The sequence below is a fragment of the Barbus barbus genome, assembly GCF_936440315.1.
Source record: "Barbus barbus genome assembly, chromosome: 11".
NCBI lineage: Eukaryota > Metazoa > Chordata > Actinopteri > Cypriniformes > Cyprinidae > Barbus > Barbus barbus.
In genome coordinates this window covers 28,008,554-28,296,911 of record NC_136739.1, presented here as the reverse complement: position 1 = coordinate 28,296,911, position 288,358 = coordinate 28,008,554, and the positions used below count along the sequence as shown (strand labels likewise).

The window sequence follows — 288,358 nt, the reverse complement described above, 5'->3', positions numbered from 1 at the left end:
GATATAAACACACTGAATCCTTTCCCCTTGGTTTTAAAAAAAAGCTCTCCGGATATAAATATGCTGTGATTTCGATTGAGTAAAAAAAAAGCCTGAAAACCCTGAAGGTATTTTTTAAAATGGCTCATATGCCCCTGTGGCAATGAAACCTTGACATTCCAAAAATGTATTTTAAGAAAAAATGCATATCTCCCCACTTAGCAAATGGCAGTCACTATCTCCGCGTATGTGTGTGTGTGAAGGCCTTGAGGGGCCCAGGGTAATGAGCAAAGCAGGTGGATCATTTAAAATGTGTTTCACAGCTATCTCAGATGTGCAGAGCGAGCGTGGCGGTGCACATGCACGTGGAGATCAATTACTCGAAAGCACTGTAGTATCATCTAAATAACAGTGTGTGAATGAACATCCCCTCTGCTATTGCATAAACAGACCTTGACTCAATGTTTGATGGTGTCCCAAATGATTTCCAGGGTGTCTGTGTAAATAATTCAATCAACGGTGTTTGTTTCGTGAACGACAGTTCCAATTTGTGAAGGCATGGTGATGTTTTCTAATGTTTGAGAGCTGTGGTTACAACTGCCCTCAGTATTTGATCCTTGTTTAGACATCTATTATTTTGATTAGAGAGGCTTTACGTGGCCGTTGATTTGACGTGAGCATGCATACTCCTTGAATACCATAATCGTTGGTGGTTGATATCCTATTGCAAGCCTGCTTTCAGAGGAAGTGATGTCATAATCATGTTTAGAGAAGTGAAATGCACAATAAACACACCTGCCCGGAGGACTCCGGGCCTCATCCTTCCTGACACAAGTGTGACAATCAGCTTAGGTCGAACGGCCAGACAATAAACAAACCCCGCTGCTTAAAGAAACAAGGCGGAACATCATGAAGCTGTCAGGATACAAGTGTTTATTGGGCTTCATTGATTTTTTCCGTTTTATTTCATTGCTGAATTACAGCACTAATCCCGTAAACACAAGAGACGGATGAGCAACACACAACGTTTTAGCACTTGGTTGACCGTCTTTTCCTCCAGCACATTTACAGTTTTTCTCTGTTGCTTTGGTGCATTTCTCAGAACAGAAATTACATTTTCAAAACCTCCACATCATCTAGTCACATCATAAAAGCAGTTTCTCACTCTTTTGAACAAGTTGCAGTTGCTATTGTCATGTTGCTCAAAATGTATTATATAGTTCTCTGTGCTATTGTCTAACCCCTCAAAACATCTAGTCATTAGTTCATCGTGTAAGTCAGTAGATGCAAAATGGTTGATCTAGTTGTCATAAACTGTCAAGGATATTTTCTACACATCTCTATTAGACTTTTTGTAAATTTGCCATGAATTGTGCAAGTGAATCTTGACTTTCACTAATGAAGAGAATATAGATCAACCAATTATAAACCAGTTCTCTGAAATAACTCAAAGGTGCATTTCATGACCCTTTAATTGGAAAGAATATATAGACAGAGGACAACACAAAATTTACAAATTCTGACCATGGATGAACATCCAGAAAACGATCAGGGTCAACAGCCGAGAGGAAGAAGAGGAGTAAGGATGCATGGAAGTGTACAGAGGCAAAACAGAGGAAGAAGAAGAAGAGGCCAAGGACAGAGGTGCATATCAGATGAAATAATGTTGTCAATCATGGCCTTACAATGGCTGAAGGGTGCAGCTAAAAATTGTGAGATCGACCATTTCCTCAATAATTCAAACATTTTGAAACAGTCTTTTTCAATCAATATCCCACAGTAATGTGTAAATTTGTACTTTTGAAAGGAAATATGGCATACATAAGAAGTGCAGCCTTCTGCATTTCAGTACAGTAACTGTCATCCAAACTGTTGCCATAGTTCACATCAGGTAATACTACTGTAACAGAGTGCAGAGTTACACATCACACTACTTTACATGTAATATACTCATACAAAAATAAATGTACTGTATAAATACAAATGTTACATTTTTTTATGTACTATTGACTCTTCTCAACAAATATCAGATTATTTTTTATAAAAACCTTAATTTCCATGGTTGACTGTCATGGTGAAAAAACAACTAAACATTTTGACCAGAGTGGCTCACACGATGACAAAAATACTTTATATTTTGGTGGCCATGGCCAAATTACATGACACAGGTTTTGAAGCATGAATGAAATGTTTTGGGTGAGTAACTACATTTTGCAGACATGCAATAAAGTTCTGAAGTTCCAGCAAACAGTTGTGACATTTGCACTCGCAGTTTAGAGAAGCAATTGAGAAAAACTGTAATACAATAGTTTACCCAAAAATAGTTTTTTAAAAATCTCAAGATTCAAGATTTTTATTTGTCACATACACAGTTATACAGAATATAACCAGCAGTGAAATGTAAGTCAAGTCCGCTCTGTCATCTGTCATTTTCATTTATTCACACTTATGATTTTCCAAACCCTCTTTTTTTAATGCAGAAATTTCTGAAAAATATTTGCACAACTCTACATACAACAAGAGTTGTTAAAAGTAAAAAGTTAAAAAAGTAATCCATGCAGTTTTGTGCATGACCAGATTAAAAAAAAAAAAGGCACATCATTGATTGCAAAAAGGCACCAAATCTCATGTGTGTTGTAACTGAATGTTTTGTTTTTAATTTTTTAAAAATATTTAGTTTTTGATTTTTAAAATATAGTCCTATGGACTACTTTTATAACAAGTTTATAAAGCATAATGCTTATATTATTATGCATAGCTTCATGAGTCATCAAAATAAAACTAAAATTGTGATGTAGCTTAGTATGATTATTAAATTGTAAAAGCTGTGAATTAATTCAGTAAACATATACACTGCATATTTCAGAGTTACTTAATTTCTGTCAAAATAAGAGTTTGGCTGTTTAACATTTTAAAATGAATAATTAATTAACAATAAATTAGCCATATATATTAGTATTGTAATTTTACAGTTGTAAATTATTATATAATTTTTCTTAAATTTGTGATTTGTTTATAATAGTAATTGTTGATATTTTAAATATTTAATCATAATAATAATTATTATTATTAGTACTCATATTTATATATAACAACATTTTGGGCCTTTTTTTACATTTATTTATATAGCACTTTATACAATACAGATAATTTCAACGCAGCTTTACAGTATTAAACAGGAAAACAGTGTGTTGGTAGTGCAAGAGGATTGTGCAACCCCACAAACAAATAAAGCAAAACTGGATTCTTTTTTAAAATCGCAATTTTTATCAGAAAAATCGCAACTTTACTTTTTCCCCAAACTGTGGAGCCCTATTATCAAGCTTGTAATTGAACTATTTTATTTAATTATAGACAGCTATAGTCAATATGAACTGCTATTATATGCAGAAGAGATGCATAAAAATTCTTTCAAAATGTCTACTTTTGTGGACCATGGAAAAAAAATTAATAATGACTGAATTTTCATTTTGGGGACAGTTAAGAGAGTCATTTAAAAGAAAAACTATATATAAATAAACTAACCACTAGATGGCGATAATAATGACCCAGTGTTATTTCTTATTGCATTATTATTTTTCAAGCTACATTCTTTAAGAATTCCTGTGCAGGAGATCAACTAACAGCATTGTGACAGCGTGCGCATAACAAGTCCAGCTCGTTTGAGTCAGTACAGTAAGCACGAATCCCAAAGGTGAATCGGATCTCCACCTGTACGCCCCACTTGAGCTCTACATTGCTCTGACAGCCCGGAGCACTAAAACACAGACCTTCTCAGGGTCATACAACATGTAATAAGGGACGTAACTCAGGCTGTAATTGAAGCCGCCGGTATTGTAATAGTGCAGTGGGGCTTGTGTTATATTGTGATCGATGGCCGGAGCGCATGCGGGGAGTCATCACACACCTGCTGCTGCCTCCAGAGATGGAGCTGGAGCTCTGGTAAGAACATCACCCTGGATGGAGGAGTCAGCCAAATACATAAATGAAGTCAATACCAATCTCCAAAGACTCTGACTGCAATGCTATGGCCTTAAGAATCCATTCAACTCGAACTCCTGCAGTTATGGAGCAGCTCTAAGGGTCTGCGTGAAAATGACACACATTCTTAAATTGGAATTTGTTTTTTTGAAGAACCTTTAACATCCATGGAACCTTTCCATTCCTCAAAAAAAAAAATGTTCTTTAGATTATTAAAGAGAGAGTTCATCCAAATCATCATTAACTCCCCCTCAAGTTGTCCCAAACCTGTTTGAGTTTCTTTCTTCTGTTGAACACAAAAGAAGATATTTTGAAGAATGCTGGTGACCAAACAGTTGACGGTAGCCATTGACTTCCATAGTATTTTTTCTATATTATGGAAATCAATGGCTACCGTCAACTGTTCTGTTGTTGAGTTCAACAGAAGAAAGAAACTCTTACAGGTTTAGAACAATTTGAGGAGTAAATGATGACCACATTTTGAGCAAACCTAAACTGTCCCTTCACACTAAGAAAAAATGGTTATATCTTTGGGGACCAAAAATGGTTACTCTATGGCATTGCTGCGAAAACCCCCTTTTGGAACATTTATTTTTAAAAGTGCAGGTGAAGTTACACAGGAACCGAATCAATAAGGACCACCCCTATTTAACTGTAAGCGGGATCTCTGAGGCCAGACGTTCAGGGGGTTAAAACCTGCCCGACAGACTGAGACTATAATTAGCTTCCCATACCACAAAACACTCCAGTTTAATTATATCCACCGAGGGCCATTAGCAGCGGAGACATTGCACTTGCAAAGACTTAAAGACATATTTTACACACCTCACCTGGAAGGTAAATGTGCTGGATGCTTCACTCTTGCTAGCTTTTTCTCAGAGAATCTGCTCCGCTCGTCTATAATCTAAACACCATCATGCGTTCGCTCCTATAATATGGCGTTCTGTTTGTAAGTGACTACAGTTTGAGAGTTCCCTCGAGAGGCTTTTAAAACAAAAGGGAAATGGCTTAAACAAATGTGGTCTCTTAGTAGGGGACTGTTGGGAAGCAAATTCAGTTTTACACTCGCAGAAAAAAGGTACAAAATCTGTCACTGGAGCAAATATCTATTTCAGTACTAATATGTACATTTTAGGTGATAATATGTACCTTTAAGGTACTAATATGCACCCTTAATACATAAGGCAGAAAAGTTTACCCATTGCCCCAGTGACAGCTTTTTTTAATTTTTAATATTTAGATATATTTAGCATATGCAGGTCTGCAGGATGATGATGCATCAACTGATGTGTTGAATTAAATAGAATCATTTGCTAAAGTAGTTGTCATAGCACAACATGTAATTTAAATTATTTAAAGAGGCCATCTTCCCAGGGAAAGCAAGAGCTGATAAAATGTAAAAAAAAAAAAAAACTGTAACTTGAATGCAATGTAAGTCGCTTTGGATAAAAGCGTCTGCTAAATGCATAAATGTAAATGTAAATCTTACCCCAATTAGACTTTTGATATCATTCTTCTTCTTATTATTATTATTAGTGTCATTAATGTAAAATACGTAAACTATTCTATTTAAAACAGATTCATCTGAAAGGTAAATTTATGCTTTTATATACAGGCATATGAATATTTACATATTTAATTGCCCATATTTGAACTAAAGATGTCATAATATAAACAATGAGAATTCAAATTAAATTATTTCACTTGTAACCAATAGGTTTTAATGAAAAGTGAAAATGTCTGAAATATGCATCTAATTCATTGAAATATTTAAAAATGTTATTTTTTAAATGTTAATAAATATTACATTTAAAAATAATGATATTAACAACATGCCACTTGGGGCCTGTTCTGGCAATTCTGGGGGACTATCCTACTTCAAGCATTATGTGAACTTTTTACTTAAATAAATAGAAAAAAAACAAATTTGATATTCATAATCCATAACATAATACATTAGATAAACAAAGATCAGGTATTTCCCAGAGACACAAAATTAGATCATTGATTTAACCTGTAAACTGTTTTGACTGTCTAAATCTCACAAATGTTGATAATTAGATGAAATGACAATATTTCAAATAGCATAGCCATTCATCAAAAGTGTTGAGATCTTGCCTGATATTGCCCTATATCTTACAGTAAATTAAACAGTAAATAAATATGTCCTCTTAAATCACTTTTAAATCACAAAGTAATCAAATGTACTTTATACATTTTTATTTATGCCATTTTTTTTACAAATATTTTTTGTATTTATATCTTTTTTTAATAAATAATCATATAAAATTCAATCACACAAAGTTTAAAGAAAGACCAAAAAAAAGAAAAATTTTAATAAATAAAAAGAATAAATTAACAAATAAATACTGTTGTGATAAAATGATTTCACGGTACAAACTGGCACTGCTCTGAATGCGGTTATCAGGCACATTGCCAGGCCAAACCCATTCGATTTGCTTTCAACAGTGGAGCACAACCTTTTGCCATTCTCTCATCTTGCACACGGGCACAAGTGCCACGGCTTTGTCCCGATAAGGCCTCATTCACAACAAACAACGCACGTCTGGATGAGCAAAAGGGGGTCTGATTCTAACCCACAACAAATTAGAATATAAAAAGTGTCCTGAGTGCCAGGAGGTGTAACGCGGTGAGAAGTCTGCAGATGTCGCGCTGTCGTCGTGCCATGGCACCATTGAAGAGGAGCGTGAGAACGCCGGGAGAGGCGACATCTCTCTTCACGGCCCACACTGCAGTTAATCCCACTTTATCCAAGACAGCCGAGCTGTCAGATCTGGAGTCGGAGAGCACAAAAGCAGAGCAAACATGAGGCTTTAGATACATTTTAATGACCATTTAACAAGTCGCTGGTCTAAGGCTAACAAAGGCACACTTATTCATTAAAACCCTCCCCCTTGAAGAGCTGGAACCCTGGGATGTGGTTAACTGAAGTACACAGCTCCCTTTCAGCTCAGTCAAAATACTTGTGTCTTAGAAAAGGAAGTTTTTGAAAACGGATTGGACAGCTGGGAATAAACTGCACAGTCAATATAAACAATGGGGAACTGTTTAATCATGTAAAACAACGCCTGTTTGAGTGACATAAGCCCTACTGAGGACCTATTTGCATATGCACTCCTAATAAACAAGTCATTTACCTCATATGACCCACAAACAAGGGGAAGGAAACATTTGTGTGCATGTGGATAAATATCCAATCTGTTCCTAATACTTCAAAATGCTGGTTTAAATTAATAAAATTGCTGTAATGACGCTAAGACTGCACAAATATTTCCTGTCATGTTTTTGAAATGATCAAAGATGTTTTCTAAACCAATGAGGGATTCAATTATTTAGGTCATGTTTATTTTTTTTAATTTTTTTTTGATACCGGAATGAATTATTTGATTTGCAAAATAAAAAAGGGAATTTTGTGTGTATACTCAAAGTAAAATTTTCATATATATAGATATAGATATATAGATATGAGTTTCTGTATGATATTTTTAATAATAAATATACATTTTAAAATATTATACTATAATTTTATATAAATATTATAAAATATTTATACATTTTTACTTTTCAAAAACAACATATTTGATTCACTTTTGATTTGTTCGGGAAGCAGACTACACTCTTCGCTTCATATGTTTTTGGTTCACTAGAGTTAGATGACACTGTTCACGTTAGGAGTTACAGATTTCAGAAAACAGAGCCGGTTCACAAGAGGCATTCATTTGGGAATCGAACTAGACTTCGCGCTGTTTGATTCAAGAATCGGTTCATACGAGTCATTCGTGCAGCAAATAGACAGTGTTTTTGATTCAAAGAACCGGTTCATAGGAATCGTTCCGTTTCAAAATCAGTCGTTTCCGCTTTTACTATTATTAAAATATTACATTTTCAATTCAACTTTTTGCTCCAATTCTATTTATTTGAATAAATTAAATTAGTAAACAAAACCCTGTTTCAGTTCACTAATGATCTCAAATATGGTCAACATTTTAGGCCTACACCGTGAAAATAATTTTAAAAATTGAAACACACACACACAGGCCTAAACTTTGAAAATTATTTTCAATAAAATAAATAAAAAGATTACTGGAGTAGGGCCTATGTTTTACAAGAAAGTATGCTACGATTTTAATCTTTCTACTTCAAAATGTTACGTTTAATTCAGTCAGTTGGCCTACTTGTCTTTTCGTTGTAATCAACTGTGAAATTTACCAGCAATTTCTGAGTCAAAGTTATGTTTTACTGTCATCTTACCGCTTGTGTTCCAGATGGCATTGGTCTGATTCTTATAGCCGCTCTTCATGCATTCATCGACATATGACTTGGGGTCAGAGCCTGACATGAGGATTTCCCTAAGCAGGGCGATGTAAGCGATGGCCAATCTCAAGGTGTCTATTTTGGAGAGTCTTTTCTCGTAGGGAAAGGTGGGCACGTGGCAGCGCAGCTCCTCAAACGCGGAGTTGATGCTGAGCATCCTCTTCCTCTCCCGGATGTTGGCGGCGTGGCGCTGCACCTTGTACGGATGATGGGCCGTCAAGCGCCTCTGCTGCTGTGTGCGCTTGCTGATCTCATGGGGCTCGTCCAGTAAGGAGCTGTCCACTTCAGCACCGACCTCCAGCTGCGGAGACTGCGAATCTAAGTCCGTGAAGGTCAGCTGAGCCTCGGGAAACACGGACTGACACCCGAAAGAGGACCAGGGCGACAGCTGACCTGTCATTGCGCTGCAGTCAAACAGCAGCGTGTCCAGCTGAGACTGGAACTGGAAGTTGGGGTCCATTTGTCCCCAGAAGGCAAAGTCTGTGGCAGCATCTTGAGCATCGAGATCAAAAAATATGTCTTCCATTTTTCCTCAGATGTCACTAAAACCACGCTTGTGAGATTTGAGCTCTAACTACCGTGCGTAAACTGGGCACCGCTGTGCGTAATGGCCATTAAATAGCTCCAGGTCTCGCCGCAGGGTGCTTGTCTCTATTCAACAGGTTTGAAAAGGAGCTCATTAGGACGCGTGCCTCCTCCTAATGACTCTCTGTCATTTCAAAAGCACTGGACGGCATCAGAGCACGTGTCCAATCATAAAGTTAAGTTAATCTTAAGCTGTTTCCTATTCGGTTTAAGCAGTGGACTAATATTTACTGCACCAACTGGACGATCTGAAGTATTTGTTTTATGTCATTAAATTGTTAGTTTAGTCGTCTGGAACATGTGGCCAAAGTCCTAAACACCTGTCTTAGCTATATGGCCATGCTTTACCATCTTATGTAGAAATGATTTATACTTCAAAAACATAAGCACTCTCATTTATATGCCATTTATTATTTTTCTTTTGAGATGCCATTGCAAGAACGTATAGCAAATGTTGCCGAAGTATTTTTATTTATGTTTTTTAACTTTCGTAAGCAATGTTTAAATCTGCCATAAACAAAAATACAATGAGATACTGTAAATAGGCCAGTCTGAGCAAGAATCCTGACATTTTCACATGGCATATTACATGAAATTGATATGTCAACAGCTCGACTAACTGAAAACGTTCATCCCGGCCTCACACTTTACATAGGACTGTTGTGCTGGACTCTTGGTAATTATTCAGGTAATTTAACTGATTTCATTAACACAAGCAAATCCCGTTTTGTCCCTTTATGTCTTAAAATGGTGCTGTTTACATCAGGCGAGTCCTTAAACTCATTCAAAGAATGTTATTTCATAAACGTGTTTTCTTAGAAGAAGTGATTGTAAATTATTTACATTTATTTTGCATGTTTTTTTATTTTTATTTATTTATTTTTGTTTGTTAAATTTCTCCTGCTGCTCAGCAAAGATAACTACTATAGCCTAAAATATTAACCTGAAATTGTTTCGTTATTTTTGCTGTATAAAGAAACAAATAATTATTTTTTAATTGTCATTAGATTTTCCATTTTTAAATAATTTATTTGATGCATTTAGCAAGTGAAATTACTTACTTTTAATCAATGCATTGTTAAATTAGCCTACATGTTTTAAGTAGCCTAATTATTCATAATAATTTGTAAATTATATTTTTCGAATGATTTTTATTGACGTAATTGACTTTTATAACAAAAAGTACAATACATTTACTAAACAAGCTTTTATATTTTTTTATATTGAGAGCACAGACAACAATGAAATAAAAATATTTCATTTCGTTTCATTTTCAGAATCTCTTAATAAATGTTTAATAGGGTTTTCAATTAATTTTTTTTTTTTTTTTAATGTACCATGCCAAATTTAGTAAAGAAGCACTCCATAATACAAAAGCACAACCATTTAAAATCTATTGTATAATGCTTTTTGTTCTCAATTATACGTTAGATTTTAATTGTCTGATATAGAATCTAGTGTTTAAACCTGAAGTGGATTCTGAGGAAAGGCTTGTCAGAACCTTCTGCTCTGCAGACAGCAGGCAGCCTGACACTCAAGAATACTGCTGTCAGATGCAGAGATCCAGCCATTCTCCACATCACAACAAAACACTCAACTATTTAGACTTGGAAAGACTGTAGAGATCTTCAGAAAGCTTGTAAATCTACAAATCTGTGTACAAAATTAAAATGGTCTGTCAAAGAATGAAATCTGCTGATTTAACAGGCTGCAAGACACTGAGTTGGCTCATGTGGCCCTTGAGTCCAATGCACCAAACCATCTGCTTGTGATTAGTCTCTGTTTCAAGTTGTGTCATCTTGGAAGTTGTTTGCAGGATAAGAAGACATCGTTTTGCGATTAAAACCACAACATACACCTGGTTTTCAATGCATCCAATGATATAATCAGGTGGAAGCTTGTGCTTTATCATACCAGTCATAAATAATATGGCAGGTGCAGAACAGTGGTAAAAATCCTCCAAAATGAAACTGATTGTTACAGATAAACACAAAGAGTGGGGACGGTTACATGTCTGCTTACAGACAGGAGGTGAAGGAGCTGGCTGTCTGGTGCAGTCTTAACAACCTGGAGCTCAACACACTCAAAACTGTGGAGACGATCGTGGACTTCAGGAGAAACCCCCCTGCTCTCCCCCCACTCACCATCATGAACAGCACTGTGACTGCAGTGGAGTCATTCAGATTCCTGGGCAGCACAATTTCTCAGGACCTGAAGTGGGATATTCACATTGACTCTATTGTGAAAAAGGCCCAGCAGAGGTTGTACTTTCTTCGCCAGCTGAGGAAGTTCAACCTGCCACAGGACCTGCTGAAACAGTTCTACTCTGCCATCATTGAATCAGTCCTCTGCACTTCATTAACTGTCTGGTTCAGCTCAGCTACCAAATCTGACCTCAGAAGACTATGGAGGGTAGTCCGGACTGCCGAGCGAATCATTGGTACAACCCTCCCCACTCTCCAAGAACTGTACTTATCCAGAGTGAGCAAACGGCCTGGTAAAATCACTCTGGACCCCTCACATCCAGCACACTCCCTCTTTGAACTGTTGGCATCTGGTCGACGCTACAGAGCTCTGAGCACCAGAACGACCAGACACAGGAACAGTTTCTTCCCTCAGGCAATCCATCTCATGAACACTTGAACTCTTAACAATAAACATGAAACACACAACACTATCATACTTTTTATTTTTATTTTACACACATACTTATTACATTTCAAATTTGCACCTAACATACCTGTACATACTGAATTGTCTATTTTGTATATTGTGTTTGTGCTATTTGGCACATTGTCAATTTTTGTATATTTGTACATTATTTAATTTTAATTTAAATTTTTTATTATCTGTGTCCTGTCCTGTTGCTGTCATTCTGTCACACTGTGGAGCTAATGTTACTAAAACAAATTCCTCGTATGTGCAAACATACCTGGCAATAAAGCTCATTTTTTAACGTAAGAGCGAAGTTGTAAATTTAATGTTCCAGGCTTCCAGTGACATTCGCTTCCAGTTATTTTTAGCTGGACAAAACATCTGTTTATTCTCCATGATGTTGAAAATTGTATTTCTTGTATTATTTTACTCTATTGTCGTAATTATAAACACGTTTGTAGCGCAAATGTGACCCTGGACCCAAGGGCGTAGTTTTGGTTTGAACATTGGGGGGGTTGAAGTGGACCCCGGGTCATGCTCCCTCTTAAGGTTTATTTCTTTGTGTGTTTGCTTAAATGTATATTTTTGTAAAATGGTCTTCTGTGCTATCCACCACACATGCAAAGTCGGTTGATTGTGTAACTGCAATAAAGTAATAGGCTAGTTAACAATTATTTGTTTACATAGGATATATATAATGTATTTTATATTATTTAGCTCTTATCTGCGGTTAGTGCAGTCATATGTCAGACATGCTCTGCTGTGTTGAGATGGTGATTGTTCTGCGCTGTTTACTTCTACACACTTGGACCACAATCAGTTTTATCAGTACAGGGTGATTATATACTTTGAACTCTCCTCTAATAGTGACTGGGGTCACAGTCAATTTAGATTTGTTTACTGCACTTGTTTGTGCTCTCACTGTTTTTGTTTCCCATTGCATTGCTTTGTAAAGGTCTCAGTGCCCTTGCTAATAAGCCATGCTGTTTGGATATGCCAGCACACAGACCAGAATGACTGAATGTGTCGACACAAATCTCTGGTCTGCTGAACACTTGGGCTTACGCAAGAGGAAATCAAATGCAAATGATGCTGTTCAATCAGGTGGGTGTACCGCCTTACGTATCCTGATCATTGTGTCCGGCCAAAACGAACTGCAGAATGACGTCAATGTTAAGTAGTGCTTAGGTAGTGCTGCAGATTTAACATGACTGCTCCAGGACATTACTGAATCTTACTGCATGAACAGCCAAAAAGCTAGACAAAAGCTAACTGTGCAGATTAAAGGAATAGTTGACCCAAAAATGAACATTTACATTACTTGCTCACCAATGGATCCTCTGCATTGAATGGGTGTCGTCACAATGAGAGTCCAAACATCTGATAAAAATATCACAATAATCCACGAGACTCCAGTCCATCAATTAACGTCATATGAAATGAAAAGCTGCATGATCCGTTCTGATGAAGAAACAAAGTAATCTACATCTTGGATGCTCTGAGGGTGAGTACATTTTTAGCCAATTTTTATTTTTGGGTGAACTAATCCTAATGAGCATTTTTGCTTTAAACTCTCATTTTGATCAACTACATTTGAAGGCATCATTATAACAAAAATGATTTTGATTCACATTATAGAGGTCAAAAGTTTGTGCATTCTAAGATGCTGCACACTTTCTAGCTGCTTTTCCTTGACTATCTGCTCCAACTCAACCACTACAAAAAGAAAAAGAGAGAAATAATTAAAGTTTTGTATTGAAATGAAAGTACAGCATAGGCACAATTTATGTTTGTCTACAAAACTAATTCAAATTTAAGCTAAAGTCTTTCGACCGACAGGGTTTTAAGATCCTGATTAACAAATACAGCGAAGAGTGTCCAAACTTGTGACTCGCATTGTTTTCCGTTAGCACTGTTTGGTCTTTGTGTTGCACTTGTTGGAATTAATTCTGTCTCATCACATTAGCAATGCAAACTAGCTGATTGTCCAAGTCATTTGTTTGTGCCGCATATGTGTGTTTGGCCTGTTGGATCAGCGCCTTGATCTGCCCAAATAAACAAAATGTCTAAACAATCAGTGCGCCTCCTCACATTCCAGGTGCACATTTCAGTTAGTAATTGGGTTCAGAGAGGGAGAGAAAAGAAACAACATCCTTGTATTACAGTCAGGAGAACCTTGATATCCAAGGCATGCTTTCAGCTTTGGATTGGTTTGGTTTTGCATGTTGGATGCTCATCAGTTTCATTTCAGTTGTCGGTAAGTAACAGACTGGCTGTTACATTAGAACATTTCACTTTTATTTACATACAGAATAATCTTGCTATTCAACAACCCATAACTAGTGAGACACTATTTAGAAACTATTGAGATTGCTTTTGTCCATCCTGTGCAGTGTTAGGGAATGTTATTTTCAAAGTATGTTATTTGCATTATAATATTACCTCAATTGCAGCTAATCAGGTTATTTGGAAATGCATTTAAAATAGAAGTGCGAAAATTGATATGACATAGTTTGTATGCAATGGCATATATTGTCCAAAAATCTGGGGTCAGGATTTGTTATTATTATTTGGCAAGGATGCATTAAATTGATTAAATTAAAGAGTTGCAAAAGATTTCTGTTTTTAATAAATGCAGTTCCTTTGAACTTTTGTATTCACTAAATAAACAACAAAATGTCAGTTTCCACAAAAACACTGTTTTTGTCTTTAATATAAGAATGTTTCTTGAGCAGCAAATCAGCATATCAGAATGATTTCTGAATGATCGTGACACTGAATACTGATTTAATAGCTGCTGAAAATTCAGTTTTGCCATTGCATTTTAAAATATATTCAACTAGAAGTTATTTTAATTAATATTAATAATAGCTAAATAACTTGTAACGCGTTACCCTCAACATTGCAGCAGCAACAGTTCCCAGAGCTGTTCAGGGAGGAAGCCTGTGATACTCCACCACAGACTCTTCCTCTCATTAAAACTATGGGACACTTTCCCCTCTTTTCCGGCCCTTTCCATTACTAGGTCCTGTCTGGAAAAGGCATCAGGTTCATAAAATCTTCTTGCATAAACAGTTCAATTCAAGTTTATTTATTTGTTTAGCGCTTTTTACGATACAAATCGTTGCAAGGCAGCTCTACAGGAATTTAAGTTTCCACAATATATTTATATATTGCAGAACCTTAATATGTTTGATTTATGGCAAAATTTGGTAATTCTGTATGTTGTCTGAGCGTTGGCATCCTCCGAAGTCCTCTGAGGGGTTGGCATCATCTTTTCTCAGGTGTTCAGTCATCTCAGATCATTTAAGGGTTGGATCCAGACTGAAGCTTCTGTAATTCCTAGTTACCGCGGGATGTTAATCAGAAACAGAGAAACAAATAGAGACATAATTAGCGTAGCTGCTGTTCCATCTAAGCAAAAATTATTTGTTCAATCCATGCTAAAGAATAATAATAATGTTCATTTGATCAGATATAACTGCAGAACAAGATTATAAGATGCATTATGTGAATGCTTGCTAAAGAGATGTGTCTTTAATCTAGATTTAAACAGAGAGAGTGTGTCTGAACCCCGAACGTTATCAGGAAGGCTATTCCAGAGTTTGGGAGCCAAATGTGAAAAAGCTCTACCTCCTTTAGTGGACTTTGCTATCCTAGGTACTACCAAAAGTCCAGAGTTTTGCGACCTTAGGGAGCGGGTTGGATTATAGCGTGGTAGAAGACAAGTTAGGTACGCAGGAGCTAAACCATTTAGGGCCTTATAGGCAAGTAATAATATTTTGTAAATGATATGGAACTTAATAGGTAGCCAGTGCAGAGACTGTAAAATTGGGGTAATATGATCATATTTTCTAGATCTGGTAAGAACTCTAGCCGCTGCATTTTGGACTATCTGTAGCTTGTTTATTGAAGATGCAGGACAACCACCTAGCAGTGCATTACAATAGTTCAGTCTAGAGGTCATGAATGCATGAACTAGCTTTTCTGCATCAGAAACAGGTAGCATGTTTCGAAGATTGGCAATGTTTCCAAGATGGAAGAATGCTGTTTTTGTAACATGGGAAATATGATTTTCAAAGGACACGTTTCTGTCTAATATAACACCCAGACTTTTGACTTTAGAGGATGTAACAGTGCATCAGTCTAGTTGCAAATTGTAATCCAAGAGATTCTGTGTACTGTTTTTTGGTCCAATAAGTAATATCTCTGTCTTATCTGAATTTAATAGGAGGAAATTATTGGTCATCCAATCTTTTAAATTTTTTTACACAATCTATTAGCTTAGATAGTTTAGAAGTTTCATCTGGTCTTGTTGAGATATATAGTTGAGTATCATCAGCATAACAATGAAAACTAATCCCGTATTTTCTAATACCATTACCAAGAGGCAATATGTATATTGAAAATGGCAGAGGACCTAGGACAGATCCTTGTGGTACTCCATACTTTACTGGTGATAATTGTGATGACTCTCCATTTAAATGAACAAAGTGGTAGCGATTGGACAGGTAGGATCTAAACCATCTTAAAGCCTGCCCTTGAATACCAGTATAGTTTTGTAATCGATCTATGAGTATATCATGGTCTATAGTGTCGAACGCAGCACTAAGATCAAGTAATGCTAGCAATGAGATGCAGCCTTGATCTGAAGAAAGAAGTAAGTCATTTGTAATTTTAACAAGTGCAGTTTCTGTGCTATGGTGAGGCCTGAAACCTGACTGAAATTCTTCATAGAGATAATTTTTTTGCAAGAAGGAGCACAATTGAGCAGACACTTTTTCTTTTTCTAAAACTTTTTCTAAAATTTTAGACATAAACGGAAGATTTGAAATGGGTCTGTAATTTGCCAGTTCATTAGAATCTAGTTGTGGTTTCTTAATAAGAGGCTTAATAACCGCCAGCTTGAATGGTTTTGGGACGTGACCTAAAGATAACGATGAGTTAATAATATTGAGAAGCGGTTCTTCTGCTACAGGTAACAACTCTTTCAGTAGTTTAGTGGGTACAGGATCTAATAAACACGTTGTTGGTTTAGATGCACTGATAAGTTTATTTAGCTCTTTCTGTCCTATAGTTGTAAAGCACTGCAGTTTTTCTTTGGGTGCGATGAATGAAGCTGAAATACTAGACGCAGTAGAATCTACATTTGATATTGTATTTCTGATGTCATCTATTTTATCAGTAAAGAAATTCATAAAGTCATTACTATTAAACTGTGAGGGAATATTTAATTTGATCGGGCGGTGTCTGTTTATTTGTTAATCTAGCCACTGTGCAAAATAAGAACCTTGGATTGTTTTGGTTAGTATCTATGAGTTTGCGGATATGCCCTACCCTGGCAGCCTTTAGAGCCTGTCTATAGCTGGACATGTTTTTCCACGCAATTCTAAAAACTTCCAAGTTAGTTTTTTTCCATTTGAGCTCAAGATTACGAGTTTCTTTCTTGAGAGAATGGGTATAACTGTTGTACCATGGCGCAGTACGTTTTGCTCTAACCTTTTTCAATTTGAGGGGGGCAACAGCTTCTAATGTATTCGAGAAGATAGTGCCCATGTTGCTAGTCATTTCGTCTAGTTCATGTGTATTTATGGGTACACAGAGCAGTTGAGATAAATCAGGCAGGTTATTTGCGAATCTGTCTTTGGTGGCTGGAACAATAGTTCTGCCCGGACGATAATGCAGAGCCATATAATTAATATCAGTAATACGCAGCATGCACGATACAAGGAAATGATCAGTAACATCATCACTTTGAGGTACGATATCTATATCGGTAAGATCAATTCCATGCGATATAATTAAATCTAGCGTATGATTAAAACGATGAGTGGGCCCGGTGATGTTTTGCTTGACTCCAAAAGAGTTTATTAGGCAAGTAAACGCAAGTTCAAAACGCATCATTTATATTATCAACGTGAATGTTAAAATCTCCGACAATTAGCACTTTATCAACATTAACCAATAGATCTAAGAGGAAATTTGCAAATTCTTTTAGGAAATCTGTATATGGCCCTGGTGGTCTATACACAGTAGCCAGAGATAAGAGAGATTTATTTTGCATATCTAACAGTGTAACATTAAGCAGAAGTATTTCGAATGAGTTAAACCTCCTGTATCCTGTTTTCTGAGTAACACTGAGAATATCACTATATATTGTTGCCACACCTCCACCACGACCAGTCTGACGGGGCTCATGTTTATAACAGTAGCTTGGCGGAGTAGACTCATTTAGACCAAAGTATTCATTTGGTTTCAGCCAGGTTTCAGTCAGGCAGAGTACATCAAAATTATTATCTGTGATCATTTTATTTACAATAACTGCTTTGGGTGCGAGTGATCTAATATTTAGGAGCCCAAGCTTTAAAAATAGTTTTTGTTCATTTATTTTGTGTTTTTCTGGTTTAATCACGATCAGATTTTTTCTAGATCCTGCATTAAATTTATACTTTGACCTCGGAATTCGGGGATCATTTAAGTGGGTTGAACAAAAGTCATCATAGCAGTTATTTGAGAATTGGCTTACTAGTCAGATGGAGCGTAGCGTCCTGGAGATGTTGTCCGACAGGAGTTCCGCTCCGACTCTGCTGGGGTGCAGGCCATCAGCACGGAAAAGCCTAGGACACTCCCAGAAAAGATTCCAATTATTAACAAAGAGCAGTTTCTGTTCTTTACACCATGACAATAACCATTCGTTTAAAGCAAACAGTCTACTGAACCTTTCGCTTCCTCGTCGATACGTGGGAAGCGGTCCTGACACGATGATCAGCGTCGCGGGCGATGTGCTGCATACCGTCTCGATCAGGCTCCTGAAGTCCCTCTTCAGTGTCTCCGTCTGCCGCAGCTTGGTGTCATTAACCCCTGCGTGCAGCACGACAGCACCAATGCTCTCATCGCCCTTCAGGATCGCGGGTATCTGCGCAGAAACATCGAGAACAGGAGCACCGGGGAAACAGTGAGTGTGCACTTTACCTTCAGCTGACGTAGCACGGACATGCCGGACGATGGAGTCTCCGACGATCACAGCGTCACGTTCCGTCTCGCGCAGGGGAGCGAATCAGTTCTGGGTGGAGATATCGAAGACTGGAGGCGGCGGAGGAGGAGAGGTCGTCGCCCGGGGCTTGGCTCGCGTCTTCCGTTGATGGTGCACCCAGGGTCCGTGGTGTCCCGGCGCCGGACTGAAGGACATTTGGGAAGATCGCGTCCTGGGTGCACAGGGTCTGTGCAGAGAAACACACGGAGTAGAGGTGGTGGGAGTGTTAGCAGCGTGCTGTATACTTACCCCGGACTTGTGAGCATCAGCCCGGGATGTTTCTCTGCTCTCTCAGCTGGGCCTGCTTCTCCACCAGGTCGCGGATCTGCTTCTCCACGGCTTCCAGCTCCAGCTGCACTTCCAGCTCAAACGTGTCCTCACCTGCACTCAAAGGTAGACACAAATCCGCCATTTAAGCAAGTAAGAGTGAAACATTTACATTTATTCATTTAGCTGACGCTTTTATCCAAAGCGACTTACAATTGCTATATATGTCAGAGGTCTCTTTATCTCTTTATCTCTCTCTCCCTCTCAGCTGCTGAATGGCCTTGAGGTTCAGGGGGTCATAGCTCTCTGGCTCTTGAGTATGTGTGGCTGAAGAAAGAGACGGGCCAGATACCCAACTCTTTCGGCCTGTGACTGAGGTGCTCTTCTGCAAGGATGATCGTGTTGACAGGTCATCTGTGGATGGTTAGATCCCTCTTTTATCATCACCCGATAGGGTAAAGACCAAAGGGCTCTTGTCCACTGCACAGGTGCAGCCAATTCACTGGTTGTAGCTTGAGCAGTCCAGAGGCCGCTGTGGTCTCCTGATTAAGAAAAAGGGGAACACGTAAGCGCTAATCACTGCATCATGGTGTTGTTTCTCATTTTTAGAAGATGGCCTGTTCGATCATTATCGGCTTTCCTGGAAGACAAGGACAATCTGGAAACAAGCTACACAAAGAACCTGCTCAGAAAGGGTAGTCATGCACTTATTCGTTTTGAGGAAGTGTAGTCTCGAGTCTCTCGATTCACTTGGTTGGTTCCCTAGATAAGATAAAGACATAAGAAAAAAGAAAAAATCATTTTGTAAAGCATTTAATAAACATTTTGTATTAATAATAATATATATATAAAATCCTTTCATATGTACTAAATTTCTAAAAAAAAATACATTTTATATGTAATGCTCAAATTTCTCAAAATCAGCACTTTAAGAAATATAAACATTTAATATGAACATAAAACAGTATGGAGGATGATAAAAGTTTTTATATTAAAACGTTTAAAAATAATAATAATTATAAAAATGTAGGTAAAGCAAAAATTTATACACTAACCAAATATAATAATACAATAAACACCATGAAATATAAATACATATTTTAATATAATACCGTTTCTTTAATATATTTAAAAAAATATAACAAATATAAAATAGGGATCAAAATGTAACTGAGCGTGGCAAATTAAAATATAAGCTAGTACATAGAAAATATAACCATAGTATACTGTATAATGGTTTTTAAAAAAAGGTAGGGAAAAATCATTTGATATGACATAAAACAAATTTTGACAAAATCCCTTACAAAACTTGATCAACAAAACAATCTTTTATTAGAAGTTGTGAAATCAAAATCAGCTTAGAAATCTGGGGGGCATATTGAGCTGGATAACATTTAGAAACCTTCTTAGAATGATAAATGACATCTGGTAGGTCAGTGAAAACCACAGATGATGAGAACAAAACAATTGTGCCATGATCCTGGAGCCTTAGAGACTGGGTCACTATAACAGAAACATTAATAAAATGACTCAGTCCATGAAGAACAGCTTATTTCATCCCGAAAACATTGATTAACTGACTCATGTCAGTGTTTAAAATATCTTTCTCATGAATAATCACTGAACGAGTAAAGCCCTCGTGAGTCAGAGTGACTACGTTTGGTAAATCATAGATCGGAGAAGGCTATTATTAGCATTTCTCATCTGTTTCAGGTGAAGCTTCCAAACATAACCAACGGAAGAGATGCATTATTGGCTTATTATCAGACAGTCTTGCTTGATAATAGATGAGGCTGTTTCGAAACAAAACTGCATGAAGAGTACACTGTAAAACACAGGGCATTTATTTAGACAGCGCTTTATTTCAGCAATTTATTTGGGTAATTTTATTTGTGCATTAAAAGTTCATTTAATAAAATGGGAAAAATATGGAGGTTTTAAGTAATATAAACAATAATGCAATAAGTATCAATGAGAATGTCATTAAACTCCAGAGGTAAACAAACTCTAGGTTAGAGTAATGTGTCTATCAGCTGGCATTTAAGAAATTTGTGGTTTTGGAGGAGCTCTATAAAGCAGAAAGAGCAGGTGGACACATCTCGTCTAAAAGAGTAATGACTGCTCTTTATAGCTTCCTTCATAAGGCTTTCCAATACCAGGTTGCCAAGTATTGCATTGTGAAACGCTAGATATTACTTTAGTTCGTTTGTTATAGTCCAATTTTTAGTTGTCATTCAAAAATACCAGTCACACACAAGCTTAAATGTACTGGTACTATCAAATTATTTCACAACAGTATATAAATATATAAAATATTTAGTGCTGTCAAATGATTCATCGTGATTAATTGCATTCAAAATAAAGGTTTTTGTTTACATACTATATGTGTGTGTACTCTGTATATTTATTATGTATATATAAATACACACACATGCATGTATATATTTATGGAAAATGTTACAATTATATATTAAATATATTTATGTATGATATGATTTATATGCATATAAATATATACATGCAAATACATGTAGATATTTTCAAAATATATGCTGTATGTGTGCGTATTTATATATACATAATAAATATACACAGTACACATATATTATGTAAACAAAAACTTTTATTTTGGATGCAATTAATCGTTTGACAGCACTATATAATATAAAATAATATTGTAATATTTAAAGTAGACAACAGTTATGAAAATAAATAAATACATCATCAACAAATTGTAATTTATATTTGGCTCCTTGTTGAAAATTTTGGACTAAATTAGTACAATCAGTTGTTCTCATTCCATTGTCAAGATTGGAATGTTTATTAAACTCAACAATCAAAAATGAGCTGCAAGACATTCTGCTGCTGCAAACTAAATTTTATGAAAAAAACAGGCATCAGTTAACGATTATAGAAAGTTTATTAAGAAATAATTGAGTGATTGGAGGTGGTGGAAAAAAAAATCAAATTGGCTGTAAACATTAATGTTATTCAAAAGTATCCACCCCCCCCCCACCCCACACACACACACACCAAAAATCATAGTTTTGATTGCAATTATAGGTTAATAAAAATAATAAAAAATTCTAAAGCTGATTAAAAAAATGCTAATTCAATTCAAACACAAGAAACAAATAAACATCGTATTAGGCCATTCTGGATTTTTAAACAGGAGCACCTGTAATGAGCACCTGTAATGTCTAATAAAAAGACGATGCAATAATGCATGTATTAAATCTATATTGAAGAAGATTATTGTAATGAATTCCAATGAATAATCCATCCCAGAGGAAAAAGCACACTTTTTATATACACCAGGATGACATCTGTGAGCAATCTGGAGGTCTGCATGGTTTCAGAAGTAAGCGGACGTAAGTGGCAGGTCTCAGAGTGGGGTCTGGAGCACCAGCGCGCTGTGCCAGCTTGTTTGCACTTGCATGCCTAAGATATGGCGAGGCATTTGCATGCAAGGGACAGATGCAGTAAAGCAAAAAAAGCCAAACATTGTGTAAACCTAACAGTGTTTCTGCAACACTGCACCACATCATCAAATCAACCAGCACATATAGTGGATAGTGGGGTAAGCTGTGCCACCTCTTTTTTTTTTTTTTTTTTTTTCTAGACAAAGAATAAAGGGTTCTAGGCAAAGCTTTAGTCAAAGTTGAGTTATTTGGTTATTTTCACAATTTGCATCATTTTAAAGCAGCTTTAGAGAGTCATACTGCTATGTCAGTAATGCTTTAGTGTTTTACCATACAGAGACTTTTAGGCCTGGACGATGTGACAATGATACAAGTGAGCCTCTGGACTTAGATTTAGCTATGCTGTATTTATAGTGTTGTCTTGCACATATAAAATATATATCATTGATATCTCAGCATTGGTTGCTATTGTTCAATTAAGAGATGAAAATATTGGATGGTTTGTTGAAGCAAGAGTGACTCAAAAAGTAATAAAAAGAAGACCCGATGTCACAGGTAAAGATAATTATCATCAACTGAAATTATCAGTAGGATCATGTAAAGTTGTATCATGGTGTAATATGTGAAAAAAGATTTATATTTCAAATTAAAATTATATGCTCATTTCAAATTCCCCTGCTGCCCTTAGTGTTAAACCATACTACAATTTGCATGCTCATATAATTTGCATTGTTGTTAGGACAAGTAATTTTGCTTCAAATATGCTGCAGTCTCCACAGACTCTTTCTGCAAGACCAACACAAAGAAGCGTCCTTAACAGAAGCCAAACAACCATAATTGCTCATAGCCACAACCCTCAAGATCTGGGAAAAGGTCACGTCTATTGTGGTAAAACTTTAATTTAACTTGGTGAGAAGGAGTTGTATAAGAAACAAACTACAAGCATGACAAAATGAGCTGCTGCTTTGTGCGGCATTAGATCACTGCGGGAGAAATCAAGAGTGGATGATCATTATACAGAAGAAAGCTAATTAAGGCCAGGTTTTGGCCACAGTTGTGCCGTCTGAGACAATAAGGTTGTTTAAGGTTCACATGCTCACCAATCCATTGCATTCACGATGAATCTCAACCTCAACCTTAAGTACTGACAGTGTTTTTGCAGTCAACTAATGACCAACAGAAGCACATCAATTATTGACATATCCGTGTGAAAAGAAAGAGAAAGGGAGAATGTTAAAACTAGCATATAATAAATATCTTAATATTTAGTTGGACTTTCCCATTGTAATTTAACAGTAAAAATGCAGATTAACAGTAAATTCCCTTACTCTATGTATAGTGAAAAATTCTGATAGTTATAATGGAACATTTTATACAATTTTCAGTAAAATTACAGTAAAGTGTTTTATTTTTGGAAGTGAAAAAGAACTATTCATCTTGTAATTTACAGGGAAAAAACTAATTGACTCCCATAATTCACTGACACCTCACATTTCACGGTTTTTCATTGAAATAAAAGGTTTCTTTGTTTTTTTTTCTTATCACGTTATGTACATTATAGGGTTTTGTTACATCTTAGGTTGTTAAATTAATGTTTATTGCATTATTTTAATGACAATGACAGGATTTTGTATTTGTGTTTATGACATTGTAAACATTCTAAAAACATTATTTCAGTTAATTAAATGTTTTTACTGTATATTTAAGTTCAGTCTGTAAAACTTAAACGCTAAATAAAGTTTCTATCTAAGTTCTAGCAGCCACAGCTTCCACTTTTTACCATCAATTTCATGGATTTTGATCAAATACACCTCGTGTTTGCTCTGAACAATGAAGAATTCTCGCTTATTCACCCAGTCATGACAGACTCCAGACACTCAAAATATTTCCAACATTAGCACAATGATTTCTTGAGTTTGCGCTGTTATAGTTCAGTTTTGCGTGTCAAAATGAGGATGTCAGAAAGCCAAGTCGATGCTGTCAGTCATGAAAGCCTTACATCATACAGTCTGATATAAAAGTTAATGTTGCACAATCTGACTTTTACTCAAGTTCTCACTGGAGTCATGAACTTTTTGACAAGTAACATCGTAAAATATAGGGGGAAAAAACTGTGTTCACCCAGCGTTAGATGACATAAGGCTTGTTTTTATATTTAAATCAACAGCAGTCTGTCAGCGGTGGAAACATCATAAACTTATTACAGGGTTTAAGGTCTTCTGTTCATGTTCTACACAGACCTTCACACATGATCAGGTCTTCTGCTCTGAAACTCACAATCTGTTCAGAAGGTGTTTCTTTTCTTGTGTTTCAGTTGTTGCCAACACTGTCAGGCTTTAATCCTACTACAAAATGTAAATAGATTATAAGAAACAGATCGCAAAAGATAAGCATGAATCGAAACGAATGAGTCATTTCACATGATGCACAGAGTGTGAGCCAGGTGAACAGACACACGTCTTGCACAGATTTTTGACATGTGGCATAAAGTCTGGTCCACATTGCAACTTATTCTTTCCCAGAAACGACTACTTAATAAGGAAAAGGCTGTTTGATTGACATCTAAAGCGATCAACCAAAGTCATTTTTGTATTTTGTTTAGAGGCGGTTTAATCAGAAATTGATAGCACAATAATAGACCTTTAGAAACTCTTCCAATAATTGCAAAGCAGTGTTAGTTTCCGATTAGTTATAGAAAACATAAAACCGACTCTCACCTTCCACCCATTTCCATTTGCCCACAGGGCACAGGTTAAACTCAACAGCGAATCCAATACTTTCTGTACATCTGTGGGTGATTTTACATGGCAGCTGGCCTAGGAGTTTACATCTTGCCAAAAACCTGCATGAATTTCAGTGAAGAGCGAACAGTAAGTGAAGGTGAGCTTGTGTGTCGATGTGTGATGTGATATTTTAATAAAATACTAATCCTGTGTTGGCTGTGGACTCATTGGGCTCATGGCAACAGTGCTTATTTTCCACCACACGACATGCTCTGCTGACTGGTCAAAGGGGAATGTATGTGGGTAACCTACTTTAATGGTGACATTTATGTGAAGTCTATAATAATTCAGTTTCAAGAAAATGGAAGGAAAACAAACTCTTCAAAAGAAACCGCAAAAGCAAAGAATGCCGCCGAAATGACACTTAAGGATTATTTGCAGTCACATTATGTCAGAAGTGACAGTTACGTGGACACAACAGAAAGGAAATCAACTACAAAAGGATAATATTGCACTTTATAATGGTCAAAAACTTGAGACATGAAATAAAATTAAAAATTGGTTTGAAATTTGTTCTGCTTTTTCAAAAATAAATAACTGCATTCAAAATAACACCTGAAACTGAAGTGTAATTTTTTTCCACCACTACTAAGCACCAAATTGAACTGGAATAACATACTCATATTATTTCTACAGTATATATTAGGCCTATTAATACACCTCCGTTTCCGCTTAGCTGTGTTTTTTTTTAAATATATTTTCTGCAGAATACATCGACGCATAAGCCAGTAGGTGGCAACAAGTGCTGTCTCTTTATATGAGTGAATCACTGAATTATGAGTAAACACTGATTCATACTGGAATGACTCAAATAATGTATTTTAAATGAGTCATTGATTCATTCATTCAACTGGGAGACGCCAAATGGTTCTGCTGAAACTATTTGCGTTGACGGAGGGAAACCAGACAATTACATGTGAAATGTTACTCAGTATTAACTCCCTGTTTACTGAATTGTTTTATAAATCTCACACAATTGAGCTGGGGGGTGGGGTTTAATCAGTATGTATGTGTGTAGTGTGTATGTTTGGGCATAAAAAGATCTACAAAGTTACAAATCCACTCCAAGGGGAGATATTTCGTTTTTTAAAAATCCCTTTTTTAAGAACTACAACGAGTGGCTCTTTTGGACTACAAAGTTGTTTTCCTGAATTTGTGATATCCCAAAAATAAATCTGGCCTACTGAAATTCGAATGGTTGGCGGGTGGGGAGAACGCTTGGTTGAGCACTGCACGTTGCAAAATCAAAACCCGGTGGGGTGTTTTTATATCACTGTATTTTTACAGTTTATATCACTGTTATGAAAACCAACTGTTTTCAGAAAATTATGGATGTCATTTTCATTTCATCTTGCATGTAATGTCTGATAAAGCAACGTTTGTGAGCGGAGCTCTGCTTCGTGTACAGCGTTTCTGGGGAAGCCTCGCTCTCTCCCACAGAGAACAATAAATATAATACATATTACCATTGTACTTATCTGTACATAGTAAATGCAGTTATTTTAAAGCTGTTGTTGACATTCTATCTAAAACGTGATTTAGCAAAAAACAAAAACAAAAAAAACAACGTTACCACTTTAATATTTCTTGCAATATCATATCCGTGCATGCAAAGGTTCAGCGCGATCCTCTTATTCGATATTCGCGGGGTCTGAATTGACATAGATATAATATGTCTATGTATATTGATATGGCTTGCTGCTTTGGCAAGGGGTGGGGCAATACTGAAACACCGTGTACGCTGTTCGCCAATCACAACGCACTGGGACAAAAATCACAACACATATAGTTTTTTGGAAGGTGGGCCTTCATCAAACCCGGAACTAATGGAGCCGTTTGTGGCAGGCTGGGGAGAAAGTTATTGTAATAATGTAAATTATGTGAAAAATAATGCGATTTTCGAACCACCAAGCATGAGAGCATGGTCTAGTACACCCCCAAAACAAAATCAAGACTTTGTAAAAGAGCATAATAGGACCCCTTTAAATCTTTGAAACTACAAGTTATATACAACTGGACGCAACAAAAGGTGTTGAGGTGACAAAAAATTGTGAGAAGATGTGATCACAATGTAGAATATTGCACCTTGCAAAGTAAAAAAAAATGCAGACAGATTTGTCAGAGTTGACTTGTGATCAGAACCATTCATTTCTATTGTGTCTCGGCAGGGTTAAAGGAAGCCTTCGGCGTGCCTGAGGGAGCGAAGGAGAGAGGACTTGGCATCACACCGGCAGAACGTAGAGCAACACCGCTTGGCAAGACACTGCTCTTTTGGGGGCAATGAAAAATAATTTCCTCCTGAAAAAGCAGCACGAGGGAAGACTTCTTGAACTGGACATGAAGAATATGAGCCATGCCGAAAGAATGCGCGTATGACTGTGACTGCCAGACTTAAATGTCAAAGACAGACGGCAATAGGCTACTGCACAAGCATGCCATGAAATGTTTACTCTATCTTGATTAGCATATGAACAATTCCTCTTCACCAGCCTGCACAGAGTCGGTGCATCTCAATGTCTGTCAGCCTGAAACTCTGGAAAAACTATTAAAAACCTCAGAAATATACCATATATTTACACATAGTTAACCTGTGGCCTTCCGTAGACCCCCAAGAGAGTAAATGGGTAAATATATTTGGGTTCATACATGTTATTTTTAATATTTTGTATCCAAGCATTTCTAAGCAACCATAAGGTCAGTTTAATCATTATAGAGGAAGACGAGAAAGCACTGTCTGATCTTAAAGGGATAGTCCATCCAAAAAAAAACTATTTGTTGATTTTTCCTCCCTCCTGTATAACACAAAAGTATAATTTGGAATTTATTTTACAATGAAAGGCAGTATGAAAGCCTGTTTTCACCATGGGATAAAAAGTAAATTCTGAGAAAAAAAGTCAGAATTGCTTGTTGTAAACTCAAAATTGTGGAAAAAACAAGACAAAGTCAGAATTGCAAGACATGCACTCACATCTGGCATTTTTCTTGTAATTCTGACTTTCCGATATCCTTTAAAATCAAGAGTTTATATCAATTGTTCCCCCCATCATGGAATAAAAAAGGTAATTGCAAATTCTTACTTTTTGTTATCTCACATTCCAACTTTTCTTCTCAGAATTGTGAGTCAAGAGTTAGAAACTCTAGCGTTTATATCTTAAAATCCTGACTTTACATCTCAGAATTGTGAGGAAAAAAATCCAAATGGTGAGGGGGAAAAAAGTCTGAATTGTGAGATAAAAAGACTGAATGTAGCCTTTGTAATAGTACAAGTCATCCAAACTTCTAAAAAACACTTACACGTATGCTTTTGGTCTAGTGTCTTTATTCTTTGTCTGGTCTTGTATGTAAACGCTAACAGTTAACTTTAATGTCTTTGGTAATAGTATCTTGGTTTATGTTTCTGAGTTATGCTAGATTATCCTAGTGTTCAGCAATTGTTTGTTATATAAAACCGCTGCACTCGGGTTCTCCATCTCTCTGCTGGAGCATTACATTACAATCATGTCATCCGTTGTTATTAAGTCAGTTGTTTCAGAGTTGGATCAAAGTCTTTGTAACTTGTCAAGACTAAAAGTTTTTGATGTGAACCATAGGCTTTGCTGCAATCAGCCAGTCCGGAGAAAAGAAGGCACACACTTAAGACAAACACACGTACACACTCCACCTGAAATTATCATTTGAGAGTCTTTTGGGAGCTCGGCCGCCCTTACCCACATACAGAAGAATATTAAAAGCATTGACCTCCACCTGCCCTCCCTTCCCCAAAACATTCACCAAATGCTGCTCCCTCTCACATGTCCTGGGCTGCTTTTCAGGACTGTATTTCTAACCTAAATGATCTTGTATGGAAATACGTCTGTCTGAAGTAGTAGACGTGTCTGTGATGGTAACTGTTTTTGACAGAGCATATTCGAACGCCTGGTAGAGTCTCAAAGTTTGCTGCAGTTAAATCAGATGGACCCTTTAATGCTGGAAAATCACGGAAAGATATTCCGAAACATTTTCTAAAATACTCATCCGTGCTCCCTGGAATGACAGCAGTGTGTCACCAGAGCACGACTTTGGCAAGCAATTTGGAAATGGGATAGCAGATTGTCCTTGCTGATCGTGGAAGAACGCAGTGATATTTTCGGACCACATACAAGGTTTAGACCGAAATGACCCTGACCCTAGAAACCAATGCTCTTTCTCAGAGCCTGTATAACAACATTCCCAGACGCTCAAAGCCCGTATAATGTCACAGACTTCAAAAGCGACATGAAAGGTGTAGATATCTTCTCAACTACAGTCCCTGCCAGGCTAGAAGGAAAACGGGGGAATCTGGTTCGTATTATTTGATAAGCATCCCATTTTCAGAGGTATTTTAATAGCTCAGAACTATTTCTTTTCAAGGCTGGGATGTTAACTCCATACGGCCGCAAAGGGGGCCCCGGCACGGCAAAGTTTGCAGGGGTCACTGTATCTTTTATTATGTAACGACACCGCTCAGCAGGAAACCTGGTTGACGCTTTATGCCACTGCCTTGGCTAGGCAGGATCAGCTTTTCCCCTTCCATCGTACTGCTGGTGTTCATTACACCGTCTCCTTTCAGCACTCTGTATGGGGGTCAGAGACAAATACACATGCCTGGAATGATGAAAAGGTGATTTATGTTTTTAAAAAATTTTGTGTATAAATATATATATATTTAACACAAATAGGGTTGCAAAGGGGTGAAAAATCCTGGAAAGTGTCCAAAATTTGTAACCCTAAACACAAAATTAGGTAATATTATTACAATTCAGGATAATTATTTTCTATTTGAATATATTTTAAAATGTAATTTATGTCTGTGATGCAAAGCTGAATTTTCAGAATCATTACTCCAGTCTTCAGGGAATCTTTCAGAAAATAGTTATTTTAAAATGTAATAATTTTTCAACATTTTTAAGATTTTACTGTATTTTTGATCAAATAAATGCATCCTTGGAGAGCATACAGTAAGCGAATGTTTCTTTCAAAAACATTTGAAAAATTCCAATTTTTTTCATGTAATATGATAAGGTCATAGTGAGATCATGTGACAAAGTAGCATATAGCAAACTAGCATAATAATGCCTATTGTTTTTACCATATAAAATCTGTGGTAGTCAATATACAGTGCAGAGTCTTCAGTAAATAGTGTAAAAATCAGGCTGTGAAGTCTTCTAGCTGTAATATGAAGCCTTTTCTGAACCCTGCTCTCTGTCTGTTGGGTCAATGAAGGATCTGCACAAGCAGGATCCATCATCACACTGTGGCGGCAGTGATCAAAATATATCAGCATCAACCACGCCACTCTGAAAACGGACCATCTTCATTACCGGCCCATTCTTACAAAGAAACGCCTGGCTTTTCTCATCCGCTTTGATGCACAAGGCCTCTTTCAGCATAAACTGACCGTCACAACAGGTCAGAGGATCAGCATACGGCGCTGTTGTGCTCAGGGACAAACCACAAACCAAACCCCAGTTTTACTTTGTGCACCAAATCATAAGTCTTTGGATCATTTACCGACATCAGAGTTTGTTTGCCGGATGAGTTATTGACTTACCCCACGGGTATGTCCTTTGTGGTAATTACAAAGACTTTGTGTGTGGAAACTGTCGCACAGTACTCTTTTGTGTTTAGGCAGGAATCGAGAGCTTGGGAAATAAACTCGTGTCAATTCTCAGCGCGTACGAAGTCAAACAATCAGTCGAGTTTACAATACGACAACTCTGGAATATGTATTGCCCATTACGTTAATGTGTTTTTGTTGAACAGAGGGTTCGAAGATTCATTGTCCTCTTTGGGGAAAGTTAGTCATCGTGCGGTTTACGCGAAAAAATAAAAACCTGATATCTTTGATCCAGTGTAAAATAAATCTAAAACTATCCGTGTCTAGTTTCGCTTAATCTGTCGGATTTTCACTTTTTCTTCTTTTACAAAGACGATCTGTTGTGAAACTCTGTCAGTCGAGTGTAAAACGACAGCGTTTGCGAATTACAAGCACAGATGCATCACTCTGCAAGTATGCGCTGCGTGCAAAGTGGAGCTCCGGTCCAGATTTACCCAGAATCCTCTGACGACGCGTGGCGGATGTCTATGTGATGGAAAAGACCTCACCCTTCAGTAGGATAATGCCTGTCTGCTCAGCTGTGAGGCTAAATGAAGCAGGTTATGTCAGTCCCTTGCAGCTGTGTTGAAGGACATCTTCGCAATGGTCACCAAATGTTCCTGCCCAGGCTGCGATGCCTTGAGAGCATTACCGACTTACTGGTGGCCTGCGCTTTATAATCGTTTATACGTCTGTGCCAACATCTGTCTTCGAGACCCCCATCTATACATGCATAAACACACACATACGTATTTCCCCAAAGGCTTGATAACAGCGAGTTATGAAAACGGCCCCATGCGCGTTCGCTCCGTAGGAAAGAGCGCAGAGGCGCGAGGCGAGGCCTGCCAACAGCGTCCACTCCATCAATCCGGCGCAGGCATGCGTTTGCCAGTGATCCGTTCCATGAGACATGTAGTCGGGATGTGGGATTTCTTTTCATTTTTTTTTTTTTTTTTATGAAAAGCTCTTTACCCAGAAGGAATGGATTTGCAGGCCTGCTTTGATCCCTCCTTTATGATTCTTTTATTTGTTTTAGCCACATCCCCTCTCAAAGCTGCACTTGGTGAAATGTGCTTTGAATTAGGAGTTGGGGGAAGCGGGCCGTGCAGCATTTTCACTCCGCCGCAGGAGGCAATGTGGTGGTGCAACTGATCGTCATGCTAGACTGATAAAATATATACATATACAAATGCTTAATTAATTTGTGATATTTTTTTATGCTAGCTCTATGTTTATATATTAAACAATCATTTTTTTATATTTTCATATTATTTACATGTGCTGTGTTAAAAAAAAAAAAAAAAAATATATATATATATATATAAAGGAAACATGTTTAAAAAGGAACACATTTCAAGTTTGTTATGGATGAATTTGTACTTGAGCCACACTGATGGATCTGTGGGTGTACATGACCAAATAGTTGGAAAACACTTAATAAAAAAAAAAAGCCTAGCTGGTGTTCACTTCATGCCCGTGTTTGACACGTGTCAGGCCTTTCTGTAATCGCTCCCATCTTAGGAAGTGGTTTGCCATCACAGAGAGCAACGTGTTTGCCTGTGCATGGGTGTTTACTTCAAAACTGTCCAGTAAACAAAATAATTTCTCGGCGGAAGTGAGCCTCTGGTGGATACTGTACAGACTAAAGAAGTAAATAAACAAACTGCGTGTATACACAGACCAAGAAAATAAACCTTACCAAAGAAACACACCGCATCACAACATCTGCCCTTTGTCTGCGGCTGGCGTCCAGACTCTTGGGTAAATGGGAGCATCTGGGAAAGAGCCAAGGCCTCGATTGCTCGTCTTCGGTTTCCACTGACTACACCGTCACAAGTCAGAAAAAGACAAAATGCCATGAGATGCTGCTTTTATCATGGCCTGCTGGGCTTCCAGGCTTTGATGAAGCTGTGCTTTATGATACTGTCATGCGCAACATTCTCAAGCGACTAAAATGAAAGCGTTTTAAAACTGGAGGTAAAGCACTACAGTGGTTCTTGGCAGGGCGTAAATAAAAGTTTAAATAGGGACTGTTATCCTGAGTGGCTCAAACGTTGTGGCTCTACGCTCAGCGGTACACAAGCGGTGACGTCAGTTTACGGTAATAAAGACAAAGTATGGCAAGTTCAAATGATGTCATTCAATGTTAGGTAACGTGAAATTAAATACATTTAATTTTATCCTGATCATATCAGCAGGTAAACTGTAAATAAGTCAATTATAACCTTAACCATCTATATTGAAGAAACCCTGAAGCATTCAGTTTGAAGAACAGTCTGACATATGATATATGAATAAATAAAAAAATCCATCTTACCTCATGATGCTCCTGATGGAGCTGAAAGGAAAAAAGCAGCAGCAGCAGCAATTATGTAATTAAGCTGAAATGATAATCTCTTAAATTGGGAAGTAAACATTGAAAATTTTAAACTTGGAAAAGTCTAGTTAACTTCAGAGAAGAGTGGCTTATTTGTGGCTTCAAAACCTAAAATGAAGTACAGTATTAATCCTGTAAAAAGAAAGCTCTTATATTCATCAAGGCTGCATTTATTTGACCAAGCAAAAACTGAAAAAAATGTGAAATATTATTACAGTTTAAAATAACTGATTTCAATTTGAATATTTTTTTTTATGTAATTTATTCCTGTTATACAAACCTGAATTTTCATCATCATTACTCCTGTCTTCAGTCAAGTGATTCTTCAGAAATCATTCTAATATGCTGATTTGCTGCTCAAGAAACATTTCTTATCAAATACAAAAAAATAAATAAATAAATAAATAAATAAATTTCAGGAGTCTATGATGAATCAATAATTCAAAAGAAGACAATTTATTTAAAAAAAAAAAATTGTAACAACATAAATGTCTTTACTGTCACTCACATTAATGCATCATTGCTGAACAAAAGTAATGATTTTTTTTTAAAAACAAAACAAAAAAAAAACCTTACTGACTTTTGAACAGTACATTAAAAAGTTCTGGGGAGTTTTAAAAACATTAAAACATCTCTTTAGGATGAATAACTTGTGCATTCAAGTTGCTAATAAATTATTGTAAATAAATGATTAATTTATTCAAAATAAAAATAGTATAATTTAGTATAGTACATTTACCCCTTTTGGGCAATTGACTAAATGACTACAATAACAATATGCAGGTTTAAAACAACATGAGGAAGAGTAAATAATGACAGAATTGTCATTTTTGGAATAATTATTCCATTAAAACTCTATATTTAAAGCATATCATTTTGTTTTTAGGTAGGACAGCTACTGTACACAACTGACACCCCTGTACACAAGCCCACTTCACCTTAAAATAGCAGCACTACCATCACCAAAACAGATGATGAATGAACTTTCCTAAAGTCTGTCCATATAAATCACACTGGGATCCACCCTTCTCCATTAGGTCTCTGGCACAGAGCTGTCCACTTAGCTTTTGTGTATCAAAATAAATCCATACTGAACTAATGAATGAAAGCCGGTTGGAAATGGTCTGTAAAAGTACTTGAGCACCACAAAGCAGGTGCACCGCACTGCCGAGGAGGAGGAAGACAAGCTGATTACTCCTGTCTGCCATCAGGATGCTCTCCGAGAGAGAGAGACGGGGCCGAACCAGACCTGTGCCTACATGTGGTACGCATTTGACACTATAAACACGCACACACGAGCTCTCTGGCAAACCTCCCACCCATCAAACACCGAGAGAAGAATAACAATGTGGAGTGGCCTGTTGCATGCAAAGCACACCCCGGCCCTCTTCCTCGCCCACTCGCTTTTATCAAAGCAACATGCCGCCCGTTCACGGAGGATGTGGAAGTGCGCTGCGATAAATAAAACGGCATCAGGGGTTGAAATGTTTATGCACAGAGTTTGGCTAGTTTAGTAGGGCCAGACCACAGCTAACGCTTCACCAAACTGTCTGTCAGCTCTGACAAAAAAAGAAATCTCTCTCTCTCTCTCTCTCACACACACACACACACACACGTACACGCACACAAAGTGCAAAAAACAGGTCAAGAGAATGAGCACAAAACTCTAGTTCATAAAACAAAAAAGAAAAAAAAAAAGTTTGGAGTGGAATAATATCTTAATACTTGTGCATTAATAATGTACATTAGACAGTCTGACTCTGCACCTACTACTGTTTTTTCAAAATAATATGTGAAATGAAATGCATAATTATAAAGTATAACAATATATAGTTATAATATTGTTTTGTCCACTGAATGGCTCTCCGCTCTCCCATACCACACAAAGAAGCTCTACAAATACACAAAAACACAAAGTCAAGCTTGAGTGGATACAACTTTATAAAATGTCTGCATGATGTGAGCAGTTTGGACTTGCTCCTGATCATCAGCTTGATTTAGTGATGAGCGAAAAGTCAGATGCTGTTTGGCCACGTCGAGGGACGTCCATCGTGCGAATGAGATCACAGGCCTGGGGACCACGCACAGTCCAGGCCTGTGAGCAGCTGTTTCTCTAGTTCCTGAAGAGCTGTCCTCCACTTCCTGCAGCCGCCTGTAATGCACTGAGCAGACGGTGCACAGCTTTAGCGAGGCTGCGCTGAAAACAAGCAAACAAACACATCAAATATCACATCCTCCTGAGGGGTAATCAGAGGAAGTCCCGCCAATCAATTCACATTTGCTGCGCACTGCTGACATCCTCCTGCCGCTCAGGCCATCACTCGCCCTCAAAGACTGTCAGTAAGAAATTCATGGTCTGAAACAATTACTTTTAAGAATGTAGACACTATTTTTGCTGACAAAAATGCTGGTTCTTCATTGGTAGAAGTGGTTTTTTTTTTTGCTTGCTTCTAGACAAGAGATGACAAAAAAGTTTTCATTTAATAGTTCTCATGAAAAATGTAAGTCAAAATCTGACTGAAAATTCTCAAAAATAAAAAGTAAAATGAAATAAAACACTTTATTTTAATTACAATTGAGGCAAACACATTTTTTATTTATTATAGAATTCATAAATTTAATAATACCACACAAATATATCTAAAATATAATATAAAATTTAAATTATGAAATGTGTGTATATTTATTGATTAGTTTGGTGCATATAAACTAATAAATAAACACAAAATTCATAATTTATATTTATGTAATTATATTTATTTGATTATTTAGTTGATTATTAACTTTTAATAACAATAGGCAAATTATAAAAAAATAAAAAAATATTTAATATATTATTGTACATAATATATATTAACCATATGTATATTTATATATACAGTGTGTGTGTGTGTGTGTATATATATATATATATATATATATATATATATATATATATATATATGAAGAGTTCATTTGCAAAAACCTCTTTTTTTTTTTATTATTGCGCATTCCAGGTAATATCAATCAAACTGCAGCTGGGTTGTTTTGATTAAGTAATAATAACTAAACAAATACAGGTAACTTACAAAATTAAAGTTCATTGAAAGTATGTTTTTTTTTTACATATTAAAATTTTGTTTTATAGCAAAAGCAGATAACTCCACATTTCATGTTTTAGAGTTCAAAAACATTCTTTTAATCTTTGTAATCTCCTCAGATGACAATGTAGATGCCTGAGAAAGGTTGTTGTTGTGATCTTAGATTTATGGATGTGATTACATCATTGTAATGCGCTGCTTTCGCAAGGTTCCATTAAAACGTATCAGCTTTTATTTTCCTTTTACGCCCTGAAGAAGATATCACAGGTTCATCAAGTTCGTCTAAATCAGGGCTGTCCAAACTCGGTCTTGGAGGGCCGGTGTCCTGCAGACTTTAGCTCCAACACACCTGCTGGGAAGTTTCTAGTATGCCTAGTAAGAGCTTGATTAGCTGCTTCAGGTGTGTTTAATTAGGGTTGGAGCTAAACTCTGCAGGACACCGGCCCTCCAGGACCGAGTTTGGACAGCCCTGGTCTAAATTATCCATCCTCGATCACTTTCAGTCAGCTTTGTCAGCTCCTCTCAGCTAACGCGTCTTTTCAAAGTGAAAGTTGCCTTGTCACCTGACCTGAATACAGCGCGCTGATTCGCTAAAATGGACTTATCGGCTTCTGTTCAAAAACAGCACGGGCGCTTGTCGGCTTCTGCAGTAAAACGTGAACTCACGATGCCTTGAAAGTGGACAATGCTGGCTTTTTTGACAAAACGTGTTTAGGGTTCAGATCGCGCTATATGTGGAGAATAATGCACGACACTCAGATTACTCTTCATACATATATATATATACACATACATACACTATGTATAATATGCATAATTGAATGTAATATGTATGCATAATTTAAATTTATTTGAATATTAACAGTATAAAACATTATAAAAATACTTTAATTTTATTAATTCAACTTTTTAATAACAATAAACAAATTATAATAAATTAATATTTTATGCATTATTGTACATAATATAAATTAACCATATATATATACACACACACACATACATACATACACACACACAGTGGGAGGAAAACTATTTGATCCTCTGCTGATTTTGTAAGTTAGCCCACTGACAAAGAAATGATCAGTCTATAATTGTAATGTTTATTTTAACAGTGAGAGACAGAATAACAGCAACAAAAAAATCCAGAAAAATGCATTTCAAAAGAGTTATAAATTGATTTGCATTTTAATGAGTGTAATAGGTATTTGACCCCTTTGCAAAACATGACTTGGTGGCAAAACCCTTGTTGACAATCACAGAGGTCAGACGTTCCTTGTAGTGCTTCTTCTTGAGCCACTCCTTTGTTGCCTTGGCCGTGTGTTTTGGGTCATTGTCATGCTGGAATACCCTCCACGACCCATTTTCAATGCCCTTGTTGGCTTCAGTGCCCTGATGGTACATGGCCCTGTCCATCGTCCCTTTGATGCAGTGCAGTTGTCCTGTCCCCTTAGCAGAAAAACACCCTCAAAGCATAATGTTTCCACCTCCATGTTTGACGGTGGGGATGGTGTTCTTGGGGTCATAGGCAGCATTCCTCCTCCTCCAAACATGGCGAGTTGATGCCGAAGAGCTGGATTTGGTCTCATCTGACCACAACACTTTCACTCAGTTCTCCTCTGAATCATTGGCAAACTTCAGATGGGCCTGTACATGTGCTTTCTTGAGCAGGGGGAGCTTGCGGGCTATGAAGGATTTCAGTCCTTCATGGCGTAGTGTATTACCAATTGTTTTCTTGGTGACTATGGTTTCAGCTGCCTTGAGATCATTGACAAGATCCTCCCGTGTAGTTCTGGGCTGATTCCTCACCGTTCTCATGATCATTGAAACTCCACAAGGTGAGATCTTGCATGGAGCCCCAGTCCGAGGGAGACTGACAGTTATTTTGTGTTTCTTCCATTTGCGAATAATCGCACCAACTGTTGTCACCTTCTCACCAAGCTGCTTGGCAATGGTCTTGTAGCCCATTCCAGCCTTGTGTAGGTCTACAATCCTGTCCCTGACATCCCTGACATTAACCAGTGTCTTTGCTGCTGACCTTTGATGATCCAGTTCAACCATTCTAACAAGCAAAAATGACTTTAGATAAACTAACAATTGTGGTTCATTGTTTTTTTTGTTTTTTTTTGCTGAAGAGTGTTGAACTTTCTTCTCCTGCGTTCTACTCTACAGACGTGAATTTACTCTTCCTTCAGCCTGAAGTTTATTCATTACACTTTTTGGTGTGAAAGGAACTTCGTTAACTATAAATAGAACTTTTTATATTAAAAACAAACAATCAAGCCCTGCTCATATTTAAAAAGTAACGCGAAAGTAATGCAAAAGTAATATAACGCGTTACTTTCCATAAAAAGTAACTAACATAATTAGTTACTTTTTTAGGGAGTAACGCAATATTGTAATGCATTACATTTAAAAGTAACTTTCCCCAACACTGATAATGAATATATCAGTCATCATTTCCTCCTGACATCTGAGCCGCTGAAGAAGCAGAAGATTAACGTTACTCGCTTTGAAGTGAATGCGCCAATCCCCGATCTACATAAATGCATCTATGTTCGCACAAATCATTTGTGATCCAGCTTTATCTGCAGAAGAAGTGAGTATAAGGGTTTTTATGAATCTTTGTAAATCGCCTTTCCTAATAATGTGCTACTTAGCCAGTTTCGCGGCTGAAGTTTAGTATGCTCCATAGATAAATATACCTAGATTCCTCATTATCAACTGTTTCTATGGGCCATGATACGTAAGCCTGTGTAAGACTGTGTGTGTCTACAACAGCAAGTTATACGCTTGAATATCTTTGAATATTCATTGATTATTATGGTGAATGCGAGATGGCTGACGCGTCAACGTATCTGGAGAGGTCGAACAGGGAATCTACACTTATCTATGGTCTGCTCGTCACTCCACTGAAAAGAGGGGCGGAGTCAGCAGAGCTCACTAGGATTTAAAGGAACATGGACTAGATCAGCGAGCTGAAAACTGAGCTGATTTTGAGAGGGTAAAGAAGGTGTTTTTTTTACACTACCACTGAGAAATTTTAACCAAAGTATGTTATAGACTTTTCATTAAGACCCTAAAGAATCATATCAACTTGTGGGAAATGGGCATCCGATGACCCCTTTAAGAGAGTGCTCCTAATCTCAGCTCCTTACCTATATAAAAGACACCTGGGAGCCAGAAATCTTGCTGATTGATAAGGGATCAAATACTTATTTGACTCATTAAAATGCAAATCAATTTATAACTTTTTTGAAATGCATTTTTCTGGATCTTTTGTTGTTATTCTGTCTCTCACTGTTCAAATAAACCTACCATTAAAATTATAGATTGATAATTTCATTGTCAGTGGGCAAACGTACAAAATCACAATAATACAATAAAATCACAATAAAAATCAAATAATTTTTTTCCCCCACCGTATACACACACACACACACACACACACATACATGCACATATATATATATATATATACACACACACACTGTATGTCAACCAAAGTAGTAAATAAAAATAAAATATATATATTTTAATGTTTATTTAAATTTATATTTATATTTATATATATATATATATATATATATATATATATTTTTTTTTATTTTTTTATTTTTTTTTTTTGACTATTTATTTAAATGATTATAACAGTATATTTTGTTAATAACTTTTGGATTCCCAAGGAAAAAAGTAATGCAGGTTTTAATGATCACAATAGCCGGCAGATGATGACAGAATTTTCAGTTTTAAGCAAATGACAATAATCATTCAAGCATTATGAAAGATGACAATAGTTTTTGAAAGTTATATTCAAAATCCACTAAAAGTTTGAATAGTCATGAGTTCATAGTCCTGTCCTTAAAAGGGGTCATTTTCAGGCCATCCCAACACCTGATAGTTTCTTTTGCTGAAGGTTCAGGGAGTTCATGCACATTGCCAATAAAAATAAGCCAGAAGATGACAAGCAAAACTGCTCAGTAAACTGGGGATGCTGCCCTCTTGATGAGTAAATTACAGAAGATGTGGATACTAATGAGCATATGAGTTTTTGACGAGAGGGAGGTGCATATCAGGGATGAAACATTGGAGGTTTGGAGCAACCGAGTCATAAAAAAGTGGTTATTTGTGTCTCCATGTGCAATTACCCAGGGAATACGACGAGATACTTATCCACAACCAATCAGGGTGAGTCGGCTCTTCATTAATCATACACTGCGGAGTTTCCTTCGCCACTTTGGACCAAGCATGCTGCCAGATACAACACAAGATGACGCCGAATTAAAGTCAAATTGATTAGATGATTAGAAGAGTACATTTACAGCGCGTGACTGGCTGCACCAACCCAAAGCTTTGGTTGAAGACTCAATGAGTCCATTTCTACAGGAAGCATTCATGTCGAATGGGCTTGGAACGCAGGGTCTGTCTCAGCGGAGAGACATTGTGAAGGATGACATCTGAGATTATAAATCAACAAGCCTGACAGTGACTTCAGAAACCGTCTGAAACCACAAGAGCAATATACTTCATGATGGAATTCATCAAGCACTGGATCTTCACTACGCTGTCACGCAATGGTGATGAGATCCAGCGAGAGATTGCGATCTTTCTCAACACACCTAGCAATCACTGCTCCAAATAAACATTCCGTGGAAATTCATGCAACTACTACATTCAACCGTCACAGGCTCTGCACTTCGTATTTTAGCACAGCCACCCAAGATAAATGTACTCTGCACTGTTTCAAAACAGGAATGTCAGGTAACTCTTGATTAAACTGGACGCAGTTAGCCAAAAAATGAGCCTTGTAATAATATTTGGGTGTCAGATAAAGGTGGCATCAGGCACACACATGTCTCTCCTACTTAATGTCAGAAAAAAACAAGAAGCAGACAGGAAATGTGTGATCCTGACAGGAAGCTAAAGAGGTAAGGGCAGTCAGAGGCCTTTAGAGATGGAGCTGAGGTAAACGAGTATGTTTGAACCGGGCCTCCGCTCCGCTCAGGGAGTATCAGGTTCTGCCACATGGGTCAGCTAAGTCGAGTTCTGTGTACCTTTCTTTTCATGTGCTGACTCTTCACATTTAGAGCCTCGTCACGGCCATCGATCCGATCCATCTGGGTTTCCCCACAGACTCTGGGGTTTTAGGATGCATCCAGTTCAGTCTCTGCATACAGGGAGTGCATCTGCTTAAAGGGATAGTCCACCCAAAAATGAAAATTCTGTCATTAATTACTCACGCTCATGGCGTTCCAAACCCGTAATACCTTCATTCATCTTCAGAACACAAATTAAGATATTTTTGATGAATTCCGAGAGCTCTCTGACCCTCGCATAGACAGCAAGAGTCCTTACACGATCGAGGCTCAGAAACATAGCAAGGACATCATTAAAATAATCCATATCACATCAGTGGTTCAACCACTTTTTGTGCGCAAACAAAAGTAACGATTTTATTCAACAATTCATCTCCTCTGCGTCACTCTGGCTCCATTTTGGAGAGTATCACGAGAGCATCACATACGTAAACAACGTTTGCAAAGCATGTACGCGTATATGTTGTATACATTCAGATCAAAACGTAAACAACGTATCCGCGTACATACGTTGAATACGCAAAATGGTGCCAGGGCAATTCAGAGGAGATGAATTGTTGAATAAAGTAGTTTTTTTTGTTGTCTTTGCGCACAAAAAGTAATCTTGTAGCATCGTAAAAATACGGTTGAACCACTGATGCCACGTGGATTATTTTAACAATATCCTTACAACGTTTCTGGACTTTGTGTTAGGATCCTTGCTGTCTATGGGAGGGTCAGAGAGATCTCGGAATTCATCAAAAAATATCTTAATTTGTGTTCGAAGATGACAGAATTTTCATTTTTGGGTGAACTGTCCCTTTAAAAAACAAGCATGACATAGACTCTTAAAAATAAAGGTTCCAAAAGAGTCTTTCGCAGTGATGCCAATAAAGAAACATTTTTGGTTCCACAAAGAACTTTTCAGTCAACAGTTCTTAAAATAACTATTTTTTTTCTTGGAGTGAAGAACATTTTAATAATCTAAAGAACATTTTTCCATTATAAAGAACCTTTTGTGTAATGGAAACAGTCCATGAATGTTAAAAGTTCTTCATGGACACTTTTTTTCCAAAAAAGCGCCTAGCGATTAATCAGCAGCGCATTCAGTTAAAATAGATATTCTGTTGCTTCTCAGCCATTGTCCTTATCTTATGTAAATTTGATTTCATCAGATGACAGCTCGATTAACATCTTGGAAGGGAGAACTGGTTATGTAGTCTTAATAGGCCGCGTTTCAGTCACTATTTCATATTCTTCTCGCTGTCTGATAACAGAAACATAAAAATATATCAATGAAAACATTTTTATTGAGAATTTGGCTTCATTAAAATACAGTATGTGAGCACAGAAAGGCAAACAAATGTAAAAGGAAATATGATGTCATGAATATGCTAATTAGTCTAGCACATTTAGCTACTTTTCAAGGAGGCTTTAGCTACTTTCCATTAAAAGAAGTTGGAAACAGTGTTCATGGAACCATTGATGCCAAACTGCTTTTGATTACAGTTTACATGATTTCTTTTGAAGGCTACTGTTAAATCTTCAGCACCAAAGCAAAAGAAATCGTACTATGAATTTAAATTTGCAGTCTGTATTTAATGCTGTGCAACAGAGTGCTGCAGGGATGACGTATTTATGTACTGTAGGCCAAAACCCCAAAACAAGTTAGGATTATAGCAATTAGGGTTCTATCGTCCCTTGGGTTGGGTTTTTGGTTTAATGGCTGAAATAAGGTCTGTGGTTAAAACAAACTGAAGATATTTTCACGTGTTATTCTACCACATAAAATACATCAGTATGGTGATTTAAAAAAAAAACATTTACTTTTCTTGAAAAAGGCGGTTGCTTACAAGTTGCTAAATAGGACTGCCGAGGTTATTGGGGACCTTAAATGCCATCACATCAAACAGGTAAACTCACTAATCACTAAATTTCAAAACCTCGTTGAGATTATAATCACGCTCTTGCAAACTAAAACTTTCAGCAAAAATATTTTTAAAGACTGAAATATTTGTCAGACGTTTTAGTGAAGTTGAAGTCATGCAATGGTGGTGTAGTTCGTTTATATCCTATATTAAGCTTTTTCTTCTGGCAAAAGTATTTAGACTTCAGAATTAATAAATGTTGTATTAATTGGTCAAGATTATCATGATGGACAAAATGTTGTTGGTCACAGATCTTATTTTCTGCGATACTGCAAACGCCAATTGAAAAATCCTATTGGGTTTTTGTCGAGGGAACCAGGGTGATGCTAACTTACGAGTTGGCCTTCAAAAATATGCATATGATACAATTATTTTTACTGAATCAAAAACATGTAGTGTCTCCAAAGGTGCCCAGTTTCCAAACAAATGACTCTGAGGAGCCAGTTGTTTTAATGGATCATTTTAATCAATAACAGTAGACATTATAACTGAAATACGCCAAATCAAATTTGTAATCATATTGAACCAGGAAATATATTCCCTGAAAAATCAAAGTCCATTGTTGGAAATGAAGATGGCTGAGGCATTAGTGTCAGTATGCACAAGAATATAAGGAACAACGATGGCCAAAATCATCCTCCACCAGGATTGATCCTCTATACATCTCTTTTCCTCCTTATTGGAGATCTGGGAAGCTCGTCTGAGCCATCCTATCATGGGAGGAAATGGTTGATTTGATGTGGCGTCGGGCCGTGGGCTTGGATCCTTTCCCACCCTCTGTCAGAAGGGTCATACTAGGAGGAAGAGCCAAGGGAATGGTTGCAAGGCCCCCATCCAAATGAGACACCCCATATCCTCCTTCCATGCTGTCCACGGTTCCACTTTGGGGTTACTTGATCCGAATCGCAGAAAGCGACACCCCTTTCAGAGTCTGCGAATGCGCTCAGTTATGTAATAGCATGATTCAGAAATCTAAAGGGATTTGGTGTCAGGGGGATTTGTGACACATGATGATGCAATCCTGTGACTCTACACGTTTTCGCATGGCGTTCACAGACCTCTGGGAAGGCCGTTTCCACTCATTTCTGTGCCTGCAGGTTTAACTGTGGGATTCCAGGCTGCAGGAAAACACTTTTTACCGCATTCCCATAGTGGTCGTGGAATTATTTTCCTCTTCTTTTCCAGGGTTCCTGCTGATGCTGTTGTCTGATGGCGGTTTGTCAGCCGAGTGACAATTCCTGCTTAATTTCCAGAGGAAGCCCGAATGCCCTCAAACATGTCTGTTGATAGCTTTGTTCCTTGGCCAAGAGCAAACCGTTCAGCTCAGCTGTGGAGCTGCTCCCCAGAGCCAAAGCTTCACAGAAGCAATTAACCATGGGTAGTTTGGCTTAATGAATACTATCAATTACAAAGCCTCTGTTCTTACAGAGCTGGAAAAACTCTGGGAGTGTGTGGTATTTCAGAGGAAGAAAAAAACAAGTATAACATTCATATCGAAATTATTTTTAGCGGCTTTTTGTTGCTCGAGATTGATGTTTAGTTATAAAACCGCAATCTACAGCTAATCTACACGATCTCTAAATCGACTGAGGTTAATGAGCACAAACCAAAGGCTACAAGGCTGTCGACCTGCAATACGAGATGGCAAATGTTCTCAAAGATGTTTTTTGTTTGTTTAGTTTGCCTTTTGATTAGTTTCAGATCTAAACAGTTCACAGGGCAGGATCTGAGAGTCTGGAACATTCATTTGCGATTCTGCTGTTCGCCGCAATTCACAACTGCCGGTGCTGTTGGAAAAAAGTCAAATTAAGTGTCATTAAGCAATTTTGGTTTCCTAAATAAAACAGATTTATTGGTAAATTTTCTCCATTCAATATTTCCTGTCTTAAACCAAGCCACGGATTTAAGCGTTGCCTTCCTTTACTGTTAACAGCACAGTCATGCTCTGAGATCAGACATGCAAACGAACGTTTGAGAGAAGAACTGCACCGGAAATACTTTTGTAATTGATTTTGCATGTGTATGACACAGAAATGAAAAATTACCAAAATGTATTTAATCGCTACCCTTCCTGTTATACTGACCTGACACAAGACAAGCAAAAATACTGTTTTACTTGGACTGTATATCAATAGTGTTTAATTTCTTGAAGTCTAGCGTGTTTTTCTGGCAGGAACGGCACAGCTTAAATAATACCTGATCTAAATCACATGTGATACACAAATCAGAAAATAAAAAAATGTGTTGTTCTCCCTTTTCTTTATATGAAATACCCCGCAGTACGAGAGAGAGAAAGAAAAAAAAAAACACCACACAACAAAAAGAGCTAGTCAAAAGGTATGAGATCACGGTTCCAAAAAAAATGCAATTAAAGAGGGAAAATAAAATAAGAGCGCAAGTGCAAATTAGTCTGATAGATGCAAGATTAAAATGAACTAAACAACATGCAGCTGTTACTCAATTTTAACAAAAAGGAAAAAAGTTATTTTATACCCGACACAAGCACACATGCACTTTTATAAGCTCATATAAAATCTTAAAATGCAGTTAATTGCATTTCCGTTAAAACCCAAATTAAATGCATGAGGAAATTGTCTGTTTGGTTGGAAACTTGAGATGTTTTTTTTTTCCTAATACATTTATGAGACAAGAATGCAATTAGTGGCATCATAAAACAACAGAAAAATTACACCTACAGCTGATCGGTTCAGAGAAAAACAATTAAAAATAACCACACTTTCATCAATATAGCCGACTGCATCAGAATCCCTTTTTCTGGGAATCTGAAGGCAGCTAATGTACAAAACTCAGAAATATACAAAACAAAAATGTAAGTTGCACTAGTTTGTTATAATACCTGCAAATGAACCATTTGGAAGAGGTGCCTGCAAGAGAGAGCAGAGGTATTGGTAAAGAGAAAAATAAATTCTGATGACCTCTAAAATAAGATATATGGCTAAATAAAAAGTTACATAACTAAATGTGTCAGCAAATAAATAAATACAATCAATGCCCAAGAGTAAATGTTTGCTGTAAATTCTTTTAGGTCTCTGTGGAGAGAAAGAAGTCATGAGATGGTGAGGCTTCACATGAAGATGGTGCCATCTAGAGCCATCCTTCAGACAACACTGAATCAATATAAACCCATTAAACAAACTACTACAGCTACTACAACAAAACAGAGCAGAGAACATGTCTAGGACAAAGTTAAAAGCACAATCCATCATCTACATTGCAGTTTAACCTTGTCTTGATTTAACATCACAATACATCATATAGTCCTACACAGATACTTTAAAATAGATATTACGTCACTGTTTGCTGGGATGCAGCTCAGCTGTAAATGACTAGGATGTCATGGAAATGTTTGTACACAGCAATGAAGGTGTTTGAAGTTATTTGAAACTGTTTTGCCAACATCCATGTGTCTTACATGTCTAAATCCCAACTTGAAAAACATCTCAGCAAGGCCAAATGAGCAAAATAAGAGCTTTAGCCAAAACTTTTTTTGCTTTAAAAAATGCAGGCTGCTCCCAAGACCCCTTTTTACTTAGAAATGAGACATTCAGCTCAGTTTACAGAGCCAAGAGTTGACCATGTGGTCAAGGAATAGTTCACCCAAAAATTAATTTTGCTGACAATTTACTGACAACACCCTCAGATTCTGAGAAAATTAGCATTTACATCACTCCTCAGCAGTGAATGGGTGCCGTCAGGATGAGAGTCCAAACAGCTGCTGAAAACATCACAATAATCCACATGACCCAAGTTTATCAACTAAAGTCTGTGAACTGAAAGGCTCTGTCGCCTCTGGCCAAAATACCAATCCATAATTCATAACATTTCCTCCAGTTACAAAGTCCATCCCATGTTGTCTTCTCGCATCGAAATCCACTGAAAGCTTTGGACTGTTCAACCTGTAAATGGTGCTTGATGTGCAGATTTCTCTCCCGATTCATACTAAACTACGTTTTTCTGGAAAAAGCAATATTATTGATAGAGGGTATATGATAGAGTATTTATATTTTTTTGATGGATGGAGTCATGTAGATTATTGTGATGTGTTTATCAGCAGTTTGAACTCTCATTCTTACGGCACCCATTCACTTCAGAGGATCTACTGGTGAGCAAGTGGTTAATGCTAAATTTCTCCAAATTTTTTCCTATGAGGAAACAAACTCATATTGGGTTTTAAAGAGCATCCTGCCTCTGCCTTGGGAGATGACCAATCACAGGTTAGAATTTTGAGATGACACCTGGACTGGCCAATCAAACTTTAGGGATTTAGCGCCCACCCATTTGGACACGCATCCTGCTCTTGGGAGTTTTGGGGTTGCTAAGTGGCCTCCATCCAGATCCACTGCTGAAAACAATCGGAAAAAGATGGCAGTCACTCAAGATCTGCTGCTGACATTTTGACATTAAACATAGGGAGCTTTGATCAAGATTTCGAAGAAAACAAAAATGCACCGAGGGGAGACTATTACAGGGTACCAACGAACTAGAGTGCACTTAGTAGTGTGTGAACCCACCTTTCCCCCAGATGCAGATAGAGGGACTGCAGTGCTCTACGAGCCCACTGGTGATTCGTTGGCAGTGTCCGGCCTTTCCCAGGCTTTTCTTTTTCCAGTTTGTGGTTTTCAACAAGATGTGGTTTTAATGTCACAGCGCACTAAAGTTATAGTATGACAAGGAAAAAAGGCAGTTGTACCCAGAGAGTGATCCTGATGGATGTAAGCCTGGGAAATATGGTTGAAAACCTCAGTGGAATCAGTGCACATCAGGAGCTATTATACGATGGTGAGATGTGATAGCTTAACATGATATCTACTAAGATCCCTGAGAAACTTGTGGGCAGGGCCTCTGTGAAGACAGGCTCGGTCTTAAGGAAGTATAAATCACTTCCTGCGCTGAATGATAATTGCGTTTTTAATCAAGAGATTTAGCAATAAAGAACAATAATGACCCCTTAGGGTAAAGAAAAAAAAACCTACAGCTAAATATAAGCAATTATAAAAGCCAATGGGAGCACAGAGCTGTGTAATAAATAAAAGATAATATAGAATAAAACATAATGAGACAAAATAATAATAATAGTACGCAATGAAAAAGAAAGAGTTGAAAAAAATAATTAATTACATTAAATAATAAATACGCTACCGTTTAAAATCCTGAAATGATTTATTTCAATAAATTAATACTTTTATTCAGCAGGGATGCATTAAAAGGGATGTTTGTAATGTTTCAAAATATTTTAATTTTTCCACTCCGCTCTTTTAAATAATGAAACAAATAATGAAAAACATTTTAATCAGGGTAATGAATAATGAGACAATCAGAATCTTTTGAAGTAAAAAAATAAGGAAACAAATAAGTCGCAAAAACCTTAAATATTCAAATAAAGTAGAAGCTACTTCCATAAAGTAGAGAAGTACAAATTCTTCGCATTACCAATATTGCAAAAAATACATGTAAGAATATGTCAGCAATATAATCAAATGTAGGTAATATGAGAACATATCACCAATATCATAATCTAATAATATTCACTAGTCATTACTGAAATGCTGTAACTGTTGGCACAGGCTAAAATAAGACTAATCTCAATATGATTTTCTCTTATCAGTGGTGTTCAATATTGTCCTCCATTAAAGCAATGAGCCACAAAAGGCAGTGTGTTACAGTGATTTTACTACAGGTAATCGTGTTCTTTGGCACAGTGCAAAGAAGAGTATGTAAAACGCTCTTAAACTGGCAGCAGCAGTGCATATTAAACATTTTTGCTCATATGCTTATGCATTCAACTCACAATAAGAGTACAGTTAACATATTTTTACCAGGAATCCATTCCACAGATTTCCACCCCAAAATCAACACTTACCATTACAGCTGCCAGTCCTGTGGAAGACACTGGGTTCCATGTAAGCAGTGTTGGAGAGCGAGAGGTCACTTGCACCCTTGAGTTAATTGACCGTCTACATGGTCAGTCCTTGTGAAACATACATTTTATATATTTTTTTATATATTATTTACTTTATTTTATTGTAGCTATATTTCAATTACCAAAAACTTTTAGTTAGCATCAACATTGTTTGAAAGAATCTGAATGAAGGGAAAAAAAAAGAAATATCCGAAATATTCTTTAACAAACCGCTGTTTTATTCCATATTAAAAGTGCATAGCATGACTAAAATCCACTGAACATTTTAAATGTTAACCTACCTGTGATACTGAAAAACAAACTTTTCATATTTAAAAATTAGGAGCTTGTTGGTCTTCATTTGACATAACTGTTTTTTGCTATAAAACTTTTTGAATTTTATAATAAACTTTTCCATTTATTTCCAGGATTTAATGGAAAAAAAAATCCATATTTTTGGACCTTACTGTATAAAACTTTGCACTTAAAGCAAAAAATATACTCCATAATAGAAATGACCCAATAGTAACATGACAACATCAAGAATACAACTTACTTTTGGCTTCCTGGTAGATGCGAAGGGCTTCAGCGTTGACTTTTAAGCGAACCATGGTGTCAGGATTATTCCAGGAGACTAGATACGGGTCAGCACCGTGGTCCAGCAGTAAGCTAACGAAGGCTGGTTCACATCCGAGTATCAGAACTGCGTCCAGCATACAGCAGGCCCGGCCCCTGACCAGTGCTTCCCTGCTCACGGAGCCATTGCAGTAGTAGTTGGGGTTGGCATCCGGAAGCAGGGAAGGTGATGGTAAGCAGCGCTGATGAACGGTGTACAGGCTGCCATAGTTGTCAAAGTGTGCATGCCGAACATAGACCTCTGATCCAACCGGTGGTCAATATCAACATCAGCATTGAACCTGTGTGTATTCCAGGGCAATCAGCATTATCATAATTCTCCCTTAAATAATCCATGAGAACATACACGGGCAGCCAAAAGTCTGGAATAATTATGATTTTTTAATGTTTTTGAAAGAAGTCTGTTTTGCTCACTAAAGCTGAATTTATTTGATCAAAACAGTAAAAAAGGTAATATTGTGAAATATCATTGGAATTTAAAATAACTGTTTTCTATTTGAATATATTTTTAAATTAATTTATCGCTTTGATGCAATGCTGAATTTTCAGCATCATTGCTCCATTCTTCAGTGTCACATTTTCCATTTTCCTTCTAATATGCTGACTTGGTGCTCAAGATTTCTTATCAATGTTGGAAAAAGTTATGCTGCTCAATATATTTTTTTGGAAACTGTGTTACTATTCAAAAGTTTGGGCTATGAACATTAAAAAAAGAGAAATTAATACGCTTATTCAGCAATAGATCAAAAGTGACAGTAAACACATTTCTCATGTTACAAAAATATTCTATTTCAAATAAATACCGTTCAATGAACTTTCTAATCATCCAAAAATCCTGCAAAAAATGTGGTTTCCACAAAAATATTAGGTAGTAAAGACATATTTAACACTGATAATCAATGAGCACCAATAATAGTTGAGCACCAAATCAACATACTAGAATGATTTCTGAAGGATCATGTGATACTGAAGATTGGAGTTATGATGCTGAAAATTCAGCTTTTAGTCCAATAGGTAGCTGAATTTGTCCGCACACTACAAAACTTCGAACAGACCAAAAAAGGTCTACCAAAAATTTTGTTATTTATTTTTCATATGCAAAAGTGCAAAGTGTATTAAAAACAAACCAGAGAGCAGACGTTTCAGCCCATACTTTCTTCAGTGCTCATGAGACAAAAAAAAGAAACTTATAGGCACAATTGCAAATTGTTGACAGCTGATCTTAATCAATGAGGGATAATTGTCATGACAACACTTTCCCTTTACAAAAAGCATGCAAGATCCATCTCTTCATTTAATCCTGTTGGGGTTAATGATTTCAACTCAAAAAGCCTCTCTTTGTAACAATTTTCTATCACGGTTACCATCTCTCCTATGTAAAAGAACCCTCTCAACGCCCAGGAATTTGAAATCAGAAAAAGAATGTTTTGCAGACTCAAAATGACAAAAAACCGGAGAAGTATGATCCTGTCTCCTGATAGCACTCATATGTTCAACAATTCTAGTGCTCATTCTATTCCTCATGTGTTGAATTTATTTGACCATTTTGGATCTCTCTCAGGGTTTAATATTAATTGGAGTAAGTCATGTTTACTTCCCCTCAATTCTAAAATTGATTCCATGTCCCTTTCTATATCTGTTCCATTGGTTCAAAACTTTAAGTACTTAACTACTACTTCTTTTCAGGCCCGTATATTGGTGATTAAAATGAATGTTCTCCCATGTATTAATTTCTTTTCTTCCATGATTCCTCTCGCTCCACCGGTTGGCTACTGGAATAAACTACATGCATGTGTTTCACGGTATATATGGGATGGGAAGCATCCTCGTATTAAACTGACTACTTTACAACGATGTAGATTACATGGAGGTCTTTCTTTCCCTAATTCTAGACTTTATGCTCAAGTCTCAAGCCCTCCACCCTTTAGCAGTTTGGTTTGATCCTGCCGCTTCTGTGTCTTGGAGAGCAATTGAGGAATCTATTGTTTATCCGTATAAATTGAAGTATCTTGTTTTTTCGGGAGCTCCGCTTAGGCAGTGTAAATCTCGGTTTGGTCCCATTGTAACCCATCTCCTGTCCACATGGAGGGATGTTGAAAGATGTTCACAACTAGCTACAAAATGGCATAGACATTCGCCTATTTTCCACAATAATAACCTTTTGTCAGGCAGTACTCCATTTCATTGTCCGCAATGGACTCGTAATAAAATAAACACTCTGGGAGATATCTATGATGATAGTGGTTTAAAATCCTTCCAGAATCTTAAAACTCAATATAATTTGCCAGGCACCTCCTTTTTTATGTATTTGCGCATTAGATCGGCTCTACGGGTGTATGGGGTGCCTTGGAAGTCTCTACTGCCTGTTCAACCTTTGCACAAACTAATCCTTCCTTCTGAGGAATCTCCCTCCTCTGCTTCAGTCATCTATCTCTTTCTTCTTGAGCATTCATACAAACCTTTATCTATTACTACTGTTAGGGCTAAGGATCTTAATGAGGATGTACATGTTTTATTTTCCGATCAGGTATGGGGTATGTTTAAATTGTCTTCTAAAAACCCTAATCACCAAACGATTAATTGGAAATTGCTGCATAGGGTTTACTTGACTCCAATGAAACGTTTTTATATGAATCTGTCGTCTTCTAAGCAGTTTTAATATACATTTAGAAAACAGGTACATTTTCATTTTAAGTCAACTTTAATGAATCATTCAGAGAAGGAAGTCTCACAGTTTGAAGCGGTCTTCTTGTAGGAGGGTCTTGAGAGTGTCTAGGTCTCCTACATGGGCAGCGTTCGGTAGACTCATGTCCTCACACTGTTCCAGAGGCCTGTCCCCAAACTGCTCCTGAAGCCATCCTCTCAGGTTACGACCTACAGTAACAGAGAGACAGAGACCAGGTCAGGTCCATTACATATTTCAGCGGTTTCATTCATGTGTGAATGATAAATCTGTATGATAGTTTGAGTGGTCGCTGAAAAGCTTCTTAGAAACACGTCTGAGACAAAATTCACACACACTATATCTCAAGTGTCTTACATAATTTCTCATATAGAAGTAAACAGACGTTGGAATTTTACACATTATAACCAGAAAACTTTTCCTAGGATATGTACAGCTACAGTGCCATTATGAACAAGAAGTTGAAAACAAGCACATATTATTTTCATATTCGCAAAAACTATACGCTAGAACGCAAAAGTCAAGTTGCGATTGTAAGATAGGCCTACTTTCAGCTTCAAATATGTAAATCTAGTTTCAGTAATTCAAGTGTTTTGAATATGAATATCTCGCTGGTGTTTGTTAGAGGCTTTTCAACATTTATGGCTTGAACAGCCCCTAATCGATCTGCACTGAGCATGATACTGTATGTTCGTTCTGATATGAATGTTTTGGCATAACGTTACTGTACCAGCTGCAGCAGTGTTTGGGAGCTGTGGCTCAGGGACCGGTGGGACCTCAGCATCCCTTTCAACATTCTCACCATCAGCCATCGTGTTTTGTAAGTCTCCTTAAATAAATGTCTGCTCCAAGTGTCATAAACCACAATAAACTGGCTAACCAAAACTACTACACAAAGTGTCTGTGCATTTTTCTTAAAGCTGTTTTTAGCAGCGGCATGGACTGTATGAGCCGCTCTGATTGGCTGACTAGCATTTGTCCGTCACAGGCTCATCATTTAAGGTGAAAATACGTAAGTGTGGATATGAGCATTCTTATATGATTCTTTGATCCCAATTGACTTAATGACTTATAATAAAACAACCAGAAGCAATTTATTCAGGGGAGACACCAGCACAAATGGATGGTGGAAGTGTGGATTCCTGCACAGTTCTTTATAATGTACTTCACTCATAAATCACTAAATTAATAAATGTGCATGTAGCAATGTTGTGCAACTAGTCACTATTGAAGTTCAATAGTGATTAGTTGCACAACATTGCTACATACACATTTATTCATTTATTAACAAGTGAGAATAAAACAAGCAGGAGCAATTTATCAAAGTGAAACAACAATACATATAGTTCTACCATTTAATGTGCATAAGATTAAATGCTAGTAGAGTAAAAGTATTTATTTTCTAAGCAATGTGAGATTGCTCAGAAAAGTACAAACAAATACTTTTAGTCTACTAGCATTATAATAACTTTTCTAAGCAATCTCACATCTCATAAATTTGCACAGGACAGATCCAGAGACTCATAGAGACCTGTACACACACACACACACACAAATTTATCTGCATTTGTGTGTATATTCTATATTACATTAAATAATGATGTTTTGTATTGCATTTAATCTAAAACTTAAATTATATTTAGGCAGTACCACAAATACCACTTTAAAAATGAACTATCAATTAAAATCTAAATATTGAGAAAATCACCTTTACAGTTGTCCAAATGAAGTTCTTAGCAATGCATATTACTAATCAAGTTTTGATATATTTACTGTAGGAAATTTACAAAATATCTTCATGGAACATGATCTTTAATTAATATACTAATGATTTTTGGCATAAAATTTAGAGCTGTTATACTGTCAAATGGAGGTTTCAAAAAGTACTGAATAAAAGGGTGCTGTTAATTGTGCCCAATGTGTATTAGAGAAAAACATTTATTTCATAATGATATTTCCCCCCATTTTAAATGCTTATTATCCAAAGAAAGGTTAGATTTTTGTGAATTTTTTAAATAAAAGATCAAAAGGATTAACAATGCAGATTAATTTTCCCAGCCTTCTTTGATTATATTTACCAAGGGTGCCAATATTTTTGGCCATTACTGTATATATGCGCGCACACACACACATATATACATACATACACACATGTATATATATATTAACAATTGAAATGATAAAGTATTGTAATTATTTGTTATTAAAAATTCCACTTCAATAAATCCTTAATAATTTAGCATTTAAATGATTAAATATATTTTCTTTTTTTAATTATGCTTTTTAGCTTTTTGAGTGGGAGACCTGAACATGGAACATCAACATTTTTGACAGTTTTCCTGGGATGCATCCATATACTCACAGACCTTCTGCTCGTTCATTCAGAGACATGATGAGACCCAGAGCAGAGGAGGTGAGTGTAGATCTCAGTACAGTCTCCTGGGGTCGAAGACAAAGCCTGAATGTCTTTAACTGTGGTAGGTGACTTGAGTCTGTCATTGTTGGAAGTTTATATTGAAGAGCCGCAGACACATGCCGTATTGCTGCCTGACGACAGCTGAACCATGAACAGGCCTCCAGGCCTGAAAAATAAACAGCCAGACTGACAGCCTCATGTGTCTCTGAAGAGAACTGGACCGCAGGGAGATACAACACTCAACTCCCTAAAAAGCGTTCGGAGTGATTTTAACAAGTTGCTAGGGTATTTTGAGTGATTTTTAACATGGCTGAGGTGTTCTAGATGATTTTTTAGGTTTGTTACAGTGTTCTTGGGTAGTTACTAGGTGGTTTTTATATCAGATTTATGGTCTGCAAAGTCAAAAACTCTAACCCTAACAAAAACTCTAGCACCTCTTTTGAACATGCTGTGCAATTTGAGAACATGCTGAATTACATGCCTAAGTTTAATACTTATGGTTAGTGGTTTGTTTAAACCCCTAACCCTAAATATGAGCAACAGCACTAACAAATTGAGGTTTGCTTTTCAGAATGATCCTTTGTTAATAGCATTTTAATGACGGACTGGCTCTTCTTTGAGGTCACACACTAAAGCGTTTTCCTTGCTGGTTATGGTGCATTGAGTTCCTTTTGACCATGAGTCCCATTAATACGGCATAAAATAAAAAAGGATTTATTTCAATGTAGGAAACACAAGTTCCACCTGTTCACTGTTCTTCTTGTTAAAGCAGCACAATCATTTCTGACAGTCCCAAGGACCCTCGGGCTGGGGTTTTCTCCAGGGCCCACAGCAGGAGAACGCTCAGACAAAAGCGCCCCGCAGGGCATGCAGCCTGTTCACTCTGACCTAATCCAAATGTTCGCTCAGGGATCTCAGGCAGGTGCCCAGGTTTTCAAGGGCCTCCAAATCCTGATCTTAAACGGCCCGGTCGACTGTTACTCAATAGTGCTCCTGCAGTATGTGCGTGTGAGCCTGCGGTGCAGCTGTTTCAAACTCTGCCAGAATAAAAATCAAAACTGATGTGCTGATACAGGCTTTTAAAACGTTATTCAATGTTTTCGCTGCGTCCCACCGGGTCAGCCTTCCAGAGCACGGTGTGTGACACGTTAAACACATCCAGGCCATTTTGTGAACTCATCAGAAACATTCACTTGGCATGTTTACCGCTGCTCTGAAATGCAATTCAAAACAGTCATTAAAATGTCGCAATGTTTACTTAAGTGTGTAAATTTTGTGTCACTGGCGCCACCAAACAGAATTGGAAAAATAATGACTATATTCTCCGAACCGCATGCATTGTAAAATGGTCACAATTTAGACTTTTAACAGAAATGTAACTGTTTATTAGACTTCACTACAAAATTAATATTCATTTGTGGACTATGATACAAACAACATCTACACAAAATATACAGCAAATGGTAAAAATCGTATACAGTGTAAATGGTCGGCTCTTTTACAAAGTAAATGGAAACACAAATATATTTTATTGACATGTTGATTTTACTTTAATAGCAAACTGTATTTTGTGTCATGGTGCACAGCTGATAATACTGATGTAGTATATAATCTGTATATTGAAGTCTGATTCTACTGATATTCATGCTGCGTGGTTTAGATGCAAAATTAATCTAGACACTGGTAAAGTACCACAGTATCCATAAAGTGTGACTGGATATATACATGCTGAAGATTTTCTAAACGTTGTGCTTGACAAGCGGATTGGACTATTGCTTCATCTAACAAAGTTTTTCCTGTCATAACCTTATCAAAATAGAAATTTTCAATGTAATAATTGCTTCATGGATCTCAGTTTGCAGTAGAAAACACTCTCAACAGCCTTCCAAAAAAGTTTCTCAGTCATGTTTTCTCAAATGAAATATTGATATGAATTTGAAACATACACATATACAGTTGATCAAGGTACATTTCTTGATTTATATGATAAATTGACTTAAAAGACATTTATGCTATCTCATCTCATTTCTTTGAACATGTATTAAGCTAACTGAGAGGTTTTGGATGCGTACAGGTAAATGATGTGCTGTATTACATTTTCATTCATCAAAGTGCAGAGGTGCGTGTGTAGTGTGCCTCCAATTTTTGGCAATTCTAATGCTCATCTGTAAAATTCTATTGCTTACTGGCAGCTTTAGAAAGTTACATTAAAATATATCTATACATGTGTCATATTTCAACAAAAGCTTGTTTCAGCCGCATAATATATAAATAAAATAAAGAAGTGACTTTTTATCTCACAATTTAGACTTTCTCCCCTCACAATTTTGAGCATTGCGTAATATAAACTCAGAATTCTGACTTACTTTCTCGCTATTCCGAGTCTACATCTCTGACTTTTTATCTGAATTCTAAATCTCACAACTGTTTTTTTTTCTTTTGTGCTAAATAAAAAAAACCTTGACTTTCTCACAATTCTGACTTTTCTCATGCAATTGCAAGCTATATCTCACATTCTGCCTTTCCTTCTCAGAATTTCATGAAAAACTTCCAACTGAGAGATTGTTAAAAATGACCTATTTTATTATTTAATCCCAGAAATAATAATAAAAAAATGTCAGAAACAAGCTTCCATAGTTTCTATGCACACATATACATATATAAATAATTATATATACATATATGATATATTGCCAATGTTCTCCTGTGAGACAAAAACACCTGTCAGTCTGAATGGAAAAAAGATAAAAAAAAATAAATAAATAAAATAAACTAGCCAGTCTGTTTTCCTAAGAGAACATGGAAAGCAATTAAAGTCCTATTTAAAAAATACAGGACACATCAGTATGGTGACCACACACACATTTATCTTTCAAGTAAGTGACGAGTGCAGATCTACTGCAGAAGTGTGAGTGTGTTTGAGAATCCCAATGGACCAGCGCAAACAGATCCTGGGTCTAACAGAAGGCACCTTACATGAAGGGGGTTTGAGGAGAGTGACTCCTGACTGTACCTGCACCTTCTGAACTCTTTACAGTGCGGCTCAAAGACATCTGGGTCTATTAACAGGAGCTCTCCCTGCTCCTCAGTGCTTCAGGTTTCTTTTGAGATGTGCTGATATTCACGTTTGTGAGGAGAAGCTAATGCTGGATACCATTTTCTGGATTTTCTCCTCATTCTTCAGGATGTTGGACTTAACTGCGCAGATCTTGTCCTGCTGGTCTTTGATTAACTGCTCCAGTTCATTGAGCTCAGCCTTCAAAGGTTCCACAACGCTGTCTGTGATTCTGAGATATAGACAGAGAAACGGCTTAACAGAAAATATATATATAATTAATTATTGAGTGTATATATATATATATATATATATATATATATATATATATATATATATATATATATATATATGAAAACAGAACTTCATGAGCTGCCTACATATCCTTCATGGACAACGCATACTTATAATTCATTTAATACGTAAAAGTAACGGCACAAAATAGTTCAATAAACAAAACAAAAAAATTGAAATGGACTACAAAAATGTTTAATTGTATGCATTTTTATTACATTTATTAAAATGTATTAAAACTTTGCTTGATAACTTAGTAACTTGCGAATGCTATACTTAAATCAATTTTAAGGTCAGCTCCTGTGCACTTTGTGTGAGGATCATTATTTGTATGACTTTTGAGTTCCAAATCTATCACTTCAGAGGTTTCACTTCAGTTAGGATGCTGTCTATGTAGACAGTATCCAGCAAGACAGCTAACTAGGGTTAGGGACAGAGCTAATATGCATGTGCACCTTTGTTCCTGTAGCAGAGCCTGTGCGTTCTCCTTGTTCTCTTTGCGCCAGGTCTGCATTTCGTTCTGCATGGAGTCCATATCCTCCTGAATGTAGTCCATGATCTTGCCGAGTGGCAGAGCGCTGCGACACACTGTCTGTATGGACGAACGCAGTCTCTCGATCTCCTTCGCCACCAATTCACGTTCCTTCTTACGAGACGACTCTGACACCAGTGACCGATCCTGCAGAAAGACAGAACCACAGGAAAAAGATCAACACTAATCTCAAAACAATGTCACACCTCCTTACAGAAACCTCACCACCTTCTGTCAGAGACACTTATAAAGGGAAGGCTAAACGACTGCCTAATTTCTCTTCAATCTGTCGTCATTTATGGCCCATTTTGGCAGATTTTCAACAAGAAGCTATGATTGTGTATTTGTAGGATAACTCAATCATCATACACTCTCAGAAAAAAAGGTACAAAAGTCCAAAGTGCAAATTCAAGTAAACAAATGTTAATTGTTGTCTAGACACTGGGGAGAAAAAAAAGAGCAAAATTTTATTTATTAAAAATGTTATTTTTTATTTTTTTACACAAAAGCAGTTTAAACGTTTGTCAAAATATCTTCTTTTACGTGTCGTAAGTCAAATACATGTTTGGAACAATATGAGGGTGAGTAAATGTCAAAATTTTAATTTGTGGATGAACTTTTCCGCTCTTTGCTTAGGGGTAAAAAGTTATTTGAAATACTTGTGTCAGTGTCCATTTCTATTAAAACTTAATTTCTACTTTAAAGCAGCACTTTAGTGTGTTCATGTTTTTACTCGCGTCTGACCTCAACAGAACAAACAAACTAACTGAACTAGAGAAGATTTCCGTGTCAAAGATGTTGAAGACCCAGAGCACCTGGACCAATGGTAGTTTGAAGGTGCTTACCAGTGTGAAAACATTTCTGGAAAGTTTGCTTTGGCAATGTGTCTTGAACTCCCGAAAAAAAAAAAAAAAAAAAAAAAAAAACTCCAAACAAACTTCATTTTGGAGATTTGGAAAAGCTGGTTTTGTTCAAAATTACATCATGCCAGTTCCTTCTTCAATTTCCCTTAAAATATATCAGGGCCGCAAGTTGAGTTGAATCGCAAGGGCTGTTAATGACCAATTGTGTCCTCTGATTCTCAAACGATTAAGTAATGAAGCTCACAACTGAAAAACGACTAGTGGGAAGTCACTCCCATAGGGGAGCACTTCAGATGACTGCTATAAATGAGGTTAGAGGAAATCTATACCTACCAACAATATACTTTATGGAAAAAAAGCAGCAGGGAGAAGTCTGCATTTAGTGGTTTTCAATGTCAAGGCTACAAATGTTTAGAATTTCAAGGCAGGAATTATACAAACCTTGCAATGTATATAAAGATCAAAATGAAAGAGACATGGGATCTATAATGTGAGTGAGTGGTTACTGAAGGCCTCCTCTGTATGCGGTGTGGTTGGGGGGTCCTGGTCTGCCCCAGTCACCCTTCAGCCGAGCGCAAGAAGGCCCCCCCTGGCAAACAGGGCCCGTGTCTATTTACTCAGCTGGGGCTTTACTTACTGCCTCTGTCCCACTGAGACACACACACACCCTCGTGCAAGACGTGACTTTGTTTATTTTAGTAACAGGCTATGGCAGTAAAGTTATTTTACAACAGTATTCAGTAACAACTACTTCACATTTACCTCATTTCAAGCTGAACTCCTCAAGCAATTCATGTCATTCTGGCTATAAACACCAACAACTTCCTTTCTAAGATGGGACATGTCAAACCTGAGCTACATGACAATACAATAACCAGAAACTTCCTTAGCAAAATAGGCTGAGCATTACATGAACTAAAAAAAAAACTGTGTTAAATGTAATTGACATGTTTAGAATATATTTGCAATGATTTTCTGGCGATACATAACTGAACAACACTGCAAATATCTTGATGATTTTTTAACTTGATTACTTATTAATATTACTTTATAAAATATATAAACTTGCACACCTAGTCATACACAGACATACAGTTAGTCACACGCTATTAAGAATTGAAATCTGAAAATATTTTCATAAAGAGCCGGTCTCTAATCATCTGTGTTTTGAAACTTAAAGTTTATTGTTATAACTTTACAGAGTTCGGTAACTATATTACAAACACTTCAAAGGTTAACTATGCCGCTTTGCTCTAGAACTCTAACAAACGCGTGAGAAGAAAGACTACCTTAATTTTTTTCTCCCCTCTCTCTGTGGTTTACAAGTGTGTTCGGATTGAAATGTCTAATAGTTGTCTGCAATGTGGGTGGTTTCCCTGGCCCCTAAACACCCTCTCTACACAAACACCGGCCAGCAGATTCGGCCCACTGTACGTGGAGCGCGAAGGCCAGGCTGGATTCGCTCTGTTTGCCGTCCTCCTGCACCTCACCCCTTAGTCGAAAAGAAAAGAAAAACTCCAGCTTTCTGTCTCAGAGGACATAAATCAATCGTTTATAGGGGCTCTCATTTTCCCCTCTCTTCACTGGACCCAAGAAAAATATTTGTTTTGCACGAGGCAGCTGAGGACAGGTTTTCCCATTATCCCAGACAGTGACACAAGCGGGACATGGAGTCGGTGTGCCTGGGGCAGGTTGCTTCCAGAGACGCTGAGGCATTGGGCCGAAGCCTCTTGCACCAGGACGCCTCATTACCTCGCTATGTGGATCTGAGCCTTCAGCTGCAAGCCCAATTTGGTTAATGAAGTAATGCATGCAAAATGCATGATTTATAGAGTGCTAATAAAGAAGTATGAAAAAAAGCAGAACAGCACTGCTTAGATTAGAGCTCTGGCAAGGAAAATCAGAGTCTTGCAGTCCTCCTGAGAATGATAAACATGACAAACATCCACTTTGCCGCTGTGGTGCCATGTCACAGTTCTATGGATCTGAAATGTTCAGTTCAAACATGATTCATGAGATAAACTGGGTTTACATTAATAAAAACGAGAACAGTTTTTCCTTTTTAATCGTGGTTAGGACAAATATGACAAACTTTAAAAATGAATGAGTCACTTATTCGCCACTAGCAGCATCAAACAGAATTGGAAAAAATAATATCAAGCACTCTGCGTATACATCACTGTTTGGACAGACAGGCAGTTTTGTCCTTAAACTCACTGCTTAAAAGCAATGCAGTTAAGTTATAGATATACTTCTAGTGGCACAGAAATCTTCGAGAAGCACGGGAAAGGAGCAATAACTTGCAGATCAGTAAGTGAGTCAGATGTTGATTCAGTAACTGTTGATGCATTTAGTTATTCATTAGATTGATTCAAACCAGCAACATGAGTGAAAATGAATCATAGCTGCTCAAATTAATCATTTGTTCATGAATCAGACTACACTGGTGGTGCGTTTGTTTTTGCATGCAGCCTGCGAGGACAGGACAACCCAGCAGACAGAAACAATAATCGAAAATTTTACAAATTTCTACCAGTTTTCGTTTTATCTGGTATATAACTCACTCCTAATTTGCAAGGGAAGGGAATGACTACCTGATCACTTGAAAGTAACATCAATGATCAATTAAAAAAGTGTTACTTTTTGATTGGTTAGCACATACTTTAAAAACTTTCCATATATGAATCAAATCTATTTTAACTTCACATGCTAAAAAATGCTGTTGCATTTATCAATTGAATGCACAAAAAGCAGTTAAAATGTCCAAAATGCACATAATTATTCTTTACAGAAAACCTTATTTAAACTACATGGTTAAGGAATTAAACATGGGCAGTGGTCCTTTTTAGACAGCCTGCTACTGGTATAAAAACACCATGGTGGGTCTTTGCGTCCAACACTGACTCAAAGGGTAGAGATTAATTGTTTAGCAATGTTTCCTCCTTGGGGAAAACATGGGCCCCGTCCAGCAACATCATAAAAATAGCTGGGATGAAGTGAAGTGCAGAGAGGCAGAGTCATGTACACAGGATGGAAGGGTCAGTTCGGCCCAGTGGGGGTCACCGCTGAGCTCACCGTCCTGCACTTGCATGCTCAGCGGATCACCACAGAACCACAGTGTATGACAGTTCAGCTTATGAGAACCAGACAGCGTTAGGACTGGAATAATAGGTTAAAATGCAACCAATTCAGACTTCAGAGACCCGTACCGTGGTATTTCACTGTAACCTCCGGGGTCATTCCACAGAGATGTCAATCGTCTCTCTCTGTGAGGACAAAATGTTGAGGAATGCAACGAGAGTCATTTCCTTAACATTTCCAACAAAAAGGTAGATGTTTACAAAGACACGGGCCTGAAGGGATGACTATTTATTTTCCTGCCTGTTCTGCAGAGCACGAGCTGGCGTGGTGTTCACTCAACAGCCATCCATTTGTGTGCCATGGGGTTTATTTATACATTGCAAACCTTCATCAGGCTAATTTGATGGCGCAAAAGAGGGAAAAGGAAGGAGGAAAAAAAAAAGCTTATGAAAACGCAGCTGCTGTCAGAGGCCAATACTCTCAAAACAAAAACGACGCCCTACAAGAAGTATCTTAGAATAATATACACGTGATCTGGAGGGTCACAACAAAGGTCAGCAGCAAAATGGACGGCAACATGAACATTGATGGTGAAACGGCCCTTCGCAATACTGCATCTGTCCTCTTATTTCAGTCACATGAAAAAATAATGGCCTAGTGAATCATAATAAATGAAGTTCTGTCGACCCTGGCGAGGTAAATCTTCACTTACGAAGCGGAACGGAAAGCTCAAGCTAATAAAGCCACAGAATGAGTCATTGGCTCAGTTTCACCTTTGACTAAATAGTCAAAACTCTAAATTCTGTGGTCGTTCCGAAGAGATTAAGTCATACGAACTTGATGTGGCGATCTCCGTATACTCAAAATCCTGGAGAGATCTGAGAGCGAAAGCTCATATTTGTAAAATAAGTTATGAGCGCTGTAACTTCAAACCTGTCAGGGAGGATAAGGAAGCTCAATATTTACATTTTTAACCCTGGATGTTACACCGTGATTACAGGAGAGCAGCCGCTTTATTGCGGTGACCTTCACCCCCCTCTCAAGTCAGGAAGGAAGTCATTACAGATTTTTTTTCAATACAGCTGACTAGACAGGAGAGGTGCGGTGTGCTGGTTAACAAGTACTGCCCTGAAAACACACGCCCATTTCATGCACCGCAATTAAGAAGGAGAATTTAGAGAGCTGATGAGGCTAAATTGAGTCTATTAGGAAAGCGCGGCCAGCAGCGCTCAGATTCCAGCCTGGAGTTGGCTTGCGTTTGATGGGGGAAATCTAATTTGATTATTTGGGATTGAAAGGAAATCCAGTCTGATTGTTTTGAAATCAAGAACACAGGAGGGAGAAGCGCTGGCTGTAAGGGCCAGCTGGGAGCAGCTCACTGTGTGCGGCTGAGGTTGAACACCAAATGGGATTGCGCCAGTGGCCTTCTATGAACAAAATACTGTAACTGAATGAACTATATGAAACTTTTGTGAACATTTACTCACCGTCATGTCATTCCAAATCTGTATCATTTTCTTTCTTCCATGCCACACATATGGAGAAAAGTTGATGAACTTAACCACTCTTTTCCATATAATGAAATGTAATGGGGACTCAATCAAGCTCCAAAAAGATGTGCCACTTCAGTTTTGACATCATCAACCCTACTTGACATGGTTCATTTACTTTCATTATACAACTAAATGACAAATTAATTTTTTAATATAAGAACTTCTCATTCTTATATTTAAGCTTTTGAATTAATAAGAGTTAAAAAGAGTTAAAAAAGATCCACTACTGTTAGAAAGTTCAGAATCAGTAAGTTTCTTATGCTCACCAAGTCTGCATTTATTTGACCAGAAATACAGTAAAACAGTAATATTGTGAAATATTACAATTTAAAATGACTGTTTTCTATTTGATTTAAAATGTAATGTATTCCTGTGATGCAAAGCTGAATTTTCAGCATCCTTGCCCCAGCCTTCAATGTCCCATGATCCTTCAGAAATCATTCCAATATGCTGATTTGCTGCTCAAGAATCAGCATTTATTTTTTAATGCTGAAAACAGTTGTGCTGCTTAATGGTTTTTGTGGAAAGCATCTTCTATCATGAATCTTTGATAAATATAAAGTAGAAAAGACAGCATTTACTTGAATCAGAAATCTTTTGTGACGCTGTAACTTTATCAATTTAATATATGATTGCTGAATAAACGTATTAATTTATTTAAAAAAAAGTCTTACTTCTTTAACAGTAGTTAATATAAGCTGAATTGTTTTTTTTTTTATAGCCAATTAGATCACAACTACTCATATTTAGACTGGAATTTATACAAAATTATAATAACCCTTTATTATTAATAATATTATTACATTTCTTTTAAAATCTGAAATTTAATTTAAGTACAAGACAGTTTCTAGCTGGGAAAGTATGAAATAAAATTGTTCTTAATACCTTAAAATTGCTAAAAAAAAAAAAAAAATCCAATGATTCATTAACAAACCAAAATTGTTACATGAAATTCCTTACAATTCCCATCCCGATTTGTCCCCACTGCCAACTCACTCTCTGAGCACGTGACTAAGGTGGGAAGTCGAGGTGAAAGAGCGGGGGTTCTGCATGAAGTCCACCACCAAAAACTGCATCCGTCAGGCCTACAGCCAGTGACGGACAGATAGACCGGAGCATCCGTTCCGGCTAGGGCGGACCACCCAGTGCACATGGCCCCTTCCACCAGGGACAGGATGGCTTCAAAACTCAAATCACTTTGTTCTCATCCTCACTGGCTCACAGACAGCCCAATTCAAGCTAAAATATGGGAAGACATTGATAAAGTGCCACTTTTGGATTGACAATCATAATCCAGCCAATCGTTCCACAAATTATCTGGCCAGAGAAGAAAAGTACATAGCCTGAACCACACTGAAACTGTGCCCGAAGAGTGAAATCCATTTTATTGCTTTTTGGAAATGAAATTCTATCTTAATACTAATCTATATTCCATTGATGAATCTTTATACTCTCATGGGCCAAAGGACACTTCAGATAAAATCCCCCAAAAATGTTAATCTTAAAACAATTCAGACATAAACGAAATTCAAAAGCAACCTCCAACTCCAAGCCACCAGCACATTCTGATTTTCAATTAGTTAAATATCTAAACAGCATGAACGGTGCCATGATGCTTGTTTTGCCCTAATTATTTAAGCTCCGTTGAAGAAAATAACACTTCAGTGGCTCTGAGGGACTGCAATTGCATTTCTCCACTCCATTTGCAAAGTTGCTTTCTTTAGTAAAGTGACGGTGCACTGGGTCAGGCATCCCTGAATTATCGTAGAGCACAAAAATGCTGATTCCCTTGATGAAGAGATTTTGAAATGCATTTACTCACGTTACTGGAATTTTATTGTGAAAAAACAAAACTTGGACCGCGTAAGATGGAATAGCACTGCCACCTAGTGGTATCAATGGGAACAAAATATAACATCATACCTGTTCTTCTGACTTTGTGGATGGAGATGATTCATAGTCTTTCTTTGTCTCTAGGATTTTTTTCACAAGTCCACCTATGAACAAATGAAAACCATTTAATGATTCCTGATCTGAAGTGAGCCTTTAAAGGGTTAATTCACATAATTCAACATTTATGGCAGAATTTTAATTTCAGGATGAATTATTATTGTACATGACTTACCGTGTTTGTCGTCCCCTTGCAGTTCAAGTGAATTACGCTGTAATGAAACATAAGTCAATTAGTCCAAATCATTAAATTTTTTTTATCTGAATGCTACATACACATATAGAGCATCTATATTACCTCAATTTCAGGTATGTCAAGAGGAGGCGCAGCTGCCTCCTCCACTACAAACTGCCCATCTTCATCATCCTCATCTTCAGAGAGCTTCTTGCCATCCAAAATGACAGTCGCAGGGGTTTTGTCACTGCCTAGCCTGAGAAAACCAAGTCATGCTTAATAACAACATTTAAAAAAAATAAAACATTTCCTGAACAATAATGCCTTTTATCATAATTTACTAAAGTTTGGAGTCAGCATGACTTTTATAAAAAATAAATTAACACTTTTATTTAGCAAGGATGCACCAAAGTGACAGCAAAGACATTTACAATATTACAAAATATTTCAAATAAATGTTTTTTTTTTTTTACTTTGTTCATTAAAGAATTCTGAAAATAAATGTATCATGGTTCACAAAAAATATTAAATCAGAACAGCTATTTTCAACATTGAAAATACTAAGAAATTAAAACTGAATTATTAATAAAAAAAAAATTCTGTAGAACCATGTGACACTGAACATTCACCTTTGTCATCATGGAATAAATTAAATTTTATAAGAATAAATTAAAATAGAAAATAATTATTCTAAATTGCAATAATATTTCACAATACTGTTTTTACTGTATTTTGATCAAATAAATACAGTCTTGGTGAGCATAAGAGACTTCTTTAAAAAACATTTTTAGCATGCCCAAACTTTGAATGGTAAAGTATTTTACAAAATGTTAAGGGGGTATTACAGGTAAGAATCCCCAATCTGAAGTAAAACCACTGTAACGCAGCCAGCTTGTGGATTACTTCTTTAATATAAAGTGAGAAAGTGAGAGCCTGATGAGCGAGATCTCTCACCTCTCTGCTGGGGTCACATGATCAGCGTAGCTCTCCTGTCGTTTGACGCGGGGGGCTGCCGGTCGTGCGCTGCTAGGCCGCGGTAACCGTCTACTCACATAAAATTTCAAACAAAAGTAGAACAAATACGTTCACACGGAAATACACAAGTACTTTTTGTTGAATATGCATGCGACTTTATGTGTGGGGAGTTTAAGGAACACAAAGTTCCTTTATGGCTAAATGCTTACAAAAACAGTCTTGAGAACCAAGAGTAATGACCTGGATGAGAGTGATATCTTGTGGTTCGATCTTGCGGTACAGTGCAGTGAAAGCGAGGGATTTGCATCAGTGCCACTGCCAGACAATCTCTCACGGGGGCATATATGATACACTCATCCACCCACAAACACCTCAGCACATTATCACACTGGCTTACTTTGTTATCATTGGATGGAAATGTAGCCAATTTTATCTTTAAATCAACACACTTATGGGATCATTACCACTAATTAAGAAAGAAAAAAGAAAGAAAGAACAAACCTATGTGTTGTTTGAGGTGGCACAGAATCGGTTATGTCTCCATTCTCAATGAGGACTGGTTTCTCTGCTGAAGGGGCTTCCCCTTCTGGAAGAAACAAATTAGAATAGATGTTTACAGAAAAGTAAACAATACATTTTTTAATCAAGGCTTCAGTGTTTATACAATCTGCACTGTGTTCATTTACACACAAGTGGTGTGATCAGGTGTCTCAGAGCGGATCGGTCCGCAGAAAGCGCTGCAAGTTTGAGCTGCTTATAACATGTTGTTACGTCTTGAGACGTATAGTGTATATGTCTTGCTTTGCTGGTCCTCTCTCTTTCTCTCTTTTTCTTTCTCTCTTTCTCTTTTGTTCCACCCTTTCTTTCATAGGATTGGATCCTACCAAAGTGATCGCCAGATCTGATTGGATCTGATTTCAAAACACAACATGCACCATCAATCTTTCCAAATTTGTAATTTAATCTTGTAATTTTTTTTTTTTGAATTTGATAAAAAAAATAATAATTATTATTTAACTTTATTTCTTTAAATACATTTAATAATTTATCTATTTGTTCATTTTTTCTATTATTGTTGTTGTTATTTTTGTATAGCCATAAAACAACATTGTGAATATGGCCTGAGACAACTAAAGTGGAGAGAGATTAAATATATTATGACAAAATAATCACAATATGATTTTAAGGTTAAATAATGCAGCCGTATATACAAGCATTATGAATTGTGATTGCAATTTCTATTAGAGAGGAGAAAAAAAAAAAAAAGATTTATTTGCTTAATTTGTTAAATACAGTTTCCTAAAGAAAACAAGACTCACCTCCTTCACTGTCAGTCTCATCTGAAACAGAGATACACAATCCATGTCATCATTTAAGACTAATCACATTAAACAACATCTGACGTGCTGCTGTGCTGCTAGAAACAACTAAACGGATCAAGCTGGACATGCAGCAACGCATTAATGCACTGTACATCAATAATTAATAGGGTCTGTTAAGAAAAACATTTAGTACCTCGACCTCCTGTTTTGGGCCACCGCCGCTGTCCTTTAGCTGATGACGGCCTTGGGATCCGGGAAGGACTCTCAGCCTGAAAGGAATGAGGAAAGACATTAGTTTCCATGCATTTACACTAGGAGTTCCTCTCCTGTGGAGAACTTAAACTGACATAAACACTGACAACTGACAAACTGCCAATAAACACGTGAGCCCTCTTTCTATACAAACCCTCTAAGACAAATCAATCCTCTGGGCTGCTGTTGCACAAATTAAATATCATCACAGAGTCGAGCAATAAGAAAATGCAGGAAACAGATTTCACTTCTGGGGACGAACAGAAATTACCTGCATTTCAGAGAGATCTGTAGGCTGAATGAAGACAAAACAAAACGCAATAAGGGCCTTAAGACTTCAACATTTATGTTAGGGGTGCTCCGATCACGATTGCCGATCACAGAAAGTAGTACCTGCCGATCCGATCACCGATACCGATCTTTTTAAAGCCTTCTTTTTATTATGTAGAATTATTTATAGTGATACTCCAATCAGGATTTATTCAGGGCCTGAATTTCATTTTTGAGAAATTTTTTAGACATTTTTCAAAAATATATATTTATCTCACCTAAATGTTTGATCATGCAGTGCATTGTGCAATAGCTTACACAGCACAAGCCTGATTTTGTGAGCTGTATATGAGGTTAAAGTGCTCTATTTTCGCGCACTAATTTTGTACTTAATATACTAAAAATGATACTTTAGTACTTCTTGAGATATACTTAAGATCACCTAAGTGTACTCAACTGTGCTATTTTGAGACACCATGAATATGAACTAAAATGTGCTTTTAACATACTATCTTTGTATTTAAAAAATGTATTTAGTTACCACTTGTAGTACACTTGAACCCATCTTTCATTCACTAGTACACTCAAGTGTCAACAAGTGGTAGCTAAATACATTTTTTAAATCACATAAGGTACTTTATAAGTTATTTAATAAAGAAATATGAATTGTACCTCACCTACAGCATTATAATTATTTCACCCGCGCCGGACAAATGCGCTGCATGTCGTGCCAAATCTCTCACAGCAGGTGACGAAGAGTTTTATTAATCTAAATATAAATTATTTGAGTATAATCAATGTGAATATAGCCATTTATATATCAACATACTCTACTATTATAATCATGTGTGTTTGCCTGCGTGTATAGAAATCTGTATGAGAAGTGCAGACATAGAGGGAAGCTGCTTTTCGTGTTTCTCCTTTAGGCAAAATATATAAATGGGGCCCTTATTTTCACGGAACATAAAATTAAGGCCTCCTGACTACATCGTGGCCCCATGACAAACATGTATACAATGTATTGAACACGCCTAGAGAAAAACTGTATAAAAGAGAATGCAGAAGAAGATTATGGAGATTACTCTACAGGGTTTTCTCGGCTTCATTGACTCTGAAAATAAAGCCTATCTTCTGGTATCAAAACCCCAAGATCTCAAGAGTGCTTCTTCACAAAAAAGGCAGAAACCACCACAAATTGGCGTCACGAACAGGATTGGAAAGGAGCAGCAGGGTGGACGACCACTTTGGGCGGACTTTGACGAACAGCTCAAACAGTGGCCACTAAAGAAACAGTTTTTGCTTATATAATTAGTTTGTGTTGTTTGATGGTCTGCCCTTGGTGGTAAGGACACTTAAAATTGCTCTTCCAAATTTAAAGAACAAAAAGGAAAAGGAAAAAAAGGGGTTTTGATTCCAGAATAACTAATTGCATGCAATGGTCTGTGTTTATTGTTAAGTGGGCCTTGAAGGATAACAATAAACGTTAAGCAGATAATGTATAAGGAAGCAAGTCCTACGGCTACCGCTCTGTTGTTTATTAAAAAAAAAAAAAAGAAAGAAAAAAGAGAAAGAAGTGCTAGCCTTCCTAAAAGGAAGGAGAAGACTCATTGAAAAGTATAAAACAGGCAAGAAAAATACTAAAAGAGGCAGACAAAGAGACAAAGAAAAAAGAAGAGTTGTCTCGACCTTATTGTCTAAATGATAATAAAGTCTCTTCTGGCATCAAAACCCCAAGACATTGAGAATGATTCCTCACAGCACCGGCAAAAGCCAGCTTGAGATCGTTTTTTTGAGATCAGCCTTTTTAGAGACCGCCGATCAAACTTCCCCAAGCGATTATCGGCCGATAGTGATCGGTAGCCGATCAATCGTAGCACCCCTAATTTATGTAGTACACTTATAGCAACTAGCCAAATAAAAAAAGCTTACTACTCTAAATTAGAAGCTACTGAAGCTGCAAAGACACATGGACATGAAGCGACAAAGGAAATAATACATGAAGCTACAATTTCAGACAGAGTGTATGTAAAAACAAAACAAACTTGCTTTCTATTGTCTGTGCACGAAAAGCTACACTTAAGTTAACATATTCTAGAAATGCAATATCCAAGCATGTGATGCATTGTTGCCTGTTTTGTAGTTGTTGTATTTTTGTTATTTACAGTGCTAAATACTTCTGCCTCTTGTCGCATAAAACAATCTGTCCAAAGGCTTCTTTTCCGTATACTTATTTTATTTTGAGCACTTTGGCCCACTATACACATCAAATGTAGCTTCTGTTTACAAAATGCAGGAGGGCCAGAAGTTTTGTGAATTTATGCTTTATAACGGTCCTGTGAATAGCTATACTGACACTTCATTTGTCTATAAAATTTGAAAATTATTGAACTTAAAAACAAACAAAAAACCTTAAATTTGTCTTGAAAAGAAATGTCAGTGTACCATTCAAAAGTATGGGGTCAGTAAAAAAAAAAAAAAAAAAAAAAAAAAAAAAATAGTATTCAACAAGGATGTATTACACATTATTCTAAAAATTCTAAACTTTCTATTTATCAAAGAATACTTAAAAATGCATCAAAGATATTAAGCAGTTTACAACACTGGCATTAGTAAGAAATATTTTTTAAGCACCAAATCAGCAGATTAAAATGATTTCTGAAGGATCATGTAACACTGAAGAATGGAGTACTGACCCAAAACTTAGGGAAACAGTAGCGTATACTGACACTTTTAAAACTTGAAAATGAAAAAAATATTCAGGACCAGAGACAATGTTACCACTGCAGGTAAAATTCTTCACTAATGTCTCAACCTGGGCGTCAGAAAGAAATCTTAACTGATGAGGCCTGATAAGACAACCCCCACCATCAAGACTGTCCTTGCACAATGCCAAATATGCAAAACACCCATTATTCTACAGCGAAGCAAAGCAGGCACTGACATCACAACAGACTCGTACCTCCAGTTCACCACCCTCAGCCTCCAATTCAGAGGAACAAAGACAAAAACAATAAACTATGAGGAACATTACGTCAACAAGCATTCCTACAGAATAAACGCAAAGGGCGTAAACAGAGGTTGAGAGAGGAATTAATCTTACCTCATCTGCTTCGGCTTCATGTGTTATACTCGCAACCATTGGATGAGGCTTTGGCTTGCTGATCTCCTCGGCTACTTTGATCTATGAAAGAAGACAAGCTATTATTAGGTATTGAAAGCTGAGACTTAGAGTTTACATGTTACAGGAACTTGCTTTATGGGATTTTATGTGCAAGAGAGTTCATCTGATATGGAAAAAGGCTGGTAAAATTGGTCATTCATCTGTCACTGTGGCAGGTGAGCAAAGCTACAGAACCATAAAATCATGTGAGCAAACCTTTCTATCGCCTTTGTCCTTCAGCTTCTCGTCAGTCGCTCGGTGTCGTTCTTTTTCTTTTTCTCTCTCCCGTCTTTTCTCGCGCTCGCGATCTCTCTCCTTGTCTCGTTCTCTGTCTTTGTGAGATTCCCGTTCCCTTTTCTTATCCCTCTCTTTATCTCCTTCTCTCTCCTTGTCCCTTATGCGGTCCTTCTCCTTTTCTTTCTCCTTCTCCCGTTCCTTCTCTCTGGTCTTGTTTTTCTCCCGATCCCGGCTCTTGTCCTTGTCTCTGTCTCTGTCTTTTGTACGGTCTCTTTCGCGTCCCTTGTCTGACCTCTCAGCATCTCGCCGGCGGTCCTTGTCACCCCTCTTGCTCTCTTGATCTTTCGGTTGATCTGGATCTTTCTGCTCTCGGCTCCCGCTGCTCTCCTTGATGCCCTTCCTCTCCTGGACAACAGCAAGAGTCTACATTAAATGATCACTTTCATAACAATAAACCTAACAGCTCCATCAGCACATAAAAGTCTTAAAAACAGATTTCATGAGTGACATAAAAAGGCACAATAAAAAAGCCCAAAGGGGGCAAGTTGAGGAATGAATAGTGATTTATGACAACAGAAAATTCTGGTTCAGCTGAAAATGTCACTGGGTCAGTGCCTCAAGCAGGTCTCACCTCACGGTCTCGGTGGTGCTCCCTGCCCTCTCTGTTCTCCTTGTCCTGGGACCTGGAGGTGCTGGGCTTCCCCTTCTGATCCACCTTGTCTCCTGCTAACACCCGTCTAACAGCCTCGTCACTGGAGAGCTGGAACAGGGACAGAACATGCTGTTTAACAACAGCTTAATATCAAGAACACAAGTCTCAAGCAACCCTAAGTAAGATCTCACACCAAACAAAAATGGATTCAGAAACAGATGGGGTTGCATGGTGGTAAATGATCTGGGTCGGTGACCAAAACAAAATGTAGGCTGATAATGCAATCCATGAACAATCCATAGGAATAAATGGACTATTAGTCACCCTGGATAAAAACATCAGCTAAATATGTGTGCAAAGAGTATCGCTTTCTGTAAAGCTGCTTCGAAACAAGTGTATTGTGAAGAGCACTATTTATCATTTTAGTTTAAGTTTGAATCATTTTGTTATGTTTTTAAAATATTTACATTTAACTTTAGTTTGAGTTTTATTAAAGGCAACATTTTTAAAGCAAGTTTTTTTTTTTAAGTTTAAGGGTTTTTTCCCACTTAATGTTTATATTTTATTTAATTTCAGCTTTTTTTTCAATTAATAAAAATGATTTTAATAGTTTTAGATAACAAAAACAATACTTTTGTGTTGTATGTGTTGATTTACAGTTGCTAGGGTTTTGCTTATTGGCTCAAGTCAAATGGGATTTTATTTTATTAAACTCCAGGTCTAAAATTAAAAATGCACCTCTTCTTAACAAACCATATAATTTATGTACAATTTATGTATAATTTATATCCACAGCACAAATTAAATTTATTTTAATATTTATTCTAATGGCAAAAGTTTTTTCAATATGCGGTTCACAAATGCATAAGAGATTTGAGGGCTGGGCACATGGAAAGAAGGTCAGGGAAAAATGACTTTCAGTCTGTTCTTCACAGAAAGCTATCATTTAATTTCTGAAGACTTTGAAGAGAGTCATATGGACTATTTTATGATAATTTTATGGTACTTTTAATCCTTCTGGAGCTTGACGGCCCCTTACCATTATGTAGGATAAGTGAAACGACAACAGTTTTCAAAATACATTATTTTGCATTCCACAGAAAAAAGTGGTGCTACCATTCAGAGCAACCTACAATCCACCTGAATCAATAAAAGGTCAAATGTTTTGCTCAAAGACTCAAAGGTGACAGAGCAGGATTGTCAATTTTCCAGTACCTGGGTCACCCCTATAATCTCTGACTTTAATCATACAGCAACTTTCACCACTGTGGCGCTCTCTCATGTCTTTTTCGCTTGCAACCTATAAAATATCCCAATGTGCTGTGGAGCAGCAGCAGAGCTGTCATTCAGCTCAATGTTTCGCACCTGCTCTTTGCCCTGCAGGCATCAGTGGGTTCCCCTGATAACGCTGCTGGCGATGTTCCATAGCTCCTTAACCTTCAGAAAAGCTCAAGGGTGCAATTAAATGAATACGTCTATAAATTACCCCCTGCTTGGACATCATTAGTCTTGAGTCATTCACTAGTTAAATGGTTTGAGCGAATCCTGCAATATAGAAGTATAGTAGAGTGGTCTTTAATCGCAGGACTGACCTTGTTGAGACAGCACTTTGCAATGACCTGCAGCAGCTCGTTGGTCTTCTCTGGTTCGTGTCCGGCTACGATTCGAGCGGGTTTAGTGGCCAAGGGCTCTCCGCTAACCAGCATCACCACATCGATGGCCTTCTGAAGGAACGCTATTTTTGAGTCTTTGTCCTGAAGGGTACATGAAGAGAATAGAGCAGTTGAAACACAATTGCAAACATATAATGTCTGTTCTCAAACAAGTTTCAAACACTGCCCCAGTCTGCCGTTGTTCAAACAAACAGGTAGTCCACCCGAAACACACGCCACTGCTTAAGCCAAGGTTGTTACTGCTAGCACAGTTGGGCCACTTAAACAAACAGATTGGAATTCTGATTGCGGCCACAATGGATGCAGACAACAGGCATTGGACAAATGTTAAGGCAGACACTTCAAACCTTTACAAACACAGGGACCAACATCCAGTCTCACACAATCCAGGGACACTCAGTATAAAATATGCTTCTCAGTAACATTAATTTACTTTCATTAATATCATCAACAAACATTATTATCTTATTCAAATTAATATAATAATATCTGATATATTTAGAATTCTGTACATTTGGAAAGAAAATCTATTTCTTTGGGTCTCTAAGATTGTTTTAGAGAAACAAATATAGTTTTATCAAGTAAGTTGACCAAATGTGATAAAAGACATTTGTATTTTTCTATTTCAAATAAATGTTGTTCTTTTAGAATCCCAAACATTTATCACAGTTTCCACAAAAATATTAGGCAGTATAACGGTTTTCAACATTGATAACAATAAGAAATGTTTTCTAAGCACGAAAGCAGGATATTAGAATGATTTCCGAATGATCATGTGACACTGAAGACTTCAGTAATGATGAAAAAATTGTTTTACATCACAGCAATAAATTACTTTTTAAAATATATGCAAATATTAAAAACAGAAAATAATAATAAAAACAATATTTCTGTCTTTACTCTTTTTTTTCTTCTTTTGATCAAATAAATGCAGGCAATTACACATTTTATAGTAACAATTGAACAATCAAGATGATCTTTTGATCAAATCAAGATGATCTTTTACATTTATTTCAGTATAGCTTAGTTATTTTAGGTTTAGGTTTATTTGCACTCTACACAAAGAACCTAAAGTTATCCTGATGCTTTGAAGACAACATACATCATAACCAGCAACTTGATGATGCATTCACTCCATTAAACCCTCTTTTTCTGTATTTCTGCTTTGCTGGTTATGATGAAGTGCAACTGTCCATATTGTAATTTAATGCTTTCATACTTCTTGAGGTTCCTAATGAGGTCCCAGCGGCAGAACAACCTGTGCACTGATGTGATCTGTTATGATTTTACACACTCAGCAGTGTTTAATATCCAACTACTGGCTACACAATATCCATGTGATAGGAATGTTTCATAAAGATAATCTAATTGCTAATCTAATCTAAGATAATTGCAACACAAAATGAAAAATTATATTTGACATTAAATTAAGCTCATTTCAGGATGATTAAACTGCATTCAATTAAACACACTTTACAGTAAATATTGTGAAATATTATTACAATTTAATATATAGTTCAATATATTTGAAAACATAATTTTTTCTGTGACAGCAAAATTAAATTCTCAGCATCATTACTCCAGTCTTCAGTGTCTCATGATCCTTCAGAAATCATTCAAACATGCAAAGTTGATGAAAACATATTCATGTCACAACACAAAAAAACACTATCAAAACATGGTCATGGTATACCGTCAGGCTGTCCTGCTTCGCACAAGTGTGGGGAGGTCATTTATTATGCATGCTGGGACATCAAAGGCCAGAGCTCTTTCAGACTGCCCCACGTTTGGAGAAGGATCAGACATGAACTCCTCACTTTGCACACAAAGTGCTGTGAGCTAGTAACCTGCATCCCTTACAGGGTCACTGATACTGATCCAAGTAAAGCTAGTTAAAGGCACGAAGCTTTTAACAGGGAGATTTATTGCACCTCATGACTCACCACGACGTGGGACTTTGGCACGCTAATTAAATGGAGAATCGAGTTACACTTAAGTTATCTGATCAATGTCAACACCTTAACAGCAAAAAACACAGCAGAGTGGAAGTCTGAGATACTGTGGCTATAGAATCCATGAACACTTAATGAGGCAGAAGATCAGGCAGATACGAGAGGTCAACTGTAACATGATGTATCACTGCCAAGTAGGTGGATTAATTGGCGAGGAACATAAAACTGTCATATGATTGTAAGGTAGTACTGTAATAAGCAAGAAATAAGTGTCTAGTTTGCACATTTACATATGCACACATATATAGCCTAAAATTCTTCTTAAAGGTGCACTCAGTAATTTTTCCCCTTGTTAAAATAAGTTTACATGAATAAATTACAGCTTTGACAAAATATGATTCTACTGTTAAAAAGTTTAGGCTTGTAAGATTTTGTAATGTAAGAAGTCTCTGCATTTACTTGACCCAAAATACAGTAAAAACAGTAATACTGTGAAATATGATTTATTTTAAAATGTCATTTATTCCTTATTATTAATGTTAAAAGTAGTTTGGCTGTTAAATATGTTTGTGGACACCATTATGTTATTTTTTTTCTGTGTTTTTTTCTTTGATGAATTGTTCAAGTTAAAAAAAAAGCATTTTTTTTTTACATAGAAAATCTTTTTTAACATTATAAAAGTATCAATTTCTTTAAAAAAAATATCTTGCTGACCCCATACTTTATAACGGTAGTGTATATCAAACACATGACCACTGGGATGAAGAATAGCCAGCCAAAAACAACTGTGCACCTGAACATTCCTGTAAAAGTTGACAGTTTTTTATTGGTAACTTACCTTCACATTATCTGACTTCATCTCTGCTTCTACATAAAGTCCTTTCATAAAGCCTGTGGTACGTATTACCTAAAGAACAGGAAAACAGGGTTTTACAACCAAATTTTAAATCCAAAAACAAAGACTGCCTTGTTGTCCACTGCCTTCTAAGAGCATTCAAACTGAAACCGAACCTCATAAGTGATTGATTTGGAACAGACTACACAGGCAGCAACTCAAAGCACTACAAAGTTATCATCACTTTTGTAAACTGTTCACATTAATGACAACATATAATGATGGAGAAATAATGTGTGAAAACAAAATGTGATTACACACAACATTACACTATGACAAGCATAACTCAAGAGGTGTATAGAGTACGCAGTATAGAGTAATCTTAGCTGAGCTTACAAACCTTGGGCCTATCTCTGGACACAAACACACCCACACATCCTTAACTGTCCTCTTCCTTTACCTAATGCGGTCTATAACCAACTCACCTGTATGACCAAAAGTTTGGACACACCTGACAGAATTGATGTTTCTGATGAACACCTTGGCTTTTGATTAAATGTTAGAAATTATGTTGTGCTTGTATATGAATTTCTGCATAAAATATCATTAATGGGATATAAATGGCATTAGATAAACAAACAAAAATAAATGAAATTACTATTATTCATTTTCAATGCATTTCTGCTTTTCTGTTTTCATTTGTTCAGTGTATTTAACAGTGTGATTGTTTTTTAATTAACAGCTGTTTGTTGGCAATTGTTGTCGTTTATTGAGGGAGTATACTCCTAATTACAAAATCAACAGCACAAAAAGTTGCAAAACATTTTTTCCCCCTATTTTCTGCCATTTGAATGAGATGTCGCCTATATCCCATCATGAATATGCCAACATGTACACCTAGATTGCAAACTCTTGAGTTTAGTTTGCATAACCATGTGGAGCTATGCCTAGTAACCAGATAAACAGCTCAACAAGAGCTCTGAATGCACTGACAGTAAACCCAGACAGAAGAAAGATGATATTGATGACAGTATTTTAACAGTTATTGTATTAGTAAATATATTAGCCACTAACATCATCTAAACCCCGAAATTAAAGCAAAGCTCTAGCCATTCAAATACTAAAGCTAATACGAGATATTTAAGTTACACATCAAGCAAACATATAGAGAGATTTATCTGTTATATTTTGAAGACTATGCGCAGGCTACATTAGCAGGCTAGCGCTTTGAGATATATAAACTGGATTTGAAGCGTATAAAGGTAAATTTGTAGACGGTGAATGAAATAAAACAGCACTTATGTCATAAGAATAATGTTTTAAGTAACTCACCTCACTGAAGATATCGTGCAGGTATCGAAACGGCGGTTTGCTGAGCAGCTTTTCTGTCAGAGGAGGCTTTTTGATCACTTTTCCCAGAGTCTCCTGGGTCTTTTTGGCTACAGATTCGTTCATGGCAACAAACTAAAACGGTATTTGGTGTAAAAGACGTTTCTTTAATAATTAATCGCCGTTACTGTTCTGCTAGCAGCAGATTTCAGCTTGCTAAACTCTTGCTGTTGCCCTGGCGATAGCTTTCTATCCCACAATCCTCCGCTGTGCGGATTCTGCGCATGCGCGGAACCTAGGCGCTCGCCAAGGGCTACAGGTGTCCATGACAACAACAAACAGCAGTAGAACACTGTAGCTGTCCAAACTAAAAATACAGATTATTATTTTTAACAAATTTATTCATAAATATGTGTTTGATTTATGCATTAATTAATAATAACAATATAGAAAGGTTATCATTTTATTAGTACATGTACAATTTTTTTAATTAAAAAACTGTAAATAAAAACAATATTTAAATTAATTCCTTTTTTATTTAAATTAATTTAAAAAGATGCGAAAAATAAATACAGATTCGATTACAGAATTCAGATATTATTTTAACTAATGTCTTCATAAATATGTGTTTTATTTATGCATTAATTAATAATAACAACATAGAAAGGTTATCATTTTATTAGTACATGTACAAAATAAAAATAAAAAACACTGTAAAAATAAATAAAAACAATATTTAAATTAATTACTTTTTTATTTAAATTAATTTTAAAAGATGCAAACACACAATATAACAAATAACTAAAATAAAAAAATAAATACAGATTAGATTACAGAATTCAGATATTATTTTAACTAATGTATATTTTTTTTATTTATGCCTTAGTTGATAATAACAATATAGAAAGTAGTGCTGTCAAATGATTAATAGCATACAAAATAAAAGCTTTTGTTTGCATGTTCTGTGTATATTTATTATGTATAAATACACACACATTCAGTATATAATTTGAAAATATTGCATAAACATAACATATTTTTCTGAAATATATACATGCATGTGTGTGTATTTTTATATGCATAGCCTAATAAATATACACAGTACACATACATACAGTATATTATGTAAACAAAAACTTTTATTTGGGATGCGATTATTCACTATTAATCATTTGACAGCACTAATAGGAAGGTTATCATTTTAATAGTAAATGTACAAAAAAATGAACCAAAACAAAAATAAATAAAACACTTTGTAAAATAAATAAATAATTAAAAAGAGATTTAAATAAACCAGATTTAAATTAATCAATTACTTTAAAAAGAAGCCAATACGTGATATAACAAACAACTAAAATATACATAGAGATACATAAGACATACAGATTAGATTAAAGAATGTATTATATTATTTTTAAATAATTATTCATTAAATATGAAAAGATAATAATAATAATAATTTTAAAATAAAACAAATTAATTAAATAAATAAATAAATATTGATTTATGTATGATTTGATTAGTATTTTAAATGGCTCAATAGGGGATTTCAAACTGATGGCCAAAAGATAGTTTTAGGGGGTCTATAGAAAAGTTTAGAGAGAAAAAAACTACATTAAATTAAAATAGATAATGAACTAAATAAAACAGATTAAAACAAACAAACAAGCCACTCATCTCAGCTGGGAAGTCTTTAGATAGAGAGATCATTACTGCACTGGGCCTCCAATATTAATATCCTCAAATCACAAAAATTCAGATACAGGTTAATGAATAAGCATACAGGACTCCACCTAAGTTGCTGAGCTTGTTGCATAACTGTGTGCGTATGTGATTTCAAAGCTCACTCCTGGAAGAGTAAAATAGCACGTGGCAAAGAATATTTTCTATAATGAAATGACTTAAGAAACCACAGAGATCTTCAGATGAAAAACTCTGATTATACTATACAGTAGATGGCTATTGAGGTTCTGTGATTGGCTAAATAAATGTGAGAGGCATTCTGTATAGCCTGCATGCAAAACCTGTTTGGGAGGTTAGTGAGACTATAAAAAAGGCTGACGAACAACGTAGTGGTTGCTGCAGGCTTGGAGAGAGGTTCAGCTGTTTCACTCCCGGTAGGCTCTCTTTTACTTCCTATTTTCTTCATTTATTGTAATTATTTAAGAATTGATCTGAATCTGAATTTATTATCCATATATAAAGGCTGGTTTGTTTGTTGGAGCACCGAGCACTATCTTTGTTTCACATCACTCTCATTTGATATGCTTGAGTTTCTTTTGCATTTCATTCCAAACTTGCCTGCATGAAAATGATGTTGTTTTAGAGACTGCAAAATAACTGTAACTGTAGCTATTATTAGAATATCAAATGAAAACTTTACTTTCAGTTTGTAATTGCATTTTATTCAGGACAAGGCATGTGTACATTATTGCATGTAAAATTACTGATCGTAGTTCTCATTAATATCATCACGTTAAATGATAAGACTGATAAAGTTTCTCAAATTAAAATGCTCTGTAATAGTCAGGGGAACATTTGTGATTCGTTGCTGTCAGAACTAAGTTTCACAAGCACGTTTGTCCAGTTTAACAGCTCCTGTCATCTTTTTAACAGAATGCCATGCAATGTCAGTAGGTCGACCCAACCTTAAAAACAGTCAAATAAAACAAATCAATCACGTTTGACTTCCCTTTTTATCCTCTCTTCTTTCTCAGGACACATAACACTTACTGCAATCATGCAACACTGGATGATTTGCGCATTACTTTTGTTTCTCGTGTTCTGTGATGTCTCTACTCAAAGAAAAAAAAAAACACCCCAAACTCTATCAAGAGGTATTAGTGAATTGCATACGCATGAACAGACCCAAATAAGTCTATTCTGATCTTATGGAAAATTGATCATAGAAAAATGTCTGCATTTCTTTCAGGTTGGGGCGATGATATCACTTGGGTTCAGACGTATGAAGAAGGACTGTCTAAAGCGGTTGAAAGGTACCTTAAGATGCAATCACATTAAATTCCGTTCTCACTTGTGTGTTGTATGATCAGTTTTGAAATATCTGTTTTATCATAGTAAGAAGCCCCTGATGATCATTCATCATTTGGAGGATTGTCCGCACAGTAAAGGTTTGCATCTTTTGCATTCTGCATCATGATCAGTTATGAAATAAAAATGTATAGATTAATTCTGTGTGTCATAGATCCATGTAAGAGAGCTTAAATAGTTCACCCAAAGTAACAGTTTCAAACCTGTATAGTAAAGTAACAGGTGCACTGTTCCTTTAAATCAGGGGTTTTCAATCTTTTGGATGCCTTTAACCCCCGAAATCATCATTCATGAGTGAGGCACCCCATTAAATTTTAAAAGGAAATTATATATTTACTTGTCAAAAAAATAAACAAAGATTAAATTATTAAATGCAAATATAATGTAAATAGAATATATTTATCTATTTAAATATTATTTAGAAAATATTCTGTTTTTTCATGTTTATTTAAAAATCGAATACATTTCTCATTTATTTTAATCAACTATTATTTGTTAAATTTATTTTTACATTTTTCACAATGTTTTTCGAACCCCCAGTTTGAAATCACAATCTGAAAGTAACACGTGTTTCATCTGAATTGCATGTTTGCAGAAAATGCTATTGCATGTCAATGCATGAATCTCTTTCTGTACTTTCTTTTAGATCTGAAAAAGGCTTTTGCTGAACATCAAACTATTCAAAGGCTGGCCAAATCAGATTTCATCATGCTCAATTTAGTGGTACAATTATCATTATTATTATTAAAAGTACAAATATTGTCAAATATTCAGCAGACATTGAAGTGAGAAATGCATCTGAAACTGCAAGAGCAAGCTAATGGTCCCTGTGATTGTGATTTTCAGCATGAGACCACTGATATGAACTTGGCCCCTGATGGCTTCTATGTCCCCAGGATCTTGTTTGTTGGTGAGTTTTCACATATTTCCTATTAAACAGTTCTATGTAATGACTTACCAAGTTGGGATTACCAGATAATATTGTAATCATAACTCTGTAATTAATGGGATTTCAATAGCAGAAACAATAAATATTGTGGTGTCATTAGGACAGTGCACAGTCTCTGGCGCACTGTAAAACTTATTAAGGCAACCAGCTTCAGCAGATTTTTGAGTTCTCTCAACTTTTTGTTGTATAAACTTAAAACAACAAGTTGAGAAAACTCAAAAATCTGCTGAAGCTGGTTGCCTTAAACGTTTAAGTTCTCTCTTTACAGCATTGAAAAAAAAAAAAAGTTGAGCAAACTTAAAAAGTTTAAGGAAACCAGCTTCAGCAGATTTTTGAGTTTTCTCAACTTGTTGTTTTAAGTTTATACAACAAAACGTTGAGAGAACTCAAAAATCTGCTGAAGCTGGTTGCCTTAAATTTTTGCGCAACTTTAATTTTTTTGATTTTTTACAGTGTGGAGCAAAAACAGAAGTTTAAAATAATTCAGATTTTTATTGATTTTGATTATCAGGCTCACCAAAGCTGTATTTATTTGATAAACAATATAGTAAATACTATACTATTGCAAATTATTATTACAATTTAAAATAGCTGTTTTTTTTTTATTATAAATCATTTTTAAAAAGTAATTTATATAGTATATATGATGGCAAAATTGAATTTCCAACCATTACTCTTGAGTGTCAAATGAAATAAATATTTTTATTTAACTAGGACAGATTTATAATATTGGAAAAGATTTGGTTACACTTTATAATAAAGTCCCATTTGTAAACTATATTTAATGCATTAACTAACATTAACTAGCAATGCATTGTTACAGGAGTATTTATTCATCTTTGTTAACGTTAGTTAATCAAATACAACTGTTCATTGTTAGTCCATGTTTGCTTATGTTGAATCATTATTTGATAGAACGTTTAAATACATTTAAATATGTGTTAGTAAATGTTGGAATCAACTAAGTAAGATTAGTAAATGCTTTAGAAGTATTTTTTCATTGTTAGTTAATGTTACTGGATGTAGTTAACTAATGTTAACAAATTGTAAAAATGCTACCGATTTTTATTTATAATAACTGCATAAGTTTATATTCATCAATAAATCCTGAAAAAATGCATCATGATCTGAACAAAAGATATTAAGCAGCACAACTGTTTTCAACATTGATAATGATTCAGCATTGGTTAGATTACGTTCTGAAGGATCATGTGACACTGAAGACTGGAGTAATGATGCTGAAACTTCAGCTTTGCATCACAGGAATAAATGACATTTGAAAATATATTCAAAACAGAAAACAGTTCTTTTTAACTGTAATAATATTTCACAATTTCACTGTTTTTACTATATTTTTTATCAAATAAATGCAGCCTTGGTGTGCATCAGAGACAAAATTATATTATACACTGAAAAAAATGATTCATTGCATTTACTAAATGTTTTTTTAAGGTAAGTGGTTGCATTCAATTTATTTTAGCTACATTTAAATAAACAAATTTAGTTGACTAACTTTCAGCATTTTTTAAATTAAGTGTAGCTAAAATAAATAGTTTGCGACCACTTACCTTAAAAAAAATGTAGTATCATTTTTTTCAGTGTATTATATTATACTATACTATATTATATCAAATTTTTACATTTTAAAGTATTTACATATTAGTAGGCCTATTTGTTGCACTGCCTTCAAAATCTGGTTGCCCTGGTTTCATATTATCTATGTAAAATATAATTTTATTTGTTTTTATGTTTTGGTGAGAGTCATCTCTGCCTTATCTCCTCTTCTACCCAGATCCTACACTGACTGTGCGAGCTGACATTGCTGGAAAATACGCCAACCGAATGTACACGTACGAGGCGAGCGACATGGACTTCTGTGAGTGTCTTTCTGTCTAATGAGCTCCGCTGAGAGGCTCCAGCTCTCTATTGTCAAGCTCTTTCTGACTCCCAGCAGCAGAGCCGAGCTGTTCATTTATTCACACTCAACACATCCTCTGCTACTTTATATGCACGTCAATGTGCTAATGTTGAAAATTAATATTTGATTTACTACGGTCATTATTTAGTCATGGCCCTTTCTTATATCTTTGTTTGTGTGCAGTGGCAGAGAACATGATGAAAGCCAAGATCCTGCTCAAGGATGAACACGATGATCATGGTGATCTGTGATGGATAGACGACAGCTTACCCTCTTTCAAGACTTGTACACAATATACAGGTTTCTTTGTGCAACTAACAATATTGAACTTTAAATAAAGTCTGTTAGTTGTAGTAATGTTTCTGTGTGCATTCCTTTAACAACAAGAAATAGTGCAAAGGTATGAAGGAAGATGGAAACTATGCGAAACAGTCAGGGTTCATTTAGCCTCTGGCTTCACTTGACCTTTAGGCAACATGAAGTAAAACGAAGTGATCTACTTCAGCAGGAATAAACAGTTGCTTGAATTTTTAAGGCCATTAGGCTACGCAGGGCAAATAAATCCTCCATTGTACAAGGATTAAGAGGCATGACTTGTCTGTGATTTGTAAAAAGGATCAAAGATGCAAACCAAGAATCAATTTATGAGTCACAACAAGGAAGATTGCAAAGATCTTCCATTGTGCAGTGACACAGAGTAAACACTAGATGGCAGAACACACTGTGTACAGAAACCAATTTCATAATAACCATCGATTTAATGCTCTAAATAAGCATAAGCACCAAGTAAATTAGAAGTATCAATTTCTGAACTGATTTATTCATTAATATTAACACATTAATTAACAGGTAGTCTTCAGCAAATAAATATTAAATGCCAAACATAAAGATTTTGTAATATCCAAGTAAACATATGAGTTATAAAATCACTTTTGGATGGACCAAAATTCAAATTGCAAGTGATGCACAAAACTGCAATGGCTGTGGTTTCAGCAGTCTTATTTCTGGAACTATTTGTTTTCCTAAACCAACTAACAAACACACTACAATCACTGATTTAAAACAAGCAAGCAAATAAATAAGTAAATAAATACAATTAAAATGATACTCAATGAAGGAACTCATACCATGAAGCATCATGACTGATGTAACTGAATCATAAGCTATGATGCAATATACTTTAAATCATTATTTCATAAGATGCAGCATTTAAAGGTATTGCCAAAATATTCAAACAAACTGCTTACAAGAGCACTGTTTTATGGGAGTGGGCACTCACAGGTTTTCGTGACATTTGCTCTTTTCTGCTTATAGCGACTTTTCTGATTCTTGTTTCTCAATTAAACTAGACTTAAAAAAAGAAAAGAAACATAACATCCTAATTTCTAAAAACTAAATTTTCTAAAAAATTTAATTGCAGTGTATTTTCTTTATGATTGGTACTGTTGCTCTCTATTCTTTAAAATAACGCTGCACAAAAAACTGTAGTTAGTCACTGCACATGGGTCATAGTGTCTAAACAGATGGTTCAAAAGTCAAATATCTTGCAATGTTAGACTAAGTTTAGAATATGTATAACTATTTTGGAACATTTTTTAACACTTTAAACAGATGAGCTTTGCACAATCTGCAAAAAGCATCTGCCAAATGCATTAAAGCATTGTGGTGTGTCTGCTTGAGGTTTGCTAAAGAGGTGGGCCTGAAGCTCAGAAAACGCTGGAAAAATTTCAACAGGATTTGAAAAAGCAGCTTTATGACTATGAGTCAGGAGTTGCTGAGTGTGCTGAATGAAGTGAAGTGAAGTGACATTCAGCCAAGTATGGTGACCCATACTCGGAATTCGTGCTCTGCATTTAACCCATCCAACGTGCACACACACAGCAGTGAACACCGTGAACATACACCCGGAGCAGTGGGCAGCCATTTTATGCTGCAGCACCCGGGGAGCAGTTGGGGGTTCAGTGCCTTGCTCAAGGGCACCTCAGTCGTGGTATTGAGGGTGGAGAGAGCGCTGGACATTCACTTCCCCCACCTACAATTCCTGCCGGCCGGGGACTCGAACCCGCAACCTTTGGATTACAAATCCGACTCTCTAACCATTAGGCCACGACTTCCCGAAGGGGGCGTGAGGTGACAGACTTTAATCCTGCGGCCATCCTCCTCCGGCCCAGGGTCACTTGTTGTAAGAGTTGTTGTAATTCAGCAACATTGGAGGGTTTTCGAGCATGGACCGCCTTTTTAAGGTCATGCCACAGCATCTCAATAGGATTCAGGTCAGGACTTTGACTAGGCCACTCCAAAGTCTTCATTTTGTTTTTCTTCAGCCATTCAGGTGTGGATTTGCTGGTGTGTTTTGGATCATTGTCCTGCTGCAGATCCCAAGTTCGCTTCAGCTTGAGGTCACGAACAGATGGCTGGACATTGTCCTTCAGGATTTTTTGGTAGACAGCTGAATTCATGGTTCCCTTTATCACAGCAAGTCTTCCAGGTCCTGAAGCAGCAAAACAGCCCCAGACCATCACACGACCACCACCATATTTTACTGTTGGTATGATGTTCTTTTTCTGAAATGCTGTGTTACTTTTACGACAGATGTAATGGGACACACACCTTCCAAAAAGTTCAACTTTTGTCTCATCAGTCCACAGAGTATTTTCCCAAAAGTCTTGGGGATCATCAAGATGTTTTCTGGCAAAACTGAGACGAGCCTTTATGTTCTTTTTGCTCAGCAGTGGTTTTCGTCTTGGAACTCTGCCATGCAGGCAATTTTTGCCCAGTCTCTTTCTTATGGTGGAGTCATGAACACTGACCTTAACTGAGGCAAGTGAGGCCTGCAGTTCTTTAGATGTTGTTGTGAGGTCTTTTGTGACCTCTTGGATGAGTCGTCGCTGCGCTCTTGGGGTAATTTTGGTCAGCTGGCCACTCCTGGGAAGGTTCACCACTGTTCCATGTTTTCTCCATTTGTGGATAATGGCTCTCACTGTGGTTCGCTGGAGTCCCAAAGCTTTAGAAATGGCTTTATAACCTTTTCCAGACTGATAGATCTCAATTACTTTCTTTCTCATTTGTTCCTGAATTTCTTTGGATCTCAACATGATGTGTAGCTTTTGAGGATCTTTTGGTCTACTTCACTTTGTCAGGCAATTTTGCCCTTCATTTAAAAACTGCATGTTGTGTTTACTTGTGTTATCTTTGATTAATATTTAAATTTGTTTGATGATCTGAAACATTAAAGTGTGACAAACATGCAAAAAAAAATAAAAAATCAGGAAGGGGGCCAACACTTTTTCACACCACTGTATATGTATATATATATATATATATATATATATATATATATATATATATATATATATATATATATATATATATATATATACACATACACACATACACACAGTCATGGCCAAAAATATCGGCACCCTTGGTAAATATGATCAAAGGCGGCTGTGAAAATTAATCTGCTTTGTTAATCCTTTTGATCTTTTATTAAAAACAATTCACAAAACTCTAACCTTTCATTGGACAATAAGAATTTAAAATGGGGGGAAATATCATTATGAAATAAATGTTTTTCTCAAATACACATTGGACAGAATTATTGGCACCCCTAGCCACTTCTTATGAGTAAAATATCTCTGAAATATATTCCCATTCATATTCACAATTTTGAGCACTCCAGGGTGATTATGAACATGAAATTATCCAGCCATGGCTTCCTGTTTCACAGAAATATAAATAGGAGGGAAAACAAAGCCCAAATTCCCATAATCATCCATCACAATGAGAAAAACCATAGAAGATATTTCTGATGTGCAGCAAAAGATAACTGAGCTTCACAAATTAGTGAAGTGGCTTTAAGAAAAGAGCTAGAGCAGTGAAAATTCCCATTTCCACCATCAGGGCAATAATTTAGAATTTCCAATCAACATAAAATGTTACGGAGCTGCCTGGAAGAGGACGTGTGTCTATATTGTCCTAATGCACGGTGAGGAGGAGAGTTTGAGTGGCTAAAGACTCTTGTTGAGTCTTGGAGTCAGAAAACCTTAAAAAGTGCAAATTGTCAAACAGTACTTACATCAACACGTTGTTTGGGAGGGTTTCAAGAAAAATTCTCCTAGCTCATCCAAAAACAAACTCCAGCATATTCAGTTATCAGACACAACTGGAACTTCAAATGGGACTGGCTTCTATGGTCAGATGAAACTAAAAAATTAGATTTTTAGCAGCAAACACTCAAGATGGGTTTGGTGAACACAGGGATAAAAAGTACCCCATGTGTACAATGAAATATACTGCTGTATTTTTGATGTTGTGGGCCTATAGACCCTTTTTGTGTTAATAAACATCGTGACATTTTTCTGTGGGCCGAGCTTAGTTAGAGGCAGAAAGATTCCACTGACCGCTTCACTAACACTAGCTATGAAATCTGTTTAGCTTGTTTTTTAATAATAACTGGGGAAATTCAGATTTTACCTGCATATGTAAGGTATAGCTGCACTGTCCGGGACCGCGATTGTTATTTGAAAAGGTTAACTTTAATGGACGAAACCAGATTGGCTGACCCGCACACGCTTTTACTCAAAGGATGAACGATCTGACAGGATTCCCTTCGGTTGAGTGACTCACGTCTTTAGTTAAGACAAACTCACCGTGTCTATCTAGTCATGAAGATGTATATACAGTGCCCTCCATAAGTATTGGAACAGTAAAGACAAAATTGCCCTGTTGGCTGTGGAGTCAAGACATTTGTAAATATGATTAAAAGATGAATATGAGACAAAACTACAGAATGTCACATTTTATTATTAGCCGTTTCAACACATACATGTTTTACCAAATAAAAAGAACAGCACTTTTAGAGTTCATCCCACTCATTGATGTGAGCATAAGTATTGGGACAGTTGAACATAAGACCGATATAAAAGATTAAAAGCTATTATTTAGTTGCAGATCCCTTGCACACAATCACAGCAGTGAGTCTGTGACCCATAGACATCACCAGACTCTTGGTCTCATCCTTTGAAATGCTTTTCCCAGCCTTTAATGCAGCCAATTCCAGCTGTTGCTTGTTTTGGGGAGTTTCTGCCTTTACTCTCCTCTTCAGCTGGTGAAATTCATGTTCAATCGGATTTAAATCTGGAGATTGACTTGAGCAATCTAAGACTTTCCATTTCTTTGCCCTTATAAATTCCTTGACTGAACTGGCAGGGTGTTTTGGGTCATTGTCCTGATGCAATATGAAGCACTTCCCAATGAATCTGGTGGTATCTTGAATATTGGTAGGCAAGATGGTTTTGTACCCTTCCAAATTCATTCTGCTACTGTCATCATACATTAAGTCATCAGTAAAGTTGAGAGGGCCTGTTCCAGAGGCAGCCATGCATGCACATGCCATGACACCACCTCCACCATGCTTTACAGATGAGGCTGTATGCTTGGGATCATTGCAGTTCCCTTTTTTTCTCCACATTTTTGCTTTCCCATCACTTAGATAAAGGTAAATCTTTGTCTCATTGGTCCATAAACACAGTTCCTCTTCTGGCTCACCTTTGTGCTTTTTTGCAAACTCTAATCTTGCCTTTCTATTTTTGGTGCAGGTCAGAGGTTTGCATCTGGCTGTAGTTCCTGTAATTCTGTGTCAAAGTCTCCTGCGGACAGTAGATTTTCAGAGCATCACCCCAGCTTTCTGGAAGTTGTTGGTGATTTTACAGACACGTCTTTTAGGATTCATTTTCACAGCTTTTGTGATTTGTCTGTCATCAACTACTGTTGTTTTCTCAGCCGATCAGGTCGTTGTTGTTTGCTGGTGTCGCTGGTGGTTTCCAAACTCTTGATTTCTCCATGCCCTTTGTTTTTGCTAGAGCTCTAATTGACTTCCTCTTTTCTTTTAGAATCCAAAATGCTTGCTTTTTTCTCAAAGTCAGCTCCCTCATCTTCATCCTGGTTTGTGTGTGTCATCATCAAATGCAAGATTCAGAATGCAGAAGTAATGGATATAACTGATACAACACATTCCCTGCTTTTAATATCTGAAGAATTAATGCAACAGGACACAGCTGATCACTTAGAAAGACCTGTGAGGCAACTGTTCCAATACTTATGCTGTTCCTATACTTATCAGATAGGGGGATGACACTCTAAAGGGTGCTGAACTTCTTAGCTGGTAAAACATCTGTGTTGAATCACCCAATAATAAAGTGTGACATTCTGTAGTTTTGTCTCATATTCATCTTTTAATCATATTTGTAAATGTAAATAATTTTCTAATAAGTGTGCGCTGAAAATGCAAGCATTATTGATGATCGTTTCTGTCCAGTCCGCTCGTGTCATCTCGTTTCACCACAGCTGTCGTTGTTTTTTTTGTCTGGCAGTGGCATTAGGTATGCCTTAAAATTTCAAATTGGAGACTCTACAACATTGATTCTGGCACCCAACATCACAAGATGATGATGTTTTAAGCTCCTTGTGTAGCCGAATCTGTGCTGGTTTGAATGGGCCTCCTCCAGTTTTCGCTTTGTTTTGCCTCCAGCTAGTGCTGTGACGTAATTGTGACGTCGGCCCTAAAAGGGTCTATATTTCTGCTGGACGTCTTGTTTAGACACATGGCATCATGGATTCTATCAAATACCAACAGATAAAAAATCAACAAGTGACTGACTCTGTTAGAAATCTTATAATGGGCCATGTTTGGATCTTCCAATCGGACAATAATCCAAACACAAACCTCAAAAACAACACAAAAATGGGTCACTGAGCACAAAACCAAGCTTCTGCTATGGCCATTCCAATAGGCCAATAGCAATAGTTTTCTGAATTGAATGACTTTAATAATGTTATTTCCTCAAATTTTCCAATAATGTGTTGAATTTAAATTTTTGGCAACAGCATATCATATTCCAAACAATACTTCAGTTTTGAGTGTACATCCCATCATCTCAGACATTAACTCTGACAGCATTTTGATTTAGTTTTAGCCTTTTGACTAAAATACCATATAGTTTTAGTCATCTGAATTGTTTTAGTTTGTAATGCATTAAGCATCACACAACTGTTACTTGAATACATGACTAAACTGACAGTGTTTTTGACAATTCTAGTGCAAAAAGACAAAAAATAGAGCTCAATTCTGTGCTCATCAGGGCCTAACGCATACTTTTTATGGTTCTAGTTAACTATAATAATCCTGATAGTAAAATCTATTTATTGAATAATATGTCAAATAATGTCCTCATTCTTTCCGTCCTGTAACTGGGATCCCCGAAACAAGACCGAAATACACCGGAATTCTTATTTGCAGGCTGTTCATTCAAGTTCATGAGGGAGATGCAATATGCATTCTCACAACTGTCTAAAACACATTACCATATAAACATTGTAAAGTAAACATCTGGCCCGTGTGAAATCCATGCGGGCCAGATGTGGGCCGGATCTGGGCTGACACTGCTTGCTGTCTGGGGTGCTATTAATTTATTGCAAACCGCTCCGAATCAGTTTGAAGTGCTGTTGTTCGCGCCTGTAGAAGATTTCCAGCGGTTAGATCAGAACGTAACAATTCAGATGTACACATCTATCACACAGTACGTCAGTTCTGACTGGGCATTTTCGTCTAATTTTTATTTGTCGACAAAAATGGCATCGATGTAGATTACTACAGAACTACACAAATGTGCTGTTCACACAAGCAAGTCTTCCCTTTTTTTTACCAGTAAGATACCATTCACTTGTTTCAAAATACCGGTAATCTCTTTAAAATTTCATTCCATGTATTCAAACTTTTATTATATAGGTCTATATTCAGACTTTCATTCCATATATTCAAGTTTCATTCCATTCCATATACTCAAATTTTCCTGAATGGCATGCCATAGAGCAGTGTAGTCCAGAATAAAAAATAAAATTAATAAATTTTTATGCCATTTCCAGGCATGAAAACTGCAATTTTATTTCCTTTGTTCACATATTTCCCAGCACAACTTTTTTTAACATTGATAATAACAATAAATGTTTCTTAAAATCAGATAACGATTACATTTTAAAATACATTAAAATAGAAAAGAGTTGTTTTAAATTGAAATGATATTTCACAATATTACTGTTGTTAAAAAAAAAAACTCCAGAGACTTCAAAAACATTTAAGACCCCAAACTTTTGAAAATTGGCTTAATGGGCCAAAAAAAAGAAAGAAAAAAACTTCTCTTCTTGTTAAACAAAAATGTGGGTAAGTCAGGAGTATTTTTAGTCTGTTATTCCAGAAGACTGCACATTTTAAATGTCTCAATTTAGCAAACTTCAAAGCTGAAAGACATGCACTAAAAGCCCTAAAACTTTTGATGATCTCAAGATGTATTTAATATATCCTGATATTTCCTGGTTTTCTTTTGATGTAGTGATCCCAATAGTTATTTAGAGTATCCTGAATTAGCATAAAACAATAAATAAATAAATCACATGATATAAGCGAAACAACAAAAATGTCAGACAGAGAAAAACCACATTCAGCAAGTCTGCCCGTCTTAAAGCACATCCTAACAGAAATATGATTGATGTTCTCAGTGCATGATACAAAAACACACAGGCTCTTGTCACCTGCTGTATGCATCACAACAGAAAGCCACCCTTCAAAACTGAATCTCTCAAACAACAGCACATCCACACAACGGTTCAAGACGAATCCCATTCGTCATATTCTCTGGCAGCTGCTCTCACTCGGCTCTGCTGTGATGCACAACTCTTGTATCTACTGTAGAAAGTATATTCGTCCTGTAGGCCATATCACATTATCAATTATCTGCTGTGAACTATTCATTTCACGGTGAGAGACTAGTATTTGCACTGAGAAGAATCAATACCACTCGGTTATCTATATTAAATTATTTTATTGGGCGAATTCAGCATGGTCGTGGATTCCGGAGGATGTTTTGGAGAGCTCTACTGTTACTCAAGGACAGATGTGAGACGCTCATGCGTACAATCTGAAGGCCAACTTATCATTTCAAAGGCTGAGGGTTTCGAGAGCTTTACACTTACTCAAGGTTGACTTTGATTGTTATTCAAAAATGATGGGATTGTGTAAAAATACTAATGGAAGAATTAAAAAATATAAATATTAAAAACAATATAAAATGTGTATAGTAAAAAATAAAAATACAATAATAACAATAAATTAAGCTAATGATAAAATGATTCAGGCTAATGTTGAAATACAATAAATAAGGGGAAAATGCTATTTGCACCTCAGTAAACACTAAATAAAAAAGAAAATAATATACACCAGTTAACATTTGAAGTGGATCAAAATCTTTCAAAGTTGTCCTACAACCTAAAACCAAAATGCAAAACTTACATAAAAAAATATATATATATATATATATAAATCTGCAATAAAAACAAAATGCAAATATTTAAAATAAACTTTATAGTATAATGGTAACATTTTGTACAGCAACATAATATACAATAATATTCTTGTAAAACTTGCAGCAATAATCTTTGGTTTCTTTACAATTCAGATTTTTTTTTTTTTTACAGTGTATATTATTATAAGGTTTTGAATCTCCAATTATGCAAATTAGTTTTTTCTCATGTGCACATGTGCAACATGTTATTTCACACTACTGGCATTGGGGCATGTTGTCACAAATGATCATGTGTGTTGAATGTTTTTTTCCTGCAATAATGGTGTAAATATTCAACAGTAATTTTTTTGTGGCCATCAAAGCTTGCATCTATACATAAATTCATTTTAAAACATAATCTCACCCCAACACATGTTTGCTGAAGTTAAAAAAAAATAAATAAATTGACAACTAGCCCCGGTTTCATCTATAGCCTATACTGTCGAAAGCACCAACTATATACAGTATTGCAATGCATACTATTATAATAGTAGCATATAATATGTGCATTTTTGAGAATTGCAATATTAGGCAGGTAGATATGAGGAAGCTGCAACAGTTACATATTTAACGGTGAAATTCTGCACTCCTTTTTGACTTGCCGAGATCTGACAAGGACAAAGACCCATTAGCTGCCATTCCAGCTCCGCACAGACAATTTAGATATTCAAATATGCCCTCGCTTTGTGGAAACTGTTTGCAATGAGAAGCTGAATAGGTAATGTGACATTAATCTCTCTCTCTTTCTCTGCATTTGTCTCTTAACACACCTTTGCCAGAGCAAGGTCTATGATGTCTCTTCGAGTCCACCGTGTGCCCTGGAAAGAAAGGGGCATCTGTGCAATTGAAACAGGAAGGTCAAAATGCTAATTCGCTCTCATTCTTCATCCACGTCTCCCTCACCCATCAATAGAGGTCGGGTCGATGTTTTTAATTATTCTGTCAGCTTCAAAGAATTCCTCGTCAGAATTTTGCGGCGCTCACGAAGGTCTGAGCTCTCAGATAAATGTTATCCATTCCTGTGACAATGTCTCTTCGCGGGCTCTCAGGTCATACCTCAAGAGTAATTACTATAGATCAATATGCTTAGGGTTGGCAGAGGGAACGGGGCAAATTAACTCTCAGGACATTAGCTAAATGCTTGTGTGAAGTGAACGCACGTGTAGTGTTTTATTTGACGTCGGGAAACAATGTAATCACAGGCCGGCTCAAACTAGCACACACAAACACCAACAGATCTCTATTGTGAGGTGAGAGCTCTGTACTCTGCAGCGATGCAGAAAAACTGTCGGTCTGCAATAGAAAACATGAGAAAGATTTCCAAAAGATCTAAATTTACACCACGTTATATTATTAGGATTTCTGAAGAAAATGTGAGTGGTTTTATTTACTTATTTAATTTTTTTACATTTAATTGCTGTTCATTTTGTAATCTTTAATTGTTAATTCATTCATTGTTTTCCATGGACCCCTTAGCACTCGACAATGACAACAAATAACAACGATAACCACAAAAACGACAATAACAACTATGTTTCATCTCTTCATGCAACCATCAATACATTCAGGAGTCAGAAAAGCGCACTGACATTTCTTCATCCATCCCTGCATTCTTCTCCAGGGGAAAGTGAACGTAAAGTTTAACCAACAACTTGGTTAAATGGGGCCCAGATGCAGGGTCCAGACCAAATTGAAGTGTGCTGGATTCAGATAAGTGTAATGTCCTGGGGTTTGCGGCCCGGCGCTTCGCTTTGCTCTCGGTGACAGCAGGTGTGGCGTCAGCGCACGGGGAGACAAGGTCACCGGGATTCCAGGCTAATAAATGGTGTGAAGATGGAACGGGCCGGTGGAGAGCGAGGCTGTGGAGCGATTCGCCACATACATCAACTCCACTGAGCAGAAAATTGAAATGGAAATCTGGACCTTGAATGAGTGCAGATCCCATTGTCCCCAGAATGCAATCTGATGATGTATGATATCTTTTAAGGCGGCCGGTCCAGCTCACCGCTTCATTTTGAACCACAACTGGACAGGTGAGCTCATGTGAAACTTTGCAGGCGCGTCTGAATGAGGTTCACCAGACAGAGTATGATGACTCCTCAGTGAAAAGTGAGTAGATATATAAGCGCATTATGGATTCATGAAGATCAAGATGGATGTCTCCAGGGAGTAAACTAATTGCTGTATATAAGCTGAGAAATGTGATAAACACTTGAGGCTCGATAGCGATGATGAGAAAAGCACATGCATAAATCACAGACTCAACTGACACAGCAAATTTCCGCACAAGATTTAACAGTTCAGTGTAAACCAATGTATATGACTCCCTTAGTCACAACCCGAAGGCTGAGGTTCCTTTTACAGATGTTTAATGCACTTATGGACATGGACATCGACACCATCCCCAACACAAACACCGTAGAACTAAATAAACAGGACGGATATAACAAACAGTCACACATTCGGTTACAACACGCATACGACTTTAAACTTTTAAATGAACAAAAAATACATCAACATACCACTTTTGCCAGCTTGTAAGCTAAGAGAGGGGGTTATATCTTGAAGTTTCTTGGACGGATGACTTGTAATCATACAGAGAAACCTTTTAACGATAACATCTCCATCTCTTTGCGCAGATGACAAAACAGGAAGTGATATACAAAGACAAGATGGGAATAAAATAAAACAAATTCAATAAAAGAAATAAATAAAAATAAAACAACCAAATCTCTTTTTCAACATTGCAATCTTTTAAGTAAACAATAATTCAGTATAGAAATCACAATAAATATTAAAAAATAACCAAAATATAAAGTTAAACAAATTAAATTAATGAAACGTTAAACTGAGATACACAAGCGCCATCTAGTGGAAACAAACAAACTCAGAAAGCTTTGTACTAGTAAATAGTACACCTTTGGCACCACAGAAAAATACAGTAAATAATATCGGAGTTGTGAATATGAGTTTGCAGTTGTGTTGTTGATGTGATGCAATGAATGCAAATCTTTCTGTTGAACTGTCAACGAGAGCTGCGCATAAAAACGAACACATCCCATACAGTGTAGCACTATTCCCGAACAAATGATTCTCAGGACCCAGTTCTTTTTAAATAAATCAAAATCACATAGCGTGACCAGTATAGTCTGGTTCCAGAATGAACGACTCTTCAGTGCAGGTTCTTTTTAGTGAATCAAAAACCAAAGCGCGATCAGACTACAGGCCTGTTTGAGATGCATCGGCGCTGCGCAGTCCGATCGGTCTATAACAAAGTACCGCAAAAGCGTTTAGAGAGCAGGCGGCTCTTTACGCTTTTGAATTGCTCACGCGGTGTCAAACGCCGATCGGACTAACATGATTGCTGAACAAATGAGTTTTGATTCAAATTTATTTTTTGATTTCAAATTTATTCATTACACTTTTTGGTGTGAAAGGGCTTTAACATTTGCTATGATTATAACTTCCTGTATTAAAAACAATCAAGCCCTGCTCATATTTAAAAAGTAACGCAAAAGTAACGTAACGCATTACTTTCCATAAAAAGTAGCTAAGTAACAATTCATTACTTTTTTTAGGGAGTAACACAATATTGTAATGCATTACTTTTAAAAGTAACTTTCCCCAAAACTGCTAGGGGCACTTCCGCGTGCGTTTCACGTTTCACGAGTTAATGATCATAAACATCATAGGCTTAATGTAGAAACAGATTCAGCAGTATAAACATCCAGTGTTACAAACAAAGTCATGGAATACATTTACTTTGTCAGTAACTTTTGCCCTGCACAGTTGGAAACTGCGTCACAATCTGTCAGCAATAAAATTGTATATATGCAAAATATATGTTACCCTTCATATTAGGATGAAATGGGATCTCAACATATTTCCTTGAGATGTCCAAAATGGGTTTGAGAAGTACCTGTAGTTTTTCCACACAAACAGGACTGCAGCAGTGGTAGCAGGTGGAGGTGTTTAGAGGAGAATAACTCCATCTGTTGAAGAACACTGTCTGAACCAGCAGCTCCGGCTCCATTAAGCAGATCACTGTAGAAAATCAACGAGCCACTGCAGGAAGAAGCAAACTAATGGCCAATGTAACTTCATTATGTATGACAAACTCTGTGGTTCTCTTCAGAGAAGTGGAATGATTTTGAATCTGGATGTACTTTAATCGCCATAAATAGACATCAAACCTTTAAAACCAATATGGCATGCTGCTGCATTACCCGTGTCTGCTGAGGAGAATATGATTAATGCTGTTTCTGGAAATTAGTTGGGGTTCCCTCACTTCCATGGCTGATCCAATTATCATGAATGACTGGAAGCATCATGGAAAAGATTTCCTAGAAATCATTTTGAGATTGCGGTCTATTAAATAGCAAACTAAGCATATTTTCATCATGAGAGCATGCATTTAAAGACCAATCGTATAGCCTATATAGCTTTTTGTGACCGAGTGGGTAGAATTTTTCAAGTTCAAGTATTCAGTTCTAAAATTACATATCATTGGTTCTGAAGAATAAGCAATAAATAAATCCATGTCAATTATTTGGCAAAAGATTAACCATGAATGATTCAATGAAGAGTTTTCTCTGAAGCTGTGGGGAGTCAGAGCTCACTGTCACATATTGTAAGTGTGTGGCAAGATTTCTTTGAAGAATCAGAGGAGTGCTAGCAAAGAGAAACCAACCATTCAAAGAAAATGATCAATGCTTTCTCCCATGAAGTTATGGATTGGAGATACCTCAGCTTCACAAAAGGTGTGAACTACAAGGAAGTAATAAGGGTTCATATTTCTCTGCAACCTTCGTTTTTTATTCTAACTTTGAAAAACCAAATGTTGACAATTGTCAACTCTAAGGCAAGCACTGAAGACAAATTGGTAACATCTAAGTTTTTATTCAAGACAAAAATATTATTAAATGTCACTAAACTAATCTATTCTATTGACATCAATTTATACAAGCAAAACAAAATTCATGGATTAAATCCGGTAGAAATAGGTTGTTGTTTAAGATTACGCTCCAACTTCACGTTTTAAATCAATTTTCCTCTTATAAAGCACTACAATATGGCCAAGTTGTGTCATTGGACTACTTTTGGAAAAGTCATATTTCTATGTCTGTGTTAGATGTTTTTATACTCCAGTTGACAGACATCCTGTCATATAATTTAGTTTTACATCTTATTTCTTCTCAACTAGAGGATTTACATCATCTTTCTGTCATCATTTACTTCCCCGTCATTGTTGCAAATCTGTACGACTTCTTTTGATCTGCAAAACACAAAAGAGGATATTTTGAAGAAAGTTGGGGTTCAAACAACACTGGATTCTATACACTTTTATTGTAGGGACCAATATATACACACACATATACATATACATTATATATATATATATATATATATATATATATATATATATATATATATATATATACATATACATATATATACATATATATATACACACACATACATGCATATATATATACACACATATATATTTAAATTGTCTTTGTTGTTCCACCATCACACAGATTGAGAACAACACAACAGGAAAACATTATGGCAGATATTATATTTTTCTTTAATTTTGCCTTTTAATATAAAGTGACTATTCTTCAGACCAATTTTTGAATAAATTTAAATCTACTGCACAAACGTCTCAAAACAAGACACTTAAAAGTCTTCCTCTTACACCCTCACAAAGATCAATATTTAGCCAATAAAATTTTCAAGCTGTGCAATGATACAAATTTGAAAATTCCCTGGCATTTCTTGAGCGTGGGAACCTCTATTAATGTGAATTTACCTCCTGTTTCTCAGCCCATATCAGCTGGTGAATAATTCCCTCTATTAATCCAGATGAAGGTGAAACACCCAGCATGCATGAAACAGAGGCATGAATCTCGATGTGCTTAAGATCTCAGCGAGCGTAGAAGACTTCAGGGCTTCCCTGGACAACTACAACTTTAGAGGGAGACCGACTCCCAGCCGAACATCATAAGCAGATCCCAGTGTTTTTGAGTGTGTCTGTGCTACTGGTTACTGATTCATTATTAATAAGAGCACTATGTATCTGATAACTCTGCCAGACTTGATCAGAAGCAGAATAATTAAAGAGAAATAATATTTGTTGGTTCAAGCATGCACCTAGTTTGATGATTGAAGTTGAATTCCAAGTTAGTACACCAGCTGAGGAAGAAGTTTTGGAAGAAGTTCTCCAGCACTGCTGTCCTGAAAGTACCTTACCAAACTTCACAGGGTCTTGTGGGAGACTGCGGAGGACTGCTAAACCTGACAGCAGCAGCAGCGTAGCCTGCTCAGTTTCTGCCTGCGTGAGAAATAAAAAGCAAACAGACTTTGTGCGTGGCAGCTACTAGATCTGTAACAAGATCGAGTGTCAACAGCACTGATCACAGGAAATTTACTTTGAGTTGTTGTTTTACAGTGTACAGGGACATTTCAATGCCACAAACACACACTCCGTTACAAAACTTCCACTGCTCTCCAGATGGCATAAATGGTGCCTTTATAGGGTACTTAAAAGGGAGAAAAGTCACCTCAGTCATTTTGAAAGGGTTGTTCCAAACAGAAGAACATGTTCAAATACAGTACCCTGTAAAAACCTGTTTTTTACAAAGTTATTGTAGCATGTTTTACAAGAAAATACTACTGTCTTTCTACTTTCCTAGAAATAATTTTGTGATTGCTGTCTATTAAATAGCAAACTAATTAATTTTCATCATGAGCATAGATTTAAAGCATTACATTTATATTACATTTAATTCAGTGTGTTACTTGCGATTTCTTTATAATTATTTGTGAACGATACTAACAATTCCTGAGTGAAAATGGTTTCACAGTAAATCCTACAGAAAAAACAAAAAAGCTTAAAATGTGAATTTTGATTGATTTACCAAAAGTACTCCTTTGGAAGTGTTTACAGAGTTTTTTTCACTGAATAATAGTGAGCTGTCCATTTACACCACACATCACAATTTATCAAACACCAATACTTTGTATTTATATAATACCTATAATTGAGTAAAATCTTAGTTACTGTTGGAAATGTGACTCGCCTTATTTTTTAAATGTGATTTAAGGAATAAATATATATACTCAAACTTACAGTGTGCTGCCTTCAAAAAGAACTTGTTTTAGAATCAATTTATAAATGCATTAAAGAACTCATTCTAGTTCAACCTAATTAAAAATGGACTAGTTTACATAAGACACACTTTAATGCTTAGATTATCAAGTTGCTAGCTTAAAACAAGCCAAACTCCACTGAAATCAATGTTGAGTCGGGTCTCCCATGACAGCAAGGCAGCTCAGTAGGTTTTGGAACAGAGCCACAGAGATATATAACAATAATTCATCTAGTTTTCTGTGAAGAACACACACTTTGAATAAATCAAAAGTAAGGAGAAAAAAAATGACACCAATATGCAAAGGTAAACTAAGATCTTTTTTATTCCTTTCTCTCTTTTTTTTTTTTTTTTTTTTGCTTATGTATATATAGATCTATTTTTTGTTCCTTTTTCTACATACAAGTCCTTATGTCGTCATGCTGGGTGCAGCTTCGGTGAAGTAGCTCATGCAGGTGACCCATGTGGATATTACGAAGGACAGGCAAAAGACGGGGTGGACCGAGATCGCGTTGAGACCGAGCTGGACCACCGCCGGACTCCACTGTACAGTCACCAAATCGCAAGACGTTTAGAAACAGGCTGACCAGGACCAGGAGGACGAAAGTCAGGACTCTTCGCTAAGACACGGCTCAGATCCCCAAAAGGAAAAATCATAAACAGGAAAAAATCGTGACATCATCAATTGGCATCTCATGCCATCAAAATCCCCTGTAACAGACGAAAAGACGACAGCCGAAGAGAAGGTGAAGACGAAATTAGGATGATGCAAAAGAAAGGACTTTTTTTTTTTTTTTTTTAAAGGGAAAAATCCCAAAAGTCTCCTGTCCTTGGAAAGTGTCACTAGCAGGAAGAGCTACTTTTTGCTGAGCCACATTTATGTAGAACCGACTGTGCTCATTAATTTCAGTCTGAAATCGTTTCCATTAGAGCAAAAGGGAGTCAAAGTCTACAGTCATTAATCATTACAGTACTGCAGATCCCCATACACTCATACAGGTCCGTCAGAAATACATTACAGCACTCTGCAAGAACACGGCCACCCTGGCATTTAGAGTAAAGACCTTAAAAACAAAATGCATGTTGTTTTTGAGTGAAAAATTAAAATTAGTAATACATATGCAAGGAGTCTACTGTAACGGCATAGGAGTGGGTCACAATATATTTACAGCAGTACATCCACTGTGTACCAGTATACTGAGAATAATGAAAAGCGCGTCACAAATCCAGTCCTGACTGATCCAACTCAAATGCACACAAACAAAAATACATTAGTGAGTGAACGAACAAAACTTAAACAAGGCAAAACTGTAAAATGCTGAACAATCTTTGCACCAATAACCTTCTTGTCTTTTAAAAAATAGTCTCCGTTGGTTTAAATGCTTCGAAAAGAAAAATAAATTGACATCTTTAGTGAAGATTCCACAGCAATCTCTCAGTCTTGTTGCCATGATGTCTCTGCAGAATGCCAACTGGGCTCAGCAGCAGGTGCACAAACAAACACACACGAACGAACGGATGGACAGACAAACACGCATACTGCTGGTTTCTTTAAAAGGTTTCAAATCAACAACAATCCCGCTGGAGAAACCTGATGCCACTGTGGGGAAAATGGAATGACTGGTGAGGATGAAGCAGGTCTGATTTCATGGAAGTTTCAGGCTCTGCCAACATCGGTACTTTGAACCATTTGAAGATTTAAAGAAATAGTTGACCTTTCTAAAATCACCATTCCAATCTGTATGCTGTATGCTTTTCCTATTAAAGCTTTTGAGCTCTAAATCTTTTTTTTATATAATATTTTGTTTTGGCGTTGTTGCCTTTATTATGATAGGACAGTTTAGATCTGACAGGAAGTGAAATGGAATTGGGAAAGGTCCGCGAGCCGGGATTCGAACTCGGGACATGCTGCTTACCAGGCTATTGGCATCAATGCTTTTGTACAATCTTAATGCAACTGTTCATTGGTCACCATGGTGCAAAAGCCCAAAAAAGGACCATAAACCCACTAAATAACATTTAAAGCAGTCAATATTCGATGTACAAGACTTTATTGATTGTAAACCTTTCCTTCTGCTGTAGCTCTCAGATGGTATTTTACATATAGTACAATACCGTTCAAAAGTTTGGGGTCAGTACAATTTAAAAAAAAATAAATGCATTGCATTTGAATTGCATTGAATTGCTCAAAAGTGATATTAAAGACATTTACATTGTTAAAATATTTTTCAACATTGACAATTCTTAGAAATGATTTACTAGCAACAAATCAGCATATTAGAAGGATTTCCAAAGGATCGTGTGACACTAAAGACTGGAGTAATGATGCTGAAAATTCAGCTTTGACATCACAGGAATATATCACATTTTAGAATATATGAAAATAGATATGTTATTTTAAATTGTAATAATTTCACAATTGTTCTTTTTTTTTTTATCCAAACCTTTGAACAAAACTGTACTGCATATTCAACACTGTAATTCTAGTGAATAATTCCTTACATTTCAGTCAATTTCTCACACAAAAGCTTCCCAAGATCTAACATATAATGCTCAAGTCATATAGAGTAATGTTATGCTGGTTTTACTGTGATGTTTTGTCGTTTTTGAGCTCGACTTACAGCATACAGGTTTGAGGGCGAGTAAATCACAGAATTTTCAGTTCTGGGTCAACTACTCCTTTAAATACTAATGCAGCCTTGTATCTTTCGTTTTTAAGTGTAACATTATGACTGAAATGTTAAAAATCCCACCAGGAGTTTATATTATACAGCAACACTCCTGGAATCTGAAAACCACCAAAGCCCAAGTTTAAAAATGAATGATCGGTATAGAAATACTTCTGCTTCTCAGCTCTCAATAACCTTACCAGTCAAACATGCTGCACTGGATAAGTCATAAATCAAAGAGCGCCTGAGCTCCTGGCTCAGACCTTCCTACAGCACAAGTCTGCAGAGGGGAAACCTCACGCTCAAGGACACAGCTGAATTCAGTCTTACAGAAGTGTCTCTGTGGAGGAATGTAGGCATTCAGGTCTATGCAGGAAATAAAAAAATCCTCAAACAAGTCGCAAGGATAAAGTGAAAGTCAGAGTCGCCTCTGCAAACCCTCGCTTCTGCATGCAGAGATGGCTTTTGTCAATAATAAACGTGCATTTTACAGACCATTCTGCCATCTTCAAAAACTCCCACAATGCCCTGCTCTCAAACCTGCAGTGACTAAATGCAGCATGAATGTTGAAGGAAGAGCTCATCCAGAAATAGACTCACCTACATGTCGTTTCAAATGGATCATGATTCCAGGTTTGGTCTTTTCCTTATGCAAAGCTTTAGATGATTTGGAAGTCTTGGAACGACATGAGGGTGAATTTAAATATTTGGATGAACTATTCCTTTAACACAGGTGTATCTTTATCACATTAGCAGATCATGTTCACTGGGAAATCTGCTGTTTGTTTTGAGTGATCCAAAGGACTCCATGCAGCTTCAAGTCAATACAAATGTAGACACCTAAAAAGTAGGGCTTCTAAAATGGTCCATTATAGGCCAGTAAAGTATTGAACCCAGAATAAAGGGCTTTCTTTGAGCCTTTTGTAATTCGCACATGCATTTAAGACCTCTGAGAAATTTCAGCAGCCACGACACATCGTTTAATAACGGCAATGCACTTTGGATGCATCCACAAGAATACTCCATTTTCCAATTCAAATCACCGTTTGGGAATACAGCTTACGTAAGAACCATATGCAAAAATTCAAGTTTCCCTCCGAGGTCAAATTAAAATCTGAAATCTATTTTACTAGAAAGACGGTGTACGCTAATTCTACACTAAAGTCCTGACAAAATAAGTTTGTCTATCTAAAGGGACCATGCGGTATAGTTATGATCTGTGTGACAGAATTTCTTCCCCTTCTAAAATCCGGAGGGAACGGAATAAAAAATATAAATATGCTTATGTTTTGCATATCAAGGAGAACCATGCTCAAAAAGGTGAGCCAGCATTTGGGTAGGCTGGACCAGGAAATGCTTCAGACCCGTGTGCACAGCGGTGTGGTCCACCTGAAGCCACGTAACGCGGACGTTTACGGCATCAAGGTTTTTTCAGAACCCTCTCTCACAAAAAAACATTTTTCCAGTTACTAATGACATTACGTCCTGTTATCTGCTGAAGGCTAATGCCGTTAACTTCAAAACAAACATACGTTAGATGAAAATCTGATTCTACATTACAAATTAAAAAGGCAGAGTCATGATTCACACAAAGAGAGCAAATTGACAGACACTAAAGGGCTCTTGGTTTGTCTGAGAACAAACAGCATCACACACACACACACACACACATCCCCACACATCAAGTGAAGTATTAACAGCTGGTTGTTGTCATGTCCTGGTCTTTTTATGTTCCCTCTTCAAGAGTTCAGCGAGAACTGGTCCTGTTCTATGGGTTTTTTCACCCAGGCGCCCAGACCCGCTTTGTGAAAGGCCTTGATGAGCGTTTGCTTGGCCGTATGGTACTCCACCGCTGCTTGTTTGGCTTCATGGTACGAGCTAGGCTTGGGCACTTTGATTCGCAGAGTTGATGAAAGCTGCAGATAAAAAAAAAAACTTTTTTCACTATTTTGTAATATAATAATACAAATTAAGCAACATGTAAACTGTAATAGTTAACAATACTGCATGCTTCACACTTTAAAGGTTGTAAGTATAAAATATGATACAATTCTTGCAATTAACAAATCATTAACTATGACTTTTGCCATAAACTCTATTAAAATAAATAATTTTCTGCTTATTAATAGTTAGTCAGATAGTTGCTAAGTTGAGGTATTGGGTAGGATTAGGGATATAGAATATGATCATGAAGAATATGTGCTTTATAAGTGCTAATAAACAGCCAATATGTTAATAATAGCAATTCCAAAGCAATTTTTATAATGCAATTCATGTCAAGCACACAAAAGTGCACAATTTTGTTATATGAGCTTAAATTTATTTGCATTTTCCACACGCTGATAGTTTCAGCATTGCTTTAAAAAATTGTTTAAGTTTACAGTTTCAGATTCTTCTTGATTCATGTTCTGTTCTGAATATTGTTAAATTTAAAGGATTTGTTATGGAGCGAGGGGAACTAATATACATTTTTAGCATTTATGTTTGCAAATGTTGTATATTTTTTGTAAACTTTATTGACATTATTCTTAATGTGGTAAGGAAATGCAATGCACCCAATGCAATTTTTTCTTGTGTGTGTTTTGTTCAGTCAACAATGCAATTTTCTGGAAAATATTTTATACACACACACACACACACACGTTGTGTGTGTGTGTGGGACTCTCCATAGGCGTAATGGTTTTTATACTGAACAAACTGTGTGTGCTATTGCCCTACACCAACCCTACACCTAAACTTAGCCCTCACAGGAGACTTTGTGCATTTTTAGATTTTCAAAAAAAACACCATTTAGTATGTAGTTTAAGCGTTTTGAATTACGGGACATAGGCAGTGTCCTCATAAACCACCTTCATATTGTAATACCTCTGTCATACCCATGTCATTATACAAATTTGTGTCCTCATAAACCACATAAACATGCACACACACACACACACACACAGACACAGTATTTATACACCCACACACAATAAATAGTGTTCTGATTCTGATTGCTTCCATTGTCCTCATTTTTAAGTCGCTTTGGATAAAAGCGTCTGCTAAATGACTAAATGTAAATGTATGTACATCCACCCACCCAAACACACACACACACACCCACAAATACAAATAATATCTTTACTTCTTTACTTTACTTAAGCTAAGTCTTGTAGTAAGGTTGAAAGTGAATCTGTGACAGCGGTACCTTAGAGTGTAGTCGTACCCAGCGGCTGTATAGGGCATGCTTACAGAGACGTGAGGGTCTGCCCATGTCATCCTTGCCTGTGGTAGCGTTAATGACTTCTAGAGCCTGATCTCTCACCGTCCAGTTCACACTGAAGTTAGGAGCCTTTCCTGGCTGCCGGGCCTCAACGTTACTGATTCCTGCAAACACACAAACACACCAATCATAGTAGAAAACCACACTCAGAAACAGCCTTGGTGCGTTTTCTTTTCTGTATGAATAAAACATCCATCGTCCCCCTTTTTATGCAGATGACTTGATATAAAGATATTTCTTGAACAAATAAGAAGAAATTAGTTTCAAGGCTTCTGTTTTTAATGAAAGAACACAGATAAAACAATGTGCTCAAGGTTGTTTATTCAGTAGATGTGTAAAGCTTTAGGATTCCCACACTTTGCCACCAAAGAATGTCCATGACCTTTTCAGCCATTCATTACATTTTTTATTAAAAAAATCTACAGAGATTGCTGGAGTGGCTTTCCACTTTGATGTCAGGTAAGTATTTTGAATTGATAAATTGAAAAGATCATACTTATGAGTGTAAATGTGTCTCCGATAAGACCCTCAACAGAAAGTCTGATGACTTCTGCTGCTTTTTAAAGTCTTGCACAAGAACTCAAAAAGAGCACAGACAAATGCAACAGAACAGACTAATCCGAAAAATAAATCAGAAAGCTGCAACTACTGAATTTACATTGACTAAATAATTACTTGGAAAAACCTAAAGCAATGGAAACGATCTGAAAAACATGAAGGCTGCATGCTATTACTTTAATCTTTTATTGAGTCATATTTATATTCTTAATAAGTTTAAATGAATATGAAAATCTATTAAATAATATACTATTATGTAATATTTCAAGAAGCATAACTGGCTCATTGCACTATGCATTACCTCTTTACCTGCAGACCAAGACGACAAGAACAAAAAGAGTTGACAAATGCAGAAAGGTCGTTCTTTGAGCTTGGGTCGAGTATGCTATGCCTCAACCTCCCACGACACATCATCAAATGAAGATTTTCAGCAGTGAGCCATTAAAAGCTAGTTCTGCTGGGAATCTGATGTAACCCAGTGCAAAAGCAGTGTTGGGTGTTTCTCTTGAGGCACAAAGAAAGAAAGGATATGTACTCAATTCATCATATATACTTCTCCAAAAGCAGCCGATGTCTCCCTAGAGACATTTTGAAACTCAAGCAAGTTTTTAATCAGGAACCGGTGTCCACTTAAACCAAGTGCTGGATATAAACTACATAAAAGTAGTCATGCTACTAACTTAAACAACATTTTTCAGTAGCATAACAATAGTTCAGGTTTTTGAAAAAACACTCAAGTCACCTTTATATATATTGCTACATTTATATACAATACAGATTGTTTCAAAGCAGCTTTACAATGATGAACAGGGAAAAAAACAATCAATGCAAACATCATCAAATATGAGACTAATTCAAATTCTGCTGTAACGAAGCTCTAATAGTGTAGTTTTTTCCAGTAAGAAGCTACTGTTTGCACATTTATTGGACAGAAAAAAGTTAAGGAAAAGAAACATGCTCTCTTTAACCGTCCTTTCTTCTGAATTTAGAGAGGGAAAATCTGATTCATCTAGAGCTCATACAATTTTTTCTATTTTGTAATATATATATATACTATTTAAGCAGCTTTTTGTTTTTACTGGAGTTAGGTTTTCGCTAGGCAAGCTACTAGAAGTTTTTCTAACAACTTAATAATACGCTTATTACTCCGTAATTTTATCCATCAGGCCGCATAATTGATGAATTTTGCTACATTGACCATTATTGATTGAACTGAATCAACACTGAATGGAGTTTAACTGAATAATTACAGTATTTGCCTTTGTCTCATATTTGTTGATGTTTGCATCACTGATTTGGTTACTTTCCTGTTTATTATAGTGTATCTGCTTTGAAACAATATGTATTGTATAAAGCGCTATATAATGAAGATTACTTGACCAAAAAAGCAGCTTGACTGTTGTTTAACCACTTTAAATTTTGAGCATTTCCCAACCCTGCTATAGGCTGTGTGGGATTATTTTCCAGATTCCTCTTTATAATAAAGAAAAAGCATGTGAGAGAATAAGAGAAATCATCAGGGGAATCTGGGATTTCAGGCACAGTATGAATTACTAAAACAGGCCGGCGGTGGAGAGCAGGCAGATCTAAATTCCAATAATTCATCAAACCACGAGGAAATTGGAAGGCAAGTGGGGGAAACTGTCCGTCAAGTAATGGTAATACAATTTGACATGGGTGCCATTTTCAATGATTTGGGAGTGGAAATGCGAGCCGGTGTGATGTTGTCTTACCGCTGAGCAGGGGGCGGTTGAGGGAGAATTGCTGGGGCAGGTCTTCGATGTCAGCGATCCGCTGATACATGGCTCTGGAGAGATGATCAGCGTGATACAGGCTGCCCAGGATGATGCTGGAGAAGTAGATGGGCTCAGTGAAGTAGCTCATCAGAGAGCCCTGGATGCCCACCACGTTCCACCTGCAGGAACAAACACACACACATCACATTAGTGTCCAGATTTTATATTGGGCAGCAAGCGGCAACCTTACACAGACTGTTACACAGACTAACAATAATCAGCATTGTCATATATTAATATTGCTATAAACTACATAGACCAGTACTGTATGCAGATAAAGTCAGAAGGAAAATGTTAGATTGGACATGCAACAATAAAAGTTATGAGAAGTAAAATTGATAAGCCTATTTACTTTGCAAAGTTATTATTTGAATCATGTTTAATTATAATTGATTTACTTATTATTGAATTCAATCATAATATAAATATACATTTTAGAATTTTTTATATGCATTTATTTTCCTCTGCTGTACGCATCCCCATCAAAACAGACCTGCAACCAATTTCTATCACAATTCATTATAATTAGTTTAATTATTCTTACATATTATAATTTAATTATTTATAACTTTATTATTGGCATTTTGCAATGATTTCCCCCTGCTGAACGCAACCCCGCCAGAACAGACCAGTTGCCCATTTTTATTATATTATTATAGTTCATTAAATTATTATTACATTTATTTATAATTATTCGATTATTTTATTAATCGCCATTTTGCAGTTTTTCCCCACTTGTTGTATGCAGTCCCATCAAAACAGACCTGTGACCCATTTTTATCGTAATTAATAATTACTAAAACTAATTATAATTTCAGAACTTTTTTAAATTGGCATTTCACATTATTTCTCCCCCTTCTGTACGCAAACACAACAGAGGACCTTTATCATAATTAAATACAATTATTACATTTGGTTATAATGCAATATTACAGTTTTATTATTGACATTTTGCATCGTTTCCCCCCCTGCTTTCACAACAGACTTGTGAAAAACTTGTTTCACAAATTTTATTTAATTATATAATGATTATAATTAATATTAAATTGAAATATAAATGTACCCTTTTTAAACAACCCCATCAAAACAGACTTGCAACCCATTTTTGGGTCCCGGCCCACCACTAGATTGACTCGTTGACTCGTCTTTACAAGGGTACATCTATTTTTTGATTTAGTTTGTTCCTAGCCTGAAGTATTTTCAGCAGTTTAACATAATGAAACACCTCCGGGACTCCTAATCTCATTCCATCTAAAACACTGTAAAAATGAACATGTACAGGTAAGATGGGACATAAGACAATCAGGAGCTACAAGAATCCAAAACACAACAGCAGAAAAGCAATCTGGCCAGAAGCCCAGATGTAAATGATTTTCAAATGATATATAAAAAGGCAACAGAGGAAGAATTGTTCAATTAGTGCAGTTCTTCCAAAGCACCTCATTTACGTCTTCACAGGTCCCAGACTCACCCACTGGGTCTCCTTCCTTAGCCGAACACAATCAAAAGGCCTAATCAAGCCCAGATCTGCTCCCCAAAACAACACCTGCTGTATGCAGCTGAGAAAAACCCAGACTCAAGTGATTGGAGTCGTTCTCGTCTGACCAATCAACAGCCTCAGATGCCAAAGAGACACAGTCCAACTTTTGCTACCGTTAATAAGACAACTATGTTAGCTAAGCACTTCCCTCCTCTAGCCAGAACACTACAGCTTATTCAGAGTTACTGCTGGCGTTTATCAAGTCTACTTGCTAAACTAGGCAGAGGTGTACTGACAGTAACCCAACAAATCATCATCACCATGTTTAATTCATCCCTAAAAGCATTCATTGCATTAATTTGAGTTCTGCAGAAGCCAGCAAATCAAATAGGAACTGAAGTGTTTGTGAGTTTTTGAGTGCAATATGCGGCCAGTGAATGGACTTCGGGTGGTCCTCTGAGACTAGCCTTGTACAAGAACACTTGATCCTGGCAGTAAGAGGAAAATAAAAAGCCACACATTAAGTTAAAAAACCAGGGGAACAGTTAATAATTCAGACTAATGATACATAATATTCAGCAGAGATGCATTAAATTAATCAAAAGTGACAAAAGATTTTTCTAGGTATTCTCTAAAGAATCATGTGACACTGAAGACTGAAATAATTGCTGCTGAAAAGCCATCACAGAAAAAAAAAATATATATATAAAATATATTATTATATATTATTAAACAGCACTAGTAAATAGGTTATGCATTTATTTATTTTTTTGCATTTAATTCTGCTGTAAGTTTATGCAAAATAATAATGTGACCACAAAGATGGTTTAAACCCAGATAAGATTCCACTGTTTCACTGAAATAAACAACATGTATTGGAGCTACTTTTATTCTTCTCATTATTTCAGACATGAGTGGCTCAGCAGCTCCCATGAAAAATTCACAGGAACACCCTCCACCTGCTGTGTCCCGGTTTGAGACCTACATCTGGTCATGTTACTAACAGAGCAGGTACAGGTCCTGACGGATGAGACACAGAGTTCTATCAACACACATGCTCATTCATCTCAGCAGATGGGCTGCTTTTCCTTGAGAGTGAGCTGTGAACATCACTTCTGCTGTATACTGTCCCTGAGCAACACATAAACCAGCCCAGCCCTGACTAAACACCGCTTTCCTAGGAAAACCAGAGCAATAAACTGAATCTGATAGAAAACAGACACTGAAAACATGAAACGCTCACTGTCTATTTCTCATCATAGATACTAATACATTCAGAATATATGCATTAAAGGGACAGTTCACCCAAAAATGAAAATTCTAGTTTTTTATTTTTACATACAATGGAAGTCAATGGCTGTATTTTTTATTTTATTTTACCAAAATTACTGAAAATATATTTTGTGTTCATCAGAAGAACTCATACATTTACATTCATAATTTTTATTAATATTTTGAATCAATTTTTGTTGTATTATTTTAGTAGTTTATATAAATAATTTTATTTTTTTCAGTTAATATTTATTTAGTTTCAAGTAATGAAATTGGTTTCAGTTTTAGTTTCAATCACCTGGTATATTAAGGAGGTAAACCCTAATATTTTTAAATTTTTCTTTAAGAAACAAACATGATTTTCAGTGAATAGTAACCTAAATTTCAGTCTGTTCCTCAAACAAAGCTATTGTATGACTGCTGAAGACTCAGAAGAGTCATGTATTCTTTTATTGTAGTCTTATGTCATGCATGGAGACTAAACAGTCTTGACGATCACAATCCCCATCCTCTCATCTCTCATCCATATCCTTTAGAATTACAAAGAAAAAAAAAAAAAATATATATATATATATATATATATATATATATATATGGAAAGAGAAAAGACCACACTGAATTTTAGGTGAGATGATTTCTTACATATTGCTTTTGCAAAGCAATTTTGCACTTTTATTTTTGGATTAAAAACAAAACAAAACAAAATGAGAAAAAGTAGTTGTATATTTTCAACAGGGGGGCCCAAACAAATAAATAAATAAACACAATTTAACAAAAAATAAATAGATAATAAATAGAGACTGTGGGATGAGGATGATATATGTAAGTATTGAGCGACAGTGAAAAGTGTGCGTACGGAGGAGGTTTTTCTCTTTTCTCTCATCAGCATAGACAGGACCTGTGCTCTCCGGTCACAGCTGTCTCTGACACGTCCTTATCTGTCCGATCACAGCTGCCGGGCGGCAGAGGAAGACACAGCGCCACACTGACCCCACAGGAGAAATGAATGCTCCCTCCTACACTCTTAATACGCTCTTCTTTATTTAACTAGGGTTATAGTAATGTTGAACCATGCACTTCTTTCCCTGTCAATTATGAAGCCCAGTAAAAGCCAATGAGCAATTAAATTCACAAAGCCCTTGTTCTCTTCCCAGCGGTGACAGGTACAGCGTCTACCTAGTGCAGAGAGATTAACCAGAAGGTTCTGGTCTAATGCTTTTGCTGAGCTGTCCGCTATTCTAATGAAGAGGGCTGACAATAGCTCCGCTCCAAAAGTAAGGAAGCTGCTTAACTAGACAGCATTTTTTGAAGTAAAGATAGGAAGAACATTATGGTCATTATGGCCAAACTGTAAACGTAGCATTACAACCGCAGAAGACAGTGTGACTAAGAGAAATGGAATATATTTTAATGTCTTTAAATAGCAACAAGTAGCATAGTTAAATCTAAATTTGATTTAAAAAAATAACACATTTTGTCATTTTTTATATGCGTATTAGCAAATAATATCATTAAATAACATGCTTATAGAAATCAGCTCAGGACTCAAATGAAAAAATTGCCAAGATTAAATATATTTTATGTATATTTTTCATTTAATGCTTAATTACTGTTTTCCTAAAAATGCAAATATATATATATATATATAGTATATATAAGTGCTGTCAAATGATTAATCGCATCCAAAATAAAAGTTTTTGTTTACAGAATAAATGTGTATACTGTGTATATTTATTATGTATATATAAATACAAATGCACATGCATGTTTATATTTAAGAAAAATGTTATGTTTACATATTAAATATTTATATATAATATAAATTACATTAATATAAATATATACATGTAAATACACATATATTTTTAAATTGTAATAATTTTATTACACTATTTATATAATTTTTTTTAAAAATCTATATACAATTTACAACAAACTAATGCAATAACTGTAATTTTTAAAATAATTAGCTATAAAGTAACAGATATAAACCTCAAACAGTTTTTCTTAAAAAAACAAATTGACATTAGGTATAAAACATCCTTAAAACGGAGCTGTGATCCTTTTAGTGTTGTTGCTGACAAAGAGCAATCAAATACATTTATATTTATGCACTTCCACTTCATTCAAGGTTCACGTTAATATATCTGTTCACATTTATACTTCAGTATTTTATTAGTTAGGATGTCTATGTAGATATGTATGTGTGTATACATGCTACCAATCTACCTCGCGATTTTGTCACTGCATGACATCGTAAGCAGCCGCTCGCCCTGCAGGACTCCGTCCCACGTCTGTATGGTGTTACTAGAGCGCACCGGGATGGTTCCCTCTCCAGACTCGATCTTGGTCCTCAGCTGGCCCCTTGCCTTCCTGTTTGGGTGTCTGTCTCCCTGGTCTGAAGAGAACAGAAAAAACAGATGAATTAGACATTTAAAAAGAATGGGTGGCTCTTATAGGCAATGTTTCTAAAATGTTTAATCTACTTCAACAAACCAATAATTGATTTAATCAACCTATAACACTAACATAAAGAACAGTAATTGTGTTTTTTTTTTGCTTCAACTTCTTAATAATTGTATGACATACAAAGCCAAGCAAAATGATTTAAATACAACACTCAAGAGCGGAATTAATCAGACCACAAGGGGAGTTGACAAAGCCAGCTAATTAAAAACACTGAAATTATAATGAAATGCGACCTGTTCATAAGAGGACCCATCCTGATCTTAATTGAAAACAACTATTCAGTTTTGATCATTAATTTCAAACAAGTGTTTGAGTAAAATACCATCCTCATCCACCCCCTGCTAGATCCTGTGTACAGAACTGAACAGTTTGGTTTATTGAAGACTCAGTCTCACCCTCTACACCCGCCTCGTGAGGAGAGAAGATCCGGGCGTCTCCGCAGGGCGATGTGCTGATGTAAAGATGAAACTGGACGCTGTCTTTCAGCTGGAAGCCACGCTTGTCACACTGCGTGAATATGGACTTTTGGTGCTCCTCTTTAGCGTTACTAAATTTAGAGACAAACAGCAGAATTCTTCCCAATTCTAGTCATGTACGGATACAAAACTGTACAACCATAATTATTTTGACACATTGTGACTGCAATTTGAACTTCAACAAGACAAACATTTAAAGGTGGGCTCTGTATATTTACTAAATATCTCATACACTGGTTTTTGAAACCTAGTCCACTTGAATTGCATACAAACATGTTATATGAAACAACAACAATAATAAAATCATAATAATAATAGTTTGTGTTTAAACGTTTGTTTACACATAATAATGTGTGTACTGTGTATATTTATATGTATAAATGAACAAACTTTTAGTGTGTAAACAAACTTTTATTTTGGATGTGATTAATTACGCCCATAATCACATATTTTTATAAAAATACACACACATGCATGTATATATTTAAGAAAAATATTTTATGTTTTTATATTAAATATATTTATATATAAAATAAATTATATGTAAATAAATATATACATGTAAATATTTTCTAAATATATACTGTATGTGTATGTATTTCTATATACATAATAAATATAATAAATTTAATTATTTAATTATAATAATAAATATACACAGCACACACACATATATTATGTAAACCAAAACTTTTATTTTGGATGCGATTAATTTTGAAAGCACAAACAAACAAAAACAAACAAACAAACAAACAAACATATACATACATATATATATATACATATATATATATATATACACATATACATATATACATATACATATACATATATATATAAACAAACTGCAAAAGGCTATATCATGTCCAAATGCTGAGGGTGTGCATATATATATTTTGTTGTTTGTGTGTGTGTGTATATATTTTATTGTATTTTGTTGTTTATTATTACCTGCCCTAGATTATTTTAAATATATTTCCATTTAAATTAAATTCAAATCACAGCAATTGGTGGTTTAATAAATTGAAAAAGGCCATATCGTGATTCTTCTATTAAATGTGCATCTCAATTTAAAACAGTACACAATAACACAAAATATTAAATTAAAAACTGTTTATGAGTTTAATTTCCCTTTCTGCTCGGCTAAACATTCATCATGCTGTGGTGACATATGAGACATACAAAGACACGCAGGACAGTAAACACAGCGTCTCACCTTAAGAAGTGCTCCAGCTGCATGTAGAGATACCGGATCAGAGATCGGCGAGCGATGATTTCAGCGTGACAGTCGTTGAGCGCCAGGCCACGGTCGCTCATATACTCGCCGTTTATACACTTGGTTCCCGTGGAGACGCAGATGACCTGAGCATCCTTGACATCGGTGCCTGAGTTAAAAGCAAGAGGAAACATACACTAAAATCACAAAACATGAAAACTGTCTAGAAATATCTACACTCAAGATTCAGGATCGGATTTCATTAGTGATTCTTTTAGTTATTTTAATAGTAAAAGCATTCTTCATTTAAAGTACATAAAATAAGTCGCATCGGTTCAGTCAGTGAGTGATTCGTTAGGCTGATTCGAATGGATTACTAATGAGTCTTTTTGACTGATTCACTGTCTCGGGGCCATTGGGCGGGAGAATGGTTTTATTTTTAAAACATTCTTCAATTTTTAAATGGAAAAATCGTATACAGAACTCTACCTGTTGTCATGACAACCCCAGCCAGAACTTTCCGTCGTGCATGTGGAGATGTGAAGTTGTCAGTGAGCTCGCTGAATTTGTCCACTACCAGACGAGAAACGGCATCTGCAAGGACCTGGTAAAGAACATACAGATGTCAGACTTCACACAGACTGTAATGCTAACATCAGTACATCCATGACTCTGCTATAGGCAGGCATGGCGTATTCAGAACAGTACACGACTCATGGGTATAGAAAGACATTTCTGTCACAGATAAAACATTACAAAGGTAATTGTGACGTTTTCTCTCACAATTCTGCCTTTGTCTCGCATTTCAGAAAAAATAAGTCTGAAATTGCGTCAAATAAACGTGAAATTCAGAGGAAAAAAAGACTTCTTTCTTGGAGTTTTGGGGTTATATCTCACAGTTCTGTTTTTTGTTTTGTTTATGCCACGGAATAAAAACATAAAATTGTAAGATATAAACTTTTTTCTGTGAAGAAACGTTTGAATTGTGAGAACAAATCAAGATTTGTGAGTGCAAAATTTATTAACTCGCAATTCTGAGTTTGTATCTTGCAATTCTGAGTAAAACAAAACCCAAAAAACTGAGATACAAACTCATAAATTATGCAGTCTCACAAATACAGTTTCTCTTTTTTCCATCCCATGGCAGAATCAAGCGTGCATATTATTCAAATAAAATCAAATAAAAAAAAGTATCCTCTTTTTTTATCCCCTATCCCCTTCAACAAACTTAATTGAGTATGTAATATCCACTTACCAATCAATTAACGATGGATAAAATCATGAATATGCAATTCCACAAAGAAAAAGTTCAAGTTTAATACCGAGTTTCAATAAAATGTACTGATTTTTAATGGAAATTCACTGAAAATTTCAAAGAACCTGTTCGTCTATGGGTGACTGTAAAGCAAAATTTACCGCAGACCTCAGATTCACCTTCTGCTGCTGCAATATAATATTAATATTTCATCGAAACCCTTCAGGCACCTCTGTGATTCCTTTCCGCTAACAGTGCCCTCCACTTCACATTCCTTAAACTCCCTGTTAATATGCTGGAAAATGATTATGCCAGGGAAAAATCAATGGCCGAATGGGCAAGAATTAGAGACATTAGTCTAACATTACTTCCCAAATACTTCAGAGTCGATCGGTCGGAGACGGCTAATGGGAGTTTTAAGCGGAGTGTACTCTCGATATATAATCAGGAGACAGTGAAGTCTCCCACCGAACAGAAGGCTGCGTTTTAATTTCATGATAAAACACACTAGCTTCCACCATCTTCTTTATTTGCTTTCATTTCCTATTAGCGCCTGGGGACAGATGACAGGAATTCACTGGCCAACTAGACACTGACAGATTTCACAGGAGAGCAGCCTAGAAAACCAAGAAAGTGGATAAAGGAGGCTAGCGCAGCAACAAAAAAAAACAAATTCAAGAAAGATAACATACATTCTGTTAACAACAGCATAAGTCATTTTATAGAATTTGTTACATACATTTTATGTGAATAACACTTAGTAAGTTTATATTTTTATATAGTCTAATCATTACATATTTATTATGGTAATAATTAAATAATACAATAAAAATTGCATATATAATTTATCATTTTCAGTGGCAATTTTCTAAGTAAAGGTATATATAAAAATATTATAAATATTAGATAATGATATTATTAGCTAATATGTGCCAAAAATATAATTATTAAATACACACACATACACATCAAAATAACAATAATAATATAATATTATATATAATAAATATTATGATTTGACTTCTATATAGTCCAGTGTTTAAACAGTTATTATTTATGTTAGTAACATTACGCTAATAAAGTAAAATAAAAATAAATTTACAAAAATGTACACAATTTTATAATTATACAATTATTATATTATTAGTATTATTACATTATTATCTAATTTGTTGTTCGCATAATAGGTACCATATTTTCATAATACAATGTATATTTCTTATATAATTCAATTATTAAATATAATTATTAATTACTGCCATTTTACGTATGTGTATATATATATATATATATATATATATATATATATATATATATATATATATATATATTATAGAATTTATTAAATATTAAATTATTAAAGGTTATTAAAATGTGGCATTATCTGTTACAAAAACTAACAGTGACAAAACATTACTTTGATATATAATTACAGTACTCAATACAATATATACACAATATATATATTTGACACTGTCACTCCAATATCATTCAACCTTTGATTGTGGACGTGGGGTCAGTCCGTATCGCCACACAAGAGCAGGAAAAACATGCCTGAAACGATCAGTCGTCCCGTGACGAGAGTCTATTTAACCTCTTGCCATCTGGTTAAAACAAATACACCTCTCCACCTCGGGTCTTGTATTGACAGCATGTTAAATATGTGGCTATCAGATTAGGGATGGATAATGGGGTTTTGCATTCATGGTGCTGTATCTGTCACGCAGACAGACAGCCCAAGAGCCATCTGCATCAGAGACAAAACATGCCGCTGACAGGACTGCTCTTTAGTGGACAGGTAGTGGGCAGACTCAAACAAAATGTTCTTATTTTGACACGGTTCAGAGGAAGATGTTAATTAAGATTGGGTCGCTTCCAGGCCTGGCCTTATCTCAAAAGCAGGATTAACAGAGAGGATTTTAGAAATGTGTAAATAGACGTCTTCTCACACAAACGCCAGTCGTTGGTCACTTCGGCTCACTGTGTTGTTTCACTGGCAGGAGTGAGCAATATATTGAATATGCATGACATATATCCAATGCTTTGCTTGTGACATGACATTAAGCAACACCATAATGATTTTAACATTTTTATTTGGCCACTAAAATTTCCTGAAGATAAGTTTCAAGGTCCTTCTTTGTCTAAAAATTTGCATGTACAAAAATGTAAAAAAGATTAAAGTCAGTAGGAGTTGGTAAATTTGATTCATCTAATAAATCGGTTCAGGCCAATTAAGTGAATCAATTTAGAATTTCCAAAAATCACTCAAAAATGATCAGTCTCAACATGAAAGTTTTTATATGTACAAAAAAATGTATGTAGATAAATTAGCTACTATGTGCAGATATGTTGATATGAAATATATAAAAGAAGAATATCATCAAATGGTATAAACATATGAAGAAAAGTTAAGCTATATCACTCAATCCATCCCAATATTTTAACAGAGCTCATCTTCATTTCCATTAGGCTTTGTTCCTAATGAAGACGGCCATTTGTGCCGGTTTTGCGCATCACGTTATAAAGGCTTAGATGATGATCTCTGATAAACTTATACGGATCAGAAACTTCAATTAAATACTATGAGATGAGAAGGACCGATTTCTTATATTCGTCAGATTGTTACAGATCAGATACAATCAGACTTTATAGGCCAGTCTGGTGTGTGTGTGCTAAAGGAAGCCGCAGTACGAGTTTTTAAAGGTTTAAATGAGGTTCAACGTTAAAGTTTGAATTTGTGAAAAATCCTCTAACTTTTATTAACTACAACTGTAATCCAGTCTTCTACAACATTTCTTTACCAGTTGAGGCCCTGCATATCTCTAGAGTACAAATGAACTATTTACTGCTGCATAGCTGTTAATAATTAAACAACCTAGGGCTGGGCGATATGGCTGAAAACTGTATCACGATATCAGTGTTTCATATCGGTCGATATCGATAATTATTGATATTTTTTTTAAGGTGGTACATCAAGTTCGTGGTATTACCAGTCTTGGCGGGGACGACGGTCTTGCATAATTTGCAGACGACATTTGGTCTGACTACGGTCAGACTTATAATATCCAAAAACTGCCATACTGGGAGCTGACTTTCTCTTTTATTTACAATTTCCTCGCTCGCTGCGGCACTCATTTTCTGCTTATGAAGAGGAATCCAGCAGACCAGCCAATAGGGTCTGGCTGCAGACGTGCGTGCGCATTTTTTTTTTTTTTTTTGCGCGTGCGCACTTAGACACGAGACAACGATATGGCGCAACCAAACTGATACTGTTACATGATTGGCTGTTAGCGTGTCACTCCCTACGTTGCTAGGTTACCAGAGAGCGAGTGCCTTTGTTAATGCAACCAAACTTGCTTCGCAGCCTTTGTTTTCTTCCGACAAAGAATAAAAAATATTGAACGTTTTATCGAACACATTTTTTATTGATATCGTTCACGTGTCTATCGCGATACATATCGTTATCATTTTATCGCCCAGGCCTAAAATAACCTTTCAAAAACTTGGTGAATAAACCAAAAGGTTAAAGGCCATTTAAGATGCATGGGAATTGATGTGTCCATGTTGTGTTACATCTAGATGTTTTAATGCTAAACTCCAACTATTTGGCTTTCGCATTGCGTCTCAATGGTTAACTTCATAGTTCATCTCATGGTTTTTGAACATGCTCTGTGTGAATGCACCCTTAAGGGCATAGTTCACCTAAAAATGACAATTCTGCCATCATTTACTCACACTCCATAAGAATTTGGTTAAACTTCAAACACAATCGAGATATATTATACCTCCACTAAAAGTCCAGGTAACCAAAACTTAAAAAAAAATTATCCACTAACCTTGTTAAAAGTATTTGTCAGATTATTATAATATCTTTTTTCATTTGTTATTTTTCATTAAAATAGGTTGTCTATATTTAGAAGATTGTTTTTAACACACAAAAGAGTGACTATCAGGTCAACACACAGAAGTATTGAAGAAATTCTACATTGATTTTAAACTGGATCAGGATCGGTATCTGCCGATATCTGCCGATTTTCTGTATCGGATCGGTTCTGAAAAAATGGTATTGTTACATCCCTAGAACAAACCTCATTGATTATTTGTTTCTATTTAAACAAAAGCCTAAATAAATCATATAAACTCTTGGATAAACCATTGCCTTTGGACAAAATATAAGTCCATAATCCATAATAACGCTTCCTCCAGTGAAAATGCCCATCTCCTGTTGTCCTCTCACAACAAAATCAACCACCATTTTTATTTAGAACTGTTTTGGACTGTTTTCACTTGTGCTTGATCTGTGTATATTTCTCTCCTGATTCAGTTGAGATGACTTTTTTACTGGAGAAGGTAATATTATGGAGAGAGCAACAGTTTGAAGTTTAAAACGTCTTAATGATGCGTTTGTTTATTATAAGCATGCAGCTTTTCAATTCACAAGTATTAAAAGTGGGTAATGAAACGTTCATATTTTGGTTTTGGGAGTCCCCAACAACAGGCTGACATGCATGCAAGGTCAAAAAACACATTCAATGTCTTATAATATGCATTTATTTTTACCCTACTTGCTCAACAACTCCCAAAGGATTCACTCAATGATTCATTTTTCCAAACCCCTCCTTTGCGTGACGCTAATCTGCTGTGACTGGTCTCATTTTCATTTCATCATGCCTGTAATGGCTGATAAAGCAGCGTTTGTGAGCTCAGTGCTGCTTTGTGTACAGTGTTACCGGGGAATCAACAATTTTTATCGCTCCAAAGCGGCACCTAGTGGCAAAGAATGAATTTGCATTTTCATTCAGACCAACACGAAAATACCAACAATTGGGCGGGCAATATGCTAATGTTTCACGTTGACGTCAACATGAAACGGCTTGGGATTCGTTTTAAAAACGACTCGTTTCAATGATTCCGAGTCCACTCTTTCTTTTGAGAGATAACTTTATACAAGGTGCACTTTCAGATTTAAAACTTTGCAGGATGTTTTCATTCACTTAGAGCGGTGTTACACATGAAAGGTAATTTTCAAAAATCCATAATAGGGGCACTTTAATTGATGGACTGGAGTTGTTTCCATTCTGTTACCATGAAGAAACAAACTCATCTGGTGGCTTGAGGGTGAGTACATTTTCATTTTGGGTGAACTATTTCTTTATTAAACTATTTGGGAGTTTTGATTACTTGGAATTTCAATGAAGGAACAGTAAATGACCACAGATTTTTCATTTTTGGGTGAACTATACATCAGTCATTATGTGTCGCCCGGTTTTCTGGCCGGTATGAAAGACTTTGTAGAGTCTGAGGTGTAGATCTCTTACCTGCGGCAGGTGCAGCTGCAGCCCCTCTCTCGGGATGGGTTGGCGGGACGGGGTCTGGTCCAGTTGCATGTTGAAGAGAGCAGACAGAGCCGCTTGGGCAGCCCGGGCTTTAGCGAGTTTCTTATTTCGACCCGAGCCCTCAAACGTCTGCGAGTCCACGGTCACTGACATCACAAAGTTCTTAGCGTGGCTCTCCCCGCTCTCCGACACGAACTCGTATTTGAGGCCCGGCCGCAGCTCGTTGAGGATCATGACGGGGTTTTTGCCATTGGTCGAGGAGGAGAAGGAGGAGGGCGGCGGCAGCGGCGCCTGCACGAGGCTGTTCGTACCTGGCGCCTGGGGCACGGGATACTCTCCCAGAGGTTTTAAGGAGCCGTTGCCGTTGGAGCCCAGAAAAAACGTTTCCTCAGACGGTGCCGGCGTCTCAAAACCGTTGAAGAGCATGTCAGGGAAGTCAGCCTGGTCGGAGGTGAAATCTGTGTTAACTGTGAGCGTACGGCCCATGGCCAGGTGCGCCTCGGATGCGTTTGGGAACTGCACGAAAGAGCGCAGCGCCTTCTCGGCAGCGTTCAGCTTGGCCTTTTTCTTCGTAGGCCCTGAGCCCTCGAACAACTGACCGTTAACCTCAACGGTCATGACGAAGACCGGCGCATGGACCGGGCCAGTCTGTGAGAGTAGCTTGTACTGTAGACCCGGTTTGATCTCGTTCAGCTGCATTAGGGCGTTCTTGGGCAGAACCGGCCCTGGAGTTTTCTTACGTTTCTTGGCTCTGAATTTGGAGTGCGCGTGGCCATTGTTGCCCTCCTCCAGGGGCCGCTTGCGACCCCCTCCTGCACTACCATTGGGGAGCTGCTCCACCAGGCCAGCTCCCTCCTTAGAAGAGACGTTGTCCAGGTTGCGATTTTCCTTTACGTCGGTGCTGCATGAACCTGCGGTGCCCAGAAAGAGTAACTTACAACGCCTTCGTTGCAGGATCTTGTAAATGTAAAATTTATAGATTCCTTTATCTTTCTTTGTAACCGAACAAGTGATGTGTGTTCCTTTTGTTGTGTGTGCCGAGGGACTCTAGCATGACACATTTTTAGACTAATCTTGTGAAAAATCATTATGAGAGAAATTTCAGAAAAAAAAAAAAAAGATTAATTAACAATTAAGGAAGACCATGAGGTATAAAATCTAAATGATCACAATCATCAGTTTAATTTAAAGTACAGTTTCAGTTTTGCAGGCAATGGCCTGTGCAGAGTCAATCAATCATCTCGTTGGAGATAAAATATGTCTTAATGGAGAACAAAAGCAAAGCTTTAAAAAGATTAATAACGACTTAAATGAGTCTCGTTTTGAGGGATGACGAATGCTCTTTTCCAGGTCCCTTCATATAAGTGGTTATGAAAATACCAATAAAACTGGGTGAACAACAAAAAAAGGTCAATATTTGTAATGCTTTTAGAGTGTTTTTTGTGAATATTTCTTTATCAACCAACCAAGCATCATATTTTAACCCAAAAATCAAAAGAAAGAATAAGTAATTGTAAATAAATGAATAAATACTGCAGTCAGTTACTTTAAAATACTAATAAAATACTAAAATACTAAAACAAACAAGCAAGCCTACATAAAATTATTAGGTTTGGCACTTTGTGTGGAAGAAATTGTATATTTATGTAAAACTGCTTTACACTCCTAAAGATTTCAATAAGGTTTTAGAAATCAAATTAAACGCTGTAACATTGTTAAAAATATAAATTTATAAAAAATAAAGCAACATTAAATTGCATGCATTAATGTGTTAACTGACAGTAAAAAAACAACAAAACAAAACACAAAAAAGCTGGCCTTAAAATTACGTATGGTTCATTAATATTGTGTTATTTTTGATTTTGGGGTGAAACAGAACCCTTACAATTGTTTTGCATTAATAAGCAGACGAAACACACATCATCATGTCCTGTTGACAAAGCGGATGGAACTTTGGCTAAATTTTCATTTATAACATCCTTCAGCAAAAGCTCGCTAGGTTACTGCTTTCAGTGCTCTGGTAGAGAGAGAATAGCATCCGTGAACAGTAGGGGAACAGAGTAAGAGTTCTCTGCAAACAGTAGGAACAACAGGGTGGATAAGGGAGTGGGTGCAAGGCAGGAGGAGAAATAAAATGAAGATATCTGAGAAGAGAGAAAGCCGTGTGAGATAAAACACAGGGGGAGCAAGAAAGAGAACGTGGAGGAGAAAGAACAAAAAAGAGATACAAAAGAAGAGTGAAATATACAAAACAGTCTGGAGCAGAATCTGAAAAATCAAAGCCCTTCTTATGCATGTGAATGCACATATCCATGTTACACACACACACACACACTTGTACTCTTCAGCTTGTGTAATCAATTTGACCTTGTGATCAATTCTGGCCTAAATAATGAAAAACACTCTTGCAAAAACAACAGCTTTGTTCCAAAACCTAGTGAGCTGCTTACTTAGATGGCATTTTAAAGCATCATAAGCCACCCAAAAGGTACTGTGTGCATATTCAGTCTCATAACTGATTGTGACAAACTCCATCCAATACTCTACAATAATTAATTCTGTAACAGAAAGTGATAAAAACACACACAATCTAATTACAAATGGACTATCTTACACAGTATTTGTGTTTGCTTTGTATTTTTATGGGTATGCGATTAATGTCAAATCATTTCAGTCAAATCTGTGCTTTGTGTGAGGATCACTACTTGTATGATGCTCCCTATCTAGAATCTTACTAAAGTGAGAGTCAATTTCAATTAAGAAGCAGACAGCAAGACAGGTCGCTTTAGAATAAAGCCAATGTTACACTGAAACAAAGAAACCCTAAAAGATTCATGCAATGCAACTTAACTTTAACAGCCCTTTAACAAAACAGAATATTAGAGTATGTTTTACAAGAAAATACAACTTTAGCCTTTCTACTTTAAAATATTCATGTTTAATTCAATGTGTTACTTGCTGATTCTTTGTAATTATTTGTGAAATTTACTAGCAATTTCTCAGTAAAAAATTGCATCTAATGCAATTTGTTCAATACATGTAAAAGCAAACACAACAGGATCTTTCCCCTACACACATGAACTTTAAAAGCACAAGTACACAGAAGTCTAGTAACACTGAGGTGCACCAGCTAATTTTGTGTGCATTAGTAGAGGCCACCACGTTGATTCTCAATCGGTGGATGGTAATGCAGTCGAATGCACTTCTTGGTCAAAATGGTCAAAGCTTTCTGAAAATCCTATGGAGAGATTCAATGGAAAAATACTGGCTGCTAAAAAAAAAAAAAAAAAAAAAAAGTGGGCAAAAAAATCTTTTTTTTTATTAGTCATCGGGGTGGAAAATCTGGTGCTGAATGAGTGCGTATAACCGTCGCTCTTGCCAAGCAATGAATCGCTGTGCATAATCCTTTACTTTCCTGCTCCTAACATCTAAACCTGATAGAGAAATATGCACTGTCACACGAAGAAAGCTTTTGGATATCAAGTATGCTTATCGGCAGAAAATCTAAATAAGAAAGCGTCCGCTTCACTACAGATCCGTAATAAATGACGGGACCCTCCATTGTCAGTGGCTCTGAACAGAAGCGGCTGAGTGACGGAACAATCGAGGGTTAGATTTCCTCTGGGTTAACAACTCTTCCCAGAACCTTCTATTCACAGCACTGCTGAATGAAGACGATCGGACTCTGAGACACGGAAAGAACGCTGTGAATTTCTTCAGCCTTGAATCTGATCAGTCTACTTTGATCACATTCAAGTAAAGCCCAATGAATTAGGGAATGCAACATTTCTATGATAACCGACCGGTTATTGAGCACAACATAATTCATTACTCAGTTTTTTTCATTACCTTGTTTTAAAACACTGATCATTTTTTAGTGTTTTAAAACAAATGTAAATAACATTTTATTATTTAATGTTTTCAATTATTTAGCTACTCTTTTCTTTCTACATTTGCAATGACAAAGAATAGCACTTAAAGGCAAAAATTTTAATTGTCATCATTTACTCACTGTCATCTCATTTTTATTCATTTAGATAAAAGTTAATAGGGTCCAATGTAATCTGAACACCAACTTTCTTCAAAATATCTGCTATCCACTAAATATCTATCTAATATGAGTTTTCATTTTTAAAACGAAGGTAAAAACGAAAAGCAAGTCAATAGAAATAATTTTCATTATGTTTTCTGGTCATATGTACTTATTTTCAGGAGCATGTTGTGCTGTATGTGGATACATCTGACATACAGTATGTCTCATACATGTGTAAATGAAAAAATATTTTAATATTTATTTCCATAAAAAGCCATGTCAACCAAAATTCATTGTTTTTGTTATTTCATTGACTATTATATACCATTTTAGTCAGATGAAAACACTACAAAAGTCAAAACTAAAAGTTATTATCATCAAAAGACAAACAGCTGAACTGTGGACTGAATGAACTATCTGCTTGCTTTTTAATGCCATGCAAGATTCTTTTGTGTGCTTTTATAGCAAAAAACTATATTTGAGTAATAATAAATTGAAATCAAACCTTATCCTTTCCCCCCTAAAAATCCATCAAATAAATTTGGATCAACTTGATTAAAAAGTTAATTGTATCATTTTTTTCAATTGAATAAACAAAAAATAAAAAATCCCAATATATAAAATATATTTGTCAGCCAAAGTGCTCACTAGGGAGGGTTTCTGAATGAACTGAAGATGCAATATATAAATTCTGTCCATGTTTAAACCCTCGACTCAACAGGATGTGACCCTCATCTCTTCTGTGTGTGTCAGTGGGATCGTTCAGTGTGAGGGGCGCAGAGAGGGACGGGAAGGCACATGAACCGTTCACTAAGTGACACATTAGTTAAGGGGAGTGTGCAGGGTTCTGTGCTGGAATGGAGGGTTTCAGACTCGAGCACTCACTCATGTTCTCCTCCTCATCAACATCCATGGTGGTGAAATGCCTCGACTGGCCCTGCGCTTGCTGAGCCCCCGCCACACCTGACAGAAACAGACAGATTATCATTAGCGCTGTTTGCTAAAGTAAGCTAAATCACTATAATCATAGTTACTTTAGCTTAACCTTAGGGTCAATAATGTGGACAAACCCCTGAAAAGAAGCATTAAACATCCTACACAGTTTGTGCTACAGACATGAATGCAGACTCAAACCTTAAATCATGAGGCTTTTACTTTAGCAAGTGATTGAATTCATGATTATCACCTGGTGGATGGAAAATATTCCAGAGACTTCCATATATATATATATATATATATATATATATATATATATATATATATATATATATATATATATATATATATATATATATATATATATATATATATATATATATATAGGGTTAGTTTATTCATTGAAATTCAGACTGATTACCAGTTCGAACTCAAAAGAATCGACTCAAAAGAAGAAATCCTTTGCACGTGTGTCATCACTATAGGCTTGCGACTCATGAGCAAGTTTTGTTCTACACATAAGCAAAAACTATAGCATTACAGAAAATGTACATCTTTTCCATGACTGAAAAATATATGCATTATAAAATACAACCAAAACTGTTTCCGTGGGACCGTGGGAATATTATTCCATGTGTGACAAATTCAAGAAAACAAACACACTCCACTCCAACCATTAGTCTTACTGAAAATGACACTATACCAAAAGAGCTGGTGTTGCAAGTACCAAAGAGAGAGTATTGGCAGTCATATACAGTCTCTAAATAATGGCATCATGCATCCCGAGCTGCTTTAATTAGACAGGCAAGTGGAGCAGTGCGAACAAGAGGAAAACAAGAGTAGAAGAGAGGTGAGAAGAGGACAGAAATGAAAGACGAGAGCAGAGAATAGGACAGAAGAGGAATGAAACACCATTGACTGGGAGGTTAAGCCTACAGTAAGTGTATAAATATTCAGCAGGAGAAACTAATCTTTGAGAGAAAGGGCCGTGCTTGACAGGCCGTAATAGCAGGAGCAGTCTATTGTGACTTTAATATCCAATCCATAGGCTATAGCGAGGGGGCTTTTATACGGCCATGTGACACAGAGCCGATACGAAGAGCTTCCACATTAACTGAAAGAAAAGACGCGGTCAAGGAAATAATGTCAATATTTCTGCATTCACTTTCATACACACATTTTAAGGGTTAGTTCATATAAAAAATCTACATTTTATCATCCTTTACTCATGTTGTTCCAAACCTGTATGACTTACTTTCTTCTTTCAAGAAACACAAATGGTAAATTTACAGTAAAGGAACCTAAACAATAGTAAAAAAAATTGCTGATCAAATTCTTCATCCTCTATACAAATGTTATGACAAATAAGGATGCCTAAAATAATGAAAAGGGGGAAAACTATTAAAAATCTAATGAGGTAAAATGGTTACGCCAAGTCCTTAGACTTTATATTCAATTTCATGTGTGTTTCAATATTTAGATAAAAAATATTAAACGCACACATAAAACATAAAAAAAAAAATTCCCAAAAAAAAAAAAAAATACAGGGCAAAAATTTAGGCAAAAACTGACACGGCCATGTTATATCTTAAAATAAATAAATTATATATGTGAATATATAAATCATATATTTATATGTACACACACATTCATATATAATCTTATATTTATTATTTTATATATTTACCAAAATAATGTACATATTTCATATATTTTATTTTATATTTATACTTATAATTTATTTATAATGTATGTAATACATATACACACACTGTTTATACCGCACTGACTTCATCATGGTAGACAAAAGTTTTTCGAAATAATGTTCCAAACAAGATTTCGATTTTGTTTTCAGTTTTACAATCTCTGGGTTGTTATAGCATCTAGACATTTTTGCACCCATAAATTAAAACAATAATTATAACTTTAGTTTAGAAATCGAAAGTCATTGTCTGAATTAACTTAATATATAAGGGCCATAAAAAATAAACAAACAAAAAAGTATGATTTCATGGACTGAAGCATTGAGCAACACCTTCACCTATCAGTACTAAAGCACAGACACTCTATGTGAGATGGAAAGCCATGAAATCCAATGAAAGTCATTACAAAGCACACAAAGCAGCCAATCACAGCTCTCCGCTTTCGCTCTGGCCCATTCTTCATGGGCGACACTTTCTTAAGCTAAACTAAATGGTCTAATTAATCTGGTCTAATGGTGGGTGACATCAGATATGCTACCACAATTATTATCCTATTAAAGATTAATATTCCATAAGAAAATTGAAAAGAGTCAGGGGAGTGGTGTTGTGGGAGTATTTGTCTGAGTGGAGCTGAAATTTCAGCGGGCGTCAAACGGCTCCTTGATTTTCATCTCTCTGCTCTTTTCTGCTCTTGCTGGTCCACTAATGGTCTACGGTGTAATGAGCGGCTCCGAGACTCGGGCTCGTTTTGTGTCTGTCGCTTTTGATTTAGCTTCCTCTGCTGTTCTCATTTTGTCCATGAATCCATAAACAGCATTGAGATCAGCTTCAATCTACGAGTGGTAGACACAAAAGCGTGTAAGGGTATGGTGACGGCTGGATGTGTCATCTGCATAAAGCACAGGTGACTGGAGGGCATGAAGGTCACTGCCTCTGCTTCACTTCACGCGTATAGTGGAAGCGACTGATGCTGTGACTGATCACAGACCAAAAACTGGAAGTTTGAAGCCAACCTTAAAAATGAAGCATGAAAATAAAACCTGGTATAAATAATACTTCATATTAGGGATGCACGAAATTATCGGACTGATATCGGATTCGGCCGATAATGGCTTTAAATGTAAATATCGGCCTGATGTGAAAAATTATGCCGATATGTCTTGCCGATAAGAGGAATACATTAACTAGCTATTTTATGTATAGTTCATATTTATAAAATAAAAATCAAAAGTAGGGCAGTCGTGGCCTAGTGGATAGAGAGTTGGACTTGTAACCCGAAGGTTGAGTGTTCGAGTCTCGGGTCCGGCAGGGAGTGTAGGTGGGGGAGTGAATAACCAACACTCTCTCCACCCTCAATACCACGACTGAAGTGAGACCCTTGAGCAAGGCACCGAACCCCCAACTGCAATGGCTGCCCACTGCTCCGGGTGTATGTTCACTACTGTGTGTACACTGGGATGGGTTAAGTGAAGTGAAGTGACATCCAGCCAAGTATGGTGACCCATACTCGGAATTCGTGAATTTAACCCATCCAACGTGCACACACACACAGCAGTGAACACACACACACTGTGAACACACACCCGGAGCAGTGGGCAGTCATTTTATGCTGCAGCGCCCGGGGAGCAGTTGGGGTTGAGCTTTATTGTCATTCCGCTACATGTGGGGACATGCAGTGGAACGAAATGTCATGTCTCGCAGGACCACGGTGCTACATAAATACAGACATTACAACAATGAAGTAAAAAACACTATAAACCTATACACTACTAACAGATTTAACTATAAGTATACTATATATAGTATTTACCCTATACAAACTAAAAGGATAAAAAATACAACTATACGAATGCTTCACATAAATATTACCCTATACAAACTAAAAAATAGAAGATAAAAAATACAAACTATACGAATGCTTCACAAATACTGTACATGTGCAAAGAGAGACATTTGAGTCAGCAGCTGGTTGGGGAACAGTGCAGGATGATTTGTAGTGCATGGGCATGTAAACATACATATATTGCTGAGTTTTTTGTGAGATTGTGCACACGCAGCAGTGCGTGTAAGTGTCCATAGTGCACATAGTGTAAAGTGTAAGTGTCCATAGTGCACATAGTGTAAAGTGTAAGTGTCCATAGTGCACATAGTGTAGAGTGTGAGTGTCCATAGTGTAAAGTGTCCATAGTGCACATAGAGGAGAGTGTCCATAGTGTAAAGAAAAATAAGAATAAAATAAATAAAAAAATAATTAAAGTTCCATACAGTTTTTCTTTGGTGTGGTAAGGTTTGGGGTGGGGGGTGGTCCATGTTCAGGAGGTAGGGGTTTGCTTGGGGTTTCAGAGGGGGGCGGGGTGGTTTGAGTTCAGGGCTCTCACAGCCTGGGGGAAAAATCTGTTGAGCAGTCTGGTGGAGCGGGCTCTGATGCTCCGGTACCGTCTTCCTGATGGTAGGAGCTGGAAGAGACTGTGGGAGGGATGGGTGGAGTCCTTCACGATGCTGTTGGTTTTGCTGGAGCATCGTGTAAGGAAGATGTCCAGGATGGAGGGGAGAGGGGCACCGATGATCTTTGCAGCTGTGTTCACTGTCCGCTGGAGGGTCTTGCGGTCAGCAGCACTGCAGTTCCCGTACCAGACAGTGATGCAGCTGGTCAGCACACTCTCAATGGTGCCTCTGTAGAATGTGGTGAGGATGGGTGGAGGGAGACTTGCTGTTTTCAGCCGGCGGAGAAAGTGTAGGCGCTGTTGTGCCTTTTTGGAGAGTGACATGGTGTTGGTGGTCCAGGTGAGATCCTCTGTGATGTGCACCCCCAGGAATTTAGTGCTGCTGACTCTCTCCACAGTCGAGCTGTCGATGGTCAGTGGGGGGTGGTCAACGGAGTTTCTCCTGAAGTCCATCACAACCTCCTTTGTCTTCTCCACATTGAGGGACAGATTGTTTGTGCCACACCATTCAGCCAGCTGTGCCACTTCCTCTCTGTAGTGCGTTTCATCGTTGTTGCTGATGAGACCTACCACTGTTGTGTCATCAGCAAACTTGATGATGTGGTTGGAGCTGAACTTGGCAGTGCAGTCGTGGGTCAGCAGTGTGAAGAGCAGCGGGCTGAGCACACAGCCTTGTGGGGCACCTGTGCTCAGTGTTGTAGTGCTCGAGGTGTTGTTGCCGACACGGACTGACTGAGGTCTTCCAGTTAGAAAGTCCAGGATCCAGTTACAGAGGGAATTGTTAAGGCCCAGCAGGTTTAGCTTATTTATGAGCTGTTGTGGGATTATTGTGTTGAATGCCGAGCTGAAGTCAATGAACAGCATTCTAACATAGGGGTCTTTATTTTCTAGGTGGGTAAGAGCCAGGTGGAGGGTGGAGGAAATTGCATCGTCCGTAGAGCGGTTTGGACGGTATGCAAACTGGAGCGGGTCGAGTGTGTTGGGGAGGCTGGTTTTGATGTTATGCATGACTAGCCTCTCAAAGCACTTCATCATGATTGGAGTCAGTGCTATGGGACGGTAGTCATTGAGACAGGACACAGGTGATTTCTTTGGTACCGGTATGATTGTTGTGGATTTGAAACACGTGGGGACGACTGCCTGACTCAGCGAGGTGTTGAAGATATCGGTTAGGACATCTGTCAGCTGTGCAGCACAGTCTCTCAGAACACGGCCAGGTATGTTGTCAGGACCTGCAGCCTTGCGTGGGTTAATCCTAGATAGGGTCTTCCTTACGTCGGCTGGAGACAGACAGAGCGCCCGGTCGTTGGGAGGTGTGGGCAGTTTTTGTGCAGGTGTGTCATTCTGTATTTCAAACCGTGAATAAAAGTGGTTGAGTGCATCGGGGAGGGATGTGTCCTCATCACAGGCCTGTGGCGGGGGCTTGTAGTCTGTGATGGTCTGAATGGCTTGCCACAGGCTCCGTGTGTCTCTGCTGTCTGTGAAGTGGTTGTTGATTTTTTGGGCATATGACCGTTTTGCTTTTTTGATGCCACAGGACAGATTGGCTCTTGCTGTTTTGAGGGCTGCTTTATCTCCTGATCTGAATGCTTCATCTCTGGTCTTTAGCAGCCCACGAACCTCTGCTGTCATCCATGGCTTCTGGTTTGCACGTGTGGTGATGGTCTTGGTGACTGTCACATCATCAGTGCACTTTTTGATGTAAGCAGTCACAGTTTCAGTGTACTCATTCAGGTCTGTGTGGTTGTTGTAGGTGGCTGCCTCTTTAAACATATTCCAGTCTGTGTCCTGGAAGCAGTCCTGCAGTGCTGAGGTGGCATTGTCTGGCCATACGGTGATCTGCTTTTCAACCGGTTTGGTGAGTTTGAGAAGTGGTCTATATGCTGGGATTAGCATAACAGTGATGTGGTCGGAGTACCCGAGGTGGGGGCGGGGTTCAGCCTTGTAAGAGTTCTTAACTGTTGTGTAAACAAAGTCCAGTGTGTTGTTTCCCCTTGTTGCAAAGTTCACATGTTGGTAGAACTTTGGCAAAACTGTCTTTAAGTTTGCGTGGTTGAAGTCACCGGCTATGATGAAAAAGCCGTCGGGGTTTTTTGTTTGTTGTTCACTGATGGCGCTATACAGTTCACGAAGCGCGTCCTTAGCGTTTGCACACGGGGGGATGTAAACCGCAACGATAACAATGGCCGTGAACTCCCGCGGAAGATAGAACGGTCGACACTTCACAACCATAAACTCCACCAGCGATGAACAGTGTTTTGATAATACCGCAGCATTGTTACACCAGTCTTTGTTGATATAAACACACAAGCCACCTCCGCGTGTCTTACCAGACAGTGATGAATCTCTGTCCGCTCGGAAGTGGGATAGCCCGTGCAGTTGAATGGCGGAGTCCGGGATGTTGTCGTTTAGCCATGTTTCGGTGAAAACAAACACGCAACAGTCCCTTGCCTCATGCTGTGTAGATCGACCGAGTTGAATTAAGTCCAGTTTGTTTTCCAGAGAGCGGACGTTTGAGAGCATGAGTGTTGGAAGAGCCGGTCTTGAGGGGTTAGCTCTTAGCCTAGCTCGTATACCTCCGCGCTTACCGCGCTTCCGTCCTCTCTCACACCGCTTGCGACGCTGCCTTGTGCGGGTAGCGTCAGTAGGCGAGGCCGCGGTCTCGAGGTCCGGCTCCAGCAGTAAACAAAGGCCTCGTAGCTTCTCAGTAGCCGCCGGCGAGAGTTGGTGTACATAAGCGTTGCTGATATCCAAAAGACTTTGGCGATCATAGATGAATTCTGGGGTGATTTCCTTAAGAGTTAGCGGTAAACTGACACTATTTGGAGACGAACAAACGACATTAAACGACATAAAAGCACCGTCTTTGGGACCCGGAGCAGCCGCAGCGATCGATCGCGCCGCCATCTTCCCGTTCGGGAAGGTGGCTTCCCGTTCATGGTTCGGTGCCTTGCTCAAGGGCACCTCAGTCGTGGTATTGAGGGTGGAGAGAGCGCTGGACATTCACTCCCCCCACCTACAATTCCTGCCGGCCGGAGACTCGAACCCGCAACCTTCAGATTACAAGTCCGACTCTCTAACCATTAGGCCACGACTTCCCGAATGCAGAGCACAAATTCCGAGTATGGGTCACCATACTTGGACACACACCACTTCCCTTTCCCTTTTTTATTATTTATTTTTATATTTATATAAAAATCAAACCCAATATATAAAATAAAACATATCTGAATAAAAAAAAAAATGCGGTAACACTTTAGTTTAGGAACTAGGTTTAATTCTCATTATTAACTAGTTGCTTTTTTATTACAAGCATATTGGCTGTTTATTAGTACTTATTAATAATGCCTTATCTGCATGACCGTATTTTAGATCCCTTAATCCTACACATACCTAAACTTAACAACTACCTTACTGACTATTAATAAGCAGTAATTAGGCATTTATTGAGGCAAAAGTTGTAGATAATAGTGAGAATTGGTCCCCTAACTAAAGTGTAACCAAAAATACATAAATGGAAGAAACTAAATCAGTCATTTGTGCCACATCTGTCTCTGTTGGGATGCTACCTTAGAAGCCAGTTCAGTAGGTGTTGGACCAGAGTCACAGACTTCAGAGTAACCACTAGAAAGGTGTTGACACTGGAACTCAAGCCATGTCACATTTGGCTTGTTTTTGTGGGCTCTGAGGGCAGCGCGAGGAGATTACAGGATTTCCTGTTAGCACAGCTGTGTCATGTCCCTCCATCTCTGAGTACACAGTCCAGAGACAGTTTAACTAGTAGCTGGACACACAACAGTTCATTAATGTTACTAGACAAACACACAAACAGAGACCAGCATCTGCTGTTTCAGAGGATCCCGAAGCCAGCTTAGGGCTTTTTAAACTCCCAGCATGAATTTCTTAGTGCATCATATCAGGACACTGAGAGCAAGTGCTTCTGCAATAACAGAGCAACGGCAATCCAATATGAAACCAAAAAATAACAAACCTCTGCTCATCTGGCTGATGCAAAAGTGCAAGACTGTGAAATACAGTTATCTGGGAGTTGTACATGCACTCTCTGATTTGTTTTTCATTCATCTTGCATGGCTATGTGGAGGAGATGTTCAATACATCTCTCTCTGTGTCTGGCTATAAGACTATAAAACTTTAAACTCTAATTGTCTTCTTTTAAAAGATAAATCAACTACACACACAATCCACAGAGGTTAGGAAAGACAACCATTTGAGTTCAAATTATTTTCATGGTTTGGGCTCTTAATACTTGAAATTCTGTCATTATTCATTATGTGGTTATTTTTCGGTAATAAAAATAGAAATTTCTTAAAAAAAAATGTATTATTAAATTTATAAATTTATTTAGATTTATTTCTTACATACAAAAACATTCATACTCAATGGTTCATAAGCCATTCAATAGCTAGATGTGAGGAATGGAGCACAATTGGGCCACTTAAATTATTCACCTTCTTGTATTATTGAACTAGCATTCCGCATTCAACATATTCAAAGTGACTTGCATTACATTCAAGATATACATTTTATCAGTTCATGCATTCCATGGGTTCGGTTTCCAGGGAATGCATAAACTGAATAAAAGCATTTGTCAATGCATAAACATGTATGGAAAATATAGATAAGAACCAATGGCATTAATAAAGGCAAAATTTTCAGTGAATATTGATTTCAAAATTACAGTCCATTTCCCACACAAAAATAGTGCTATCAAACTATTAATCGCATCCGAAATACGTTTTTGTTTACATAATATATGTATGTGTACAGTGTATATTTATTATGTATATATGAATGCATACACATACATATTTCAGAATTTTTTTTTAATATATTAAATATATTTATTTATAATACAAATTATATGAATATAAATACAGACATGTAAATATTTTCAAATATATATACTGTATGTGTGTGTATTTATATATATATACATAATAAATACAGAATACACACATATGTAAACACTTAATTTGGATTCAATTAATCGTTTGACAGAACTACACAAAATACACTTGAATGAGGGTGAGTAAATGATAATTTTTACAAACTGTCCCTTCAAATAATCTGGATTCAGGCAGATTTACTGAATAGAAACGGCTGTTTTTGTACCTGTCACTGTAACTTGAACAGTCTTTTCATACAACTGGTGAATAGTTTGCACCATTATTTTATGATTACATTTCACATTATTTCTTAAAACATATTTTGTCACAGATAGTAAGCTTAAAATTAATTTTTGTAAACCCTACACTTCTGCTATACATCGGCACACTGCTTACACATGCAGTATGAATGCAGTACCACTATCCATATAAGCACCAAAATTAATTTTCACCACACAAGCCTAAGGGAAGAGGTGAAATCAAACTCACACAGGTGATATTTTCTGGTTTGCACATGGCTTCAGTGGAAACACACATAAAGAGGTGATTTAGCGGCATGTTTGGCATTGTAATTACCAAAAGCATTCCCCGCTCTCAGGTCTTATCTTTCAAAGATGCGATTTAGAGCAGACTGATGTGCGTTTCGGAATGAAAGCATGTTTGACGAGCCATGGGCGGCTCTTAATGAAAGAGGAAGAGAAGAAAGAGGGGGCTATTCACCCTGAGAGTCTTTAATGCCATCAGTGAGCTCCGATTCAAATGAAGACAGATCTGCAAGAGTTCAGATCTCTGTGTGAGTGGCTTACAGGACACAGACATCCATCCGCAGCGTCAACATCACCGCCAGATGAGGGTAAGGGCATTCACCGTGATCTGCCACTTCAGAGCCCACTATGTAATTTCGGCAAAGTGGCCTGTGGCTGGTATTGACAGACAGATGAAAGGTAACACGCCCAGGACACTTTGGCCCAAACACCTGAGAACATTCTATCATCGTCTTTAAGTTTAACTGCAGCTGTCATGAGTCATGCTGTTACAGAGAGGCAAAAATAAAAAGAGAGATGGTCCCGCATGTGCATTAAATCACATCTATTTCCACTAAACTTAGGTTGTGACTAATTCACGAGTACAGGGTGATTTCCAGACTTTGAAAAGTTGGTCAGGGTAACAAGAAGACTTTACCAAAAAAATCTTGTTCTGTGCACTGAAAGGCATAGAGAAATGATATTGTATTGGAGCATTGGAGTATTTTCCATTTGCCTATCAAGCAGCTAGAAACTCTCACTTTCTATTCACTTCTATTGTAGCTTACACCCGAAAAATAGTATAAATGATTAATTAAATAATAAATGACATAATATTATAGAACAATGTAATAAGAAATAAAAAGTAACAATAATAATACAATATATAATACTGTATAATTATATAGTATGTTAAAGTAAATACACACAAATATATAAATAAAATGTAGCTTATACTTTTTTACATTCATGTGTGCACGCGTGTACGTATACAAATGTCTCGTACTTGAAAATGAAATCTATTTTACATAATCAAGTAATATAATAAAATTATAAAAAATAATTATTTTATTACTCAAACTCAAATGTATATACCAGGGGTGACCCCGAATAGTCAACGATTCGATGCTTTGATAGGAGGAGCCTGATTCGACTCCCAATCTCACAGTCGAATATTCGCAGGGTATTATGATCATGCCATTTTGGCTATATGGGGGTGCTCAAATGTCTGATTTCACATAGGACTACCAGTTTTCTCCCTATAAGTTAATATACAGCCTATTATGATAACGCTGTAAATAAGAATCTGAAAAGAAAGAAGCTTTAAATATTTTAACGTGCGTGAATAAATCCAACCACCCCTATAGATTTAAGTTTCACTTCCCATTATCGGACAGAGGAGCATCTTGGAGGCAGGGATGTAAAACTTTAACTCCACTCAAACTGACAGAGTAAAAAACAGGTATCAGGGTACAAGTGATTTCAAAACATTTCAGCTGGTTTATATGTATATCGTGTATTTGTTACAGAAGTAGGACTCGGACAGAGAGATGGATTAATTGACAGGTATTTATTGACAAATACCTGAGCAACAAGGAGTGAGACAGGTAAGTGGTTATCCTGGAGGTCTTCGGTAATCTGGAGAAGTGTTAACTTGAGTATCTTCTTTTGACAGGAAACTTGGAACACGAACTGAACACACACCTCACCAAGATGGCAGACTGGGACAGAACACAGGAGCAGACTGACTGGGGATCGCTGGAGAACACACTCGGGAGGAGACACTGCAGGTAAGTAGACAAGGAGGTAAGTAGTAGACAGAGTTGTGATAGCTATGGCAGTCCTCTTCGCATGAACGAGACCGGACCCTGGAGTGTTGTGAGGTGTGTGTATTTGTAGCCATGTTGATGAGTGAACAGATGACGTGCAGGTGTGCTCAATCAATGGCTAGGTGAAACCAGGTGCGTGCGAGCGTCGTGACTGGTGGAGAACAGACAGATCCGTGACAGTTATCTCGTATAAGATGCATAAGGTTGAGTTATGCTGCAGTAAAGCGTTTCATTGTACGATGATTATCTCTTCAGTGCCCAGCGCGAGCAGGACAAACAACAATAATATTAATGACTATGACTGAGACTGTCATATACACATAACGTTATAATGAGAGCACTATTGTAAAAATGTTGTGAATTCTTAGGGTTTCGCTGAAGTTTAATGTTAACTATCTTTTAATCAAAACACAAAACATTATTTACCGCGTTTGTCTCTGCGAGGCGTCCGTTACACATTTTCCCTGTGTGTTAACATCAGTAATTATGGAATGTCTGACTTAACTCTTGGTAATGCATTTTGCCCCCAAACATATGATTCGACTATCAGTTGACTATCGGCAAGATTCGAAAATTCACATTCAACTATGAAAATCCTTAGTCGAGGACACCCCTAGTATATACTGTACGTATTGTTTGTGTGTGTGTGTGTGTGTGTGTGTGTGTGTGTGTGTGTATATATATATATACACACACACACATAAATACAAACATATGTACACGCACATATATATATATATATATATATATATATATATATATATATATATATATATATATATATATATATATACACACAAATACACATACATATATATATACTGTTATATATAAATAAATGCAAGAAATGTAAGAAAAGTAGTTGAAATGTTTTGCCAATTGCTAGAGCAACTTAATATATAAATTTAAAAGTAAAAGCAAAAATAAAAAGCATTGAATAATGCGTTTCTTATATTTATTGCATTTAAACACGTCTATGAAATATTGTATTACTGGACTGTGTAAAAATCACAATGCTGAAAAAGCATTTTAAGTAACAATGTTTGGATTTGAAATCAAAATAATGGATAAATGTTGTGTCTGTAGTAAACAGCCACGGATCAGTTGCAGACTCCTGTATGAATAAAAAAACACTATAAAAAATTCTACATAATAAAAAGAAGGCTTTAATCAGATCGGTATCGGTGATCAGATCGGCAGATACTGCTTTCTGTGATTGGCCTCAAAAATGAATCGGAGCACCCCTACTATGGATGTTAATATAAAACGGGGCATTGTATGAACTTACTTATGGATTTTTTTTTTTTTTTTTTTTTTCATTTTGGTGCATAACAGTACAAATTACCTTTGTAATTACCTTTCCACATTAGCTTTATGGAAAAGGCCAACTAGGACATTCTACATTCTACTCGACATGCTAATTTATGTATACCGAATACTCAAGGAAGGAATGAAGGATATTGTGAAAAAACCAATGCACTTAATATTCATAAACAAGTGCCTCTAAATCTTAACCACATTAGTTACTCTTCAGCATGCACCGTACACATTTTCTGCATGTACTGTATGAAAGTGTATGGGCCTCTGTCAGCGTAAGTCAAACACAAGCCCTCAGGACAAATAAATTCAGCTCTCCAAATAAATTTAATAATACTGCTGCTGATATGAGTTCCTGCTCTCCGCCTGCCTGAACGCCAATTACTGTGCTCTAATAGAGTGCCGGGGGGCAGGGTGGCCGAGAGCCCAACGTGTATCAGCAGCAGCTGATGGAACGCACTGCTACCACCAGACCAGAGACTTCAGCACCACGGACAGGGCTTCAGCTATTAACCTATGCACAACCACAGACCAATGACCTCAATTCCTGTAGAAGACACACTCGACTCAGAATGTAGTACATAACATCTGCTTAAGTTCATTCTGAAAAACTAACATTTTCACAAATAACCTCTTTAAGAGTTTAGATAACAGATACAGAAACAAAAAACTGTGTTTGCATCCAAAACATGGAAAATACTGCCTTCTTAGGTAGTATAAGGAGGTGGAAAGGCATCAGGTTCTTCTGGTCAATTTTATAAAGAAGAATTATTATTTTATAAAGAATCCAGCACTGTCTAAAAGTCTAGTTGACACTTAAATTAAAACGGCATCTGTCAAATAGTATGAAATTAATCATTAATCCATAAATGTTAAATTATTCCTTTCTTTTCACCTCATGATTTCATTTCTACTGAGAAATAAGCAATGGGGTCATTAAGCATGACCTTAATTTTGTCAAAAGTTCTGTTATAAATTAAATAATTAAATAATAATGAAACACTTCTAAAAACTAAAGTTTATATATATCGCAAAGAATGAAATGAAACCACGAGAGCAGCAGGAGATTTGAATCTCATGGCAGACGCGCCCAAGAGATGATTTGCCTTGTGATTGGCTGAATGTTAGTTCACTCAAATCTAAGTAACAAATCCGAGAATGCGGGTGGAAATTTTGACAGTGGGTCAAAAAAGGGCAGGGGGCAGAATCACCTGTTTCTAATAATGCGGGGGATGTGCATTACATTGTAATATCCTTTCTTTTCACCTTACAATTAAATTTCTACTGAGAATTAAGTATGGTGTTTTTTTTTAAATTACCGTGGTTATGTCTAAAGCTCAGCTTAATCTATTATTGAACACTAGACATGACATTATTGCGCCTAGGAAGCTGAAACTAGCTTCCTTCATACAAAAACATCTAATTCACTGACTTGTTTCAGATGATGGTTATGAATATTCTCCAGCATTTGAATTTCACTGTTCCAGCAACATCAAGGTTTTCCAAGCGATGCAAGGGTTTTTTGAGAATGCTGGAGCTTGAGCTGAGAGGAAAAAAACTCTCTTTTACTGTGTTAGTGGATTTAATAACTGACAGCTGGCTGTTCATCACACTGCACTAGAGTTGAAAGAATGGCCAGCAAGGAGAAAGAGTGCAGGATGAATTTTTTATATAATAGTTTTATGTGAGATTGCTTTCTGTGGAGGAAATGTGAAAAGCTGAAGGAGTAGGAGACGGCGAAGAAGATCATCTTCAATGGTCCGTGTATATTTTGGTCATTGGATTTTCCTTTCAGAAACGGATATTAAAAAACAAAAAACAAGTGGTTATTTGATTTTTGTTTTAAAATACAAAATATAAAATTAAAATACAAAGCGTTTCTCTTTTTCAGTGTCAAAAAGAGATGAGCGAAATTTTAAAAATGATTTGAATTTCACTTTCTATTTCGGATATCAAAAAATAAAATTACTTTAAAACAGAAACGAAAAAAAGGCCCGTTTGTTCATATTCCGAGACCGGATGTGACTAGCACTCACGTGAAAAGACCGCCACATTTGACAGTTGTGAAGAAATTAAGTTACGTGCTGTGACGACTAATTGAGCGTGAGAGCAGAGCAGACATGGAGCCATACGTTGTTTTTCGAAACAATAAAAGAGTCTCTCTCAGGGAAGAAGACATGACTGCAGAAAAAATAAGTCGCATTTTCCAGGTAAAAAATGTTATAAGCTAACGTACGATCTCTAACGATAGCTAACGTTAACGTTCGCTGGCGAAACCGTAAAACTTTTCTTTTAACGGAAACATTGTGGTGTCTGATTTTAAGAAGTTAATCTCTCAGTAGTCACTGGAAAATATTAGAACTAATTGAGAAAAATTTGGAAATAAACACTTGCGGTTATTTGATTTAAATGCATTTCTTGACAGGTCTCAGCACATAGTCTATATGTGACTGACGACGCAAATGTGGCCATTTTTCCTGGAGCTTCTGGTTTTTTTAGTACATTGGACCTTACACCAAGAGCTCACTATGAGGTTCATGGTGAGGAGGAGGACACCTCATCATCTTCAACTGCCACAGCTCGTTTTTCATTTATGCGATCACCTGCGACTGTTACTCCTAGTACATCATCATCATCTGCTCAGCGGGCTGCCTCAGCCCCCCCCAGGGCCACTGCCTCTAAAACATTTCAAAGGTAACGTTAACTTCTTAAATGACTGTGATACGATTTATAAATTTCAGGGATGCAAACGGTCATTGTGGAGAGCGCAGTGCATGTTTGCATAGCAACGACAGACGCCACGGGAAAGTCTAATATAATTAGATATAAAGGAAAAACACCTCATCACATTTGATAATATTATAATCTCCAGCTGCCTCCTTTTTAGTTGTAGTGTAATAGTTAATACTACTTGTACTTTTCATTTACATTTTAACATCCCCCCCCTGACTTTCATAACCTCTGCCAAGAAAGTGGTGAAGGTTATGTTTTTGCAGTGTCTGTCTGCATGATTATTTTAATATGATGTTCTTCCAGATCGGTTTTTCTTGCTGAGGTGGTTGGTGGGAGGTTGAGTCCCAGCAGAATGGTGGTGATCCGGTTTTTGGAAACTGAGGCTACCCTTCAGGGGATAATCGGTAAAGTTCAAGATGCCATTGGGTGTCATGACCCAATGGTATTGACTGATGTGCAGGGGAATGCCATTTTGGAGTCTGAAGGCACAACTGGTGAGAAACATTAAAGGGTTAGTTCACCCAAAAATGAAAATTATCTCAGTTTAGACTTCCTTCTTTGTCGCATCATAATTTAAGATTTTTATGATGACATCTGATAGCTAAATCACTCCTCAGAAGTGTTATAGGTGGCTGAAACTTGCTCGATCAGAAAACGTAATTAAGACATTGTTAAAATAGTCAAAGTGACTCCAGTGGCTCAACCATACGTTTATAAAGCGACAAGATTGCTTTTTGTGCGCTAAAATCAACAAAATAACGACTTTATTCCACTATTCATACGTCTTCACACAGGCTCACTGTTGGTCTACGCAGGTCATTTGAGTGGTGCGTGTGACGTTCAACCCAGAAGCTCTACGCACATAGACTAAGTAAAAACACCAAGGAAACACACAAGACCAATGCTGAAGAGAATAAATAGTGGGATAAAGTCGTTATTTTGTTGATTTTAGCGCACAAAAAGTATTCTCGTCGCTTGATAAACGTATGGTTGTCTAGAGTCACTTTCACTATTTTAACAATGTCTTAATATTTTTTCTGATTGAGCAAGTTTCGGCCACCTATAACACTACTGAGGAGTGATTATCAGATGTCATCATAAAAATCTTAAATTATGATGCGACAAAGAAAGGAAGTCTTACAGGGTTAGAATAACATGTGGGTGAGTAATAACTGACATAATTTTTGTTTTTGGGTGAACTAAACTTTTAATTTTGTTTTATTTTTAAGTCTTTACTTTTGTGATTTAAAATTAGAGGGGATGAGATACACTCATGATGATTTAACCTTTTTTCTGGTTTTCACCCCTAATGTAAAGGGTCCCAGTACTGGAAACAAAATGCAAGAAAGATTCTTGCTATACAAGAACAGGCCTTCCAGGAGGTACAGGGCTCTAAAAGGAGGAGAATGAGGTCATATTAAGTATTCATATTTCTCTTATTTGTCCATATATTGAAAGGCATTGTTTATTTACTTTTATTACATGGCTTGGCTGAATTCCAATGTAGAATGCTGTCTGTTATTTCTTGATAACAGACCGTTGCCATGAAAAACAGCGCGTTGCTATGGACGCAGAACGGACTATTTTCTTTGGCGGAAGCAATACAATCGTTTTTAAATCAATAAACTCCTTTTAAAATCAATAATTCGTGGCAAATTATTTATTTATTATTTTGTAGGTAGCCATGTAATAAGCGGGATAATGTATAGTGAGCCGGTTGTTATAGTGAATAACAACTATAAGCGTCGGGATCCCGTTCAGCCTGCCGGGGTTGTTATTCACTATAACAACCGGCTCACTATACATTATCCCGCTTATTACATGGCTTGGTTTAATTCCAATGTAGAATGCGGTCTGTTATTTCTTGATAATGTATAGCGAGTCGGTAGTTATTGAGAATACAACCCCTTCAGGCTGCTCAAGATCCCTCCGCTTCGCGTCGGGCTCCCGATACAGCCTGTCGGGGTTGTATTCTTAATAACAACCTCCTCGCTATACATTATCCCTTACATATTTGTCCTTACCTTTGTTGTCCAGACTATTGAAACTTTATTTCAAATCAGCACCGGTTTGCCAACCCTTTGGCCATTAATGCTTCTGTATTTTAGTGGCTTCTATAATGTTTGGGCCAAAGATTTATTTGGCTACCACAAGCAAAACCGCTAAAACACAAACAGTATATCTATTATGTGTTTTCCTTGTAATAGCCGAAAAGATGAAGATGCTGCTGGAATTGGAGAGGTGACTGAGAAGATAGAAGAGCTTGTACTGGCATCACAGACCTTACCAGATATCACTGCAGCAATCAAAGAGCTCACCAATCTAGCTGCCACTCAAAGAGTGATCCTGACTCCTTCCCAGCTACAGACCATCAAGCAAGGATTCTGCTGTGTTATTTGTATGAGTGAGTAAACAATAGATAGTCATTGTCCCACATGTACATTTATTTTGAATCCAGTTTGATCAAGAATTGTAATTTTCCAAATATGCATTATTACATTTTTTAACCATGGTCACCTATGTCTCATCCACTACAATTAATTACATGTACAAATGCAAACCTTTGTGTTAAAACTTATGATGTAACGATACATTAACAAAAGCTGTGTCTGAAATGGCTCCCTATCCACTATATAGTGCACTATTTAGGGTGTCTGCCTATTAGTTTCGGTGTCCGAAATCTGAGTGAACGACATCATTCCCTACATTCGTTCACTACTTTTACCCACAATCCTCTCTGAATTAGAGTGTACATCCGATGTACCTATTAACCTATTATTTAGACAATATATGAAATATTAATGTTAACAACGTCACATATTATTACAATACCTGACTGTTAGTCAAACACATAAAATTGTGTTAATGCCTAAATAATATTTTAATAAAACAAAATTACCTTATTAATATTTTATTTAATTTTAACAAGTCATCTATATAAAATTGTCTAAAGCTCAGTCCTCTACACATTGAATTGTGGTAAATAGTGCTTCAGCAAGTGTACATCGGATGTACACTCTAAATCAGAGAGGATTGTGGGTAAAAGTAGTGAACAAATGTAGAGTATGATGTCGTTCAATCAGAAGTTTAAAAAAAGACCAGTTGTGGACTATAGGGTTTAAGAGCTACAGACATTTGTAGTTGGTTATATGTCATTTTCAGAAAATTCTCAAAAAAGAAGGGGTGCTGGTTAAGAGTTAAGGTCATATGGACACACTAAGAATGACTAGTTTTTCTCATTTTGTCTTTTAGAATTTATCGAGGAGCCAGTCTTCACAGAGTGTTGCCGGAGCATTATTGGCTGCAAAACATGTGTGGTACAGTGGCAGGAGACCTCTGTGCACTGTGCAAAATGTAGAGGGAACACTGCAAACAACACCATATTTGAAATTAATGGTCTGTCAGAGACATTTTCTGTTCTGAGATCCCTTTTTGAAGAGGAGTAACATGTTGAATTTTTACACAAACAAATTTACAGTTAACAGTTAAATAGAGCTAATGGCTTTTCACACATTGCGCTGAGTTGTGGTTATAAGACAGAGCAATGCCTGTTTGTATGGGGCAAAGTCATTGTTCACTGCTCTAGAGTACAGTTCTGAAATGTCTGAATAATGCTCAGCAAACTGGTTCTCAACTGTAATCTTGTCCTGTTCAGTTGAAAATGGATCAACTCCAAAAGTTGAATGCCTGGTCAGTGATGATCCCAGCTGTTGGCTGTAAAGGTCTGCTGCTTCAGCTGAATGAGGCAACAGCTCCTGTTGGATTTTTTTGGGACACCCACGGCCAGCCAAGTCATTTGGTGTTCCTTTACCTGTAAAATAAAGAACATACTGATGGTATTGAAAATTATGAATGCCTCTTGTAATCTTTGAAACACGGTTTTATTTCACCTGGAATTCTATGAGCATTCCATGACTCCACCAGCCTTGTAAGACCAATCTCACACAAGCGGCCAGTAAGGTTGGACACACAATATCTCACAAGGCTGTCATCCATGTCTATTTCCTCTTGATCCACCAACCCCATAAGTGCTGTCTTCAGTGGATAGTTGACACGATTGTTGACTTCAGGCCAGATTCGTTCAACTATATGATTCTGAATTTGCAACAAAGATGTGTAATCAGTCAATTTGTTCTGGTGGGTAAATAAATCTTAGTCTATTAAGGAAAAATGGTCATGCAGGATTCCCAGTAAATCTGTAAATGTATTAACTCAGCAGTCATTATGCACATCGACCGCCGAACAAGTAAATTTATAGTTTTACCAGGAATTCTGCTTGAAGACAAATAGGATGTAATTGCTTCTGCAGCAGTTTTTTATTAAGCTGTAACCAGATTTAAAAAAGAAACATGTTCTCAGCCAGTTAATTTTGTTTAATTAACTATAAAATTTGGAAAGCATAGTAATACCAATGACAATTTGTCTCATACATGCAAAACAACATTATACTGCTAAAGCAAAACTAATAATAGTAATAATAATAAAAAAGCAGGGATACAAGTGAATTGCTGAAGCAACCAAACAAACTGTTGAGCTGTACCTTTGTGGATGAAGTCTGTATATATGGCCTTCGCTCCTGATTATGGCGGTGAGATGACAGCAGCTCCTGCATGAAAAGCGTCAAATAAAACTCCTTGCCATGATCTACTCGTACCTGGTCCCACATACCATAGGCAAGTACTGCAGGCCTATTGGATAAAAAAGTGTTTTATTTTGTGCAAAACTTTTCAAACTTAACTGTTATTAGTTATTCTCAGTATAATAGGCTTCATAACAATATACTGTAGATGTTCAACAGTTATTATATGTTTTATATTCTATCATGAATGTTAGCCATGTGTATGCACTTTCTTTATTGTCCACAATAATAATAATTGCCATTACCTGAAAACATCTTCATAGATGGCAAGGTTGTTTTTTATAGGCATTGTAGAATGACCAACAATCTTTTTGCTAAAGCCATCAATGGCTAAAACATGGGTGACCCCAAACATAGCCAGTTTTTCGTTTTGGTCCATATGAACCTTTTGACCCATGTAATCAGCTTGATATGGTATGGGGTTGAGATTGCGGGCACCCTAAGAGAGATAGGAAAACGATGTAACTATTTCACACAAAAATAAATCTCATTAGTCCTATATGGCTGCATATTTTACAAATATAACCTATTGTCTATTTGTGTCTCTATCAAAAAAGTAAAATGAAAATTAGGGGTTTGTTCTGATTATAGGCTTAATATAAATATCTGCAAGTTTTTAATCTTAATCTAAGTAACTGCAGCTAAACAGCAAAAAAATAAAACACAGACAAAAAAAAAAAAACATTATCTCATATTTACACATAAATTCCATCCACATATTTGATTATGTATTAGAGAGAGGAGACAGTAACAGACCTGACGTCTTGCTTCATGGTATGGCTGATGAATAGTTCTGAGCGCTGATCCAATTCGTATCTCTGCAGCATGCACTCCTTTCGTGGCGAGATACCCCTTCATCATCTTTCTTCCATATGTAGGTCCAGTCTAGAAAATAAAAAATATACAGCCTGTCTTTTTCTACGTTCCAAATATTTACCAACTGATGTCTGTTTAATGAAATAAAACGTTTTTGTGTTATGGAATGTATCAGTGTTGTGAGGATTATGTTAACTGTGACTTAGAAACTATTTATAAACAATGGAAGGCTGAGGCTATTTATTGGGATTTATGTACCATTCGTAATAAACGGGCATAAAAGATGCCAGCCAAATAAATTTGATAAGACATATAAATGCGGGACATACTGTGCATATCACATGTTCTCTCTCTCTCTCTCTCTCTTAACTTCAATTCTTAAATCTATAAAATTTACTGTAGGCTATAGTACATTTTTTGAGAGGTATATATTTTGGGACAGTTTACAGCCATTTATTTATTTTTTAATCTCAATAACAATAATTCTCATATTGCAGACCAGTCAATTGTAAATTGGTTTACAGACCCATGTTCAGTGCTGACTTGACTGTTTTTATTTCAACCATCTCTCTCTCTCTCTCTCTCTCTGTCTCTCTCTCTCTCTAATTCAATAGGGCTTTATTGGCATGAAAGTTTTTTGAAACAATGTTGCCAAAGCATATACAAATAAAATATATACATAATATATACAAACACAATAAAACAGTTATATGAACAATAATAAAATAATAATAATAAATTTAATACTCTCTCTCTCTCTGTAGTAAAAAAAAAAAAAAGCAGGATCATACCTCGGTTATAGCTTTTGCCACCTCCAACTCCAAATGTGCGTCAGGGAGTCCCATCAAACTTAATCCATTTTCACTGCAAAATCTCCTCACGTTTCTTGCGGAACATCCTCTTGCTCCCCCATTTACTTGTGATATCTGCGCTGAGATTTCTGTGGATGACAGGCCTTGTTTTGCCATGTCTAAAATCATAACTGAGTAAGGTTCTAAAGACATTTTATTCTGGGCTAAGCACGGCTAAGCACTGTCAAATGTGGCGGTCTTGTCACGTGAGTGCTAGTCACATCCGGTCTCGGAATATGAACAAAAGGGCCTTTTTTTCGTTTCTGTTTTAAAGTAATTTTATTTTTTGATATCCGAAATAGAAAGTGAAATTCAAATCATTTTTAAAATTTCGCTCATCTCTTTTTGACACTGAAAAAGAGAAACGCTTTGTATTTTAATTTTATATTTTGTATTTTAAAACAAAAATCAAATAACCACTTGTTTTTTGTTTTTTAATATCCGTTTCTGAAAGGAAAATCCAATGACCAAAATATACACGGACCTTCAATCTAGGGCTGCCACTAACGACTATTTTTATTTTATGCAATAGAGCACTGTATTGTATACACAGTAATATACTTTGTTCCAATTACATATGTTCAGTCTGATACCTAAATTACATGTCATATTGACAATTCTTAGTTTATTTGGATAAAAATCACTCAGAGTGACAGTCATTTGTGACGTAGTGACAAAAGTCAACAATCTTTTCACCTGAAAGTCAAAAAAACATCGGTGTTCACACTACAGATGTATTTAATGAACGAATGTCACCTCACAACATGATAACTGATGAAACCGCATACAGACTCACAAAGCTTCCGTTGCAGTCTGGAGTACCGCAGTTAACCATAAAGCAAAAGCACATACTGTCTCTAGTGTGGCAAAGTCGTACAGCACACACGCTTGTACATTACACCCGCCCACCCTGCATGTGTGCTGGGGTATAAATCACCCACATATGTAGCTATGAAAGACCAGGCGCTGGAGGAGGGCCAATAAACGGCTGCTCTCCCAGAGTCCATCATTCCAAGGTCGAGTGACCGCCACACCGGGACAGATGACAGCCCACCTCCCCCATCAATCCACCTCACAGGCTTTAACAGATGCTTCAGGATCCTTTTCTTCTCAGATCCCCCTTCATTTGTGACCTCCGCTCCATTTAGGCTGAGAAATACAACCCGTTGCGACCGAACGCTGGCTCAGACAGTGCTGAGCTAAGGATTTATGCTCCATTGCTTTAGTAGCTTCATAACAACCAAATTCACAAGGAGACTTTCACTTTTACACTCGGGCAGAAATGGAGTTGAAAAATAAATAAACAAATTGCAAGACTTATCCACACTTCAGAAAACCTTGGCACGTCTGCGTTAGTAAGTTTGAAAAAATGTCTCAAAGAAAGCAAATTTAATAAAGAAATCTCCCATGCATGAACACTTGTCTACATAAATGTGATGCAATAAAATGCAAGTCGTGCTACTGAGGTTTTCAGGAAGATTTCACAGGATTCTTCCAAAGGTGCGGCTTACAACAGAGTCAGAAACTTCTGGGGGAAAACAGAAGAGCTCAACACCACGGTATTAACGGGATTAAAGCGGACAGCACAGGGAAAACGGAGCGATCCTGAGCACACAGGCTAAACACTGCATAATATTGCTGAAGGAATTAGTATGCAGCATATGAAACCCCTTTGCAAACAGGCCTCAACATTAAACTCTAATGACTGAAGTGCAATAGTCAGAGTTTGTTTGTACAAAACCTTTTAGTGTATACAACACAATTCAAAGGTTTTTGTAAAGATTTCGTCTTAATGCTGCATTAATAAAATAAAAAAAATACAGCAATATTGCAAAATATTATAATAATTTAAAATAACCATTTGAATATATTTTAAAATGTCATTTATTCCTCTGATGCAAAGCTGAATTTTCAGCATCATTACTCCAGTCTTCAGTGTCACATGATTCTTCAGAAATCATTCTTAAAAAAAAAAAAAAGGTTTTTCTGAGTCCATCTCACAAAATAAATCCTTAAAAGTTTGTCCTGATACAAAATTGTTGTCTCATCATAACATTAAAAGTTTGGCAGACCAAAAACATATTTACGGAAAAGTTGGTGCTACAATACTGACATTTTGAAACTTCTTCACCAAGGGTCAGTTTAGCTTTTATTTGAAATGGAAATCTTTTGTAACAATTCAACAATATTTATTGGCACTTTCAACCTGAAAGCTTTGAAAGACAGTTTATGTGCAAAAGAATCAGACTTGTACATAACTGACTGATAAAACTGATAAAAGACTGAAATCAAACGTTTTAAGTGCATGTAAACACTGCTAGAAAAGGGAAGCTGCAAATGTTGATTTTCAGTGCCCTGCAGTCAGTCACAAGGGCCATGGTCATTAATAAAGCTATTTACATAAAATAATTAAGAGGAAACTGAAAAGAAAAGTGCCTGTTTCTGAACATTTCTAAAAAAGGAGAGATGATTCAGAGGACTCCAGCGGCCTTGAGCTTGTATTTTACTAATTGTATCCAGTGGCCTTGAGACTGTTCGACCACATCTTGCTAACAATAAACGCAGTGGGACAAAGAAAATAGTTATGCCAAGGTCCTCGGTGCTAAATATTTTCTTTCTTTCATGCTGCAATGAAATCTGAACATACAAACTCAAATAATTTACAAAGGCTTGGGATTGAAAATAACCCAGATTTGCATTTTCTAAAGGAAATGCAAATGCATCCAGGGCATGAAATAAAACCGTATTATAGATTTTGCCAAGTTTAGGTTTGGATTCTTTCTGGATACATCTTAGAACAAACTACACACTTTATAGGCGGCTTGAAATTATATATGTATATGCAAAAAAGACTATACCAAATCACAAATCATTATGCAAATAGCTGCAAGAAAGACGACCATGCATGCAAATACACATTTTCGAATAAGATTTTCCGAAGTTGTAAAGAAAGTTACACATAAAACAGAGACTACTAAAGATAAAAAATACAGTATTTCAGTCCTTCTACTTCTGAATTTCACATTGAATTCCACATTACTTGCCATTTCTTTGTAATTATTTGTGAAAATTTACTAGCATTTTTTTTTTGTGTGTCTAACTCAACTCAGTTAGCTACAAAACACAGTTTAGCCTGTATGTTGAACGAATCAGGCAGAATTTTGGCAACCAAACAGTTGACGGTACCCATTGACTTCCATAGTACAGAAAAAATAAATCCTATGGAAGTCAATGGGTACCGTCAACTGTTTGATTACACTGTAAGAAGTGATGCTGACTTAACGGTTGCCTTAAAATTATTAAGTAAACAATAATAATAAAAAGTTAAGTGACAATTGACAATTCACTTAACTTATACTTTTTTATTATTAATGACTTCATTTTAAGGCAACGGGTTTCCTCAATTTTTTAAGTAAAGTCAACTTAATCACTTTTTACAGTGATAAGAAGCCTATTTATGAAATATTTTGTCGTCAAGCAGCACGCAGACTCAGAGTAAAACAAGCAAAGTTTCACAAAAGTAAAATATTTCATTGTGTTTGGGGCAAATATCTGCACTCTTGAATGCTGAATTTGGGGGCTGTAACTAACTGCTGTAAAAAAAATAAAATTGTTGTTTCATCTTAAAATAATGTGTTACCCCGCTGACTTAAAATTTTTAGTTTCGAATTTTTACATGTAGTTAATTCAGTACTTAAATGTATAATTACACTGTAACAAGGACACCTTAAAACAAAGTGTAACCAAAACTTGTAGAGGTTTGGAACAACTTGAGGGTGAGTAAATGATTTTTGGGTGAACTATCCCTTTAATACTGCCCTAAAAAAAAAAAAAAAAATATCAATACACCTCCACCTTGTAAGCATGATAACTAAGGCTGCAAACGTGCCCCTTAAGCCAGCCTGTGAGGTGTCTCTACCACAGGTCAAAGGGCTCTCTGCAGGGAAAGTAATCATGTGTGAGTGAGGGAACGAGTGAGTAAAAGACCAGAAGAGAGAGGGAGAGTGGACATAGATGGATGTGCTGTGCAAATGGAGAGGGATATGAGACGTGCAAAAGTTCAGCACAGAGCCCAAGCCATCACAGCGGCCCCTGTGTGTGGCCTAACACAGATGGATCGCTCCACTGCCTCAAACAGCCATGAAGAAATAAGAGCCCTTCCCAGAATAGAGGAGCATCCGCTTCCATTACAGCCCCAGACCTGCATTCCAGAAGTAGTCAATATTTGCTCAATCATGGCAGTTATCACTCTTGTTATCTGCAAAAGGTGGAATATAAAGACAGATATAAAGCAACTACATAATTACGAAGCTGATCAATTAATAAACAATAATAATCGACTATTTAAAGCTGTAGGCAACAAAGAATTTCACTTTCTCACAGAACATTTCGGCAAAATCTCGTCATTACAACTGAATGCAGTGGGAGGCTCTGTGGACATGCAACATTTCTAACTTGCCTGCTTAGCAGACTGTTACATATATTGGTTCCGGAAATCAAAAACACTGAGAAACTGACTTTCAAGTAGTTTTTTTCTGAAAAGTAACCTTGTAAAAAAACCATGGTAATGTTTATATTTTTATAGACATGACATTTGTATAACTACCGTCTACTCTTCAGTTCGGTTTTTATACGTTTATATTTGATTATACTGTTATTAATATTACTTTTAAGTTTTAATGCATATTGTTTAACTACTTTTTAAACTCTTGTTCAGTTTAGATTATTTTGAAATTATCTTTAGTAACATTTGTGAATATTACAAAAAAACAAAAACTAAAAGCAACAAATGCATTTATATTACAATCTAAATTCCAATATTTTAAGCAATATTTGAATTAATTTCACTGAGCAGTTTAGCTTCCTTAAGCAGAAACGGAGTAAATCTTTCTATTTTCAGAACTGTAAATATTTTTGCATTGTGATATTTTCGTGATAATTCAGTTTCTTTTTTTACTAATTTTAACAGTAATGATTTCAATAGTTTAGTTTTTTTAATTATTTTATTAAATTATGTAATACAGTATTAATTGTATAATTAATCTGCATAATGCTGTATAAATGCAATGTATAGGCCTAAATATTTAACTTTTTTAGTTTAGGTTATTTTTTTTTTTCAGTACAGTAATGAGAATTTAAGGGGAAAATTTAATTGTCAGAAAATTAGGTTTACTTTATTAACTTTATTTTAAGGTGACCTTGGTTCAGTGTAATTACATATTTAAAGCTGCAGTCCGTAACTTTTGCCTCTTTGTCGCCATCTCTGTTTGAAAACTAGAATTGCAGTTTCTTGCGGATTCATCTTCCATGCGTGGGGTTGTGATCCGGTGTTCCGGCACGGCTGCAGCGGGAAGCTTGCGATTGTTTTTGTTGAGAGGATGTGTTTAAATATTGTTGTAATGTGTACTTGTATTTTATAATTGTCTTACTGTATGGCTGCTACCTTGGCCAGGTCTCTCTTGTAAAAGAGATTTTAAATCTCAATGAGACTTCCTGGTTAAATAAAGGTTAAATAAAATAAAAAAAATAAGATAACCGTTGTGAATCGGGCTAAAATAAGGCAGGGCTTAAAGCTCTCCGGCACCGTGCCGGATCTCCGCATGCGGTGTTTGGCTGAGGGAAAAAAAGAGACGCGATAATAGTATCTAATTGCACAGTCGCAGCTAATGAATGGAAAAGAAGCGTGGGTCTCGTGTGCGATACGTTGAAAAAGCTGCGAGGCACAATGGTCAAAGATGTCTATCTAGCGCCATATTTACATAGAAAAGCTATTTAAAAAGCAGCGGAGCTTTGCAAACAGCTCAGAGTAATCACGTCATCTCCATAAGAACGGTATGATTGCCAGAACAAATTTACCTGTAGTTATGAAAAGGTCCGGTTCACACATGATCTACGGTAATTTACCAATAAACACTGTATGTGTGAAAGGGGCTAAACTCTTCATCTGGGAAAACACACTTGATTTGTAACGTTAATCATTTATAAACCTACGCCAACACAGGAGAGTACATCAACATATTTCTAAAATATGCGTTTTATTGTACTTCGCGATTTCAAAATAAAAGTGTCTGACTTTGCATGTGGCCAAATATAAAAATTTTATGGATTTAAACGTTGTTGAATCACATGAAACATCACCAGGCCAGTGGCGCCCTCTGCATGTACTTGTTATAACATAGGCATATTACATTATGTATTTTAACAGTGTTGTTCAATAAAACCATGCACTTGAGCTAATTATTATTACCTCATCGTTAGTTTATATATAAATATAGTCATCATAAAGCCTGTTTTTCGCTTAGTTCTATTTGTATTAGTAAAAAATATCAGATAACTCACTTGTCAAAGTAATCGGTAGATTACTTGATTAGCCAAATAAACGTTAGTTAAGCCCTAGATTAGTTAAAACATTTCAAAATACAAATGCATTATTTTACTTTTTGTGATTAAAAGACAAATATTTTGTCATTTGTAAATTTCTTAAAGTATTAAAACATTGTGTCGTTCTAGTAGGCTATCTGCAGTTTGTCTATTGACAGCGTATTGTCACACCCCTAGTGTCGATAAGCAGTGATATAGCTCATCATTTTCCAAGTGTACGATATAGCTTTCATTCTTCAGGTCAATCATATATTCATGAAAAAAAAAAAAAAAGTTTGCATAAGGAAAGCAATAACTTTGCCATAGTTGCCATGGTCATTGCATTCTTTGCATGTGATGCACTTTATTTGTACCATTTTGTTTTATTAGTTTATTTATTAGAATTTAAAAGAAAATAATAATATTGTTTGATAAGTGAGATCCGATTTTAGTCCTTGAAAACCAAAAAAGTAGTGCTTGAAAAGTCCTGGATTTTCATTTTGCAGTATCTGTACGAACCATGTTTAGGTTATCAGTTCTTGGAGCATTTTAATTTTTGTTTTGTTGTTAATCGAACTGAACTGTAGTTTTCTGTAGTAAACTGTCTTTGTATATTTCCCATTTTATATTAATTTCCTAGTATTTAATCTACCATTATTTCTTTTCGACAAAATTTCAGAAATGTCATGTTTTAGATTTTAGGTCATCTTGTATCCTATCAAGGACAAAGCTAACCAGCAAAACTTGATATCAAAAGCTTCCTAAATGTTTTGCACAATATTGTAGTGAGTAACCTTTCTTGATATTGCCGTTTCAAATAGCCCACCATAATCTGTAGTCTGAGCCTGAAAAGGGCTAATGACAATGGCAGATACGTTACTAGTTTAGGAAAATATTTTTCAAATAAATGTTCTTTTTTTTTTTTTTTGCCAAATATAACCCTGTGTATGTGTCCAACCCCGCAACCCCCCAAACCCCGGAAAAAAGTTCAGACTCAGGGCTTTTTTTTTGCTTTAACCCCTGGTAAGGTGATAGTTTTGAACACTGGCTGGTTATGTACTTTCTTAAATATTGATTTCGGATCATTTTTAACCAAAAAAAGTCACAGACTGCAGCTTTAAGTACTATTACTTAAGTGATAATTATTAAAGTAATATTAATTAACAACATGTACTTACAATAGGATTAGAAATAGGGTTTGGTTTAGGGTTAGTTGCATGTCAGTACATCATTTTTTACTGTTGTTGTTATTACAGTACGTACATGTAACAACGACACAACTAAAGTAAAAAATAAAATAAAAATCAATGCTAAATAAATAAGATATATAATTCTATATTCACATAGTTTGGGTTGAAATATGACCAGGGCAAGTTCTCAGAGAGATTTTATAAGATTCTCCCAATTTTGAATTACTTTATAAATATAAAGGGAAATAAATGATGTGACAAAAGAATCTAGAATCTTTTCGTCCTCTTAATGCATGCTGTCCAGTTTTTCCTCAAAAGTGGCTCCAGAGTTTCTCCTTGCCCGGTTCTGCATCTGCGTAACGATGCTTAATGGACTACACGTGTGGCGGACGCTGGCCAGCCGAGCACCTAATGGAGAGGGGTCCCTGCGGATGGGGCAGGCTGTCGCTCCACCTGATTAGAACTGATGGGCTGGGCATGTTGGGAAGACGAGCGCAGCCACCTCAGACCGGCCTGCGAGCAGTCGACCGCCCCGACTGACTGGCACCATGGCAACCAGGCGCTGCTGAGAACATCCAGCTCCATTATTGAATTTCAGCACTTTAATGACCAATAACAGATTGGAATTAGTCTGCCAACACTCATTTTTACCTCGTCGCAAATTACAGGGTTTTTAGACCGCAGACACATTTAGGATTTCCTGCACAAAAGCTTGCGACGAGACACTTTGATAAAGTGGCTCTTAATATCTGGGGCTTGATAAATGAAGCTGCTGTCAAAGCGGGAACAGCAGCTGCCAGACGTGTACCTGCAAACCTCACGCCAGAAGACCACCAGGAGAGACGACGGCCAGAACAAGACCCTACATTTCACTGCTGGTTATACTCTGTATAATTGTGTATGTGACAAATAAAAATCTTGACTCTATTAAAACCGTACACTAGTATAGCTGTGACTGAGGGACTATTAACATCAGTGGACAAACTAGATTTTCACATTTTCTGAAGGAAACTAGTGGTGCTTGCTTGTCTGCGCAAAATTCATGGCCATGACGACAAGCAGTGTTCTGAGTGCTTGCATTGCTGTTGTATTCTGGGTCATTGCAAAATATATTGCTAAAACTATTTAGGAATAAAGAAACATGTGCATCCTATGCGTTAAAGGGAAGTGGCGTCCACTAGAAAAGCTATTATGGCTCGTTTATTTAATGAAATACTTCATTCGTTTGAAAAAAAAAAAAAAAGCCATTTAATTAATTAGGCAGACAAATGCTCTGATGAATTGTTTGCTACTGATCTGTGGCAGATGCCTTATGTCTAGAGCAATAGCATGTTCTGGAAGGGCATAGCAGCCAATTATCAGACCTAATATATATATATAGTATAAGCCACATAACTTTTTATATGGATTTAGGAATTTATTCTCTAAATATGTTTTCACTGCAGTTTATGTACATCTTAAATTATCACTTCAAATGACTAAGTTTATCAGCATTTTATAAATGTTATTGTATATACCACACACACGGATTAGTGTTACAAAATAGTAAAATTTCAAAATAATACTGAATCTTTATTATCCATTTCCACAAAATATTAAGCAGCACAACTGTTTTCAGCATTGATAATAACAAGGAATGTTTTTTGAGCAGTACATCAGCCTAATAGAATGATTTCTAAAGGATCATGTGACACTGAAGACTGGAGTAATGATGCTGAAAATTCAGCTTTGCATCACAGAAACAAATTAAACTCTCAATTCATTCAAAAGTTATTTTAAATTAAAATAGTATTTCACAATTTTACTGTTTTTCTGATTAAATAAATGCACATTTGTGAGCATAAGGGACTTCTTTCAAAAAACCCAAAAGCCATTGACAAAATCATTATGCTCACTGCTTAGGGATAAAAAAATAAATAAATAAAATTCACACTTGCATAGATGCCTTTTATCACTTGTCGCTTAGTGTCTGGTTAGGACTCGGTGTCCTAATGCTGCGAGGTACAACAACAACAAAAAAATACCAGCACACCACTCGCCCTGATCTGTAGATGAAAACATCAGAGTGAGGACAGAAAGACAGATATGGTTCTGTGCTAATGAGCAGATCACTCGCCACTAACTGGAGTGACTTGTCATTGCAGGAACCTCTCGCCAGTAAAAAGCAGGTTTGTGTTTGTGTGTGCTAAGTTCACAAGAAAGGCAAACTCCGAAATATGGCAGAACGCCTGCTCACGAGTAATGGCAAAACTGAAGTGAAGGAGAAACAAGTATAAAGTATGTTATTAATATATGAAATATTAATATTAAATCAATCATATAAATTTATATTATACTAATATTAACAAATTAGTTAAGTTCTACATATACTAATAAAACATTTTAACATTAACATTTTAATACACTGTAACAATGTACAGTATAACTGTACATTTTAGTTCAAGTATTATGAATAAACATTAATTAACAGCAAATAATGTAAAAATGTAATATAAACATTGCAACAAAAAAAATTCATACCTACTGCATTAACAAACATTAATGTATTGAACCTTAAACAGTCACTTCCAAAGCACCTACTACAATGTTAAACACAAATTTATCAAAAGCAACTAATAAATTGTTAGATTGCACATTACTTTTTAAAATTGAAAAAGATGTGTTTGGCCCTCAGAGGCGTGACTCCTTGTGTGGGACTGTAGGATTGATGTGGCATCTTGAAGCATGACAAATTGCTTCAAAATCTCGGTTATGAGCACAGATGAGCCCCTGGAGCTTATATCCAGCTCAGTGTGTGTGTTTAATCCTCAGCTTTCCTAACCGACACTGGACAGACAGGAAGTTTGCTGGCCTCAGCACCATGTATCATCCTGTCTTTTCTCGTCTTTGGCTCTCTCTCTCTCTCTCTCTGGGCTCGTCTCTTTCCCTGCCTATTTTCCTCGCCTCAGCGGCCCCGCTGCTCACAACAGATGACTATCACTGTACTCCTAATTCAAGGCCAGGTCAGTTACTCCAATATCCACGGGGATGAAGGCAGCGCTGGGTGCGTGTACATGCCTGAGTGGATTAGCCGGTGGCTGGGTTATTAACAGCTCTGAAGGGAACGGTGATGGACAGGCAGGAGCGCTGAGCAACTGAAACATCACAGGGAGATAAAACAGACGGACGGACGGCACTGTGCACAGACGCATGTGCTAATACTGTCAACAGTCTCAACTGCTTCCCCAATAATTAATAACAGACAGACAGAAAAAAAAAAAAAAAAAAAAAAAAAAACTACAAACAAGAAACCAAATACAAGATAATGAAAGAATGAACACAATAACAATCAATAAATAAATAGAAGGTAAAACTTGATTTTAAGGTATCGTTACATGTATACAATAAATAAAGTCTAACCAAATAGAATACAAGTCAACAACAAAAACAAAAAAGAATGAAAATAGGCAACAAGGAAATATAAGAAAAAAATATAACCAAAACTAAAGCAAAAAAAGTGAATGAACAGATGAAAGATGGAAAGAAAGAACAAGGAAGAAATAGCAGAACAAACAGAAGGGAGCAAAACTAAATGAAAAATAATAAAAATGAAAAACTAATGAAAAGGAATGACTAGGAAAAACTAAAGAAAAACAGACAGAACGAAACAAACTAACAAGAAAGAACAAGAAGTAATGGAAAAAAATTAAAGCACAAATCAAGGGAAGAACAGGCATAAAAAAACTAAATAACTAAAGAATTAAAGACCAAAAGTATGAGAACAAAATGCAAACAAAATAAACAAACATACAAGATAATTACATAATAAAATAAATGAACGCATGAAAGAATGAACATCCTACAGAATGAAGGAATTAATAAAAGAACAAGAGCAACAACAAAAAAATGAATGAAAAGAGAACAAAAGACAGTATGAACATACAAACAAAGAAAAGAACAAACAGAAGAGAGCAAAACTAATTTAAGAGGAAGAATGAAAGAACGAAAGAAATAAAAAACAGACTGAATGGACGAATGAATGACACAAAGTTAACAAGTGAAGGACATGCGATGAATGTGAGCTCAATCAACATTAAATTAACCAAACCGGGGGGGAGAGGGAGAGAGAGAGAGAGAGAGAGAGAGAGAGAGAGAGAGATGGTGGTCTGCAGTGAGTGAGTCATTAAATGTGGGCGGGCAGCTTGTTTAAGAATTACTTCAGAAACATTAGCAGTTATTCAGACTGCAACCTGCAGGTAATGAGCCTGAGAAACGAACGGATGACAACAGCATCACACACACACACACACACACACACACACACCAGACGACTCTTCCTCACTGATCCAGGCTAATTATGCCATCTCAACCATGTGCTGCTATGACTCTCTCTTAGACTGGAGAGCTGCGGATCGCCTCTGTTTTCCAGTGGCATGAGCTCATTCAATCAATGAGCAAAGAAAAGCTTAATGGTATCACTTTAGGGGAATAAGAACTGTTCTTTTAATTGCTTTTAATTATGAATTAATTGTCTGATTGACTGAGTATTGCCAACTGGGTTACTAGGTAAACTTATTACATTACATTAGCTGTAACAATTTCTGTACTTAATCTGCTCATTTTAGTGCATTTTCAGAAAAATACACAGCTATTACACACAAAAACACCCCAAAAGGTCACCAGCTTTAAATTTCCCTGAATTAAATATATGATCAAATACATAAAGTGCTTGGAAAATGTCATAAAAGGCCATCAGATACTACAAAAATCTTTAAAACAAACATGCAAGTTCTTAAAAATGTCATTTATATTTTAGAATTTATAATCCTGTTTTCAAACATTTTCATTCTCAACATTGCCACAAGGGTGTTACACAGTAGCTACAACAATCAGTTTTCTCAGTTTAAATTATCAACATGTTTATAGTTAATTATGTGAGTGAGTTTAATGCCACAGACACTAAAGAGTGATGTATGTACAGAACACTGCTGTGTGTGTTCATACAGCATAATAAAGTGAGCAGAGCTATGGTGATCGTCCCCAGATACACCATTATCAGACCGCACACGCTCCCTTCACTCCATCAGAGAAGCTTCATTTCCTCCAGTCTGCTGGCTGGGCAGAAAACTCTCCTCCACATGCCATCAGTGGCCCACTGGAGAGCCTTTAAATGAACCTCAACTACATCCCTAATGCATTCATAGTCTTTGTAGAATCGGCAAGATATTTAGCATTTATAAAAAATAAGAATAACAAGTGTATTATGTATTTCAGTACTGCCCTGAAAAATCTGTATATCAGATATTTCTATATGTATATCTTCTATGAGAAAAAATAATAATAATAATAAAAACAATACATCAATAAATAAATATATAGTTTATTTTTGTATAATGTATAGAATTTAGTATTTATTAATAGCTTTTAGTTTTTAATTTTAGAATGAGTTTTAGTATTTTTGCGCTTTTGTCATTTTTATTCTTTTTGTGCGTTTTTTAAATTGTTCCATTCAGCTTTCATCTATTTTTCCATTTTAGTACTTCAGATTAAATATCTCATCTCTAAACTTTATTTAAGAGTTTTAAGCTTTTCATTAATATTTATATTCTATTTTATTTCACCTTTGAAATATTTTTTGTAGTCTTATGTTTATTTAACAATAGCAATACTGGTTTACACATGCTTGATTCTTATTATCATGTGTTTCCTCCACAAAATCAATAACTGTAGTCTTATTTATGCAGCATTTTCAGGAAGAACAAAAAAAAGTTGATTTTCAAAGCCACAGCACTTTCATTACAACCACCAATGCAGCAGGAACCATGAGTGACGCAAAGCCCCTAAAGTTCCAAAGATAACTCCGATCCAGCTCAACGTCAGGCGTCAACCGCACAGAGAGACTCCGCCGACACAATGCGGCCCAATCAGGCCCGTGAGTGAGGGAATTACATAAGCAGAAGACTTCTTAAAGAGAATCACGCCTCCGTTTTTCTGCCTCCTTTCAGCATCCGGCCTCAGATAAGAGGAGGAGACAAACTCACGGGTTTGACAAAGCCGCCTTAAGTTGCCAGGCCGCATTAGGGGTGTGAGGCACGCTGAAAACGCCACTTCAGCAGCGCAGGATTTGCCTGGATGACAGGTCTCAGTTCTCAGGTCTCAGAATGTAAAGGCAAACAGCGAATACTCGGATAATTCCTCTAAACGCACACCTCAGCGGCTGCCTCCACACCTCCTGCCAGGGCTCATCCGCACATCGCCCGAGTGTGACGCCCAATACCTCACCCCGCTCCCAGACAGGTGGACAAACACATGAGCTGTGCTCCAAAACCTAGTGAGCCGCCTACTTAGACAGCATTTTAAGTCGCACTCCTGATGCAAAACCATATATTCATGCATAACTATGCTGCGGTCTAATATACCTAATTTTGGCCAAATTCTAAAGCAGAATTGCAAATATTCTTCACGGATAATCCAATCCCAGAATGCAATGAAAAAAATAAAAATCCACAATGGTTGAAAAGGCAATAAAAAAGTACTTGTATTTCAATCAACAATAAAACCATAGAAAAAAATATCTTCAGAGAACAACTTTAAAAAACAACAACAACAAAAAAAACAAATAACATTTAAAAATAAAACTGAATAAAATAAACAATAAAAATTGAAAATAAAATACAATAAAACTGAAAGAAAAATAAAATAAACAAAATAGAATTAAATAATAAAAATAGAAAATGAAATAAATAAAATAATGAAAAATAAATGACAATCATCTTGAAGAACGTGATACCGTATAGGTTTGCCGCTTAGACAGTCAAACCAAAAATTATTCAGACACCAGATATCATTTTTGATATTTTTTTCACTAGTGGGTGGAGGACACTATAGTTCATTTATGTAAGTGAGGATAGCAAAATAAAGTAAACTGTGACATATTATACCCAAAAATTCTTCATACACTGGACTAAAAGTAAAATTGATAAATATTTGGGACCAAAAATTATTCAGACACTTTGACCTGACAGTGTTTTTCTTTAATTGCTAATATGAACTTTTTACACCAGACTGAACAAAATCGGTTTTTATCTAATTGTGTACTTAAATTTAACAGCTGGCAGCTATTCGACCTAATTCATCAAAGTTATCTGACATTATCAAGATGAATTTGATCCGACACAGTTTAACTCTTGAGTTCTTGTCATTTTTATAACCATTTTCTAAATTATAGCGGATAAACTGTGACAATGTGAGAAATGTTGAAGGTGTCTGAATACATTTAGGGTTGACTGTACTTGTATTTAACCCTCATTTTAACCACCATGTCATATTTGTGATTTTCAATGCCACACCACATGCTCACAGCACATTCATTTCAGCCAATGTGATGTAACTGCATAATCAGGGTGCATTTGAGGAGGCAAGCATAAATATCAGAGGTGAAATACTTATTAAATACTAAACACTTACACCAAGTACTGTAATGTTCCAAAGTAGGACAGAATTATTATACACGTTAACGAAAAAAGATGAAAACTTTCAAAAATGCCTTTAAGGCAGATTTGGGCAAATAAGCTAAAAATGTAGATCTCAAACTGACTTTCACAAACTTTAATTCCATTACCTACCGCAAAAAGCAGCTAATTAACTTTGCATTTCTACACACTTCAGCTCTTCATATAAAATCAGATGACTGTGCAAAAGAAAAAAATAATATTCCCATTTTAAATAAGATTTCACACCTACCTAAATGGAAACGAGTTAATCAGAAATGTTTTAAAGTACCCTTAAAATGACATTAAAAAAAGAGAGGAGTTGAGCAAGTACAAAGTTAAAGTTGCTGAAAGTGACATTTCCTAACTTCCAGCAGACTCTGAATAAATCCACTCCTCTCCAAAATACCACCATCATGTGACACGACTGACAGCCTTCAATAGCAGCCCACGGTCAGATTCGTTTTTGCTCTCGACAGCTGTCAAAGAGACAAGTATGACATCTCAGGATTCATCGTGTCTGTCAGATAGCAGGGATGATAGAAACATCTAAATTACCTTTAGTGCTTTAGTAACATAATATAAACAAAACTCAAATGCATATAAAATCTATTAAAGATTCAATCGAATTCCAGCATGCTTGTGAGCAACCTTTGTTCTTCCTGTTTGTGGCTCATCACCATGGTGATCTATCAGACACATATGCTGCTCATTCCATAACAATCCCAGTGAGAACAGCATCATCTAAACTAACCACGGAAACATCCATCATTCACAAAACACTGCAGAAATAAAGGAGAACTCCTGCAACAAGAAACAGAATAGTGCAGAAATCTCACCAAACCACTTACTTTAAAGAAAACACTGCCTTATGAATTTTTTACGTCAATGCGATACTGCATGAGCCGATTTAATAGTCTTTATCATCAGGGTATCTGCATGCTTAAGACCTTTTCAGACTTACAAGAAATTAAAAATACAATTAAGGACTTAAAGACCCTCATCTAGTAATTGAATGATAGTGTTATAACAGGAAAATGCAGGTAAAAATATTTTATTATTATTATTTTAATTAAATTCAATTAAATTCAATCCAATCTTCACTTGGACTATTTTCACAGAGGAATTATAATTTTGTCCGAATATTAATTTTTACAATTTATAAAAGTATGTGTAATGTAAAGATTTTGTTTGAGAAAGAGAAAAAAATAATCTAGTTTATAATAATCAGAGAATGAATTCCACTTTAGTTTTACACTAAATTAATGGAAAATTAATTTCCAAATAGAGTAAATAAATAAATTACATTGCTGATTCAAATTTGGATACTTCCACTATTACATTTTAAATATAAAATAAAACATTAAATATAACCAATATTTAATAAAAAAATAAAAAAATTCAAAGAAAATTCCAATTATTGGAAAGTGCATTTAAGACACTTAAGGACCTGCAACATTCAATGATTTCTATTATTTTTTTATGTTTCTAAACTGATTTACCCAATTTTTTTAAATTATATTATCACATATGCACAGAGCTGTATCATCCAGAAAACTGCATTAAGTAGCTTTCGATTTTACCAGGCAAAACCATAAAAAGTGCCTTTTTTCCATCCATTTCAAGTGATAAAATGACAATACTGCATAAAGCTGAAGAAGCTACAAATATAATGCTGATACATATTACCTGTATTCTCTCTAATCTGTTCTCTAATAAAGAAATCACAGTTTAAAATGGTTTTATATGCATCACACCGCAGTACAAATTAACTTCCCTAAAGAGTTTCATGTCAACTAATACCAGTCTAGAAATGCAAATCACACACACTGAAGAAAACGCTGCATCCAATCAAGTTTTAGAAGTCGAACCCGATCACAGATCTCTGGCAGGCCTGTTAAAGAAAGCGTTCTGACCTTTCCGCTCCGAGCGCTTCTTGCGTCGCCGCTTGAATCGGGTCCTGACGAGGCAGTAGTAGGCCCCCATGCAGTGCGCGGCGTCCACAACCAGGGCCATGGCCACTTGACCCCGATGCTCCAGTCGGACACAGGAAGCTACCTGACTGCACTGCCCTGTTCTGTGCGTCTGAGGCACTCACCAGCCCCCTTCCCTCGCTCCACCACACACACAAAAACACATGCGTGGTCTCCTCCCCCTCCTCTGCTTTCGCTACTTGGTGAGAGGAGAGAGAGAAGCAGAGAGCTCAGCGGAGAGGACACTAGTAGAGCTTTACAAGGTTAGACAGAGTAAACACAGACCGCTGGAGATTTCGCGCCGGATTTGTTTTCTCACTTCCCTTCTCTATCACGTATCCTGCTATTTTACCTGAGGCAAGAGCAGTCTGCTCTCGCCAGTCCAGGTGATGACATCACAGCACCCTCAACCAATCCAAAGCATGGGTTCACATGGCCAAAAAGGACACGTTTACTCCCCTCCCTAACATCCTTTCAACAAAACTACTTTCTTTACCAAAAACTGCTTGTATTTCACATTACAATTCTTGTCCTGCTGCAGTACACCCTGCAATGCAATCCATGTAAGACAGGCTTTTTATAGATGACTACAACTAGAAGCATTTAAAAATCCATACTTGAAATAACTAAAATAAAATACATTATTGCTGACTTTATTTCAGCTTGTTGCCAAGGCAGTATTTTATTCAGTTTAACTTTATGTCCTAAAATAATAATTCAGCTGAAAAAAATAATAAAAACTATATGAACTTTCAGCTGCATTTAAGCTGGGGTTTTTTCTCCATATGTCTAATACTTTATAGAAAACACTCATCCATGCAACTTCTGAAGAAGCTCAGAGCCCATATTTGATGTTGGACTACAGGAAAATCTATGAAAATGAAAATAAATAAATACATAAATACACTATTTCCAAAGCTAGAGGCTAAAAAGGTTCTTAGCAATTCAGATTTCATTACACTACGCATGATCACTAGAATATTAAATACAACCTCTGTTTAGTGCAATAAATGAAATATTTAATGATTAAGCAGTCTGGATCTGCTGGCTCTGTATCAGCTCATGTTCAGGTTAAATCTGAAAATCTGGAAGAAACTCTTAACGCCATCATGAGGCCAACGCAAACCATTGCACCTCATCCAGTACTACTACTGAACAGAAAATCACCAATGATCCACACACATTCAGTCATAGCTATTTAAAATATTTTTAGCTATTAAAAACGACTACACACAAGCAATCATCAAGATTTTAGTACACAAACACATCCATTAATATTACAGACTATATATCTATAAACAGCCCAGCCCAGATTCTTAAGAGTCTAGAAACCTGACCAAATGAAGAGAAAATAATAATAGTAATAACTATTATTATTATAATTGGGAAATGATATAAAAAAAAAAACAATGCCATAATACACTATAATTTCCAATCAGTATAATATTAAAAGTCCTATAATAAACAATCCTCAAAAGGTAATAATAAACAAACAATAATAAACTTCCCAAAAACATTATGTTTTGGAAAATTAACATCATGAAACAGAAGCTAGTTTTGGAACGTTCAATAATTATTGCTTGGAAAAGAAAAGAAAGGAAGGAAGGAAAGCACACAAATGTGTTTTTCAGACATGTTGGTGCACATTTTTTTCTTGCCATTTGTAAATTCTATGGGTCTAGCTTCCGGTTCACTCGGCATCCAGCTATATTTATCTGTACAAAACAGCTTGTTTTGCTGCTTGAAATTGAAAATTGGTGTGTCTTACCATATTATTTTAATGCATTATCTTAAGACACACTGGTTTGTAGTGCTGACAGTTTTACCGTTTACTGCATGTTGTAATTCTTCTCGTTATTTACCTATAGCGGCTAATGAACCGGAAGTCTCACCCATAGGCTTACTTCCGCATTGAAGAAAAAGGTGGATAGGTGCAGTAAAACAACGGGTCATTCAGTGTGAAAATCTATGCATCAAAAGCAACATGGTAGCTGCTCTGTGGACTGTACAATTTGTCCAGTAAATTAGCAGAAGCAAAATGTGTGAATGTATAGAAGATATCACTGGGGTCAGAGCAGGATATGAATAAGTTTAGCTCTCCAGCACCCTCTAATGAAATACAGTGGAACTACAGCATTGCCTCTGACGATAAAGCATTCAGTGGCTGTGAATACAAACACACCAGCAAAATGTGCCTGATCTACACTGAAAGGACTGACGCCATTTAAGTGCTCAATACTTAACATTAATGGGTCAGTATGATTTTTTTTTTTTTGAAGAAGAAATTCAGAATTTAATAAGGATGCATTAAATTGATCAAAAGTGACAGTAAAGACATTTATAATGTTGAAGTTCTATTGAACGTTCTATTGAATGTACATTTCCAAACAAACAGTAAGAAGCAAAATAGTTTTTAACAGTGATAATAATAAGAAATATTTCTCGAGTACCAAATCAGCATATTAGAATGATTTCATGAGTGATGATGCAGAAAATTCAGCTTTGATCACAGGAATAAATTACATTTGAAAAAAATATTCAAATAGAAAACAGTTATTTTAAATTGTACTAAAATAGTAACAGTATCACGGGTTTGATTCCCAGGGAAAGCAAGAACTGATCAAATATGTGCCTTGAATACAATTTAAGTGTCTGCCAAATGCATCAATATAAATATTGCAAAATCCCACATGAGACAAGAGGAACTCAGAAGATACACACCTGGGTTTCCACTGGCCCTCAGAGCAGCTCTAACGCTTGATCACCAAGCCTGCATAGACACAAGAAAGAAAAAAGAAATAAAGACTTAACACCAAATATCAGCATAACATGACGCATCTTCAGATCAACCACAATGGTACGTTTCTACCTTTGTGTAAAGCGATATTCCACAACATCACTTCACAAACACATTATCCACTCGCATACTGCCAGTAGCGTTTAGATGTGATCTCCAGCTACTGCAGATTTAGTTTCAAGCCCCTGTCACGTCACCAACTTTCCAAGCTCCCAAGAGTCTCCAAACTTTCACCTGACGGTGAACGCCACAAAAACATGACCTAACGGCTGTGCTAAACGCATCAGGTGACGTGTCGCTAGCATGAGAACAATATGACCTAAGCTATAAATGTGCCTCATAAAAGTGAAAGAGGAAAAATAACGAGTCTCAAAGTCTTGGCTGAACACAGACAGGAATGACCTGAAACCAAGACGGGAGTGAAGGAGATGCAAATTGAGAAAAGAAAGATGGGTGGTAATTTCACAGTAATAATAGCCAATCTTGTTTACAACCAGAGATGCAAAAAGTCGAGATTCCCTCCTTTGAGCTCCTTAAATCACACTTTGCATCAATAGGAAGATCTGCAAGAGCAAGAGCTTCATGAAGGAAAAATGAAGCAGCAGCACAATAAAAACAGTGGCCAGCCAAACCGCACATCTCCACGCAGCACGTTTCTTTAACCCTGACAGCCTCCTTGTGTTCACTGAGGATACATATTATGGTTTTCTAAATCCACTGTTTAATATCTGTGCTGATTCTTCAGTAGAAGACCATTGTGCGTTTGCAGTGTGAATTGAATGCAACGAGGAAAAAAAAAAAAATTACAAAATACAAAACACAAATAATAGTCTGACTCTCAGTTTCACCTTTCTTCATGACTGCATGCAAATGAAAGTGATAGTACTTGAAAGTTTATGCAGTTTTTGACGGATTCTTCACAAGAACCAGCTAGAGTAACTGTTCCCACAGTTCCCAGAGATAATTCTGTCATCATTTAATCACCCCAATGTCATTACAAATCTGTATGACTTTCTTTTGGCTGTGGAAAACAAGAGAAGATATTCTGAAAATGTCTGTTTTTGCCAAAAACAATGCAAGTTAATGGGGTCCGATGTTGTTTTGATGCCAAATGTCTTCAAAATATAATTCTGTTATGAATTTTGCAACCAAGGCAGTGTTGTGATGCTGGGATGTTGCTAAATGATCTCTTTAAACTGTAGAAACGCTGTATTCACAAGCAAATAACTCTTCGCTGGTTCTTATAAAGAAATTTTTGCACGTTAAAAAATAAAATACGATCTCACGTTGTGTCAATCACGTTTGCACACTGCCTCCGAAACTTTCATCAGTCAAAAAAAAAAAAAAGGATCAGATTCGATTTTCTGCATTTTCGCATCCGTAGCATGCATTTTGATAGGAAAGGATGGGGAATACGAAAAAACGGAAAAACACATGTGAAAATGCTCAGTGTGCAATGACCTTTAGTCAAAAATGCATAAACTTTCAGGCTGATGAAGTATCAGTTTCATCAAAAAATTTGTGAACTCCCTGGTTAACAGACTGAAGTCTAACAAATTACTCAATGAATTTGTCATACTAAAAATGAATACCAGACATAAAATGTCCTTATGGTCTGACCGATTTCATTGACATGAGCATTCAATGAAAGTGAAGAACTAAGATCTTCAAAAAGGACAGAAAAAGTTTAAAAATCACACACACACACACACACACACACACACGTAGTATAAAAGGAACACACTTCTCATGTACATATATACACACAGTTTGCAGCATTGCTAAAAATAATAACAAATTTCAGTCTATTCATCACAGAAAGCTTTCACATGGCTTCACGAGACTAGATATATTCAGTATGTTTGCCATTTTAAAATCTTTATAGGCCCTGGTCACCATTTACTTCCAAAATATTTCCATTTGTATTCCACAGATATAGATTTGGAATGACATGGGGGTTGTTTTCTATATTAAACAACACTGATATACATAGCTTTCCTGAGTCAATCCATACACTTTTTTTTTTTTTTTTTTGAGATCTCAGATTCAGAAAGCGAGCTGTGAAGCATATAAATCACTTCTTTCACTTATAGCCAGCTGAGTTCAGCACAGACTGAAGAGAAACAGAGAAGCGCTCAGCATCTTTCTGAAGCTGTAGTCAAAGTCTAAAGAGAGCAGGTCAGCCCACTGGGAAACGAGAGAGAAAGTAGAGACGAAAAGTGAGCCTTGAACTTTTTAAGGTCAGCGGCAGTCCGCTCTTTCATTCCAAGAAACATGTCTGAGATGTCTTAAAGGGCATATTGCAGGTTAGAGACTCCACTACTGCCATTTAAGCAGTATGCAAGAAAAAATATTAGTTAACAAGCAATAAGTTAAACAACTATTGCATTCCATTAGATTGTTTTAGTGTCTTTTCTATTAATTTTACATCTTAAAAGACACAAAACACTCAAAATAATCTAAAAGAAAGTTGTTAGATCAATTATGATTCCTGTGGCTCAACTTGCGGTAACACTTTAGTATAGGGACCAATTCTCACTATTAACTAGTTGCTTATGAGCATGCCTATTAACATATTGGCTGTTCATTAGAACTTATAAAGCACATATTCTGAATGACTATATCCTACATACCTAATCCTATCCAAAACTATTAATAAGCAGCAAATTTGGAGTTTATTGTGGCAAAACGTATAGTTAATGGTTTGCTAATGGTGAGAATTGGCTCTTAAAATAAAGTGTGACCATAGAAGCATGTGCTAAATTAATACATTTATAACCACAAAAATGACAGACCAAGCAGTGAGAACATCACACTGTTTAGGTCACAGGGGGGCGCTGTTGCCCTTTTCTTTCTGGTATTTCTCAACCTGTTTCTGCACATAATGTCAACAAGCTTCTATTACATATTACAGAGAATTTCAAAATCAAACTCATCATGCTGTTAAAATCAACTGTGAAACTGTATATATACTGTAAGCTAATGTGACTAGTGAAAGACTAAGAGGACCATAGCAACAACGTCTAAAACAATGGTGTAAAGTGCTCAACTTTCTAAGCGTGTCCTCACTCAGTTTCCTCAGGGGCAGATTTATTTCCATTATAGTAAATACAATTTGACAACAACTTTAGGGCTGGAATGCCGGAGGGTCCCGCACAATTAGGGGGCCACACAATCAACTGAGATGAGAAGTTTCAAGAGCAGAGCAAATAAGCCAGAGAGCAGCCATGCAATGCACCGCAATCTGCATTTAAGAGCATTGTGTGACCACAGCTAAAATGTTGAGTGGGGGATCTATAACCAGCACAGACAGTCAGACGACAGGCTCCTCATTCAGACTAAATGGGATGCGGGAGTCACGCATGTTTGGATCCGAGGGCCTGAACTTCAGCTGCAGAGGACAAAAGGCTAATTGCAGATACACTCTTCATTACAACGATAAAATTACTCCCCCGTCAACCCTCGCCTCCTCCGCATTTAACAGTGGTCTAAGAAAAGAGGCAATAACGAGCTCTAACTGTCCTGTGTGCTCTTCCTGTGAAGCTTTGCGGGAATAGTTCACACGAAAAAGAAACTTCCCGTTTAATAAAGCCGTTAAATTTTTGGCACATGCACTTTTGGCAGGTAAAAAAACAAAAAAAACAGCCAATTACGGGCCTTGTCATTTTCGAGTATCGCACATGCTAAGTGGTTTGATAAATCGCATTCCTTTGCCATGTCTTCTACAGTGTTTGACTGTCTCAAGATCAAAGCAGACCAGATGAGACCAGTTTTAATGCTGCCAATGAAACTGAGAGAAACGCTAAACACCATTGCCATTTTCAGTTCAAACAAAGCGGAGGAATTCAATAAAAGAATACATAAATCACACCTCCAGACAGAAAAGAGAGTTCTCTAAGAGAGGAGAAAAAATACAGATAAAAGGAATGAGGAGTCCCTGCCAACAACAGACAGCTTAGGTGAGAAATCAGTCGGGGTTGAAACAGTTCCCATAAAACAGGAACCGTACAGTTTGCAACATGTTAGTACCGGAGTTCATCTAATGTTTAATAATACCTCTTAAGTAATAAAAGGTGTCTACTTTTAAAACTAATTACAGTGCTGAGGTTCTGTACAGTACAGAGAGAAAACTAGTTGTAACAATGAAAAAGTACAAGGAATAATTAATTTATTATTATTTTATATATTTATAAAAAAAAAAAAAATCAGAAACACTGTTGTGTATTTTCTGGTATATATTAAATATTTCTTAAAAATAATGTGATAATTTTATTAGTAGTAGTACTACTATCATTACATTAAGTAATATATTTCTGTCACAGTTTCTTCAAGTTAAACCAAACTTTTATTTTGATGGGTTGATGTGAAGACCTTTAAGTTGCTGTTTGTATATGATATGATAGCTTTTTCTCAAAAGAAATGGCAAAATGCTAAGGTAGCGACGCTCAGAGTAGTTCTAGAGATTATGTTTTTGTGCTCACGTACTCGTATATTGATGGGCGTAGTAAACGAAACTGCGCCATTCATTAACACACAGACACACAGAACATGCAGGAGTCATATTTAAACAGTATTTTTGTGGCTTAATATTCACAGACACAAGTCCATACTGTGTTTTGATTTAAGTGTACTGACATACTTTTGATTTATTCATCCAAAATTTGGCAAATTCCATGACATTCATCATTATACAGTAACATTCTATTTTTATGACTGGATTCTGCGATCCTGTCTGCGTTTTCCGCATCGCAGAAATCAAAAGACCATAGTATACTGTACTATCTGTACTGTACTAAGTTTTAATTTCAAAACGTAAAATAAATAAAAAAAGACTTTGTATAAAGAAATAATATAATTTGCCAATATACCGTAATAATAATACTAATGATTATTATTATGCTGCATCTTAAGGTGACCTCAGAGGCACTACCGACTTCGTCCTAAAGGGGGCGCAAACACTTAGACTCACTGAAACATACAGAAGGGAACTTCCACTGTATGTACCAGAGATTAGATGGTGGTGAAGGCTGCCAAGAAGATGCTACAGTAGAGTGCACATGGAACGCAGAGAAGAACAGTGGCATTCTCGCTGTCAGTCATCACCAGACTCGGCCTTCCTCAGGGCAACGGAACCTGCTAGGATGAAGCATGGCCAGAGAGAGTGATGGAGTATGAGAGGGCGGGAGATGCAGACAAGCTATTTTCCCACTGGGAATCAAGTCTGTAGATCCTCATGAAGATGACGTAGAGAGAGCAGAAGCTAGTGTGCCCATCTCTGCTGCAGTGGACCGCCAGGCTGTTTCACCCCCCTACCCCTCCTTGCAGCAGCTCCGTTGGCAGAGCGGGGCAGGAAATATAGAGCCATTAGACGGTGAAAAAGACATGAGGGGAAAATTACTGCTGCTGCCCCAAGTGTGAACTTCCGACAGCAGAGTCAGTGGGATATTAAATTTATTTAAAGATGCCTGGCTAACATCCTGGTTGGTATAGTTACCTTCAGTGAACGCAGCATATACAAGCAAGGCACAAACATTGCAAACGTGCATCAGAGATTCAGTCAAAGTGTACCTTGTAAACTAGCTCCTCTATAATATCAACAACATCGGCTCCCGTGGTGAAAGTGCAGGTATCGAGGGACGTAGTAAACTTGTCGGATATTGCTTGGTGTGTGCTAATACGTGGAGGAGAAAACCAATACCATTTACAGATGTATGACCTTCTCTTATTCTCCAGTTACACCACAAGGGACCGGAAGCTTCGGCCCATTAGCAAAAGTCATTAACACAAGTCTAAGTGCAAGTGGTCTAACACAACAACAGCTCTGTTGCAGACTCACTGGCTCCAGAGTAGGATAAGATGTTCTAGTCCTGTTAAAACAAGACAGAGACAGAAAAAAAAACAGACATTTTTTGGCTTGAGTACCATTGCTGGCCACTGTGTGAGTTCTTGGCAAGTTGTCGCAATAGTCCACGTACGACTGTACATTGGGCACGAGAATAATGCTTCACTGTTTCTCCTTTGGAAAAACAACATTCCCTGGTTTCTACGAAGACGTGGAGACGATCTCAAACGCTGACCACATGGCCTGAATCAACACGGTCAACACCCGCAAGACCATCTGAATAAAGGTCGCGACAACCAGAGCGAAGCTGAGGAATAGGTCTCGGTGTGGAATGACGCGCAAGGCTGTGTTTAATCTCGTTCCCGAGACCTAAAAATCCAGATCCATTCTTGCGCCTCCACTCTTTACTTGCACTTGACAGATTGGGGTTGTTTGTTTGCGGTGCGTTTTAGTATTCCCTGGGGCTTGCTATTTGGGTCAACTCTCCAGGGAGAAGCAAGGATAGTGTGCAGAAACCAGCTGGCCGGCACAGCTGGAGCTCATGGTACCTACCGGGCGACATCTGCAGTTCTGAGGCCAAGGGCGGGTACCCAACTTTGCCACCTGGGCACTGATTAGGCCTTCAGGGAGTGAGCAAACCCAGGAAACCGAGAGGGGGATCTGTCAAATATTGCTTCTTTGGTGTAGACTTTTCCTAAGCCTCAGAGGGTGGCCTTGTCCTGTGAAAAACGACGGTGACGCAGTGGAGCTTGTACCCAACAAAAAAGTCTCCCAGGCCAGGACAAACGAGGGAAGTACCATAACCCCCCCCAAACACACAAACACTCAGCTCCAACAAAGCCTGCTCTGTAAATTCATCAATAAGACTAAACCTGTTTCTATTGAGCTAGGAGTTTTGCTATTTGGCAGAACCTGAAACCCAGCAATTACCGAGGTCCAGCATCAAACTGTAACAATCCAGACCAGTTACACCTCTGAGGATAAGATCTTTCACAACACTCTTGACCGCTCTTGTCGGAGCAGTCGAACAATGCCCCTGAGTTTTTTCCCATGCAGGATCTCCTGAGGTACTCCAGCTTGTGTTACAGCAGTTGTGTTTAAGTAGGCCAGGTGTCTAAAAGAGAGACTGAAAGAGTAGAGGGATCTCACACTGCGCTCAAGGGGGATCTGAGGAGGGTTGAATCAGCCAAAAATGAAAACTGTCATCATTTACTCACCCTATTGTCATTGCTAACCTGTATGACTCTCTTTCTTCTGCGGAACACAAAAGAAGGCATGCTGAATAAAGTTCCAGCAGATTTAGTCAGTATTATGAGAGTCGACAAGAGTTCAAAACTTTTAAATTCCAAAAATGGCATGAAAGTCGTCTGAAGCAAGATGATACTTTGTATGATGAAAAGATCGAAATGAAGGTCTATAGTCACTCTCAAATCAAACTATAAAGTCAATGCACACACACAAAACTGCATGTGATGATGTTGGAGGTTTATGTCACCATCTTTAAATTAGTCTGTGTAGGGATGTTTTAAATGTTTTAGTTTGATTTGAGTGAATAAAGGTATATATTTCAGATTTCATAAATCTGTTCAACACACACGTTGAGTTGTATGAATTAATTTCACAGTACTATTTCTTTCACACTCTGATGACTTTTATAATATGAACAAATGTCATCTTTTGTGTTCTGCAGAAGAAAAGAAGTACATACATGTTTGGAATAATATCAGGGTAAGTAAATGAGGAGAGAACTTTGTAGAATATGAATCTGCCCAGAAAATATCAGCAACTTTAGTAGCTGACTTTAAAGTAAAAGTTTATACAAAATTATCTGAAAATTAGGGTTGCAAAGGGGAGGAGAATTTCCAGAAACTTTCCAAAAATCCCAGGAAGATAAAAAAAAAAAATCCAGGAACCTTTCCAAAATTTCTGGAAAGTTTCCGAAATTTACTGGAAATTTTCCTACTTTTTCCAACCCTACTGAAAATACAGACATTACACTGCACTTAAGTTTCTTGAGCCCTGATTGGGAATCTAGATCAGTTTTCCCAAAGCAGAGGTCTTGGAGTACAACCAAGAATATGCATTATGGATGTCTCTCTTTACAGACAGACCCATTTCAGGTCTTGGATTCTCTACTATCAGTAAAATCAGGTGTGCTTGATTAAGGAGATAAAGTGTGCAGTGTTGATGGTTCTCCAGGATCAACATTTCCTCCAATCAGTACCGAGGACTGACTGATCAAAAGTTTTTTAATTAGTGCTGTCAATCGATAAAAAAAACAAATGAATCACACATTTTTCTGAAATTAATATCCATTAATTCAACCTAACATTAAGGTTTTTAAATATACTTTTATATTGCAATAATTTCACATTCAATCATCAAATTAATGTAGAAACAACAAAGACCAATCCTAGCTCCACCCCTGTGTTAACCGAGTTAAATACTTAACACTAACTGCGTTAACACGCTAATTTTGACACCACTAGGTTTAATACTACTAAAGCCTGACGTTAAATCTATAGATCAAAGTAAAGTAAGATCTCTCGATATTGCGTATACAAGGCATATATATACATGAGGTAAAGAGAAACAGGAAGGAAACCTTTGAATGGTGATGCCTGCAGTCTGTAGAGGAGGGCGTAGAGTTTAAAGCTGGCCACCGGTCTGCCCAGCATCCATCTCTCCAATTAGTGGGCATACTCCAAAGCAAACACAGCCATTTCCGTTGAATATGGAAGTAAAGGCTGCTTGTAATTCCTGAATAACATCATGGGGGAAGGGACAAGTCTGCGGCTATGGTATGAGATCGTGTTCTCCGTCCCGTCTATTTCAATCTTAAACTCCGAGCGATAAGACGAGGTTTCCTCCATCAAACATCAACATCAGGCTGCACTCTTATCTGTCTCTAGCCCAACACTATACAACATCTGGCCATCTACGACACACCCACACGTAAGCAAGCCAGGCACACACCAGCCAAACCCATGCAACGGTTTGCCTGACAGAAAGACTGATAACCACAAAGGGTTCATCCAATCTGCTGTATATCATTACACAGGAATTATGTTCAGAGAAAACCTCATTAACCCCACCTGCAATTCAGTGACACTAAAAGCCCTGAGGAAGGAAAATAAAAAAAAAGAGCTGGAGGTGGTAAAATGCTTCAGAGGACCCATCTAAATCAGATCAATCATTAGCATACAGCAACCATTGTCCCAATCAAACGCAACCTTCAGATGATCTTTTGAGGGAGCAGGTGATCATACCAAAGCGCACAAAAGAGAAGGCCTGTTTGTGTTTGCACTGTGCCAACATATATTTTCTACAGGGTTGTTTATTTTTCTTGATTGTGCGTTGCAGTGAGGGTTTTGTCGTCGTCGTCGTCGGCACTGCAGCTTGTCGCTGTTCTCCTGCACCCTCGAGCTGTCATTAAATATATAAAGTCCCATATTCATGTTTTACACAACTCTTTCATTACATGCCGCTCTTGCTCTCGGAGCCTCTCTGAAATATTTACAAGCTCATTGACACGTCAGAAGGCAAGGAGCACTTTCTTTTAATTCTAGTTTTTAGCAGCAACTCACAAACGCTTTGAAAAAAAAAACTGCTGCAGTGAGTCAACGAGATGTAGTTGCGTAACAAAACTGTGCATAAATGTACATGACTGTACAACTAGAGAACTCAGGGTACCAGGATTAATTAATGGCATTTTAATATTGTCAAGGATACATTCAGGGCTTGAAGCAGTCAGAAAGCAAGATTAGGGATTCAGGATTTATGAATTGTTCCAATTTAATTCACCATTTGGACTTTGAGCAGACCCACAGGAAGCTGCATTGGAATTTAGAACGTAATTGAATTGTCCACACTGACAGTAAGTTAAATTGCAAATAAATTCATCAAGGCTAATGCATTCAGGGAATTGAAATCAATCTATCCATCCATCCATCCGCAAGGCTCTTATGTTTTTCAAAACTTTCAAACAAGTCTTTGTCAAGTCAATATTCAAAATCTGTATTTACAAACTTTGCTTTTCTAGTTGAATGTCAATTAATTCTTCCTTACATTATTATTTAAAATTGCAATTCTGCATCTTCCATGCTACTTCAATTGAAACTCAATTCAAATTCAAGAGCTGCATCTTCAAAGTACATTACAAACATCTGAAGATCAGAACAAACTGGTTTCCGAATATTAGCAGTATTACAAATGCATTCTCTTGGAATCCGCAACCAAAGATCCAGAGAAAATGGAATAAGTGCATCTAAGCCTACAGTACTCGTAGCCAACTTCACAAAGTGATTTAGTCATGTAACCCAAATTCACAGAAACAAACGACATGCCTTGCTACTCCTGAAAATCAATATTCAGTGTTCATATTTTACATTCAAAGCATCACCAATGGATTGGCAGCATAATCCATTACGATGACATTTTCTATCATCTCTCTTTAAACACATCATCACTTCAGCTCGAGGCTCTAATCAATTCAGTCAGAGCCTTTCCGTGGGGTCAACCATGCAGAACAGCAGCAGCTGTGACGAGGTAATTTGGAGCCCCAGCGGCACCCACTGATGGGCCACAAGGCATTGTGGGTTGATTCTCAATGGCCCTCAATGACAAACGGAGCTCCTGTGAAATGGAAACATGCTCTGGTTTCACCTCAGTAAGAAAAAATAATGAGAGACTATTACAAGAGGTTACTCTGCTTGAGTTAAAAGACAAGGTACGCTAAGTGTAATGTGCTCAAATGACAATTGACGAGGAAAGTCAGGTCCCAACACCAGAGGAAATCATATCGGATTTAACCCTTGCGCTTTTACCTAATTTGATGTTCCTGGGTCAAAAATGACTGGCCTTTTAAAAACTGCTTGTAATATTATCTCCAAATCTTGGATTCAACCTTTTTATTAACCCGTTTTCTTTCAATTAGCATGGGTTTTGAATTTCGTGATTGAACTGAATTGAAGACCTCATTGATGTAAGCTTATACACCTTAGTTTTTGAGAGAAAAATAGCATTATTTAGTGCATAAGCTGAGATCAATGAGGCCTACGATCAATCAGTTTCAAAAATAAAGTCAGTAAGTTTTATTCCAATGTGATAATATTAACTAGCATTTTTAGGAAAAAGGAAATCCTCTCTGGGTCAAGAAGACTGGAACACCACACAGGGGTTAACCAAAAACGATTTACTCACCCTCATGTCTAAACAGACTTCGGTGGAATACAAATGAGTTCATTTTAAAGACTGCTTTCACGCAATCACAACAAGAGTGTACAGAAGAGCTTAAGCACTTAAGAATCATAAATGTATCATAAAAATGGTCAGTGACCCATCAAAATATAGTTGCTACTCAACCAAAATCTTGACTCAATGAGTCATATGGACTCATTGGTGTTTTTGCATCCTTTATTGACGTCTGAAGGCTTCAATTACCTATTTATTGGAAAAGAAAGATCAGCAGAGTCTTCAAAATTCCTTTACTCAAGTTTTATTTTATCAACTGACACACTGACCCTTAATCAATGCATATAGATTCTGTCTTTGCAACAAACCAACGACTGAGTCCTTTTCCTCAGGGGAAAAACAAAACTCAAAAACATAACAATATCTGACACTACTACTCTGATCAGATAGCGCTGAACCATCTTCCAGACGGCGTGCAACAGGGCCGATTTGTGGGCTAGGATTTCAAATATCACACAATAAATCACACGCAGACATATTCCTCACCGCAGAAGCACAGCAGAAATACCAGTTGTCCCTTGGAGGAAGAGTTTGAGAACAAAGCTGCCATTCTGCTTTTGTGCATCATAAACGCCGCCTCCTTCCATTGGATCCATTTCAAATCAAGCCTTTTTATAAACTGAATTATAAGATACTAAAATGCCTATGTATGCCCGTGGTCCTAATACACAGGAAGGTAATATTTACCCAAATGCCAGGTCTCGGTCGTACTACAGTGGCATGGGGATTTCATCTGTGACCACCCTGACATTTCATTACATTCAATTTGCCCTCTAAAGGACATAGCAAGCTTGATTATGAAACAAAGACTGTGCTCAAATTGATTTTTTCCATGGGTTACGAAGAAAAGATCTTTGTTATGTGTGGAATTCCAATGAAGATGACGACAAGACTTCGGTCCTGACGATCAGCTGAGACAGGTCATTAGCACCTCCTGCCTGAGAGACAGACACATGCACTCATTAATGCATATGGATATTTTCCCTCAGGAAGCTCAGGGCATCATTCATCTACCGTTTTTTTTTTCCTCCAGCACTGCTGTGAAATTCCCTCTCTGCTGAACTTGCAAAAAGCCCCCACATCCCCGAGCAGGCCAGGATGAATGAGCGATCTACCAGGAAGTCACTCGAGAACTGAAAACGACAGGCTTGAGAGGAAAAATGTAAGCCATGGAAATGGCTCTCTCTATTGTTTAAACTCTGGCAAACATGAGGAACATTCCCAAATCTTGCAAGGAGGACACTGCAAATGAAGGGTCAGAGCCGAGGCCTAGTGGTTAGTGCACATGTCTTAAACACATGGGCTTGCAGTACATAGGACATGTATTGTAGAAATTGTAGAAAAGCATATTTTGCTCAGTATGAAATTTTTCCACTAAACAAAGCGAGTTTTTGGTGAAGATCCATATTGTTTTTTCCATTTAATGAAGGTCAAACTGGTGCTACCAAGCTCCAAAATTAAGCTTATTACATTAAATGTATTAAAATTAAGTTTATCAAAATGTTAAGTTTATTAAAAAAGAAACAGTCCTCTGAAGCCACATGCAAGCTTACATATAAATGACATATATTTACACTACCTTAACATAAGTACTTAGAAATGTATGTTTATTCACCATTGATGAATTAAAATTGATCAAAAGTGACAGTAAAGACATAATATAAATAATCAAATAATCCACAAATATATTAAGCAATTCATTTTTTATATATATATTGACAATAACAAAATAAATGTTTCTTGAGCAGCAAATAAGCATATTAGAACTATTTCTGAAGGCTCATGTGACGAGTGCTGAAAATTCAGCTTTGACATCACAGTTAAAAATTACAATTTAAAATATATTAAATATTACAAATTTTATTTTAAATTGTACACATTTTAAATTGTAATAATATTGCACAATGTTACTGTATTTCTATTTTTGGTTTCACAAATTTATTATATTTTTCATGAAATGGTGATTTTAAGAGATTTCTTAAATAAAAAAACCTTAACCCCACACATTTGAGTATATAATAAAAAATAAAATATATAATACACACAATATGATTTTATAAAATACATATAAAACCGTATATAAGCTAAATTCATACAGACTAAAGTCATTGTTCAATAAGAATTCATAAAAAGCAGTGACGTCTGATTTATGAATGTTCATTTTAAAAAAATCAGCCAGTGATTTGCTCATAAATCAGACTGATTCGGATCACAATGAATAACTTACATTTTGGTCTGTACGTTATTTTGCAAGCGAAGTGAAAACAAGTGAAAAACATCTGAATCCGACCGATAAATGATGCAATCTGTATGAGAAACCAAACAGAGCGAGCAGAAAGCTGTAGATATAACCTCTGAGGGGTTCATTTCAGCAAAGCCAGACCTCTGAGTTATCAATACGAGCATATCAATTGTTAAAAGGAGCTGGATGATGTGTACTTCAGAAATACTCCCTCTTATAGGGAAAAACAGGCGTTTGAGGGATCACACAGCTCTCTGAAGTAACGAAAACACAGGTAGGGAACCCTGATATCAACGTAATATTATATTCCTGGTGCTTCTCCATTCATCGCGGTACAGCGGATGGCTAGGAGTAAAAGAGAATGGGGAGGACACAAACAACGGAAGAGAAAGTTAAGAATGGCTCGTTAAGGCCATTTTTTGACATGAATAGACGCTGAGGTCATGTTCCTCTTGTGTACTGGTCACCGGTGCCTTTGGCCTGCACGAGCCGTGGTGGTTGGAGAAGTGTGGTGCAGTGCAGAACTGTCTGATCCTTTTAATTGGGAGCTCAGAGGCCAAAGCCTCCAGCACTGATCTCTGCTCACCTGCTCTCCACAACTGCACCGCAATATACTCCTGCAGGAGCCAAACGCATACACAAGCAGCCGGGAGAACACTGAGCCATCAGTTTGTCAAGCGTGTCTGCAGGACAGGAAGAAAAAGAGAGGAGAGGGGGCGGGAGAGGAAAGGGAAAGGAGTATGGAAAGGGTAAGAAAATGAAAGAAAAAAGAAATGAATGTAACAAAAAAATATGAAAAAAATGGAAAAAGATAAAATAAATAAATTGGAAATTACAGAATTATGAAAGACAAGAAAATTGGTTAATAACAGAATAGAAAATAAAAAAGGGAAAATATGAGAAGAAATTATGAAAGGTAATTACAGATAGCAAAGAAAAGAGGAAAGAAAAGGCATATGGAAATGAAAAAGAAAGAGAAAAGAGAAAAACTATAAAAAGAAAATAAACATGTAAAACAAGTGGAGTACAGATACAGATAGAATACGAATGATGAAAAAGGAAAAGTGATAGGAAATAATCAAAAAAGAACAGAAAAAAAAGAGAAAAAAAGAAAAATATTAACAGAATATTAAAGAAGAAATGAAAAGGAAAAAGAAATTATGGCAGGTAATTACAGAATAGCAAAGAAGAAAAGATAAAAAAGGATATGGAAATAGAAAAAGAGAAAACAAGCAGAAATAAGAAGAAAAAGTGGAAAGGAAAATGTGGAGGAAATTATAAAATGAAAAGACAGGAAGAAAATTACAGAGGAAATAAAAAGTGAAATGAAAGGCAAAGCAAAAGGAAATGGGGAAAAAAGGAAAAAGCAAAAGGAAATTTCAAAGGATTGAAAAGTTATAAAAAAAGAATTAAAGGAAATTAAGCAAAAGGAAATGTACAATGAGAGGTGAGAGAAAAGGGAAGCAAGCAGATTGGAAGGGCAAACAAATCTAAATCAGAAGCTGTATATCTGAACTGAGTTAACTACAGTAAACAGTCCATGAGCTCCAGTGAAACAAGATGCAGCAGTGCACCAAAACACGAGGAACAAAGAGATGACAGAAACTCCTGCATCCTGCAGAATGAAGAAATCATCAAGTTTGGATGCTGAGGCAGACACACAAAGAGCTGAGGAATGACCTCCCAGACCTCCTCTAGCATCCAAACACAAGCAAAGCACACTCATGCTGTCAGAGGGGTGGTTTCCCTCAGGTCCTCTGGAGAAATTCAGCTCTCTCACTGCACCTGCAAGTCAGCATTTGGCTATTACGACTCCATCTCACACTGATATAGTGTGTTTATGGTTAGTGCTTCCAGAATGACAATTGACTAAAATATTAGCATATGGTACAGCACGTAGAGAGAGGGAGGAAAAAAATCTGAAGTGTAAATGGCACGGCGGTTTTAATGAGCTGTTGCTGTTCTGCGTGTAGGAGGTGACTGTTATTAAAAACAAAAATGATGCTATTTCAGACATGTCCCAAAGCACAATTGCACACAAGCAGGCAAAAGGAATATTTTTGTTTATGAATGCATTGAAGTATGTGGTAAATCTGCGTTTCAAAGACAACTTTTTGGGTAAAACAACAGTTTTAAAATAAAAGCAAGCACTGCTGGAATCTCATCCCAAATCAGCATTTCGCATCACAGGAATAAATTACATTTGAAAATATATTCAAATAAAAATCAGCTACTTTAAATTTAAAAAATAGTTGTATTTTTTTTCTTACTGCTGATCATAAGAGTCTTTAACAAAAAGAAAAAAAATTATATATAATTATGGATATATATATAATTATGGATATATATATATATATATAATTATGGATATATATATATATATATATATATATATATATATATAATTATGGATATATATATATATATATATATATATATATATATATATATATATATATATATATTTTTTTTTTTTTTTTTTTTTCCTTAATATCATAAAATATTATAAATTATATATAAGCTAAAGCCATACACACTAAAGGTAAATTTATGTTTATTTTGTTTTAAAATTAGCAGTTTTAAATACTGCTGGATTCCCATCCACTAACAGATAACTTGATTTCATCTGAATTAATACAGGAGATCACAGACGTCCTTTTAATTTCAACTCAAATGCCATTTGGACAATTAATCCAGTTTGAATAGTGCTTAAATCATCTTGTGTGTCGCAGATGCTCGTCGTGGCCTTCTAAGACAGGCTCTGCCTTAATTTGATCTCGAGCATATTACCATTCCAATCATACCTCGAGGTCAGGAATGCTGCTCTTATGTCCAGGTTGTATAAAGGGGAAGTGAACGGAAGGCATCTGCAGGGTGTTTTCACTCGGTCACTGGGACCTGAATGAAAACTAGTGTGGAACCACGGCCAGCATATTAACAGATAATGCCCAACAGGTTGGTAGAAGGACAAATTTCCACACTCTGGGCAGCGGGATTGTTTGCTACATATTTGGGATCGCAACTAGTGATTCAACAAGCAACTAGCTGATTAGTGATGTTACCCAAACTTTAAATTAGTTCTAAGTTTGTTGTTGTTGTGCTATTCTTAGAAGTAGCACTTCAATTAGCATGCTTTAATTAGTATGCTTGCCAAACCAAAAACTACTTAGAAGCTCCACTTCTAAAGCAAAAACTTTTTAAAAGTATTCCATTCCACCACAGTTCATGTAACTTTTTCTGAAACCATAAATAATTAAATAAAAACATAAATAACATGTTAGGCCCCCTGAGAAATCAAACTAATTATAAAGGCCTTCTTTAAAGGGACAGTTCACCAAAACAGATATTTTCACGGAAACACAAAAGATGAAATTTTGAAAATTGTCACAATGTTTTTTGAAGAAATTTAAATATATTAATTAGCATTATAATTGTACAGTTTATATTAAAATTACATAACTTACTATTTTATTTAATAAATAAATAAATAAAAATAATATTGTTATTATTATTATTATTTAATTTAATTATTGATATTTTGGCCAATAAAACAAAAGAGCAAACAAAAAAACAAAACAGAGCTTAAATAATCACTTTTTTTTTCATTATTATTATTTTTTTCCCTAAATTGTTTAGCCCTAAAATAAACGTTTGGACTGACATGAGGGTGAGTAAATTACAGTTTTTTAATTTTTGAGTGAAATATCCGACCAACATTAGTCAACTAGTTGTTCCAAGTCACTTTTAAAATTATTCAGTTTTGCACATCCCTCATGCATTTTGTCTGAACAGCATTCATATAACTAGAATACCCACAGAGCACATTGCCAGGAAAAAACAATGTAGCACTTTAAAGCAGTGGCTACTTCCTGCCCTCTTCCTCACCTCCATCCTCATCATTAATTATACTTGTGCTCGGCCTGTCTGTAATAAATCATATTTTTTAAACACAACACATGCTGGAATAAGATCCATAACCACGCTTGCGTTTTCGTGTCGTGTTGGCACTCTCCATGTTCTTCTTACACAAGTCTGATCGGACTTTCATCCGCCCGAAACGGGCAAGATTAAAAGAAGTTAGAACAAAGGAAAACACTGTTGGAGATAATCAGGAGAATAATATGAGCAATTTGCTATCGCTCGACAGTTAGACCATTTGCAAATGGGCTTGAGGAAAATAATCTTCTATTAAAATGATTTGACATGCTTGTTCTTCCGTTCTGACTCTTTTATGTCTTTTTTGTGGTCTACTTTAAAAGGGCCAATTATACGGACTGTGCTTGTCTCAAGTCTGGAAACCGCCAGAACTTACATGGGTTTGTTCGCCATTTGACACTTAGTGTTGAGTAGCGGATATGAAAAGGGAATGTTGAAAGTTGGAGGGTCAGTCCAGTTAACAGGGTTCCTGCAGAATGAGGTTGATCAGGGATAAACCCTCGTGGAGCTGAGCGCTGAAGAACTGCAGAGCGAGGAAGATGCCAAGGGTCTTGCAAGGATTTCTCTGCCCTAAATTACTGGGATAAACACAAGTTTGGTAAACCTTTATTTTATCCTGCTGGCAACTGAAGTACAGTTTTTGTACACCTCACAGGACCTTGCTTGGCATCTCTCTTCTTGGAGAAAAACCACCTATTAACTTTGCTCTAGACTCAACAATAATAACAGTCACCATCTACTGACCCCCTCACCTAAAAACAAAATTTGTGTCAATTTCTCACCCTCACATCTTTCCAAACCTGTATGAGTTTCCATCTTCTGATTAACACAAAAGGAGATATTTTGAAGAATGTTGCTAACCAAACAGTTGGTGGTAGCCATTGACCTCCATAGTATTTTTCCATACTCTGGAGGTCAAACTGTACTGTCAACTGCAATATATTTGAGAAGAGCAGTAGAGAGGATGATTTTCAGTGAACAATGGACTGATGTGCAATGCTGCTTGCATAAATTTAACATCAATCTAAATTAATAAATAAAATAGACTTGTCAAGATGTAGAAGATATAAAACTTATTTAGGGTAGATTAAAGGTAGATCTCATCACAGACTAAACCGGAGTAATGTAGATGTGGACTACTGATTAGGAGTGACGATAATAGAACAATACAATAAAATAGAATTTTAATAATATGAATATTAATAAAAGACTCATTGGTGGAAGGTGCCATGCACATTGCATGACAATATAGATATCAATATTCAGGAGTTTTCATAATCAACAGTATTCAAAATAAATTATTATTAACATTTGAAATACTTTAATAACAAAAAATACTTACAGTCACTATTAACATAGTATTCATTAACATATATACTCCAAAAAGCATGCAGAGGACTCTAAATATTATGTTCATGTAAAAATGTGAGCATTGGTATTTTCTTAATAAATTTAAGTTTTAAGTTTTATTTTAGTTAATTAAACCTAATCTAGTTGTCAGTGCAAATTTTCTCATTTTCTTTTAGTTTAACTTGAAAAAACTAAAACTGAAATAAAAATGAATAACAAAAAAACTATGTACAAATATTAAACTATCTACAAAATGACTAAAACATTAAAATCAAAATGGAAAATAAACAACATTCTAAATATTATTAAAACCTATAGTATCTCAGTGATACTAAAATAACACTTGTCAATTTTTTTTTTTTCTATTACATTTAAACTATTTTAATTGAATATAAAATATAGATAATGTACCCCAGACTTTCTCAATTCATACATTTCACTCCAAGTTTCCACTGCATCCTGACATGGGAGATTTCAGCTCAGCGTAGTCAGCAAACGCAGACGCTCTTGTCGATCGGGATGATAAAGGGAGAGAGATGGAAGAACAGTGCTTGTCGTCATGGACGTTAACACACAATCACTGTGTTGGCAGTGAATGTAATCTTAATTTATAGAGATGCACTTCAACACCGATTACATCATGCCCGCTTCACTTCTACAAGCAAGTGCTGTGGAGGAGACGTGACATGCAGTGAACACTACAGCTTCAACTGTTCAAGCACATCTTCACATCACCATGTTATGCATTTGTGCTCACACTGAATAATCGATAAAAAAATAAATCACAACTAATTAACCTATTAATGACTGCTAGGATGCAAAGTCCTCAGCCCACTACTAATATATCTAGTCTGTAAGGGAATTCGCAGTAGGGTTGGGCGATGTCTACAAAACTGGCATCGGACGATGTCTGCAGTGAAACATAGTGATCGACGATGACATCGGGGGGTGGGGGGTGGAGTTAGGGGGTGTGCCCGAAGCGTAAATCTGTATTCCGAACGGCAAGCAAAATAAATAACGATTGCCAACGGTTGCCTGTCAAAACAATGTAAAGACGTAGTGCGACGCGGCTGAGCGTCCCATCAAGTGTGCGACCAGCTTGAGATGATTGCGAATGGTTTGCAGATCCCTAGCGCAACTGACAAACATCTGATCTTGTAAAATGTGTGGTAAGTAATGCCGCTCCATAGTATAAACAGAGTATGAATCTCAAAAGTGAAAGGGAAACTAAAACGCGATCGCGCAAAAAGCAGTTTCAGTGCCAGGCATAATAGCGGCTCCCTGATGCCCACAATTTAAGCTATATACAGTATAATTATCCAATGATATAACTGCGAGAGAAATTAGGCTACTGAAATATATATTATCCTAGTCACATCACATATTTATTCCCTTTTGGGGTCCCGTAATAGGCTACACGGCATTTTTCCGACCACAGTACTGGGATGCGGCAGATTGAAGGGGTGGGGGGGGGATCATGATGCCGGCTCAACATCGTGATGTCTATCAGCCATCGGCCCAACCCTAATTCGCAGGGCACTTTGCAACAATGCATTAAGGACACATTGAAACCCATAGAAGCTTGTTTCCACCACAGAATTAAAAATAAAAAAGGGAATTGCATCTTTATTCATCCCACAATTCTGACTTTGTTTTCCTTGCAATTGAGTTTCTCATAATTCTGACTTTTCTCCTCAGAGCTGTTTTTATCTCACAATTGCAAGTTACAAACAAGTAATTCCAAGTTTACATTCACTGACTTTTTTCCCCTCACAATTCTGAATTTCTTTGTGGAATTTGTCTCTAAATTTATTCTCTTTTGTTTCCACCACAGAATACAAAGTATTCACAATTTTTCCCCCTCACAATCCTGACCTTTTCTCACAAATACCAGTTTAATTTTGTAATTAAATTTTAATTTTCGACTTTTTTTTTCCGAATTCCAAGTTTACATTTCGCAATTCAGTTTTGTCCTACAGCTAAATAAACAAGTAATTATGACTCTCACAATCTTGACATTTCCCCCTAAATTCTGTTTACATCTCGCAATTCTGTTTTTGTTTTTGTTTGTTTCTGCCGTAAAGTAAAAAATAAAATTGCAACTTTTTTTCTGACAATTTCAAGGTCATCTCTCACAGTTTAGAATTTTTATTAAGTTTAAATCTCACAATTCTGAAAAAGACAAAATTGTGATATATAGACTCAGAATTAAGCTAAAAAAGAAAAAAGATAAATTGCAATTACCATTTTTTTTTTTAAATCGGAAACAAGTTTACATAGAAATCTAAATAAATATGGATGTATTAAAAAACCTGTGGATTTTAGAACAGCTAATGCGTGATGAAACTGAGATAATTAATTTAATCATGCAAGGTCATCTGACTAATGTAGGACATTATTACGTTCAATGTGGTCCTGCTCTCTGATGCTGCTGAATCTTCATGTTTCAGACCCTATGCAACCAAACGCTCAAAGATTAATCCACCAACTGTTCCAGAGTAGATCTCATACATAATCACAGATCATATTAAATAGCTCATCTGAACAAAGCATCGTATGGTGCAGGTGGTCTCTCACAGCTTATGAATGACCTACATGAGGTATAGCATGACCAGCACACGCACCACAGGCTTTAGGGCGATATCGAATTCTTCCCATGAGGCACAGATACTGATGACAGCAAGAAACACTCACTGAACAATTCCCAGTGTCCTTGCACACTGAGCAGGAGATACCTGCAAAAGTTCATTTCTTTAAAGATCTTTGTCAAATTACCTGCAAAAACTGGCCATTACAGCCCAGACAGATATTATCTGTAGATAAATAAATAATAGTGATAAGTGACTACTGCAATGTTTGATATGAAACTTGTTACAATATTTGTCTACTAGACATGTAATATTATATTATATAAATTATTATTACCACCACATTTAAATCATTATAATATATTCTCAAAACCCCTCAATTTAGTGATAAGTGAGCATTGCAATGTTTAATATGACAATAAATCTTATCTTTCTAATTTAATTTGTATTAACTGTTATATAATAATAATAGTAATAATAATAATGCATTATTTTTCATATTTAAATTAATAAAAAACATGCATTAAAGGGGTCATATGATGCTTTTTTAAAGATGCTTATTTTGTGTGTTTGGTGTAATAGAATAGGTTGACATGCTTTAATGTTCAAAAAACACATTATTTTTCAAATACTGTACATTATTGTAGGTCCTCTATGCCCCGCCTCTCTCAAACACTTCGTTTTCTACAAAATCCCTCCTTCTGACAAGCGCAGTCTGCTCTGATTGGCCAACTGACCCAGTGCATTGTGATGGCCGAACACCACAAGCACGCGTCGGAAATGTAACGCCCCTTACCATAATCGCGAGCTTCAGCTTTCAAAATAAAAGTAAAGACAATAATGTCCTTAGTTTTACCATCAGTTCAAGCCCAAAAGGGGAACAGAGTCGCATGACAGACACAGATACGATGCTCGTATGTATTTGCACACAAGCCGCGGTTAAGACAGCTGACTCCACTGTGATGTGACCCTGCCTCTCTCTCTCTTTCTCTCACACACACACACACACACGATGTGCAAAACTCCGCATTTGAAATACTACTTGAAATACTAATAACAAAACATACTTACAGTCGCTGATTCAGAAGCGCCAGATTGCCATAGCAAAGTCAGAATTATATATAACATAAGATATAATATAAATCATTAAAATATTTAAATTTGCATAATACAATGTCCACAACCCCCCCCCCCCCCCAAACCCTCAATGTAGTAACATCTTAACTGTTATATACCATAATAACAATATAACATATAATTTAATTTAATCATCATCTTTAATAAAATTAGTTTTCCACATCATCAAATTTAGAAAAATTTAGTGATAAGTAATTTTTGCATGTTTAATATGAAAATAAATGTGATTTGATTCATTTGGGTTATTTAACTGATGTGTGTGTGACCCACGGTTATCATATTGCAATTTATTTGCAATTCTCTTCAAGAATCGGTTAAAACAAATCTCTTCCATCTTTATTTGACCATCTAACTCTAGCACTCTCTATTCTAATTCCATATAAAAAAAAAGAAAAGAAAACGTGTCCCTTTTAGACTTGCACTCCATTTACTAACTGCTTGTTTTCTTTATATATATAAAAAAACTAACACTATAACTTCTCTAATCTTTTTGTTTTCTATCTATTTGTTTTCTTTTTATTTATTATACAATTAAAAAAAAAACTGTACTAGGTTAAGCTAACTGAGACTTGTCATAGCGCTTGCATATCATTGCTGTTTTGTTGATTTGGACTGTTTCCATTGTCCATTTCCCTCTCCATTTTCTGTGATGCGTTATACTGATGTACACTTGTTCCCTATGCCGTTTGCAGTGCCCTTTGGACTGAACATAAACGCTCCCTACGATTTGGAATCGCACTTTTGATGGCCAAATACCCAGTGAAGTCCATTACTGAGCGACCTGAACACACCCTGTAGACTCTGACATCTCAGAATGTGTGTACTTGCAGTGAAAGAGCACGAGGTCACGGTGTGCTGGGATAAACAGTCTTGAGCGGCAGATGGGGCCATGACTCAAACTATTAATCCTTTATTACACGCAAGGACGTCTGCGGAGATTCAGCAGGACCGAGCAACTCGCAGACACTGGAATGAAAGAGCACCTGCTTTCAGACAGTCAGCAAAGGAACCAGAGACATTTCCACTAATCCTTCACGGACACCAGAACACTCTGAGAAGCCATGATTCTTCTATTTTTTATTGTAACTTTATCCAGAAAAGAAAATTCGGTCATCATTTACTCATCCTCATGTCGTTCCAAACCTGCATGACTTTCTTCTGTGGAGCACAAAAAGGAAAAACACTGAAGAAAGGCTACTTTTTCCTAATATATACTTAAAGCCAAAAGTTTTCGTTCTCCATAATGACAAAACAAGCTCCATAAAAGTAGTCCATATGACTTATGCGCTATATTTAGAGTCTTCTAAAGTCACGCAATAGCTTTCTGTGAGAAACAGACTCGAACTTTAGTTCATAACACAAAGATATCATATGGCTTGAGAAGATTTGGAATATCAGCTGTTATGGTGCTTTTGCATCTCATACAGATTTGTAAAAATTCTCAAATGTGTTTTTTTTTTTTTTGCAGGGAAAGAAACCCAATCGACAAAACAGACACTTGTGTGCAACATTTTGGCTTCATATAAGGACACTGGGCTCCTCAAAGCAAGAGATTTTTGGTATAAAATCTTAATGGAGATTTTTGCTAGACAACTGCGCACATCTGGCACAATTTAATCATGCAAATACATCATAAAGGAGACAGTTTAATAAAAATGCAATCATCATTGTACTATGGACCACAAAAAGGAAAAATGCTGAAGAATGGTCACTCTTTACTATATAATGAAAGTCAAAATCTGTTGAGTTCCAAAATGCTAAAACAAGCGCTGCAAAAGTGTGCAATATTCAATATATCATTTGACTTGTGCACAATAGTCAAGTTTTTCTGTAGTCGTATGATAGCTTTGTCATAGAAACAGAGTGAAACTCATTCAACTACAGTCTTTAGTCTTCTTAAATACATTATATTGTTCAATGCATGTGAACGCTGGACGGCAAGATTGTCAAGATTTTGAATTCAACTTTGATGTTCATCACACACATTTTTCAGAGGACTTGGAATTTGACATGAAAGTATGGACAACGCATATGGCCATTTGCATCCTTTTCAAAGCAGAAAATCATACAGGTTTGGAAGGACATGAGAGTGAATGAATGATAACAGATCCCAATCCCTAAAATGTGTTTTTTTTCAAGGAAGAAACCCAATTTCTTTGGCAAAAAAAAGAGACTTGTGTGCTAACATTCTGGCTTAATATGAGAACACTGGGCCCTTCAAAGCAAGAGATTTCTGCTATAAAATCTTCATGGAGATTGTTGCAAGACAACAGCGCACATCTGGCACAACTTAATCATGCAAATGCAGAATTAAAGAGACACTTCTCCCAAAAATGAAAATTGTCTTCTACTTTGCTTCATTTGATTCTAAACCTGTATAGTTTTCTTCAATGGAGCACAAAATAAAAACTGCTGAGGAATGGCCAGCCTTTTCTTTATAATAGATTTCAAAAGCTGTTGAAACACTATAAAAAAATAAAAATAAACTCTATATTCTGAATTTTCTTTAGTCATATGATAGCTTTGGCAGAGAAACCGTCTGAAACCTATTTTAATTGAATCTTGTTCCTAAAGACAGTTCAGTGCTGGTGAAAACTGGAATGCAAGGTTTTTTAAGATTTTAAATTCAATCTTTCATCATATAAAGTTTTCAGAGCATTTGGAATAGAACACATGAAAATATGGACTACATATATGGTGCTTTGCATCTTTTTTGAAGCAGAAAATCATAGAGTTTTTGGAATGACAAGTACATGATCAAAGAATTGAATTTTGGGGCTTAAGTATAATATAATTGATTAACTGAATTTGTCTTAGCAATAAAGTTTTGGGTGAACTTTAAACTTGACACTTTAAAGTTTAATGCGGTTGTTTTCAGCGAAGAACCTTGATTTTTTGACAAAAACAGACTAACAGTGTGCTAACGTTCTGGCTTTATACGAGAACACTGGACACTTCAAAGCAAGAGATTTCTGCTATAAAATCTCTCATGGAGATTTTTTGTAAGAAAACTGCTCACATCTGGAACAACTTAATCATGCAAATGAAGCACACACTAAACAGCAGCACACTTGCAAATTTCGGCATAAAAATGCCAGTCGTAACACAGGAGATAAATGCACATGGATTAGTTTCCACAAGCAGAATTTCAACAGACCATATCATTAAGTAAAAACTACATCATAAATATTGCATTAGACTCATGGAAATAAAAGAATGAAAAGCGAAAATCAAGAATAGACTGCGCGTCCAGCATATAGAGATTTGAAAATCTGGCACTGTGCTATACTGGGCTGACAGAGGTCCCCGAGAAACAGATTGCCTTGGCTTTCCTGCTGAGCACTGCATTCTGTCAAATAACTCGGCGCTTGGCTGAACTATCCTTCCTCGTCCTTGTTTTCTGCCCTTTTTCAGAAAATGAAGTGGTGTACTGAAGAGCAGAGCATGATGGGTCTCTATATGACGCCCATCCTCTTGAGGAGGACACCCACCTCGCGGCTGGCCTGCTGCTCTGAGACATTTGAGAGGCTTCTCTTTCACCTTCACTTCTTTAAACCTTCCTAGAAAGCCATTCATGCACCAATGGGAAGCAGCGATTACCTTTCCAGTGAAGTTCTTTTGAGGCGTATAATTTGTTGCGCCGATCTGAACAACTTCCTTTGCATCAGAGGGCCCCTGTTTGAAGCAGCTCAGATGTCAAATGCTTAAATTGCTGATCCCAAGGTGTTTTTGGTAATTTTCCAACATTTTAAAATCTATGGTTTCAATTCCATTGGATATAAACTGTTAAATCAAGGGGCATCTGCAAATAAATGAGGCTAGAGTGTTTCTCCAAGCCATACTGTCAATCTTAAGATCGATAACTATAGAGGATTATAGTCTATAGAGGATTATAGTTCTAAACTTTTTTTTTTCATTATTTCAAAAAGAAAATAGGTTTTCTCTGCAATTGTCTTTTTAAAAATACTGAATAGTGAAAAATACTGACAAAAACAAAAATATACTGACAATGAAAATTTTTCCATATTTAATTTTTCTAATAATTTTAAATAATGATTTGCTATAAATATATTTATGAATTAAGTATGAATATTGACAAATACTGAATTTTCCTTTTTTTTTTATTTGTCATTTTTCAAAAGGAAAAGATGCAACACTCTTGTATAGCATATTTATTTTGCACAAATTATTTGCTAGAATATTATACGTTTTGAAATGTTAGTTTCTTTGCCATTTTTTCTTACTAAAAAAAAACATGCAACAAGCATGCATGTGACATATTTAAAATAGTAATTTGCTAGAAATGCATTTATTTATTAAAAGTTAAATTTCTTTGCAGTTTTTCTTTTTGAAAATATAGAATACTGCACACATTTTTACTGATAAAGTCCATTTTTGCTAGTTCAACAAAGCCTTATCCCTATCTTTGCGTCAAACTCTTCCACAATTGCTATCCTTATTGTTGAGCCCTGAACTACTAAGCAACAATTTGGTTTAATACTTTTTGCATATACAAATTCAGACGGTTTGCCTTACTGTGGCCCCCAAAAGTATCCGGACAATTATTCGTTTCCAAAACAGGACATCTTGTTACTTGCGAATGAGCGAGCGACAGCAGACGCCTCGGGACTCATTCAGCACCGACTCTATGTTCAGAGAAATTGCCACAAGAGGACAACTACACAACATATCAAACAGAACAGAACAGCACGCTGGCTGGCTTTCTACAGCGACGTGTGGCAGACTTTCAAAATTGGCTGCATTGATCCAAAAAGGCGGAGTCGGGGGGGAAATAAATGTCTTTCCAACCATGCAGCCTCTAATCCATAGAGGGTAATGTTGTATTAATGTGCTCTACGCACTAACATTCAGACCTCCAACCAAAGTCACTGCAAAAAGGAGGAGGGGAAGACAGATCGACTGAGACAGAAATGATGATGTTCAGCTATAGTGACAGTGTCTTCCATTTCCAGTCTATGTAAGGCAGCAAGAGACACATTAAATCAACCTGTCTCTACATTTCCAGATCTCAGCCCTCTGGGACGCTCTCCTGTGGCTCTCTGAGAGAGATAAGATGAAACGCCAATGTAAAATCAGCTTAAAGGAATACTATTAGAGAGAGAACAGAACTATTCGAACAGGATTAGTTTGTCAAACAACGTCTGAGCTACAATGATTAACACTGGACGTCTGATTTCATGTACTGATTTGGATGGGATTGGGATCTGTAGTTATTATAATAGTCTAGATGTGAGGTTATGAAAAGGTTGTGCGCTCTGGATGCATGCAAATAACTGTGTATGTAATTAAAGGAAAGAACTATATTGGATCATATCTGATGCAGAACTTGAAAACCAAATTATTTTACCCAGAAGGTTGGTCTAAATCTACTGTATAACAAAGGTGCACCAGGCAGCTAGTTTATGATGCTTATAGTAAATAGGTTTATTAGAAATAAACAAACCAATTATCCTTTTAAACAACTTATGTATAGCATAACAATGAAAAACTGAAAAATGGCATATTACTAAATGAATAAAAAAAGGTAAATATATAAATAGAAATAATCTAAATATAAAGTAAATTAATTAACAACACTACTTAATAATAAATAAGTAAACATTTATTAAATTTTTTATTTTAATTTATAATAATTCTATCTTTGAATGAACTTCAGGATGTCAAATCCAGCATAATTTATATTTGTTAGTTGTTGTTTTTTTTACTATTAAATAAAAAAAAGAATTATTTACTCATTAAGTAATAAACATTTTACAATATATTTTAATATATAATAAGTAAAAACAGTATTTATCATATATTCTTAGTTTCTAATTATTATATCTTATAATATTACATTTATTATATAATTTATTTTATTTTATAAAATATTATTTTACCTATAAAATTGGCAAAACTTGGTCCACATCTTTAATGAAGATGCAACAGGTGACACAACAAGAAATCCATCTTTAGTTATGGTGCTCAAGGAAAAACTAAATAATTGAGAAACACTGTGCAAAATAATATATACAAAGCAATTAGAAACATTTGTATCTGGATGGGATTAGATTTCTCACAGAACCCCAGAGAGTTAGTTGAAAAACAGTGGGTAATTTTCACTCATTTTTACTGAAGTTGTGCTGGGAAACACAGAAGTGCTCGATTTGGATGGAATTAAAATCACAAAGTAAATCCATGCAACTCAAATTTAGCTAATCTCCTCAGGGAGAAGCAGTTACATCCGAATAAGGCTACTAAGAGAGCGAGTGATTTTCTGTTGTAAGTGATACACCTGACTGGGTCACGCTCAGATCGGCCCTGATCCTCTCTGCCCTCAAAACATCTGTATTCTGTTCCCCTAATTCAGTGAGCAAGACACGCTGATTAATACAGCTGGAGCCACACTGCTGCACTGGACCACAACTCTTAAAGGGATAGTTCACCCTAAAACTTATTCACCCTAAAATTATTTATTGTACAAAGGAGAAAAAGATTTTGGACAATTGTCTACCCTTTCTATATAAAAAAAAAAAAATTTATCCCCCCAAAAAAATCTACTGTTAATTTGTATTATTTTATAAAAAAAAAAAAAAATGATATTAGTAGGTATTTATTATGTATATATTTTGAAAACATTTACACGTTTATTCATTTATATCAGTGGTTCGCAACCTTTTTTGGGCCAGCGCCCCCTTCTCCATAAAACAGTCTAATTGTCTTCACTGAACATTACAGTTGGTTATTATTTTGTGTTTATAATGAGGACTGTTATTTTTACAGTACCATTAAAATGTATGGGATCATTATGATTTAAGAAATTAAGTTAATTTAAGGATCCATTGAACTGATCAAATAAGACAGTGAAGTACTTTTTTACAGCAAAATGTTTAAAAATAAGTGTAATAAGATTAATTTAAGCATGTTGGTGACTTTCATTACTACAGCTTCAATGATGTTGAGATCTGATATACCTTACCTCAAATTTAAAGAGACTTGATACAAAATATCCTGTTTGGGGCATTTTAAAAAAGTTTTAGAAAATACACTTTTTTTTAAAGAATATATTGAATTTCCTTTTTTTCTGACATAGTAGACATTGTAATTTTGGTGGGTAAATACCACATTTACACTTGAAAAGGGAAGAAATATAAAGCCTCTATTAATATATTTCATAAATTCTGTGACAATATTTCAAAGTTTGCTTACAACTAGTACAATTCCAGAAAAGTTGGGATGTTTTGTTAGTTCTCTTTAACTTTTATGTAATTGACAGAAGTACAAAGAAAATATTTCCAATGTTTTTGCTGACCAACATAAATGCATTTTATCAATATAAACAAATTTCGATTTTGATAGCTGCAACACACTCCAATTAAGTTGGGACAGAGGGAAAATAAAAATGAAAAGGCTATAGAATATCCAAATTAACATATTTTGAAACAGTTCACAGTAAGCAGGTGGACTGGTAATAGGTCAGGGTATCATGTTTGAGAATAAAAGGATCATCTCAGTCTTAGTCATGGCTCATCACTTTGTGCCAAACAAATCAAAAATCACATTTCTCAATGCAAAATCACAAAGAATGTAGGTCTTTCACAAACTACCATACTGTGAAAAGATTCAGGGAATCAAGATAAATCCCAGTCTGTGAAGGGCAAAGAAGGAAACCTCAGGTGAATATGCATGACCTTTGAGCCCTCAGATGGCATTGCATGAAAAACCATCATGCCGCAGTGTTAAATATAACCACATGGGCTCAGGAGTACTTCAGAAAACTGCTGTCACAGTATACACAAATATATTTTGTAAACAAAAACTTATTTTGGATGTGATTAGTCGTTTGACAGCACTAACTTGTTTATTGTTTATTTTTTAAATTTTCTTTAGGACTTTTTTTTTTATCCATAGAAGAAAAAAAAAAAAAAATCAACAAGATTTTTTAAAAATAAAAACAAATCCATCTATCTGAGCTCATATTTAAAGTGCAACCAAATTAGGCAAAATATTTCATATTGAAACAAACAAGCAAGAGCTGTGAATGTGTCGAACTTTCTATTCTACGAATAACAGGCGTTTAATTCAATGTAGAATATATGAAACATTCTTCACAGTTCTGTGGGAACAGATTCCATGAGAAACTGAATGACAAAAGCACCATTAGACCTGTAATGTCCTCATTCATTATTCAACGTCTAATCAAATTCCACCACTACGAGCTAGAATCGAATAGGTCTACCTATCTGAGTTTCTTAACTTCACACAAGCAGCTGAGAGACGGACAGCAGTAAATGAACAGCATGCGAGGTAAGATAATGCTGTTATTATGCAAGATGACACTTGTCACTCTAATTTCCCTGTCCGCCGCGTCACATATGATCTGTCTGGGTTTCACAGACTCATTATCTCTACTCTGATCAATATATGATGGAAGGGGTGAAGTAGACAGTGGTGGAAACTATCGCCCGCCGCACAGACGGAAAACATGACTGAGCCATATGGCCCACAGCTATGATGGAATCAGGCCATCGGGACACAAGAGATGAGTCCAACCCAAAAAACACAATCAGGATCATGTGCTGGACTTCAAACTACGGCTTTACTCCCATGACAAATCCCTCAAACTAATTCTAAGATAAAACCATAAAAACTAAACAATAAAGGATAGTCAATTAAGCAACAATTATCAACAGAGATTAAACCAATAATCCTTTTTAAACAAGCGTACCACAACGTAAACAAAGAAACAACGCAAAATAAATTAAGTAAACAACAGTAAAGTGAACGCAAAAGAAAAATGAATGTACATACATACACACACACACACACCTTTCTTTTTCTACTTATAAAATGAAAATGAATAATTAAATCTATCATCCATCTCTCTTTAATTACAAATAATATTATTTATTAACATTTATTTATTAATTATTTATTAACACACAAATAAATACTTATTAAAGTAATAATTAAGTAATTAAATAAATAGTATTTATTATTATATATAATTGAACGCAAATACACATTTAGTTATGTAATAAGGGAAATAAAATATATAAGTAAATAAGTCAGTAAGTAAACAGGTAAAGAATAAGTAATATAATTTAAATAAGTAAATAAATCTTTATATAAGTAAAAATGTGAATATGCCCATACATACAAGTAATTAAATATGTAAATATAAATAATTAAATAAATATTGTCAAGAAAACCATTTAATCTGTGGGCAAACTGTTTTGACACGGAGGTTTTATTTGTGCCAATGCTCATACTTAAATTCTTTCTCAACCAAACATTGGATGTGTTGCACAAAAGTGTCTGCATGTGGTTAAACTGCTTTGAAAACCCCACAACAAGCAGAACTAAGTTAGAGAAAATAAGAAAGAGGAGCACAGCTCATAAGTCTGCCGCATCTCCAGCATGCTGATGCTGAATCCCTACAGGCTGCAGGTGCAGAGAGGACACTGACACAAACAACTCCTGCTCTCATTACACCGACAGCATTAATCCATTCAACCTGTATTTATGTTTCCTCTAACATCTCACTGCGAACAGCCTGATGAAATCACTGCGGCAAAATGCATTGCTATTCAGCTTATATAGAGGCGTTACTGATTACAAACAAGCAAGCGTGAGCATTGACAATCTGATGCGATTCTGTACAGCAATGGCGTGAACGAAACAGCTGTTTATTTGCACGGCCGATTTAAAGGAGGAGAAGTTAATGTAAAGCTATTCGGAGATATCTAACTTCAAAAAAACTCTGCACGCATGAAAGTCTGAGACTAATGTGGAGGGTAAATAAACAAACAAAAACAACTGAAAGATTAATATTACTATTTGTAGTAGTTAATTACTAATAATAATAATAATAAACAAAGCAAAACAAAACATTAAAAACTGACTAATGTGGAGGGTAAACAAAACCATTTAAAAAACTAAAGATGATGATGACGATGATAACAACAACAACTATTATTATTATTATTATTGTTGTTGTTATTCTTTTGGTTTTAATGTTTTGTTTTAAGTTTGTTTCAACTTGCTTTGATTTTGTTTATTATTACTATTATTGCCATCCATAATAAAACATTTATTGTTCTTCTTATTTTTTACAATAATAATAATAATAATAATAATAATATTATTAACAAACAAACCAAAATAAAACTAAACCAAAAATGTTAAAACAAATAAAAAACTAAAATAAAAAATAAAACATTTACTGTTTTATTGCTGGTTTATTATTATTATTAAATTAATTGATTAATTAATTAATAATGCATTAATTTATAACATTTTATTATTATTGTCAAATTATTAAGTAAAATAAAAAGTTCCAAGATGAACTCAGACATACTCAGCACCCAAAGGAAATCATAAATAATGATGTTGTGCTAAATCCTGGAGCTATGGAAACCTTTTTAAAGCAACATAAAACACTTGATTTTTTCTAGTAGGTTCTGACAGAAGTCATTTATCTCAATTAAATTATTTCTTTATTGCTGAGTCTCAGTGCCTCTCTCAGATGCCCCATTTTTGCACATCCTCGTCACATACAGTTGTGCCAAATCACCTAAATTCAAGTCATCAACAAAAAAAAGCTGCCAATATATATCTGGCCTTTAGGGAAAGGGTGGCCTCAAGCAATTATTGCTGTATTAAGTACAAAAATGACCTTTAGAATCAAAAATAAAAAAAAAGTACCAGAAAAAAAGAAAGTAATTTTCTTTGATCCCACCTGACACAAAGAGAACAGGAAGAGAACGGCAGCGATAAATTAAGTTTTGGACAAATCACATTTTTGGGAAGTCAAAGTTCAGAAGCATAAATTATTAAGATATAACTTTATAAACGGGGCCTGAAATTAATGTTTTGCCAACCATTTTTGTCAATGGTATGTGTTACTGTGTCACCTTGACACTGAATTATTATTGAATTATTTTTCCAAGTTAAAATATAGTTTGAATTAAAGATTTGGAAGAGGAAGGGTTATGATTTACTTAATCCAGAACTGAACCCCAGCACCCTTTTGAGTGAACGTCTTCAGTCCCTCATGAGACACGGTCGGGATCTTTTCTCAGCTTAGTGGGAATTACTTCTGCAGACCTGTGGCTTTGATGTTTAATGCTATGTACAGTCTGCCCACCAGCCAGGAAAGAGCGGATTCACAGGCTGAGGGCATTGTGGGACAGAGGGCAGTCTAAACAGCTCTGAGTCATAACAGCCCTTCTCTAGCCCCATACCAGCACACACATGTGCCCCATAACCCTGTAAAGCATCAAAAACATGATGATTTCAGTTAGTGCACAGATGTGAAACCAGTGGTGAAACCAGCATGTTGCACCTGAGCTTCTTTCCTAAAAATAAATGGCAAAATCAAAGTTAGAATGACAACGACAGCTGCTCTGTAGCATTAACAGCGAGTACTTAAATGTTATGAAGCTACGAGAATACTTTTTTTATGCAAAGAAAAAGCGACAGCGTAGCGCCATTTTGGACAGTATCCGCTGGACGCGAACTGCGTACGCTGTTCTGTGTCAGCCGCGCCACACGGATACGGATTGTTTTCTTTGACGACAAGGGAAGGAGAGGAGAGAAGAGAAGAGGAATAGAAAAAGGAAAAGGAAAGGAATACACACTACTGTTCAAAATGTAAAATGTCTCTTTTCAGTAAAACTCTGGAACAATAATGCAATTTAAAAAAAATTGGTTTTCTATTTAAATATATTTTAAAATGTAATTTATTCCTGTGATCCAAAGCTAGATTTTCAGCATCACTCAAGCCTTCAGGGTCACATAATACTTCTGAAATAATTCTAAAACGCTGATTTGATGACTAGGATTCTTTGATGAATAGAAAGCTAAGGATTTATTTGAAACAAAAACCTTTACTTTCACTTCTGAACAATTTAGTGCATGCTTGCGGAATAAAAGTATTACTTTCTTTAAAAAAATAAATAAATACTTTACCCAAAATTTTGAACAATAAAAATGATATACACACATATACTGAACAAATTCCAAAAAATCATTAGAAAGTTATGCGACTGAATAATTCTAAACCGCAAGTCATTCATTATATTTAATAAAAGAGCCAGAGTGGCTGCCCCAGTGGATACAACTTCAACTTCATTGCTATTTTCTGCTAATTTCTCTAGAAGTGGCGATTTTCTGATTTACAGCTATATAGGGATCAGGATTTTTGCAGCCGATATCGAGTACCGATTTCTTGTCATGGTGATCGGCCGATACCGATGCCTATTCTGATGCTTCAAGCTTTATGTAATAAAGTTATATAAATAATCACAAAAATTATTCCTTAAACAGTGAACATTTTATTATTCCTTTAAAATGGTCTTTATGCATAACAGTATGTATATCAGGACACTTAATATAAGACAAAAATAAATGCAAACAAAACGTGTCTGATGCAACCCAAGGCAGAGATGGACACACGAGTTAGTGACTCAGACTCGAGTCACATTTTTATAGCCTTCAGACTTGACTTGACCTGAAATGACTCCAGACTTTACTCAACTCGAGGAAAAGGACTTGTGAATATTTTAAAAGCAACTCGAGTCTTTTATCTTTAAATACTTCTATAAGTGCATCCACACCCGGCATCCATCCGGACCGCAAGCCGTAACAGCAGCACCATTTTAAGTGAGCAGCGCATCAAAACAGCGGAGCGGATCACATAAGCGCTCAGTGTAATTTATGGTAAATATCTTTCAGCGCTATATCCTCGTATTTTAATAATCCGCGGGTAATAAAAAATGCATTCTGAATTTTTGCGGGTGGGTTGCGGGTGGATAAAATAAATCATAAATGATGCAATATTAACTACATTTTTTTAAAATACATTTATTTATTAGACAGACGATTTCTTTTGTGTTTGTGTGTGTTCGCCTGACCGTTGCAGTGACAGAAACTGTGACATTCCAGATAAAGTTTAAAAGGAGTAAAGCCTGCGCTCCGCAGATGTGTGCAGTGGTGTGCAGATCAGCTCTAAGGTCACTGTTAAAAATGAACCATCCATTCATCATATCATCATACAAAACATACACGACATATAGCTAATTTTTCATTGTTTCTCGAAACTTCATAGCATTTCCACACCGGCGATGACTTCAGCATATGTCCCCACGCGTCATATACGTCGTCACGCGTTGACGTCATCAAATTGCGATCGGTTCGTGAGATCGGCCAAATGTCTGAGTACCGAACGAGTCATAAAATGTGATTATCGACCGATATCGATCTCCAGTCGATCGATCGGAGCATCCCTACTGCCATATTATTTTTGTGATATTCTGATTTTGCACATAAATGAAATGTGCATGGAAACAGAGCTCTGGATCCCAATCAACCACTCTGCTCTAGCACAGATTCAGCTCCTCCGACACAACCGGATCAGATACCACCGCCGTTCACCACTGCCTCAGAAAACGATAGCGTTCATGTCGTCTAACACATCTGCACTGAATATTCCAGATAAGACCAACTCTAGAAGCTGAGTCCCCGGGTAAATATCTGCAATATCATTGACAGCATGCGACTTCTCAGCCAAATGGAAAAGAAAAAAAACGTTATTACAGCAACTGATTCAACAGCCCTCTTTCCCAAAATCCACACTTTTTTATATGAGATACATCTAAAGCTTTATTTAAGCTCTGTCATAGGCCTTAAATAACAAATGGAGGACTATCTGGCAAACTTCTGATTAAAATAGAGGCCCTCAGATGGTTAACATGACAGATAGGACATCTATTGAGATTTCCTTACACTACCCGGGCCACATGACAAAAAAAAAAAAAAAAAAAAAAAAAAAAGTCACACATCTACATAATTGGCACTATTGACGAGTCCGCAGAGGTGGAGCGTTATCAGGACAGATCCGAACCTCCAGGGCTTCAGCTCCGATTTCTGTTATGGGAGACAATAGGATGGCAGCTGCTCGTAGATTTCATTGCACTTATTTATATTGACAGCAAATTCAATAATGAACTCTCACTCCCACAGGACCCTGACTGAAGCCAGAGAACTACTGGATGTCACGCCCATAATGAAAATAAGGAAAAAAAATAAGGAAAGGAAAAAGACAATATAATTCCATCATCACCCCACTCATTTTTACAGCAGAATGTCAGCATGGCTGCAATTCAGACAATTAAATATAGAGTCACTTACGCTTCAGACAAATATTGGCCACCCAGTTTGTATATCCATCTACGCCAATGAAAACAGTTAGAAAAGAACAGATAATCAAGTTCAAAGCTTCTTGTGATCACTTGGCTCTGGTGCCGTACTGCTCACCCACTACTGTTACGCTGTATATTTGTCTATCAAATACATTCTTGAAGACAGTTTTTCAATATAGTTCAAAGATAGTTTTGATGTTTTTATTTATTTATTTAGTTCACTACATATTTACAATATTTTCATTTGTGCTATTTCTTAGATTTGGTCACTTTACTATTATACAAAATAGTGGAAAATAGTAAAATTTCACTGTAACTTCTATAAATAAAACTGGTAGGCCTACCTTTTGGATTCAATTATTTATGAAATATGTGTTTATTTGAAAAATATCAATGAATATTCGATTAAATAATTAAAAATGTATTTTATATATATATAAAATATACTGATTTCCAGAATATTAGTTAGTAAATAAATAAATAGCCATTTACTAACTAATATATAATTAGTCATATTATATTTACTTACCAATAAATGAACAGAGATATAGAGAAATTGATATCCAAAATATTTGTTAATAAATAGATAAATAAATAAATAGATATATATATATACACATTTTTTAATAACTGAAAGTGATTAGTAAAAAATTTTAATAAATAGTATATTATAAATTATTATATATTAGTAAAATGCAGTCAATGATTTCTTCTAAAATGGTTAACTTTAAGTTTCCATTGCTGTTGTTTCCTTTTTACAGAAAATAGCAATCACTCTTGAACTAAAATGAAACATCCTGTAAAAAAAGTATGTTTGCAGTTCAGAAATATTTTAACAGGACTGTGTTAAAAGGAACTCTGACGGTCTTATTTCAAGCCTGAGCACAGAGCGAATCAAAAACGTATTTAAAAAGTCCTGCTCAGATTGAGACCAGATGTAGACCTCAAACTGGAAGACCTGTAACCCCCCTTCTAGTCTCAACCTGTATGGCACAGCGAGGAGCCATTCCCCCATGAAAATGATCGATGAATGTTTTATTCCACATTGCCAGGTCTGACATATATAAAGTACTGGACCATTATAGAATTTAATGCTTCACTACCCACATATTTTTGAAATAAAAGAAAGATTTTAATATCACTGTGAAAAGATGTATTGCTGTTCTACATAAAGGACACAGGCACAAGGAGATTTATCACTCTTCGATTTGGTTAGCTGCTGCAGAAGTCCCAGATCTGCATTTGTAACGGCAAAATGCATGACGTTGCACAGCGGTTTTGCATCTCTTTATCAGCGGGGTCATCCATCAATAGTGAGGAGGAGCGGGAGGCTGACGAATGGGACGGCAGAAACAATATTGATGTCAGCGACTGGTAGGCACGGAGAGGATCTGTGGGTGACTACGCAGGCATCAATAAGAGCCAAGCAGTGAGTGCACACTTTTTCAGCAGTCAAGGTTCCCAAAGCATTTTTCCCATTCATTTTCTCTGTAGGCATTTCCAAAAAATCCCTTTGAACCAACTCTACCAACACAGAGATGAATCACATTAAAACCTGATTCCTAGCCAAAAAGTACTCGCAAATTTGAAAAAAGTGAACTTGTGTTGGACTGAACTGTGAAGCTCAGAGTGAATTATATAAATCAAATGAGGAATTACATAATGCAACTAACTGTATAACAGGGATGCATGGTATATTAGTACCATATCAATTATCAGCCATTTTTATTAGATTAGTAACAGTTATTATTAAATGTATCAGCTCATACTGGATTTGTATCATCATAAACTTGCATTTCGTTACTTGTTATTGGCAACTAATGTGGCTTATCCACCAATTTTGGACCTATTGAAAACTAGTAACACACAGTTAGACCAGGACTAAAATTATCCCATGGTGTAAATGCATCCCATAGTTTGCGTATAATTACAATTAGGGATGCACAATATAAAAATTTGTCAATTTCATATTTTTATATATACACACACACACACACACACACACACACACACACACACACACACACACACACACACACACACACACACACACACACACATACATATATATATATATATATATATATACACACACACATATATACACACACACACACACACATATACATATATATATATATATATATATATATATATATACACATATATATACACACATATATATATACACACGCACACATAATAAAATAAAAATAAATAAATAAAAAAGTTAGAATCGGCAATATATATTCATTTTGCAAGGAGATTAATTTTAACAGTGTTAATTTACTAATATATAAAATGACTGATGGATTTGTTGAAATTTTCAGATTTATAAATAAGATTTATAATTTAGAAAAACAAAACAAAAAAACATTGTCTTCCATTTACAGTTTAACAATAAAATAACTAATTTCTGGTCAATACTTGCAAAATATATTTAAAGTGAGCTGTAAAACATATACAAATCTTTACGCTGTTTGAGAGTGTAGAGGGGCTGACGTATTTTCTGAAGAAAATGGATAGGACATGAAAATCCTCAACCACACTGTTCTATAGTGGTCGGGCTGTTGTGGCTCGGATACAGGTATCGGAATCATTGGGAGTCTGTGCAGAACTTCCTCCAAAAGCTCTTTTTGGAAAGCAGGGCATAGATTTATAATAAGGTCTACAGGGAGCGACTATATTCATCTCTGATCAATATGCAGTCACAGCACAGCTAACTAAGTTGGACAAAGCTCAGACTTGAGCAAAAAAAGTTAGCTTTTTTGGATGTGGAACAGGATCAGGCCACAGCATGAGGCAGATCTAAATCCATGCTCCAAGGAGATGCTAGACATTTATACATCAGCATGGGACAGTTATTTTGAAAGGTCACTGCAGATCCCTTACAATCCAAGACAGCTTCTCCAACGTCTGAGCCAAAGCCTTATTTACAGTAATGGCTGACAGAAATAAAGATGTTCCACATAAGTAATAAAAATTAGAGATGCAAAAATAAAAACAAAATGATTAGAATGTACAGAATAAAAGATGGACAATAATTTAGCAATTATATTATTAATTTTAACAGTGTTTGCGTTATTAAATATTAACTTTGAGTGTTAGATGATGCCAAACATAATTGAAAATGTAAAATGATGGGAAGTTAACTAAATTAAATATATTAGCCATTACCAAACTTATATTTCAGTATATACATAAATCATTTTATTTAAACAAAATAAAATTATTTGTGTATATTAAAACACACACACACACACATAGTATTGGCCAATACCCAATATGGTACCAATATATTGTGCGATATATAAACACAAGATTATTCAATAAACAAGCTATTTTTGGAGGAATAAATACATTGTGATAAATACTGTTGCTGTGATATAAAATTACTCATACCATGATATACACTATTTTAGTTACACCACCCACCTCTGTGTGGGACGGTGAGAATGAGACCGAAGAAGAGAGCGATTAGACGCTTTCATTAATTTTAGCGGTGGAGAGTGAATGCCCTTGATTAGAGATCTGAGCTCGTCTGCAAAGCGTCTCTCTGGCATCACCTGCAGAGCGGCAGCGAGCAGGTGCTCATCTGCTCTCTCCACCCCGCTGCTCCCACGAGCCCGCGCCGCAGGTCGTTTTGCAAGACAGTTAATTCCTCAAAGCAAATGAAAGAAACCTCGAAGGGCTCCGAATCACAGAATGCTCCAGACCCCAGGCACCCATGTCTTTAGATGGCTTACTTCTAAAAACAAGAGGCGATTTTCACCAGGGACGTGCAAAGCCCCAAGGTTTTGTTAAGCTTCCGCAACAAGCGCTGAGAGTGTAGAAACAGCTCTCAAATAATGCCAGCTTTGAAAAGCCATTCCCATCAGCCTGAATGAACACGCTGAACTCCCTCAAATCTGACAGGCTTCGTGGTGAGATGCAGAGTGGATCATAATAAAATCAGCTCTGGTTTTGACTTTGACAGAAGGAACGACAAGACCCTGCTCTATTAATCGCCTTAAAATAGCACAGAAATGATGTAAGACCCGAGAGGACACAGTAAATGCTAAACTGCTTTTAAGCGCGCTGCTAATGAAAGTGTATTATGATTTATTTATTTGAATAATCCGGTATTGATTCTTAACTTCCCAAGATTGATCTGTTAATCCAAGCCTTTTAGTGCATATGAAAATATTTGCTAAATATTGGTGGCATGTGTCCCATTTCGTCCAGTATTACAAAATTACACCCACTATAAATATCATGACCATTCGTGCATCTCATTAAAAATAAATTGTGTCCTAGCGGGCAACTTTTTTCAGGCAGCTTTTTAATATGCTACTTACTACAAAACTGAAAGTATGCCGTCGTCTGAGTCATTATATTAGCTTTGTGCAATAACCTGTAACAGCCAAAGATTTATGCAAATGTGAGGGTGCATGAGCAGTGAGCGATCAAGTGATTAAATATAACACAAACCGAAACAAGCCATTTTTTTCAAACTGAAATAAGTAGTAAATCAGTGCCATTATTCAGCCTTAAAGTGTACACGGTCTAAATGGTTACAAAGCTTGACGCACGTCATCAGAGTTGAAAAGAGAGAGGTAAATGAATCCAGGCCTGTGTAATTTTATCTCTGAGACTGCCGTATGTCTCTACTGGCAAGTCATGGAAACCTATCACAAAGGCTATATTCATATCTCCTTTGTTAAATAAATTAATGAAACTCTTAAATTCTTAAAAAGCTGGGTCATATTACCAAGAGAAATATATGCCATTTTCCATTGGTCCTCCATAGTTTGAATCAGAGAACCTACCGGGTGATGCATTTTAAAGGGGTCATATGATGCGAGTTTAAGTTTCTTTCTCTTTAGAGTGTTACAAGCTGTTCGTGCATAGATAAGATCCCTGAAGTTGCAAAGACTAAAGTCTCAAACCCAAAGAGATATTCTTTATAAAGGTTAAGACTCGTCCACGCCCTTCTTAAACGGCTCATTCAAACACGCCCCCACATGTCTACGTCACTGTGTGGGAAGATTTGCATAACACCACCCAAAAGTATAGGCAAAGAAAGAGGGCATTATTTTTATTCTCGCTGTAGTATTGTTGCTGCCGCCGGCGCCATGTCCTGGAGACTCTGTGTTTCGTTGTGAAAGCGAAACTACTTTGGTTGGGTTTCCAAAAGAGGACACAACTAGAAATCAGTGGTTAAGTTGTATTTACAACACTGTTCCAGAACAGTTCAACCCAAATATACTGTTTCCTGAACCTGGGAGAGTAGCCCACAATGCTAGCTGTGCACAAAGGCTGTTTCTATAAAGTGGGGCAATTCCAACTTAGCAAGGACAGTCTGATGCTTCTGACTCACAGCCTGTAAGTATGTTTTCATATTTAAAGAATTTGCCACTGACTATTCAAACGTGAGTTTTGAGCAGTGTAGAGTAGTGCTTGTTGTTTGTCCTTTCTCCGATCACAAATGCAGACATGGTAATGTTTACGCGGCGTGATGCAACGCAATGCGTAAAAAGACAGTATAAGCCAGGGCTGTCCAAACTCGGTCCTGGAGGGCCGGTGTCCTGCAGAGTTTAGCTCCAACCCTAATCAAACACACCTGAAGCAGCTAATCAAGCTCTTACTAGGCATACTAGAAACTTCCATGCAGGTGTGTTGAGGCAAGTTGGAGCTAAACTCTGCAGGACACCGGCCCTCCAGGACAGAGTTTGAACAGCCCTGGTATAAGCCATTATGATCAGTAGTTATGTCCCCACTGGATGCAACAAATGCCTCGTTTATAATGGGTTTTGTTGTTTTAGTCTCGTTGCACCGGGACACGGCATCAAAATACGGTAAGGGGTGTAACATTTCCGTCACATGCTTGAGGTATTCGGCCAATCACAAGGCATTGGATAGCTGGCCAATCAGAGCACACCTCGCTGCTCAGAATGATGAGCTTTGTAAAAATCGTCGCGATTCAGAAAGGTGGAGCATAGAGCAGCAACAATAAATGTACAGTTGTAAAAGTTACAAAAACCAATATATACTGTTCTTTTGAACTTTCATTAATCGAAGAATCCAGAAAAAAGGGATGTCCACAAAAAATATTATGGCAGCACAACTGTTTAACATTTCAAAAATTGTTTCTTGAGCAGGAAATCAGCTTATTAGAATGATTTCTGAAGTATCATGTGGCACTAAAGACTGCAGTAATGATGCTGAAAATTCACCTTTGCCATCAGAAATAAATTACATTTAATAAAATGGTCACAGAGTCACGTGTCGTGCTCATGAACCTAGTCACACTTGAGTAGAGCTAAATTATTCTACATGACCTTATTCTACATCCATAATCCTACCCAAAAACTAAACTTAACAACTACCTTACTAACTATTAATAAGCAGCCAATTAGGAATTTATTGAGGGAAAAGTCATAGTTAATACTGAATAAGTGTTCCCTATTCTAAAGTGTTATCGTTAGTTGTTAAGTTTAGGTATTGGGTAGGATTAGGGATGTAGAATATGGTCATACAGAATATGTGCTTTATAAGCAGTAATAAACAGCCAATATGTTCATAATAAGCACGCTAATAAGCAACTAGTTAATAGTGAGAATTGGTCCCTATATTAAATAAAAAAATAAACAAGAAAACCCTTATTGAAATTTTTTTGTAATGATATTTGACTTCTGCAAACAACTGAACCATATTGTCAATGAGTCATGAATTACATTAATCAGAACAGATATTCTGAACCGATTCACAGAAATTTACTAACACATTTTTGTTAGTAAACATCTAAAACATCTGCCTTAACAGTCTCACAGTTGTGAGCCACTAAGAAAGGACAGATCATGAAAATGGAGAGAAACACACTGCATTAAAATCAGCGCAATAGTCACAACTCGATGTATCGCTACATAACTAGTGCCTACAGTTCTTATAAAGGCCTCAGAGAAACCCTACACATCAGCAACAGGCACAAAGCAACAGTTTGTTTTGCACAAGATTTAATTTGCTGCATCTTACCATCAATCTTCTACCTTTCTTTCTTTTCACGGCATGAACAGCCTCTGTGTTTGAGTGCATCACTGCAGATTCTCTTACCTGCTATTATAAAGCAGCGGATGTTGCTCCAATCTCTTACCGCCTTGAACAAGATCTTCCTGCTGCGAGTCTCCACTCCTCCTGAAACACAAAGAGGAATAAAACATCAGGCCAGAGCTAAAGTGGTTCTCTCTACCGATCCTGATCCTAAGAGCAAATCTTAACCGAGAGGACTCTGTGAGAGAAATGAGCACCATAAATGGAGAAGTTCCCCCAAACCCAGCTGTCACACGTTTTATACTTCATTTACACTTAATCACGGTTTAAACACCTCCTCTCTGCTTCCACATACAACAGGGGAAGTTTCAGTTTCCTTCACAAATAAAGATATTTATTACATTAGAGACACACAATTTATGTTTTTGAAAGCTTTTAATAATCAAAGCTGCATGTAATTGATTAAAAGTGCAGCAAAAACAGTAATATTGTGAAATGTTACAATTTAAAATAACTATTTTCTATTTGAATCTCTCTTTTCAAATGTCATTTATTCCTGTAATGTAAAGCTGAATTTTCAGTATAGTTACTCCAGTCTTCAGTGTCACATGATCCTTCAGAAATTATTCTAATACGCTGATTTTATGTTCAAGAAACGTTTCTAATTATTATCAATGTTGAAAACTTTGTTGGAGACTTTGATAAACTACCATTCTAAAGTAAGGAAAATAAGATTTAAAATAATAATAATAATAAAATAATAACAAAAATAAGTGGCTGATGAAGTGGTTTCTAGATTATATTATAACATTAATCTTTGAAAGTCAACTTGAAATACCATCTAACACGAGACTTTTTTTTTTTTTAATCAAGCAACAGAAATGGCGGGTGGCATCTTTCAAGTGGCACTAACTAGGGCATGTTTTGAACATTTTATCTCACTGATGTCATTGCAGAAGCATCAAGGTTGAGTTCTTCCTGGCAGTGGACTTGTTGGCACGAGATAGCGTTTTACAAAGCAGACTGCAATCTTTAAAGGCCTCAGACTGTAGTTCATAGTGAAAATTGGTTCAACCCCATCATCTGTGGCATAAAGAAAGGCTGTCAAAAGAGTGACTGCCCCTCTTTGTTATCATAAACACAGCCCTGAGAGCGAAGGAAAGAAAACTCAAAAGGTTTCAAAATAGATGACATCACTGCCGCCCTGAAATGGAGGTCTAAAAATAGGAAGCGTATCCCACCAAAGGAGAGTGACAACATATTTCAATTAGGCGGCTCAGGAAAGAAAGACAGGTGTATGGAGACTGTAAATATACCTCCTTTTACAAACATAACTTGCCTCTGATATATTTTATTACCAGCTCTTTTTCTCTGGCGAATGTGTTTTCTCAACATAAGATCTATTCAATGACCAGTTGTGTGGCATATATAAAAATTATAATCAAACCAAAAATTATTCCGACACCAGATATATTTTTTTATTAGTGTGCAGAACACTATGGTTCATTGAGGATAGCAAAATAAAGTAAACGGTGACATATTATAGCCAAAAATTCTTCAGACACTTTGACCTGACCATGTTTTGCTTAAGATTTTTTCTTTAATTACTTTTTTACACTACAGACTGATGTAAATTGGTATTATCTAACTGTGTACTTAAATTAATAGCTGAATAATGTTTGGTTGAGTGTAATCCATTACATACATTTCGATCAAAGTTATCTGACATTATCAAGATGATTTTTTTCTTTAACCTTTCTTTAACCTTTCCTTAACCAGTTTAACCTTGAGTTCTTGTCATATTTTATTACCATTTTGTAAACTATAGTGAATAAACTGTGATAATGTGATAAATGTTATACATACATACATACATATACTAGTTTTTAACTTTATCCAAAAGTAATATTTCATATTTATTTATATAACAATATAACAAATAATACATTTAATATAAATTTATTATTTAATAAACAACAACACTATAATAATAAAAAAAAAAAAAACAGTAAAAATGTCCTTTATTTTTTACCTTCATATTAAAAATACCTATTTAAATTATATACTGAATATAAATATATATACTAAAATTAAATTAAAATTATGTACTGAATTAATATACTATACATTTAAATTATAAAGATCGGTCAAAAGTGTCTAAAATAGCATGTAAAAAACTGTTTACAATCCTACTAATTTTTATATATATATATATATATATATATATATATATATATATATATATATATATATATATATATATATATATATATATATATATATATATATATATATATATATATATATATATATATATATATATATATAAAAGGCCAAAAGAATTATTGAATACATTTAATATTCAATATATCACCCTGCACTACTGAGTCCAAAAAGAGGTGTTGAAGTGTTTGGTAAAGAAAAACAAAAAGAAGCATGACAGCCTTATTTTCTGCCTCAATGCAACACAGCAAAGCTAAATTAATGGCTTGGTTTTCCAGATAGGAAACTTTGTGACAACGTCAATGGTTGAAACTGAGAGAAGGAAAGAATTGGTTTAGCAGCTGGCATGGATAACTGCCCAAACACTTGTCAGCAAGCAAATAATAGATGTGTTGAGAGTCAGGGAGCAGAAAACAAAGGCTGGATCGGGTTATGGGCAGTACCTGTTCTACGGTGTTCAGGTGGAGGCAAGAAACGATGTGTAGGCCGGAGGCCAAGAGTTCAGTCAGGATCTGGATAAGGTTGCACATGGGAATCAGGTTAGAGGTTATTCCTCAGGGACCAGTTACAGTACAGATGAAGAGAAAGAATAAGCGATAGAGTGCCAAAAGTAGAAATATAGACAAGATTTTGCACAACTCAAGCCTAATTATATCAGAATGCTGAGCTACAGTAACAAAAACAGCCAACCCTTCAGTATATTTAAGATTTGTGGTACAGTTTCCTCACGAAGGTGTCTTACAGAATCAACACTATAAAAAATTATTCCAATTTTAACAGTAAAAATGACTGGAAAAATGCTACGGTTCCATTAATGGTCACACTTTAGTTTAGAGACCAATTCTCACAATTAACTACGACTTTTGCCTCAATAAATTAATTTGCTGCTTATTAATAGTTAGTAAGGTAGTTGTTTAGTTTAGATATGGGGTAGGATTAAGGGATCTGAAATACGGTCATGCAGAATAAGGCATGTGCTTTAGAAGTACTAATTAACAGCCAATATTCAAGTAATATGCATGCTAATAAGCAACTAGTTAATACTGAGAATTGGTTCCTAAAGTGTTCCCCTGTTAATTGGTTAATGGCAAGTCCCCTTACTATAAACAGTCAAAAACTGAAATAATCAAATGGGACATGTACTTTTACAGTAAAATACAGTTAAATGTACAGCTTTTAGTGAAAAAAATATAATTTACAATGAAAAACATACTGAGCTTCCCAGAATTCCCTGAGCGTTTTTGGTTTTCGTTTCAATAATGTTTCTTTTTTTTTTTCTTATCAGGTATTTATATTGTATGCGTTACATTTAATGTTGTCAAATTAATGTTTATTGCATTAATTTAGTGTTGTGTGTTACCATTATGGTATTTTTTATTTATGAGTATGACTTCTATATATTAGTATTTACCTCACCTGCAGAAAAGTTACTTAATAAAATAACCAAAATAAAATATCTAAAGTAATAAAGCAAAATTCTGAGGCCAAATTATCCTAAATATTATCTTTTTTTTTTACATTTTTGTTTTAGGTATATTAGAAGTTGCTGGTCCCTGCTGACTTCCATGAACTGTTTGGTTACACACATTGTTTAAAATCCCTTCCGTTGTGTTCAGCACAAGAAAGAAATTCATACAGGTTAGGAACAACTTGAGGTTGATGACAAACTTTCCTTTTCTGACCCTACAGTATGCCTTTAAATTTGATATAGTAAATTACCCAGACCTACTCAACTCCACTTAACTTAAGGCAGTTTCTACCGTTAACATCCCGTTTCAGACATTGGACCGCAGTAAGAGAGTGATCACTGACTGCGGTCGGCACTGACACAGTGTTCACCCGTGTGGTCAGTCTGTGCTAAAAACCACAGCGTCTGCCATTCACATCAGCTCAACAGAATGCAGGTTTGTCCTGAAACACTCTGCATGCTTCATAACAAAAAAAAACATACAAAGTCCTTTTATATAAAACCAAATTGCTAATAACATCCAGCAAATCAGCACATTTTCTGGTGTTACACAGGAATGCATGAGATTGTGTGATTTAGTTTCCGGCTGACTGAATAAATATCCGATAATATAAATACCCCTGCAGTCAAAATGCGCTCTAAGTGCTGCAGAGGCATTAAAAATGCAGTTTTCCCAGAAATAAAAATCAACTAAGTGCTACCAAAAGGCCCTATGAGTGTGCTTGGGTCTTTTCCAGTCCCTTATTGTTAGAGCGACAGTAAATTGCTTCAAATTCGACCAACTCCACCAATGAAAAAGGGTCGATGTCAGTCAATTAGCTTCTTAACCCAACAGGCATCAATTGTGTGATGCATTTCAGGAGGTAAAATATGGGGGATGTCAGTACGGCTTTGTAGAGAGGACAGAATTAAGACATTACAGGCCAAATGAGTCCAATACCACCAAAGAAGAGCTGCCGACTCAGCAGAAACACAGACTGCAGTCGCCTGGGTAAAAGAAACAAGGAGGTCCACAGCGTCGCTGCCTCTGCATACTAACACAGCTCACACAATTACCACGTTATCTCGTGTGGCACTGTGAAAAGATCACCATCGTCATCCTCATTAACAAACTTTGTTGATCATTTGTATTTAAACAACTAATGCCTTTATCTGCTAATTATCCTTTTAAGGCAAGACAATACAGACAAAATGTTTTTTCATGCACTGGTCAATTTTGAGATTTTGCATTATTTGGCCTTCTTTTTATAATATATGTTGTTTCAGACTAGTAGAGAGAAAACATCCAAAAAATATATTAATAATGTTATTAAATTAATAATGTATTAGTCATATTAATTCATTGGAAATTTTCTTTTTTTTTTACTTGATATAGGGCTGTGTCTATGGGGCAGCGTCACAAACGGGCAGGACCTTTTCCCCTCGGTGACGTGAACAGAGGGAGAATCTGAAACTGCTCGTTCTGAGAGACTGTTTATAATTTATTGGTTTTATTAAAAAAATGAGTGGGTGGATTTTTACCATTATAGGCTGGTTGTTTTCACACACTGCGGCCACATAACTGTGTTAAAACACCTTATACAAGTGATTTTTGCATAATAGGTCCCTGTAACGAGTGGGTCGGGTGGAGCTCATGATAATGAGCGACACCTGCGCTGCTCACCGGTCTCGAGTCCCACGGAGGAGCTCCGGAAGGATAAAAGGAGGAGCGATGACAGTGCCAGACGAGAGAGGACCAGGCCTGGACTTTATTTTGTGTTTTTGTGTGCGGCAGTCATCAGCGAGGGGCTGCCGTGCTTTTGTGTTTATTTTATTTATTAAATTGTCTTTAAATATTTGCCGGTTCCCGCCTCCTCCTTCCCGTTCTACGAACTGTGTTACAGTCCCCTTTAAAGGTAACAAAGTAAAACACCACCTAAGACCTGTAAGGAAATCTGATATCTTTACCCTCACACACGTCAGCACTCTACTCCTGCTAGAAAACCGTACAGTTACCAAATCAATGGCCATCTCTCAAGCGACCTTATTAATATCATCCAAACATGATTTATTATTTATTGCACCTGAATGTCTACAAGGGTCCGGGGCTGTCTGATGGATATCTGTACGACAGCAGCCCATTATTTCCAGCATGTCATATTGAATTCTGCAGGAGTGCACTCAATTTTCCCTGAGCCGCAGGCCCGGGGCCAGGGGCCAGTTTCTGCGGGGCTGCCACAATGGCACGGGGAAATCTGACAGGATCTCGCTGTCAAAATTACATTTCAGTCAGATGGAGACGGCCCCACTGTAAGCCGCTAATGGATTGCTCTTTTTTTCCCGCTGACGGAATGGGGAATCGATGACATCATGGCTGCGGGGACAACGGCTCCGGATTCAATGAGCGTTGATGACTGTTTGAGAAGTATCAAGCCTTTGATCTGTGCCTGAACCTTTGGTAATGAGGAAGATCAATTTTGACTGTTGTAGCTGATGATCTATGAGGCTGAGGGCAATTTCATATTCATGCCGAGGCGGCCGTTTGTGGCGTCTAATTGAGCATAGACTTGATTAAAATTCATCTCGCTCCATGCGGTCTCAATTTTGGGGAGGTTCAAGTAACAGTTCTGTCACCCAAATTGGCTCCGGCGAAAAGTTTGAACCTGTTAATCAGCAGGGGGAGCGGTAATGTACCACCAGGAATGGGGGTCTTAAAAAAGATATGACAAGCTCCACATTGAAGTAAACATCAATCTGATTTAACAAGACAATGTCGTTAAAGGAACCTGTGGGGATTTATTAAAAAGACACATGCTAAGAGGTGTGGGATTGAGTATTTCACACAGAATGGGAGCTGAAATGGTGCGATTTGGATCTGTGTGGCATGTTGAGGCGAACAGGGTGGTTTTACGGAAAATAAGTTTATTTCTGAAGACAGAAAATCTAAATGAAGAAGCATCCAGATGGAAGGCAATTAGCTGATCTGTTGTGGCTGAAAGCCACTTACGCGCTCAGCCTCTGTTTTGCAACTAAATGAAACCCCTGATGCCCTCTCGCAAAAAATAAATAAAATTAAATAAAATCATTTAAAAAGGCTGAAAAAAAATTTAACTGAAAGTAACCATATAAAAACGAAAAAACAAATCAATAAACAAAAATTTATAAAAACAACAATAAAATAAAAACAAGCAAACAATGTATAATAAATAAAAAATATTTTAAAAATAATAAAATTAAATAACTGAAATAAATAAAAAAATTACAAATAAATAAACATACAAATACGTACAAAATGACAACTAAATAAATATATAATAATAAATCAATCAAAAACAACAAATAAAAAACATACAAAAAAAACAACAACAATGAAATTAACAATTAATTAAAAACAAAATAGATAAATAAATAAAAAACAAACCCATACATGCATATCCAGCCAAATCGAGGTACAATAAATCAGTCAGATCCGTGCCCTGGATTCTCAACATTATATATACACACCGAAAAAGTGATTAGCCAGTGTCTCATTCAGAAAGGCTCCCCATCTGCAGACAACAGGCCAGCAAGCGTCCAACTGTGAAATGGAGACGACCGTTTTGTTTGAATGTGATGGATTACTCTCTTTACGGAAAAAAGGTGGCAGAGGAATAGAGGTGGTTCCTCCAAGCTTCTTGTGCACGATAACGTGCAATTACGTTAAGCATGGCACTCAGAATGAACCCTACCAAGACAGACAGTCAGTCTTAATCCCCCCTTTCATAGTGGTTGCAAATTACATATTGCTAAGGATCAGTTACATTACGAAAACATTACAAGCAATTCTAGTGAATTATCTATAAGGACCACAAAACAGTGTGCTTCCAAGGAGCCATTTAAACCGCCTATGGAAACGTCAAACATAAAAGGCACCCATCAAACAATAACAGCATGTCGTAAAATACTTGGTCATTCTACATAACTGTTGTGGCAGCAAAAATAACTTCTACTGCTAAAATAACTCAAATAGAAGTCACTCTTTATTTTAAGATCCAATTCTCGCTATTAACAAACCATTTACTACAACTTTTGCCTCAATAAACTCCTAATTTGCTGCTTATTAATAGTTAGTAAGGTAGTTGTTAAGTTTAGGTATTGGGTAGGATTAGGGCTGTAGAATATGGTCATACAGAACATGTGCTTTATAAGCACTAATAAACAGCCAATATGTTATTAATAGGCATGCTAATAAACAACTAGTTAATAGTGAGAATTGGTCCCTAAACTAAAGTGTTACACCCCCCCCCCCCCACACACACAATTTTTTTTTTATTTATTTTGTTAAATAATATTATCAATTATTTATTTATTAATATTATCAAATCAAATATTATTAAGCTATTGATAAACAATTAATAACATCAACTAAATAAGTAAATAAAATAAAAGCAAATTAATAATAAATAAATATTTTACTTCAGTGTATTTAAATACATTTAAATATGTATTTGTTTGTTTAATAACAAATAGAACAAAATAACTAAAGTTAATTACTAAACTATAAAAATAAACAAATAAATAAAAATTTATAAACAACGGAAATAAAAAAAAAAACTATTAGCAATACCAATAAATAACTAACTAAATATTTAGATTTTTATTTCAACAATACATTTAAATAAAAATGTAGATTAATAACAAATTTATTATAAAAATTTATAAAATTAAAAAATAAATATAATATATTAAAGGGGTCATATAATACGATTTCACCTTTTTAACTTTTGTTAGTGTGTAATGTAGCTGTGTGAGCATAAACAACATCTGCAAAGTTACAAGCAAGAAACTTTGCAAAGCTGCAAAGTTGAAGCTCAAATTTCAATGCAAAGGGAGAAATTGTCTTTTACAGAATTAGCAAAGCATCGCCTACATCAAACAGCTGGTAAGGGACTACAACAAAATAATTCCGTGTTAGTGACATCATAAAACCAGATAAACCCCGCCCCCGGGAACATGCAACGAAGGGGGCAAGGCCATGCTGTGCTGCTTTAGAGAAGAGGAAGAAAACTAGGGGTGCACGTAAAAAACTATTCATAGACTGTATGAATCGCGATTCTGTCTTCTAACGATTCTACTGGATTCACAAGTTTCAAAATCAATGTTCTAAATCAGCGGTTCTCAATCCTGTTCCTCGCGTCGCGCTGCTCTACACACTCTCTGCTCTGCATCTCTCTCATTCAGATCAGCTCCAACTATGAACTGTTCCATTTATACACTTATTTTCACATAGCTATGACAAGCATTAAACATGCGGTTGCCGTACTGTATTAAAGCTTTAATCATGATAAAACCATGTATTAAAAGCGAACATAAGCAGTAGCATAATAACAGCGTATCTAAAAGTATGAGACAACAACAAACAAAACACATAGGCCTACTATCAAAAGCTGTGTTTGCATAGGTTCTAAGTGACCCTCTTCATTAAAATCCTCTGCGTCTCAATCGGGCTCAAACTGATAAACAATATAGACGACGCCATTGTTTACAATACAACCGGAGCACGTGCCGCTGAGTTGAGGGGCGGGACGTTTCGCGCGCACTTGAGGCGGTTGACCAGCTGACCAATGAGAACTCATCGTGTATTTCTGAGGGAGGGGCTTCATATGCAGGAACTGATCAGCGTGTTTATCAGAGAAAGGACATAGCGGTGTGAAATAAAGGTAAATTATGTGCATTAACAAATGAAGCATTAACACGTTAGACTGCACCTCAAACACAATCAAGCCTAGAAAAAAAAAAAAAGTCAACCACCCCTTTAATATGATTTGAAATTGCCCCATACTTCAGTATGCGGTGTCATAAAATTGAGGTTAAAGAGTGCTCAAGACATCCAATAGTTACAAAACTGTGACTCACTGACAAATTAGCCAGAAGTCAGTAATTTTCTTAACTTTATGCAAATGAGCAGCAACTACCAATGAAAGTGCAGACTGTGGGACACTAATGACACCTATTTAGGCCATTTAAGCGCTGTCAATGTGAACACACCTTTCACAGAAAAAAATGAGGTCTTGGCCTTTCATACTGACACCAGTGACTCAACACAACAGAAATGCTCACCAACTCATTACCGAATGAGAAGCAGGTCTCATTTACATATGAGCATCTCTTCCCTTGAGAGTCTGCAAGTCCATTGATTCTCCGGCCCGGCCTTGACTTTTCAACTTTAAATGATAAGTTTAGTGTGCTCACGGACATCACTGCAGTCTCACAGTCCAGGCAGCTGATGAATGAATTCAGGGTGCAATCTAGTAGCCTTCACCCCTGAACAACTACAACCTGATGCAAAAGCAGGATCGATTGGGTCCGCTGCTGTAAATGAATTGCAGAGGTGTGCTGTCGGTGTCGTGTGCTGTTCTGCAAACAAGTGGCCCTCCTCTCACATACCGATTCACTTATGCTGCATCCTGGGCCGCCTGAAGCAATGCTCACTATTCCAGCATGGCACATTCTGAATAAATGAAAAGCATCGGCATAATCTGGTGCTGATCTACCTTCGCACTGGGAGTTCAGGCAACGGACGTGACTCTGGGGATGATCTGGATCTTCTCAAAAAACCTGTATTCCACATGGCTCAGCTCTGTGCGGGACACAGGCGTTCAGATGGAGGTCATGTTTTCAGGAAAAAGAGATGGGCCACGATTTTTGGGAGACTCACACAGAAAGACAGAAAGAAGGAAAGAAGCAAAGAAGGAAGGAAAAAAGGAAAGAAAGAAAGAAACTACTGCTACTATAGTAAAAAATGAAAATAAATTAAACAACTATAATACACAACAACAACTAAGTGTAAACATGTCACTTCAAAAACCTTGTTTATGAGCTCTAAAAGATTTTCAGGATTTACAACTCTTTTGCTTTGGACCATTTACAAATGTTAAAATCACAAAATAAAATGTTAAGGACATCTTTCAGAAATAAATGCAGTGATTAAAATATAGTTTATTTATAGCTATTTTCAAATCTTCAATGTATTGTCATTATAAAATAACTTTATTATTGTTCATTTAATTCTAACAAATAATTGTATATCGGTATCGGCATCGGATATCAACCAATATGAGTTGAAAATTATCGGCAAAATACAATATTGTGCTTCCATAATTTAAAATAGAATTTAACAGGGGGTGTAAATGGTACACATTTTTGACGGTTCGGTGCGTACCTCGGTTTTAACATCACGGTTCGGTATGATATCGGTACAGCAGGGGAAAAAATTAAACTTGTAATATTTATTACTTTATAAACTTTATAGTTTATTTATAGCTATTTTCAAATCTTCAATGTATTGTCATTATAAAATAACTTTATTATTGTTTATTTAATTCTAACAAATAATTGTATATCGGTATCGGCCAATATGAGTTAAAATTATCGGCAAAAATACAATATTGTGCATCCCTAATTTAAAATAGAATTTAAATAGTACACATTTTTGACGGTTCGGTGCGTACCTCGGTTTTAACATCACGGTTCGGTATGATATCGGTACAGCAGGGGAAAAAATTAAACTTTAAAAAAAAATTAAAAAAAACAGTGGTTTACTGAAGTTGCTCTCTCTTTAAATGCATTCAGTTATAGTTAAAATTTTCTTAGTGATAAAAATCTACCTCAGCTTATGCTTAAAACTATAGGGAGCCCTTTTACATTATAAGGTTACAATTAGGCCTAACAACTTAACCCAAACTTAAATTTAATTACTATTTATTTTTAAATAGATGATCAACACTCAACTTTAAAAAAAAATTATAAATAAATTATGCAAACTGCACATAATGCAGTTTTTAAATTAACTTATAATTAATACACTTTCTAGGCTATTTGGTTTAAATATTTTCAATTACACACTGGCTGTCAAAGCATGTTTCATAACAGATTAATTTAAACATACATTAAATAATTAAGACTAACAGGTTTAGTAAAATATAGTGAGTTTATGGAGTAATATTTCACGAAATAAAATATTTCTAGACTTCATTTCTCTAGTGAACAAACGAGTTGTGGACACTGCTGACTTGCTGAGGTTAAAGAAATGCTACGTGACATTATATTTCCATGCTGTTTTGTTGATGTGTTTCCGTGGTTAAAACACTGATTGAGCTATTACATGAGGCATGAGATGTTCAGTCATGTTTATTCGCGTTAAAACTAGTATTACAGAGGAAGGAATGATCGCTTTCACTCGTGAAGGCACAAGTCTGCAGCGCATCACGGCTTCACGGGAACCGGAGCTGATCGCGGCTGCTCTAGTCAATGCTTGTGTTGGGTTTATACCAGCACGTTTCTGAACATTCCCAGAAATGGCTCTCCAAGGCGTTTATACGGTGATCTGACATGCCACAAAAACGGCATTTATTATTTGAATTACCTGGGGAAAACAATACTGTATTCGTTCAGTACACATGCGTACCAAACTGAAAGACCTGAACCGAAACGGTTTGGTACGAATACGTGTACCGTTACATCCCTAGAATTTAAATTGGCCATAACATAAAAATAATCATCAGCTTATCAGTATCTATCGGCCAATATGTTATTACAGTTGCACGTGTAAAAATACATGAAGTGACCAAGGTTAAATAACTCTTTGCTGGCAGCTGAAAGCAGTGCAAAATATTCATATTTGTCATTTTAATGATGATCTGGAAAATCATGACAAGACAAGTTAGGACAGGAATCTGGCTCTGTTACGATAAACACAACAGAGCTGATTTTGTTCTGCAAAACAGGAGAAGAACCCAGAGTTGACAACTCTCTCTCTAATAAGAAAGATTTCACATATGCCCTATTAATAATCAAATTAAAATTTAAAATTTCTGAGTGACTGATGCAATGAAATCACGCATGAAAAACGCATTCAGTTTGATAAGTGACAGTGAATTAATGCATATGACAATGTATACATTTACACTGTGCATATTATTAAATTTTTTAATTAAATTTAAAAACGTTAACACTCTCATAACCACAAAACTAGCAAAGACTGCCAAACTAGTCTAGTGACATGCACAATGTTGCTTTTACTTTTCAAATATTTAACATGATTGCTCAATACTACTTAGAAACATCCATCACAGTTATATCACTATGATCTTTCCCACGTCTAAGACACAGGAAAACTCACACACACACACACAGGCCCTGCTCTCCTCTTGCCCAACAGTCCATCACCCCACCACAATGAAAGACGTCAATGCTGCCGGCAGCCAGCAAGCTGCTAAAAACCAGGACAGTGCTCCGTTTCTCCCATCCCCCTTCAGGATGCAAAGGAGAGAGACCCTTAATGCAGAGCGCCATGGGCTGTTACTATATCCACATCCATTCCCCATCAGGGATTTCGCATATGAAACGCTCCATAACGTGTCAGGAAGGACAGCCATTATCAAATGCAATACCTTCCATCATGACCCACAAACAGAGACAGGCAGACATGGCGCTCACGGAGGCCTCTACACTCAAGCAAAGAAACGGATGTGAACGGAGGCAGACACAACCTCTCCTGTCACTGTGGACCATAATGAACAAACAAAGGCTGTGACTCCTGTTTTAAGGTCAACTTCTGAATTGTATTTTCTTCTTGACTATTTATATACATACGGTATATTTATTTTATATAATTTGTTTAATCCATTTATTATGATAAGTATTAACTGACCATCAATGCCTTTGATCATCTTTTATAAAACAGCAGCAGCAGTAAGCCACTTGATTTGCACATGCATTGCAGTCTTTTTACTGCTTTACTTCATCAGTCCACAATAGAACTTAATTTCATCGACTTGGCCGAGTGAAAACCATCCCCAGTCGTACTAAAGTAAAGCCAGATGAAAGACGCTTTATTAAATGACTTTGGGCCAGTCCATCGCGCTCTCCTTCAAACGGCACAGAGCGTCTATTGAGCCTCCACCTGCAAGCCATTCAACAGACAAAATCTCTCAGAGATGTCAATATGTTGTATTGATCTCAATAAAACATTAAATTAAATATTGACCGACTGCTCTCTTCCAGCACCGTGGCAGAAATAGCTAAAGCAAAGTCCTGAAAAAAATCAGGCTAAAGGACACAAAAGCCTGATTGTTCTTTGGAAACATTTGCACTTCACTGGGCATGTCTGGATTCACATGCCGAGTTGTTTCGCTTGAAGAAACACATGAATTTCATTCAGGATTAATTATAGAGTGGTAGCGTTTTAACCTATCGAAACGACGTAAGCGTCATAAGTGGGTGACCCATCTTTGGATTCAGAAGCCACACACGTCTCTCATACACACACACACACACACACACACACACATCCCTGGAGCTGCACCTTTCCTGACATGGAACGTTGCATTTACCTACATTTCACTGCTGGTTATACTCTGTATAATTGTGTATGTGACAAATAAAACTCTTGAATCTTGAATTTGCCCAAGCATTTCACCCTGTAACAGCCTCCCTCCCCCAATCCCAGAGGATAAATGCACTTCATATGGGCAGAGGAGGATTTTCATTGGTTCTGTCAACATGTCAGCATTTTTACTTGTCATTTAAAAAAAAAATATTAAATTAATAAATAAATCCACACATTATCTTGAACATTTACAGATTAAATATAGACTGACAATGCAATCAACTACTTATAAGAATTCAGCAATCTCTGCAGCTAATAACATTCCACACAGTTAAAATAAAAAATAAAAAAGAGCCTATTTTGTTTGTCATTTTCAACTCGTTCTAACAGATGCTTCCAAAAAAAAGACCAAAATTCTATATAAAATTTGATTTTATTTTATTTTTCCTGGAAAACGATAGAATGGAATGCATAAAACAGATCCAACACAGGCCCACACTGATCAGAGGCCACACAAAATTCCTGTTGGAATCTCTGTCATTCACTAATTTCTATACATCTTTAGCCCATTGCATGATTGATTATTTATATTGTGGCTAATTTGATCATGCTTTAAGCTACCATATTTCAATTTATTCCAGAGAATCTGCACCAACCCCAGAAAATGAAAAACCAAAATTCTGAAACAAATAAATAAATTAATAATAATAATAATAATAATAATAATTATAGCACTGAATAAAGTTTTTAACAATAGAAAAACAAATGTATTTCACCTGGACCTTTTGATTTGGTTTGTCATTTTCCAAGTCTAGACCATGCTTAATTCAGCAGAATTTGCAATAAACAGCAAGAGTTAAAACCAAGAGTTTACATAGAAATACACGTCAACTAAACAGATGTAGTGGAAATGTAACACTGGTTCAACAGGACAAGTGACAGACCTGAAACTCTTCCATTCTTCTGTACCTCAAGACGCGTTCCTCAGAGAGACTGACATGACCTTGAGGAAACGCTGCAGTACATTCATGCAATCAATCATGAGAGCAGAGCCAGAGTTCACGTCATTTTTTTTTTTTACTAAAGTTAAAGAAATTAAAGTAAAAGAAGTTAGTAAAGAAATATTTTGGGCTCAATGCAAGTTAGGCTCTATCAATAGTAACTGTGGTATATTCATTACCACACAAAATTAAACAATAATAATTATACACAAACCAGAATAACAGTACCTTGTTTTGGTGTTTAGAAATAATAGGTTATACTATTCTAATAGCTCACTGCATAGCCATATCCTTTTTATTCAAAAATGTATTATTTACAACCAAACAGTAAACAGACCTCTCTTATCCCATCTTGAGTTCAACCAAGTTTAATTCTAAATGGTCAATTTCTCAGCTAAATTTCTGAAACTGCTGCAATCAACACAAACTCGTGTCACTCAATCTGCTGACCAACAAAGAACAGAAGGTTTTTGTTCATTTCCCCCGGTGGTGCCCTTCGCTCTGATGGAGTGACAATGGCCATCCGCTGCTTTTCAAATCCAAAGAACAAAAACTTCCCAGTAGACTAGCAAACGCAGAAAAACAGCACAAAAATAGAGACACAGACAGACTGAGAAACATGCTGAGAGAAAGTGAGCGAGTAGCACTGACGGGTCTAAAAAAAAATAATAAAAATTAAAAAAAACAACTGCTGGGAATCGCCAATATATTAGCTTTAAAATGATTCAAAATTCCAAAGCAATGATTCATTTGCATACATGACTGAAACATGTAAACAAAAGGAGAATTTTTTAATGTATAAATACACTGATCCCCAAACTTTTTGTCAACCAAACCTCTTTGACCGAAAATCTTAATAAGTTAATTCAATAATTTAAAACCGCATTTGCATGTTCTCTAATGCTGGTTATTAGTCACGTGACATGCAGGTAAACAAATAAAATAAATTTCCTATCAAAATAAATAATTGTTCCTAATTTTTCCTATTCAAAAACATTCTGAATCAAAAGTGGAACAGGGAAAGCCCTGAGCGTAAATGCACAGATCATTAAATCAATTAGAAAATGTGCATATGGTGAGCTATCAGTCTGCGCTCAAAGGCTTGTTTTCCCTCAAGGCACATCAGCATACATTCAGCATAATGCAGAAAACATGCCTCTCTCCACAGCTCTCAGACACACACTAATCAATATATGAGAAAACAAACACTCAATCTCAAGTGTACACGACTTGTTTTTTTATCTTTCACATCTGACAGCAGAAGATCAGATCAAACAGTAATAGCGTGTGACCAAGTGCATTATGGGTCTCAACTCTGCATATTCTCCATCTACATGAAATAAAACTGAAACAACATTCAAGACATCTTTGTTTTACAAAGTTACAAAACCTAGTGAGCTGCCTATGTAGGCAGAATCTCAAGATAAGTCCTAATACCTAAATACCTTGATATTAAAATGTTGCATATATGCATGCTTCACAGGGCATAATCGCATAATGCATGCTATGTGGAAAAGTAAATCTGCACTAATTATTAATGATTATTATTCATAATTAATATAAATTATTTTCATTAAAAAAAGTAAAATTCTATACTATTCTGATCTAATAAAAAATAAATGCATCAAAAATGACAATCCTATATATGTTTTAAGGCAGATAATGTGTGCATATACTTCTATATAGGGTTGTGACGGTGAGGAAATTTTCCCAGCGGTTAATCGACGTGTGACAACACTGGTAATACAGTGGTAATACACCTCACCGTGGTGGGGGGGTCGTTTGAGTTTTCCCTCTTTTCCTTGCTTTCCTTCAGTTTTAAATAGCCTGAAAGCACCGTGCGCGTTTTACTTTCACTTTCAAATTAGCGGCAATTCGGCATCAATTGCTTGAATTCAATTTAAGCAACAACAAAATACAACGTAGAACATAGAACTTTTATTAACAAAACAAATAAAAATACACCATGCTATGCCTAATATAAAATAAATAACGTACACAAAGTTTAAATAGGCATACAAAACTAAAAATCAGTAAAGAATGAGGAACAAATAATTATGAAACGTAGAACGTTTATTAGCAAAACGAATAAGAATGTTTGGAGGCACGGACGGCATACACCTTGATGCAAAATAATGAAAAAAAAAAAAAATACACCATTTAAATAAAATTAAAATCAGCAAATACCGCAGAACCAAATAAATGAGAAACAAATGTTTAAAAAACTTCCATTATCATGCAGATTAATGGCAGAAGTCAACAGGCTTTTCAAAATCCCAAATATTTTTACATTTTGTTTTGAAACTCTTCACCGGTATCACCGCCAACACAGTCTATCCTACTTCTATACTGCATTAAGTTCAGTGAGAGAAGACACCTCAGCATTATCCTGGTTCACAGAGTATGCAGAAACTTTGTCTTTATGTCCAAATCACCCTGAGCAAAGCCAAAGTCATGTTTTCTTGCTCAAAGAGATCTCTCTCTCTCTCTCTCTCTCTCTCTCATGCCCAGGAGCATCACTGGCACTAGCACTGACAGCGGACATCCATCAGTCTAATGCCTCGGAAAGATAAACCTGCGTGAGAGTTTGAGAACAAGTGCATTAAATCATAAAGACTACACTCAGTTGACTGAACATACACTCTCTGGAACCTCATTCTAACCAATAAGAGATCAGCAATAACTGTGTTTACATGTAAAGTAAAATAAAATGTTAATGAATGTTATTTATTTTATTAAATAAATGTTAATAAAAAAAAAAAATAAAAAAAAAATGTTATTAAGTATAATAAACACACTAATTAAGTATAATAATTAGTGTTTTAATTAAAGGGGTCATATGACGTTGCTAAAAAGAACATTATTTTGTGTATTTGGTGTAATGCAATGTGTTGATGCGGTGAAAGGAAAACTAGAAAATCGCGTCATATGACCCCTTTAAGTATAATAAACACAAAGTATTAACTAACAGAACATTAGCATAGCATGAGAAGTAGAAAGTTTTGTTCAATCTTTGAATGAATGAAGCAAATGATCAATAACTACAAAGAAACATTTCAAAGTAAAAAAAAAAACTATTTATGGAAAGGGTCATTAACATTCCAACAGCTATGAAGCATGTAAATCTCCTCTGAGAATAAATGGGATAACTAGAATATAGACCATAATTGAAAAATTATATGCATGAAAAGTGGTCAATTTTGTCACGTCACGTCTCACATAGGTGTGGAATGAACTGCAAGCTGATTGGCAGGAGTGTCCTGAACTAGAGGTGAAAAGTTTTAGTGAGTCATGCTTTGCACAGCTAAAAAAATATTTGACATTTAGATTAATGGGCATTGATTTCCCAGTGCAGGCTGGGAAGAGAGTTTTTGGAGAAGATACTCATGAATTAATTATGCTCTTGCTCTGCTGAATAAAAGTAATTCAATTCAGGAATACAACATGAATAGAATAGAATAGAATAGAATAGAATAGAATAGAATAGAATAGAATAGAATAGAATAGAATAGAATAGAATAGAAGTGACAGCGAAGTGAGTGACTGAAATGTGTCAGATTAGAAAGATAAATTGCAATTCACAGATATTTTAAATTGGTTGACTAAAAAGAGCATCAGCCCAACAGCAGGCAAAGAATGAAGCCCACTTATCTTCATGCTTCAACAGCATCAGAACCAAATACCAAAATGTCACATCTAGGAATGGAGGCTGACAAATAACTCCAACCAAACTATCAATCACAACTATCAGCATTAGTGCAACTGACAGAAGCTCCCAGCCGCCATGGTCCTCTGAAAGAGCTGCCTCTCAAAATGACACTCACTCCAGCGTCTCAGCTCATTGGCTGGCTAATTAACTGACGCCCACTTCATCTCTGACACATCAACTCCAGAGGGTTTCCAAAAAAGTCTGTCCGAGCCCAGAGACATTTGACTGGGAAATGCAGCTCGTAATTGTCATCACCACATGTTGATCTGATGGTCTTGAGGGGGTGAAAAAATATTTACGAAGCACACGCATTAATTATTAAAGTCTCTCCATGACCTTAAAGAAAATATTAGGTTTGAGCTGGCCGTACATCAGCCGAGCCAGCTGAAAGATTAAACGGTTCTGCAGTGCTGGAACTGCAGTAAAAGAGAGAGCGGCCTTTCAAAACAAGATTTGTGCCTGTTTGTAACTTGTGATGCTGCTCCAAGGACATTAAAGTCAACATGTCAAAATGTCCTTGCAACACATTGATACATCTGTATTGTGTTTTCAAATAAAACTAAATATTTAAGAAGAAGGGGGGAAAAAAGGAAGTGCTGAAATTTTAAATGGTGATCCTTTGGGCACATTTATCAACAAACAAATTTTTTTGAGCAAAAATACATGTTTGTTCAATACAAAAAGTTTAGGATAAGTTTATGTTTGGCACCCAGATTCTCACTTTTTTTTCTTTTTATTAAAACAATTTTAGAAATCAATACTTTTATTTAGCATGGTCACATTAAATTGATTAAAAGATAGTTAAAAAGATAATATTGCAGAAAATGCTGCTCTTTTTAAATTTTTAGTCATCCAAAAAATGCAACATTTTAAAATACTGTCACAATATTATTGAACAATTTTACTCTATTTTTGATCACATAAATGCAGCATTTTATTTCACACAATACATATTCCAACACAGTGCTGGGTAGTAACTGATTACATAATCAGATTACAAAAATTAGATTCTTGTAATTAGATTACATTACATTTTAAACTGTTCATAATCAGATTACACTTACTTTTTATTACATGAGATTACATGATTACATACAATGACAGTTAATTATTCATAATTTGATCATTTGATTCACCCTAAAACTTTTTTTCCTTTCTTAAATTTTACTTTTTAAAATGCTACTTTTATACATTCGAAAAGTCTTTGAAAAGCTTCATCAACTCACAAACCCCTGTAGTTCATTCATGAACCCCAGTTCCCCTAACAAAGATGCTGGATCTGGATCAGCGCTTGCGTCATGTACTGTCATGAACGAGTCCACAAGAGCAACAGTAGGGACGAAAATGTGGAATACAATCTTTATTTTTGTTTTCTTTTACGGTTGAACCCCTGATGTTACATGGATTATTTTACCGATCTCCTTTCTGGACATGGGAACATTTCAGTTGCTGTCTATGGAGGGTCTGAGAGCTCTCAGATTCAAACAAAATTAATTTGTGTTCCGACGATGAACGGAGGTCTTACGGGTTTGGAACGACATCAGGGTGAGTAATTAATGACATAATTTTCATTTTTGGGTGAACTAACCCTTTAAAAATGTACATACTAAGAATTATTCTTTTTTTTTTTTTAAATAAATGTCAGAAGATAAATGGTCAGAAGTTATTTAAATTTCAAAATAAGGGTCATAGACAGTGCTTAGCCTAAACCAGGATTAGGCCATGGTTCAATTAGGACATTTAAGTAATTTTTTATAAACGTGCCTTAGAAAAAAACATTACTGGTGTGCATCTTGAAACAAAAAGGCACTGATATAGTTTAAGATCAGTCAATGCAAGTTTCTTTCATTTGAAACAGCTCAGTCTTACATTATAGTCTAGGACTAGGTTTAAGCCTTGTCTGTGAAACCAGGGGAAGACGGGTGTGTCCCACGGGTCCTTAAAATGAAGCTGCGGGCTCTTTGATCGCCCCCTGGTGGCTGGCTGCAGTACAGGTCATTAACCCCGCCCTCTCCATGTAAACGAATGGGACTTCAGTCAAAATAAAAAAAATTAATTACACTTCCAATACAATTTTCCGAAATATGATTTTGGTCATTTAAGGTAGTTGTTATCACACTGATATATGTTCAATTGTTCGTTTTTGTGATAAGTTTGATTTTAGCTAGTAATTTCATGCTATGAAAACGGGGCGTGTCGTTATGGCTGATTGGGTCTGCGGAAGTTTGATTCCTGCGGCTGGCGACTCTACTGCGCAGACTCTGGCTCCAAACTAAGCTCTACTGCGCAGACTCTGGCTCCAAACGAAGCTCTACAGCGCAGACTCTGGCTCCAAACGAAGCTCTACAGCGCAGACTCTGGCTCCAAACGAAGCTCTACAGCGCAGACTCTGGCTCCAAACGAAGCTCTACAGCGCAGACTCTGGCTCCAAACGAAGCTCTACAGCGCAGACTCTGGCTCCAAACGAAGCTCTACAGCGCAGACTCTGGCTCCGAATGATGTCATTTACTCAAGATAGCAGCGGCCATACTGAGATGTATTCGCTTCACTTTTCTATAGTGGAAGGAAGCGGAGACACGTCGTCCATCTTTTTTTTACAGTCTATGGGGGAAGATGAGACAAAATGAGATTTAAAAATTTAAAGTATATCATATTAAATTTTAAAAATAGATAGTTTTAATATATTTCTCATTAAATAAATGCAGCCTCGTATTTCACACCTTTTATTTTTAATGAAACCGACCAGACTGAATGGACGGTTTCACCACAGGAGCTTTGAGAAAATTAATAGCAAATGTTTATTTTATCACTAAATCTTTCCCAGATGGTCTAAATATAAAAAAAAGACTAAGTGAGCCATGTTTAATAAAGTAGAGAAGCCACACTCATGAAACGAAACCACATCAGCTGTATGATTTGTATGATATGGGTCTGTCTGTCCTCTGCCAGCGAAGAACAGGCTTTTACAAGCTCTAAAACTGCACAGGGAATTAGGAGAGGGCTTCCATTCCCCTTCAACAGCTGACTTTTACAGCTTCTCCAGTGTCGTACGTTTACACCCATAATCTTATGCCTGTTAGTGAGGGCCAGGGCCTAGGCTGAGGCTTCTTGTGTGTGTGTGTGTGTGTGTGTGTGTGTGTGTAGAGGCCTTTATTTATATGAGCTGGTGATTTAGGGTCACAGGGAAAGTCTTTCTGTCAAGTGTCTCTCCTTCATCACAGGACCCCGGCCATGAATTACAGAAAGTGCAGAGACCTGCAGAGGAACCTGACAGCACTTACATGCTTGCATCTGCCCTAACACACACACACACACACACACACACACACACACACACACACAGAGAGAGCGAGAGAGAGAGAGAGAAACCACTCTGAGACCGAGTGATAGCTTTATGGAAAGCCACAAACCCAATAGAACGGAGAGCGACACTGATTTTCATTTCACTGGATGAGAAAGCATGTGAGTCAGTATGGGATAAACAGAAATTCAGCAATGCTAAGAACAAAAACTAAAACACTTTAGCTCCGTCAAGAACAAGAGGTATCATTTCTATCAGATTCCACATGAGACAATGTTTCACTCGAGAAGAGATCTGCAGATAGCTTCAGGCTGTTCACACTGGAAGCGAAGTTCACTAAAGTGAATTTTAAAGGCTGACCAAGATGCAGATACCTAGAGACCAGGATCAGTAAAATGCTGATACATAATTTTAAATTTAATGAGTACAAAAGTCACTGAAATCAAACAAACACAATATTTTAACTGACATTCACACACTGAAAACTAAAGTACCCATAATGCCATTGTCGATACACTCAAAAAAATGCTGGGTTAAATACAACGAGTCTCTCACATAGACTGACAAAGGAGTATGTTTCAAAGGCTTGCACTCAACTGTTTGCGAAATGGGGCTTTGTGCTCATGTATCCTACCGCTCTCATTCGGCACAAATCAAAATATTCCATAATATTTCTATATTTGCGATATAACATATCTGAATGCTAAACTAGTATTTATTATGTAAATTATAGGCTTTGTACTTCAGTCGCGTTCCAGCGGTGACACAGAGGCAGGTGCGCTGATGTTTGGTTCACTGTATTTTATTTTTATAAAGTACTAGGGCTGCACGATTATCATAAATCATAATTGTCGATTATTCCCTTGAGATTGTAATTGCGATTATTAATAACGATTATTTTGAACAGATTTATGCCATTGTTTGAAGCTGCATGCCATATTTTTATATAAAATATATATTTAAAAAAAGGCTGAAAACACTCTTCCTGAACATTTATTGCTTTTGAGTTGGGATGCAGATGTACATTTGACAGTACCATTGTGAAAACTGTAACAGCCTCATCTTTTATACATAACCAAAAGTACAGCACCTCATTATCATGGTAAAAAAATTAGCCTAACTATATATTTTTTTAGGGAAAGGAAAGGGGGAAGTGGTGTGTGGCCAAGTATGGTGACCCATACTCAGAATTTGTGCTCTGCATTTAACCCATCCCAGTGTACACACAGCAGTGAACATGCACCTGGAGCAGTGGGCAGCCAATGCTGCGGCGCCCGGGGAGCAGTTGGGGGTTCGGTGCCTTGCTCAAGGGTCTCACCTCAGTCGTGGTACTGAGGGTTTAATAATATTTAGTATTTTCACATCTAGGTGGAAAAAAAATTGTAATTTGCACTACTGTCTTTTCAAAATTAAATGAAAAAAAAAAAACGAGCATAGTAGAGTTTTTTTCCCCATGTTGTACCGAAATCTTATCAAACCGTGACCCCCGAACCGAGGTACGTACCGAACCATGACATCTGTGTACCTTTCCACCCCTAATAATTAGTGCTGTCAATTCATAAAAAAAATAACTAAATTAAAAATCGCACATTTTTTTCTGAAATTAATCGCTGGTGGCCAACCCTAGCCCCGCGCCTGCGTTCAATATTTGAAGAGTTCATTTGCAAATACCGATCAATGCCACTTTCAAAAAGAATAAGCTGATTGCCGTGCGTTATTCTCCACATATAGACCCGTGCTGTTTTTTAACAGAAGCTGATAAGTCCATTCTAACGGCTGACAAGACTACTTTCACTATGAAAAGACGTGCTAGCTGAGAGAAGTTGTGTCAAAGCTGGATGGATAATTTCAATGAACTTGATGAACCTGTGATTCTTCAGGGCGTAAAGGGAAAATAAAGGCTGGAACGTTTTCACGGAGCTTTGCAAAAGCCTGCATTAACACGCTAATTTTGACATTACTAAAAATAATATAATACACAGGTGCATCTCAGAAAATTAGAATATGGTGAAAGTGTTCTTTTTTTCTTGTAACATTTCAAAAAGTGAAATTTCCCTATATTTTAGATTCATTACATGTAAAGTAAAACACTTCAAAAGTTTTTGTTTTAATTTTGATGATTAGAGCTTACAGCTCATGAAAGTCAAAAATCAGTGTCCTAAGATCAATCAAAAAAAGGATTTGCAAAACAGAAAAATTCAAACAAAACAACTTTTGAAGTGTTTTACTTTACATGTAATGAATCTAAAATATATGAAAGTTTCACTTTTTGGTGAACCCTAACCCTACAAGAAAAAATGAACTTTTTCACCAAATTAAAATTTTCTGAGATGCACCTGTAATATAATATATCATATAATAACTAAATTCTAAATGTAAACATTAAAATAAAAATCTACATTATTTGCATGATAAAAATGATTATTATAAGTGAATTATAAATGGTCAGACAATAGTCAATTCAATTTAAAGGAGGAAGGTAAGATAACATAAGCTGATAAGATTTTATAAAAAATATTATTTTTTTATTAATTTCATACAGCTACGGAATAACTGGCGCAGCATGTCAAACATATAAACACCTGAAAAGTCTCTGGCAGGTATGCACGAGATGTACTATTATGAAGAAAAGGATTATGAAGAAAATAAAAAAAAATCCTGCACATCACAAAACAAACGTTGCGCAGAATCTTTCACAACACGTCAGAACAGGCGCTTCCAGTCTATACAGCTGTGTTAGGCTACACTGTGTTCAGGGACTTTCTGTTTGCCAGTCAAAACAAAATCCACCGTTCCCAGTTTTATAACAAACTCTGCAACTTTTTTCCATGGATTGGCCATAGCGAATAATTCACTACGCAGCCGAACAACAACAAAGCGGAAAACAATCTTGTTGATTTGATTTGGTCGCAGCCACGCAACAAGTATGAAGCGAGCGTAGGACTTGAGCTCCCGTGGCGTGACGCATCGCAAAAAGACAAAGAACCTTGACAGAAAGAGTCCGGGTGTGACTGAACCCCATGCACGGAAAGAACAGCGACGAACTCAGATGTCAGCCCAAATTTACCCATACTGCATGCATGACGGGGCTTCACCACACCTCTAGGCTGTATACTTTGAGTACAGAATGAATAAATGGAAAAAACCATGGGACAAATGGGATCATTTTAGCTTGCCGTCTTCTGCAAATGGTATTTAAATTCGCAATTATGCATTCATTGCGATTTGATCTGACAGCCTCAGCCTTCCAGGCAGGATGGGGGGGTCTGTTATTACGCCAACTCTTTAATTGCTTTTGGAAGCGGCAGGCCCAAATCAGCCATCTATTTGGATGATGCCAATTGTGGTTCTCCAGCAGCCAAACATCAAAAAAATGGCAGAAAATTGAATCGGGTTTGTTTGGATATGAAACAAACGGCATCCTGAGATCATCTGGCATCTAGTCTTCAACGAAAAAGAGCCAGAGGACGTCGGAAAGAGCCCCCTTGGCACTACAGTCCAATGTGTTTTTGGTTCAAGAGTGTCAGCCAACATGTAACCCGTTCCACTTCAGAGGGTTTCAGGACATCTTCAAGATGGTGACAAAACGTGTCATGCTTTGGGCAAATTCATAACATCTTTGCCACCCCAATTTCATCAGGGTCACTAGAATGTTCCTCTTTTGCACCGAAGCGGGTACTTGGAAGTCGTCCAAAGCGGGAGAGCTGGTACCATCTGAAAAGCTGGGGGACACATTATAAAACTACTCATCCTGACTCATGAATATGAATTACTTGACATGACATTCACCCAGAAGTCCTGCACGACTCACTGACAGGCTTTGGTAAATAAGCACTGGTTATAGTCAGATCGCCACTTACTGCTTGCTTGTTGCCAATGCAACCATTTTTCAGTAGCTTTAGCTTGGCCTTTATGTTGTCATTTTACACACAATTTTATTGTAATATTTAAACCAAAGGAGTATAAAATAAAATTTAAATATAAAAAATTGTATAATATAATATGTGTATTACATTAAACTAAATTAAAATTATAAAAATTTAAATAAAAAAAAATTACATAAAATATTATAAATCATAACAAATGGTCAGACAACAGTCAATAAAATTTAAAGGCAAGACAATAATTATATTATATAAAATGTAAAAAATTTAATATTAACACATTATATTTTAATTTATTTAATCCAGCTACAGAATGACCCCACACACACTCTCAAATGTTAGGGACAGTTACAATTTTTTTTTAAGTTTTTGAAAGACGTCTCTTTTGCTAATCAAAGCTGCATTTATTTGATCAAAAATACAGTGAAAACATTACAATATTACATTATATTATTACAATTTAAAAAAAACTTTTCTATTTTATTATATTTTATAATATAATTTAATATTGTGAACGCATAGTTGAATTTTCAGCACCCATTACTCCAGTCTTTAGTGTCACATGATCGATCATGAACATGCTGATTTAGTGCAGAAGATAGCTAGACACACAGACACTGTTTTTGTGTTGTCTTGCTTTTTTTAATAAACAAGCTAAATGAAACACTTTAGTCCCCGTTAATGGCTGCTGCATGCTTGGATGAGAAACTGAACACGTGTTTTAGGGTGAGGACACGCTTGGAAATGTTCAGACATGCAGTTGGTTTCCTTGTGCGGATCAGATGGACAGCTTCGCTCCTCCACGTTCCTGATCACACACACACACGTGACGTAACATATGACAGAAGAATGCGTTAGCAAAACACGCAGCTGATTTGGTTCAACTGCAGTAACGACGACAACCTCCAGATATGCAGTGCTATGATGATGCCTCGTCTGAGATATTCTAGGTTCTGTGAGCAGACAAAATCAGCCACCAAGAAATCCCAGTGGCTTTCTGTGCCCCGGCGCCCTATATTTAGCTGACAGACCCTTTCAGAGATCCTTCAAGAAGGATGCAGACCTGAGCTCCTGCTTAAGACAGTTTCCCATAACCCTCAGCAATAAAATCAGTCCAAGAACGGGCAAACTTTCTGAAAGTATCATGCAATTGGCAGCATCTCAGTGTCATTTCTACATTAAATAAATTCACATCATACAGAAGATAAATAAAGATGTAGGTCACTCACATGACGAATGGAAACAATGGCTGTAATTATAGGGACATGCATGATAAAGCACACAGACATATACAGCAAATAAATATTTTTTTAGTTTCAGTTCAGAATTAGTTCTTTATTTTGCATGAGTCACACTGACTTATGATCCTAATTCCATGCAGGTTGTTTAATTAAAACTATTTTGGACGCCACGGTGGTGTATCACTAGGAAGTGATTCAGAATATTTATGGTTTATAGTGGTGCACAATTAATCAAATAATTTATCGAGATTATGATTATGGCTAAAAGGTTTCATTACTGCATTCCATTCTGGTTTTCTTTTTGCAGTGGTTGAGCTTTGTAACCAGTGACAGACATGAATGCTACTGCAAAGGCTTTTAAATTAAGGCTTTTAACTTTAAAAATCACAACAAGGCTTTAAGCAACAGTGTTTTTTGTTTAATTTCTGTAAGAAACTTCAATTAAAACTCAAAAAGATACTTTAGAACCAAAGCAAAAAGTGAAAAGTGAACTGAGCCATGAATCCACATGAATCCATTGGAGCCATATGAATCCATTTTCAAGTCCACATACAAATGTGAATGCAAAGAGAACCGTTGTTTTTTTGTTTTTTTATTCTCCGAGTCAACTGAAAGAGGTTTGAGTCTGGTTCTTTTTAAAGGGCTCAAGTGTGAACAGCCCTAGAGAGTGAGGATTCTTCCGTCCTGGGTTCAATTTGATTTCACAAGGCAAAATTCCAAACTGGACCAAAATTTTTTACTAAGTAGACTTCGCTCTTGTCGCGTATGATAGAACAGCTAATCACAGTGATCTTGTCTTCGGAAAATATAATTTTATTCGCCTACGTCAGAAACAGCGAATCTCTATAAAAACTGGCTGTTGTTCTCACTATATTGAATTGTTATATTTCGTAAAAGTTTTACCCGCCGACTGACACTGTTATATTTACTCGCCAACGCCGATTTTTACTCTCATTTGGCGCTAGGATAGTGTTCATTCTAGGCCCTGTATATATGTATGTATATGTGTGTGTATATATCAACCCTCTACATTGGGAGAAAATCACTCACATATGCAACTGAATCTTAACTCTGGGCGACTAAATTATATCTAATATTAGCCAATGGTTAATAAATTCTCAGATTTTACTCGCCAGTGTGCTACATATAAGTTTAACACAGATATATTTTCACTCACCGAACCAGACTGAGCGCTTCAGAGTTTCACTCTCCATCAAGCGATCTGTGATTTTTTTCATTTCATCTGAATGGATGTGCAGCACAGCTATATATGACGTACTGTAAACTCTAGTGTGAAGGTGAACAGCTTTTTTTCTTCCACGCAGAGCGAGAGCGAAAGAGAGAGTGTTACACACTATGCAGAATTGATGCGCTACATGTAAACGATATTCTTTGTTGTATTTTCCTGTCAAAATAACGGAGTTTCTTTGGAATTCTTCAGCGTTTAAGAACTGCCGGGTTCTCCGGTAGTGGGCGGAGCTAATGCACAAACAACAATCTCATTGGCTGGCGCTCACCTATTATCGTCCCTGTTTTTATTTCAGCAAATCAGTTCAAGCAAACGCACACAGCCTGATTATTATTCATGAATCCAGCAGCTTGTTAATCCTTAGTGGGTTTTATATCGTTCTTAGTAGAACTCATAGTATTATTATCTTAGTATTATTGTTAGTTTTTTCCCATTTTTTATTTACAGAAACACTGAATGACCAAAAAAGCACCATTATCAGTCCACCACCTTCAAGTTTAGTTAAAATGACTAATATGCATTCATACATGGTTACCAAGTTTTAATTCCAATTAATACAGTTCTATCATTAAATAATACTTTATTATCGTAATATATTATAATGCTTGACTGACTGATGTTAAGAGTGTACTTTCAGAAAGCTGTGCCATTTTACAAACATTTTATATACATATAAGTCTGGCGAGTAAACTAAAAAATTGACTAGCCAATGGCGATTCAATTGCTAAGGTGTCCATAGAGGACAGATAGATAGACATATAGATAGATATGTAATTTTTTCAGTACTTTACTCTGTGTAATAACAAAAACATTTATTTCAGTGAAAAAATAAGTCCAAATAAGTCCATTTTGAACAATAGGGCTGTACAATTTTTTCAATTTTTTTTTTTATTCCAGAAATTCTTATTTTTTCTGATAATCAAATGAAGGCATGAAACATTTATTTATTTTTAATCAAATAAAAATGGCAAACAAACAGAGATTTACTGTTCAAATAAATGCATGGTAGAAAAATTGTATGAATATTCCTTTAAAAAAAAGTTTTAATAATAATTGTATTTTTTCTACAATTAAGTGGTTAATAATTGTAATAATTATTTTGATCATTTAATTGTTTTATTTAAAAGTGACTCTCACAGCCTGTAAGTTCATGTGTTCATGTTGTCATGTAGTGAGATGCAGAGGCTGAAAATCACCGCAAGTTCACGTGTGCTTCAGTATTTGTGTAGTAAAGAAAACCGCGTCTCCGCCATTCATACATACCGAGGCTAGCGGAACATGCAGGATTCATATTTAAACGATCTTTTTGCGTTTTAATATTCACATTCATATCGCGATTCGAATTAAGTGACAGACCTTCTTTTATTCATCCAAAAAATTATAAAATTCCGTGGCATTCCATGCTATAGAGTAAATTCCGTATTTATGTTGTGTTTTAAAGAGTTGCAGGGGTGACATCATGTCACAGGGTCTCTCTGTCTCTCGTATGTACCCAAATGCGCTCTCAGGTACCGAAATTTGGAACCGAATGATTTAATGTGAATCGATACATGCAATTCGGTCCGTACCCTTAAAAGTACCGAACCCTAAATAAATATAAATATATATAGAAATATAGAAAATATGTCTGTGGTAAAATGCAGCAAGGTATTTCAATGTTGAGTCAGTGGCCAGCGATTTTCTTAAATGAGCAATATCTGTTTTGCTGATGTGTTACAGCACGTTGATCCAATTTCCTCCCACCCATCATAAATACCCACCAGCAGCAGGCGGCCCATTTTCACAATTATAGAGCAGTGAGATCTTTGCAGAAGCCCGAGTCGCCATTGATCTGTGTGCAAGAGGATCGGAGGAGTCCACTCGGCGGCCCAGTGGGTGCAGTGTTTTGGCGTGTGATTTTTTACAGGGAGACAAAGATAGAGAGTCTTAGCAGCAGCTTGAACAAACAGACAGCATCTAAGCCGCCAGTGTGGCCGTTTCCCAAATCGCTAACCGCATCACTCAGACAAACGGAAAGATTGCGCAGGCCCTCGGGCTGACCAGAGCCAGCACAAAGGGTCGAAAATATCCGCCAACGTCTCCGAAAAACAGCACATAAACTGGCTTGCTTTGAAATAATTATGCACAGCTCAGCACACAAAGAAGAAAATCTGCAGAAGAGGTCTCGGGTCCGCAGCTGCTTGCAAGACTGGAGACGTCAGCAGAAAAGACGAGCTGGATTAGAGCCGCACTCTCCGCCGTCCCTGTAAACTAAAGCAAGCTCATGTCAGAAACACAATTGTTGAGAAGGCTCAGAATAGCTAAATCCCTTCAGACCGCAGTCTGACTCAAAACTCCTACCAAGAGACGAGCGGTCAGGCGGCCGGCACACCAGGCACATGTCCCTCAAGGACACTTTACAAAGTGCAAAGCAAACAAGCATTACGCTGCGGCTCTGAGGAGATAAGGCAGCATTATTTTGCCTTGTCTTTGGCCATTTGCGATGCCTTCCATGCTGTTGCATGTTGCACAAGGGCTTCGGTGGGGGAAACGGAGCCAGATGTGCCCGGGTCTCTGGCGATGGGGCTGATTCACAGAGACAGGGGCCGAAACGCTATGAGGCTTGAACATTCTCCACCACTGTGACCTGGCGCTCGTAAACTCCAAGTCTGAAAATGTCCGTTGGGTTTATCAGCTTTGAATTACTACAGATAAACTCAACATTATGCAGCTCATCCGCTGAGTTTTTTTTTAACTGAGGAGACGTGGGTTTTACGAAGAGCAGGCTGTTTTGGGGGCAGTAGAGATGAGAACAAAAGGGCTGAACTTCTGTCCAGCATAAATACTGACCATCTGTCATCTAGATCAAAGAAGCCCATCATTTTTACCATGGGCACTCACATCTATTCGCAGCAAAAACACACTGATTTCCTGAAATGAGAAACCATATTTTTATCGTAACAACTGATAGACTTAAAAGATCAATTGAAATTAACTTAGAATATCCGAATGTCCAGTGGTATTAGTTTTAAGCAAATATCATCTCAGCTTTTTACCCCCCGATTCAAACGGTAAACTAGAATCTACACAAGTGTGGTGAAATAAACTTACAGATAAAATGGTAAAAATCTATCAAAATTATGCATGCACCAAAATAGTGGTGACCATATTGGTTTGGAATAGAATAGAATAGAATGCAGTTGTACATTACAGTGTTTTTATGCAGTTAAAAAAATAATACAATCATTAGTATTGACCAATACCAGCCAAATTGTCAGTATTGCTGCTCTAAAACGGATGGATTAAAAAACTGACTATTTTTTTTTTTTTACATTAATTTTAATTAGGGATGCAACAACTAGAAAATGTTGACCAATATTAAATTATAAATATAAATAAAAATGGGATTCGCATATACCCCATATTATATCACACGTAAATTGTAAACTTAAAAATATACAGTGGTGTGAAAAAGTGTTGGCCCCCTTCCTGATTTGTTATTTTATTGCATGTTTGTCACACTTTAATGTTTCAGATCATCAAGTGTTTTCGGGGGGGGGGGGTTTGGATTTTGTTTTCCCGTCATAAAAAAAAATTGTTTTTTTAATTGTTAATTGTTTTGCGCTCACATCTTTTGTTACGTTCACGTATTAAACATAAGACGAAGCGCATCAAAGTTTTACTGGAAAAGAGTTTCAAACAGTCCTCGTCTCTGCCGCACACATTCTGCTGAACGCAGTGAGAGAGACCTGAAAGGGCCTGTTTACACCTGGTCACTTCATGCATTTTCTCTGATCGGATATCTATATGATTTGTTAAAACGTTTCCCCATTTACACTTGGCCACATAAATGTGTCTTCGCAAAACGGATATAAATCCGTTCTTCAATTCCCGCTTCATATGCAAATATAACGGAGTTCACGTCAATGAAAGCAATGGATAATTTTATTAATTATCAGCTAATTTCAATATCAAGAGAGCGCGCGGCATCAGCACTGGAAAGATAAGCTAGTCTCGCTACTTTTAATGAAGAAGATTGTGTGTTGATCGCCTGCGACTTACTTTCAGGTTCATTCAGTTTGCGCGTCGCTTGCTGAAGAAATACTCCGCTACTCATCCGCGGTGATGCGTGTTGCATTGCGCTGTCATATCTGACTATAACATGCCATATAGCCTATAAACGCTCTCACACGTCTATTATTTTAATATTATGAGAGGAGTAAAATTACCATATGTGGTTTCAACAACCAGATGCATTTACACTTGTCCGGTTTCGCCCAGACCACCTCCTGAAGTGGTTTGAGCGATTGGATTTATATCCGTCTCGAATGCGTTTCGGACGGCATTTACACCTGGTCTTTTCAGGATCAGATAGCTATCAGATCAGGAAAAAATGCATGAAGTGACCAGGTGTAAACAGCCCCAAAGTGCAAGTGCAGAAAAGCCGTGTCTATTTCGTGCACAACTTCAACAGGTAAAGCTGTCAGCTCTGTGGATACTTATCGAGATCTTAGTCTATATGCTGTGTTCTGTTAATGCATGGACTTCCTGTTATTTGAAGCGCACTTGCCATCCAGTAATCGCAAAAAGCTTTGTGCTGTCTTACTTTTTAATAAACAAAGTATCAGCTTTAAAATGCTACGAAATTCAAATTATGCGGTTTGGGTGCTCTTTAATGCGGACCACAAGCGCACACTTTGGGTAATATAAACACCAGTACCCCGCGTCCACACGGTCCGTGTATGCGTCCGGATCGCGCGAGCGGAGAGTATCGCACTTAATGCTCAGGCGCGATCTCTTTAGCACCTCAGTTAAAGCAGCAAGTGAACCCATTATATATTTCGATTTACTACTATAGTATGAAATGAACATGATCAAAAAAAAAATATTAATTTTGGTAAACTTTGTAACCACCATTTTTCTGTACACTTTGCATATTACGGTAGTTTGCTCCTCATCTGATTTTCTGTAACCAAACCAGTTGCAAATTGTGGAGGTAGCACATCAGACGCGAATGAAGCGTTAAGCGCGAGTGATTTACATGTTAAGTCAATGCAAAGACGCGAATAGACATCCTGCCGTGCAATTCGCGCGAATGACGCAGCGCGAATTGAGCGTTTAGAGCGAAATTCTATGGCAGTCATACATGTGCGCCTGGCAGAAGCCCCGCCCATGACGCGAATTCGCGTCTGTTGTGCAGTGAATTTCACGTGCGAATGAAGCGAGTAAACCCAAAATGTTCACGCGTCCAACTATGCGCGAATAGCGCGATTTATTCGCGCAAGTCGCATCCGGTGTGAACGCACTGTCAGCCTCACGTCCGCCTTCCGCCATGCTTGTTTTCACTCCGCACGTGAACAGTGAATCGGGCGCGCACAAAACTACGTCATCAACTAGACTTATCGTTATTATCGTGAGGAGACAAATTTTTTATCGTGAGGATAATTTTCAACGGTATATCGCAAACGATAAGATATCGCCCATCCCTAGTACCTAGGATAGCAAAGTCCACTAAAGGAGGTAGAGCTTTTTCACATTTGGCTCCCAAACTCTGGAATAGCCTTCCTGATAACGTTCGGGGTTCAGACACACTCTCTCTGTTTAAATCTAGATTAAAGACACATCTCTTTAGCCAAGCATTCACATAATGCATCTTATAATCTTGTTCTGCAGTTATATCTGATCAAATGTACATTATTATTATTATTCTTTAGCATGGATTGAACAAATCATTTTTGCTTAGATGGAACAGCAGCTACGCTAATTATGTCTCTATTTGTTTCTCTGTTTCTGATTAACATCCCGCGGTAACTAGGAATTACAGAAGCTTCAGTCTGGATCCAACCCTTAAATGATCTGAGATGACTGAACACCTGAGAAAAGATGATGCCAACCCCTCAGAGGATGCCAACGCTCAGACAACATACAGAATTACCAAATTTTGCCATAAGTTCAATATATTAAGGTTCTGCAATATATAAATATATTGTGGAAACTTATTTTCCTGTAGAGCTGCTTTGCAACGATTTGTATCGTAAAAAGTGCTATACAAATAAACTTGAAATTGAAACTGTTTTCAAATGCACAACCTCAGTTTTACTTTCACTTTCGAGACTCGCGATCGCATGTACTTTGTTTATACTATGGAGTGGCAGTATTACCACACATTTTACAAGATCAGATGCTTGCCAGTGGTGCTCAGGATCTGTAAATCATTCACCATCATCCTCAGTCTTCTCTCCTTACTCCGTTTATGTGGTAAGTGAAATGTATGTACTGTAACAGGCTACAGCTAGCAAGGAGCTAACCATGTCCTTTTAGTGGCTCACATTATTTTATTAGAACACGTTATTTGCTTTCCGTGCCTCTCTCAATACAGACACCAACCCATCCCTGCAATTCACATCCCCTGCACAGCCTGGAACATAACATTTATTTCCATGATCTGCCATTTTCGCTGTTGTCCTCGCTTGTTTCTTCACAATACCTGCAGAACTTCTGATGGTTCGGCTGGCGGCTGGCCTAGAACATGGGCATGTATATGCAAATGTTGGGGGTGTAACTATTAGTGATCCCGACTGTTACGTAACAGTCGATGTTATTTTCTGATTCTTTTTTTTTCAGTGGTCTTTTTTATTCACAAGATTAACATATGGAGGAGGAAACAATGGTGTTTGAGGCTCACGGCATGTCATTTCCATGTACAGAACTCTTATTATTCAACTATGCCAAGGTAAAGACAGTTTTCCATTCTCACTGTCTCGGAGGCAAATTATTATTATTGTTGTTGTTGTTGTTTAAATTATAATAACTATTACTATTATTATTGTAATTATCATTATAACAATAATAATAATAATTATTATTATTATTATTATTATTATAAATATAATTTCTACTACTATAATTATTATTGTTGAAATTAAAAAACAGTATTAATAAATTATGGACAATAATAACGATTACTATTATTACCATTTAATAATTTTAATTTCGTTGAAAAGTATCATTTCCACCATCATGTCTTGTTTGTATATTAAAAAAAAAAATTAAAAGAATCTCATAATTTAATGTAGTTGTATTTTTCAGTGTAAATTATTTAATTTGATAACATATAGATAAACTGATTATTAAAATTAAATTTATAGATCAAATGTAAGAATTTGAAATGAAAGTTAATGAGATTAGTGGGAAAATGCCCTCTATAAAAGTAAAAAAATAAATAAAAAGCCCTTGGATAAAATATAAAAACATGCAGATTTAAAGCCTATGTCACAGCTGACAGAAAACCCATGAGTATATTGCATTAGAATGAATCATATTTGCAAAAAAATACACACACTTCCATTGTCCTCATTTGTAAGTCGCTTTGGATAAAAGTGTCTGCTAAATTACTAAATGTAAATGTTAATATATATAAGCTCGATAACATAGAGCCCCCCCACATAACAAATCCCAATTTAACCCCTGCTAATACTAATAATAATAAATTAATAATAATAATAACTAACTATTATTATTATTATTATTATTATAGTAAATGTTAAAATAATCAATATTATTATCATTATTATTATTAGTAGTAGTAGTAGTAAAATAATATATATTTTGAATAATATTTTTTCTGAAGTAATTGCTGGAAAGGGTTCAAATACACAAAAATGCTGGAAAACTAAATTTGTGGGACCTGAAGGATTTTTCTGAAGAACAGCAGGCAGTTTAACTGTTCAGGACAAACAAGGGACTCATGAACAACTATCACTAAACAAAAAAAAAAAATCACAGCTTTGGATCGTTCAGGTAACAACACAGTATTAAGAATCAAGTGTACGTAAACTTTTGAACGGGTAATTTTTATCAATTCAAGTAGGGTGGGCGATATGGCCTAAGAAAAAAAATCCCAGATTTTTTTACAAAAAATCCGATTTACGATTTAAATCGATGTTTTACCCCCTTCTTAAAATCAATCTGCCGATGACATAAATTGTTCAAAACAAGTTTTAACTTCATTTTGTTTTGATTTTCCCTTCTGGGATGTAATCTGGATTTCCCGCTTGGGGTTAAAGTGCAATCAGAAACAACAAGCCAAAAAGACAAGATGGACAGGCCCTGCCATTGTAAAAAGATATGTAACTTAACATAACGTAACATAACAAAACATAAAATTATGTGACCTTTTTTGATAAGTTTTCCTTAAACACAAGTTAACATCTTGCTATTTAGTAGATAGGAGGTAGGTCTGATAAAGTGCAAACAAAACATTCAACAGCATTAAATATCAGTGACTGTTGGTTGTTTTTTGGCGGGATGATGACGAATGGTTTGCAGATCCTCAGCACCACTGACAAACATCTGATCTTGTAAAATGTGTGGTAAGTACTGCCGCTCCATAGTATAAACAGTACATGCGATCGCGAATCTCGAAAGTGAAAGTGAAACTAAAAAGCTATCGTGCAACCAAAAGCAGTTTCAATACCAGGCGTAATCCCTGATGCCGGCAATTTTATATACAATGAAATATCTTATTCAGGTCAGTACTAAATAAACAATAACATGGATTTTGTATTATCCCTCTTAATTTGGTAAAATAATTAACATTTTGCAGATTCTGAAAGGTGTATGTAAAGTTTTGACTTCAACTGTATATGCTTACCAGGATACCCTGGTTTATAACTAACCAGAAACCTTTGTGTTAACACTCAAGATGCTTAAATATCAAGCTATCATTACTCCGATCCATGTCAATGTACGAAGTTCAGGGTACTACATTTGCAAAGTCGATTCTTTATGGTCTCAAGGCTTTTGACTAATTCAGCATGTAATATGCTGTCTGACATGGATGGATTTTTTATTTTTTTTAAATGTCCCTCAGACCACTATAATTGCAGCAGCTCAGCTTAATTTCAGTGTCTGAGTGAAACTGCCTGCTTGCTCGGCCTGCTACACTGTATTCATCAGCCCATGAATAAAAGACCACGAGAAATCCAAACCTTTACAATAAACAGACTCTTGAATAATTGATGCTGTAGCACTTTCACAAAACAACTTAATGAGATCCCAGCGTGTGTATTTAACATTATGATGTTAAAATGTATACAAATGTGCACAGACACAGGCAGTATTCCTGTCTGCACGCTGAGAGCAGGACACTGGGAAGCTTTGTTCCAACTTCCTATTGAGGTTAAAAATAAACTATAAGACCAGACGCCCACGACGCTCCGTCGCAGAAAGACCCAGAATCACACACCTTCAGAACACGACTGGATAAACAACAAACAAACAAAAACAGGCAGTCAGATCCTGACGAGGTGGATGTCGTTATCTGGCCACAAAACTGCCGTGCAATTATTTTTACATGCAGATCCTTATGAATCACATTTAACCTCAAATCTGGTTCTGTAAATATATGGCAGCGAGGAACATAATCTGTGCTTCATTAAATAATGATAGTGCTAGTTAAGTGGCCTGTGACTCAAATGCAGTGTTTAGCTGAAGTACTCTAAATAAAAAGAGACACAGAAATGCCTTTACACAAAAACGTAAAAAAATAAAAATACAGGCTGGGAAAATACACATCCAGCAGCCGCACCATCAGCACTGGAGCTCCTCAGGGCTGCGTTCTCTCCCCACTGCTCTTCTCCCTCTACACCAACGACTGCACCTCTAAAGACCCCTCTGTCAAGCTCCTGAAGTTCGCAGATGACACCACAGTCATCGGCCTCATTCAGGACAGTGACGAGTCTGCTTACAGACAGGAGGTTAAGGAGCTGGCTGTCTGGTGCAGTCTCAACAACCTGGAACTCAACACGCTCAAAACAGTGGAGATGATCGTGGACTTCAGGAGGAACCACCCTGCTCTGCCCCCACTTACCATCATGAACAGCACTGTGACTGCAGTGGAGTCATTCAGATTCCTGGGCAGCACCATCTCTCAGGACCTGAAGTGGGACAATCGCATTGAGTCCATTGTGAAAAAGGCCCAGCAGAGGCTGCACTTCCTTCACCAGCTGAGGAAGTTCAACCTGCCACAGGAGCTGCTGAAACAGTTCTACTCTGCCATCATTGAATCAGTTCTCTGCACTTAACGGTCTGGTTCAGCTTAGCTACCAAATCTGACCACAGAAGACTACAGAAGGTAGTCCGGACTGCTGAACGAATCATTGGAACAACCCTCCCCAGTCTCCAAGAACTGAACTCATCCAGAGAGTGAGCAAAAGGGCTGGTAAAATCACTCTGGACCCCTCACATCCAGCACACTCCCTCTTTGAACTGTTACCGTCTGGTCGACGCTACAGAGCTCTGTGCACCAGAATGACCAGATACAGGAACAGTTTCTTCCCTCAGGCAATCCATCTCATGAACATTTGAACTCTTAACAATAAACATGGAACACACAACACTATCATACTTTTTATTTTTTATTTAACACACATACTTATTACATTTCAAATTTGCACCTAACATACTGAATTGTCTTTTGTATATTGTGTTTGAGCTATTTTTGCATATTGTCCATTTTGTATATTTGTACTTTTTTTTTATTATCTGTGTCCTGTCCTGTCACTGTCTTTCTGTCGCACTGTGGAGCTACTGTCAAAACTAAAACAAATTCCTCGTATGTGCAAACATACCTGGCAATAAAGCTAATTCTGATTCTGAATTCCAAATTCCATTTTTATGACTGCAAGGCCTGGATTTTCGGGGGGGTTTTTTTTTTGGGGGGGGGGGGGTTACCCCTTTAGGTGACTCTTATGGGGGGGGGGGGGCTTTTTTTTATTTGAGGTGGGAGTTGGGGTATTTTTATCCATATTTTTAAAATACAATCATCTAATCTAAAAATGTTTTGTCATGCAGTGTATTTGTGTTTTACAACTTATAATGTTGTTGATTCATATTTATATTATGAGGGAGATACTTTAAACAGAGTTTAAAATCAAAGTTCTGTTTAAACTAAAAGATGATAAGCAAAAAGTCAGTAATAAAATATGAACAAATAAATGACAAGCAATGGCACACATAAATACAATAAGATCCAACTGAAAATTAATGCGCTTAACCTTTTTCAGGTTGGTATCACAGTAATATTCAGGTACAGAAATACCACAGAAAGTGAATAATATTCAACTTTAAAATGACAATGGTTAGCCCTCAATGTATAAATAAACAATGTTAGACAGCAGCAGGTTTATTTAGGTTACTGTCTCTTTAAGACCTCACGCCACTGTTACACATAAGATTTGTTTCTCAACTGTTTACATTTACTTAATAGCCTATATACTGTCCATGTTTAGCATAAATCGACTGTTTATGTGAATACTCATCATTTTGACAATTTTACATGTATTTGGCCTTATCCATGCAATAAGTCTCATCACATAACTTAATTCTATAGTCACACACTGTTTCGGATTCTGTGTGCATGCACGCGCTTTGGGTGTGAGCTCACAGAAAGGAGTCTTATAGAGAGCCCGAGTACTTAATTGAGTTCTTTTTGGCATCATCTTGCAAAGACTAAAAAGCATGTGAAAATGATACATTCCATCATCTGTCCCGAGTGTCTTTCACAATGAAATATTTGCGGGAATTTCCTGTGTTACAAGCACAGAAATTGTGGGAATGAGTAGAATCATTCGCAATACCTGCAATCCCATCCCGAAATTCAAGCCCTGGACTGGATTCTGTGATTTTCATTTTTGGGTGAACTATCCCTTTAAAATACCGCCTACGCAGGCAGCTCAGAACTTTTTCTAGTCTCTATGCAGTTCACTTCCATTTCAAATGAATTTAGAGCATTGTACATGGTCCACACATCGGCTATCTCAAGTAAAACGTGCCATGGAAACAGTGTAACAGAATGCAAAACTCTCCATCATTAAAAAATGAAGAGGTAAGCGATCAGTGGAAAGTGCAAGCAGACGACGTGGCCTTATTATTTCAGCCACAACAACTCTATCCAAAAGGACTGAGACACAAATACCACATTTTTGCCAAAGTCCTTGTATTCCCAATATGTCACAGACGGCCTGTCAGCAGTGCTAAGGAAGGAGAGGAAACAAGTCTCCTTGGCTGGAACGCTCCCGGCGGAAGCTGTCACTCAGATACTGAGAGTCTGTAAGACAGGAAGAGACGGAGAGAGACACAGACAGAGGCAGAGGAAGCGTAGCATGTATTTCCAGATATACAAGGCACCGCATTCATACCCAAAACAGAAGCTGCAAGAGGCATTTAGGCTTTTGTTCCCTTAAATAAACTGGACGGTTCTGACTCTAGATTGCAACTGAATAAGCCACATTAAAGTCAATTAAAGTCGTGACGTATTGTCAAGTATGGTTACCCATACTCGAAATTGGTGCTCTGCGTTTAACCCATCCAAGTGCACACACACACACACACACCCGGAGCAGTGGGCAGCCATGCTGCGGCGCCCGGGGAGCAATTGGGGGTTCGGTGCCTTGCTCAAGGGCACCTCAGTCGTGGTATTGAGGGTGGAGAGAGCGCTGGACATTCCCTCCCCCCACCTACAATTCCTGCCGGCCGGGGGCTCGAACTCGCAACCTTTCGATTACGAGTCCGACTCTCTAACCATTAGGCCACGACTTCCCCTGTAGTGCATGATCTTTTAATTCCACGAATTAAAAGTCAATCCTGTAACCACACATTCTAAATTAAAGCCTAACACTCAGAAATGCTCTCTTATAATATATATATATATAATATATGACGTGTTGTGCGTTCAGAGATGGTACAACCTTGGTTGTAGCGAGTGGTTATTTGAGTTTCTGTTGCCTTTTTATCATCTCTAACCAGTCTGCCCATTCTCCTCTGACATCAACATATCCGTCCACACAAATGCCGCTCACTGGATATTTTCTCTTTTTCAGACCATTCTCTGTAGACCCTAGAGATGGTTGTGCGTGAAAATCCCAGTAGATTAGCAGTTTTTTTAAATACTCAGACCAGCCCGTCTGGCACCAAAAACCACTCCAAGTTCAAAGTCACTTAAATCCCCTTTCTTCCCCAATCTGATGCTCAGTTTGAACTTCAGCAAGTCGTCTTCCAATACATCTACATGCCTAAATGCATTGAGTTGCTGTCATGTGATTGGCTGATTAGCAATTTGTGTTACCAAGCAATTGAACAGGTGTACCTAATAAAGCGGCCGGTGAGTGTACATATATATATAAACATACATATATACACATACATGCATACATATAGGCTATATACAGTTTTATATATTAAAATGTATCTTGAGACAGCAGATATCATTTTATTATCAAACAATAAAAAAGGGGGCAAAAATCCAAATAAATACAAAAATATATATATTTGTTTACATTTATATTTATATAATAAATAAAAGTTTACAAAACAACTTTTCCCCTTTATTATTATGTATATTTATATCACTATATATATATATATATATATATATATATATATATATATATATATATATATATATATATATATATATATATATATATATATATATATATATATATATATATATATATATATATATATATATATATATATATATATATATATATATATATATATATATATATATAGGAACAAGGAACAAATTAGTAATTTATTTATATAAACATCAACACTGATTTAAAGCAGGTTTATAGAAACATATTGCATAAATAACTTCTTTAATAGCTATATATGTATAGAATAAAAAATAAATTAAAAATGATTAAACGTGGAAGAATTTTTTTAACAAAATCACAAGAAACCGTATATTGCATGCTTGAATGCTGCTTGCTGATTTTGGCAAAAGAAAATGACAGATCTGCACTTGATTGATCAACCGAACACCTCTCAAATACCACTGATGTGCAACACTCAAAATTTGAGCAAAGGTTTGAGGCTATATTTTAAAAAAAAAAAACTTCCCTGACAAGTGACTTAAGCTTTCGGATCATCATCAGTTCATAAGGTAGCCTTGTAAAGCTTAATGTCATGCTCTGATATCGCTTAAATATTGCTTATATGAATGCAACCACTTGCAATGCAATTGCATGAAAGCAGTAATCCAAGAAAGATCATGCACTACAGTGATTTTACCATGGTCAAAGGCAACAGAAGATCTCATGTCTGTTGAAAAACTCCTAGCAGATGGCTTCTCGTGGATTACTGTTTTATTAAAGCAGGAAGTGCATTAAAATCTACAGTGAAAGCTGAACACTTGGCAGTGATTGACATGAACTAGAAAACACTACTGCATCACTCTCACCCTGCTGAGTGCACCACTAGAGACACTCAAAGAGAGAGAGAGCAAAAACATGCTGACAAAACCCAAAGAGATAAGGGAAAAAATGCCAGAAATAAACAATCTCAGCAAAGCAGATGACAACCGCAAAATAAACAGGAACCTTCTGCTTGTCCACAGTGCACCTCATTGCACTTGACATTGTTTTGGTATTCCGGTTTCATTACCGAGCCACGTTCAAAATCTGAGTGTACTCATTGAAATGTGACCCTGATGACAAACAGGATGGTCAAAACACCAGAGCTTTACGGAGCACGAAAGAGTGGCATTTCAAGCTAAGCACAAAGAGGAATTTGTTTCCTTTCCCCCAAACCACATGATGCAACCTGTAATCGTAGATATTCTGCACCTCAAGTCACTCAGGAATAAAAGGAAGAGAAAGACACTTTCTTTAAAGAAATTCATTTCCTGGGATGTTGTACTAGTTCATACTGCAACACTGAACACAGAATGATGCTTTTTATTAGACACAAGACTTCCATTCAATTAGGGATGCACCGAAATGAAAATTCTTGGCCGAAGCTGAACAAAATTAAACACTGGGCCGAAAGCCAAAGACTGAATAACGAACACGGTTTTTCGCATTTTTTCCCCCATGTAGGCCTATTTTGCCATTTTTTTTCCATATAAAACAATATAATTTTTTACAGATCCCAATTTGAACACTATGTGTGAATGTTATAATAAATGTATAGAGCTGTTGTAGGGTAAATATTATTTTAATTATTATGGTCTTATTTTTTTTATTTTACAGCGCAACAGTAAAATTACAATACTAACATTTATGAATGTTGATAGAGTAGTTGATTTTTCTTAAATTTTATTTTGGCAGAAACCCGCAGGAATAGATAGTGCTTCTTTTTGTTGACTACAACATGCAGATATTTAAATGATTCTCGTTACGAATTTGGAAAGATGTTCGTCGCACATTGTCACATCTTTAAAAAAATTATAAAAATGTTACTGAGCATATGACGAGTAACAGTGTTATAGCGCAGATTTTTCTCGCGCTTTGGACTTTGAACCCTGGCGACGCGAACTCGTGCAGCGCTGTTTGAATACATGCAATTCGTGCGTGTATTTGAAAACATAACATTTGTTTGAGGCCGTTTCACGATTTCAATCACCATATTAACCTGCAACGACCACCCTTTCCTCTTCTCATTTGAGACATGAGATGCAGCGCTAAGCAGTCTCTCGCTGTCGGTGCTTCGTGCTTGTAATGATTTTTGCGTCTTTCTCTGACAGTTTTAAATACTTTCACACTGCAGACGTGTTTGCTGCATTAGTGCGCGCTTCTATCTGATCGCGTTATGCCATTGTTCGGTACAATTTATTCGGTCTTTTCGCTTATTCGCAAATGTATTCACTTTTTCTGCGATTTTCGACCAAACAATTACGGTTACAAAACATTCGGTGCATCCCTACATTCAATCATATGCACTACTCCTTTACAGAGTTGACTTGTTTTAGACTCCAAAGTCAAAATGTGATCAAAAAGACACGACTAACGGCATTTTATATGTACAACAAAGTCTTTACAATAGTAAATGGTGCGCAGCAAGGCTATTGGATAATGCATGGCTGAATAATTGTTCCAATTATATAATAATAAAATGTAACTTTTTATGGAATATCAGAAAAGACAATATGTTGAAAAATGTATTGTGTACATACTATCAAAGTCAATGGGGTCCAAAGCTCTTTGGGTGGAAAAAAAAAAGAAAAAAAGTTAGCAATTGTGTAGCAATAGCAGTAAGTCACTCAAGGCTGTGTATTACACTGTTTTTACCAGGGTTAAGGAGTATTTTTAGATATGACATGAAGTGGATGTGATAATATTTCAGATAACACTCACAGGCAGGGTGTGAGAGCAAAAAAACTAAACACTCAAACTGCCCATGGGAAGCAAATTGCCAAACTACTTCTTGTTAGTGTAAATTCAGCCCTTCTACAGCATTATTTTAGGTGCTATATTTGTGTGCTGACACAGTAAAATTGTTTTAAGAGCTGACAGATGAGCCGTGGCTGTTATCCGAAGAACTATAACACGATAACTAGCTTTTTGTATTGAAAAAGTCAAATTATCATTCATTTAATGTGCATTGTTTTATAAAGCAAGCACACCTACCTAAATAAAATCTTCAAATCTGTATTATAGTTAACTAAAATTAAACATTTAGCTTAACTTTATGTATTAAAATAACTCAAACTAAAAGATGAATAAAAACTCTATAGACTTGTAAAAAAGAATAAACAAACAAAATTACAACAAACTTTAAATAAAACAAATTAATTCAAACTAGTTTTGCTTTCGTCAACCAAAATTAGGACTAAATATCGTCGTCAACGAACCTTTATCACGTGACGAAAACGAGACGAGATGCAACGTAAATGCTGGTCATGTGACGATGACTATAATTAAATATATAATGCAATATTGTTGACGAATAAAAACGAGACTATATGTGGTTTACAAAATAAAAACTATGTTAAAATGTCTCTTAATTTTCGTTGACCAAAACGAGACGAAACAAAATGTTATAACGTTGTTTCGTCTCGTTTAGTCGCGTTAATATTATTATTTTGTAGTACGTGTGCCTCACTTCAGGGGCTGCATCAGGTCACTCGCGGCATTATTTAGAAGACGACAACAAAGTTAAATCTGACACAGAGAAAGTACTTCTAACATGATTGGTTGGTAAAATAAATGTAAATTCAAATCAGAGCGTCTTCCGTGTCTGGAATGGATGTATTCTTGAGTCTATAAAGGTAACAATACGAGAACTTAACAGAATTACCAGCCTGAGTCTGTCCCGAGCCCGTCTTCATCCCCTTCTCCTAAATCAGATTATACCGTTTCAGCTATTAAAATAGTTCAGTTTTTTATGTAATGGCAAAGTGATTATATTTTGTTTCGGTTTTTTTTATCAAGTTATCTTAGAAAAACGTTTGGAGCATTTTTTTTTGTTCGTTAAATAAGTTTTTTCTTTCTTAACCTGTTAACGTTTACCAGAGCGACGGCGCACTGAAGCGTTTTTTCCCCAATGGTTTAATGTTTATGAATGAATTTAACGTGAAAGAATATCATTAATCTTGACAAACTATATATCATTCTGAAGGTCTAAATCACTTCACTTCTAAAACCACTCAAATTACAAACGTTCAGGCCAATCCAGCTTTGAACACATGAACACATTTAGGGAAAAAAACACAAACTACGGCTCCATCAAATACACCTTTGTCTGTTTAACTAAAAGGTGGGGCTTTAATTCCTACAGATGCCATATACTGAGTGATTACTGTGATTTTTCCTATTAATTTTTCAACAAGTAGTCCATCTCCTCCTCACACTGCCTCATATGCACCAACCGCTGCGTCATACAGAGAAAAACTGGGTCACATTAAAATGTTCCCACTAAGAGAACAACGTGTTAAAAACACCCCACCGAACATCCACCACCCTTCAAAACCTGTCAGGAGCGCCGTTAACAATCTATATTTTCCAGACATTTCATTATTTTTCATCACCCGACTCCAGGTCCACCGGTCTCAGACACTTTTCTATCCAGCATTAAGTTGTGAAGTAACAATAGAGGTATGGAACTGCATACATCCTCACAAACGAGAGATGAGGGAATCATAACTGTAATTTACCTCAAGTCCTTGTAGTTTTCAAGATTCAAGATTTTTATTCGTCACATACACAATTACACAGAGTATAACCAGCAGTGAAATGTAGGTGAAATTTCAGAATTGAGACGATCGCTACAAAAAAATAAACTCAATTTCAAATGATTTCAGGCCGTCATCAACCTCTGCCCTGAAGTAGAGATCAAGCAGAGAAAGGGGGATGGAGGGAGGAAGGGTGGGGGTACTGACTCATCCATCAAACACACACACACACACACACACACACAAAGAGCTGTGAGCAGTCATGACAGAAATGAAGAGTAAGAGGATGACAGTTCGTTTGAGGACTGCTAACTAGGGCTGGGAATCGAGAGCTTAGAGAGTTCACAATCTGAATTGAACGTGATGAGAAACTTGTTGCTGCAAAATAAGAGACAATACACTATCGTTCAAAGGTTTGGGGTTAGTATTAATTAATACTTTTATTTAGCAATTACACATTCAATTGATCAAGAGTAACAGTTGAACATCTAGAATGCTACAAAAATAATTATATTTCAAATAAATTTTGTTTGAAAATTATCTTTTCAATGATATTAAGAAATGTTTCTTGAGCAGCAAATCAGCATATTAGAATGATTTCTGAAGGATCATGTGACACCGAAAACTGGGGTAATTTAAAAGCTTTTACCTTTTTTTTTTACATTTTGTGTAAAATGATGTCCCATTATTATAGTGCACAGCCAACAACCATACAGCACGACCAATGTAGTCTGATTCATGTAATAATGACTTCAATAAATTGTTCAAAAATACGAAATTTGAGAGTTAAGTGCACAGGCTTTAAAATTGCTAACTGGTTGTCCATGTGTTAACAGTTAAAGATACACATTCAAAAGTACTATACCTATAACTATTTGATATAAAAACGATCAAATATCATCAAAAATATTCAATATCAATGTTATCAAATATATTGCATTTATTTAGTATACAGTTAGTAGTATACAGTAATACTAAATATTTATTATAGCTCTCCTTGGCATGAGCGTTCATGAAAAAAGCTGCAATATTTTATTTGTGAATAAAATATTAACACCAGTTAATATTTTTATATATTCTTCACCAAATGAATTGATTGATTCGTTGAAAACACTGACCTCATTCTTGAATTAGACATTATTTATCTCAGGAAAATGACAGAGAACTCGATTTTTCATAGTTAATAATGATTTAAATTTTAGTCCATTTGGGTTCACAAGACTTTAAATGCACAAGTCATTTTTGTCCCATTTTTGAAGCTTAAGAACTCCAATCCCTATTCATCGAAACAATAACAGCGATCAGTACATTACATTTGGAAAGACACGCATGAATTTTCATTTTTTAGGGTGAACCATTCCATTAAGACTCCCATTCCTACCACTAACTGCTGTTTCCATACACATAAAAAAGCTTGCTCTTAAACGACTGAGCCTATATTCATGATTTACGTCTCTATATAATCCTCTTGTTTGAAAAGTAAAGTTGTATAACAGCCTTTTCAGTTCAGCAACATCAAAAAACAAAACGTTCCACAGCCTCAGGTGAGCATGATAGTCAGCATCCACGTGAAGGCGACTGTGATCAATTATTCATTAAATTAATTCCTGAAAGCCAATCCACCGACCCATATAATCGGGGTGATGTCTACAGCACTCTCTCTCATAGTCACGACAGAGGCCGAAAGCCAAGAACATCCGAGCTTGTGCTGCGTTACACTGCGTTGGATTGTTTGTGAATAAAACAAACGATTTCTCCCATCATTTAGCAAAGAAACGCCCCATCATGAACCTACAGGCAATAATAGCTGCATTGCTACTGCAGTTACGCATATGCGCGAGAAAATACAGTACAACTGTAATCCCGCGTGACTACGTCGTGCAGTTTCTGAGACAAATAAAAGCAGACAACAGTCAGGCATGGTGTACACGCTATGACAACCTTCACTGCAAGCCAGAGGAGCGCGTGATGAAGTTTTCATGAGCATCTGACACTGCAGTGGGAGACGGACGACGGACAGACACAGCGAGGCAGATTGTGCAAAGACGCAGAGTAAAGAGCAGATGGCCTTGCTGCCTCCAACAGAACAATGGCTCCCAGGGAATCCACCGTCGGCCAATCATTGAACAGCAAAAAAAAAAAACACTCAGATGCTCAGTTCAGCCTCGTGTGCCACCGAACACTGGCAGAAACAGCAGGACAGGTCAGAGAAAGGCAGTGAATCTTGGTGAATGAGTGTGTCTTTGATTCTTAAATTGGTGACAAGAGGCAGAGCAAACAAAACATTTGAAAGTCTAATCAAAATCTTAATACTGATGTCAGGTCACAATGAATGCTGCAGCAGAAAAAAAGAAAAAAGAAAAGTTGATTGAAGCATAGGATCATTTTAAACACTTTAAAGAAGGTCATAAGCAGCATATAGTATGTTGCCAGGTTGTCATGTCAAGTGCTTTGACAACATAATTTCCTAACAGCCAACTTCAACTGCTCCATAATGTTAAACTTCAAAGAATTCAAAGCGTGTACATGCATTTTAATAAAACAGAGGCTCCACAGAATGAGTGTGTAGCAGTATTTTTACAGAAAAGTTGTGGAAGAATCAAAGAAATCAATAGATTTGCAAAATAATCCTATAACAAATATTGCAACTGCAACTAAATATTATTTTGATAACTGACTAATCGGTCATTTGAAGTTGTTAAAATTGTTGTTGTTTATTACATAGCCTTTTTTTATACTGAACATGCACTACAGTTCAGCATGTACCCTTTTATAAAATTAATATTTTTATTTAGCAAGGATGCATTAAACTGACAGTAAAAGTCTGAAAAAAAATTGTATCACGAAAATACTAAGCAGTACATCTGTTTTTACCTTTGATAATAAGAAATGTTTCTTGAGCACCAAATCAAAATATCAGAAAATATATGTGACACTGAAGACTGGATTAATGATGCAGAAATAAATTACTTTTAATAAAATAATAAACTACAAAACTGTTAAAATAGAAAACAGCTGTTTTAAACTAATAACATTTCATAATATTACTGTTTTTACTGTATTTCAAATCAAATAAACTCAGTCTTGGTGAGCATAAGAGACTTATTTATAACTGTAGGTTAGGATATGAAAATGTAAATTTGTGCATATAAATGCATCAATCTGGTACACTCATAGTTCAAAGTTAAAGGTGGAGTAAGTGATCTCTGGCAGCCAATGTTGATATTTCAAATCACCAAAACAAACACGCCTCTACCCCAAAAGGTTCTTGCCCCTATTTTGATAGCTCCACCCCACACATACGTATGCAACCCAGGCAACGATTAGTTCTGTAAAACAAAGCAAAACCAATGTTACTCACCTATCGAGAAGAAACAAAGCAACCTCGGCGTCCGATCGCAGGCCTTCCCGCTCCTCGAGTTCTCTCCAGTGCTGGAAAGCTGAACCGATATTTACACGGGTCCTACTTCTTGCCTTATCGTAACACCATGTCTACACCGGAATGCAAGTGGCGTGACAAAATACTATAGAACTCATTATAATCACCAATGCTGTCTACACTGGATCCCAACAGTAAACTGTTGCTGTGTTCTATTTATGACGTATTGACACAACTTTCAAATGATTTTCAACGGTCGCTTTGTCACCTCCGGTGTAGACACGGTGGAAGCCTTCTTTTGTTCAACAGATGTTTTCCTCTTTTGTTTTTTTATCTGCCATCTCTATCTTTCTGTCGTCACTCGGCTCAGCTAATGTCCGTCCTGTGCACTGAGCGCTCTCTCCTCGCATCATGAGTAGACACGCCCCTTACTGCTGATTGGCTACAAGTTTGTTTTGGCACTCGGCCCCAACGTTTTTGAAAAATGACATACCCCACCTTTAAGAGCTCCAACCCATTTTCATGGAGTTTGCTGTGAACTGATATTCCAAAAACACTATCATGAGCTGATTGAACAAGAAAACTCTGCTACAGACTACATATTTATTAAATTAAAACGCTGCCTTCTGCAACTTGATAAAGGCAATAAGCTGTGTTGTGCTTTTGATCTTAGTTAGTTTTAAAAGATGCTTTGCCAAAACAATGACGCAAAATACAACATTAGATAACTTTGATTCAGGAAGCAATGCTTTTGGGAAAGCATGGGAAAATATGGGATTCTTTAAAGAGATTAATCAACTAACTAAATTCTCATAATGAACAAATTTCCCCACATGTGTATCCCCACATTACAGGAGCTTTTTTTTTTTTACCAAGACAGTCCATTTACACCGAAAACTAGCGCTACGCTAGCAAAAAAAAAAAAGCAGTTGTTTTCTCCCAGAGGCACTTAAATCCATGTGTATTATTCATGGATCTTTCATTCCATCTAAAATCACACTGACTTCTGACACTGAAATGACTTCGTAAGAAAGCAACAGAGCACATATGACTTGCAGATATGTGCTTGTCCTCTGTTTTTATTACACCGCACTGAAGACAAAAGGGCTGAATTATTGTGAAATGCACTGAAGCTTTCACTGGTGCTAGTTGAGGAAGTGCTCACATAGCTTCTCTCAAAAGCCCACCGATCACACAATAGCCACATTTCAGAAATCCTGAAGATCAAACCTGCAGTCAAAGTGATGATAATCAAGCTGAATTGCAAAAGGCCTGGCAATTGCATCTTATTATAAGACTATGACTCATAGCGGCTAAGGCCCTGACCTTAAAATCTGCTTCGAACACACACCAATCAAACAAACCACTTTGTGTAGGATCAGAGAAACCAAATCAAAGCTGAAGCGGGTGTCTTTAATCACTCTTGGGTGCCTCCATACAAGAGGACCGTTCCCCTGGCCGCAGCATCAGATGTCCAGGTACATTCATCATTGGTGCTTACTGCTAACTTGTGTCATTTAATTGTAGCGCAAGACGTCATTTCACGGGTTGTGTTTTGCTGCATTTAACTGCATCCCTTAAAAAAAAAAAAAAAGTCCTAAAAACACTGTTGGGAGACGGTCCACTTAAATGATTCAGCTTTCAGGCAAAAGCACCATTAAATTCAAGCAAACTCTTTCAATTGTCTGACTACAAATGAAAAAACTGGAAACAATACAAAAGCACATGATGCAATGAGAAAGACCAAATCACAAGCTATAAACAAAGGTGAAAAGATGAATGAATGAGAACTAAGAAATAAATGTTTGGCTAGGTAAAGTGCAAGCCTAGACACATGACTGTACTTATGATGGACGGCAAAAAATAGCCAATACCACTCCTGCAATATTGCAACAGTGGCCAACAACATCATTACAGTACTGCGCAATAAAAGACTGCAAAACAACTTTGGATACATTTAATAATAATATTAATAATAATAATAATACAATTATTTTGCATAAAAATAAATAAATAGTATATAATACTTTTCTTTAGCTTTTTAAGCTTAACTAAAATTGATTGCATAACAACTTTGGATACATATAATAATAATACAGTTATTTTGCATAATAATAAAAGCTATAAATAATATTTGTTTTTAATTTTAGCATTTTAAGCCTAACAGTTAGACAGCTCAAAACAAATCACTTTGCATAAAACATAGCATAAATAATAATAATAATAATAAAACAAAGTTGTTCCACAACAACAATAATAATAATAATAAACAACAAATAAGTCAGGTATATATTATTACTAGTAGAATAAATAATATTATTATTACTAGTGCTGGGCAACGATTAATTGTCATTAATCACATCCAAAAAAAAAGTTTTTGTTTATATAATATATCTGTGTGTATGGTGTAAATTTATTATGTATACATAAAGACACACATATACAGTATATATTTTGAAAATATTTACATGTATATATTTATAGAATAAATATTATGTATAAATATTTTAAATAAACATAAAAAATATTAAATATAAATTCTTAAATATATACATGTGTGTGTATTTATATCTACATAATAAATATACACAGTACACACAGATATTATGTACACAAAAACTTTTATTTTGGATGCGATTAAACGTTGCCCAGCACTAATTATTTCATAAATAAATGATGCAATACTGGGTCATAAAAGCTAGATGTAATAATAATAATAAACAAATAAACAAACAAGTGCAAAGATATTTTGCATAAATAAGAAAAAAAAATACTGTTATCAGCTATTTAAAAATAAAATACTCTGTATCAGTCATGGGGAAAAAAAAGGAAAAAAACTAAGAAAGCACACAATATCAGTCATCTAAAATCCCAAAATTATTCAATCTTTTTTCACTTTATTTATGTAGGCTGGCTGGAAGCTGCAGCATTAGTAAAAAGCGTTTGGAAAAAACTGGAGCAAGCGTTTAGACATTCAGTAACTCTGAACTATAAATTTGGATGATGCACAACCATGTTAAACTTAAGGTGTGTGTTGTGCTTGTAGTCAAACATCCGTGCAGTACGAGGATTGGTAACGTCCCCGCTAGGAGGTTCTGAGACGTCATCTGATGCGCTTCACAGATTCAGACATTGTGATATGTGGGATACCATTTCCCCCTGCTTCACTAATGGTTGATTCCTTTTGTGTAAGAAGTTATGAAACGGGTTACAAAATGCATGCTGGCCATGCCCCAGCCCTTCTATGTGCAGCTGATGCGATTGGTGTACTTTCTTAAGGCCTTGTTCTAAAAGGAATTATGCAACTGTGGTTTCAGCATACAAACTTATTCAGCATGAGTAATGGCTGCAAACCTGCAGGTTCTGTGCCGCCCAGATTTTGTGACGAGGAGATGGGGCGGCAATGATGTGCCCTCTGGGAAGCTTTCAGGATGTCCCAGCCATGTTAGCCTCGGTTTCATCACCAGGCCCATGACAAAAACCCTACATCCTGCTCCTCCGTTTCCATTGGCCATGCTGCTGCCCAATTAGTCAGCCTAAAGAAGCACCCAACCCCCCGCCTCTGACCGAAGGGCCAATACTTCCAGTCCAATAAATCTACTCTTAAAACTTTACTCACAGCTTTAACACAACTTGGAGTCACACTTTCCAAATACTAATACAGAACAAAGAAAAAAAGAGAGAAAAAGCAATGGAAACTCAACAGTGAGGCTGAATTTAACAGCAAAGGCAGAAACCATCAAACAGAGAATACTGCCGCAAAGACCTGTTTGGTCATTTAAAGCCTTTGGTGTTCAGCCAAAATCAACCCAATAAGAAACAAAAAAGGTCTTACTATTTAAGAATGTGAAACAGTTTGAAGTAGCATTACATATAAATAATAGGGACGGGAATTGTGGTCATTTATTATGGAGAACAGCAGTGCCAGTGCAAAAATAAAAATCAGCAAATTAGTCATAAAAAAGCTATAAAATGTCAATAAATGACTTTAAAAACTTACAAAAAACACATTTAAATGTCTATAAATTAATAAATAAATAAACTGTTAAAAATGTGTTAAGTGTAATAGAAAATACTACCTTTTAAAAAATCATTGGCCAATTGGTTTTCTTTCTCCTTTTGTCAAACTAGTTTTAAAAAATGACATTAGACTGTTGACATGTGGGAGATTTAAAGCACAAACCCTAAAAATATCAAAACTGAAAGAAATTCACACTAATTGCTAAGTTGGTAGTTGATGAGTTGACCTTTTGACCAAAATCAAGTTCATAAAACCATATCATATAAATAAATAAATAATAAATAAATCGAGGCCGCGTGCGTTACTGAATTTGGGCTTAAAATGGGAAATTGAGGGGGAAAACATGCTGTTGTATTATCATGATCAATTATCAGTCATAATAAACTGTAAAAAAATTTAAATAAAAAAATACAAATTCAAAACCTTAAACAAAGAAATATTATTGGCGTGCATTTTACAAGAAAATTCTGTTTCAGTCTTCAAAATGTAATGTTTAATTATTTGCAATAAAAGTAATTATTTGTAATATATTAATAGCAATTTCTAAGGTTTTATTTATTTTTTCAAATCCTACACCAGTTTTTTTTTCCTCTCTCTCCAGTGTGCACTTCTGCACATCCATGTCAACAGATCAACTCCTTGTATTGTGGAACATAGCAGCACACCTCAATATGGAAATCACAACAAACAGAATCACAAAAATCTCTATCAGTATATTTCGAGATACATTTCAGAAATTTAACAGGTCCAGACACAGTTTAGCTTGGGGATGTGTTAACAATTTATCAGAAATACAGGCTCAACTCAGTGTAGCCCTTTCTTCAGATTTCAGCTAAATTCCACTGTGGTTTGTTTTCCTCCTCCATATTCACCACTTGAAATATCTTCATTTATTTTGAGTATAATTTATGCAGATATTATGAGCACATGGCTCAAGACTGGGCTAAAGACATGAATAGAGCTGCGACTTTCATACTGTGACACACAAAGCTCCTTTGTGTTCAGTATTTAAGTGCATCACACCATACAATAACTTACTGTATTTACTGCCGCTGATGCTCATTATTCAGTCTTCCCTCTGGACTAACTAATAATCAGTGCTGGTAGTTTCCACCTGACCAACTGTCCAAGACAGACAACAGGAACAGTCCAGAATATAGGCTACTTCCACACAGGGCTGGGCGACAAACAAATAAAAATAAATAAATAAAACTTTAAAATATTTGTGATGAATAAGCAGCAACATGAATATCACAGTGACTTAAAGGACCTTTTTAGTCAACCTTGTTTCCTAAAGACTAGTTTAGCAATTCTTTGTTGCTTCCTTATCTACAGAATTAAGAACTTAAAATGTAGTAAAATTCAATTTAATAAATCAAATTTAACATTAAAATTGGCAAGTTCGCTTAATTTCTTTGAACTGTTAATTTCAATTAATCAGAACTTTGATTTATTGGAAAGCAAATTAAGTGCTACCATTCAAGAATCTTCCAAATTGCATTTTGCATGTATGAAAATATTAATACATTATTCAAAATAAAACAATAAATAAAATAATATAACAGAATTCATAAAAAAATAAAGAACATAAAAAATTATATATAAATACATAAAACTTATTAGGGCAGGGCACATGAGGCGGAGGATGAAAGGTCTGAAGAACCACCGGCCGTGCCACATTAGATGGCACCTTGGGCACATAGCCGGGCCTAGGGTGTAAAATGGCCTTAACTCCTCCAGGGGCAAACTCCAGGCAGGTTGGCGAGATAGCCAAGGCCTGGAGATCCCTCACTCTCTTGAGTAAAGTAATCGCTAAGAGGAAGACCATCTTAAAGGTCAGGTTCTTTGCCGTAGCCGACTCAATAGCTTCGAAGGGGGCAAGTGACAGCCCTTGCAGGACCACACCCAGATCCCAAGTTGGGACTCTGGAACGAGTCGCAGGCCTCATCCTCCATGCACCACGGAGGAAACGCACGACAAGCTGGTGCCTCCCCAGAGGCCCAACATCTAAAGGCGCGTGGAAAGCCGCAATGGCAGCCAAGTACACCTTTAGTGTGGACAGGGTAAGACCAGCAGAGAAATGATCTTGGAAGAACTCCAGCACTGAAGCCACCGGGCAGTTAACTGGGTCCAACCCACTTTCTCTACACCACGTAGAAAACACATTCCACTTTAGGCCGTACAATCTCCTTGCGGAGGGAGCCCTAGAACGGAGTATGGTCTCGATCACTCCAACCGACAAGCCAGCCTCTAGGTACTGCGGCCCCTCAGGGGCCAGACCCACAGTTTCCACAGCTCTGGCCGAGGGTGAAAAGTTGTGCCCCCTGCCTGCGACAGGATGGACTCTATACGAGCAGGAGACAATTGTGCCCGCATCGTTACCGAGTCCCATACCACCCCCAGGAACGTGGTTCTCTGGGCGGGCGACAACACGCTCTTTTTCGTGTTGAGTCTCAACCCCAAGCTCCGAATGTGGCCAAGGACGACATCTCGATGCCGATCTATCGTGACAAACCAGTCCTCGAATCTGATCTGACTCACGATGGTAGGAATAGTGAGCATCTTGAACCTGAATCTCCTGAGAGAACGATTGAAGTGCCGCAGATCTAAAATTGGACGCAACCTCCCATCCTTTTTTGGAACTATGAAGTACCGGCTGTAGAACCTGAGCTTGATGACAGCTGGGCCCGCCCACTCAGAGCAGCCTTCTTAGATTTAGAGCGGCGAGGGGGGTACTGCTTAAATGCTGCAGACTGCTTTTTCGACTCCTGAAACCTGTCGACGACCATATTGACTGCGTCGCCGAACAGGACAGAAGGCGATATCGGGGCATCTAGGAGAAAGGCCCTGTCCTTCTCCTTTATCCCTGATAAGTTTAGCCACAAATGTCTCTCCGTGGCAACCATAGCCGCCATGGAGCAGCCGATGGCACGGGCCATCTCCTTGGTAACACGGAGAGACAAATCTGCAGCTCTACGCAGCTCCGCTATATCACCCGGAGTTGGTCCCTCGCCCTCGTCTAAATCCTTTAAAAAAATCAGCCTGGTATGCCTGCATCAGTGCCATTTCATGCAGGCATGCCCGACCAGCCGCCATATAAGCCCTGTACTCTAAGCCCCGGTACTGCCCACCAAACCTTTTCGTTACCGAGTACCGGGGCTTTAAGGGACGAGGTAGCTGGCTAAAGGCTCTTCTACCCGAGGCATCGTCCCATAACCGTACTCACACGCTCCCAAAATGCTACTATAATCTAACACAGGAGGGTTAGACAGTCGAGCGGAGTACGGTTTATTCCATGACTTACACAACTCATTGTGTACTCATTGTGCCGAGGCGGCACGGCGGCTTAGATCGTGGGGCTCGCAGATGGATCTGTCAGGAGGGCTCGAGACTGCTGCGGCACATTCTCAGTCTCTGCAATTCCACCCGCCTCGGTGCTGAGCATGTCTAATTCCTCGGAATCAGACAGCTCAAACATCGGGTTCTCCTCCGACAGTTCCGATGTTCTCACTCCCCGTTCGGAAGCCCGTTTCACGGTTTCTTCCGCACGGGGAGTGAGAACATCGGAACTGTCGGAGGAGGACTGAGAATGTGCCGCAGCAGTCTCGAGCCCTCCTGACAGATCCATCTGTGAGCCCCACGATCTAAGCCGCCACGCCGCCTCGGCGTACCCGAGAGCCGAACCACGGGGCGCACGAGCCTGGCCAGCCTCATTAAACACAGCCAAGCGGGAGTGCAGCACTCTGATCGGCAGAGCTTCACAATCCGCACAGGAAGCTCCCTCGAGAGCTGCCTGGGCGTGCTGCACTCCCAAACAATGAACACACAGCTGATGTGTGCCCCCACGCGTTAAAAACCTCAGGCAGGGATGCACACACCGCTTGAACGGTCCACTCGCCATGACAATATACTGCTTGTGACAAACAACACCAAATAAGACACACAATGACACAGAGTGCTTGCTGAAGAGCAAAAAGCTGACTCTGTTCTGTGCCGGCGTCCCTTTGTATCTTCCGAGTATGCCGTCACACGTTACGCCATGACGCACACCAATCAGGATTGGAATAGTTTCATTCATGCTTCAGACGCACTACGCTGAGGGGGTTCCCCAAAGTGTCATTACCGAGGCAGTGCGAGTTCCTTCGAGGGGGAACCAGTCTCAAGTCGCTGGGGTATATTTGTAGCAATAGCCAAAAATACATTGTATGGGTCAAAATTATCCATTTTTCTTTTATGCCAAAAATCATTAGGATATTAATTAAAGATCATGTTCCAAGAAGATATTTTGTAAATTTCTTACCGTAAATACATCAAAACTTCATTTTTGATTAGTAATATGCATTGCTAAGAACTTCATTTGGACAACTTTAAAGGCGATTTTCTCAATATTTTTATTTTTTTGCACCCTCAGATTCCAGATTTTCAAATAGTTGTATCTCGGCCAAATATTGTCCGATCCTAACAAACCATACATCAATGGAGAGCTTATTTATTATATTATACTCAAAAAAAGATGTTTGGTTGAATAATGAATCATTGGTTTAAAATAAGAAATTACACAAAAAAAACATAAGTAAAAATCCAACATAAAATAAAAATATATATTAAAAAATTTAAATATATATATTACCCAGCCCTACTTGCACATAAAAGGTTTCACTACAGATCATTTTATCGTGGTTCAAATAATCAAACTACAACACCCGTGTCACTTCCTGCATATTTATTTAGCCCAATGAACAAATTGAAGGCAATTGACTCGAGATGGAATTCAATCTGACATGTCTGCCGCTACAAAGTGCCACAGAGAAGAACAAACACGCAGCTAAGCCTAACCTTCAACTCTGAATTTGACATCAAATGAGACACCCAATACTCAATGGCACTTTTTGTGTGCCCTGTGGCCAAACTCGTCTCGGTCTGACCAATACAGATCGCGGCACAGGAATCTCTCCACGTCACAGTAAATGAGCTGGTCGAAAACTTATTAACTGATGCACTGCTCATGTAGACAATGCCACGACCCTAAAACCAGCTGCTAACAAGGATGCAGAGATGCCATGTGACGGATTACACACTTCTTAAACAACCAGTGTGGCTGACAGGCCAAACATAAGCAGCTGAGTAAAAGTTAGAATGTAGAAATCCTCAAACAACATGTGCTGAATTCAGTTTAACATCCAAATAAGAACAGCTAGCCAAATACCAACGCTCCCAAACTTCATTTCCACATAATACATTCATAATGTCTTTCCACATCTGATTAGTGCAGCTGAGTCATTATTAGGCGCTTTGAGTCTTCAGGGTATATCTGACTAAGGAGATGTTAGCAGTATGAGATTGGCTATCTCCGAGTGAATCATGCACTTATACTCCACAGAGAACAGCAGACCATCATCAGGTCATCTCAAGACTCTGAGGATGTATGGTTAAACTGCTTTGATGGCTGCTCATTCTCCACAATATTCAAATGACACCACGCTGCTGGACTTGCGTTAAAGTGATAGTTCACCCAAAAATAACAATTCTATCATTTACTCACCCTCATGTTGTTCTAAACCTGTATGAGTTTCTTTCTTCGGTTGAACACAAAAGAACATATTTTGAAGAATTTTGGACACCAAAGAGCTGACGGTAGCCATTGACTTCCATTGTATTTTATTTCATACTATAGAAGTCAATGGCTACCGTCAACTCTTTGGCTACCAACACACTTCAAAATATATTTTATTATGTTCAACAGAAGAAAGAAACTCATTCAACTGACATCAAGTTTTAAATTTTGAGGCCTAAAAGAGGAAACGTAAGAAGGTACCATTGTGCACACAATGTGAAAACATACTACATTAACTCACCAACACCTCAAGAGCATCACAGACACAAGCAGAGGAAATTAACCAAAACTTTTGGGGCCAGCAACACCCCATGTGTGTAAGTTACAACTGATGTAATGTTATAACTTATGCACTACTAAATAATTTGCTTTCCACCATTAAACTTTCTTGAACACAACTCTGTGTATAAACTATTCATGAAATCCTCCCATAATTGAAGGTAAACATAATATTGCGCAACTATGCATTACTTTGCAGAGAGCTTATGACCTACTAATACGTTCTGCTTTAAGAACAAATCGCGCAACCAAATAAAGTAGAGTTAGTTAGTTACAAACTAACTAGTAGTTCATCTAATGCGGACTTTATGTTCCGATTTAAGTTACAAACGGCTCCTGCAATCCCTGAACTTTACAAGCACTACTGATAAATATGAGATATATGAGCATTAAAACATGACTGCTGTCTTTGGTGACTCACTTGGTGCCCCTAGTGAAAAGACATGACCAAAGTAGGAAAAAATACAACAAACACTTAAGGGTGGGCAAGTGCATAAAACAGGCAAAATGTCACGAAGAGAAGGCTAAGCATCCACGTGATTGGCTGATCATGCTGTAAAATAGAACGATGCACACGTATGATAACAGGTGCACTGTCAGCCTGAATGAGCCGAACTGGTAAAAATGGACAGACTAATTAAAAAGTCAACAAATCACCCACTCAGATATCATAACTTGTGCTCACATCCAAATTGAAAAGAATCAAAATGACTTAAAACACACAAATATCTGTGTGTGAGCTGGTGTTCATTCGCTAAAGCTGCACCTGCAGTCACCATTGATATACACTTGTGATATTTACCAAGAATTTCATGACTAATCCTCTAAAAAGTTGACTATTAATAAAAACAGCCAAACAACATGTATAAGCTATACAAAATGTGTTATTTTTATTATAATTTACAATAAATAAAAATCTACTTAATTGGACTCTGAAGTACCTCGGTGGGAATAAAACGTGTGTTTATAAATATAGTAAATAAATACAATGATCGAATAAAAAAATATGCAGCATTAGCCTATAATGGTGTAATATCATAATATTTAATATTAAAATAACACTGCTTGCTGTTTAGTAATAATATTTTTATAGAGAGCTTTTCAGAGTACTAAAAAAATATTTACAATTAAAATGCATTTTTGACAGCTGTCACCTTGCATCTTCAATAAATGGCACAGAGCAGCTTTGACGTTTTTGATGACTAATGGGTTGAAAGGAACGTGACTGTTAATAACAACAGCCAAACAGCATTATATGGTAACACAGTATATTAGTGTTACTTTGTTGTAGTAGCCTTTATATCAATAATGAAAGCACAGGGCAGCTTTAATAAGTCGTTTGTTGCAAAGGGAAATAAAGTCAAACGATGATTAGGTAGATAATGGCATGATTATTTTTGTAATGCAAATAATATGCATACGGTGGAAGGTGCGATTTGTCTTAACCAAATTTAGACACGTGCATAAATGGGTGATTTCTGCCACAGCGCGTCACGCGACAGAAATATTTGGAAGTTGCAGTCTAAATGCACTTGACTGAAAACATCGCGAACAAGCCATTTCACCAGCGTTATTCCGCACAGCCTGGTTAAGCGCTTATTTCTCTATCCATCTATCCACCGTGCGCGCTTTCATTGTGGAACTGCATTATGACATGCTCGCTTCCTGCGATGCATCGCGTTCAGCTTCACACTACAAGCGCGTTATTACGCACCACGGGTGTTACTATAGAACAGTTCTGCTTTTACCTCTGTCAAATAACCAGACGAACAACTTGCGCCAGGACATTTCGTATAGAAAACAATCCGTTTGCGTTACATAAACACAGCAGGAACACGCGCAAAATATCGCGCGTCTAAAAATAACACAAGAGTGGAGATCCGTCAGTACTCACGGGTGTGTGAATGCGGCGATCGGCACCTCAATACAGATTCAAAGGACCCCCGTCCGCCATTGGAGTAAAGTTGAGAGCCCACCTCTAATGTCGATGATGTTCCCAGGAACGGAGTGGATCTGTTTGATCACACTAGCGGCCTAGAATACTCTCGCGGGGTCGCCCGTCGGCAGCGCGCAACGTGGTTAAAGAAACACGCCGTGATTGGCTGAAGCGGTGCAGGGACCGCCCACAATCCGTCAGTCAGGGCAAGAGGCTGAACCCAAGCGGCGATTCTGATTGGCGGAGGACACCAAAGCGAAACAGATTGGCTGTAAACACAACGGATGTAAGATAAAAATGCAAATTTGTTGTGTTTAATTAATTATATGTGTAAACGACAGAGTGATGATGATCAGTTGGCTTGGCTGCAGCTATTACAGGGTTGCAGTCTACTAAAATATTTATGTTAGTTTTATACTGAGTTCCCACACTTTGTGACTCTGATTCTGAGACATGCAGGAAACCATATGTTTACTTGACATTCATTTTTAAAATACAACATTTTCAGTTTGATATTAATCAGATGCAATCCTAATATTGTTCTTTACACAAAAAATCGTTTTATTTAGTGTTTAATTTTGCTAATTTATGACATGAAATTATCACTCACTGCCCTAATTAACTTTGTAACTTATGTGGCTTCCGGTGTTATTTGTTACCAGTTATTTTACTTTTAAATAAACAGTCCATTTTTTTGCTTTATATTGCAAACTGTTATTTTATTATCACAATCATTATAATTATGTGCGCACCGTTTTGAAATAGGTTTAATCAGTGGGGGGGCAATGGGGCTGGGGGGGTCCCGGACCGCCCATAGACTAACACCCCAAAAATATATACTTGGGAGTCCCCTGGTTTTTCAATAAAACTATAATACTTGAAACTAGAGAAAATTAAATGAAAGGATTAGATTGCTGTATTAAATGTAGACTAAAAATAGCTCATGTTACATGATTTTTACAGCTTTGCTCATTATAACCAATCACACATGATTCTGTTGAGCTTAAGAATGCAGTTGCCAATCAGAGGCGTTCAGAATAAAATATCATAAAAATATATCATCATAAAATAAGCTTTTATCTTAGAATTAGGTTTTCTCAACAAAAAATCAGAATCATATTTATATAAGGTTTTATTTATTAATTTTATTTTTAGTTATTTTTATTTTTTGAGGGTTTGACACAATTCGAACACTGGTTTTCATGTGTACTGCACTTTGCTATTCGTAGTTCTATTCTCGCACGTTCAAAGAAAATAGCTTACTTCTGTGATGAAAAATAAGGAAAAGTAGAAAAATAGACACAGTAGGCCTATGTGTTTTAAAGAAACTCTGTCCTGACAGAACGTAGAAGTTTAAAAATATTTTTAAAAATTTGTTTTACTTTTGCCAGTGCTCACTTTTGTCAGATATTTATTAAATGAGGCAAAAATCTTCATTCCTCTTTCTATATTTCACCCTCAACATCACACAGACTCCTTATTCATCTACTCATTCATGCTAAATACATAAATATTTATAATAAATATTTTGTTACTGTGTTTAGGAGTATTTAGTGATTTTTGAGAGAAAATGAAAGCAGCAGAAGCTTGCACCATTTGTGAATATCTCTGAACATGTTAGATTAATCCAAATAATGTTGTGATAACACATTAACACTCTACACTAGCACTGGAAAAAATAAGTATTTAAATATTTGAAATCATGACTTTCCCACAACTTTTTAAGATTTTATGAATTTTCAAGTTCCATTTACATAAATTTCCTGATATTTCCAAGTTTTCTGTGAGTATATTGGAACCCTGTTTATAGTTTGTACAAGAGCTGAGGGAAACTGCACACATCAACAAAAAAAGGGAAATGAAAAATGTTCCTTTTAATCAACACAGGCTGTGCTTTACATCTGCATTTGTTTATCTTTGCTAATTTGCTAAATTAAGGCACAAAAAATCTGATCTGCAACTATAGTCCATTGAGATCTGTGTCCAGACCAAATTGGAAGGACAAATGGGGAGAAATCAATAGAGTTTTTTTACAAGTGCACTGTTTATTGATTTCCCCATCATTAGATATTGAGGGCAAGAATTAGGGGTTTGAAGTATGTCAGAATGTAGGTAATGTTTTTCCGTTTTTCTCTGACTCGTCCTTGTCCAGTGCTTCCAGATGCTTTGTGGATGACACGATATGCTTCTGCTCTGTTCCTTGTCCTAATATATGAGCCAGTGCTTCTTTCATTCAATGGAAGAAGGAAGAATGAAACATTCAAGCTTTAAAAAAGCACTATAAAAATATCATACAGCTGCGTTAACTTGGGTGCTATATTTCAAGTCTTCAAAATGATAGCACTGTATGATAAGCAGACATTATTGGTGCCATAATTTATGGTGCTTTCTGTCATTTAGAGCTTGACAGGATCAGTTGTCATTCACTTTCATTACACTTTTGGTTTTTAATGTAAAAGAGACATGATAGTCAGTATAGGCTAAATAATGACTATTCAATACTATGACTGTTCCTTTAAAGGGGCCCTATTATGCTTTTTCAGTTTTTGAATATTAGTCAGTGTGTAGTGTGTATGTTTGGACATAAAAAGATCTACAAAGTTACAAAAAGTCCACTCCAAAGGGAGATATTTTGTTTTAAAAAAAAATCCCTTGTCAAGAACTACAACAAATGGCTTGTTTGGACTACAAAGTTGTTTTCCTGAATTTGTGATATCACAAAAATAAATCCCGCCTATGGAAATTTGAATAAGCTTGGTTGAGCACTGTACGTTTCAAAATCAAAACCCGGTGTGGGTGTTTTTATATCACTATTTCTGATGGAAACCGACTGTTTTCAGAAAATTTTGGATGTCATTTCATATTGCATATAATGTATAATAAAGCAGTGTTTGTGAGAGGAGCTCTGTTTTGTGTACAGCTTTCCCGGGGAAACCTCGCTGTCTCCCGCTCCAATAGCGCCTCCTGCTGGCAGAGAATGAATTTGCATATATATGCCGCCACAAATAATGTAAATCTGTTGGAATATGGTATAAATAAATGCAACTGTCTAACAGTTTCACTGCCATTCATGTTGTAATGTTAGAATTAAAGAACAATAAGCATAATACATATTACCGTTGCACTTATCTATACATCGTAAATGCCGTTTTTAAGCTTTTGTTGACATCCTATCTAAAACGTGATTTAGACAAAAAAACAACAACAACAATAACGTTACCACTTTAATATGTCTTGCAATATCCGTGCATGCAAAGGTTCTGTGCGATCCTCTTGTTCAATATTCTCGAGGTCTGAATTGATATAGCAATATTGACAAACTTGCTGTTTTGGCAAGAGGCGGTACTGAAACACCGTCTAAGCTGTTCGCCAATCACAGTGCACTGGGAGAGCTAACCAATCACAACACATTTAGTTTTTCGGAAGGTGGGCCTTCATCAAACCCGGAACTAATCGAGTCGTTTGTGGCAGGCTGGGGAGAAAGGTACTGTCATAATGTAATTATGTGAAAAATAATGCGATACCAAGCATGAGAGCATGTTATAGTACACCCCCAAAACAAAATCAAGACTTTGTAAAAGAGCATAATAGGACCCCTTTAAGAAAATGTACAGTTGAAGCGCATTTTTTATTAAATGCACAATATGTAGCTAATTTTGCAAATGTATTTGATTTTCCCTATCAGTAAATAAAAGACAACCCTGTGCACCCCTCGACTCACCTTATCAAAGCATGGGTGAATACATTTCCATACTCTGTCCGACAAACAAAAAGACATCGGAAGGAATTTAAAAGATTGCATCAGTTAGAGTTTTGACAGGAAGACTTTAAGGTCACTGATTTTGTGAAAAGCAAGAACAATTGGACCACAACAGCTACAGTTTCTGAAATGATAGAGACCTGTGCCCAAAATCCTCATTAACTAACCCATGTCGTTCATTCACAGTGAACTTACAAACCTTCATTAACCTTGATACAACTTGTGTCATACACATATAACTGTGTATTAAACATCAAGTCTTTTCAGATCAACTGTGATTGTTTCACACCACACAGGTCTTTTGCAGTCAGCGTAGACAGATCAGGGAAGGAATTTCAAATCTAGCCTTCAGCGCACATCAGTCCCTGTTGTTATTTCACCTATAGACGCTTTTTACCCCTGTCTGTTCCAGGGGATGTCTAAAGCTGCCCTGTGATCTGACCCTTCTCTCTCTGTCTGCGTCAGAGTCTACAGAGAGCAGACATGCTAAACACCAATGAAAAGCAGGTACAGTACAACTGCAAATATCTGAAATCTTCAGGTCTGAGATATTAAGCTGCTTGAGAGCACTCACTGCATGCTTATGTTTATGTTTACAAAATGCTCCTTATTCATTTTGCATGTGTCCTTGCAGTCATCCTACAGAAAAGCTGGCCAAAGGCTATCACTCTGAGAAATAAAAGAACAAAAGATGTCTCTGGGGCAGTACTTTTGAAAAAGATGGATGGATGGATGGATGGATGGATGGATAGATGACAAAGATGACATGTTGATAAAACATAACCGAGAACAATATGAACTAGTCAGAGCAACCCCTGATTTGTGTCTGGGTTTCCCCTGCCAAAAAAATTCATAAAAAGCACTTTCTCTCAGTACCAACAACCCCATCATGTCATGGTATTGCACTCAGCTGCTAAATATACATCTCTGTGAGCTTTGCAGGAAGGATGAAGAAGGTGAGTGTGGACATATGAACATGCGAGCTTCTCTGGAGATTGCCAGCCTCCTGCATCATTGATAGAGAGCAGAGACAGGAATGGGGTCAGCAAGAAAAACACATCCTGACCTGTCTGAACTCGAAAGCTGTACCCATCTACTGTATTATGGCAGGTCTCTGTATTAGATTGGGGTCAGAAATAACAATTTTCTCTCTTTTGTCTTTGTCTTCGATGATTGGATTATAAGATCAATGGGCCTTACTCGTGAAACAAGAGCAGAATAAATCTGTGTAAATCGTTCACAAAATCTTTCATAAATAAATTGTTGCATTCAAATCATTGCAAGAAATTGCATAAGAATGGATTTATGAACGATTTAAGCAGAAATTAATTTAGCATGTTTAATGAATAAGGCACGATGTCAGAAAAAGATGTACAGTATATCTCTTTTCCAAGAAAATACTTAAAGGGACAGTTCACCCAAAAATATGTATAAGACTTTCTTCTTTCAAACAAATACAATCAGTGTTATATAAAAAAATGTCCTGGGTCTTCCAAGCTTTATAATGGCAGTGAATAGGGGTCGAAATACTGAAGCCCAAAAAAGTGCATCCAACCATCATAAAAAGTACTCCACATGGCTCTGGAACAATGGTTCTCAACCTTTTTTTTTCTCCACTGGGCCGCACTACGGTCCAAATCTAAGTCTCACGGGCCACATATTATTTACACATAACGTCACCAATACAAACCAACTAGATTTATAATTTTATAGCCTAAATATTATGATATCTAAACGATTACATTTATTGAAATAAATAAATAATTCTACTCACCATTAATAAACATGCGATGCTGTTGGGAGCTGACCATTTTTGTGAAATTTGGCTAGAAAGGAGGAACAGAGCACAATGACGTTGCGATTGTAAGTTGCAGTCTGCAAGAATGCCTGGAAGCGTGACTTGATGCGCGACATTGGAGAAAATGTGCGTTCAAAAATGTAGCCTATGTTGATCCAAATATGGAAAGCACTTTCGAATTTAATTATCTGCAGTTCTCTCCAGAGATGTTTTGCCACATTTCTGCAATTAAGGATTATTGCTAGTGTTGGTGTTTCCTTTTGCCTGAACATCTTCAAGTGAGTGGCGGGGCAAAACGAAAGTTGATGCCGAAAGTCCAGCACTCTCCTTCACTGCTGATGCTGCGACTATTCTTGTTTGTATGAGTTCCTCAGTTTCCACATTTCGTTTTTCTCCCTTAATAACAAATTGGTCCATTCAGATGCTTAATTTTACAGAACTAATGTCTGCTGATGATTATATGAATTGAATTCTGCCAAAGTGCGCGCTTGTAAGTGTTCGTTAAATGCGTAATGATAATTAGGCTACGTGAGTACATAGGTCTGCTCATGTCTGAAAATAATATATGAAAAACTAACATATATATAATCACAAAAACATTATAGCTTATATTTGTTTAGTACATTTTTAAATTAATGTAAAAACTAAAATGAATTGTAAAACTGGAAGTTATTTTTTAATTGTGTTCAGCATGGTGGGCTGCATTTAGATTCGTGACGGGCCGTGGGGTGAGAACCACTGCTCTGGTGGTTATAATGTCCTTCTGAAGTGAAACGATGCATTTATGTAAGAAAAATAAAAAATTTGAAGACTTTAAATACTGTAATCTTTAACTTCCGCTAACTGTCATACACTTGTTCACGAGAGAGTGGCGTTCCAGCGGATGACATAGGACATAGGCGTAGAGTAAGTTCCGGTAAGAATATGGTCTAATCAAGTTTTGTTTACAGCATAGGAAAACCAGTCTCCTCTTGGCTTATATCGAAAACCCTCCAACATTTTTCTTTACTAATCCTCGTTTTGTACTTCTAGTCATAGCCGCAGGAACATATTTTACCTATATGGTTGTCAGGATTGTGGCTGTTTTTGTTGTGTTTTTGCTCCCCATGTGTTCTGTGACCCAGTTTTTCCCTCACGTTGATTGTTGATTTGATTCCAGGTGTGTCTCGTCTTCCTCCCTAATTGTCTGTGTATTTAAGGTCTTGTTCATTCAGTTAGTGTTTGTCGGTTCTTGAACGTCATCCCATGTGTTCCTGTGTCTCCTATGTTCCCCACTGGATTATTAAAGACTCCTGTTTATGAATTCCTCGTCTCCTCGTTTCGTGCTTCCTTACTGCCTGGTAAAGTGTGACAGAAGAACCGACCTAAAAACAGTTACCTCCCTGTACTCCCTCTGTTTTTGTTTCCGTGTTTCACCCAGTGTTTTTTGTTTCCATTGTGCCCCATGGATCCCCTCGTCCGGCCCGAATTCCTCCTCCTCCTGGAGCAGGAGGACCGATCTCTCGAGGACCATACAAGACTGTTCCTGTTCATAGCTAACGCCACCAGCTACCTGGACGACGCGCTCTGCTTATTCTATGATGCAAGCCTTAACACCGCGTGTCGTCCGAAGATGGTCCTCGAGAGGATTTTGCCGCCTTTGTGGAGTGGACTCTGGCGAGAAACGGATCACCCCTCACCGTCTCTCCTGAGGATGATCTCACCAGATCCACTCCAGAGCCCAGCCCATTATCTCCCCGCGGTGCGAAGCATCAGCCCGAGCCCACCGATGACGAGAACCATTCGGCCACTACGATCAACGAGCCAGCGCCAAGCCGAGCGACTGAGCAGAAGATCGTACCGGAAGTTGAGCCCAACACGTCAGATCAGGAGCGAGAGCCGGCGTCAGTGTCCACCACGAGGGAGCCAGCCGTGGACAGTGTGAGCACGGAGTGGAGCTCTGCCCCCTGCACCGTGGCTGAGGGTGGGCTGATTATACATCTGGGATTGCTGGACATGGAGGTGGATCTGATAGACTGGGAGACTGATCTCCTAGCTCCCTCGCCTCCACCGTCACCCGGCGATCCACCAGCTCCACCGGGCTCCCTCGTCCCTCCGGCTCCGCCTTGGTCGGGCGTCGACCCGCCATCGCCTCTGGACTCCTCTCCTCTGGCTGCGCCTCGTCGCTCCATCCCACCGGCTCCATTAGGCTCCTTCCTCCCGCCAGCTCGACCTTGGTCCTCAGTCGCTCCTGCTCCACTTGGTCGCCAGAGCCCTCGGCTCCACCCTGGCCCCCCAGATCCTCGACATCCCCCTGGCTCGTTGGCTCTCCGTCTCCGCTTCGGGCTCCTCCTCTACCTGCTCTGCCACCGTTGGTCGGCCGCCTGCAATCGGCGGCCATTCCTCCTCCATGGCTCCTCTGTCCGTCGGCTCCACCGTGGGCCACCGTCATGGCTGCAGCCTGGGTTCAGCTGTGCTCCTCCTGCTCCGGGTCCCTCCTGTCTCTTCCCTGGCTCCTCCCTCCTTCGTCGCTCCCCTGGTCCTTGTCTGCCGGCCTCCTCCCGGGTGTACATCCTCCTCCTGAGCTGCCTCCCAAGTTCCCACCCGCCCCTCCCCTTTGGATGTTTCTACGGTGCGAGGACGCACCTTCCGGGAGGGGGCGTAATGTCAGGATTGTGGACCTGTTTTTGTTGTGTTTTTGCTCCCCATGTGTTCTGTGACCCAGTTTTTCCCTCACGTTGATTTGATTCCAGGCGTGTCTCGTCTTCCTCCCTAATTGTCTGTGTATTTAAGGTCTTGTTCATTCAGTTAGTGTTTGTCGGTTCTTGAACGTCATCCCATGTATTCCTGTGTCTCCTATGTTCCGTGTTTCCTTACTGCCTAGTAAAGTGTGACAATGGTAGGCTACTTGCCTAAAACGTTATGATGGTTATGATGAAACGTTGCATGGTTAATAGATTACATTAGGCTACAGTGGTTTGAGCGCAGTTGACCAGAGACTAGAGCACAATTTAAGAGCTTATGTGATTGTCGGTGGCCGTCTTGAGAAGCGCGAAAGCTCGGAAGACGCCTCATAAAAAGGAAAAATACGCAAGTGGTTGAATCTCAAATTAAACATTTCACATGAAATTCTGTCAGTGAGAGGGAGACGTAGGGATGCGGGACGCATCAATACAGCCGCATATTTCTGGTCAGTTTAATAATTAATTAATCACAAATCCATCACAAAAGTCAAGCATATTGGAATGATCGAGGGGCACAAAGAAAATCTCAGGCCCAGCCCAGCACCCTTAGTTCCCATAGCCATGCTTCTAGTTTGTAACTGGTGTTTTGTTTTGCTCTTTCCTCTGCACTTATGCACTCGTTACTTCATAACGTTCATAAAGTTTTAAATATGGACATTTTTCTGACAGAAAGCCTGCTTCAGAAGGCCTCCCGGAGTCATGTGGAGTACTTTTTTATGATGGATAGATGCACTTTTTTGGGCTTCAAAGTCTTGACCACCATTCACTGCAATTTTAAAGCTTAGAAGAGCCAGGAGATTTTTTAATATAACTCAGATTGTATTCGTTTGAAAAAAGAAAGTCATATGCACATAGAATGGCTTGAGGGTGAGTAAATCATGGGGTAATTTAAATTTTTAAGGTGAACTATGCCTTTAAATAGATTTTTGAGTGGTGTTTACTACTGTAAAACTCACTGCCATGATGCATGGTTGTTGTAGATAGTTTCCAGGGTGTAGCTACGTTTTTGCTAAGCTCTAACTGATTGCTAGTAAATGTGAATATAATTCAGCGTATTGCTTCACACTGCAGAAGTTTAGCACCGCAAAAGCTTTATGACAATATAGTGGCACTAGTATGTGTCTTTGTTTAAGGGTCAGGTTTCCCCTCTCTGCTCTAGTGCTCAAACATTGTGTTTACCGATGAAAGCATGAGACGACTCCACTTAGGATGCAAGGCTGTCAGGCACTGCAATTGGATGAAAGAGAAAGATTAAAGAACGCTGGGCCCAGCAGCATGGATAATTAATTCATAATGGATTAATGAGACTACAGAGGCAATGACTAGGGAGGGAGGTGGAAAGACCGGGAAAAGCCGAGAGATGGAATTTAACAAGTGCGGTGAGTCCTCTCTAGGGTAGCCGTGCGGAGGCCGGTGGGTAATGCCACTGCAAGATGCCACAATCACATATTTGATGGTTTGTAAATGCTATTAGAATGATTACTGCTCTGTGGATACTCAAGTATTGCCTTGAGTAATGCTTATTACTTTGCTTCAAGACCAAAGATATCAAGAGCACCAACAGTGTTTTGTTAAAATGTACTCACTCTCAGGCCATCACAGCTGAGTTTTGAGTACAAATTTTCTTTTTAATTTCTTTAACTTGAAAAGTAAAAATCAGTTTGATGTTAAATTTAGGAGTCTAAATGTCTTTTGAAAATGGTTTCCGCCTATTATGGGTTCAGCCAAAACAAAATACATTATGTTGTTTTTCACTCACTTTTACAAAATAAAAGATGAGTTTTCATCAAATACTCTTCAATACTTTTGATGATTTTGATATCAACAACAAAACACATGGAAAGCATTTTCGGAACCCTTTCAAAAATCTGTTTTGCCATCTTAACATTTCACAATTACAGTATATAATTAGCTGAATTTTGTTATTGTTATTGATATTTGAACTTGAACAAACCTGAGACTCATTTTTGGGTTGAGGTCCAGTTGAGAATCGTCATCTTGATGGGAACAAATTTAGATGAGACAACAATGCTGCGATGCTATATAAGTCTTAACACTAAATATTTATTAGATTTCTTTCTCAGACTTTCCCAAATGTATAAAACTTTGCAACTCTTGCATTTAAGTAGGGACATCCAGGCTACATGATGCTGAAAAGTATTTTTTGAATTAAATGTTAAAATTTCAAAGGTCTTGTAAGGGCATAGTAAGTCTCTTCATATCAACATTAGTGTCCCCTCACATACACAATCAGCTGTTGTGTACAAAAACTGCTGTGCAATTCAGAATGCTTTGAAAAGCCTGTTTTGGGCTCTGAGCATTAATAATATATTTGAAAACGGTTTGCAAACAGGTAATGTTTATTCAACCATTACTTGCATAACTTCATAATTCAAGCGTAGCATGAGCAAAAAGTTCCCTGGATGTCTCTGACATTTGATTTAGGGAGAAAAATATAAATTATGCAATCGTAAGGGATGCGTTTCTGTCTTCATCATGCGCCTTTGTCACTCCCTGCTTCTCAATGTCAGCTCAATCAATCAAGAGCTCTCTCAGGCCAGAATCCTCATTTTCCAGGTTTTGCTTTTCAACAGGCGGACAATGGAGCTTTGCCTTACCAATTCACCTTGAACGCAGGTGAAACCTCAGCGGGATCGAGTGACACTTTCTGCCGTCTTCCGTGTCTCTCACTGTCCCAGCTGTCTGCTGAGACACACAATATGTATTTTGGAGATTCGGATTCGGAGTGGTTTAGTAAATTGGTTTAGTCCTGCATGTAGAGATCACGTTAAGCATTGAATTTCAAGCAGGGACAGAGATTGCCCTGACTGTGATAACATCAGCGGGTCCTTTTGTCAGCTCGGTGGATGTTCAATAACCGCTCGATAGCCTGAATTACTATTGATAAACAGATCTGAGGCATGGACGACTTGAAAAGTGGGTTAGTATTGTTTAGTGGCCTAGTTTGTAATGTTTGTGACCATCCGCTTGCATCAATGTGTATGTATTATAGCAGTACTTCACTCAAATATGTAAATTATGTCAATTACTCACTCTTTAAGTGAGTACATTAAGATGTTTTGAAGCATCTCCAAATGGCTTTTTTAATCAAGGATATCAAGGCATTACTGTAGCTCAAACAGAAGAGCGCTGCACTAGCAATAAGGCTATGGGCTCGATTCCCAGTGAATGCATAAACTGATTAAAATGTATAGCTTGAATGCAGTGTAAGTTGTTTCAGATAAAAGTGCCTGCATGCCAAATGCATAAATGTAAACATACTGTATATCACAGACCAAAAAAACGACAAAAACAAAAAAAATTACAGTAGTCCATATGACTTGTGCACTATATTCCAAGCCTTCGGAAGTCATATTATAGCTTTATGTGAGGATCATGCAGAAATGTAAGGCTTTATTCATTGATAATTCTTGCTTAAATTTTATTTGTGCTTATTTAAAATTGCATTTAAAAATTTTAAATGCAGTTTTTAAATGTATTGTGGCACATTTGATGTCATTAATGCAAATGCCATTGGTACTTCAAACAAGGGTTGAAAAATGCAAACGCAAATGAGATTTGAGAGTTACGGCAGATACAAATTATCAAGCCACCATTCATTGCAAATTTAGCTCACTTGCTAATATTCAAATTTGGCACCTCAAGACGAGTGTTTGACAATAACAACACCAAATGTTATTGGTTTTTCTGTCTTATAGCCAGACATTAGTAAGAAAATGCAGAACAGTGAGGAAAATCAATGGAGGCAAAGTGTTTTGGTGTTTGTCCCACACAAAAAAACTACAATATAGCTTCAGATGATTTAAAATATATTGCACAGGTCATATAACACCTTAGAATATCTAAAAATATCTCTATATCAGAAAAAAATGAGAGTCCTGTGGGTTTAGAACAACATGAGGGTGAGTAATTGACAGTAGAATTTGCAGTTTTAGCTGAATTATTCTTTGAAATGGTGTCATTGTGGGTTTGTTTGACTAACCTAAACAGCAATTTCAAGACACAAGGTGGCAAAGAAGACCAGGCAGTTAGTCGTTCCTCATGGGTGGCGAACTGAACCTCCTGGCAGGCCTGGAACAGTGGGGAGGAACATAAACACAAAACTCGCCTTCCCTTCAACTTCAGTTACACTACAAACTGTCACAAAGCTGGTAAACAACAAGACTCAAAGTGGCAATATGCCACTCTATAAACACTTCTCCTTCACTAACTTCAAACAAAGCTGCCGAAACGTCTGGCTTACATGCAAGGAACAATTCAAAAACATCTCATTTTGGCAAGTGCAGCTGTGGTCTGTCAGCCATGATGCCAATGTAAAGAGAGAGAAGGGAAGAGGGGTATTGTGAAGAACCCCTGGTGTAGAAAACAAATGATGGGGCTTTCGAGACTTTGCCCACGGGGCAAAACATTTATAAATTGTCAAATATTTTTCTAAAAAAACAATTATGTCAAACAATTTAGCCTAGCCTGAAGCTGTGAAAAAATGCAGTTGCTCACCCTCGTGGTCTCGTACTAATTAGCTACTTTCTCAATGCGCTTCACAGAACAGGGTGCTGCAGGCTAGGTGTTTCCAAGGATAGAAAACACCGTTAAACAATGAATAATGCTGCTTTATAAGCAGTGAGGCAGAGAATACCGAGGCATGCCTTTTTGTCAGCTTAATTAGTCAGAAGAAGTGAGAATTCATCACTTCTTAGTGCAGACATCATGACTTGTGCAAACCTACATGTGTTGTAGTCTTAAAGAGACAGTTCACCGGAAAATGTATATAGTCTTTCACGTTAGGCAGAATGTCCAGGCAACTAAATGGATGGTTATTTATATTGTCAAAACAAAACAAAAAGAAAACATTGTAAAACAGTTGTCTGAAGCCATATGATAGCTTTGTGTGAGTAAAAAGGACAATGTTTAAGTTGGCTGGCAAGCTTCCCTATTTTTCGAATTTCAATTTTGCCTTTGTTTTTCAACTTTGCCATGTTATGACTGGTTATGTGACATGCAAGAACCAATGGCATTTTTGGCAACACATTTAAAGTACAAAATTGCACCAAATGTCATTTTAAAAAAGCATAAATGAGATCTGAAAGCTCTGGCAAGATATTATCAGAATAAAAACTTTAGTCTTATGTCTTCGGAAAACTTGGAATATAGCGCACAAGTCGCATGGAATACTTT

General features: G+C 36.7%; 7 protein-coding genes across 7 annotated transcripts; 2 read left to right on the top strand and 5 right to left on the bottom strand.

Moving 5' to 3' along the window:
* Nucleotides 1–6,716: 6,716 nt before the first annotated feature.
* On the bottom strand, nucleotides 6,717–8,821 carry LOC306876935 (uncharacterized protein; the record flags this gene model as incomplete). The annotated part of the gene is made up of 2 exons (XM_079428387.1): nucleotides 6,717–6,754; nucleotides 8,233–8,821. 2 exons carry the CDS (start codon nucleotides 8,819–8,821, stop codon nucleotides 6,717–6,719), a joined length of 627 nt encoding a protein of 208 aa, XP_079284513.1.
* A 38,522-nt stretch (nucleotides 8,822–47,343) lies between these two features.
* LOC306877446 (ankyrin repeat and SOCS box protein 1-like) lies at nucleotides 47,344–53,165 on the bottom strand (the record flags this gene model as incomplete). The annotated part of the gene is made up of 4 exons (XM_079429216.1): nucleotides 47,344–47,477; nucleotides 49,591–49,871; nucleotides 52,403–52,544; nucleotides 53,084–53,165. 4 exons carry the CDS (start codon nucleotides 53,163–53,165, stop codon nucleotides 47,344–47,346), a joined length of 639 nt encoding a protein of 212 aa, XP_079285342.1.
* A 4,450-nt stretch (nucleotides 53,166–57,615) lies between these two features.
* On the bottom strand, nucleotides 57,616–79,215 carry LOC306877040 (TRAF3-interacting protein 1-like). The gene is made up of 15 exons (XM_079428562.1): nucleotides 78,933–79,215; nucleotides 77,604–77,672; nucleotides 74,733–74,894; nucleotides 73,120–73,248; nucleotides 72,468–72,893; nucleotides 72,192–72,272; nucleotides 68,763–68,838; nucleotides 68,567–68,587; nucleotides 67,749–67,833; nucleotides 67,227–67,316; nucleotides 66,396–66,528; nucleotides 66,273–66,309; nucleotides 66,071–66,144; nucleotides 58,574–58,797; nucleotides 57,616–58,056 (listed from the first exon to the last, which is right to left on the bottom strand). Exons 1-15 carry the CDS (start codon nucleotides 79,053–79,055, stop codon nucleotides 57,891–57,893), a joined length of 1,896 nt encoding a protein of 631 aa, XP_079284688.1. The 5' UTR covers nucleotides 79,056–79,215; the 3' UTR covers nucleotides 57,616–57,890.
* Nucleotides 79,216–80,774: 1,559 nt separating this feature from the next.
* On the top strand, nucleotides 80,775–86,200 carry LOC306877478 (anterior gradient protein 3-like). Its single transcript, XM_079429244.1, has 8 exons — nucleotides 80,775–81,046; nucleotides 81,647–81,766; nucleotides 81,862–81,925; nucleotides 82,008–82,060; nucleotides 82,627–82,703; nucleotides 82,827–82,890; nucleotides 84,722–84,805; nucleotides 85,031–86,200. Exons 2-8 carry the CDS (start codon nucleotides 81,670–81,672, stop codon nucleotides 85,096–85,098), a joined length of 507 nt encoding a protein of 168 aa, XP_079285370.1. The 5' UTR covers nucleotides 80,775–81,046; nucleotides 81,647–81,669; the 3' UTR covers nucleotides 85,099–86,200.
* Nucleotides 86,201–101,756: 15,556 nt separating this feature from the next.
* Nucleotides 101,757–274,992, bottom strand: LOC306876848 (double-stranded RNA-specific editase 1-like). The gene is made up of 12 exons (XM_079428278.1): nucleotides 274,840–274,992; nucleotides 213,354–213,434; nucleotides 169,634–169,682; nucleotides 128,107–128,184; nucleotides 123,171–124,099; nucleotides 117,087–117,201; nucleotides 116,598–116,766; nucleotides 115,301–115,452; nucleotides 114,666–114,834; nucleotides 109,622–109,803; nucleotides 107,256–107,434; nucleotides 101,757–105,984 (listed from the first exon to the last, which is right to left on the bottom strand). Exons 4-12 carry the CDS (start codon nucleotides 128,132–128,134, stop codon nucleotides 105,808–105,810), a joined length of 2,100 nt encoding a protein of 699 aa, XP_079284404.1. The 5' UTR covers nucleotides 128,135–128,184; nucleotides 169,634–169,682; nucleotides 213,354–213,434; nucleotides 274,840–274,992; the 3' UTR covers nucleotides 101,757–105,807.
* On the top strand, nucleotides 142,916–147,456 carry LOC306876850 (uncharacterized protein). Its single transcript, XM_079428280.1, has 5 exons — nucleotides 142,916–143,091; nucleotides 143,307–143,575; nucleotides 143,918–144,108; nucleotides 144,932–146,018; nucleotides 146,867–147,456. The coding sequence occupies exons 1-4, from the start codon at nucleotides 143,002–143,004 to the stop codon at nucleotides 145,033–145,035; spliced, it is 654 nt and encodes a 217-aa protein (XP_079284406.1). The 5' UTR covers nucleotides 142,916–143,001; the 3' UTR covers nucleotides 145,036–146,018; nucleotides 146,867–147,456.
* Nucleotides 146,865–150,128, bottom strand: LOC306876849 (uncharacterized protein). The gene is made up of 6 exons (XM_079428279.1): nucleotides 149,861–150,128; nucleotides 149,010–149,138; nucleotides 148,499–148,692; nucleotides 148,155–148,302; nucleotides 147,505–147,709; nucleotides 146,865–147,425 (listed from the first exon to the last, which is right to left on the bottom strand). Exons 1-6 carry the CDS (start codon nucleotides 150,071–150,073, stop codon nucleotides 147,121–147,123), a joined length of 1,194 nt encoding a protein of 397 aa, XP_079284405.1. The 5' UTR covers nucleotides 150,074–150,128; the 3' UTR covers nucleotides 146,865–147,120.
* Nucleotides 274,993–288,358: the final 13,366 nt, after the last annotated feature.

Excerpts from the sequence above, each read along its gene's own strand:
- LOC306877040 (XM_079428562.1), bottom strand. The coding sequence starts at position 79,055 with ATGAACGAATCTGTAGCCAAAAAGACCCAGGAGACTCTGGGAAAAGTG. Across the intron at positions 68,839-72,191 it reads ATGAAGCCGAAGCAGATGAG|GCTGAGAGTCCTTCCCGGAT; the intron begins GTAAGATTAATT and ends CATTCCTTTCAG. Across the intron at positions 58,057-58,573 it reads GCTCTGCTACAGGAACAAAG|AATCACAGACAGCGTTGTGG; the intron begins GTGCACATGCAT and ends TCTATATCTCAG.
- LOC306877478 (XM_079429244.1), top strand. The coding sequence starts at position 81,670 with ATGCAACACTGGATGATTTGCGCATTACTTTTGTTTCTCGTGTTCTGT. Across the intron at positions 82,061-82,626 it reads GGATTGTCCGCACAGTAAAG|ATCTGAAAAAGGCTTTTGCT; the intron begins GTTTGCATCTTT and ends ACTTTCTTTTAG. Across the intron at positions 82,891-84,721 it reads CCCCAGGATCTTGTTTGTTG|ATCCTACACTGACTGTGCGA; the intron begins GTGAGTTTTCAC and ends TCTTCTACCCAG.
- LOC306876848 (XM_079428278.1), bottom strand. The coding sequence starts at position 128,134 with ATGGATGTTGATGAGGAGGAGAACATGA. Across the intron at positions 114,835-115,300 it reads TCACGAGGCGGGTGTAGAGG|ACCAGGGAGACAGACACCCA; the intron begins GTGAGACTGAGT and ends TGTTCTCTTCAG. Across the intron at positions 105,985-107,255 it reads GGGTACGACTACACTCTAAG|CTTTCATCAACTCTGCGAAT; the intron begins GTACCGCTGTCA and ends TTTTATCTGCAG.
- LOC306876850 (XM_079428280.1), top strand. The coding sequence starts at position 143,002 with ATGGAGCCATACGTTGTTTTTCGAAACAATAAAAGAGTCTCTCTCAGG. Across the intron at positions 143,092-143,306 it reads AAATAAGTCGCATTTTCCAG|GTCTCAGCACATAGTCTATA; the intron begins GTAAAAAATGTT and ends ATTTCTTGACAG. Across the intron at positions 143,576-143,917 it reads GCCTCTAAAACATTTCAAAG|ATCGGTTTTTCTTGCTGAGG; the intron begins GTAACGTTAACT and ends ATGTTCTTCCAG.
- LOC306876849 (XM_079428279.1), bottom strand. The coding sequence starts at position 150,073 with ATGTCTTTAGAACCTTACTCAGTTATGATTTTAGACATGGCAAAACAA. Across the intron at positions 149,139-149,860 it reads TGGCAAAAGCTATAACCGAG|ACTGGACCTACATATGGAAG; the intron begins GTATGATCCTGC and ends TTTATTTTCTAG. Across the intron at positions 147,426-147,504 it reads GAATGCTCATAGAATTCCAG|GTAAAGGAACACCAAATGAC; the intron begins GTGAAATAAAAC and ends TTTATTTTACAG.